Here is a 232,637-nt window from a genome sequence, read left to right as displayed (position 1 = left end):
AAACTTACATAAAAGTAAAGGAAATAATTAATGTAATTTACATGTCAGCAGTACTAAGGTCAGTTCGAGCAAAATCAAAGATCCTTTCCAAGTTATTCCACCTGATCAGTGGCTGTGAAAGTCCAGCTTCCCACTCCCATCGACTTGCGAAGGGTTGCACCATGGCAGCTGTGCTGAAAATGAGTCCATTGGCCCAATTTTCCTCTCAAAGGTACTGATATGTAGGCTGCTTCCTTATTCTGCAGTGATTCAGTTATCTGAACCCCCAGTGTGTTTTCAGAAACCACAAAATCTCCTGAAACAATAGACTTTTTGCAAGTTCTCAGATTCCACGTTTAAGAAAAGCTTTTTTTTTTTTTTCCCCCAGAACTTCTCTTTCCTACGACACTTCAAGTGAAATATGTTTTCAGAGGCAAATTAAAACTCTCCAAAGGAGTCAGGCTTAGCAGCAGTGGTAACCATAGTGTACACAACCACTTTCTCAAACAAAACACTTGATGGCTTATGTCAATGTTTCTTTTGTGGCAAAACCCTTCTCCACCTATTTTTACTCCATATTTCTTCAGCGGAGGGGAGAGCACTCAGCCACAAAAAAAACCATGAATAGAGTGTTTCATTTGTTAGCAGAACAAGCCACAATTGATGGTTAGGTATTATTTCTGCATTAAATGTAATGATGCAGACACGGCACTATCTGCACTGAGATAGTCGGTTTCCAGGACAGGATTTATCAGGAGAAGGTCCGGGCTTTCAGCAGCACTGGATGATGATGGCAGAGGCAATGATGTTTTCCTCCTGTGTTCTGATGCTGCCTTCTGTTCTGACTCAGTGTTTCTGCCTTGACTCCAAGGACAAGGGGCCAGACTGGGATGTTTTATGTTTCCACGGCTAATCCCCCCCAAAAGCCGTGTCAGGAAGCTGGTGGTGTTTGGTTCTGGCTGGTGTAAGTGTCAGGCTGTGTCTCCAGGTCAGGCTGAAAGAGCAGCCCACAGCCGGGGCTGGCTCCTCAAAGAATGGCTGCTTTGTGATTTTGGGGAGGAGTGGTCAGTGTGGGCAGGTCACCACCAAGGTCCTTCTCAGGGCTGATCCTAGTGAGGACCAAATGCAGTCAAGGCAAGAAAGGGGGAAAGAAACTAAGAAACTTATCAGCACAGAGTGGCCTGAGCCATAGTCAAGTGTTGTGCTAATCCGTGCTGTCCTGGGCTTCCTCTGATAAACTCCATCCTGGGCATGCATTATTTTTGTTTTGATAACTCTGTGGCTGCATCATAAGCTTGAGTGCAGAAGTAATCCTGAATAATCAAATGTGGGTTTGTTCTCTTACTCTTACCAAAAGAAATGACTCTTTCATACTCCTTTTTGTTTTGTTTTGTTTTTTTCTTTATGATACGAGGGTACCACCATTGTGCAAAGAATAAACTCGCTGGGCCTGGTTCCACACTGATAGGGCAAACTCTTGAAATGGATTAAGAGAGATTTTCTTAACTAATCTCTTCTTCCTGGGCCTTCTCATCCTTGGCTAAAGCAATAACAAACATTCGCAATGTGATTAATCCAAAACCTACTGAAGTCACTGGAAAAATCCTGCTGACTCCACAAGTGTCAGTCAACAGCTTCTTCTCCTTGGCTGTGAGTGAAGGGGAAGCTAAGGAATTAAACAGATCAAGAACACCCTAAAAAGTGGAGGAAAGAGGGTGTTTAGGCTTTTGCCTTGCCCCTCACCCTTCCCATGCAGGAAAATCTCTGCTTTTCTTCTCTGGGGACTCCTTTTTGTTGAGAAAAATGGAAAGGTGGAAATCTTGGTAGCTGTTAGCAGGCAAGGAAAGGTGAAAACATCCATGTCTACAGGGAGAGTCATAGCCCACCTTGAATAAAAGCGTATAAATTTGGGTTGAAAGATCTGATCCTGTCCCAGCACCTCACAGCTTGGGATTGGCTCTCAGGCCAATAAATAATACTTGTCATTATGTCATTTCAAACAAACAAACAAACAAACACAATACTATATAAACAAAAAAAAATTGGGCTGCAAATATATCTTGGCACAATTTATAAGACTCTTGGGGTAGATGTAAACATTTGCCTCCCCAAAAAGCTTACCACTTCCTATGAAGGAAATGATAGTTTTTTGTTCAGTGGGGAGAGAATGGGTATGAGAGCAGAGAGAAAAATTCTGTTGAGAACTACCCTACTTTGTTGAATGTTCTCTGATTTTTAATGATCTTTTCTAGCTTTTTGAAGGCCTCAACTTAAGGAAATGTAGCATTATTGAAGCTCATTTGAGTTTCACACTGAACATGAATCATGGTGGGAGCAGAGGAAAGTTTGGAAAGAGGAAGTAACTTTGCCCTGAAGACCTAAACACCAAATAAAAATAATCAGAGACCTAAAAGAAAAAGAAGTGATTTGCCAAATAATCTTCCAGTTTGTGAGGAAGATGGGCTCAGTGTTTTGGGAAGCCCAGGACTGTCAATGAGTGAGAACTGATTTGTGATGCACACCAAGAGCTTCTCAAGCTCCATGTTCTCCCCACACCATTCCCGGGTCTCTGCTATGACTTGGTCTTGGCCACCCCAAGACCATCAAGGGTTTCTCACCAACTTTTGGTGAGACACATGCCGTTTTTATCCTCTGTCTGCTAAAGGAAGGATAAATAGAAGTGTTTCTGGTATCCAGAAATTCAGGTTTTCTCTGTTGTGGCAAGTGGGATCTCCCAGGGTGAGGGAGAATGTGAACAATATTAGCATTCATTGCACTGGCTGTAGGAGCTAAAAGATGCCTTTTTTAGTATAAAATCAGACAGAAATGCCATAAACTTTGTGATACTTTTCCATACTAATGCAAGTGGACCAGGTCTTGCTCTGAGTGCAACAGAGAGGTTCTCCCATGACCTGGCTGAGCACAACCCTTCAGCACTACAGCCCCAGAAGCTCTGGACATTTCCATGCCCAAAGGTGGTCAGAGAGCAGCTGCTGATGCCTCTTTGGGGTGGTGGATCTGCAGATGGGGTTGGTGACGAGCAGATAAGGGGCTCTCACAGGGGGAACGAGGTCTCCCCGAGACTCCCCAGAGGCCATATGGAAGTTTTGTGGTGGCTGCTGGTCCTTCCCAAGGGTCCTGTGAGCCAAGAAACCATAAATATAGATAACACCACCTGGCTGGTGTTTGATTTTGAAGGGTGAGAGATGGTGCAGGTCTGCTCAGATGGGGAGGTGATGTATTTCTTTTTGTCTTTGGCCTCAGCTGCATCCTTGCACAGCATGTTACAGGAAGGAGCACTTTGATCACCTTCTTACCTGCTCCTTCCCCTCCTTCAGATACACCAGGGGTAGGGAAGCTGTGGGGCTGTAATATTTCTACTGAAACCAAGAGTAATGGCACCCAGCAGAATCCCATGTCACAGCACCGCAGGACATCTCACTTTTTTGTGCCCAGTGGAACAAACAGCTTTACCATTTGGAGATGGTTATGACCAAGCTGCTACAACAAAGTTCTCTGAAGCACAACAGCCTCTGTTCCATTCAGCAAGCTTTAGCACTGCAGACCCAGGACAGTCCAAGAAGAGAGAGAATCTCCCTGCCACGCTCCAGGGAAGAACTTGGGACAGGAGGTTCTTCCTTCTTCTGTGCATGGAAGCAAAACAAGGAATTTGGGGAGCCTTTGGCACAGCAGGGACAGGGAATGGCCCTGGCAGAGGGAACTGCCCAGGCAGAGGAAAAGGGGGTTGAGGGACAGAAAGATGCCATGAAAACAAGGGAAACCAGGGGACACTACAGCTGAGGGAGGACGAGTGTCAAAACAAACTCCACAGAGCAACAAAAGGCAGGGGGAAAATAAGTGTTTGTTTTTCCCCCTGTTTGCCTTTTAATGAAAGTAGGCAGGCGAGTGTTTGAGGGTTGTTAGCGTTTCTTGCTGACCTGCAGCTGGCGCATTTTTCACCCACTTCTGTCAGAATTTATTTGAGTTTGGTACTGAACGCTGGTCAGACTTTGCCCCTTGCTTTACTTAGGCTCAGAATTGCTTATACAGCAAACACTCTCTGCTAGGGTTCTCATTAATCCACTTCTTTGTTGAGGTTTCCTGGAGGAATTCCTATTTGGTAAACCAAACAGAATTAAAAGGAATGCATCTGCACCGGGGATATCCATCTTGGGTCCCTGGGACTTATTGTCCCGGCTGAACTAGACTAGGAGGCCTCTTGTGTTTGCCCGCAGCCGTGATTCCCACTGGCACTTGATAAACCATTAATAGTCTGCGTTAGTCGGGAGGCTTTTGGCAGATTTGGGGCACCCCCGGCAGCACGGGATGCGGGATGAGGGATGAGGGATGCGGGATGAGGGATGAGGGATGCAGGATGCAGGATGAGGGATGAGGGATGCAGGATGCGGGATGAGGGATGCGGGATGAGGGATGCGGGATGAGGGATGCGGGATGAGGGATGAGGGATGCGGGATGAGGGATGCAGGATGAGGGATGCGGGATGCGGGATGAGGGATGAGGGATGCAGGATGCGGGATGAGGGATGCAGGATGCGGGATGAGGGATGCGGGATGAGGGATGAGGGATGCAGGATGCGGGATGAGGGATGCGGGATGAGGGATGCGGGATGAGGGATGCGGGATGAGGGATGCAGGATGAGAGATGAGGGATGCAGGATGCGGGATGAGGGATGAGGGACGCGGGATGAGGGATGCGGGATGAGGGATGCGGGATGCGGGATGAGGGATGCAGGATGAGGGATGCGGGATGAGGGATGCGGGATGAGGGATGCGGGATGCGCTCCTTGCCACTAGGTGGCACTTCCCATCCTACAAATTACAGTAATTAACGCACGTCTGGTGCCGCTAATGAGCATCGCCCGCTCTGTTTAATCGCCGGCAGCGCACGGAACCTGATGCACCGTATGTATTTATTTTAAAGGCGCGGTTGACGGGTGAATATTCTCCGTCTCTCAGCTCCTTATCTTCCCCACCACCACCCTTGTTTTTTTAAGCTTTTATTTTAAAGATGCTCTGAGCCCCACAACGAATTCTTTGCCTCTGTTACAATTTTTTGGCCTCCTACACGTGTGTAAAGTTGGGCCCTTTCCTCTAGAGATAGTGCTGGTCACTAAAAACAGAAGATTTGTGGTCCCGTTTCGTTCTCTCTTTGTTGCCTTGGTATCAGACTCCACCGATGTGACATGAAAAAAAAGACAAGACAGGAAAGCCAGTTTGGGCCTTCCAACTACTCCTCTCACAGCAGCCACAGAGAGAGCCCAAAAATGAGTGAAAACTTCACAGTTCAGCCGAAGAAAATGCACGCTTTCTTTATTAAAAAAAAATAAAAAATAAAAAATAAATAGACGCAGGTTTCACTGTGGATTATATGACACTTCACCTTGCACTTTAGGTTTCTATAAAGCCCAGTTTAGGTCAAACTGATTTTTTGGCAGAAAACCAGGCATAACTAAGAGCTTCATATAGTTTCCATCTGAAAACATAAATCAAGCAGCAGGCTCAAGGACAGCCCAGCCAAGGTTTGCTGAACCCCACAGCCCCAGACAGTGAGGCTTTCAGTGGATGTAGCCTGATATGCAGTTTTGGCTATGATATGTAGATATGTAGTTTGTTTGTTTTGCAAAGCATCTGGGCACGAGGAGGGGAGGAAAGATAAGTGAAATGTGGCTTTTTCCAGGCCCAGGAGCCGCCCCTGGCTCCCCAGTTGCTGGGGAACAGTGGGCTCTTTTACACAGCCCCCAGCGGAAGCATGTGGGATGCAAATGGGAAAAGGGCACGAGAGGGGATTTTTACCTTTTTTTTCCCTCCCCCCTCCTTTTTTTTTTTTTAAAGTGTGCACCACGGTGTTTATACTTTATCACCTGTGATGCCACCAGATATCCGCTCATACCTGCACACTCCCATTGCCCTTTTCACTTTTTATCCATCCTTCTTTGCAACCTCCCTATATATATATATATATATATATATATATATAAAAATTTATATATATTTTTATATATATTTTTTTTTTTTATTTTTTTTGCAAAATCGTAGCTTTGGATTTTGCAACTCTTGGTTCTGCCAAGCCTTGCATGCTTTTTGTGCCCAGCCCTTTTCCTCAGCTGTGTTAGTTACTCTGGTGCTGTCACACGAGGATTGGGACCTTTGTTTGCAGGGCAGGTTCTGTGTGTTTTTCTGTCGAGTGCCTCGAGATGCTCAGTTTCACAGAGATGTTTGTGTGTTTTTTAATAAAAAAAAATTACTGAGATAATTTCCCACTTGTGGAATCATTTAATAAATTCTCGCAGGCTCAAAGCAGCACAAAGAGAGGCTTGAAAAAATTCCTCTCAGGTCCTGCTCATTTTGTTGCAATTTTGTTTTCCATGCTCTGAAAGTCTGAGTGGTTTCTAGCGAAACCCACCACGCAGTGTAACCTCTGCTCCCCTGCAATCATTTCACTCTGATTCACAGAGGCTTGGATTGTTCCTGCCCCCGAGTATCCCCCAGGATTAATGCCTGTTAAAACTTCCTAACATATTCCAGCCCATTCTGCTGCTTTCAGCATCTCACCGAGGACTTTCACTGCCCCACTTTGTACTGCAGGGCCGCTGCCTTGTTAGCAAACACTAATTATGTAACAGCAGCCACACTCTGCAATAATGGCCTTGTATGCAACCCAGGTGTGGGAGAAATAAAAAGGAATACAAGCTTGGTGCAGAATGCTGTGGGGGGATAAAAGGTGAGGGCATTTTTATAAATTGCAATATTTGAAAGCTGGAGAGAAAAAGCGAGTCCCAGATTGTGAATATGGGGCTTGTCTTGGTTTGAAATACGGGTGTTTGCTAGGACATCTAATGCAACAGGGCTGAAAACGGGGGCTCTAACACCGGTGAGGTCCCTGGGAAGGGTTCTGGGACTGAAGACTTGGTTGGTGGTTGTGATTTTTCCCTGGGCAGGCAGCGGGGTGCTGCATACCTGAGAGGGCTGCAGGGATGCAGATCCTCTGGAGAGGTGCTCTGGGGCCACTGGAGGTCCTGGAGCCCTGTCAGTCCCTGGAAAACCTGCTGCCCTTGTCAGCAGCAGCTGTACAAATCTTTCCATGGAGCTTTGCTTCTCCTTGCAGAGTTTTCCCAGCCCCTTCTGTTCGTACACGTCTTTCTTGAAGGTGCAACACCCCTGCCTCCTCCTCCTGCCAGGACCTCTCCTTCTCTTGGGCAAACGTTTCGACTCAAAAGGCGAGAAAATCCTGGCTCCTGGGCGGCGTTTGAGGTCCCACACGCACCAACTCCGGATGCTGGAGAGCAGGATCTGAGTTCTTGTCACCATCTGCTTGCCCAGGGTCGTGCCCCAAATCCTGCTGCTCCCACTCAGCAGCACCGACCCTGCCTCTGGAACAGCTTCCATCACTGACCCACGGGTGCTGGCACCCCTGCTGCTGTCTGCTCCACCATCCTCGTTCCTCCTGATGGAATTAAGCAAATGTGAAGCCCAGGAGAGGGGAGGGTTTGGCGGGGCAAGCAGAGGAAGAAGAGATTTGCACTTTCGTTGCCTTGCGCTGAAACTTTCTGTTTTGACGCAAGAACGGGGCTAAATCTGCCTCAGCCAAGAAAGCTAAGCACAATAAACCTCTTTTCTTAGGTAGGAGAGCTGAGGAAATCTTTAAAGTGCTGCACAGGTAATAAAGATAAATTTAGGAGATAGCTTAAAAATCCCCCCCAAGATATAAAGTAATAACAAGAAGTTTGCTATAGTTTGGGTCACAATTAAAATGCCTGTGGGATAGATAAGTGCCATCCATGGGAGCTCCTGCCCTGCTGTTGGAATGTATTAATTACCCAACTCACTGACTTCTAGGACTGAAAGTCAACCTTCACAAGGGGGATAGAAATCCCTTGCTAGAAAGCCTTGACATAATTTTGGTGTAACAGTCAACGGTTCGTGCAGAAAAGCGACAGCAAGGTTTTAAATCAATTTATTAAAAAAAAAGGTTATTTCTTATATTCTTCAGTATTCATTGATTCATAGGAGGCTGCCCCCTCAACTACTGTCACGGTGCCATCAGCCTTGACTTCAATTTTTCTCAGTTCCCAAGAAGCCAAAGGGATTCCTAAGATTAAATTTACAATTTTTTTTGCTCGTGGGATGTTAGAACTTACACTTTTACCACATCTTCATAATTTTCACTGCTGTTGTCTTGGTTATTATTAGATTTTATTATTAGACTTTACAATATTAGACTTTAGCGCTAGACTTGAGTATCAGAACAGCCTAATTCTTTAAAAGAAGCAAACATGGGAGGTATTTTTATCTCTTGTTTCTTTTTTTGAACATATATCTAGGTCTTAATCCGAAGGGTTTTGAATTTTCTCAGGAATCTTCCGCCGACTTTGAAGAGCTTTATGTTCAGTAAAAAGGTCAGACAAAAGGAATATGTTGGCTCTGCTCAGGCTTCTATAAAAGGCAACCCGAAAGCGTTTAAAATAGAAAAAATGCTATCTTTCTGCAAGGCCAGGCGTTTAAGCCTCCCCAGAAGCCGGCAATAAGCTCCTCGTTTAATGTCACAATTAATTTAACAGGCTCAGATAGGACAGGGGGTTTGTGTGAGTTCATGCACCCGTGCCCACGCAGGCGTTCACCACACACCGTGACATTACCCTCGGAATTAAAAAAAAGGAAAAGAAATGAAATTCTGCATTAACCTCCAGTCCAGGGGCTCAGTTCACAGCTCTGGCTTTGCCAGCTGAAAGCCGAGCCCCGCTCTGACTCGGGCTGGCTTTGAAGGAGGCCGAGATAAGGCAGCATTAATCTAAGTGAGTGGTTTTTTTGCCTGCAGGGAGGGAGCCTCCTTTGGGAGGCCAGAGACCACCTGGGCATTCATCCTATCGGGCCACAAATCAGTGTGTTAATAGCTTGTGTACAATGGCCTGTCAGAACGAGCAGGAGGTGCCTTTGCTGCTTCCACAAAGTGGGCAGAACCTGATTTTTTTTCTTTTTATTTTTTTCTTCTTTTTTCCTTCTTTTTTCTTCTTTTTTTCTTTTTTTTCTTCTTTTTTCTTTTTTCTTTTTTTCTTTTTTTTCTTCTTTTTTTTCTTCTTTTTTCTTTTTTCTTTTTTCTTTTTTTCTTTTTTCTTTTTTTTTCTATTTTTTCTTCTTTTTTCTTCTTTTTTTTTCTTTTTTTTCTTTTTTCTTTTTTTTTCTTATTTTTTTTCCTTTTTATCTTTTTTCTTCTTCTTTCTTTTCTTTTTTTTCTTCTTTTTTTCTTTTTTTCTTCTTTTTTTCTTTCTTTTTCTTCTTTTTTCTCTTTTTTTTTCTTCTTTTTTCTTCTTTTTTTTTCTTTTTTTTCTTCTTTTTTTCTTTTTTTCCTCTTTTTTTCTTTCTTTTTCTTCTTTTTTCTCTTTTTTTTTCTTCTTTTTTCTTCTTTTTTTTTCTTTTTTTTTCTTCTTTTTTCTTTTTTTTTCTTATTTTTTTCCTTTTTATCTTTTTTCTTCTTTTTTCTTTTTTTTCTTTTTTTTCTTTTCTTTCTTCTTTTTTTCATTTTTTCTTCTTTTTTTCATTTTTTCTTCTTTTTTTCTTTCTTTTTCTTCTTTTTTATCTTTTTCTTTTTTTTCTTTCGGTGCCTGGGACAGGAAAAACGCTTTTTATTTTAAACTCAGCCCTATTTAATAATTCCTTGGTAATCCCAGTAAGTTTTTCTGGCTAGCACAGATGTCGGTATTTTACAAATAAATTAAGTCAATTATTCAATTATTTAATATATTTGGTTTAGTAACTATTTAATAATTTCTATTTAAGAGTTCCTTGATAATCCATATAAGTTTTTTGTGGTTAACACAGGCGTCAGTATTTAATAATAAATTAAATTAATAATCTGATTATTTAATAATTAAATTTAATTATTTAATGCATTTAATTTAATAATTATTTAGTAATTCCTTGATAATCTCAATAAGCTTTTGTGGTTAACACAGGCATCAGTATTTAACAATAAATCAAATTAATGATTTAATTATTTAATAATTCCTATTTAGTAGTTCCTTGATAATCCCAATACGTTTTTGTGGTTAGCATATATGTCGGTATTTAATAATAAATTAAATAAATTATTTCATTATTTGATACATTTAATAATTGCTTAATAATTCCTATTTAATATTTCCTTGATAATCCAAATACATTTTTTTGTGGCTAGCATAGATGTCGGTATTTAATAATAAATTAATAATGTAATAGCTTAATAATTTAATTATTTAATGCATTTAATTTCATAAGTATTTCATAATTCCTATTTAATAGCTCCTTGATAATCCCAATACATTTTTCTGACTAGCATAGATGTCAATATTTAATAATAAATAAATGTAATAATGTAATAATTTAATTATTTAATATATTTCATTTAGTAACTATTTAATAATTCCCATTTAATAGCTCCTTGATAATCCAAATAAATTCTTTTCTGACTAGCATGGATGTCGGTATTTAATAATGAATTAATAACGCAATAATTTAATAATTTAATTATTTAATACATTTAATTTAGTAACTATTTAATAATTCCCATTTAATAGCTCCTTGATAATCCCAACAAGTTTTTGGTGGTTATCACAGGTGTCAGTGACCCTAGGAGCACGCTTTTGAAGGGGGGAGGCGCTTTTTGAGCGCAGGGAAACTGACAAGGGGCGCAGTTTTGCGGGCGTTTTGCTGATGACTGGCTGTGGAAAATGGTCATTTTTGGACTGAAATCTTCACGCTGGGAGATGGGGCTGTGCATTTGTCACCTGGAGAGGCACCAGGAGCTGCCACAGCCCCCAGCAAAGGAGAAAACTCAGAAGCTGCGAGCTCCTGCTGCTGCTCAGCGAAAAGGAGCTTCAGTTCCACCACAGATCAGGAAGGATTTTTAAATTTTAACATTTACACCGCCGTGCAGCAAGGCTGGCAGGAATGCTCTTCGCACTCCTGACTTCCAGAAGTGCTCCCACACACAGGGCAGCACATGGAAGCTCTGGCAGAGAGGGACTCGCACAGGGACCTGTTCACACTGAAACTTGTACATCCAGCCCCGTTCTTAGAGCAGCAGCACTCTATCAGCAGCCAGACAAACGAAAAAAAAGCAGAAATTTTAGTATTGCAGCCATTTCCTGCCTGGAGGCATCGTCCAGTCAATCTGATCATTCATTCCTAAAAGCCTTCCCAGTTTCCCACCCCTAACCTACACCCACAAAGGGTGACCCAGCTCCAGGGGCAAAACAGAAGTGGTAAATATTCAGAATCTCGTGAAAACACAGAGGTGGGTATGGTACAAAACACCACCCCAACACAAGGGAACCAAGCCCACAGCAGCTGTAATTTCATTTCTCTGAACCTGCTGCGGAGTGGGAAGGGAACAGGGGCAGGAGAGCCAAGGCACAGGTGGAGCAGGACTTGGCAGGGGATGTGAGGAGTGACGAGATCCTGTGAGTGCAGAGGTCAGAAAGAAAGGGCAAGGAGAGAACCTGTTGGAGTCTGAGATACAGAGTGTGTGCCCTTGTTTCTAATACTTAGTTCTAGGATCCAAAGAAACACTGAATTTCACATAATATGAAATTCATGAGCATGTTTTCATGGTGATACATGAAAACAAATGCTAAAGCTAGATAGGAAAAGCTAGAAGTGTAAGTGTAGATTAGAAAGTTTCTTACATCACTGGGTGAAAAAGTATTTTAGAGAACAGGAGACAAGATAGAGAATTTAGGGTGTTGTCTCTTGTCCCTTCTTCTTTCCTCTTCATGTTCTTCTCCCAGGGGTTTTTGGGTGGTAGTGAGTGATTGGATAAGGAATGCCACAGTGCAGTGCACAGGTGTTGGGTCATGGGGTCACTAAGAAAAATAATTTAGTTATTTAGCATCTGTTAATTGGGTAAATGGACATATAAAAGCCCTTGAAGAAGATCTTTGTTAGCCATTTTACCCCTTTTCTATCATAGTGCACACAGCTCCTTGTACCTTGTAATGCTGATAAGAAAAGAATAAACTACTGAGGCCAAACAAGAGAAAACTGCCTCCCTCTCCTCAATCTTCAGTTCAAAGGGAAAAAGAACCTAACCCAAAAGTCCATAATGAGAGAGAGAGCAAAGCCCCTGCCACTGCCAGCAGCGAGAATTTGGGCATCCCTTGAGGGAAGTGAGTGGTGAGAACATCTCTGTGGCCTGAAGCATCCCAGCCCCCGAGGGAGCTGGCTGGTGCTGCCAAACCATCTCCCATCATCGCTGAGAAGCCACAGCCCTCAGGCAAAGCCTGAGTGGAGAATGGGAAACATCACTGCTGCTTTTGAAGAGGGGGGAAAGGAGACCTGGGGAGCTGCAGAGCTGTGAGCCTCACCTCTGTGCTGGGGAAGGACATGGAAACATCCCCAGGGAAGCAATGTGAAGGCACCTGCAAGAGGAGGAGGTGATTTGAGACAGCCAGGGTGGCTTCACCAAAGCTTCTGAGTCCAGGGGAGTGCTCAGGGCTCTGTCTTGGCACTCAACCCCTTCACAGAAGAGACGGATGGAGCACACCCCCAGCAGGTGACAGTGACACCCCTGAGGGACAGGATGGCATCCCGAGGGACCTGGGCACGCCAGGAGTGCCCCAGGGGATCTCAGGAGGTTTAACCCGGCCAGGGGCCGGCGCTGGCCCCGGCTCAGGGTGCCCAGAGCAGCTGGGGCTGCCCCTGGATCCCTGGCAGTGCCCAAGGCCAGGCTGGACATTGGGGCTGGCAGCTCCTGGGACACTGCGAGCTGGCCCTGCCGTGCCTGGGGTGGCACTGGGGGGGCTCCAAGATCCCAAACCACGATTCCAGGATTATCACTGTTCAAACAGAAGCGTTTGGAGGTTGATGGAGCTCCGTGCCTGGTAAGAACTACATTAAATAATAAACCTTATGGAGATGCCATTCCCATGGCATGTCCTGGCAAAGAAGTAAATAAAGCTGCCTCAAGAAACATGAAGGAAATAATTCAGATCCTGATGACCAAAACCATCCTTTAGTGGCCCCATTTCTGCAGGCTTTGGGTGCTGAAACATCAGCACACGGTACCTGCAATTTCTGTTCCCTTCCCTTTTATGCTCTATTATTACAATTAGCCTCACACACACTCCATTTTATGGTCAAGAATTACATTCACGACCCTTATGTAGAATGTAAATGCAACAAAAAAAGAGTTTAATGCACAGTGCTCACAGAAATGTTACTGCTGCCTCTTTACCGTGCATCACTTTCCACTGAGTTATCACAAAAATGCAAAAAGCAAATGGCTTTATTACATAAAGTGCCACAGCACTTTCAGTTGCTAAAGAGTAATTTTAAAGTTGAAAATGTCAGAGGCTGCGGGGACATTAGGAAGGAACATTTCGGTGTTCCCTTTTCAAACCTGCAGAGGAAAATAAGTTCAGCAATCATAAATTTCCACTTTCTTTTTATCCTCGTTAGAAATTTCTCTGCCTACAGCCCAGTCAGCAGCAATTCAGTCGTGATTCATGGCTTTAAAGCCTGAATTATGACAAAAGGACTCATAAACTGCAGGAATTATTTTGCTTTAAAGATGATGGAGTATCTACTCTGACCATAAGACTTTTAATCCATTATATTTCTTAAATAAATATGCCTGGGCAAATAATCACTTGCTATTAGCACTCTCCTATGATCACTTCAACTAACATAACAGTGTATCACTTAAATAAACTGGCAATGTGGTAGATTTATGGGCTTTAATTTCTCAGCTCACACTTGTCTCTCTTGCATTTGAAACAAATACCAGACTGTAGCTGTTGGCTGATGTTTGTAGAATCCATTTGTTCCGTGTTTTGAAAGCAACCATAGTGTTCATCAGCCAGTCTGGGATTGAATAAATAAGAAAAATTAAAAATAAAAATAAAAAAATCCCCAAGAAACTCCAAGCAAACCCAAATTTCTGGCTAACAAGCTAACAGAAATGCCTCTGGATTGTAGGGTAGCTTTGGAATGAATTTGTGTTTTTTAAATTCTCATGATGACGTGTTTTTTTTTTTCTCCAGTGAAAAAGGTCTGGGAAGTGCCAGAAAAAGTTCTATAGCTCTGCTCACTTAAAGAAAGGTGTGGAAAGGGGTGTCCCAAAGGGGTCCCTGCTAAGCCAAACTGGCCACCAGACAGAGGCCAAGTACCAAATTCTGAAGTTTTGCCACCAAGAAGTGCCACAAGCATGGCACATCCATCAGCTGGTGTTAGTCAGTAAAAGTTATACTCCAGGATATTAAAAAAAACCCGAATAAAAACCCAAACCAAAACCAAAATAGAAACCTGTAAGTATAAAGACAATAAATTAAAATTTTACTGTGAAAAAACTTACTAAAGCTGGTGGTAAAAGGTGCAACTTTTAAGGCAACTCTTCCTCAAAGATGACCTCACCTCTGCACCAGGTTTTGTGCTTCACCTGTCCTGAATATTAATAAATTCAGAAGTCTCCAAGGGCAGGAGAGTCAGGGTAGCTGGGAAGGATGGGGAAAAATCAGCTTCTCCTCACTGCTCCATTTGGCTAAATCCCAGCACCTGCCACCAGAGCTGGAGAGAGAACAGATCCTTGGGCTTCAAATGATGGTTTGAAACAAATAAAATAAAGGACAAATGAAAAAACAAATTAAACAAAACCAAAAAAAAAAAAACCCCTGCATTTCAGGCTGATCCAAATTCTGGTGTTTGTACTGAATGCAAAAATTACTTTGGGATTAAGCAATATGTTCTCATTCCTAAAAAACAACTTTGCTTTGGGTTTAGACTATTAACTTAAAGGAAATGTGGAACAAAAATCCTGCCTAAATGGAAATCCCCAAAATAATCTGAAGTAATGCTTGGATTCCTGTTTTTGTCCTGCTTCCAGCTTTTCCTGGACTTTTTGGGATATTCTATTTTTTTTTTTTATTTTTTTGATAAGAGAAATGACTTGGCAAAAATTAAACTCAAGCTGCTAAAATGCTACAATGTCACCACATCTCTGTGCTTCACAGAAAGAAATTTTAGCCAGTTGTAACCATCTAATTCATGTCTTGTGGGCAGCTATAGTAAACACAGCTCAGAAAGGGGTTATTTCCCATTAATAATGAATCCAGCAGCTGGAAGGGGAAATAGAAAGTTTCCCTGTTTAATTGTAGGGCAGCATCTCCTCCAGTGTCCAAGATATCTTAATTGGTCACTAATCAGCACATTAACCCAAATAAGAACTTGGTTTGAATTCAGGCACCTGTTGCTGAGGAGGCATTTGGGGAGGATCAAGATTAAAAAGGAAAGCACTATTTTTATCAGCTGGGGAGGTATGGCTCAGCTCTATTTTATCAAATTTCCACATATCAACTGTAGGCATCACTAAATTAATTTCTGGTCTCTGAGAGTGAAAACCAGAATTGACTAAAAGGGCAACCACTTACTCGCCCTCCCCACAATTGTCTTAAGTAGGTATTAAAACTGATCTAAATCAAGCAAAAAAATCTCATAGCCTGCTCCTCCCACCCCCCCAAAAAATCAATAAAATCAGGGTTAGTTCCATGTTTTGTTTTCTTAAATGCAGTTTTCAGTATTTCCAGTCTACTGCTATGCCAGTAAGACTTTTAATTATTGAAGGCATTGGAATTGGAGCTTCCTACTCAGCGTGGGTCTGGGCTTGTTTTGTGAAGCCAGAGTTAGAATTTGTCCTTAGGAAGAGCATTCTGTGACTCTGTGGTAATTTAAAATTAATTTTGCTCGCTCGCTGAGGTCGACGCCCACAGATCACACCCCGGTAAATTTAACACATCCCTTCATTCCATCTCTTTGTGTCTGGTTTTCCTGGACCCTCCCAAACTCTGGGCTGCCAGCAGACAGAGAGGAATCCCCCTGGAAACATCTCCATCAGCCCAGAGCAGCGGGGTTTCACCCCTGAACTGCTCCTCACCGCTTTAGGGATCAGGGATTTTGTGCTGTGCCTCTTGCACATCCCTCAGGTCTCCCCCCAAAACCTCTCCCCTCTGACTTAAATACTGCACCCCACCAAAAAACACAACTGAAGCAGAATCCCAATATTCTGGGAGGAGAACAGGCAGCTTACAGCATTTCTGTGCCTTTCCCACTCCATGAGAACAGCATCTCCGAAAGGCTGGATTCCTTCTTTTATTTGGCCATATGCTCTCACTGTAACTATGTTCTTTTCATAACAACCCTGCACTAACCATACATTATTAACCCCAGGAGACCCAAACTTCATTTTAACATTTTTCTGTAAGCACTGTGCAAACCTAGGGTGTAGCAATAATGTCTTTTTTTTTTTTTTTTTCTTTTTTTACCCCCTGTGCTTACACTTTAAGGAGATGGTAAGTCAGTTAAAAAGAAAAAAAAAAAAAAAAAAAAAAGAAAAAAAAAAGAAAAAAAAAAAAGAAAAAAGGAAGAGAAACTCATCCAGTGTGGAGCATCCAAATCTGAATTATTTTCTGGTAGGAAAGAGTGTGCAGGTGGTAAAACATCTGTTCTCTCTCTGGGCTTTAGGTATCCAGCACTGGCTTGTGCTTTGCAGCTCCTCTCCCATATGTGTCTCCTACAGAAGGTTTAACACTTACTTGTTGGGCTCTCTGCAGCATTTTTAAAATCAAAAGAGCAAAAACGCTTCATCAGTAAATGATAATATTATTTCCCAGAGTTTCTGCAGTGAAAACTCCCCTCGAGGTCTGGGCTCTGGGCTGCACTGAAGTCTGTCTGGCAGAGGAACCGGTGCCCTGGTTAGGTGTAACTCACCGAACAACACGGTGCTAAAGAACAAACAAAAATCCTCCTTTCTCATTTCTGGGGGAAAAGATCTATCAAGAGATCTCAGGAAATGCTGTGATGTCTCAGGAGCCTCAAGCTGAGGCCTGTCAGGGTGTAATTAACAGATGCAGACAGCCCCTACCTCGGCATGACTAAGCTAGTTTTACACCGGATAAGCCGGAATTATATTTATTTTCGTTTCAAAACGCGCTCATAATTTTAATGAACTCGTGTGAGACATGAGCAGGAGAGCAAGGCACCGTGACCAAGCCTCCTCCCCGAGCTGCTGGGTCTGGTATGTCAGAAAACAACTGCAAACACCTTCCCTGAGATGGGACAGCGGGGAGTGTCGGGGATGGGGCGGCAGCAGGAGCAGGGCACTGCTGAGGGACCACCTCAAACCCTGGGGGCAGCTCTGGGACCCTCCTGACTGGGAATTGAGGGGCTGGAGTGTGCCCAGGGCAGGGAACACAGCTGGGAAGGGGCTGGAGAATTCCTGAGGGAGCTGGGAAAGGGGCTCAGCCTGGAGAAAAGGAGGCTCAGGGGGAATTTCTGGCTCTGCACAAGTCCCTGGCAGGAGGGGACAGCCAGGGGGATTTGGGCTCTGCTGCCAGGAACAGGGACAGGAGGAGAGGGAACGGCCTCAGGCTGGGCCAGGGGAGGCTCAGCGGGGACAGCAGCAGGAATTTCCCCATGGAAAGGGAGCTCAGGCCTTGGAAGTGCCCAGGGAGGTTTGCAGTGCCCATCCCTGGAGGTGCCCAAGGAGGGGCTGGAGGTGGCACTGGGTGCTCCAGGGGACAAGGAATTGGGCACAGCTGGGACTCAGTGAGCTGGGAGGGATTTTCCAGCCTCAAGGGTCCCTGGATTCTGTGATTCTGAGAGGGAGCAGCAGCTACTGGGGCTGATTCCCTGGGACCAGGTTTGTTATTGCCCATCTGCGATTAAATCAATAATAACAAAGGCTCAACAACACTGCCCTTCAGTCCGAAAGCACTTGGTCACACAAACCAAACTCCTGAGCTGTGTCTCCCAGGCTGAAACATAAGAAATGTTTCTTGCACCAGACCAAGTGATGCAAATACTAAGAAGGTAAGTGGAGACCAAGATGTCTCACAAGACACACTGGCAGACAAGAGGCTGTAACACAAGCTAGACCTGGCTGCAGCTCTTGGAATAAAAAATACATTTTCCTTATGCTGACCAACAACAAGGAGCCTAAGGACGCTCTCTGAACTTGCACCTGTGCCTACCATCCCCCTTTTTGGGCTGAAACCTGTCCATGCAGCAGCTGCCTGGGTGCTGACTTGTACAGAAAAGGCTTTTCTGCTGCAGTGGTGGGAAACACACACACATTATTTAAAAAGGGATTATATGGTCTCCTGGAAATGACACATTTAAAAATCTGAACATGAAACTTTCTGGCTCTGGCTGGAGCACAGCTCACTTGGTTGTGTCAAACTCCTTGTCAGAGCAGTACTTCAAACTCTGGGGACCAGAAGGGAGATGATCTGGGGCAGGTCCAGCCTCAGCTCTGACCTCGATGGAAGGACACAGGGACCACATTCAGGGCTGCTGTAGGGCCCAGAGAGGTGAGAGAAGGGCAGGGAGGAGATAACCACCCACCTTCCCATAAATCCAGCCAGCAGCATTCCCCAGGACCAGCACAACACCAGGAATTTCCCAGCTCTCTTGCAGCTGCTTTCCTCCCCAGGCAGGGCCTGGGTCACCAGTCTGCACCCACAGGGACAGCCACTGCCAGCTCACACCTGCCCACAGCAGAAAAGGGGAAATAAATAGGAATATGAATAGAAATACTTCTCCCCCTGTGCCCAGGTTTAACCCAGAAGTCATCCCAAGGGCTGTTTTTGCCACACCTGGGGGACACAGAGCAGGAGGAGAGGGAGGATCTCTTGAGCTGTGCCCATCTCAGGCACTGGGACCATCAGTGGAACCCCTGGCTGCAGCCTGGGCTCTTCCCTGCTATAAATAAAAACATCAGCCTCCTGTTTTTCAGGGATTAATCCTCCAAAGCCAAGGGAGATCCCTTTTCACACACCACCCTAAACAGCAGAGCCCTCCTGTCCCTAAAGTGACTCTAGGCACTAAGACAGCAAGAATGCAAAAATCTTCAGCACAGTGTTTCACATTTTGGTATATTTTTAAATGACTGTTTCATGTAAGAACTCCTGTGCTTGTCTCCTTATCCCTTCACTGCAATAAAAGCTCTCCCAGTGTCTCTGTACACCTGAGGTGACACCTCCTGCCCTCCAGCCATGGCAACAGTGGCTACCTGGTCACCACCCAACCACCCCAGTCTGCCCCCTTGGCCAGTTTTATGCACTTTAGAAGTCCTGTTTTTCCTCAGAAAGCACACAGCTCACATCCTCTGCTCCCCTGAAGCCTGCACAGGGCTTGGGGCTGGCTGCAGAGTGGTGGGGACGTGACTCATCCACCCCCTCCCCAGCAGAACTCTCTCAAGTGATTTTGTGCCACAATGGAAGGCAATTCATTACGAAAGGGCTACGGCAGAAATCTCGCCAGGCAAATAAAGAAAAAACACCCCTGTCAGTAGAATTTATAGAGACATTTTCGAGGGCCTCAAAGGGATTTCATTTCGTGACAGTTTTCTATTCAAATTGTAATTTCAGGGCTGGGTGTGGAGGAACTTATTTGGCAACTCAGTCCCGGTGAGGGGCAGGGTGAGGGTGCCAGAGTCACAAGCAGCAGGAGAACAAAGGGACTTGGGCCAGCCCTGCGAGGTGTGAACATCAACTTGAGAATTTTCCCCTGAGCTGGGGAACAGAAATCACTACAAAACAGTAAAAAGCTGGCCAGAGTGCACCCACCTCTGCTTCAGCCTGATTTTTTTAAAATTTCCCTCCAAATCGCTTATGCACCGAGGAGGAGAAGGGGAAGGATAAGAAGAACCTGTTGTGGTGTGGAACCTACATATGTTACATATATTTTTTTTGAGAGACTGCATCTTTCCTTGTGCTGTTCAAGTTAAATTTCTCATTTTAAGGTCTTGAGTGTTTAAATCAGACAGGGCCAGCCTCACACATCTTGTTTTGAGACCTCACCAGTGGTTTTTGTGCATCAAGCCTTGGTTTGGGCTGTCTGATTTGGGGAGTTTGACTGGAGAGGTTTCCCTCCTGCAGGTCTGAAGTTTCATGGCGAGGATCTGTGCTGCTCAGGAGGAACACAGGTCCTTGTCAGCTCTGGTTGGGTTTAACCCAGCAAAGACACCTCCTGAAAGCTGCAAAAAACCTGACCTGAAGGCAGCTGAGCATCCACTGAAACTGGTGACAGCAGCAGGAAAGGCCCTTGCAGCAGCTCCACTCGGAGAAAACGTCCAGCTCCTTCCTCCACACAAAACTGAAAGCAAAATCAAGCTTTAAGAAGGAGGAAAAAAATAAAAATAAAAATCCCCAGCATTGCAAAACAGCAGCTCATTCTGGGCTCACAGCAGCTCATTATGGAGCAGTTGCAATAAATCATCACCCATTTTGGCCCTGGAGCTCAGCTGCAGTCCAAGTGGAAGACACAACATTCCTGGGAGCCCTGTCCCATCTTTCCAAGGCTTGCATGAGCAGGAACGAGACAGGCTGCAAGGGGCCAAGTGCTAGGCAGAAATTATTTCACTTCCTCCATGCCTCTGCAGCAGAGAATTTCTTGCCCTGAAACAGCTCTGATTAATTTATAGCAGAGGTTTGGGTAAAAATGTCTCAATTGCTCTGTTGTTCCTGGGAGGACGCTCTTGTTTTTTATGGATATTTATTAGGGTGGCTGGTAGACAGCTGATTTAATTTCCCATCTCTCTGGGTTTTGGCTCTGTGGTGGGAAGGATGGAGTCATGAGGCTGAAACAGGGAGCAGGACACAGGGTTTTGTCTCCTCCACCACGAGGAGCTGCCCAGGACCAGACCAGGGGCTGTCTTTTCCCCATAGCCCTGTGAAATAAAAGTGGTTATCCAGGCAAGCCTCGAGCATCACCAGCTGGATCACAGCTGAGCTGAGACACCCTGAAAAAACTGGAGTGCAGGGATGCCCTCAAGCAGAAAGGATCCATCCCATGGTGAAGTTTAGCTTTTGCTTTCCCTGGGCTTGGAATCACTGCAATTTCCTGGGCAGGGGAGCTGCAGAAGTGCTGGTGCTGCTGAGCTTTCCCCACTCCAGAGCGAGTAATTCACGGATAACAGGAGGGTAAAGGGCTCACCCATCCTCAGGGATACCAGGTGATGCTTTCTGCCTGGCCAGGGCCTGCCAGCTGCCTTCAGGAAGGGTGAAGGTCATTTTCTCCCCTCCCCAGAAAGGGAAATTAACCATGTGCTCACTGTGTGGAAATGCTGTCAGAGAGTATTGTCAATTCCTGCCGTCCTAATGGAGCAGGAGTGCAAAACCTTGAGCACAGTATTGCACATTTTGGTACATTTTTAATGGCTATTTAATGTAAGAACTCCTGTGCTCCTCCATCTTCCTCATTTCTTTGCTGCATAAAAACCCCTCCCAGTGTCTTTATAAACTTTAGGTGAGTGGGCTTGTGAATATTCCTGTAAATATATTTTATTGCCTTTCTCTGTTTTCACATGGATGTGAGTCTGGAGGACAGACTTTTTTCCCAGCCTTTTCTGCCTAGAACTGTGGCTTTTGGTTAAAATTGAGTTTTAACATCTTTCAACTGCCTTGGGAGCCAACCTGGCAAGGTCTCAGAAAGAAAGGGCCACACAAGGATATTGAGGTGGGCAATTAAACTGATTATTAAACCCAGGTCTCTCAGCCAACAGGAACCAGAAACCTGCACTGGAAATGAGATGCAGGACTGCAAACTCATCATTAATTAAGCAGGAGAATAAGGAAAATGTGGTATTATATCATTTACTCAGAGCAACATGGGTGCTACCTGCTGTACTGATGATTATTAAATGAATTCTACAGTAACAGCTGGATAAAAAGAGATATTTAAACGTTACCTTCATCCCCCTCACAGAGTGGATGTCTACCTCTGGACATGAATTTTACCATCAAATGTTCCTTCCAGACTCTCTCAAATGATCAACAGCTCTGTGTGTGAGAGGAAGACAGTAGGGACTAATAATTCAGTATTAAAGTAGTTTCATGTGTTTGTTTCCTACCCAGGAACCCTGGTTTGATTCCCAAAATTGGGTCTCACAAGAAAACCTTTACAATTTTCACAATCCCTTTCCAAAATCACCTGTCCAGTGACTCTGTGAGGCTGCAGGAATGATGGCAAATTTTTCCCTGGTTAAATATTTCTGTACAAGACAAATACCATTAAAAAAACCCCAAACTGAGCTTTGTTTCCTTCCCAAGAAAGAACCTTAAAGCAGAATGGTCATCCTTTTAATCCAGGGCTTGCACAAACATCACCTTGGATGATATGAGAAGCCAGGAAAGAAAAAAAAAAAGAAAGAAAGAAAGAAAAAAAGTGATTTCTCATTACTTTTGTCACCTCTGCCCAGTGGGACTGCATGAAATTCAAGACCAGACAGTGCCAGGCTTCCCAGATCCACATCTTCAAGAGGTTTCACTGCAATTCCTGCTTTTTGTTCCAATGCCTCTGGTGAAAATGAGGCTGACCCCAGAACTCATTGCTAGGGATCTCCAGAAACAATCTTCCTCCAGCTCAGCGTTTTCCTTCTTAAAAGTGTTGGTCTTCAAAAATACAGTTTCGTTTTCCTGACAGTAGCAGATGGATCCTGATGACTTCCACGAATTAAATTGATCCTGGAGTGTAATTATAAGAGCAGGGAAATGGTTTAATGGTCAGAAAAGGATGAAAATTCAGATGCTGACCAACATTATAAGGGAAAAAATAAAAAATAAATAAATAAAATAAAAAAGATGAGATGGAGGATGACAGATCATCCAAAGGAAATTTAGGAGAAAAATTTTATGAGGGGGAAGACTTTGTGAAGGGAATTAGAATAAAATCAGAGCAGGAAAATATTTAGTAGGGAAGTAGCACTTGCTGAGAGGATTGAAGAGGATTGATCTTCTCTCAGTAGGGTAACGAGACCCTGGGCATTTTTCTCAATTAGGATTGCTCAGAAGAAGTTCAAATATATCACCTTCAGTCTCTAAGCAGCCTGGACATGCTTTTATTGCCCTGTTTTCCTCCCATTTTGACTTCACCATTCCAATATTTTATTTTTCCCAGAAAAACAGGAAAAAAAAAAAATTAAGAAGAATCTTTGCCATAAACATTTATCAGCACCTGAATCCCCCACGTGTAAAGACTTTTCCTTCCCTCAAGCACCTCCAGGCTGATGGATCAAACTGCAGCAGCTACCAGCTACACCACCCTAAATGCTTCCAGAGAAATAAATAAATTAAATGTAATTTAAATAAAATAGATTAAATAAATTTCACATTTATACACACAGTCATTTATACAGCAAGGGCACGAAGAGGGGGAGAATCTGATGCACACACAGAGACACACACGAGTGTCTGCTTCTGGGAATAGCAGTGAGAACAGGAGTTAAAATAGTAATACAGACTGTCACAACATTATCTCAAAATCAAACTGACATTATCATGCCAAAGGCAATGCTTTATGCAGCACTTCCTCCGGAATTCATGGGGTTTGGGGTTTTTTTTTTTGGTCCAGAACTTTATTTTCCCTCCCTTGAAAAGAAGTATTTGTGAGCTGTGCCTTTCAAAATTGATGAACTCAGACCTCAAATAACAAATTGTTTTGCATGACAACACAAACTCTGTTCAACCAGTTACATTAAAGGTAAAAATCTCTAGATGAGTCCAGGCTTCTGATGAAAACATGTTTTTTCCTTCTGTAAAATAACTGCATCTTTTATCTCCCCCCATAAATACAGTTTAAACAGGTGGGAAAAAAAAAAAAAAATTACCTGGCAAATCATTTGTAGGAAATTTGTAGGGGAAATGTTAATAAAGAATCCTTGGGATCTGATCTGTAATTCCTAAGTTTGGTTAAGTTTCTGCCTTGAAAAACCCATTTCTGGGCATTTTTCTCTATTTTGTCTCCTGTCATTTTGGGTAGGGAAGAAGCAATTGAGTGATGTGACATCTTCACACCTGGAACACAAAGAGAACCTTGTTCACAAAACAAAATAAGTCTCAGTTTGGTAGATCTGCTAAAGAGGAGGGTGAATGGAGTGAGGATTAAATCCAGATTGTGGAGGGATGGCAAAGACCTTGGCTTTTCTCAGCGACAACCAAGCAACACCAAATATTAGATTAATTATTAGATTTTAGTAGGTTATATTTTATTAATTTATAGTTTATTAGATTTTATTAATTATCAGTATTAATTACTTATTAATTTAGTAGCTAAAGTTAATTTAAAGATCATATTATTAAAGAATAACTGTTATTAATAATTATTATTTAGAATTATTTTATAATACTAGTTTATAATTATATTTATTTTATTTTATTTATTTTAATAATAATTATTATAATGATTATAATAATAGCTACTATAATGAATATTAAATTATTATTACTTCCCACCCCCAGACAGCACAACTGAGCTCACACAGACCAAGGTGGGAATGCCCCACCAAGGAATTTTCTGCTTGGCTCCTAGCCTGGCTCTGCAAATCTCAAAAAACAAACAAACAAACAAACAAAAACAAACAAAAAACGACACCAAAAACCCTCAAAAGACCCCAAAACAAAACAAGAAAAAAACCCAAAACCAGAAAAACACAAAAAAAAAACCCCAAAGAACCAAAAAAACACAAAACAAAACAAAAACAAAAAACAAGAAAAAGCCCTCAAAGCCCAAAAACAAACAAATAATTTAAAAATACCCCAAAAATAAACAAAAAAAAAGGAGAGAAAAGAACACTCAGACAGACTTTACGGCGTGTAACATTTCCTATTTGCACAAGAACATTTTACCATTAGAAACCCATCAGTTTCCTGAGAGTGGGGAGCTCTGTGGGATGCTCAGCTCCATCCACCTGCATTTTCTGCTGCAGGCACAGCCAAGGCTCTGGCACTCCAGGTGAAGTCATGGAACATTTTCACTCTCAAACTGAAACCATATACAAGCTTTTGCTGAAAGCATTGTCAGATCAGCACTGGAAGATTTTAAATCAGGTTGTGCCTATGAATGGGGGCATGAATGGCTCTTTTGTGGCCCTGTCACTTCCCAGGCACAAAGCCCTTTTAGCAAGCAAAATATTTTGGCCATTCTTATTTTTGCTGTCTGATTTATAACGCCGTCCCAAAGCCCTTTGTGACTTTTAAACGCTGTGACCGTGGGTTTTTTTCAGAGAGGCGTGCTTAAATACAATATTCCCAGATCCCCACGTTCTTGTGTGAAAATACTGACAGGGATGCTTTTAATTGAATGTAGGATGGAATTCTGGCAGAATCAGAGACACTGCAGAAATATCAAGTATTCCACCAAAGAGCTTTGCAACCCACAGAGCACAGAAGATTTCAGCAGCTGACTTCAGTGGGATTCCCTCTGCAGAAAGAACCGGATCTTTCTGTCTTTAACAAGAAACTCTTGAAACTGCAAAGCAGAAACCTGAGGTCCATATTTAGCTCTTCAATTTGACCACTGAAAGAAGGTAAATGCATGTCAACTTGGTCTGTTTTGGTGAAGCCTTAAATCTAAATCTAAATCTAACTCAAAATCTAAATGAATGCATCAGTTTGGGGCAAGACAAGCTCAGGCACTAACATGCTTTCACAATCACTGCCTTTACTCATAGTGTCTAACAAATAAAGGCAAATTTGATTTATTTTTCAAGTACATTTTATTTTTTTTGTATTTTTTTTAGAAATCACCTTAAGGAAAAAAGTCAAAGTATCAAAAAATCACAATTTTAAACGCCGTGGGTTTCTACAGAATGTTAAAATAGAGTTAATATCAACTTCAGTAGCACTTTACTCCCAAAAGCAGGAATACCTGATAATGCATAGCGCCCTCAAGTAAAAGGACATCTCTTTGTATGCTTTGGCTCAGAACAGACCATTCCAAGATCACATCTGCACCTCAAATAAAGTTGATTTATCCATGTCTGGGCTGAGCTGGGAAAGGCTGAGAACAGTGGGATCACTTCATGGGAAATGGTGAGTCCTGAGCACCATAAGAGGCTGGGAAGATGCAAGAGCACATCCACAGAGCTCTCCCTTCCCACATGCAGGTGATAAAAGGTCTACACAGAGGCTAAACTCAACTTTTATCCCCGCACAGATGAGGTGCAGCAGGGCTGAGGGTCTGCAAGGGCGGGGGAAGTGCGGCCCAGGAGGGTTTAGAGCCTCACAGCAAAGATTTTGGCTCTGCTCTGTAAAAAAAAACTATTTTAGTTTATGGCTTCTCCCTGGAGGAAGCACCAATGCCCCCTTTCCCAGCCCACAGGTGGCTACATGTCCTCCAAGAGGTCCTCTGGCTGACAGGAGTTTTCCAGGGTTTCCAGATCCCACTCCGGGCAGCGCTGCCCCGACGTCGCCTGCGAGGCCGGGCCAGCCCTGCAAACAAAAAGCAGAGGGAGGTGAGACAAATTTGGAAGCAGATTATAAATGATTCCAACTCATTCTGGGTCTGTTGTTTTTCAGGCTATGTCTAAGAGGAAAGTTAATTATTAGATTTTAGTAGGTTAGATTTTATTAATCTATAGTTTATTATATTTTATTAATTATTAATATTAATTACTTATTAACTTAGTAATTTCAATTAAATTTAAAATATTATTAAATAATAATAACAACAATTCATAATTATTATTAATAGTTTCAATAATGTTATTTTATAGTGACATTTAAACTTATTTTTATTTATATATTATTAATGTATATAAATATATATTTATATAATATATCATATATTTAATATATTTAATATATTTAATATATACTACATAATATAATTATGTTAATATAATTTACTAATTAAATTAATATACTTTAGCTAATTAATAAAATAGTATTGATACATTATTATATAATATCATTAATATATTATAATATATAATTATATATAATATATTATATGTATTACATATAACATCTATTTTATATATATTATATAATATAGATTTATATATTATAGATACATTATATAAATATATAATATATAATTACAATAATATGATATTAATAATAAATTATTAATATTACATAATATATAATCGAACATATCTAAAAGATATATAATTAATATAAATATTATTTAATATATTTAAATATAATTATGAAAATGTTATTAGAAACTATTAATAATAATTATTATATATTATATGTTATATATTAATTCTATACATTACATATTATTATATATAATATATACACATAAATTATTAATTGCTCGCTGGGGCGGCAAAGCAAGCAGTGGACATTCAGTTTATAAATGCCACTGCTCCAGCTGCTCTGCTGGAAGTTTTTTGAACAGCCTGAGAGTGACCATTTCCCCCACAATTTCCACATGGAGAGCTGGGAAGAGCAGCAGAGATGCAGAAATCATGCCAAAAGACCATGTTTCCTATTTCTGCTCTCTCTCCAAGACATGATTCCAGTTCTGCCCTTGTGCCTTGGGAAGGTGATTCTTCCCTGTGTTTCCAAAAAAAAAAAGTGGCATTTGCAACAGCTTCTGATCCCTGTAGGAGTTACTCTTATACAGGCTGAATCCACAAAAACAAACAAATAAACAAAAACCACAAAAAACCCAAACCAAAACAAACAAAAAAATCCCACCCCACCACCCATAAAAACCAACTGAATCCTACAGAGAAAACTTATTTTCTTTTTTTTTTTTTTTTTTTTTTTTAAATCTAGTTTAGAGGAGATTTATCAGTCACAGGAGTGTGTGTTTCCAGCATCAGTCACTGCCTTGAAAATAAGATGTGATCTCCTCTCCTTGGCTCAGGACCTGGCTGCAGGGACAAAAATATGAAGGAATTCCCCCTCAGAGATACCCTGGAGTGACTACCATGTAAGGTAAATTACAGGGGTATTTTTCTTTTTAATTCAATGTAGAATGGACAAAACAAAAACCAAAATGTTTCACATTTTGGGTGTGGGAAGCAGGGATCAGACCTCGTGTGCTGTACTGCAGGATTTGGGTCTGGCTGGAGCTCCACAGAGGTTGAGGGCTTGTGCCCAGGTTTATTAATTACACTGCTGCAATTCCGACAAAAAGGTGAAAAATTCATGTGTTACCCAGGATGGGAAGAACTAGACAGAGGTGGTGGGGAGCTCTGCCCTGTGAGGACTCTGTGAAATGAGGCATGCCATGAAATCCTAATTTTCAGACTGATTTGAGCCAGATTGATCTGCCTTCAGCTGCTCTGTGTGGTGAAGTCAGTACTGTTGGTCAAAATTCAGCCATTTTCAGAAGCAAATTCTTCCACATCTCCTACCTAGGAATCTCTAGGGAGCAGGAGTCTCTGTAAAACATGGCAATTTCACAGGGGAATGAGCTCTCTGAGACACCAGGCACTGCACAACTCCCACCTGAAGTTCCCCATTCCCTTGGAGGCTCAGAGCTGTGAATATTCTGTGCTTCCTGGAGCTGAGGAACGAGTTCCATTTCACCCCTGCTGTGCCCCAGGGCAATCAGCAAAAACCAATAAATGCTGACTCTTGGATGCTGCCACCTCCTAAGAGCTCCCCAGCCATCAGAAGGGTTTCCTCACCACTCTCTCCGCCACTCCAGCTCTGCAAACCCCTCCAAATTCAATATACTGCTATCTTCAGATGATGGTATTTCTCTGAAAGTCTAACGAGCTTTCTCTGAGGACTCATCCAAAACACTCTTCTTCAGGCCTGAACAAATTGTGCCAAGCATCCTTTCTATTCCTTCTGACACCTGAACAGATAATTTTCCTCACCAAAAGTCCCTGGGATTAGCTGTGAAACAGACCTGCAGGAACTGGGCTCTTCACCAATGACCTCAGAGCATCCCATGCTGCCCTGGGGGCTAGAAATCACCTTATTTAAAAATAAAATACAGGCACCAAGCCCCAGCAGAGGGTTATCAGGTTCAACCACTGAAGGTGTTGCTGCTCTTCTACCTTTGTGGGTCCATCTCCAGTGAGAACAACACAAGTGAACCACATAGGGTGGAGCCACACACTGATCAGAATTAAATTAATTCTGAAAGGTCTCATTAGCAAATAAATTAGGCTGTGGAGGCCTTTGTGCCACCACAGGATATTTCAGGTTTGTTTGGGGTTTTTTTTTTTGAGCATATGCTCATATATTATTCAGGCATAAGAGAATTAAAAGACCTCTGAGACCCCACATTTGTTGGCTGTGAGGTTTCAGCTGTTCCAGAGTTTTCAGATTTGGACAAGGAAGCCTGACAGGGCTTAAGCAACGTCAACAACCATCCTCACTGGCTAAAATAACAGTTTTCAACACCATCCATGAGATCACATCTTTAAGCCAAGCCACTGTGGAGTTTTCACATTGCACAGTGAGAACTATTAAGCTTCTGTGTCCTTGTAACAACATGGTCCTCATTTAATCTCCAAAAGCTGCAGCGCTGTGCCTCTGAAAAAACCCAGCCCCACTTGCAGAGCGGAGGCATTAGGCTCTTCACACAAAGCTCATCAGCAACTTAATTTTTGTTGCCAGACTTGGTGATTCCCACTTGCATGGCAGCTGCTCACTGAATGTCAGCAGCCTGCTCTGTTAATCCAAATTATTTTGGATTTCTCAGAGAGGCTGCATTACCATATCCTGATGCATAACTGAGTTAATTTCTTTAAGTTGCAGCGAGCTGCACAGCCCTCTGTTGCCTAGAAGCCCCGTAAGTAAGGCACTCCTCCTGAAAGTTTATTCTTCTGCTGGATCTCTTTTTTTGAAGTCTTGCCTTTTGTTAAACTTAAACTCCATTAACACATCTGGAGAACTGCTGACTATAAGAGATCATTTCATATTTCCTGACATTTAGTTCATAAATTAAGACAGAAGACCAGACCCACAGCTGGTGTGAATCACTGCAGCACTAATAATGTCAGTGGAGCTCTGCTGACTTGCACCAGCTGAGATTCTGGCCCCAGATCTGGAGGAAAGTGGTTACATGACCAGATATTTCTTTCCAGAGCTGAGTAAGAGCTGTGAGCAGCAGAAGACACGCAAGGCTCTCCTTACCCAACAGCCCAGGAACCCAGAGCCGCTCAGGGCCACGGCTCTGCAGAAGCTGCACCAAAAAAACCCCTTTATTTTCAGGAAAGGTGAGGTGTCCTTGCACTTTGCTCTGCCTCTACAGCCAGCCCAGCACACTCTGGTTGTGACTCTACCCAAGTTCTGCCCAGTCTGGAAAGAGAAAAACCCTCGCAAACCAACGTGGATGGAAAGGTTTCCCAGGAAACTTGAGTAATCCAGGATTGTGCCCCTGAACAGATGCATCACTTCCCTCATTTTTTAGTACTTAAAATAATTGGTTCCAACCATGAGCTGGCATTTTAGCAAGAGAGGGGATCTCAGCTCTCAGCATCCAAATTTCTCAGTCTGTACATCCTTCCCCTGCCTGCTTCACCTGGATCTGAATCTTAATGAAGGCTTAATGCCATGAGTAGATAATAAATAACAGGGGATAAAATCTGATACACACTTTATTCAGAATCATAAAAATGTGTGGCAGCAGCAGCTCATGGACAGAGAACTCTGAGAGCATGAACACAGGAACTTCAAATTTCTGAGGCCCAAATGATGCAATGAGAACACTCCATGCAGACAGAGCTCTTTAAAATGGAATATTAAAAATGTGGGTAGGCTAAAAGGGAGCTACATGTGATTAAAAATATGATATGATATTTTACAGTCACTCAGAGATATGCTAGAGTGACTGTAATGTAAGGTAAATTATAGAGGCATTTTTCTTTTTACTTCAATGTAGAATGGGAAAAGAAAAATAAAATGTTTTACGTTTTGGCAGTAGTATCAGTTTACAGATATGGTTTTTGCTGGCATTTACCCCTAGAATTTATATGAAAGCAGGCTCATATACTTCTAAATAATCCTGCAAAATGTAAATCCCATCAAGTCTTGAAGAACTTGCTGGGTACATTCAACTTCATCACTTGAAATTAGAGTTGAGGGACTTTTCCCTAAGTTAGTGAAGAAACTGAGAAATTTTTTTGGTGTTGATTTCAGCCATCTGAGGAGAGCAGTGGTATCAGAGATCATCAGAGCCCAATCCATACTTGGATACCAAGACAAATTCATAGAAACTAGAGAAAAATACTCAGGAAATAGCTGAATGGAACAATTCCTGAGTCATTCCTGCATTTCCCTGAGCTCAGCGTGTCGAGCAAGTCTAGTCTCCTTCGAGGTCACCAGACAGACAATGACAACAACAACAACAACAACAACAATAAAAACAAACATCTTGTCCAATTTCACAGTTAATGAAGAGTATTTTCAATGCTTCTTAATAAGCTCCTACTTCTGGCTGGAGGCCAATCTGCAACTGCATCCATCACTGCTGGGAAAGCTTGGAATTCCCTCCAAAAAACACAACTTAATGTGAAACTCCAAAACCCAGGACGATTTTAAATTATATCTTAATTATATCTTAAATTATATCTCCTGCAAGCGAGGCTCTTCATTCTCTGGGACCAGAAACCACCAAAAGTGGGATGGTTTTGTTTTATGCTTGTGCAAGTTGTGTGAGTTTTTTTTAGTTCACATATCCTTGGAATCCTCCAGAGGGAGGAAAGTGAACTTGGAATCCCTCAAATAGCCTGTAAATTGACAGACTGATTGCAGCAAGAGCCAACAATCTTCCATATTGAGAAGATGCTCACATTTATCTGTTAATGACATAACTTTTAATATCTGATGTATTTCCCAATAACTAGTCTAGATCAGTTCTCAACATTTCTATTCATCCACTGCATTTGTTTAGTCCTACAAACAGAAATGTTTTTAGGGACTTACATCCTTTGAGTTGCAAATTCCCAATTAACTTCAGCTGGCATTGGTGCAGGTCCTTATGTCAAGAGAACATTCTGGTTTAGCAATATAAATACAGGCTTGGATCTTTCCATCTGATCAAACACGCTTACAGATGCTTACTAACAAAGATCTACTTAAAAATGTAATAATAGATGTCACTTACAGGGAAAAAAGCCTAAACCATGTTTGTTTTAGACAAGTGGCACACATTTCTGTGGCTCATTTCCACTTAAACTCCTTCCTGCTTAAATAAACTAGACCACATGCACTTCGAGGAACACACCAGCACCACTGCCTTCACTGGGGAAAAAACACAAACCTCTTAATCACAGCTACAAAAGTACAGAGTGAAGGAAAAACTTGGTTTGTTTAGGAATTTTGTCAAGGCCTTCCATAAATCCAGTGCACTGAAAATCTATTGGCAAATGCTGGGAGACGTTTCTCATGGCCATTATTTACCACATATCCATTTATATAACATCAGAACTGGCTAAACTGTGTCACAGTCCTGCTCCAGGCTGTCAAATCCTGGGGCTGCTGGGTCTCCCTAACCCTTTCCTACCCCTCAGGGTGATCACAGAGGCCTCAGAGGGAAAATAAAAACTCCTGGTTTGGTTTCTTGTGTAAGGGAATGTGTGTCCTGGTGTTCCTCTCGAGGCCGAGTGTGGAGGGATGGAGTTTTCCACCCCAAAATCTGGTGACTGCACACAGCAGCTACTATCTGAAAGCCATGCTAAAACAGATTACAAAAGAGTATGTAACTGGTGGAAAACAGGAGTTAGTTTAAAGTTAAGTCTGAGCTTGCAGAGACTCCTGAACCATGGGCTCAGCCTCCTGCTCTGAGTGCTGAAGAATGGAACCACGCCCTCCACAAATTAACATTTAAATTATTCTGAAAGAAAAAATGGACTAGTTCAGCATCTGTATGATGAAAATTTCCCTCTCAATACCAGACTGGGGCACTCTGATTTAGGAGAATCCCTGGACTCAGCCCAAAGAGCCATCTTTTAAAACCTGTTACAACTGAATTAAGCACATTCTTTCTCCCTGCTGAACAATTTGTACACATACACCTGGGCACCATCAGGAGCCCATTGCTGCCCAGATTACCTATTATCCACAGATCTGCTCAGCAGGTTTTGGATCACTCACTTTAATCAGCTTATTGCAGAAAACCACTTTAGATCAGTAGAGCATGTGGATATATCACTCATGTAGGTGTTTTCTAATGACAAAATGCACTTAGAAATATAGAGCAGCAGAGAGTTCTCAATAAATCTGGGAGCAGGATTCAATTTACAAGCTAAGGTAGAGCAGATGAAGTATTGCAAGCTTTTTTTTCCCCTCCCCTCTAGTAGGTTTCTACTGAATATAAAATTGTTTTTTGAACTCAGAACTGTGCTTTCCTCTCCGCTGCCTCTTAACTCCCATTCAGCCTCTCCCTGTGTTCCTCCTGACCCCTCCCCAGCCACAGATCTGAATTCATCCATACTTTCCTGAAATGAGATCAAAGCTTTGATAATTAAGATCAAACAATCGCCTACAGTGACACCTGTGAGAGCTGAAACCTCTTCAAACACACGGGAGGGGGAAAAAAACAGCCAAAAACCAAAAAAGAAGGGGAAACAGCAATTTTCAGACCAAACACACAAGTTCACTCACTGCTTGCTGGGTAAATGCTGCCAAAGAGTCTGGAGAATGAGATTTTTAAGAGAGGTTGCACCACCTCCAAATGAACAACAAAAACCCCGTCTAAACAAAAGGATGGGACTGGCCCTGTGTGTTTCCTTTTGTGAAAATTACTGTAAAATGGGGGGTTTTCTTCTTAATGAGCTGCTTTGCCTTTTATTCCTGTGGATGGTCAGAACCACAGGAACCAGTGGCAGCCCAGCTGGGATGCCAATCCACCCTGAAGGTGGGAGGGAGAGGAGCCCAGAAGGGCCACCAGCCCCTGTTTCAGCTGGCCACCCGCGTCCTTTTGGCAAAGGAGCCGATGGAGCTACCAGACACCAGCTGAAAAGGTGAAAACTGAAATTTCTGATTTCCACCCCTCCACAGAGCAAGGCAAGGCTTCAGGGAGCCCACACACCTCATGTCCCCTCTACCTGATGCTGCTCAGACTCCAGGTTTTCAGAGACACTGAGGCAGGAAATCAGGAGAGGGTAAAGCTTAGGATGAACTAGGAGGCTCATCACACAGGAAGGTGTGACACTGGTGTCCCAGAGCCCTTCCAGCCTGCTCAGCACCTGCACTGGACACCTGCAGGTTATATTTCACACCTGGTATTAGCTGAAAAAAACACAACAACAAACCACTCAGCGATTCTGGGTAGCGTTGAGGTGGAATCAGCACCTTCCTGTGAGGAGGAAAGAGGCTGTGTCAGAGACAGGCTGAGAGAAGGAAATGATCCCACAGTGTAAGAACAGCTGTCCTTGGGTCAACTCAACACTGCCCAGAGCCCCTGGCCCAGGTGCTGTCCCTTGGCAGCGTGGAGGCTCCCTGGGCTGCCTTTGGTGTGCTCAGAAACTTGCAGTGCATTTTCCTTTCACAGAGAGTGCCCCCCCTGTCCCCTCAAGGCCATGGAAACCTCCCAGGGTCTCAAAGACACCCCACACATAATGTATAGGAACAGCAAAACCACAGCAGAAAGCACAGAATACAATGAGGACGTGACAAAATTGGTCAGATACCAGTGTACAGCGATTTTCTTTACACACATGTCTCAGCTCCAGCCCAAGCCAGATTTTTACCTTCAGTTTTGACATATTACTACAAACCTAAAGTATGTGCAGAGAAGTTTCTTCTACTGCTCTGGTTCAAAGCAGCATCCAAACCACAAACATTACGCAGTTTTATACAGTTTTAATCCACAAGAGAGCCTTGAAAACAGCCCCAGTGCTGCACCACCACTGAAAAATTTTAGATAGTTTGCCTTTTTGTTGAGTTTCAGCACGGTGCTGTAAAGGAATTTTTCATCTTACATTAAAAGCATTAAGAGAAAAGGGAACACCGTGCAGGTGGGCAACTGGGACTTTATTAGGAGAAGGCAGGTGTCAATCAGAGGAGAATAATCATGGTTCACACATGATTATGTGTGCTGCTGCCTGGGTAAAAGAACCCAGAAAACAGCACTGAAAATGGAGCTGCACCTGGATCTTGAGGCACTGGTAACAGCTCCACTCAGTGGGAACCCACATGGTTTTATCCACCCTGTGGTACTGGGAAAAAGAGGAAGAGTAATGCATATTTTTCAAGGACACCTCCTCACCTGATGTCCCAACTGTTTTCTTTCCAGAGGAAAATAAATTAGTATCAAAATTAGGTAGTCATTTTACAGAAATTAGAAATTAGGATCAATAGGAGGTTCATGGCCCAAAGGCACCAGGAAGACACTGTCTGCTGTTAATTGAGATTGTGGCAGATTGAGCATTCTGAATCTGTCTGAAATGGGTATCTTTGCAAAGGAGAGAGAGGAAGGTGAAAGAGCAAGACACAGGAATTGCCACCTAAAAGAGCAGTTCACAGCCTGGGATAAAATCTCATGTTCAGAATGGGCAGTTCAGAGAGTACAGAGTGATGCAAAACATTTAAAAGACCTAGTTGTTCAAAGAGCTGTTTAAAAACTTATTTTAAAGCACTATTATAAATAAAAATGGTTGCTTCAAAGGTTTCCCAATAAATCTGGCAGACCAAAGGTATTCCTGGCATCATTAGGGAGAAAAAAAAAATCAGAATTCAGTCTGAAGCACAGGTTTTCAGTTTGAGCTCAGCTTAACTTCTTGTTAAATTACCAAAATCACTTTTAATATAATTTACCAGCCAGGTTTCTAAGCCATTCTACATTTTCATCCTCGGTGTTGCTAATTGTAATAAAAATATTTAGGCTAGAGTAACAGAAGCTCATTTTAAACCTGGTGGGCACCAGCAGGAGCCATTACAGCCCTGAGTGTCTGGTGTTGTCAAATTGCTGAGTTCCAAGCTTAACATAATTCTTTGGAGCCTACACTTTACCCATCCTAGAAGGAAAAGAAGTTTCTTTTTTCTGATGGAAATGCAAGGGAACAGACCATTCAACTGCAGAACACCATAATACTCTACAAACCCCCAATGAAATTACAAATGGGAAGAATAAGTTTGGTATTGCTGGTGAAAAAAGCACAACGAGGCCCCTGGTGGGGTGAGGGAAATTTCAGTGGTGTTGTCTCTGATTTCTGTCCCTGCAGAAAAGGATGCTGCTCAAACCTAAGCTACTCCTGCCCTTTTCGCACAGTTTGATGTCCTTTTTTCTCAGTTTGATGTCCACCCAATAGGTTCTTGTTAACAGCAAGAGCTCAACAGGCAGGAGAAAGAGCTGCAAGACAAGGTATAAAGGAAAAAAACACCAAACCAACTCTTATTTGATTATTAAAGCTGTACAAAACCAGAGCAGTGAGCAATGCTCATGATCCCAGGCAGAATTTATGTAGTAAGAGGTTTTTCTTCCTGTAACCATCCTAGACATGGTCCCAGCACTACAAAAATCAGAGGGTTCAGAAGGTTTGGATGTGGACTAGGTGCTAATAGAAAACACAAAGTTCACCCCAAGGCTTTAAACAGCAGAAAATCATGGAAGGAAGTACCTCTTGTAAGATTTCTCTATTGCTGCTTCCAAAAACAAGAGGGGATAAAACCATCCATCCCCCCTTTTGCAGAGAGGGATGAAAAACGGGATAGCATAAACATCCAGGACAATCCTTTTGAAGTTTGGATCAAAAAAAACCAGGAATGAGGCCTCGGGGGCAGGGGAAGTTACTGCTTTATCACATCGAGTCATTCATCTTCAGCACTTCTGCGTGTCTATTACGTGTCAGCAAACCCAAATTAGGCAACAGGAGTGTGACAAAACCAGGTATTCCCACAAAACCTTTCTAGCAGATGATGCCTAATTCAAAGGAGTGGGTTTTGTTGTTTTTTTTTTTGGCCTTCCAACAGTTGCCTGAAAAGACAAAAACTCCAGTGAAACTGTCTCTGGTGACCAGTCCAGATCGATACGAGGCGAGCAGCTAGAATTAAATCAATAAAGGGAATGATTTCTCCTCAAAGCAAAAAGCCCAGAGGATTCAGATTCCCTCACAGACACCGTCCTGCCTCACCAAGGCTGACTGGCCTCCACACAGCTCCATGCTGGTGAAGCCACTGTGCTGCTAAAAATGCCTTAATGATGATTAAATACCTACAGAATGATCAAAAATGGAGGAGTTACAAAGCTGGGTAAGGGAGAGGAAGGCATGGGGCTCCTGAGGACCCATTTCTGAAGCTCCCATTTCTGGAGAGGCTGTTGCAGGCAGGGTGATGGTGGCAGCTGGGGAGGGGTGAGCAGGTGTCACACCACCCCTCACAAAGTTGCTCCTGGCACAGGCTTGGCGTGGTCACACTGCCCAGCTGTGTTGCCTGCCCCAAAACCCTGCCAAAAACACCCGTTCTCCCACCCTGAGCACTTCAGGGCTTGCTCCCACCCTCAGTGTCTGGCACATCTTGGTGGCAGATTCCAAGAGGTGAAACCCAGCAGGTGAGAGCAGCAGCAGAAGGGCAGGAACCCAGCCTGGTCCCTACTGGGAGAAGCTGGAGCCCTGCCAGCTAGAGCACAGGCAGCTTCTGCTGGTGGGAGTGGGTTTTTGAAAGGTTTTTTAGAAGGTTAAGTACACCACACTGCAGCAGAAGCTCAGTGGGTGACGTGTAGCTGCCCTTTCCAAAAATGAGCTCCCTTAATGGAGAAGTGAGCTCCAGAGTCACTGAGGGCTTTGCTGAGCTGATGTGCTCACAAGTGCTTCTTTGTGCAACAGGAAATGAAGAGGATCTTCTGGGGGGAGGTGGAAAAGGAAAGAAAAAAAGAGAAAAATCCATGTGGAATTAAGAATGCTGTGGTTTGATCCCAGCTGGACACCCAAGTTCCCATCAAAGCTGCCCTGTCCTCGGCTGAGCAGGGCAAGGACATCACAGGTGGGCTCTGCTGCTCCTTCTTCCTCAGGGGCTGGACTCCTCACATTCCTTCCCTGCTCCAGTGTGGATCCCTGTATGCATGGGGTCAGCCCCTCAGGAACCCCCCAAACTGTGGGGGTCACACCATTCCCACCAAACCTGCTCCAGAGCGGGATCTGTGCTCCCCAGACCCCCAGGCACCTCCTCCCCTGGCCTGGGGGCTGCAGGGCTGTGCCTCTCACATATTCCCCTCCCCAGCTGCAGCTGCACAGGTTCTTCCCCCCTAATCTTCCACCCCAGGGGTGCTACCACCAAGAGAAATCACACACAGGGAGTCCTGGCAAGGTTGCAGTTAATGCAAAAAGCACAAGGAAGTAAAACATGCCGTGTTAATGGCTATTTTGCAAGGCCAGGCTGCAGCCCTACTGTCCAGGGGAAAACAAAGCAGCCCTAAACAAGGGATTTGGAAACAGCAAACTGAATTCAGGTTGTGTTGGGAAGAAAATCCAAGTGGCTGCCTGGCCAGCCTTGCAGCCTCTGCGCTCCAGCACTCGTCACGTCCTGGAGTATCCCACCTCCAGGAGAAATCCAAGGAATAACTGTGGCCCACAGACCCCCTGAGCTCGCTCATTGAAAGACAGATATCCAGGGAGTTCTGTAGCACCAAAGGTGTTCCAGAGCATGGAAATCTGTATCTGAAACTGGAGGCTATTGAGGAGGAGCTGTTGCCAATCCTCCTTGGAATAATCTATGTCTGTGGAGTTCTGTAGATAAATATACACTTACAATTATGTATAGGCAGCAGGGGATTGCCTGGCTATGCTTTTCAGCCAAATCAAAGACACACATTAAATATACATCCTCGTTAATTCTAAGAAACATTGGGAAACTAGGGCTTTGGGCACATAAACCAATGACCTAATTACACTCATCCACATACAGCATTTTTCCTACTCCCAACAGATAAAACGCTTAGCAACCTCCACTGCCCTTCCTGAAATGTGTTGTGCAATGTTCCTGTCACCAGTGCTGCACTGCTCTGTCTTAGATGTGACTGTTTCAGAAACTAAACCACACACATTGCCAGAGAGTCGTCACTTAACTTAAATCACAGAGTTTTGGGAAGAGACACGACAAAAAGGAATGCTGACAAAATGGAATGGCATGTTCAGCATGAGCCTTACATCCAGTGTGAATGAATACTGCAACACACTCCACCTGAAATGCAGATTATTCTCCCCTCTGCACCTGAGCTTTCAAAAGTGTCCTCCCAACCACAGAAAAAAAAAAGCCCTTTAAATTTCCCTTTTAGAACACACCACATACACAGCTGAGGTTTGGGATTTGTCTAACACTTGATGGAAAGACAGGCATTTAGTTTTATATATTTGCCAGGCAGAATATACAGGTACTAAGCACAGATTAAAATTTCTTTTTGAAGAGCTTTTGTCAGAGAGGGGAACAGAAGAGTCCTGGGACAGAACAGTTTTTATTTCCAGCTTTTCCAGTTTCTGCCCCACAGCTGAACTCCTGTTTCTGGGTGAATACACCAAGAACAGTCTAGGGGTAAATATTAAACCAATAACAGCAAGGTGAAAAAGAGAATTTTCTCAGAAAATCCTTTTCCTAAAGGTAGTTGTTTCTGGACATCGATCCCTTTGGCTTGAATTTCGGTGCTAACAGAAACTCACTAAAAGAATCTCTTAAAACCAAATGATGAAATTTGCCTTTCTCTCTATACCTGGGTGTCAGAGGGGTATTTAATGAATATTACTTCAGGCAAGTCCTCTGAGCTGGACATGGTTTCAAGTTTGATGGAAATTTCCAACAGGTCTACAGTTACCTCAACAAAAGACATGGAAAAATAACTTCACATACGTTTATCATAGCAATTCACCCTTACATGCTATTTTTCAACTCCAACAGTTAATTTTAGAACAGAGAGGAGTGTATCTTGCTTTCTGTCAAGATAAACACTTGTGACATACAGCGCACAGAAAATAATCCAAAATGACAGAATTGATTTTGGAAAATGACACTCACTAACGCAGCTAATGATGAGTAATTCCAGGTTGGGGATTTACCAGATTTGATCTGAACCATAAGCTATTTCTTTGTCTACAGCTCTGTGGAATAATACTTTAATGAGACTGTGGCAGATTTCCCCTACAGAAAAAAAAACCCAAACCAAACCAAAACAAAAAATGAAAACCAAAAAAAAAACCCCCATCCTTATTCTAAAGACGTAACTATTTCCTCAGAGCCTCTTTGCACTGATGGCATGGTAATCAATGCCTATTTTTAATTGAGGGGATTATCACTGAAATAAAGACAGATTGCATTTGTAGCTTGGTTAGATTAGTTAATTTACCATAAAGGCGTCACAAGGGTTTTATTTCTTATGGCTTCATTTGTTGTGTGTGTTATTTTTTTTAACTGGTGCATGCCACAGGTTAATTCCTGCCCACAGACAGCCCTCCAGTCCTGCCTTGCCCCACTGTCCTCCCCTTTGATGCTGCTTTCCACATCACAGCCCTGCTCTGTCTGTGCACAAACAGCTGAGCCAGGATTACAAACTCCTCCGGCTCCAGACTCTGCCAAGAGTGAGAGAGCCCAGCATGAAGAAGCAGTTCAGGGATCCAAGTTCCTGTTGCCTAATCAGTCCTTTCACCCTGGCCAGGAGGCAGTCGTGCCTCTGCTGTGGTTTTGCAAAAAAAAAACAACCCAAAAAAACCCACCAAAAACCCCATGAATTATATGGCAGCACAATGGACTATCAATTACTGACCCAATCTGCAATGCTGGGAATCAAATCCCAAAGAATCTAACTGATCAAAGAGGAGTCGTAGGTTGCAAATTTTATTGCTGTGTTTTTACTGGAACACAGTTTACTCCTCCTAAAATCTTCTGCATTAACACAATACATAGTCTGGAGCTGTTTAAACAAAACCTCATTCCACAATTCCACATTTCAGGGAAATTAGCCAAGTAATAAGACAAAGCATTTTCTTTAGGGTATTAGGAAAAAAATTAGGAAAAGTTTTGAAAATTTAACTCCTGTCACTAAAGCCTTAAACCCTGGAAATCAATCATAGAGCATATATTTTCCTAGATAATGAAAAGTATTTGTAATGGATTTTACAATTAAGTGAATGAAAGCTGCTACAGGATCTGTTAAGGATTGTCAAACCACTGTAAAAAATCCACTGTTACGTCAAACCCACCATTAAATTTCTTGTGCTTTTAGCCACAGGCATCAGAGAAGAAACAACATTTTGCACTGAAAGAACCCCCCTCATTCGGAAGATAATGACTGAATTTAACTTCAAGAGCGAAACGTGAGGGTAATAAATCAGCCAAGGGGAGGCATGTGGCACAAGGCACATGAGGCTCTGCAAGCAGCACTTGGTTTTCATTGTTATTTTCCACTCTACATCCCCTTGATGCATTGTTAAAGGCACTGGAAACAGAAAAGGCACAAACTGGCGCCCGTGTTGGCAGCAGTGATGCTGAAATGGATGAATTTATGGAATTTTGCTGCTGCCACCAGCCACAGCTTTCATAGAAGGCGCTTCAGAAAGGAAAGAATCTTTTGGGTGCTTTCCAGCAAAGTTAAGTCTCAGGAGGAACTTGGGCAACACCAAACCATGGCTATAAAGCAGCGTCCCCTGGTAATTCTGACAAGGATGTGCCTTCCAGCATCTCACCAAGTGAAGTTCCTGCCCAGTTGCTGTGGGGAGGGATGGAAAAAGACCTGTTCTGAGGAAACCAAAACAGAGTATGAATCAGCAGCAACCCAGCTGGGCTTTTTTCCTTTGGTTTCTTTGGGTTTCTGAGTGGGGTTTTTTTGTTTTGTTTTGTTGTTTTGGGCTTTTTTTACTCTTCTGTCGTGGAAACACAAAATCTTTTCCTTTTTTCTTCTCTTCTAGTATTTATTATTCTTGTGTGTTGTCGGTGGGGTCCCTCACACTATTAGGTCTCAAACTTCTGAGCCTTTCATTACAGCACTTTCTTCAAGTCAAGACTTTTTCCAGTAATTCTACAAAACAGGATCTTGGGGATTGAAGAAAAGAAAAGAAAAAAAACACAAAAAAACCAACAACTTTGGATGGATTCTCATTCTGCTAGTCCTGACTTGACTGTGATAATCCTACTGAAAGAAACACTTTCAGTAGGTTCAAAGAGGCAAAGGCAGTGGGTGTAATACCCGTAAGGAGCTGCAAATCCCAGAATAGTTTGGGTTTGGAAGGTTCCTGTGGAGCTCCCTCAGCCCAGGCCGTGCCCAGCTGGGGCTGCCATGGCTCCACACAGGGACACTCCAGGCCCTCCCTGGGCAGCTGTTCCAGGCCTCTGCCCCTCCATGGACACAAGTTCTTCCTCCTGCCGGGCTGCCGCTCGCTGCCCTTTATTTTATTCTCGGCAGCGCCCGGCAGAGCCCGGCCCCATCCTCTGGCAGCCCTCGGAGATGTTTGTGTGGATCCACGGGATCCCCTCCGGGCCTTCCCTTCTCTGGCCTGGCCGGGCCCGGCTCCCGCAGCCTCTGGAGCTGCTGCAGAGCCCAAATCCTCTTCTACAACACACAGGAGCTGGAAGTCTGGCCCCACAGCAGGTCACAGATCACCCAGATATGGTTAAAAATATGAATAATTAATTAAGCAGAATGCTCAAATTCAAAGAAATGAGCAGTGATACATTGGGCTGTGCCCTTCTACAGAGATGCTGTGGTTGAAACTGAAAAAGTCCTGTATCCAAACCCAAATATCCTCCCCAAATATGAACTCCTCACTGGGAACACTGCTTCTGCTCCACAGCCCAAAAATGAGCTTTTCCATCAGAGCAGGACACTCCAGCTGAAACTGCTTCTTAATGTGGCTGGGGAATATCACTCAGCAAAATAAGTAACCCTTGAACTGGTTGCCTTGGTACCTTTAATGAAATCCCAACTTCCAGCACGTTCAGCTCAGCTCCTCTCAGAACATTAAAGCCTGATTGCAAGAGACAGGGGGAAAATGAGGTGGTGCCAGTGGAAAACATGCCTTTTATCCATATAAATAACTCCTGAGAAAACAAGGTGCTCAACCAGGAGTCAGGATGCCCTGACAACTAAGAGCAATTTGTCAGAATTCAGTGCCTGCACATCTATCTGTTCACAGATCTAGAACTGCACTGCCATTCTTGCATGCATACAATAATTAATTCCTCTATTTACATTGGTTTTCCAGAGTACAGAATTAGATGAGGAGTCTTTATTTACCTTACTGTGAAGAGAAACAAGCTCTGTAGAGTTTTTCAAACTGATCTATTTCCCCCAGAACTCTTCCTCGTTATTAGTACTTCTGCAGCACGCTGTTAAATTCAGCCAGAGATGCTGCTTCATTTTTTTCCCCCTGGAAACACTATTTTGCAAGCCAATAAATATGACTGACAATTTCTTAATATATTGTCCAAAAGGCTCTTTCTCATTCCGAGTCATCTTTCCTAATCCCATTTCTCATATTACATTCTCTGCTCCGTGCTGATACTCTTCAAGCCTTATCAAATGTTTCCTTTGTTGTCCTGTAGCCAGCCTGGATGTATTTAACCTAAACCCACCCCTCATAAATCCGGGCTCCAAATACCATTCCTGTGCACGGTGTTCCTCCCTCCATCCCTCCAGCTGTCAATTCCTCCCTGCTAACGAGACCTCAGCATCCCCAGCGACAGGAGACCTCTGCTTATTAGACTAAAATTGAATTGGTCTTTTATTGCTGTCAAATCAGTATTCCAAATTCATGCCTAATTTGCTGTCAGTTACTACTTTTTAAGTCCCTTTTGGCATTGCTGCTTTCCGAGGTTCCCCGCACCCGCAGGAATCCGTGGCTCAGATTATTTTTCCCTTGATAGGCCGGCGCTAATTAATGTTTCCAAAATGCTCCTAAAGTGGGAAGCGCTGTATAAATATTAAGTATCCTTATCTGTGATGTGGAAATGTGCCCCATTACTGTTGTCACATAAACTTCACATCAACACACTCTGTGCGCAGCCCTTGGTCATGGGCACTTGATTTCCGACAAAGCACTGCTGACTGGGTACAATAATGGGAAATATTTATGTGTACACACAAAAGCTGGGCCCTGCAATGTCAGCGCTGCACACACAGAACACGGCCCGAGCCACTCTGCTGTTTATGTATTGAATGTAAACAGAAACTCGGAACAGTTTGCAGCTTTGCCTGTGTATTTTACACCGATTTTCGCTGTATAAACACTGTCTCGCTGAGTTATTGGCTGCCCAGCAAGGCCTGGCGCGGGGGATTGTTCAACACTGAATGAAATGAAGTTTGGTAACTTCGGGCAGCTTGGGTATTAATCACTCAGAAAAACAAAATGAACAAAAAAGGCCTTGTGTTTCCACTGCCTACCACTTCCTACGTTTGATTTTAACCGGTGTCATTTCCAATGCTCTGCTCCACAAAGGACTGGGACGCATTTCTGTACACTTGAACACCCTGAAGCCAGGGCAGATGACGGTGTGCATCCTCCACTGCCAGCACGGTGTCCTCGGGGACTCACAGCTCATGGCTGCTGGGTTTGTGACCCAGAGCACAAGCCCGAGGGGATGATGAGCACAGGGGGACACAAAGGAAGGAAACCAACCCAGATAATTTGTTAAAGCAGGCATTAAATAGGCTGGCAAGGTTTATTCTTCCAAAAGGCTGCGTTCTTGGATCAGGTCCAACAAATCACTTATCACAGAACGCTGAGGAGTTATTTGGAGGTTAAATCTGTGTTTACATATTTGCTTTTTTGTTGTGATCAGCACAATCAGCACCTACCAGGATTCACCTACCACTTAACCCAAGTTTTTCTTAAATGTCCCAATTTTTGACTCGGGAAATTCTGTGATAAACTTTCTGCAAGAATTGCTCCAGAGCAATGGGGATGGCACACCTTCATTGTTTTCCAACAAGCCTATTTACTACGATGCATTTTACCATATTCCCTCTTCATCTGAACTGGAGGTCCCCTACAAACTTCAGACCAAAGCAGAAAACCAACCTTCTAAAGACCATAAAAAAGCCATTCCATCCAACCACCTGATGCTTTTTGCATGGCAGGCTGGATTTGCTGAACTCTCCGTGGTGATAAATGGAGCAGGTGGAAGAGGGCACACCTGTGCCAGGTTTCCCAAAAAAAGCCAGCAGGCTGTTTACTTTGGAGATTGTTTGGGCAGCACAGCACACAGCCAAAGCACCCACTTCGTCATGCTACCACAAGACCAGGGGAAAAAAAAAAAAAAATAAAAAGCAAAGCTGTGTTTACCTCCCTTATAAAACAGAGAACAGAGCCCTTAACCTCGTATAAAATGTCTAGACTCTGGATAAACAGTCACCAGTGCTGGTGCTGCTGCTGGTTACTGAGTTACCACGGGGACAGAGCTGCACATTAATGCCAGCCACGCTCAGGGACGAGGAGCAGGTCTGGGATAATCTCTGGGATAATCTTTGCCCTGCCAGGATCCCCATGGCTGCCCCAAGGATGCAGCCACTGGCCCCACTCCACCCTCACCTCACCCGAGGATCACAGGTGATCCTCAGCACTGATTCTTTTTCCACTCAGGCATTTCTCACCTCTAAGATGCAGCTGGAGCACTGGGAAAGTTTGTGATTCCTCTGTCACTACTGCTATTTTATCTGTTTTATTATTACTATTATCATTTATTATTACTATTTTAGCACCAGTCTCCTCAGCAGCAGGACACAAAAGCAGTTAACTCACAGAACAACACCAGGAACTGAGGACAGTCTTCACAGAAACAAGGCAAACTTAGGTGAATCCACATTTTACTAGATGCTGGCGGCTTATTTCAGGAGTGTATATACTTTTCTGTAGTTCCACTCTATGGCCTTGATTGCACAACTTCAATTTGCTTCACTTTCTACATACTAATACAATGCTTGTAGCTGACTATTACCATGTGTTTGCTTCAGGTTTTATTTCCTGGCACTGTGTAGATAAATTAATAACATTGCTTCTTTGGAAAAAAAAAAAATGTTTCCTGTATTCACATAATTAACCAAAAAAACAAACAAACAAACCAAAAAAAAAACCCCAAGCAATTCTTATTTGTATTACTATTCCTAGTAAAAACCAACCAGAAAGACAACAAGGTTGGTGTGTGAGGGATTTTTGTCAAAAACATGTTGGAGATGATTCCAGAAAAGAGGCTGGAGAGCTCACAGCCACTTTAGAGAGGTGAAAATGCCACATAAAACAAATGTACCTATCAGCAGCGATTACCTTCTCAGGTGTTTCAGTACTGGGGGAAATTTTATAAAAAAAAAATCCAGCCCTAATATGAAAGAACAGCACCTGTTGCTGTTTCCACAAGTCGCAGGTTTGAAAGACCTAGAAACTGGGACAGCCTGAAAGGAATTTTCCAAGATTTCATCCAGGAATGCTTCTTCTCTGGCTGAAAACCATCTGGGCTCCTTGCTGAGCAATCTTTAATCAAATTGTCTGCGACAGAGAAATATTAAGAAGAAAGCTAAGGAAAAAAAAAAAAAAAATCAGGTCCATTTCCACCAGGGACCTAAGTAGTAGCCTGAATTGACATTTAAAGACAAAAAAACTGGACAAATGCAGTATTTCAGCCTTATATTCCAAGTTACGGAGGCACAAACAGATAAATGTGTCAGTAAAATCAGCTTGCTTTTACTGCACAGTAAGCTCTTGTGAATAACCAACTTCTCCCCAACACATTTTTTAAAAGAATAATTTGTTCCTAGTCAAAAAGCCTGTGTGCCAAGTTTCAGCACAGAATAAAATCTTTACAGTGGAGTTATAAATTTTTTTGAAAAGTGGGTTCTGTGTACTCACATATACTTAACCATTACAAGGGCAGCAGGTGTCACTATAACAAATGATGTAAAGTTTAATTTAAACATCAGAGAGCACACTGAAATACTTTGGAAATTGCCACAGGTCACTTAACATTTTATATGAAAAAAAAAAAAAAAATTAAATTAAAACCCCTAACTCCTCTCCCTAACATTTTTTTTTCTTTCCCCCTACATGGAAAAGTAAAGAAAACACAGACACAGATTCTTTGTAATTAGCAGGACCGTGGTTTTACAGCCAAACGTGGGCCAAGAAGTAAAAAGTTAACAAATCATTAGACTACATACATTTCTCTGTATGAGAACTGTGGCAATCTGCAGAATAGCTCAGGATACACGAGCATGAGGTCAACTGTTTTCAGTAGATAATTGTTAAGTATCAGCATCCTTGCCTCACAGACAAGGCATGCAACAACACACAGGGATTCCTGGCACTTTCAAAACAATTATATTTGCCCACCACCTTACCTAAACAAATACAGGAAGCATGGTCACTAATCGCAGGTATTATTTGAATATTAAGGAAAAGGGGGGGGGAAAAAATAAAATTCCTGTTTCTTTCCTCCCCTCTTTCCCTCTTTCTGTGAATCACCGGTTTCCATAGCAACTACACTGTTTACAACACAATAGCCTCTTCCTCTTCTTGCCCAGGCTCCCTGATGTTAAAAGCACTTTAACACCCTACTTAACTTTAAAGCTGGGGGACCCCTACAGCAGTGCTGGGGACCAGCCTAGGTGTTGTGCTCAATTCAGGGACAAAAAGGGGAGAGAACACAGAAGGGCAAGTAAAAAAAACACAACACCTGTTTGCTTAGGGACAGCCCTTCTTTCCCAGGCTGTCCTTTCATTTTAAGCTTGATTTTCAGTGTTACCTGCAGGTTTCCACACAGGAATCCTGCTCCTCCTGAGCCAGGCTCTGCTCAGGGCAGCACTCAGCTCCTGCCAGTATTGGTGATCAGTGTTTTACTCTACATCTCATCCCACCAAGGCCAGATTGGACAGGGCTTGGAGCAACCTGGGGTAGTGGAAAGGGTCCCTGCCCTGGTGGCAGGTGGAATGGGATGGGATTTAAGGTCCTTTCCAACCCAAACCAGTGGGGAATAATGAATATGATTGATTTATTTATCCATGAATAATTTACCACCATGCTGCCTTGCTGCTGCTGGCATCCCTACCTGTCCACAACAACAACAACAACAAAAAAGCCTTAAAACCAGCAATTTTAACCCACATGACCAAATTCAATATGCAAAAATAAGAAGAAATAAAAATAAGAAGAAAAATAAAACTGTGAGAAGGTTTAAGCAGAAGTTTTAGCTTTGAGCTTTCACTTAAGAAAGGAAGCCTCACCGTGGTCCCCAGCAGTAGCTGCTGCTGACAGCAAACACTGCTGGGATCATCAATCTCATCCCCTGCCCCTGGAACAGCAACCCAGAGCTGCCAGCAGCTGCCTGCCTCACCTGTGTCTGCAGATAATTGGAGCTCTTCCTCTTCTGCAAATGAACATTTTACTTTAATCCCAGCAATATATGAATATTAGCTGTTAGACATAATTTCCTTTTTTTTTTTTTTTTTGGTGGCTTGTTGTTGTTTTTTCCTTTTTTCTCCCTTTCTTTTGCTTCAGCATAACAACTCTGGCCCCGTTTCAACAATGCACTTAAGCATGTGCTTAGTTTTAAGTAGATGAATAGGCCTGTTGAAAAAATGCTCCAGTTAAGCATAAAATTAATAATGTGCCTCAGTGCTTTGGATTAGGCTTTAATTGCAGGAAAAGTTTAAAGCCATATTGTATAACACTTAAACATCCACCCGTAACCAAGTTATGCTTTTCCTTAAAAAAAAAAAAAGAAAAAATAAAAGCTGTAGCAGTGCTCCCTGCAAGAGCCAAAGGACAGGGCTAAAGAGCCCAAAGATGAAACCAGAATTACCCTGCAATGTGATAACAGCACTGTAAAAAATGACCTGTGATTTTCATGCTAATCTTTGCTGTCACACACAGCGGAGATTTTTTTCATCAGTCTCCGTAACTCAGATTATATAGATTAAAAATTACTAGTGCAGCTGGGTGTCTTTGTGGCTAGCTTGGTTGTGTTTTCAAACCCCAAAAACAGTAATTCATGTAATCACATGCCAGCATCTCCTTACAGACATTACCGGAGACCTTTTTGGTTTTGGTTGGTTTGTTTGTTTGTTTTTAATGGGAAATTGTCATCCTTATATCCCTATCTTCCCCATCTACTTAGAAACGGTAATTCCTTGTATCACTACCTTCCCCATCTACCTACAACAACAGAAACCTATTTTAATTTTATTGTGAGACACCCCAAATTAACATTTTTAATGGCAAATGAGCCAACGTGAGCATGGAATATACATGGCTTTCTTCCCTCCTTGTGGAAGAGGTGTCTATCAGGGTGAATTTAACAAGAAGTGAGATTTTTTGGGGCAGGAGGGGGCACCCCATTCAACCCTAAAGCCCATCACAGGGAATTTCATCTTCATCCTTGTGAAAGGGGAAGTCTCCCAGAAATCTTAAGCCAAAGCTGGGTATCTGGAGAGCTTTATATGGCATATTTGTGGTACCTGGTGCATTGTGAGGCACAGAGAGGTGCAGGATGGTCTGGAAGGAAGGGAACAGACAGGAAGGGAACCTGTGGATCAGGGATAAATACAAACTGCTGACAACAGAGAATGAACTCTGGCACTAAATATGAACTGGTCACGAAACAGGGAGCGTGTGGCTGAAACCTGAGCACAGGAGGGACCGTGAAGTCCCTAAATTCAGCAGGAAGATTGGTATTCAGACCCAGCCCCCAGCTGCCTCAAAGACACCCAATTATTGTGTCTCATTCCTAACGAGGTCCTGGGCCAGGAGCATCCTCTGTGCCAGTTACAGGAAAATATTTATGGGGCAGTTGATAGGAAAAGCACAGAGCCAGAGGAAGGGATGAAAAGGCCACAAGACATTTCTCTCTGCAGCTGTCAGTAGGAGGCTGCACACCAGGAAAAAAAAAGCTCCAAGAAGTTTTTGCAGTGTTGGTTTTTTTTTTTTTGTTTTTTTCCCCCTCAAGAGACATGGATACAATGATACCTATTCAGTAGCCGGAGCCTCAGAAAAACAGAAAATTACACTTCTCTGCCTCTGTGTGCAGTTCTCTGTTCACATACATTGTCCAACACCCAAAGAGACAGAGGGAGAATATAGTTTCTGTAACAAAAAAGAACTGTGACTGTTGCGACCCTCAACGTGTTGGAAATACCAAACTTTTATTCATACCGTCCATGTAGCAAGGCTTCTCAAAAGATAAAGAAAAATATTTTATCAGACTGAATCACTACTGGACTTTCTCACCAAACACTGCAGTGCTTTATTCCTACAGGGTTGCCTGAGAGCTGTGGTTTGAAACCACCAGCATCACAAAAATCAATTTTTTTTATTATTAATTACAAGAATTTTCTTTGCAGTCGTCTTGGGAACAGTGCTCAAATATTGATCTCTCCTAAGGCAGTTCCAGAACTAATCTACCCATCTTATTCTGCCATCTTTGCAAAGAAAGTCCCCACAAGTTATTAAAAACCTCATTTCTACTGGGCTGTGCCCCTGAACAGTCTGATTTCTGTGTCACAAAGGACTTCTCAGAGACACTTCAGTACAGGAGACTGGAACTGTTTTTATTTGTAGCAGTCCATGGGATCCTTCCCAACCAAACAGGGCACTACGAACACTGCCCAGGGTAAGAGAGAAGCAGCCTCTGAAGAGCTGACAACCAGTGATAAAGAATTTATTTCAAGGGTTCATCAAATAAAAGATACTGATGGTGAAACTCTGGAGCAGCCTCGTCCACTGACTATTTTAAAACTCGTATTTTTCCCTCCAAAATCAGATTGCAGGGGAGCAAAGATAATAACATGTAATCATTGCTTGGGAAAAAGAATAATCCAAGTAGGACATTTCAAGGCATTTTTGCTCGATGGTTTTTGCCTCTTTTGAGAAGTGATTGTGTCAGTGTCTTCCTCAGATGATGTCAAAACAACAAGCTAGTGCAGAACAGCAATGAGGAAGAAATCCCTTCATCTCCTGTACTCATGAAGCAGCTCAGAAATAGCAAAGGTTTTGATAAATGGACATGGTTGGCTGGCTGAGATTGGAGCCAGGGGGGAGAAGGTTGTCTCTGATTGTCTCTGACCCTGCTCTGGGCACAGAGTGCAGAACAAGAATGAGGACAAAATCAGCGAGTTTGGGAAAAGGGGAGCACAAAAAATTCCAGTGACACCATTAGTCACAGTCTCGTGTCTCATTAATGTTGTGGCCTGCATGGCTGAGTAATTTTCATGCAAATAAGAAGCACTAACATCTTCATTTCACCCTGAATGAAGTAGTTGATTTATCTTGCACTGGTGTCCTTCCACTATGCCTTAAAATTAACTGGGTGCACGGTGCTGGGGAAAAGCAACTTTAATACTGGTGCAATCACATGATATAGAACATTATTTTACCTGATTTAGGCCTATCAGAGTGCACACAGCAATGTTTTGCATGCTAACCCTGAAAGCAGCGGGAAAGCAGCAGGAATATTCAGCATAAACTGCAAAGAACTGAGACATTTACATGTAGTTTCCTGCACTGCAACCAAAAGTCTTCAAAAGTCATCCCAATTTTAACAATATTATTTAAAACTTGCTTCAAATTTCCCTTTTTTCCTCCACAGACAAATGGAAATAACAGATGCAGGAGCCTAATAATGCCTGGCAATTGGTGAGAGTTTTGAAAATTGCTATTTTTTATGCCGTGGTTTGAAGAGCAAGTAGATTCTCATGTTTGTGTATCAGCTGGGTTGTATTAATGCAGTAAAACCTGTTTATTAAAATTGTTTGCCTGTCTCTGGCCTTGACAGTGATTTCAGAATTTTTGCAGCAAAATGGCTTTTGGTGCATGATGCAACAACTTCTCTTCAACAGCTTCTTTTTGTTAATTAAATTACAAAAATACAAAACAAACAAGCAGAAAAACACCAATTTTTGCCACATTCTCAGCACATATCCAAGCATGTCTAATTCACTTTTTTTTTTCCCCTTTGGAAAATATGGAAAAATTCCAGTACCTGGAATGAAATGGAAGATTTGAAAGACAAATGCCTTGAATTGCAATTGTTTGTATGAAGCTGGAACTTACTGGGGTGCCACAAGGAGCTGAGTTTCCCCCACAGGACCACAGTGATTTTGAGATGCCTGACTGTGAAAACAGGAAACTGCATGGAAAACAGAAAAATTGATGTGGTATCTGTTTAGGGGTCAATTTTTATTTTTGTTGTAAATAAGTTTGCCGTGGACATGTAAATGCAACTTTAATTCTTTTCCCACCTCTGGCTCTTCCACTTCTTTAATTTTCATAGCAAATAAACCAGCTTTAGTTGCAACCCTTCTGTGGCCAGGAGGCCAAGATTGCACCTAGAGGGAAGATGAATATGTGGTAGCTACAGAAATTCTTATTCTCACCTCAATTCTCCTTTTTCCAACACAAATATATTGGTGCATTTTTACTGCACAACAGCTACACAAAACTGTGTGTTTCCAGCATAAAGGAACAAGGCATTTTCTTGAATTTTGTTTTCTGATAAGCACAAAAGCTGTAGGAACATATTTTATAATTTGCTTACACCTTCTGGGGAAGGAGCATTAATATTAAGGTAACAGATGGTGGATTTTTTATGTCCAGAACATGAATAATTGAGATATCTACACTGAGTTAAGATGGTATCTTTCCATAAAGTAACTTGGCAGGATGGATCAAAAACCATTTCAAATTCCAAAAGTTGTAATTTTCTGTATTACATGAAGGAAAAAAACCCATCAAAATCCAAAACAGCCTTCCCTGCACATAATGAAATTCCTCCCTTACACTACCACCTAACTTTTCTAGATGTGAAGTGACTTAAACTGAAAAAAACACAGTTTGGAAAGGGGCAGTGTGACTCCTCTCATCCTCCTCTGTCCTGTGCTGTGCTCTGCACCTCTCTCCATGCATCCCAATCTTGCAAATTCTCACTCCCAGGTGTAGCACTACCCCAAGAAGTTCCAGTGAAGCCTGAGGAGATCAAAAAAGGAGTATCCCAGGAGACCAGTTTTGACTCAAGAATGTAGACAGGGTGTCCAGAGGGGGATGCTCAGTGAATACAAAAAGAGTCTGATGTTTACCTTGGGGTAGCACTCTCCTGACCAGAAAGTGGCAGTGGATTTTATCAGCCAAGAGAGGCAAATTCAGTGTTGGTTCAAAATGCACCAGCCTCTTTCACAGATCTCAGCTCTAAAGAACCAAACATAAGTGCCTGGAGCTGCTGTTTCCCCACTAAGTCCACTGCTGATGTACTCTTTAATACAGATCTGTTATTGTTATATTGTTTATTCAACTGCTACTATATTAGTATTTAGAATAAATACTACATTTCTGAATGTATCTATATCCTATAGTCTATATATTAACAATATAATATACATATTACATATAATATAATACATAATATATAATACATAATACATTATACATTATTATATAAAATATTTTATATATAAGTGTAATATACAATATAAAATATAACATATAATATGTAAGACATAATATATATAATATGTAATACATTATATATTACCTTTTATATTATATATTATATATTTATCTATCCCCATAGATAAAGGGGGATATTCTCACAGAATTTTAAAGTAAAGGCTTCAAGAGCAGCCTGCTTTACAGTGTCCTGCAGCTCAGATTTCAGATAGGTGAGAAAGCATATGTGATTTATGTCCAACATTTAGCATCTACCATAAACCCAGACTAACCAAAACAACACCAGGACAGTAAAAAACTCGAAGCCACATTTTCAGGTCTCTGTTGTTATTATTCTCTAATGAGAATTGCTGCTGTTGACATTTCAGTGGATGACAAACTCCATAAAACAGGGGTTTGTTTACGAGTACTGATGTTTTCAAGCAGCTGGCCATGACTCCTCAGCACGGAAATTATTTTAGCAGCACATCTTCCATGACATTGCTTGCGGCCATAGTCAAGAAAACAAGCACAGGGTGGGAACACATTTTAAGAAAAAAGAAGGAAGAACCACCTCAAAGTCCTGCAGGAAGTGGTGGAGGAGGGAAGTTTGGGCACAGAGGGTGCTCGGAGGCAGCCGAGGCTCCCCACAGACACTGATGCCTTTTGGGCTACCAAAATCAGAGGCCAGGCCAAGTGACTGGAATAAAAAGCAGCTGGATTTGCTGAAGGGCCTTCAGGTTCATTTAGGGCAGACAAAGCCCCCCAGGGCCGCACCCAAAATGGAGCAGGGCTGACGGGTTCCCCACTTTTCTAAGTCTGCTCCATTTGCACACCGGGGGTTGATCTCCCAATTGCAGCTGCAGGAATTGATGAAGCCATTCAGCCCCAGTTTGCTGTCCCCAGCTCCCTTTTGTTTGCATTTCTGGGGCCTGAGGCACTGAGGTGTCCTTGATTGCCAGGCCTGGAGAGGAATTGCTGGGTCTGAGCCCAATGGGGAAGCAGCAGCTGACCCTGCACATGGGGTTTGGAGTTGTGCCCCAAAGAACTGCAGGGTTACAAATGCATGGGAAATGTAAAAGCTGAAACCCCCAGGCATCAAGATCTCTTTCTCCCTGCTGATGAACCAAGGCTGTGCCACTGCTGGGGGACAGAGGCTCCTCAGGTGTCACCCCCACCTGCACCCCAGCACTCCCACAAAAAACAACCCAGCAAAGCACAGAGGCTGCAGCATGGGGGTAATGAAACAATTGTCCACTTCAGAATAATGAAAAAAAAACCCCAAAAAACAAACCAAACAAAAAAACCACCTTCCACAAGCGAGCTTCTTTTCCTTCTTTCTTTCCCTCTGCCCCCTCTGGAAATATGTACAGTCTACACCCCTTTTATCCTTGACATTTCATAGGGGCTACAGATGATTCTGATGTGAAGCAAAATGAAAATAAGAGTATTTCACACAGTGTATCAGAGAACCCAGTTTAAAAATGCATATCCTCATAACTCGGGCCTCTAAAAACACTCTTTAAAATCAACCAATTCAATGCTTTTCATGTCAATCATACACAGAGGTCTCCAGTGACTCTGAATTTTATGAGCTGTCACTCATCCCAATCCCAGAGGTGTGCCTACTAAATACAAACTTAATGACCCTAGAAAGCATGGTTGAATATTTCTGTGCTACAAAAATGTAAATTAAAAGCACAACGGTAATTGAAATTAAAAATAAAAGAAACCAAACAACCAACACCACTGGCAATTTCTCCTTAAACAGTATTTTTACATTGGATATGGGCTGTCTTTGTTCACACTGAAATACACAATTTGTTCCCAGAAGGATGATAATGATGCTCAAAGACATCTGCAGACAGTAAATGGCATTACCTTGAGACAGTGAAGATTACAGAGTAATAATTCCTTATAATACATAATGTCACCTGATTAATTGTATTCCCACCCTTATGAGAAACCAGGAAAATTTCTGTGGTCAGTCACAGTCACTGACCATGCTGCTCACTTGAAATTTAAGTTGCATTTTCCCTTGATATCAAGGATGGGGATAATCTACAAAATTTGGTGCACCACTCCAAAATTCAATGTGCACCTGAGCTGCCTCACTGATGGAAAGTCACCACTAAGAAGCCAAGTTAGATCACAGATACTGAACCACACAGTGAAGAAATACAATTTTAGTAATGCTTTGCAGGGTGATGATTGAAGAAATAAATCCAGCAGAATAAAATAATATAATAATATATACATTATATATATATAAATTGTAATAATATATTGTAAGAATAATAGTCCAGCAGAAAAAGAGAGGGAATTAATGCCTGTATCTATTCTGTTGGTGAAAGTAACTGAAGTGGCTGCCAGGAGTGTAATACTGTGAACAACTTATCATAGAATTGTGGAATTGTTTGGGTTGGAAAGGAGTTTTATTCAGGTTATTCAATCCAAGGCCCTGCCATGAAGGTCTCCATTTGCCATAAGTTATACTGGAGGTGTTAAAAAGAGAAATTAAAATGGCCTGGAAGCTGTGTTACCTGCGTGTCTCATTAGCCTATTAAAAAAAAAAATAAATAAATTTGAAGGTTCAGGTCAGAGTATTCTGTTGATACCAATTAACATACTTGTCAGCTTCACTCATTTACATAAGCTGAAGTATCAGATCCAGTGAGGGCATAAAAATAAAACAGACTTTTTTTTTTATATTTAAGTCAAAATGTCCTGTGTTACCAACATGGCAGCTCTGAAAATCAAATGACCTGTGCAGACTGACGTGAATATTGTTAACACCTTCATTTCACCTGTTAAGGCAGTCCATACTTCTCATCTTTCAGCACAAAAATCCAAAATACTGGCATGAACCGCCACTGTTACACTAATCCTTAACACTTTACATGTTAAAGACACTGCTAGAAAAGTGCAAAGCTATTTTAAATTCTTACACACACGTGTAAGAGCTTTTACTGTGACACTAAGAAGTGACCTGCTTTTGCAGACTTTTCCACTAATAAAAGCCATGAGGAAAAACAGGTATCAATGACGGACAAAGCAGAACCACAGGCTGCTGATAAGGTTCCTAATATTGATGGGAATTCATTCCCTGATGTTGATGTTACACCTGGCAAGTGGAAGGGCTGGAGCTGTGAAGAGACACTTCCCAGGAAGAACAAAAGAGAGAAATTTCTTGCCTGCTGAAAAGTGTAATAAAAAGTGCCAACTGAGAACCAAACTTTAACAAAAGCAAGCTGCATTAACAAAAATCAGCTGTCCACCACTCTGATTATCCATAAATTACATGCTGCAATTTACATATTAAAGACAGCTTTATTAACTATTAATTATACAGTGAAGGTGCAGAAAGTTTAACAGATCAGTACAAGGGATGTTGCTTTTTTTTTGATAGTCTTAGATTGGACTAAGTCCTACTCATTTCCTGATAAGTAAACAAAATCAAAACCAAACCAAAATTTTGGGTGCACCTTACCCTTTTTATGGACTAGGAAAGCATGTTCTTTTTAAGTTTTGAATGTGGAACTGGAGAACAACGCAGAGAGAAGCTGAGAGACAAGACAATAACATAATATTAATAGGGAGATTTTATGGTGACTTTATTGATGACACCATAAAGAATAAGAACACCTCAAGTAAAACATGTCCTCTGAGTGTATTTCTGATAAGGCAGGTTTTTGTCAGGGTGCTACATTTGTTTCACAAAATTTGGGAACACAAAAATATCTTATCTTTATAAGACAATATGTCCTTATCTTTACAGTTTGTGTCTTTCCTGGAGAGTAACAAAACACTTCTGTAACAGCAAAACCTGAGGTTGCCTAAATTCAGAGGTATGAATCAAACAGCACCCCCAGGTCCTTATTAACATACACAATAAACTCCTTGCCAACGTTTCGAGCTTTAAAACTTTGCAATTAATTAATTCCCCAACATTGATCTCTGTGAGTTATTTCATAAATACTCAAGTGTTTAAAAGAAACAGTAATTTTCCTCACCAAAACTGCTGCTGGGGTAACACCTTGGGACACTGAAACAAATGCTATTTATAACATCCAGCAGTAACCCAATATCATCAGGCATTCAAATATATGCCTTCAGCTCCAGCATTTCCCTGAAGCATTCAATCCTTTTTAAGACCCAGTTTTTGTGGCAGTGGTTTAAAAAAATGTTCCTTCCACTTGATTAAGGGAACCATTTCATTCCCTAAAGGTATCAGATGTTACCTGTCAGGAACAGAGACAAGAATTGAGCCTTGTTTCACAGGAGAAATATTAAAAGCACAGGACAGAATCGGTGTCACTGCAACGAGCTGGTGAGTTATGGTGTTTGGGAAGCAGAGCTTTGGTTAAAAGCTGCTGGATAAGGTTTAATCCAGGAAACAGCAAAACCAGCACAGACACACACAGAAAAAATATAATAAAAAAAGCAAAAAAGAAAAAAAAAAAGGAGAAGAGGAGGGGGAAAAAAAGGGCAAGCAGCTTGGAAAGGCTTTTAGAAGTTGATAAAGGCTATCAGCAAGGGCTTGTGTTCTCTCACAGTGAAAGAAGCAGACAGGGTGGGAGTCACCCCTCCAAACAGAAGGACTCAGTGTTGATTTTTGTTTTAAATCTCTGCCGTAAGGTGAGGGCAGCAGCAGCAGAGGTTGCTGTAGTCGCTGCAGGAGGAAACAAATCTGTTTATAATTACTATTTTTATGGGAGCGGTAATTCTAGGCCTGATAAGTAACGAAGAAATGAAATAAATAAATAAAGTTAAGCAAGACACAAATGAGGAGTTCTGCCTCTCCTGTGCTGTAGGTCTGGGCTTTCTGAGGGGGTGAAGGATGAGTCAGGGTGACTCAAGGCCCCGTCACGCCGGCACAAGGGGAATTGAGAGGCACCTTCTGTTTTACCCTCAAAGTGGGTGATCTGGTGCTAGCACTGCTCCAGCATTACTCATCCCATGGCAATAGAACCATGGAACATTAAAAACTCTTTGCCATAAGGACAGAGAGGCAAAGAAATAGGAAAAAAAACAGAAAAAAAGAAATAAAGATAAACGAGCAAAGAAGGAGGAATGATGTTCTTGCATGACATAACCCTTGTCAAAGGACTGCTTGGTCCATCCACACAAAAACAGTGGGCAGGGAACACCTCCAAACCTGACCACAGGCCTTGAGCCACACCTGGATCACCTGGTTGTGGCCACACCAGACCTAAAACCTCACACCCTCTGCTAAATTCAGCACTCAGCATGGATGTTTACTGGTTTGAAAAATGAGACTGCTTCTGTGACTTCATCTTCCCAAGAAAGGTAAGACCTGCAGGAGGGTGGGTGGGGCAATCATATTCCAGCCCTGGAGCACAGCTGACTGAGAGAACGGCCAGAAATTCACACATTTCACAGGAAAAAGATGAGTGAAATGGAGCACGGTTACAAAATGCCCCTTGGCAGCCCAAGGGCTGGTCTGCTGTGCATAATCTCAGGATTTTGGCAGGAACACAGTTTAATTTGCCTCTGAAGAGCCTTGTTTACTTGCATTTCCCTCTCACCAGTCAACAAGCCACCACTTCTAACATTGTTCAAGCATAGATACAAACCTGAGAGGGATTCAGTGTATGGCTGCTCCATAGTTCCCTCTTGATAATAATACATATCACTAGGACTTTACACATTATAAATATATCCTACATGAAATTACAAATTCCGAGCCATCTGCCTAAAAAAAAACCAAACAAACAAAAAGCTTAGGAAAACAATGGAACAATGAAATAAGTTATAAGCTTTTAACTTTACACCATTACCAGGACAGGAAAATAGCCCTTACACCAGGGCTAAATCACACAAGTCAATTTAAGCTGTATGCAAATGGATCAGGGACAAACTTGTCAGTTCTAGAGTTATTTGAAACACTGAAGAAAAAAATCCCCATGTTTTCAACAAAACAAAGAGTCCTGGAATGGGTATTTAAATGGGACAGGAAGACTGGAAACAAATGCACAGCTGCGGAGTGAAACTCACAAATTTAATTATGCTTGATTGCTAACTATCAATTTTGTTGCTAAAGTAGTATCATCACCAGTAATAGGGAGAACAACAATTTATATAATTTTATGGTGCTTGCAATGATGAAATCCTTTGATGTATGCTATTAAGCACGATTTTAACAAAAAAGTATCATTCAACAGGGAAGAAAAAACATGTGCTTCCCAGAGTAATTCTTGATTCCAGAAATGTATCCAGTTGGAATTTTCTATTCCTTAACCCCCACCTGTTTTTTTTCATAATCCACTGAGATATACAGGAACTATCTAAGAGTCAGAAGAAATAAAAATAAATGCTTAATGGAACAAAATGAAATTACTGGATTTTCCATCTGTGATATACAAGACATTTCAGCCTAATTGTGTTAGGTAGGGAAGAAAGTAAAAAACAGTGTGAGAAAACCTTTCATATTTCTCTTTTGAGAAAAGTAACCTTTGTGTCCCACATCCACAAAAAAAAAAAAAACCAACAAAAAGCAAAAGCAAAAACAAAAGAACAAGAAAACAAAAAACCAAACCCAACCAAATGAAACAAAATTAATCACCTGGAAAAGATAAAACACATCACGACTTCTACTGCCCACAGTTTTAGATGAAACTCTATTGAGAGTGCTTAAGCAGCAAAAGGAAAGGAAGGGCAATGCAAAAGCCGGAAAAAAGGAAATAGTCTGTTATCAAAGGACTATTAATTGCTCCCAAAGTAAGAGCGAGTGATGATCTTCTTCCTTTATTTACTCGGACGTTCAGCTGTCTAATCAAAGAAACGTTGTGCTGGCTGGGCTGAAAGAAAACTGTACCTTTTGTTTTGGTGATTGCCCACTAGACCTTAAGGGCTTTCATTGGATCAGTTTTACAGCTCACTGCTGCACTTTAGAGAAGCAAAGGAGCAGCAGGCAGCTCCCAGAAACAGGAACAGGGCTCTGGAGCATCACCCAGCTCGATTTTGTGGTTGTTGCTGCTTGCCTGCTCCTCCCTGCAGAGCTGCAGTTCCTGGTTATACTCAAATTTACTGCGTTTGTGAATATGACTTTCTAGTTACAATTAGCTGGTAATATTCAAGCCAATAGATTAAAAAAAATTAAATAAAATAGCTAAAACAAAGCACTTTTTCACAAAGACAAAGATTACAGGTTGTGAGTGCTAGCAAAGCTTTGGCACGGGCCACAAGTCCAGTGGCCTGCTTGAAGCTTGTAATGAAGTAGATTAATAATAATAATAATAATAATAATAATAACAACAACAACAACAACAATAAATTTTCCTACTTTTAAATTTTCTTACAATTTTCTTACTGCCTCACAGAACCTTTAGAATGCTAGGTTTTTGCCTTCACCTCTACAATGTCCAAGAAAAGATGGAAATGCACCTCTTCCTTTTATCCTCCCCGAATCCCCCACACACAATCCATTACCAAAGCCATGAAAGTATGAAAGTGTCAGGTCCTCTTTCTCTTCAGAGCAGCAAGTTTTGTAATTTGCCTGCGGGCAGAATAAGAACAAGCAGCTTTTCAAGGTTTTTATGGCCTGAAAGAATTCTTACAACAGCAAAATTATTCTGGAAGAAAATTTCTTAACTCCTGCCGGAGAGAGCAAAGATGTTCCAGATGATCTGTAAATGATATGTAATGTATGCTGACTTTTTTTTCCCTGTCTAAAATTGCTCTATCCTGCCTTTTTAAAGATTTCTCTATATTGAAAACAGAGTATTTCTAATGGTGGATACCATTACAGAACGTGTGTGCAGAGGCTGAAAACGACCACAGGCACATTTCTCAGGGCATGTAAGGCTTTATAGTAATTTCTGTGTGAGATGAGGCCTACAGGAGTGAAGAAAACCCTCACTCCTGATACTTAGCAGCACAATTTTATTTTTTTTATCCAAGATGTTTACGACTCTGCAGATGTTACAGGTTTATTTCTTCCCTTACAGGCTGAGTGAGCACAGCAAATCGTCCCCCCGGGAGCTCCCGGGCCAAGGCACACACAGCTATCCCAGAAAACATCTCCCTGCATCCACAGGAATAAAACACCATTAAAAACCCAGTCTTGAGGGGCTGGTGAACCTCCTGCTTCACCGGTCCTGGCCAGAATTCTGGCATGTCTGTGAGACAAACACACAGAAAAGGGGCAATTTATGGAAAAGCAATTTATGGAAAAGCTTTTTGGTCTGGGTGGGACTCAGTAATTTCATAACAGAGAGAGGCAGAGAGATGAAAGAGGGCTAATCAGGCACAGTAAAAGCTGCTGGCTGGCAGGGATGGGGCAGGATCACCCAGGAAGCTACAACACCTTGAGCCATTGTATCCCAAGCCTGTCCCGACAAAGGCAGCTCTGTCACCCTGTTTACTTTCCCCAGTTTGTCTTGCTTTGTGCCTTTGATAAACTGTCAGGACTAGTTCCTCCAAGGACTATACTCCCCCCAAAAAAACCTCTCTCTGCCAGCCTCACATATGGTACAGTTTCTCGTGCCTCAGGAGCCTGCAGTTCTCATAAGAACTCTTCATGTTTTCCATAATAATTCCAATACTTTTGGCATTATTTTCCAGCTGTGCTGCGTACGGGCTGAGCAGCGACACAAATCCTGCCCTATAACGTTACTCGCTTTTAGCTGGTGCTGCAATCCTGTGGGCTAAGCTGCAGAAATATTAAAAGGCACAGGATCAGATAGCTGAACGCCAAACATAGGAACGGTTTACACACAAAACAGATGAGTTTGCTATCGTTACCCAGCCCCTGAAATAAAGCAAAGTTGAAATCAGATTACTTTGGCTCCCAACAAGAAAAATTAGCAAGTTTCCCTGCTCCAGAACCAATTTTTCTCAAAGCTGATAAGGCTGAACTGCCACCCCCCCAGAAATTAACAGTATTGGAAAGCTAATACAGCAGCACATGTACTGGATTAAATAACATTTTCATAAGGTCTTGAGACATTCAGGACTTCTCTATTTTTTCAGGAATAAAATTTTCTATTTTTTTCTATTTTTCTATTTTTTCAGGAAGAGCAACAGAACAATTCCCTCAGGTGGAGACTCCAATGCTAAGGGAGCATCCACAGGGTCTGGGTTTGCCTCCTCTGGAGCTGGGGAGAGCTGGAGCATAAAGAAGGGATAATTGTGGAGTCACAGTGTAATTCAGGGACTTGTGCAATACCACTGCTCCTTAAATTCACTGATTGAACAAATACTTATTTTGCAATAATTTACCGATGTAATCAAGCTTATAGCAAGGTCTAGAACACAAGAACTGTTAATACCAGGGTGACTAAGCCGTCCACTTGCAAAAGCCAGACAAAAAGGGGATAAAATGCATGTCTGAGGACGGGAAATGTTTCACACTGAGAGCACAGAGTGGCCTTTTTCTGAAGAATGATTAGTGCTCTGCAGCTGCCCTGACCTCATTATATTCACTCTGCTGAAATTCAAACTTCCGACAGTTTGTTCAGAAGGTGAAGGAAGAGTTTTTTGGCTTTTTTTGTAAATTTGCCAGTCATGGATGATTACACATCTTCCTTCCACTGATAGCCAAGGGGAGATACATGCCCAAACAGAACTTCTGCCCCCCAGAACCTCCCTCCTAGGAAGGCAGCTCCTGGCAAGCAGGTTTTATGCTGAATAATTCCATTTTTGCTCGCCATCCCTCTGAGCTCCAGCAGCCACAGCGCAGACTGAGAAATCTCCTCTGGCAAGCCTGAAACAGATTAGTGAAAAATTGCTTCTCCTCCTATTAAGCAATTTTCAGCACTTTATTCTGGTCAATTCAGCAGGTGACCATTCTCCCCAGGAGGGCACTGGGACCTGAGGGAGTGCAGATGAAAGCTTTTCCTCCACAGATAAACGTGGTACATTTTTAGTTCATTAAGACCCCCGTTAAACTCCTCTAAAAACAACAGGCTGTTCAAAACGCTTGTTTAATGGGAATTACAGTGGATTACCAGTGAGCACAAATTCAAAGATAATCCATATTTGAGAACACAGTACTTCCTCACAGCTGCACCACAAGCATTGCCTGCCTGTCATCAGCATTTTCTGTGCAAAAAAATCTTGCTTGCTGTATCATTTCACTAACCCAATGCAAATATTTAAGCCCAGTTTAGCTCCAGCTGGTGGGCTCAGCAGGGCATCACACGGGTGCTGATGTCCTCACCATGCACCATCCCAGCCTCCTGTCCTGGATGTCACCACAACTGCTCCATCCACACCAAAAACGCAGCCTGTGCCTCAATATTCTGCCCTAAAAGCCCTTCCCCTGGAAAGGAGACACAGGGCAGGTTTCTCAGGAGACAAATGTCCCACCATCCCTGGGACCTCACAGTCCTACAGGGAGCCACAGGGCTTCCCTTCTTCCCATCTTCCCTTCTTCCCTTCTTCCCATCCACCTGAATGCATGTCATAGGCCAAATTCCAGATTCTAGGATGAATTTATGTCACTGCCACTCCTTTTGGGTTGGCTTTAAGCTTTTGCAGGCTGCCTCTTTACGAAGTTATCTTCTGATGCAAGTCCTAATCACTGCTGTGACCACAGGAAGGGAGATCAGTAATTCCATTTTCTGTGATTATTCCTTCATGCTGGATAACAAAATGCCTTTTTTATTTCACAAACAGAAAATGTCATGCTACGTAAAATAAATACAGATGCAGTTTTGCTTAGAATTTGAACAGGGCAAAGGCTGCCAAGAGCTCAGGGAGTGTTTGGACAATGCTCTCAGGCACAAGGTGGGTGACTGGGGGGGGTCTGTGCAGGGCCAGGAGTTGGGCTGGGTGATCCTGATCCCTTCCAGCTCAGGATATTCTGGGATTCCTAACCAAAGAGGATCTTTACAAAAACCCTGCAGGTTATCCAAGAACTGAAAACTTACAGTTTTGGTCGGATGTTTTCTTACACAGCAAAGCCACCTGCCAAAAGCAAGCCCGGTGGGATGTACAAGAAGAAATTGAAGTTTCAGCCCACAAAAGCAAAAACACAGCAGCCCCATGTACTTAAGGTGCTGCCCAACATCAGAGCTACCTTCTGAAATATCAGGGAATTTAGTCTGCCACAATTAGTGTGTTTAGGCTCACCTGCTTTCTGACTGAAATCCTCAGGAAGCCACACACACAAATGACACAGGGTGATTTGAAAAGCAGGAAATTGGGGGCCCTTGTGGAAGGACTCTGGCAGGTGAGCAGCTCCTGACTGATGAGTGTATAAACAAACCCTTCAAAGGCTAAAAAAGTATCCCACTTCCAAATGATTTTTGCAATTGATGGAACTAAGTGTGGAGGCTGGGCCCATACATCTAAAAATATTTATTTCAGACCCAGTAGATATCTATACTCATCCATTTAATCACACTATATTGATCATATGTCTGTTCAAAAGAATTTTTTCTCTAATCCAAGTGACCCCCTTTCTACAGAATCATTCTCTTTGGCTTAGAATTCTGTTAAGTATATATTTTATTCAGATAATGAGCTGCATGTGATTTTTTATTTTTTTTAATTACTAAAACATCAAATAGACACATAAGAAATCATTCTTTCTGGTTAAAGCTATAAAGACACCTTTAAAACAGCTTCCCACTATTTAATATCACAACCAGTTGTACAGAGCACTTGGTACAATAAAATCTAATACATCTTCAGTGCCTTTCAGGGAAAAGATGTGTTTTTCTGAATGCTTCTGAGTTGCAAGCAGTTAACCTTCCTTGTTGATTAATAAGCCTAGGGACCACATGCCATGCATGCAATATTTATTAATCTGTTCTTTGTATTTTGAAGGTAAGTGTATAAAATACCTGAAACACCACAGCAATTGTCAGACTGAGATTAAGTAGAAGGCAATTCCAATGATGGGAAAGAGACTATAAATAAAAACACACTAAAGATTTCATTGATCAGACGCCCTCTGAATGCATAATTCATCAAGGTGTTTGAGAACATTGAGATGCCTTGTTTGAACAGCAATCCACTTCTGTCAGTAATTTGAAATTTAAATTCTCACATTAGCTTCAGGGGGAAGCAGTGGGTGTACTCAACAGGCTGGAGGTATGAGGAAGAAGAGATAAGGATTAAAATAGAAAAGCAAGAAAAAAGTGTCTATTTCAAAGTGCACACTGTTAATTAATAGATTATGAGCCAAAAAAGAAAACGCATAAATATTCCAGTGACGGCTTCACAGTCTAAAAATATATTTTAATTCAGAAGTAGGAAGTACTCTAGCAGAGTTTTTTATTTCCAGTTGGATGGATGGGGGGCTCGACCAGCCTAAGTTAAAGATAGGAAAAATGGAATGGATAATTTCCCTGCAGTTCACAGAATCACAGACTGGTCTGGCTAGGAAGGCACCCTAAAGCCCAGTCAGTTCCTGCTGGGGCAGGGCCAGCTCGCAGTGTCCCTGGAGCTGCCAGCCCCAATGTCCAGCCTGGCCTTGGGCACTGCCAGGGATCCAGGGGCAGCCCCAGCTGCTCTGGGCACCCTGTGCCAGGGCCTGCCCACCCTCACAGGGAACAATTGCTGCCCAAGATCCCATCCAGCCCTGCCCTCTGCCACTGGCAGCCATTCTCCCTGCTCCCTTGTGAGGTCTCCACACAAACTTCAGCCTTCTCCAGGCTGAACAGCCCCGAATTTCTCGGCCCAAACCTGCCACAGACCCCCAAAATCATCCAAGCCTGAGCTGATCTGGCAAGCAGGAAGAAGATCAAGCCACAGCTCAGCTCAGACCTCATTCAACTGCACAAAGTTCATCATCCTGGCCTGGGGCACCAAAGAACTCCAGAGGACAGCCTACAGCTGACACAGCATAGTTTATACTGCCTGAAACAGACAGAAGAAGGAATTCTGCTGGGAAAAAGAGGCTGGGCTGATATTCCCACTCTCTTCACAGCACCAGGAAGCATGAGGTTGCACAAGATGGACACCTCTCGAATTCTGTCACAGCTTGTGACTTTGGAAACTTCCCAGTGAGGTGGAACACTGACAGCCTTATTTTGGAAGTTGTGCCAGGAACTGGTGGGAACAGAGGGATGGAGAGGTCCAGGCAGCAGCCAGACAAAACCTCAGCTCCAGGAAAGGAACAGGAAACCATCAGGCTCCAAACCTCTGCCCTCCTGCCACTTAGCTTAATGCCATCTCTCAGCAGACCAAGAATTCTTCTGTGCCCTGTCTACATCCATCCACTGCCTGTGTATAATTGAGTTTTCTTCTGAAGGGCTTTTTAATAAAACTGAAGCTGCTGCCTAAGCCCTTCTCACACATCTGCTCAATCCTCGTGGTGTCAGTTCATCTATAATTAAACACCAGAGAGCTTTACCACCTATCAGTCATCATTCATCCAGGAGCTTGTCTTATTTATCCAATTAAAAAGGTATTTATTGTCAACATATTACTTTTTTTTTCTTTCTTCAATACTTGCCCAGTGGAGAAGCCTTGCACTACTTCATTTTGTTTGTATGCAATAATATCTACAGCAAAATTCTTGTGAAATCAAGGGGTGTTAAAATAAAAAAACAACCCAGTAGCTTCAGAGTTGGCATTATCAAGGAATTCTCCTTTAAGCTTCATATCCAGATGGAATATGGAATTGCTACTGTATGTTTCAATATGGATTACTCCTTTAGTTTCCTGTTCAGGTTAATAAATAACTTTTATTATAATTTATATGACAGCTTGGTTACTGACAGGAGAATTCATTTTGCTGAGAGATGGAAAATGAGTTAGTATACACAGCACCACATTGAAAACAAAATAAAGGAGGAGAATAAAACAGTATACATTAAAATTATCCTGCTGCTGAGAATAAAAAGACAGAAGTCTATGGAGGTGTCATGCTTGCACATTTATAATAAAAGTTTAATTTTTCAATTATATCCCTGTAATATCCTGTCCTGCAGCACTGATTACTTCCTTGGCTCACTGAAAATTAATTTTGCATAGTGCAAAACTGTCTTTGGAAAATAAACCCCATCAAAACAAAACAAAACAAAACAAAACAAAACAAAACAAAACAAAACAATCTACCTACTCATCTAAGACTTGCAAGTTCTCCATTAACAGATCACACAAATGAGGAACTGACATGTTAATAATGTCTGTAAGAAGTTATTAAAGACTGAGGACCCTGATTATGTCCTGTCCCTCTCTTGTCCTTAACTTCTACAGAGCCTTAAGTATGAAGAACACCAGGCTTTCAAAACTGCAGATCTTGCCATAGTTTACAAATAATCCCCATTATTCATTTGGAATTTTGTAGTTCAGCGCTGTTCTGACACAACCAGCACTGCAGCCAATAACCTATAAATTAATGTATGAAACTGCTGAAATCTCCTGCAGCACCCTGAGCTTGGTACCAGACCTAAACCTGGGGAATTTGATACCACTCACAGGGGACAGTGGATCCCAAAACCCATTTCAGGATGCTACTGCCAAGGTTATGAGCTGGAACTATAGAAAAAATATATATAGAAAAAATATATAGAAATATATATAGAAAAAATATATAGATAGAAAAAAGACCCAAAAAAAACCCTACAGCTGTGGACTCTACATTTCTGCTTCCATCAGCCCAAAGTTTAGGTGAAATTGCTCAGAAGAACAATCTGATTTCTTCCCCTTTTCTTCACCTACCTTAAGGCAGTCACGTTTTGCTCCAGGGGACAATGGGGACTGTGTTACATGAGACAACCCACTTTTGTGAGAACATACAATGGAAGAATAATATTTGGAGATGTCAGGTGATGGCAGGTAAACCTCCACACAGGTGCACCTTTAATGCAGGCGGCACCGGGCCCTACCTTGATTAATTTTCTGAATTCCATGTCAAATTGGCTAAGTCTTAACAACTGGAAAGTTTTCAAGATGAAAAGCGCTTGTCAACATGACTCAGCCAAGAAATATATGTAAAAGCAGAGAACTCAATTACATTTGGAATGCTGGTGCCCTGCTATGGAGCAGCAACTTCAGGTGTGACAGAAGGTTTGAGGTTAATGATTTGGAAGCCCTCACTGAGACCAAACTTTCTGATGCCAAGGTAATGGCCATTAAATAAATATTGAGCAAATGCTTAAAAACAAACACTAAATACTATTGCAGACAGGAATGCCTGGTTTAAAAAAAAAAAAAAAAAAGCAAAAAAAAAAGCGAAGATGTGAAATAAAAATATGAATATCCAGCTTAGATTCAGGGTGATTCAGGTAATTTGAAAGGCTTGGATAGGACATGCATACTCACCTGTTCAACAACATCTCAGCCTGTGATCTGTCATCTCAGTAATGAACTTTACTAATACAAATTTCCCTCAATTTTTTTTTGAGGGAAAATTTTGTATTTTGTACATATTTTGTATTTTGAGGGAAATTTTGAGGAAAAAGGAGTTTCTTTTTCCTCTCACTTGCATATTTCTCTTTGGAACAGGAATACGTATTTTGGTTGGTGCATCATGAAACTCCAGTGGTGTCTGAAAATTACATGTGTCAACATATTCAATGGGATCTACCCACCTGTGGGCTGGTTTTGCAAAGGGACCTCACAACAGAAAAGTCAGAAATAATGAATCTTTTTAGCCTGGAAAAATGAGAACACATCAAGACACAGGAGCTGGTGCAGAGCTGGGAGCAGTGTGAACAAAACCATGAAGAAAGGGAGTGTCTGGCAAACATTGCCTCGGGGTAACATGAAAATCTGGCTTTTTTTCCCTGCAAATCTAGATCAAGGAAAGGTCGTAACAGCATCAGGAACATCTCAACCTTGTGAATCGCTGCACGAGGGAAGCTGTGAGCGCAGGGCTGTGGTCTCTGCAGCATCCTGCACCCAGTCATGCTGAGTGAACAGCCTGACGAGCATTCCTGCTCCTGCCCTCAGATGTGATGGTTGGTTTGGTGTCACTTCAGGCAGAAAAGGTGTAGATGCACATCAGGCACGCAGGAGGCCATCGTTCTGTGCCTCTCCAGTGCCGTGCTGGAGGGCAGAATGTGGGAAGGCAAACAGGAGACTGAGAGGTCTCACACCAAGGGGTGGATAAAGACTCACCTGGGCAACACCACAGCCCTCTAAAACTGAATTTCAAACCCTCCAGCCCGTACAATCCCATCCCTTGACATGATCTTCCCAAATCTCCTGCTGTGTTATTCCCTGTGTTTAGCCATGTCAGCCACCACCTGCTCCCAGGCAGAGCCTGCTGTCCCAAACAACCCCGTTGTTCCTGGATTTGGGAAGGACAACGCTCACCCCCACAAAGGGAAGTTGCACAAACTTCATGCATCTGTACAAAAAATGCTTTGATCTCCTGCACTCCTGTTCTTCCCCTTGCTTCCCTCCCTCCCCACCATCACTGGCTGGGGGATACTGGTTTGGACATTTTGTTTGTGGACATTTTGCTTACACACTTTGGGGTGGCTCTCTGCCACAACAATAAAAAGTCGATGATTTTTGCCTCTTTTTAAAACTCTGGAGCTCACAAAGTATTTTGAAGAGCCAACAGGCAACTCATCACATCCTGACAACGTTTTATTTTTATTTGGAGATCTTCTGTTTTCTGCCTTAAAATCTGGTTTTGCTTCAATTGAAACACTTGCTCAGGTTCTGAGCAGTTTTGTCAACACAACTGGGTGTAATCTGCTTGTTTTTTTTCATTTAACATTTTTAGTCAATGCTGTAGGCACACAGATATACAGCTGGAGAAGAGTTTTAATACCAAAATAATCTCTCCTAACCTGGTGCTCCAGAACAGTTTGACACTGGCACAGCACTTGAACAGAAAAATGATTTTGTATTTGTGACAAACAGCAAGTCCAGGAGGTTTACTCCTTGTAGTAGTCTTCCTATTCATTGGTGAATTTTAGCCTAGAGGATTGAAGGTTTTCTTTATAAAAAGTACATATTTTTTTTCAGAATAGCTCAATAAAAGTAGAATTTTGTTCAGGTAGTTCAACAGTTACCCAAGAATCAGCTCCAGAGGGACTAAAGCAGGAGCTCTCTGGATAGTTCACATCCCCAGCAGAAACCAAATGATTTATCACCACTTTACTCCAGTTTTACACCTGTGCAACTACAAGGTTTAGCCATTTGTGGCAAAACACTGAAGTGATAAGAAATGAGCCATTTTCCTCTCTGAACAAAAAATAACCCCTGTGAAAGTATTTTGTAGAGTTGCTCAGGAATCTGGGGAGCGGGGAAGATCACAGCATGAACTAGTAAAAGTTTATTCCTGTGGCCAAGTCGTAGTTCAGAACCTTTATTAATTTTAATTGATATGTGGAGAATTCCTCAATACGTATAAAAACAAAACAATCACCTTTTTTCCCACTCCTGCTAAATTCAGTGAACATTCTCTGTGTTCTGTGATGTCTTTAGAAAATCGCATCTCTGTCGGCTTCTACAACATAAAACACATTTCTTTCAAGCTTTTTCTACAATTAGCACCTTTTTCAACAACCCTCTCATAAATTATTTTCTCAAGTTAAATAGCTTCTTTATCTCTTCTAGATAAACACAAGGCCAGAGGTACCATTTCTTAACTTAACAGACAGGTCTCCAGCTTTGATGTCAAATACTCCTTGGGGGATCCATATAAGTGGAATATAAAATATTTATTTCTACGCTCTTGAATAATTAACATCTTTTAAAGAAGCACATGAGAAATCTCATCTCTTTCTGGCATGAGACCTAGAATGAAACTCATTCTCACCTTATTTGTCCCATTTCCTTAGTTTTAGTCATTATTACCGTGCCCATTCTAAATGTACAGGGTGGAACACAGATGCCAGTGGCTACACTACTCTTAGATTTTCATTCACCTCACTACTTAGAATCATCCAAATGATTTTGAATCTCACTTCAGATTTTCACACTGAAGAGAAATTTTGAGAATCTCACTTCTGCTATTTAGGATTCATTACAACATTGACTCTCTTACTGATCATTTTTGAATATTGACCGTTTTCCTTCGTTTTTACACCCAGTCCACTTGTAACAGCTGATACTCAGAAAACCATCTGAGGAAAACACAAGCATGTAATTAGCTTTCAAATTGCTGGTTGTATGTTTAAGCTCGAGTGATGCAACAGCTACATGAGAATTGTTATGAATGGTTTGACAGATGAATAAAGTAAGGAATTATTTTATTAAGCAATCAAGGGAGTGTGTCAGCAATATGCTGTGTTAACAAAGCTCATATTAATCTAATTCTGCACCTCCTGCAGCTTCTAATAAAGATATTTTTATTTATGATCGAGGAGACTGAAATGTAGTGAAATCACTTCAAAGTGACCTGGTTTGTGCAAATCTGTCTCTGATGCCCAAAGTTTTTGGGCTGATGCAGGAGCATGTGCCACGTGCCCTGCCACAGATGGCAGAACTCACCAAAAAGGGTCCTGATTAATGCCACAGGAATTCTGACACAGGCTGACAGAAACAGATGAGTCCCCTCACCCAACCATGAAAGTGCATTTGCTCAGACCACATGCATTAGTCACAGTGTATAAATGTATGAATATTTATCCACTCTGACCAGACCTGGGGATGCTCCAAATATCACTGGAAATTCATTGCCATGGATGACAAGGGCTTGATTTACTGCTTTTGGGGAGACACATATCCATGGTAAATAGGAAAACAAATGCACCATCAGTGCCTCTCACCACATTCCCTCTCTGTCTTTGCTCACAGACCTGTCCAGTGCCACCTCTCACCCTTTTCTGTGCTCTAGACCTTTTCCTGCCAATCCTTCCTCTCCAAGACACTCTGAGGCAGGAACAGGATTCAAATAAATTCAGTACAAGCTCTCTTCCCCCTTTTCCTCTGTTTTTGCACCAGAATTCAAGCATTCTGGAACAGAAAATGCCCTAATATCTGTATGGTTTCCAGTTTCAGCAGCATCCTTAAGGATCACACACAAAAGGTTGAGAAGGACACCCAAATCTGATAAAATATTTCTCACTGGCCAGACCTAGGTCTTCACAATCAGCAGCAGTCAGGTGAAATTAGGCAGGTGAAGAAAAACAGACACTCTAGACACAGCCATCACTGCTTGAGGAGTAAAGTCACCACTGGAGAGATAATTCCCATGCATTTAGTTCTGTGGATTTAAAGCAGAGGATTAAGCACTTATTTTGGCATAAAGAAATTGGTAAGCCTTGTTAAATCTAAGTGGCATTTTTTTAGCCCTGCTTTGCTGAGGTGGGACATTTCTGGGAGAAAAAAAAAAATGGTAAAAAGTTAAGTAAAGAAAAAAGGATGAACAGAAATAAAAATAGGAAGATTAATAGCTTCATGCAGTGAATTTGAGTTTTGAAAAATGCACTGAACTGAGCAATCTTCTCAGCAGAGCAGGCAGTGTTTGCAAGAGTTTGTGAAATCCTTTCCCAGATCATGAGTTTCAGTGTATTTCTGTGCACAGGATTTTCTCCAGCAGGTTTCCTGGGGCCCATTATGATTTAAGGGACTCCTGGCCCTCCCAGATAGTTGTGCTATACAGAATACTCCAATTCAATGCAGTGAAGAAGACTTAACTTCATGTTCAGTCCAAAGAACAGCAGAAACAGGTATTTTGTTACATATGGGGCAGCTTTATGTCATTAATGGAGCCAAGCTTTCCTTCTACTCCTTCCCACGATATTTTTGACACCAGGGCTGAGGTGGCAAGCAGGTTACTTGGGCTTTCCATCAGCCTAATCTCAATGTCCTGCCAACACCTAATCAAAATCTCAGGCCCCTACATCACCTGCTCCTTCCTGTTACAAAAAATGTGAAAATAATTCTGCCTGAAAGGCTGTTTTGGGAGACTGAGGTTTAATGGCACCATCAAGAGCCCTTTGCAGAGCTGGTCACACAGAAAGTGCATGTTTGCTCCTGCACCCTGATCACCAGGATGCACGTGGAATTTCAAATATTGCCTTCTTTGCTGCTTCTAACACAATCTCTTCTCCTTGGCTTCTCACCCTCTACCCTCAAAGGCTGAAAATGTTGGAGCATGGTCTAGTTCAAAAGCCAGCAACTGTTCCAGCACTGCTGGTTACCTCAACCACACAAAACCTTCCCTCCTTCTTAGTGTAATTTACCTCCAAGGAGAAATTCTTTGGCCTCCCACATGAAAACACCCCATCGAGGTTCTCAGTATTTAACAAGACTAATGCATAATGTGATAAATTAAACTATTCCAGCCCACAACCCACCTAAGTGGAGCTTAAAATATAAAGCTCAGGTAAAACACCACTCCAGTTAAAACCTTTGTTTAAAAGGCAAGGGAAAAGCATCAAAAATGTTGACCAGAAAGGTAATGGAGGAAGAAGGTATAGTTTCCATTTTTTAAGCTCTTCTCTTGTAATCTCACAGCCTGAAATATGAAATAAATTTTCTGGAAATGTTTCAGTGAAATACATTATAGATGAATCATTGGAGACACATATCTCACCAGATTTGTCACAGCAATAAAACCCTGACCTAAGGAACATGCCCTGAGACAACAGAGGGTAGAGCCCTGTCAGTCTTTCTGAGTAATAACTCCTCCATCAGCAGTCAATTATTGGGCTGTTACCAGTGACAAAAACCTGTGAGATGTGCTCCAAACTGGAGAGCTGAGAGACTTTCCCCAGGAGAAATGGAAGCCTCTGAGGTCAGCAGACAATGCTCATTTCTTTCCTGCCCTGGGCCTTCAGCCTTCACATCGTCCCACCCTTCCCTGGGGACCTGGGAGAAATGGTGGTGGATCCCAATTCCCTCCACTTCCCGTGGAAATAAATCACCCCTTCCCACGTGGATGGTGGAAGACTAATTATCTGCTGCTCAGTTAAAAAAAGAGGCACTGCACAGGTACCACCACCAGGAGAAAAAGCAGCTGCACTTTGTTGCATTTATTCCTTCATTCGAGCTGAATGAAGAATTACTCTGGATTTTTTGCAACTTTTTTTTTTTTTTTTTTTCCCAAAATGATTCATGTCTTTTACAGTTTTTGCAGTATTGCCATCAAAGGTTTTATCCCTCTTTTTTGTTTTGTTTTTTTTTGTCTCTGAGAGCCCCCCATTGTTGCACAGATCCCCTTCCCACCCCAGCCTGGAACAGTCACAGGTGAGTGCTCAGGTGATGAGGGTCACTTATCAAAGCTGCCACACAAAGGTGCTGGGGTATTTCTGATGTTTGCTCAGGTGGGGCAAACCTGTCTGCTGTGACTGATGTCACACTGCTGCTGCTGCCAGTGCCTCGGCAAAGGAGCAAAAACAGAAGGAAAAAAGGGGGAAGAAAGAAACCACCCAAAGGCACAAGACAATGTTGAGCATGCATGAATCACAAAGATGCCTTAATTCTCTACTTAAATGTTTTTGCTTTAATACTCACATTAGAGGCTCATACTACCCAACCATTCACTTCTAAGAGATTTCTTAGCTTGTTTACATTTCAGCCTGGATAAGTAATCATCAAAACTTTCTAAATACTGCATTCCATAAATTTATGGTGGCAGGGAAGAGCTTCTCGCTGCCCTGACTGACTGAAAGATCACAGTGATCACAGCATTTGCCAAACCAGGGAAGTTCTCTCCTACTGCATTAAATAAATGCACTTGAGATAATACAGAAGTGACATGTCATCATGAGCTCTTCAGTACATCTTTCCCTAAAAGGGGATAACTGTGGGATAAACTTCACACCCCCTCTGGAAGGTTCTGGTGTCATTTTCAGCAGAACCCAATTTTTGGCTGGTTGAACTTTAACGAGAAGAAAAAGTTGCTGTGTGAGACAGAAAACCCAAAGCCTGGCCTCAGAGAATGCCAGATTCCAGGACAGATCTGTGGTTTCTCCTACCTGAGTCACTGGTGGTGGCAGACCACACTTTAAATAAACTTTGCATTAGAGCTTCAAAAATGTGAACCGCAAGCAATGAATTAAACAAATGCAGAGAGAGGGTCCCCAGGGAGCCCTGGGCTCACCACAGGCTCACAGTGCTTTTAAGGGGGTGGAAGTTCATCAAAAGAAAGACAAGTACAGCTTATTACAGTATTGGGATACAATGCTAAAGGATTTCTTTGCAAATAAATTACATATACCTGCGAAGATTAAAAAAAAAACAACTTTTGAAGGTATAGAAAGGGAGGAGAGCATAAACACTGGAGGAAAAAAAAATAAATAAAAAAGCCCACATTTATCATTAACAAGTAAAAACCATGCAGCAGCTCATTCTACCCACAATTACACACATGACTAAGTTTAATCAGGCCCTGAAGTCAAGAACAAACAGCGAGTGTGAGCACCGTAACAATCGTGTTTAAAGGAAAAATTACATTCCCTGTTTGGCCTCTGATGGAGCCAGGGATGGCAACGCAGGTGGCACAAGCCTGGGACCTTCAGCACACACTCAGAAACCTGATTATGTTCCTCTGATTTGCTCAAGTGCTTCGCAGAGCTCCTAAAAAAATACGCTGAACCCTTTTAGAGCTCTCTGAAAAAGCAGGGTTTATGTGTAAAAAAAGAAAAAATTTAGTTACTGGTGGCAAAGGTCCCATCAATCTGACCTGCATCTCGAAATTTCAGCAAAGCCAAATGCACGGGGAGCCTCTCTTTCCCTCAGTTTAAATTTAGGCCTGATTCTGACAGTCACTCCATTTTATCACTCAAGCAACAGGTACCAAGCCACCAAAAGTCAGATTTCAACTAAAAAAATTAAAATCACCCAAAAAACCAAACCAAACAAACAAACAAAACCAGTAGTAGCAACATCAAATGTACTAAACTAGACTTATAAAACTGAAATTTTTGGCATGCAGAACAACTAACAAGTCAGAGCCACAGTGCTTGGTGCAAACAGGCAATTCTTCTTAAAAATAAAAAAGACAAGAAAATAATACCTGTTACTTCTCAGCCAGCTGGATCAAGAGTATCTCTTGACACTTGCTTCTCAGAATTATGGAACACTTCCTCTGTAAGAACTTTTTTTAAAATTATTTTTCTAGTCTTATTCTCAGGGGAATCCAGCGTATTTGCATCCATAATAATGTTTTTCCTGTATTTAGGATGCCTTTCCCAAAACCCCTTCTGTAATTGTACATCCACTCAACAGTAGGCATGCATTAAAAAGCAGAGAAGTTATGAATACCCTCGAGCAGAAGGAATGGATTATATTTTGAAATATACAGAATAACTTATTGAAATTTTGAGCCTTATCCAGCAAAGCCTTTCTCCTAGGAAACATGTGTGAATGAGGACCATAAAAGATCCTTTATTAGAAAAAAAAGACAGAAATAAAAAGGTTTTGTTTTTCTTAACTCATTAAAAAAAACCCCAAAAAACAACTTTGATAAATCAAAGTGGAAAGATATAAGTTGCACTAGAAATGGAAGCTTTTTCCTGATTTATTTTTATTTTAGTGTAGAGACTCCATCTGTGCTCCACAGTAGTCTGTGACAATGACTTTGCCTAACTGGTCTGTTCAATGACTACGCTTCATTCTTAAAATTATATTACAAATTATGCCATCCTCAGTAGGTACTATCTGCTCTCAAGTAGCTCCCAACACTTTTAAAGTGAAAATATTATAGAAACATCCAATTATTTACAGGATTGAGGCTGACAGCTAAGCCACACAGCTAAGCCTCTGTATTGAATGCATATTCCACACAGCTAATAGTGCCATTCATATGCAGCCCCCAAAGAGATTTGGGTAATGCCTCAATAACCATAACTTCTAACTGTGGGTTGGGAATGCTCTTATTAATATTATTTTTTTCTCCTCCAATTATGTAATGCAAATTGTGAAAAGCAGAATTTGCATCTTAACTTGACTTCTATATTATCTCTGCCTTGCACCTTAGGAAATTGCCAGATATTAAGTTATAGTTAGAGCTGCACCAAGACCATCCATTCCAGTAAACTGGAATCAGAATAATTTTATTTTACTTCCTGGCTCAGTTGTCTTCTGAAAAGCAAGATCTACTTTTTTGTCTTTGCATATATTTAAAATGTGTAAATTAACAGCCATAGGTCGGCTGTTATTAACTAAAAGTAACATCTGTCTGCCTAAAGAAGTATTTCCTTTCACTGGATATCTCAGACTTAAGAATAACCTGCTAGAGAGCTGGATAAACCTCATTCTTGGCAGCTGGCTGACCCACTAATTATTCTAAATTTATACTTTATCCTAAAGTACATCTTTATCTCAGCAAATAATTAAACAGTTCATTTAGCGACCTTGTTCCACAAATCCTAGTTCAGTTCCTTGCTGCTCTCATGGCTACTTTCACTAAGCTTAATATTATCCAAAGCACACTGCCAAGTTTCATTAAAAATGTTGATTTAGCCCTTGAATAAATTGCCACAGTAATACTAGATGTCTATATGGATAAATACAATTCAACTCCTTTTCCTGCCACTGCACCCACACACAAAGCATGAGGAAGGCAGCACTCCTTTTGCTCTAATTTCTGTGTCAAACATATTTTTATTTGCATTCTTCTGAGTACTTTTGGCCATATCCAAGGATATATTTTCCTTTCAAGGAGCAGGGAATTGCCACACAACTAGCCTCAACATCCATAAATCCAAAATATTTGCAGAAGTAGAATCCTTTAAGTTTTGATGGCTTAGTATTTACTCTTAAGAGAAATGCTGCTTTCTTAGCACACTGTGACATCTTCTGAGAAGTAGATGAAAGTAAAGCAACTTTTCTTGAAAGTTATGACACAACTTTTCTTACGTGGTAACACCGCCTGCGTTGAAAAACACTGTGTCTTCAAAAAAAAACACAATCTGAAAGGCAAGGGGAAAAAGAAAACCTTGGATGGTTTCCTTTGCTAAAGAGGTATTTTTAAGTCCTTTTTCCTTTTTTTTGGATCTTCTTTAGGATTCAGCTTTAGGGCAGGCTCGTGGTGCTGGGTTTGTGGCAGAGCTCCCCTCGCCTGGAGAGCCTGGCTGGTGAAGTCACCAAAAACTCCACGTGGGAAATAACTCCAAACAAGCTCTATTTGCTAAAGCAAGAACTGTGGGAGAGGGTTTTGTGTGACTTGGCCTGGAAGCATTCACATTTGTATTTAGATTTGTGTTCACATTGAGGAGGCAGCCCTGGCTGCAGGTCGGAGCAGGAGAGCCCAGGAAGGAGGGAGGATTCATTGGTGCACCTGCAGACGTGATCAGGACATCAGCTCAAATCTGGCACTTGATCCCAGAGCACCACAACATGCTCTCCATCCCCCTGTTTGCCATGGAGCACTTCCAGAGGTGAAGGAATTTCCAGGTTCACTTCGCCCACTGCCACCCCTTTGCTTGGATAAATAATTTTTAATTTTTTTTAATTTTTTTTTTTTTCTCTTTTTGCTCAGTGACACAATACTGGAAAACATTTTGGGCAGGACCCCAAGGTGCTGCCAGCTTAAGATAAAGCCCTTTGCAGCACCCAAGGATCTGGCATTCCATCAGCACAAATTACTGGAGTAATTAAAAACTGCTCCATAAAAAGAACACCTGTATTTGAGAACTGGATCACGGTGCTAATTCTACATCTCCCCACTTTTTTGACAGGCTGAAGAGAACTGAAAATTATTAGCCAAGCAAATTGACTGAAAACTTGATTAGCAGCTGGCAAAAGATTTCAGATGGAGCTCAGAAACTTCAGTGATGTTGAGAAAAAATAACCAGCAAAGTGGAAATTATTTCAGTTCAGTTTTTGTAATGTTTCAGGTAAACGGGGAGATTTCCTATCTTCTTATTTAAGAACTAAATATTATATAAATTTATATAAATTTTATCTAAGAATTTAATAAGAATTGCCACTGTCACATAAAGTGCAAAACAGAAAAATGAGAGATAGAGACTGATAGAATGGATGTCCCATATGGTCTCAAAATAAAACTAATTATGTTATAGCCAGCAAGAAGAGTCACTCTTTAGATTCAGCCCTGACTCAATCTGTAAATAGAGTAGAAATTCTTTGCACAAACAAAAATCATAATGTTGCTGTGTTTCTACTAAAATTTGCCTAAAATTAATTATTGTCAAACTAAAATTATTTCAAAGAACTACAACAAAAATATCATTATCTTCTCAGTTGTCCCCCTGCACACAGGACTCAGACATTCATAAAGAGACAATTACTCAGTCCAAGGCCTCTGTATATTTGCAGTATTTTGCCTCCATGGGTTTTCCTTCAACAACCAATGTTAAATAAAATGAACCTGAATTTCAGGCACAGGTAGGCTGCTAAAATCAAACTGACCAAATTGCAATGGACTGCAATGTGAAAGAAGAAAAAAAGCAAAGTCTGCTTTCTCTACATATTTCTATGCCATCCTAAAAAAATTGCAATTTTTAAACTCATAAAACAGGGCTGTAAATTCAAACATTCCTAGCTGGCGTCAAACCACAACTTTTACGTCAAAATGAGATAATTCTCCTGCTGATTCAAACAGAAATCTTTGCTAATCATGGGAAATGTCTTTGTAATCTGCTTGTGTCCATGGCTGTTTAAAGACTTTACAATCCATGGAGTATTACAGATAAAAACAGAAAATATATATTTTCAAATGTAATTTGCCATACATTTAGGAAAAAAAAATCGGTGTTTTTGAAGAAAATACTACCAATCCCACAGCAGCTCTGAGGTAACTATAAGCACCTCCCACAACACAAGGGAATATTTCCAGAAGCTGAAATGGACATAAGAAAAATACTTTCAAGTGTTGCAAATCCTGACCCCCTTTGTGTTCTAAGAGCGAACTATTTTTTTTCGCCTGGAGACTTCGTTTTCAGAAAAAAATCTATTAATCTATTAATCTATTAAAGATTAATCTATTAATCTATTAAAGATGGAACTGAGAGGTGGTTTCTTTCCACTGGAATCTCCAAGGCAGAACCTCAGGGTGGTGAGGTTGGAACCTCCTCCACCAGAGGCTGCCCATGCCCAGCTGGGTTTGGAGTCCCACGAACCTGGTGAGGTCTGTGAACATAAAAACATTTCAATACATTTAAAAGCTGCTTACTTTTCCTGCTCTGCCTCGTAAGCAGCCACTTTAGCTCCTGTCCCTGCAGGTTTTGCCGTCCTCTGCCTTCGTTTTCTCCTCGGAGCTGGGTCCACGATGTCTGGGCTGCCCAGGAGGGAGGAATCCCTTCGTTCCAGAGCTGCCAAGAGGAAAAACAACCAAGGTGAAAAGAAATCTAACATTTGAGGTCTTTCAAGACAACCCTTAAAGTGTTTCTTCTCTGTGTCTTTCTTACGGAAATCTCCATAGTCCCAGGATGGTCTCAGGACTGGGAGAAGTTTGTGACATAAAGGCAAGTTCAAAAAGACTGAATTTAAACTAGAAAGATAATCTTTCCTTGGTACCTCTTTGTAGGCACTGGAGAGAAAGGCCAGCAACCCCAAACTGGACAATCTGTCTGGATTTTCACTGCCTCCTTTGCTGATGCTGAGTGAAGCAGGCTCTGTCCAGGTTCATCTACCTATTTAAATTACCATGTAAACTCATAAAATATGCTTTATCTATACTTAAACAACAAACCCCTCTCCACTTTGACAATTACCTACTCAAAACTCAAATGTCAAGGCAGACAGATCTTTCCTTAAGCTAAAAAAACAAAAACAAAACAAAACACAAAACCTATTAATGCATTCAGAAGTTATGCAGACATTTTTATTCCAGCTATCAACATCCTGCAGTGTATTTTCATTTGGTATGCCTTCTTTCAAAGTGAAATCTTTAGTTACCTATAATTTTCAAGAGAATTATATCCAGAACAGCACAAACTTCAGCAGAAATACATTAAATAATAATGGGGTGGCTGAGGCTGAAGCTTTTGGGGTCACTTCGCAGTTTATTACGTTTCTGTGCATTTTAGGGTGGTTTAATCCTCACTTGGATAAAAGATGCCATAATTTGAGACTCAAATGGTTTTCACAGAAAGTAAATAATAATGAGTCCTGTTTCCCCATCCCTTTCACAATGGTTACCCACGTGTGCTGAAAATGAAGCAGGGAGGTAAGACACAGCCCACAAGTGGCATTTTCACCATTTCTCAGAGAAACATGTGTTTCTGGCCAAGAACACTGATAAATTTATCAGAGGCTCCCCAGAGCCCCTGCTCAGAGTGAGGCACATGCTTTACATTTAATAATATTAAATATTCACCAGCAGGCACTACACTACATCACAGACTTGCAGATATTTGCAGGGTGACAACAGGCATTAGCTGACATATTTCCCAGGCACAAGCTAATTAACAAGTTCCAAAGTCCAGCACTGACAAGATACATTCCTACAATAAATGCTGAGAAGGGTTAAACTACACTAACCACAAACCATTCTAAACTTTAACCAGATATGCATACTTTTCCAGTGTTAACTGCTGAAAATACACTTATGATAGTTACTCTTTACCTGTCTGGGGCAGCGTGTCCAACATTTGCACAAACACAGGTTTATGTATTTCAACATCACTGCTCAAAGTTGGCCTCTTCATAATGAATACACACAGAACAGTTTGCTGTCAAGAACCCAACAAATCTGAATAATCTTACTCTCATAACTGCTATCCTTCCTTTTTGCTGTTCTCCTCCCACACCCTCTATTTTGGCCAAAGAGTAGATCCAGAGGTGAACCTCATATACAAAATCTACATTTCCCTAATATAATAAAGAAATGTCTCTGTGTTTTCAGCTGTGCAATGTGCACTGGTGATCACAGCCCTCATGCCCAGTAACAGAATTCTCCTGTGTCTAAAACGAATTTTAAAAAGATGGTTTTTTTTCTTATTCTTCTTTTTCTAAAAAAAATAATTTCTTTTAATTATAGCAAAAGAAAGGCTTCTCATTCAGGCAGCCCAGAATTCAATCTCACAAACAGCAGCAGACTGGCTCGTGGGTGAGGGTTGATCACCAGGGGCTTGGGGATTTTTGTTGCATTTGTTTCTTTCTTTTAGGCTAAAACTCTCAGGATTGCTGAAGAAAAGATGGAATACACTTGACTCTCACAGTACCATGCATCACCGCTGGGCTCTAAACACACACCCACTACTGCTGCCCAAAAATAATTCCCACTAATGAATTCATTTATAGCACTTGAGTAAAAGCCAAAGAAAGCTTCAGCAGAATACTGCTCATTGCTCAACGTAAAAATCTTTTGGAAAAATGAGAGACAGCCTTAGGCACCAGCCTAGCTTTTTCATTCTGAAAATATTTTCTGTCTAAATTTAAGCAACGTTTTAAGGAGGGAAAGATCCTCGTGAAAACAAATTTTCTACTTTTATGTTACGTAATTCAGTATGAAGGGTTGTTATACCTTCAAGAGGAATGGTAGCAATTTAAACACAGACAAGAGTACTGCTGGATGAAAAACAGTAATTAAACCTCCTACACCAAACATTGATTAGGAAAAGAAAATATTCCCAGCAGAGAACATACTTCCTGCAAGAAAATAAGATTGATAAGAGAGCAAGAGGGGGATCGTGGTTCAAGTACTGGAAGAACATTTGTGCCAAGAAGATTAAAGACTTTAAATAAAATCTCCTGCAGGTTGGAGGGCTTTTCCTTGTTTTGGGGGTTCTCTTCTGTAACTTTGAAGAGTGATATTATTTAGTTATAGTTTAGTTTATAAATATAATATAAATATATAATATTTATATAGTTTAGTTTAGTTAGAAGAGTGATTATTATTTAGTGATAGTGGGTTGAGGGAGTTTTTCCAACCGGGTATTCCAGAAAATAACTGTAAATTAAAAATAGCTGTCATTGGTTTGGAAGAGCTGGGATGAAATTAAATCAAGGCAGCCCCTCAGTGTTGGAGATCTGGAAACAGAATATGCCTTAAATACAGAAAAAGTCTGAAAAACACAGAAAAAAAAATAGTCAGGACTCTTCCTCGAGACATTTGGAAATACAGCATCAGGATCTCTAAAACAACAGAGATTAATTTCTGCAGCCTGGTTATAGGTGGGCAGTCCTGTTAGATTCCACAATACACTTCTGCATCACTTTATTTTGATATACAGAAGTCAATTGTTTAAAAATAAATACTTTCCAATCTGACATATCCACCTTTCAGTCTGAAAAAAACAACAACTCTGTGCATCTTCATTTGTGTATACCATGAAAACGTATTTTCACTTCTAATGAAAATCCTACAGCATTGACTTGTCTAATTATTCCTGACAGTGTCACCAAGAAAACAGGATCCAGATCCTCTCAGTACAGCAGTAAAGGGCTAAAATCAGCACCAAAAGCTTAGTTTTGCCATAAAAAACATAAACAGGGACCAAAGCAAGCAAAAAGCAAAGCAGTTTTCCAAAACTGAGGAATTTGTTTGTCTACAATGACCTAACTTCACACAGTCAGAAAACACAACCTCAATTATGAATAATGGACCACAGGCAACAAAAAAAAAGCTGCAATTAATCAGATTTTACCCACAGGAAATTCAGTCACAGGTATTATTTCTCTTCATCTTGCTATTATATAGACAGGTGATTGAATGGATTCAAGGAATGTTCATAGTCTCAGCCTGTACCACTAAATGAAATGTATTTTGTTTGATCACAATAAAGAACTTGCAGTTATTAAAAAAAAAAAAAAAACAAACAAAAAAAAACCAAAAAAAAACACCAAGCTTTTCCAGATTGGTATAGAACAGGAAATATTTCTAAAGAACACAGGCATTTATTCTGAAGACAAGCCTTTATTTAAAATTATCTCCTATCCTGGAGATTTCATCAACAGCAAGACAGAATTCTGACAATTTTAATTTCTCTTCTGAATGAAAATAAAGACTTAGGAAAATTTGTTCAGACTTTCAGATATTAACACTACTGTAGCTCCCCTAAATTCCACCCAGAGCCCTCCTGTTAGCAGAACTCCCTGGCTGAATTCTGCCTAGCTCCAGGCAGAATGTGTTGCTCCATGGAATTAATCAACTGAACTTCCAAGTTCTGCTCTTTAATGAGGCTGATGATTTAATGTAAACCAAAATGGGCTGAGAGGTGGCCACAAAACCATCACCTGGAGAGCACCAGGGCTGCCTGTCAGAGCTGTCCCCCAAGCTGCCAGAGAAAGGAAAAGGCAGAAGGAGGGAGCAGAACTCATCACTTTAATCCCTGACTGCAGCCTAACTCCAGCAATTTCGCGGTTTCTCAATCCCACCATAATTCCCCAGGGATCACCGTGGCTGATGATAATTAGCATCTCTTTGACAGCCTCAGCAGAGCCCTCTAAATGAATGGGTATGGAAATTAACACATCCCAGGGATGCAAAGGCAGTATCTGCAAAGCAGGATTAAGTCATTCCTGACAGGCAATTGAGGAAACACCATTCCTACCTCCGTGTTCACAGATCCTGGCATTTTTCATGAGAAATAGATCTATTTGGGTCACTCAGAGATATCAAACACTGCTGTTTACAGTCCATGCATCTGCTTCAGTGAAAGCAACAGGAATATGTCACTATATTAATTTTAGGAAAACAGTGAGAGCCGTTCCCCATTCCCTTTGTCCTGCCCTACTGTATATTTAATTCTTTGTATAAATTTGGGTTTACTGTACCGTAATCCCCTGGGGGCAAGAGGCAGTTGAGACAGAGGTTCTATAAATTCTCTGTCAGCTGGTTGTTCACGTTTATTTTCACAAAGAATATCTCCATGGGAAGTGTTTATGAAGACACATTTTAAAACAACTCCAGCAAAAAGTTTAGATCCAGCTATACAAAATTTATAAATTGTAGTCAGCTCAGTAAGGAAGTTTACATTTTACCCTAGCAGGCTGTATTACCACCGAGTTTTCTACTTGCAAAGTCTATTCTTTTCCTGACATCACCCTTTTCTAAAAGATTTTTAAATGAAGCACTTGAATTAAAACAAACAAACAAACAAACAAACAAACCCCAAAAAAACCCCCAAACCAAACAAAGAACCCCACACAAAACAAACCAAACAAAAAATCTCACAGAAAACGTGCTCATTTCAAACCTGCAGGGAAACAAATCAAGTTATGGTAAAATCTGTTTGCCAGAAGGTTTCCTTTTCAATGATTATTTATTGGGGATTTCTTTATTAGGGATAACTCAGATGTGCCATCCCACATTGTCTTGAAACTACATGGCACAGGAAATTAGGGCAAATTCGACACACAAATAATAAGCTTGGCCAGGGAGCATGAAAAAGTCTCTTTCTATCTATCAAAATACAAGAGGGTAAAAAAAGAATGCATTTTACACATCTCCAAGAGACTCTGAGGGAGCCCATTAATTTTAATCATTGAAACCATGATCTGTAATAGAAATCCCTCTTTTTGAAAAGGCCTTGAGAAGGGAAATTTCAATGAACCACATAATCAGATGAGAGATATTAACTTTCAATAATCCACACCAATGTGTTTTGCCAAAAACACTTCACTAGTATTGTAATTCCAAAAAAGCCCCTGCTTACAAGCACTGCTGAAGGTTTTGATTTTGCTTGAAAATACTATAAATCTGTAGTGTCTCTAGCCCCTGAGCACCAAGGGAAAGCTCTGGGATGTGCTCAGATCTTCCTTGATGTGGGTCAGGCAGAGGCAACATTTTGCAATTCTGGTTTGGACAGCTAAAAATCTCCTAACAATTAAGAGATTAAGAATTGTTTCCCCTGCTTTATTGTCCATGGGTGCCTGACAGAAGCAGCACCAAAGCTGGTGGCTCAGATGCTGTGCTGCTTTTTTGGGCTTGGCCAGGGGCTGTTTGGGGGCAAGTTTTAGGCTGGTCAGCTTTTCAATAACCCTGATTTACTGCAGGAACCTTTCCTCCCTCTCTGGCCCTCGGATCTTCTCAAACCTCCGTGTTAAAGGCTGATTTTCTGTGCTGTCATCCAGCACACAAGCACTTCCAAATTCAGGCATCAGCACCAAAAAGGTCGCGGTTTGAAAAGGTTTGGATGAGCTCAGTGTCCCGGGTGTGACTGTTTGCTGGAGTCATCCTCTGGGCTCCTGGGATGTCCCATCTGGATCATCTGAACCACCCAGGGTGGAGGTAGGAGGCTTCTGGACATAACTCCCAGGAGGCATGAAGCACCAGGCAGGTCGAGTAAACAAAAAAACAAAGCAGGCAGACACAAGAGCTGAAATCACAGAGGCCACAGGAAGCTTTGGGAAAGATCTCAGCGCTGTGATGTCTCAGTTCAACGTGAGGCAGTGGAGCCCAGAGTAATTTCTCAGCAGGCCCATAAAGCATAATAAACCTCATGCCTGGAATTCCATCATTTTTGCTCAGCTGGGATTTTCTGGTGTCTGAGCTGATGTTGCTCAGCCCACCCAGCAGATCCAGGCCCCGGCACCAGCAGTGGTGGCTTCCAATGATTATCCCACATATGTCAGAAATCCTTATTATCCACAATCCCTGTCTGTGTGGATGTGGAGCCCAAGGTCTGAAAGTCACTCCTAAAGAAGAATGTGAATAAGCAACATTATTTACCGATTTCAAACTAATAAGTGATTATTTTGTTAACCTTTATGCAGTCATAAAACCACAGAATTGTGGATTGGTTTGGGCTGGAAAGAATCTTAAAGCTCACCCATCCCATCCCTGCCATGGACACCACCTTCCACTGTGCCAGGGTACCCCAAGCCCCATCCAACCTGGCCTGGGAGATTTCTGGGGACACTTTTGGGGACTCCACAACCTCTGCAGCTAGCAGTCACCTGTTACTACTCCAAGTCACCACTACTTGGAATAAGTGAAGGCACGTAACATATTTGTTCATGACCACTATTGGAAAAGGACTTCTGGACTAATACCAACAGTAAGTGTCAAACCCGTTTCATGCAGTGAGAGCTGCTGCTACTCCTGTGATAGATTCTTCACTCAGTATGTCTTGGATGGAGAAATTCACAACAGCGACTGCAAGACCTGTAGAAAATAAAGTCTTTTGACTTTATTTAACTTTATTTTGAGGTTCTGAGCCAGCAGTGTAGCCAGAAGGCCAATGGCCCCTGACCTGCATCAAGAAATGTGGCAGCAGGAGAAGGGCAGTGCCCGTCCCTGTGCTGGCACTGCTGAGGCCACACCTCGAGTGCCCAGGGCAGGGAACGGAGCTGGGAAGGGGCTGGAGAATTCCTGAGGGAGCTGGGAAGGGGCTGGAGAATTCCTGAGGGAGCTGGGAAGGGGCTGGAGAATTCCTGAGGGAGCTGGGAAGGGGCTGGAGAATCCCTGAGGGAGCTGGGAAGGGGCTGGAGAATTGCTGAGGGAGCTGGGAAAGGGGCTCAGCCTGGAGAAAAGGAGGCTCAGGGGGAATTTCTGGCTCTGCACAAGTCCCTGGCAGGAGGGGACAGCCAGGGGTGTCGGGCTCTGCTGCCAGGAACAGGGACAGGAGGAGAGGGAACGGCCTCAGGCTGGGCCAGGGGAGGCTCAGGATGGACAGCAGCAGGAATTTCCCCATGGAAAGGGAGCTCAAGGCCTTGGAAGTGCCCAGGGAGGTTTGCAGTGCCCTGGAGGTGTCCAAGGAAGGGCTGGAGGTGGCACTCAGGGCTCTGGGTTGGGGATGAAGTGGGGATTTGGCACAGGGGGGACTCCATGGCCTTGGAGATTTTTTCCCAGCCAAAATAAATGATTCTGTGATTCCATCACTGGCTAAATTAATTTTCTTATTTCTGTGGAACAAGCACTGGGTTGCCCTGGTGCTTGAACTCACTTTGTTAGGATCACCATCCTGGCACACAGTGCATTCCCTGAGAGCCCCACGGGAATCTTGAGGACAGAGAGATTTCCCCCAGTGTACCAAAGGCAGCCTTAAAAACCAAGTGTGAGCTGCACTCAGGGCTTCCCCCCGGTGCCCTGGAGCTCAGACTCCTCTGCCACAAGAATGATTTCTTTCCCCATTAAACAACCTTTGAGGAAATCAATACAACTCAAGGGAGGACATAACTCTGGAAAATGTATGTTTTCATAACGATGGCATTTCGTGGTGGATAAATTAGTAACCTCTACCAATAACTTACAAGCCTAAGAGTTTTTCACTTGTATTACACATCCCAGTTTTTTGTATTATAGATATTTCTACTTTAGGTTGAGAAAACATTTCAGGTGGAAAAATCTGAAATAAAAACCTATTTAAATGGGAACTTTGCTTGCCTGTATTTCACTATATATTTGTAAGGAAGCACAAAAACATTTAAACAAATACTACATTCAGAACAGAAGGTATTTTGCTGCTTATTTATACAGCAACATAAATACATGGTGCTATTTTAGAGATAAAATAGCAACATAAATATGTGGCACTATATCTTTTAGAGACAAAGACAGATTTAAAGCTTTAAAATAACCCACTCTAAAATCAGTCAGTGACACGAGACCTATGCCCCCTCCACAACAACACACAGCTTTAACCCTGGAACACAAATCAGCCACTTTAAAACTGTCCTTACATGTGAACACACAGAATTAATGACAGCACAGAGCCTAATCACTCAAAATGTCATTGTCAAAAGGACAAAAGTCGAGATGAGTAAAAGGGAAATGGTGATTCCTGGTGTGGGCAGGCACGAGGAGAAGGCCAGTGTGGCTGAGGAAGGCTCAGACATGAGAAGAATCCGTGATCTAATGGCCCACGAGCCACTCTGATGGCCAGTGTGACTCTCCAGCATGTGAAAGATTATAAAGTGTGCCCACAACCCTTCAGTCAATGCTGATGGAGAACAGCTGAGAGGGAAAAGCCTAATTATTGTCCCAAACAGTGCTTCTGACAGAACCAAAGGTGATGTTGACATTGTGAACTAATTAAGGGAACAAATTTAGACATTAAATGTGTTTGGGGCTTTCAAAAATCTTTATTTAAAGTACTTTAAAGATTAAATCACTGCCCTAAGTATTCAATGTCTTGAAAAATGAAGTGAAAAAATGGGAAGTTCAACATGACAACCTCAGGAAAAACAAGCTCTGCCCCAGCATCCTCCACAGTTCAGCAATGATCATCAGAAATTTTAAAGCCTGTGAGATTTTGTACTGTCTGCTTTTATATCCATTCTCCTTTTCTTCCCCTGCCTTTAGCAAACTTTGAGACAACCTGAGGAGACTGTGGTGACTGGTAAAAGCAGATCATTGCCCAGAAAGTGACAGAATTATTTGAAACCCCTTCCTTCTCAAAGACTGTTCCACGAGAAGCTCACACCCTTTCCAAATTCTTTCCAGCAGAAGTGATTTTTGGAATATTTATACTGTGCTATTTGTATGTATAGACATTATTTTTTTGCCCCCAATTTAACAAGCTTTAGATCTTTTATTTCCACTGTATGTTTTTGAATTTTGCATAACCAGCTGATACAGTCCCAAACTCTGTTGTGCATTTTCCTGTATTTTCTGTGCAATGAGCAAGCTGAACTGAAGCCTCACACGTCATTCCCTAGGAACCAAGTTCTATTTACATTATTACCTTTCTGGACCCATTTATTTCTCTTGAAATCAATATAAAACCTCCCCTAAATAAAAGACACACCATGAGCATTATCTACAAATTGCTGTCAGCTCTCTGCCTTATTTTTTTTTTTTTTTTTGTCACACCGTATTCCTAAAAGGCTTTTCATGCTGTGAATTTAAAGACAGCATTTAAGATGTCATTATGGCATGTCTTTATATACAGCTGCCATTAAGGTCTTTGTAATGGATTTAGAAATGATGAACATGGAAGGTGCCTCAGTCAGACATGACATTAATGTTTTTATGGCAGATGCACTGGCACAATCTCAATCAACATCACGGGATAATTCCGCTTTGGAAAAATGCTACAGGTAATTCTGGTTGCCCTAAGAGGCTCTGAGGGTATATTTAAAGAATTTTAAAGATCTCAGTAAGTACTTTGAGAGCAGCAACACATTAATATTTATTACAACTCTTACTGAACAATGAATGCGAAACCCAGTCATGTGAAAGACGCTGATATATGGCAAAAAAAAATTATCAATCAACAGGTCTCAATCAGAATCAAGAAGTTGGTTTAATCTGTAGCAACTTCTATTTAGATGCTCTTAAACACTCACACAGACAATGAGGATATCATCCACATATTGCAGAACAACTCCTTTTGGCTCCTGTCTTTTCCAGTCTTCTAATTCCTTTGCTAGCTGGTTTTCAAATATTGTTGGGCTATTCTTGAAACCTTGAGGTGAATCTGTCCAAGTAAGCTGTCTTTTCCTTCCTGTCTCGGGATTTTCCCACTCAAAGCAAAGAGCTCTTGGCTGTTTTTGTGCACAGGAATGCAGAAAAAGCATCCTTCAGGTCTACAGGACGCTTTCTACTCATCATTTTTCATTCATTGTGAATGGGTTGTAACACTTGTGACAGGACCCCAGACCTGTTTTTCCCCACCAGGTCCTTGGACATCTGCAGGGCTCTCCTGGTCTGGCTGGGCTGTGACCACGAGCAAAGCCCAGCACTGAGAGGGCACAGCTGAGCTTCAGGAGAGCTGACACCACCCGTGGTGTCACACAGGGCATGGGCAAGCTGGGATTGTTACCAAACCCCAGGGATTTTTTAGAGGGCAGTGGTGGAGATGAGTGGCAGAAGCCCATGGCAAACAAGCTGGCCCCAAGTCAGTCAGGCAGCAGGGATGCAGAGCCAGGATGGAGGGTGAGGTCAGTGTGTGTGATGGCCAGACTCCTTACAGGACTGGCCCTGCTCCCCTGGGACCCACTAACTCTAGGATAGTCTTTCCATATGGCAAAAGCCTCAGTGAGAAAACACAGGAGCACGCCCTGAGCTGGGCTCATGTTCCACAGATCCTCCCCCAGCCAACGTCCCTGAGAGCCACCAGGGCCAGGAGGCACCAGGAAAATTCTGTATTAAAATGGGAATGACAGAGGCTCCATCACCCAAACCCCCAAACCCACCTGGAAACACAAACCCCAAATATCCAAGCCCAGGAAAGGTAGAATTTTCTTCTGATAAAGAGTCTCCCTACTAAGTTTTGCTGATATGCAGAGGATCAGCTGCCTGAGGGACTACGTTGAAGGGTGAAACACTTGCATAGAAGGGTGAAACACCCTTACATAAAAGGGTGAAACACAGCCTAGACTGACAAAACTTGATGCAATTCCTCTACCCCTCCATCAACATGCAGTGATTCTAAAAAAAAAAACCAAAAAAAGATATCTATATATAGGGATAATTTATGGTTGCTTAATATTTCATGCAGGCTCAAAATATCTACATGCAAGAAGAAAATGCTTTTCTATATTTAATGTATTTTTGTAATTTCATTACACTGGGCAATTCTCATGCCCCTTTACCATCAAAAATTCATTTAAATTATTAAGGGCCTGTGGAAATTTTAAACACTTCCTGACATTTCTCCAAAACAACAGTTACTGTAATGGTAAGGTTTGATTACAAAAAGTAATACAGTCTCCCTCTAACTAAATAAAGCTTAGAGAAAATGGGATTTAAATACAAAGGGTGTGTAAACACACACTCCTTTTCCCACCACAACAAAACAGACTGGTTTAGACTGAAAAGAGTTTTTCCTCTGGCACCTTTTCTTGCTTCAGGAAAAATATCAAGGGATGATCACTGTGATGTAAACCACATGCTAAACTCTAGTGATGAAATATTATAAAAACATGATGTCGTCAAAGAAAGAATGCCAGTAGGTTATTTCCAGAGAAATTTGCTGAAGATGTTGGAAAATATGAATGATTTTACAACTTTTTCTAGAGAAACAGGAGAAAAAAAGATGTTGCAGGCTACAAAGACCTGAAGAATTAAGCTCACTAACAGTAAAAGCAGAATAAATTCACTAGGTTAAGCAGGTGATGTGTGGGATAACAGAAAGCCATCACAAGGTTCTATAAACTGAAAATATTGTATAATTTGTTTTTTTTTTTACTCTTTCCAGGAAAAAAAAAATAAATGTAAAACAGAGAATCTTGGTATCACACTTCCTCAAATTAAAGGCTCTATCTTAGAAGTACTCCAGCTATCTTGAGTAGTGCTGTATTTGACAGCCTGATCCTTAGAAAAAAACAATGTTGATATTATTTAACACTAGAATTTTTGCCTTTAACTAGTATTTCTTCTAACCATCATAATACTTGTCTAAAAAGGCGTTTGAGAACCTGCAATTTTCTTTTATTGGAATGGATTAATCATTATCATATTGGTATACCTAACTTACAAAAAAAAAAAAAATAAAAGGGAAAAAAGGGAAAAAAAATCACACAGAGTTCCAAATCAGACAGTTAAAAAAATATTTTCCTTCCTTGTGTGCTCCAGTTGGAGCTGGGAAAGGCTCCACAGTGCTGCCCTCAGTCCCATGGTTGCTGGTACTGGGTGTTATTTTGGCACCCTGCCTCCCAGGAAGGCCAGTCTGGTCTGACTCCTCTGGAGGAGAACACTGTGCAGAAGAGTGAAAAACGTCAGAGCAGAGCTCAAAAGCAGAGAAAGATACATCTAATCTTTGCCCATGCACACAACACCCTCTTTGTTGACCAACAAAAAACACATTAAAACCTCCAGGACCAGGCACAAAGTGCTGATGTGAATAGCGGCTGCTCAGATGAGTAACACTTTTATTACATATTCAGAACTGAACACTTTGGCCAGGGACGGGGCCAGAATAAACCAGAGCATCGTCTCTGGAAGTTAATGGAACCATAATGAATTACACCAATTGAGAATTCAGAGTATTATTCTGGGATAGAGCTTGCTGGTGAAATGCACAAAACAAAGCAAAAGGCTAATTGCATGCTGGGCATGAACACAGTCACTTCAAATTCCATTTCCTGAAAAGGCAGCTGAGTAATATCATTACCTGAGAAACACCTAGAATCCTTCTTGATCAATCCCTCTCTTGCAAAACTTGCATATAGCAGCTTTCTTCTTTTTTGTTAAATTACATGAAAGAGCTTAAAGTCCATTGCTTTCTTTCCCCTGAAGTAGCAGGATAAAGGCATTACCACGACTAAAATATCCATTTTTAAACTGCTAACTCACCAAACCTATTCTGGGATATGAAATTCTATTTGATACAACAAATCTTTCCCAGCCTTGGAGAAGCTGAAGGGAGCTGCGTGACCAGGGAGTTTTGGGAGGACATTCCCAAATCCTATGATGGGCTCCCAGTCCACGCAGCTTGCTGGCCCCTGGACTGCTGCTAGGCTGCATGCTCACACATCAGAGCCTCTTGTTTTGGTGGTTTAAAAAAGGAAAATGCTCTGTGCCTTCACCATTTACCCTCAGGACCCCTCACTACAAAAATACCTGTTATTTCCTCTAACACTGTTTTCACTAATAACAACTATTCCAGCTGATAACAAGAACTGTGTTGATCTAGTTATCCAAGGATATCTAAGGAAAATAAAGCCACCTCCTGTCTGCCAGACAGGGATTTTAAAGTTCCTCAGGCCCATGAGCAACAAGGGGATGATTTGTTCCGAGCAGCAGCCGTGAATTAAAAATGTCAGTGTTGTCCTGAATGGAGACAGCAGCAGCCCGGGCTGCTGGGAGAAACTCAGCTCTGAGACACCAGGCTGCTGCAGGGAAAGATTTGGGGGCTGCTTTCCCTTCTAGTTTTCTACCCCAGACAAAGGACATGGATAGACAGCAGGGTTAATTCATTGCTGCCGGGATAGGGGTCACGTCTGACTGAGCCACTGGCTGCTGCTAATAAATGTAATGTCACATCTCTCCTGCAGTAATTTTAGCAAGACACAGCGAGGAGAATGAAGTGGGAAATAGCCTAATCTCACCAAGATGCAGTGCACTTCTTCCTGTCTGATGTCCCATTTTTCAAAGAATAAAGGAAAAAAAAACCTAAATGAAAATGCAACTTGTCCTGTCCTTTACCGCTGCTACCCGTTGCTGCAGAAGGATGGAGCAGCACAGAGTGAAACACAGTTCCCACCTTAGAACTGCAAAATCCCTAATCTGTACCACAAATTCCACACCTTGTCTCCCACCAGAAAACAGGAACTGTGGATAATATCCCATTGCCCCTGTGCCCATTCCTTTCCCCCCAGCTCAACAAGGACTGGCTGACTCGCCTGGCCAGGGGGATCTCACCAGGGATTTCTTTTAAGGCAACTTTCCATTGTTCATGTAGTAAAAATCCTCCTCAATAGGCTACAGACATATTCATAATGGGGCTGGGGCTTTAGGAAACTATTTAATGTCTTTTAGCCATAAAATAGAAGTACTTCCTGAAAGAGCTGGCTTATACCTGGATGCTTGGTGCAGCTCTCCAGTGTCTGTGACACTTCAGTGGCATTTTCCCTGCACAAAAAATACCTCCAGTGCACATAAAAGTGCCTGCAATGGGATGGCTGTGTGTCTTCCATCCCTAGTTATCCTAAATAAACCATCTCCTCCTTGGCTCTCCAAAACTCAAAGGTCCAGCGTGGGGTTTGATCTCTTCTGCCCCCTCACAAGAGACAGGACAAGAGGAAATGGCCTCAAGTTGCACCAGGGGAGGATTAGTTTGGGTATTAGGAATAATTTCTCCACACAAAGGGAGGTGGAATCATCCTTGAAAGTGTTCAAGGGATTTTTTAAACCACCAAAAAAAAACATGTGGATGTGGTGTTTAGGGACGTGGCAGTGCTGCCTTCACCATCTGACTCAATGACCTTTGAGGTCTTCCCCAATCTTAGCAAATCCATGAATCTACAATTCCACATTTCTGTGAGGTGGACAAAACCCTCCTTTTCCCTCAGGATGCAGTGAGAATGATGCCTTTTTCCAGCATAACGTGATTATTTCCTCAGATTATCAAAATTCAACTGTGCTATAAAGCTCCTCGGAAGGTTCTCAGACATTGAAACAGCTTTTTGATGTTCATATGCTCATATGTTCATAGAAAGAGTAATTTTTTTCATTTGGCAGCTCCTGAACCAAGTGTTGAAACCGAGTAAAGAATAAAGCCTCAGGAAGCAGCTCAGTAGCCTAGAAAGTGACATAATTCACTCACACAGGCCCACAAACCAAAGGCCAATCACAGCTCTGACCTCGCTGACGCTTTCTGAAAATGACTGACATCAACCTCATGATTCAAATATCTTAAGGATAGCTTGAAAGCACTCACAGCCCTCAAAAATCCTCTGCTGGGAATCTTCTAATTCCTGCCCTGCTTCATGGGGAAGGCTCCCGAGGCGTTAGGATTCATGGCAAAGATCTGATTTTACCCCTGGTGTGATGTGGTCAGTGTCATCAGCCTGCAATAATTGAGGTCAGCAGCTCAGTCTGATAGCTATAGCCGTGCAACACTTTCATTTCCCTTTCTCTCTCTCAAAAACTAAAAAAAAAAAAAATATAAAAAAATAAGTTTAGGCAGAGTGGGAAATCGAAGATCACATTTCCATCATTCACAGCCCACCTCCATTTCTGATCACAAGGAAAAGACAGATGAATTCATGTCACAAGCGCCAAAAATCCTTATCAAGTCCTTGGTGGGCAAAAGCACTTTCTACATTTCCCTAATAGCTGTAAGGCTCAATCATTTCTGGGAAGTTTAAACTACAAGTTGCAGAAGGAAAATAGTTCTCTGTTCTCCACTTTGATGAAAAGTTAAGCTAAGTGCACAATAGGAGCTTATCCCTCCTGGGCACACAGAGAGGAGGTGTATTTGAATTTCTTCTGTATGTTGATTTTTGTGCTTGGTTAGTGATTTGTTAACGTCCTCGAAGTTACAGAAACTTGGCAGAACATGTTCCTAAATTTCGCTGGCTAATGAAATACTTTTAAACATAGGAGGGACAGAAAAAACATCAAGGTGAAATAAGAATAGGGCACATCACATGAAAAATGAATGACAGTATGGCAAAATGGTTGAAAATCCATTTAACCAAAAAGTCCATCTGCATTTCACACCAATCCCTGATTCTGCTTTCCCTTTAACAGTCAAGGTAGGCGACGATATTGGAATTGACCTTTTTACTCAGCAGAACTGAAATCAAACCAGGTACAATTTACAAGCAGCTTCCACTGGAGCATCAACATGTTTTGAACCTGCTGCATAAAGGCTCGTTCTGCAGGCAGCAGCCACACAAACAGGCAGCAGTGTTCCGTGGGGAGGTTTATTCAGCACACCTTGAGACGTGGCTGGGAATTGTGACTCAGATTTGTTGTTGTCAAGTGAGGGAACCGGGGAACTCTGTCTTCAGGCAGGCTGTAAACAGTGCTAAGTAAAGCCAGGTCTGAGCAAGGCACAGGGCTTGTGAAGGACAGGTAACGAAGCCAGGGCTCTTAGTGCTAATTGGAATAAGGATGAGGATTCTCCTCTGGACACAGATGGAAGCTGATGGGCAAGCAGTCAGCGTCTCACAGCAAATGGAGAGGAGGTGACTCTGGTGAAAGGAAAGGCTTTGTTAGCAGCTCTCCTTAGCACGAGAACTGAGCAAAAAATGAACTGCTTGTTATGTGCTATGAAGCAGTTCACACCAGGAAAAGCAGCCAGGTGAAAACCATGGGAGCTGTGAGGGTGGGCAGGCCCTGGCACAGGGTGCCCAGAGCAGCTGGGGCTGCCCCTGGATCCCTGGCAGTGCCCAAGGCCAGGCTGGACGTTGGGGCTGGCAGCTCCTGGGACACTGCGAGCTGGCCCTGCCATGGCTCAAGTGATCCTCAAGTCCCTTCCAACACAAACCAGTCTGTGTGATGTGCACACAACCCTGTCTTATGGATTTTGTGGGATTTTTACAGACTGGCCAAGAAAATTACTTACTACCAAGTATCATTGTCATTTTGCACACCCTATATGTAATTTCCTTCCCACACCAAGGGGGTGTTCCTGCAAATCCCAATCAAAAAACACTGCAAGCCTTCCACGTATGGAAAACAGGAGCCACTGGTAATCAAGGACAAAGTGTCTTACCTAACAAGGGAAATTCAGGGGTTCACAACATGCAGCTGCTCTGGAAAATTCAGCATTTCCTGGAGATCTCCCCAAGGTTGCTCACTGCACCCATGCAGATGTTAGGGGCTCTGCCAGGAAACAGCCTGTGTGCTGTTTCCAACACAAACACACAAATTTTTGTACCTGCTTCATTCTCATTCCCCTCACTCACACACTGATCAATGATGCAAGAAGCCACTGCCTCCCTCTGCAGAGATGTGTCCCAAATCTTATCACATATTCCTTCCCTGTCCCCAGGGCCACAGGGGAGCTCCAGGGAAGTGACTGGGTTTTGCTTTCTTCTCCTCACCTCTTGAACCACACCAAACTAAAAACAAACCCACCAAAAGGAAATTTCACCTTCATCAGAATTCTCCAAGTCTGGCTAGAATTCAAAGATTGCACCCAAAATGTTTTGATGCTTCCTGCAGAGCAACAAGCTACTAGTGAGCCATCAAGTTAATGAGACTGCTCCCAAAGCAGACCAAATTTCATGCCTAACTAGAGAAGTTAATGTTTGTTGAGGTGTAATGAAGTAAACAATCAAGCAGGGAGTATACAACAGCTTTACTTAAAATTTAGAATTTATCTTCTTTTTTTTTTTTTTAAATTACTTTGAAGCTTTAAGCAGGTGAGGTGCATTCACACTACGTGGAGGTGGTGGGACAAAATTCAAACAACCCACTGGAGAGTGCCAGAATGCCAACATCACCCCCTGAAAGAATCCCTGGGGATTACAGACAGGTTAACCAGGAAAGGTCTTCAGGAAATTGCTGGCAATCAGATACTCCTGACCTGACCCTTCTCTCCCAGGAACCCAGGTAATGAGTATCCTTGTGAGAATCCAACACCTGGCTATAGATTAAAGAGCTGTTTTTTTCCTGACTGAGACAACAGTACGGCTAATCCCAAATAAACCCTGCTTTTCCTGTATGGAACTGGAGACAGTTGCAGGATCAGCAGAGGGAAATCTGGGGGCTGTGTGAGCAGGGACAACACTGCAGCCAGGTGAGCACACCTGGAAGACCCAGTCTCAGCTGAGACAAAGCCCTGCTCCAAGGTGTTCTCCTACAAGCTGAGTTTATCTCTCCAACTGAAACAAACAGATTCATTACAGAGACAAAAAGTGAGACTTCTGGTCTTGCCTGAACTGGTTGCATCCAATTTCTTTCCAAGCTTTAATGGATTAACCCATTAAATCATGTAAATTACTTTGGTCACTCTTGAAAGCTGAGATTTTTAGCTATCAGCACAGTTACCAAAGAGCTGCCTGTATACTTATGTGCTGAGGAAGTTTTATATCCTTATTAAATAAAAAAAACCCCAAAAAAACCTCTGGTCTCAAAGTGAACAAAGGAATCTCCTGGCAGAAGAGGGAGTCATTTGATATAGGCATAATAAACTGGTTTTCTGCCATGCACATCAACACCAAAGACTAATTATTTCTGATTGTGGCTTTCACATGATTGAGGCAGTTACTTGGTTAAGAGAGGCTAAGAAAAACTATCATGGGAATAAATACCAGTTTTTAGTTTTTATTATATTCCTTGTATATTCAAAAATACTGATACATACAAATGTATGGTGATGTGCCTTTTTTTGTTTCATTTTAACTGCCCTGAATTTGGACACAATTGATATCTACACAAAAAGGTCTAAATTTTACCTCATAGTCTATAAAAAAAAAGACAATTAAAGATGGTCACTCATTTTATTTTATATTTAGATATCCAGATTTCTAGAACTGTATGTTTCTGAAATGCTCAGAGAGCATGCAAATTTCTGTTTGCACAAGGAGTGATATTGTGCCTTTTTACACACTGACAGAATTGGTAATGAGTTATAACTGAGTTATTACTGACATTTTTATAACCTACAAGGGAAGAAAAGGTTTGCAGGTTGACCACAGGGATACCTTCTCTGGAAAAGTGAATTACTGGGTTTAAATTTGGGAAGAATTTAAAAGAGGGACCAATGATTTCAGTGTGATTGGTCCCAGGTGATCACAATCACACCTATTCACTCACAGGAACAGGAGCAAAGCTAGGTAAAGACTTGTGAAATGGAGATGAAAACTGCAGGAAGATGAATCCATCTGTGAGCATCTTTTTATTTAAATCTACCTTTTAAAAAGAGAAGTTAGATATTTAGTTTCTAAGAGACGGAAGTCATACTCAGGAGACTCACAGTGGGTTTTGCAACCTCTTTTGATAAATATAAATGTAAAGCTCTGAACCTCATGAATTTTACTCTCTCTGGAAGGTTAGCAGGTATGATGTTTTGTGTGTCCTAACAGAGTACAATGAATAAGATATAAAAAAATGTAAATAAATGAGGTATTTATCCGTATGAGGAATCCCACACTCTCTGTGTTTCATATATGTTGGGTTCTCTCTCCACCAGTTAAAAAAAAAGCAAAGCCCAGAGTTTACAATACTTTTGCTTTGGCATTATATCCTTTAGTACATTTAATTCATCCAATTAGTAAAAAAAAACAACAAACCAACAAACTAACTAATAAGATGCTGCTGACAGCTCCAGTTTTGAAAACACCTCCCCTCTACCAGATCCCATATGGGAAAGTTGTCTTTTGGAGTGTGTAACTTCATGTTTGGCCTGCCTGAGCACAGGGTGTGTAACTGAGAGCTCCTTCGTGAGGTCACCTGTACATAAACCAGCCAGTTCAGGTTAAGCTCCAAAACCAAGCAGAATATAGCAAAATGCACGCCAAAATCTGGCCTAAGAACTACAGATGTCATTTTCCCATTGTGCCTGGATTATTTTGAAGCCATTTTTCTCCTTCCAAGTTTCACAGATTTCTAATATTCTGCATGAAATCCGTGCACATAACATACGCAGCATCACGGATATTGAGGAAAGTGGTCCTTGAGAAGAGCCTTTCATCCTAAAGATGAAAAGGAACTTCTCAGCCTTCCAGCACAATGACTGACAAAAAAACAAACCCTTGCTTTCCAGGAATATTGCTTTCTGGCAATATGCCGAGTGATTTATCTGGAATTTGTGTATCAGTTTTGTGCCATCATTTAGGGCTTCCATTGAGTAAAGCAAATTTTTCTGGTACAATTTTATCACCTCAGTGTCTCTTAGATTGACCTATGTGCCACTTTGAGAATAAAAGTTTAAGGACACATAGGGAGGTGACTTTAGAACAGTTCCTTTTACCTGTGATGGACATAAATAACAAAAATGTCCAGTAAAATAAGCAGGACAATGGAGAAGAGGAGGAATAAGTGAAAAAAAAAAAAACCAAAACAAAAACAACATCTCTGAGAGTATTACATTTATTACTTTTAGATGAAGTAAAGAGATTTCCATCTCAATCAAAGGTGTTTTAAGCCATTAAAATAAAACAGCTTTTCTATTCCTATTTTAGACAGAGTGACGATTTTGACATTTCCTTAGGTGTAAAAATCTGTTTCCCATCAAGTTTCCACTGGGCAAAGCCAAACAGGGAAACCAACTCAAATCCAGCCAAATTCCACCAGACTCACAGGGTGCAGCCTGGCTGAGAAAACTTCCAGTTAAAAACAGAGATGCATGCTTTAACCTGGAAAAGCAATAAATCAAGGGAACAACCACAGGGCTTAGTGCAATCTCGAGCAATCCAGCTTTTAATCAAGATAGGCTGTTTGCTGGGATGAGACACTGTAATACAGCTGGGAAGTCATTAAGATAATTATGGCAGGGAGTGTTGCACAGGTGGCCAGAGCAAATGCCCTTCCAGGGAGAGCCATACTCCAGATAAAAAATAAACTGGTGTGTGCACCCAGCACGGGGGAACTGCCCCAAACAGCCTGCCCAAAACACGGAGGAAATGTGGAGTTTGAGAAGGCAGCCTACAAAGTACCCCACTCGGCATCAAAAGAGCTGTCACACATGGAACAGCCACAGGGGACAGCAAACTCTGCTCAAATGTGAATCCAGGTGTGAATCCAGGCACTGGGAGGCAGCTCATTCCATAGCTGAAAATAAGGGCTTTCATCCCAATGTTCAGGGTCACCATCCTTTTAGGAGCCTTTCTTCCTCAAGAACCAATACTTCCCCTCGTTGAAAGGATCCAAGAGCCAACAGTGCTAAACCAAACGTCAACTCTTCCAAAGCACAGACATGTTTTCAAGAAGGGAATGCAAATCCACTGTTTTCTGTACATCAATATCTCGTTTTCAGTATATCATGATATATACCTAAATATTTTTGATGCTGTTTCTTCCTGCCTGAATTACAACTGGCAGAGGGGCAGGGCTGGATGGGATCTTGGGCAGGAATTGTTCCCTGGCAGCTGGGGCTGCCCCTGGATCCCTGGCAGTGCCAAGGCCAGGCTGGACATTGGGGCTGGGAGCTCCTGGGACAGTGGGAAGATAAAGTTCAAAATGAAATTGTGTGACAGAGGTTTCCTGGGCAGGCCTGTGTTTCACCGTGCACTGAATTCAGCCATTCCTGCCATTCCAATATACAGGTATACAAGAATTCAAGAATAATTTGGTGTAATAAAAATAATCCCAACCAGGTCCTTTAATTGCACCAGATCCCAAAAGAACCATTACCCTGGGTGCTAAACAAATGCAGGGACCATGGATTAAAGGAGAAACAAAAGCTGGGGTGGGGACTGCCCCTGGCAGGTTGCTGATGGCTGTCAGGAGTTTCCTGCTCACCTGATAAGCAGTGGCTCTTCAGCTGAGGATTGGAGGAGGATGAGGCAGAGCAGGGCTGTGGTGGCACAGCTCCAGCACCACTGATGTTCAGTTTCACAACTGGGGAGCTAAATTCTCTACCAACAGGTGTCAAAATAGGCTTGGGAAATTATTACTCTTGGAAGGAGATAACATTTATGAAGGCACTGCTTCATTAATGGATTTAATTTTGATTTATTTACTTAAGAACTTGAACTTCATGCCATTTATCCTCCTTCTATGAGCATATTAACACACCTACCACCCCCCATCCCCCCTAAAAAAAAGAAGGAACAATTCCACTTCTGTTCCAAGTGCACATTGCTGAACTGTTGAAATTACCCTGGTTTTTCACTTGAGGAGAAAAACAAACAACACTGCCTTCATGGGTGTGCATCAAGCTTGGAATCACCAGCTTGGTCTGAAAATTATTCTAAAATAAGGGTCTTACAATTTAACTTAAATATATTGAAGGCAGTTAATTTGATGATTTATGCAGACATTAAATTGCAGTTGAAAAGATTTTACAACTCACCAAGGGAATAAAAGTTCTTTCATGTGTAACATTTAGTAGTATGTGGATAATACAGCAACAAACATTTTTAAATTTTACATTAATCAGTGTCATTGCATCTAACTGCAGTGTGATCATTAGCTGCTCTAATTTTTCTGATCAATCACCAAACTCTCACTAGGCTTAGCAGAGCATAAATCTGACTGTGTCAGTTATATCAGTTCACTGAATAAAAACTCATTTTGAGGCAACAACATTCAGCTGCACCACTCTGTATGCTGAAGCAGGAACAATAAGGTGTGGAGAGAATATGCAGAGATATAAGCAATTCTGATAATTTTCATAGAAAAATGTCGAAGTAATATGTTGTAAATCCCCCTTAGTGCAATATACTGGCAGCAGGATTTTTAAGGGGGCATGGAACATCTTGATGCTTGTACTGTAAATGTATTTTGAACATGGCACCTGGTGTAACACAGGAGGAAACCAGTTTGGCAACCGCAAGTATTTCAGGGGCATACAACCATCAGGTTGTGGGGGAAAAAAAATCAGTTTCAAGTTTCAGGTGGGGGGAAAAAAAAGTACCTACAGCTTTAAGGGAAAGGGAAATGAGATTATTCCTTGGGATGAACCATTTACAATTACAGCCTGACAAAAGGAGAAATAATTTAAACCCGAGGTAAATTAAAATGGCTAAGTACTAAAACTCCTTAAAAACAGACTTTTAAAGAGAAACCTTCACAGATAGAACTATAACTGCACGGCACAGCCGGGCGCTGTTACAACAGGCTTTTTTTATTATTACTAACTTTGATCAAAGCTTATTAACCAGCAGCACCAAGCCATCAGTGGATTGGACTACACAGGAGAGCTAATTAAATTTAAAGGGCCACAGAGTCCTGAGGGCATAACACACAATCCCCAAGGCAGGAGCTGGAATGGAGGGGGTGAGAACATTTGCATGGTGAGGCAGTGGGAGACTGCAAGGTGCTTGCTCTTATTTACTGTGCAAAGAGGTTAATACAACCCATTCTGAACCTGTCCTTGTCATCAACCATGCAGAAAAGTGTGGGCACTGAATGTCTGGGGAAATATGGAATATTTCCACACACTTCAGCAAGAAACACAGATCATAAAATTTTATTTGATCCAGCAGGGCAGATCATGACATCCCTCCTTACCCTAAGGAGAGGTAACTTCTACCAATTATAATGTGAAATATAACTAAAGAATTTAGGGACAAGAGAAAATAAAACAGGATGCAAGCTGACTGTAAATTGGTGCACAGCAGACTTGTTTTGTCCAGAGGCAGACACATATTATAGCATTTATAACCGGAAATAACAGGAATAAATCATAAAACAATTTCTTCCATTGCCTACATCCCACCTGCTACGTTATACTTCCTATCTGCAATAGATTGCAGTAATTAAATCTTTCCCTGCAGTTTTCTCATATACCTGGAGGAGGAATAACATTCTCTTTTCTGGTCACTTTCCAGGCACTGTGAAGAGTAAAATATTACCCTCCATCCACCTTTCAAACTCCTGGGAAAGCAGCAGAGAGGGGGAACATTTATCCCATCCTTGCTAATGTTTTAAAAGCCTCCTGACACGTGGACCACTGAAACATTTTTCAGTTAATAAAAGGAGCTGATTCACAGCACAAAGCCATTATTTCCAACCATGATATCAAATTGTGATTTATCAGTCTGATATTGTCATTTCAGGACCCCTAGGAGGAAGGTCTCAGTAGCTGCAGTAAACCAGTAAAATTCAGCGCAGAGGGGAAGAAAGAGGAATTGGTAACAGCTGGGTTGTCCTTAACCTGAGTAAGTGTTTCTGTATCCTAAAATGACAGAAACATCTTGCATCAGTGTGGTGGCATCATGCTGAGTCACCCACTCACTCCTGTGGGCTAAGAGAAACACGGGCTGGCAACTTCTGGGGTTTGTGGTTTGGTTTCTTATTTTCCCCTTAAAGAACAGCTGTGTCCAGTTGGCACCAGCACATGAAGGGAACCACAGCCTCATCCCACTCCACACCTCCTGTGGCATTTCCAGGTCTGCTCCAGATGGGGGAATTTTGTTGAAGCACCAGCAGAGAAAACAAAAACTACACACACCTTGCTTTGGTAACTCACAGAATCAAAACTAACCCTGTCCTGCTCCCAAGAAACATTCCTGACCCTCCATCCATGAACAGCAGCAGGATTTCCTCCACCTCTTCCTTCCTCTCTCAAGCAGGAGTTCACAGGCATTTCAAGGACCTGAGATGTCATCTGTAGCTGCTGCCTCAGAATTTATTAAACTGCAGTGAGAGCTGGAGTTCTGTGCCTTTCTCAAACTCACATTCACAGACCTAAATAAGACTTCAAATAAATTCTTCCCTTGCTCACGCCATGACGGGAAAAGCTCTTCTATCTACAAATGTATTCTTATTTATAAATGTTGCACTACTTCTAAGGGGTGTAATTGTCATCAGCTGTATTTCTGAGTGCTTTAAAATACTCAATAATTCAATTTTAATTTCTTAATTTACAGTACAAAGCATTAACTATGGTGGTGTGCAGGCAAGACAAAAACTACCATGTCTGAGTTGATCATTGTTTTAAGCTATGAAGCAGAAACTGATGTGAGAAAGGAAACCATAACTCAAACCTACAAAAAGTACTGGAAATCCCAAAAAAAAGAAGAAATTTTAGGTAAACTTTTAGATTCTGCCCCTTTACAAAGACTGCAATTAATCATTCTTACTTAATTTTCTTAATATTTTTCTTCACTGGGTCTTGTTACAATATTTGCATCAGATCAACACCAAACTGATAACTAGGGAAGTCATTCCATTTTATTTTAATAAACATCAGCAGTTTTTTCTCCCATATCCACTGAAACACCATGGTATTTGAGTGCCCCAAAAATTCAGAGAGAAGAACAACTATTGGTGGCCAAGAAAAACCTTCAGACAGAGTTTTAAACTCTGCAGTTCAACAAATCCTGATTTTTTTTTGCTGATTTTGCAGTGCCTGGATTTCATAGCTTCTGTGTAACATCCCCATGAGTTGCTAGACCAGAATTATGTTGTGATAAGAAGTTTACCCCACCCAATCACCTGCTGAGCACTGCTGCTTTTTCAGTTAATAGTGAATTATTTGGACATCTGCATATACAAACACACTTTTACTGTGTGCATCAACATGTGCAGACACACACCTGCCTTCACTTTCCTTCAAAGAAGTTATTTAATTCTGATCTTCTCTCTTGATTGTGGGTTTCACCAATATCTACTAAAACAACCCCAATGATCTTCTAATTCTTACTGACTCTTGCAATGACATTTAAAGTCCAAAAGGGAATGAAACACAATGATGGACTAGGAGACAGGAAAACTAAGACAAACTGAAAAAAAACCCAAATATTATATGTTTTATGTCTTACAGTCCTTGATGCTTCATGTAGCTTTGAGCTTCATTGTCCACTCATTCCACTCATCCCTGAATCACTATTTTCTCCATAAAGGCATGGTTTGCCTCTTTTTGAATGTGAACATTCTAGGGCAGACTTCAGGTATTCAGCATCCAGCTGGGCTTTCCCCTTGTTCACTGAAAGAGAAAGCTGTGCACACAGGAAAAGCACCAACTGACCTCAGGGATACTCAACAGTGCCTTGAAAAAACTCCAGTGTGTTACCCAAAGCATTTACTTCATGGTCTTGATGTTATCTGCAAATTTTGCATCTGAACTCTTCCACTCAGGACCAAAACCCTGAGGACGGCATCCCTCAAAGGCAAAAGAAAGTACATTTTCTGTTTCCACCTCAAATGAAAGCACAGTGTGTTTTCCTGTAACACTGATCAGACTGGTCCTTCATGATGGCCTCAGCAGGGCAGTGGGTGTTGTCTTCATTATTAAAAACATATCTCTGTCTCAAAACTCTCACTGGGCTAGTTAGGTCCCACTGAATTTAGAAACACCTTCCAGTTTTCTCTACTTTTTCACTGAACAAAGTATTTCCCCTCATGTTACCTGAACGGACCAATTACCACCTGACAGCAAAGACTTCTGGAGAGCATAGAGCAACATTAGATGGCTTCTTTCTGTGATCACAATTTCCTCCACTTGTCTGAAGCTCTGCCCACTTCATTTAAAGCCATAAATTCCAGCAAACAGGCCCACATGAGTGACAAAGCTGTTAGCCACTGGCAACAGGGTCCTGAACACTTCTGGTTCCCAATGAGCACAGAAAATTACTATTTTACAGGAACACATTTTTGTCTGGATTACCTTTACCTGTGGTGGAAATAAAAAGCCTCAGTGAGACACCCATAGAGGACTTTGAAGACCTGCAAGGGAAGTTTATGTATGTATTTCTGTACACATATGTGTATATATCTATACATTTATATAACCATATTGCAACTCTCAATGCAGTTTTGCAACTTGGATAGCATTTGCCTCGTGTATTCCCACTCATTTGTCATAAACATGCCAAAATTCTGATTCACAGTTAAGTATCTTGTACTGTATAATGGGCCATCACTGCATCCCACACACTTTACAAGGCTCTAGTCCTGGAAAAATTCATCAGATTAAGTTTCATGAGCATCTTCACAAGGCCAAAAATTCTCTGACAAATTAAAGTGGATTCTGCTATAAATACATTTTCATTCCATTTATGCACACAGCTCTTTTTATAGCTGTTAAATCTCCTCTCCTTCCCCTTTTTAAACGCTATTGAAACTGTCAGGAGCTACCTTTTGCACTTTATCAATCACAGCACACACATCATGATTCCTAGAATCTAAAATGGAATTGTTGATGGTTCAGATACTGTTAGACTGTCATTAGTCCCACAAAGTGTGTAATTTGTCACTTTGCAAGAAATGACAGTGCCTTCACTCGTGCAACATGCTTTTAAACCTCCCCTCTCTAATTTGAAAATGCCAGTATTGTACTCTGCTTCAGGAGAGGTATTTTTAAGGCTTGCTGGCTGGCTTGTCACAGAGCAATCTGTCAGGTAGTATTTTGCCTTCCTTAAGGTATATTCACACAAAGCCTGTCTGTGATATAACACAAAGACAATGCTCTCTGTCTTACCTGATGGCAACGAGGCCCGTGCTGGATTTTCACTTTCCTCATCAGTGCTGGCATCATAGTTGCTTTCCCTCTTTATAACCATCTGAGCAGTAGCTACACTATCCCTAAAAACATCAAAAGAAAGGAAAAGAAATTAAGATATTTTTGTTTCTCGAAGGAATTAAATAATTCAGGGAGAATATGTACGGAATTACAACCTATGGAAAGGGCAGGGACATGATCTGATTGGAAAATCAGCTGCAGCTCAGCAGAAAACAGGACAGATCCATCAAACACTCACTTCTTGGCTACAGCACCCACAGCAATATGCTGCTGCTTGCAAGGATGCCAGAAAGAATCCTCCTCTTCCATGACTTCCAGGATTGGTTTGGATAACCCAGCACTCAGCCAGGAAGAACTGTCACTCACTGTCAGGGCCAAGGAAATGGAAACTGAACTAAGCTAAACTCAAATATGCACCAAGTACTACACCAAGAAACTCGGGGAAATTAAATACCTTGCGCATTTGGCATCCACTGCAGATTCTTTAGCTTCACTCAACAACTTCTGCAAGCTTCTTATCTTTGCCTTCTTTTCATTCAGCACCAAAACAAACTTGCTATAAAGGTCTGCCTCCAGCTCCTCTTTAGCTTCCACGCATTTTTCCAGCCTGCAGCACAAAATTAACTGTTACACCAGCTCTTCTGTTTCCTAGAAGACAATTCTGTCATGAGGCCAGCCAGGAATCCCCACTCCAAACCACGCACGGCTGCTCCAGCACCTTGTGTCTGAAACAGGCCAGAATAAGCTATTTTCTTCTTGTTGTTTTTCCACAGAGAATGCAATGAACTCTGCTTCCAAAAGGTAAAAGTTCCCAGATGTGAACCTCCTTCCTTCATGCCTCTTCTTTTTTTTTTTTTTTTTTTTTTTTGGTAGGTTCTTGCACACCTCCATCTGAAACAACTAAAATTTAAATAGGCAAATGTTCTTTATTTTCAATGCTGAATCACAACAGTGGCCATACCTTAGCAGGACAGACATAATGAAATTATAAACAGATATGATTCACCTTGACAGGTCTCAAATCTGGAACCACACATAGGTGTGAAATATATTTGAAGAGGAAAAGAAAATTCCAAAATATGAAAATTTTTAGAAGATCTTAATATCTTCAGAGGAAAATATATTTCAGGTTTTTAAAAAATTTTAGTATGCACCTGTGGGTAGATGAATGTCAATAAAAGGAAGCACAATGGGAGTATTAAATTAAGAATATGGTTGTATAAAGTCTCATGAGAAAAACTGGAATACAAGCAAACCTGGGCACAACAAATTAAGTGATTTGTGGCAAATGTAATTCTGTATTTAATTCTTATATTTCATAACCTTTCAGTTCTTGGGTTGAACCACAAACATTTTATTAGCTGTGTACACAAGAAGCAAATAAACATCTTGATAATCTTACTGATCATGATAAATATAGTAAATAGTCACAACTTAAAAACATTTCTTTCAACAGCCTGTGCAAGGCTGTAAAAAAGTTTAGAAGGCTTATTATGCTATTAATGCAACAGACTTAAAAAATACTAATTTATAAGGCAAGAGATTTCAACAGACTTCCTACATAAATACTAATTATTTTGTTCACAGATCAAAACCATATATGATGTAAGAAGCAAGACAATAGCAAAAAAAAAAAAAATCTCATGAAGTATTAAGCCTACTGTTCAATGCTTTAGGGATATGCTTGATAGTTGATAAATAATTCATCTAATTTAAATGCAAATAGCAGAACATCATTACCATATAGATCAGTTCAATAATTCCTAAATGAAAGATCATAGGTACTAATCAACTACCAGGAGACTTTCCACCTACAAAAGGGAAGTTAACTGTTTAGTGGGGAATAAATAGACAATTCATAAAGAATCATAAACTCTAATGCAGGGCCCAGAAGAGCCTGGACATGCTTGATACTAATTATTTCTGTATACATAAAAATGGGGGGAAAAAAGGATTTTGTCTAAAATATGCTAATCTTGTCTGTATCAAATCCTGTAGAATAATCCCCTCTCCCACACATAAACCAGGGAAAGCGGTTGCTCTCTGCCTTTACTTTGCCAAGGCACTGGCTTGCGTTGGGGCAGCTGAGGCTGATTCAAACAATGAGAAATGTGGCTGACTTGGCCAAAAAAGTGCCATTTAAGACAATTTCAGTGATGCCCTCAAGTGCTGCAAAGACATCCCCTGATGAAAACCCACGTGAATGGAAACTTCCAGTGAAGTAAAGCTGATGCTGCCTGGACTGTGAGTAGTACAGTGAAGAAACCTACTTGGCCAAGATTGGCCAATTTCTTCACTCTCTGGAGAAAAAAATCAGCATCTTGAATATTAGAATTAGAATATTAACTCTTCCCTCTGGGCAAAACCCATTAGTAGTATGCCATCAGTTAATCTCATATGATTGTTTTCATTTGCATGAACACCTTTTGTTGATTTTTTTTTTCCCGTTATTCAAAGCTATCCACATCCAAATACATTCTCCAGACACAGAATGGCAGTAATTTGGCAAAACACTCAATGTAAAAAGCACTGCATATCACAAAAGCACCACATTAATGCTGTACTTGCAGGTTATGAGCCTTTAAAATACATTGTTACATGGCACATCTGATACTTTAAAAAGAGGCTGACAAAAGGCAAGGGTTTTGGGGACAGAGATGCAGAAATTGTGCAGGTGGTGAGCATTCACTGAGGCATTCACCACCTGAGCTACGTGAGCACAGAGCAGAGCTGGCTGGGTTTCATGGCTGCAAACACAAACTTTAATTGCCATTCCTCACGTGCTGCTGCCTGTGTGTGCCCTGTGTGCCTCAAACACCATCTCCCCAGGCCAAATGCAGGAGCTGCTCATCTCACAGACAAGCTCCCAGCACCAAGTACCCAAATGGGGTTTAATTGCTGGAGTGGTGCCTCCCAATTTGTGCATCCTCAGGTCTCTCTGAAATGCTTTTCACGTGCCAAATTGCAGCCAAAGGTGACAGGCATCCAAAATCCTGCACTGAAAACAAACACTGGCAGGGACTATGACAAATAATGAACTGAGAAATTCATAATAAAAACCAAGATTTCAACTGGTGACCCAACACAGAGCAATCAGGCATGCTCTACAGAGGTGAACATGAGCCATGAAACTTAATGGCATTTCTTTAATTATTAGTGGCAACCTTCACGATCCAAGACTAAGAAGGAAAGAACTCAGCACCTCTGGTATTCATCCCTGCTCCCAGTGCTCTAAAATAATTCCCGATCTCACAGCACTGCTCCCTTGCATTTCAGATTCACCCTTCCCCCAGCACTGGCAATGGTATGGAATGTTGATGAGCTAATGCTGAAGACCCAGTTTCAAGCCCAAAGTACCTAGCTTGCATTTTTATAATCTGCTTGTGGTTTAAATACACTGTCACTGCAGTTGACCACAACATAAAGTGGCAGCTATTTTGAATTTGGCTTGTCTACACAAATTTTAGACACCTGATAAAAAAATACAGACCCCCAGGCCCAAACCAGAAATTGGATTTTTATTGTTGAAGGAATTATTTTGCTACAGGTTATTATTACTTAAAATTTGCCACCTCCATTATTAGGGAATCACAGATGGGTTTGGGTTGGAGGGGCCTTAAAGCCCAGCCAGCTCCACGGGCAGGGACACCTTCCACCATCACAGGCTGCTCCAAGCCCCAGTGCCCAACCTGACCTGGAACTAATCAGCCTTGAATTTTCTATATGAAATAAAGAGAGCAGCTGTTCTGCTCTGACATTTTAATTCGTCCATCCCTCAGGTGTGCACACACAGACACACACACCCAACCCCAGGCAGCCACTCGCTCACCAAAACCTCCGTGATGGGCAAGAAAATCCGAACAGGGAAATGGAAATGGGATGATTGAATAATTCCACCCAGTGCCCCACGACTAAGGGGCACAAAAGCAGCTCTCAGAAGCCTGCCTGCTATGTTTTAATTCTAATGAAGTCCTGAGGAGAGAGGCTGTGAGCAGAGGGAGCTGCTGCAGGGCTGGCGGGCGAGGCAGGAGCGCAATTCCCCACACCACGTGCTCCGTATTTGATGTTTCACCACTCAGCACCGTGAGTGGTGCAGGATGCAAATCCTGAAATCCTGCCTCCTGAACAAAGACAGGCTCAGCTTTGTTCATTCAGCTCGGGGCAACTCTCAGCATTTGGAGCCGAAGCAGCAAAAGGAGACAGCAGGCTAGAACTGGGCTGTGGTAAAAAGAATTTTAAAAAAACACCACGCCAAACTAATTTAAAAAAATAAAACAAACAAAAAAACTCCCCAAACCCCCGCCCCCCCCCAAAAAAAAGTAAACCAAAAAGCTCATTACTTCTTGAATGAAAATTATTTATGAATTATTGTTCTGCATTTAACAGACATGGCCAAAGACTGCTGACCATAAAACCTTCACTGTATACTTTGAAAATCCATTTTTCATGTACTCGAAAAGATAAACATGATAAATAAATCCACCAGCTTGCACTGAGAACAAAGTCACACAGCTCTGATTTATTTTTATATATTTTTTTTTTCCTTTTTCCTCCTTTTCTTTGGGGTTACTCTGTAAAAAAGTGCCACCCCACCATGGAAATTGATACAAGCACTAATGCCTCTTACACATCAGCGTGTAATGCAGTACAGAACACGGGTTATACAATACACTATTGTTCAGTTACACTGTTAAGCAGTAAAACACTACTTAGGGGAGGCCCTTTGCTTGTCAGGCAGACTGTCAGGAGAAACTGTTACTCATTTTAATGAGAGGGGAAACAAAACTAACTCCTCCCAAAAGTTGGCTCTCTTTTTCAAGGTAAATTAACACAAATTAGCTGCATTCTTTCATCAATCTTCCTAGATTGTGTGTTTTTTCAGGTAAAGCAACAGAAAAGCAAGATAAATCTCTGACTGCTCTGCCCTAAGAGTTCTATGATCAGTGAAACAAGCATAGATTATTTCACTACAGAATGATTGACAATTCAGGTTGCAAATGCAACAGCAATTACAAAAATCTCTTGAAAAATAATGGTACTTTTCCCTGTAATACTGCACTCATTTTTCAATTCCGGCTTCTTCAACAAAGAAAACAGATGAAAGAAACAGCAATTTATTCCCCACACAAAAATGTATATAATTTACACTGCCAGTCCTAAGAGTTACAAAAAATAATGTTCATGAAAAGGCTTCCTAAAGAAAGTCAAGCTAATTCCACAGATTTTTAGGTGTTTGGGAGTTTTTGCTAACTCATAAGCTAAAACCACCTTTAACTGCAAGCTTTTTAGTATCAGTTGCATCTTTGACAAAGGGAGGACATCCACAACCACATGGGCTGTGGGTAACTGAGCTCAAAACATGTCTCAAAATGCATAAAAATTTCTGTCCACTGCTGCTGAGCTTCTCAGGTGTCACCTGTGGATCCACCTGGGAACTCACCTCTTCTCTGCATCGCTACAGTTGCTGAGAAGCTTTTCATTTTCTCTCTGCAGATGCTCAGTTTTGGCCTGCAGCTTTCCCAGCCTGTCCAGGCAGTAAACAAGGAGTTCCTTGACCACCTCTGCTGGGCTTGGGACTTCCTGCAGCTTCAGAGATCCAAGTCTGAACTGGGACACAAGGAAAGAATGAGTTATTTCAACTGTACAAGAAACTTCGCTGAGGCTTTGCTCTAGTAAACTTGAACACATCTCCAATAAGTGTAAGAAATACCTTACAGCCCTCTAGTTCAAAGGGGGACAATAAATTCGTCATGCAGAGAATGGAGAAATACGTGGAATAATCTACATGCTAATTATTTCCAGAGGGCCACAATATTGAGAAGGAGTCTGCAGCAGCTCCAGAGGCTGCGGGAGCCGGGCCCGGCCAGGCCGGAGAAGGGAAGGCCCGGAGGGGATCCCATGGATCCACACAAACATCTCCGAGGGCTGCCAGAGGATGGGGCCGGGCTCTGCCGGGCGCTGCCGAGAATAAAATAAAGGGCAGCGAGCGGCAGCCCGGCAGGAGGAAGAACTTGTGTCCATGGAGGGGCAGAGGCCTGGAACAGCTGCCCAGGGAGGGCCTGGAGTGTCCCTGTGTGGAGCCATGGCAGCCCCAGCTGGGCACGGCCTGGGCTGAGGGAGCTCCACAGGAACCTTCCAAAACCAAACTATTCTGGGATTCCTTGCAGCTAGTATGAAAAATCTAGCCAACAAATTGTCACCTCCAGGGCTCAGACAGTAAGTTCTTAATCATAAAAGGACTCCTTCAATTAAACAGGCAGCCTCATCAACTCAGTGAGATTAAATGGTCTGTAATGAACCACTGTGTGTTTTCAGCAATGGGGATGCCATACAGGACCGTACAGGAGGTCTGAACGTATTTTGTTTTGCCTGGTCTGGGACAAACAACAGAAAACTGTTGTTTTTGTCATGTCAAAGGAAGAATAGCTCAGCCATACATACAAACCAGCACCAGCTGAGCTACAACCATGCAAACCTGGGTGGATACACATTAATATACAACACAATAGTTTGAGGGAGTGGAAGAAGGAGAAGGGGTCGTCTCTCGTATCTTGCGATTATCAAAAAGACTGACATAAATTTTGTGGCATTTCCCTGTGGAGAGAAGTATTACCCATCTTTTCAACTTGAATAACTATATACAGCTATAACATCCTATAAAAAAGCATAAATGTAAGTGGTACACACTAGGGAAGAGTTCACTCTGTTGTGGCACCTCACCTATTAAAATCAGAAATGCAGTTTGATTTGGTTTTTTTTCCCCATTTTACTTAGGAAGGCATGGAAAAATTACATAAAAGACATCTATTTAAAAAATGACTATTGTTTGCTAACTTTTTAAAATTTAACTTTCACTAATGCCTTAACACTAAATGAGTTTTGGCTGGTAAAGGTAAAAGCTGCTCACAAAGCTTTCAAAGACATTGTTTGAAATGAGCAACAGTGCTTCCACACAGACCTTTTATCTGGGGAAGTCTCTGCCACATGATACCATCCTGACCTCCTTCAGCAAGGTCAGTCTGTCAGAAAACGTGTAAAACCCAAAGGTTTAATTTCCAATTAGCCACCAAATACACATGTGCTGTCTCTAAAGCGTTGTTGTCTTTAGCTGGCACGCATCTGATAGCTACAGATGAAAAGATGCTTTTAATTTATTTTTGGAAATTAGATTACACTATCAGTAGCCCACAGATTGGTGTGCACCCCCTGAACATCACACTTGCTGTCTGACAGCATTAACAAAGATGGACATTTGTGTAAAGGAAACTGTTTTTCATCACTTGCAAGCCACCACCACACTATTTGGATAAAGAATTCACAGAGATAGAGAGGCACAGTAGCACAGATAAACAGGATCACAACCTTTTACCGTGAAGAAAACAGCAAGGAGGGCACATAATTTTTGTCTTATGCCTTAATATATTCAACTGAGATCAGGTACAGGCAAGTATATTTAATCAAGACAAACAAATTACAGTTCTCAGTGCACAAAAAGAATGAAAAATGCATAATCCTAAAACAGGTCAAAGTGAGTAGCAGTAGAATTATTCTGAAAGCCTGGTACCACTGCACAACCAAAATCACGCCAGACACACAGCAGACACTCCAAAAGCAATTGTAATTATTAAAAACCCCCAGCACTGCTACAGGGACACGGGGAATGTGCCCAGGTTTGCAGGTGCTGAAGTCCAACACGTATGGTCAATCTTTAGTTTACCCTTTAGTTCAGTCTTTATGCAAAGCAATTGACTATTTCTATTTGACTACTTTCTCACTATAAAATTCACTGTCCTGCTTCTGTGTTTTAGAAACTGAGACCTGTGGAGCATTTCTAGGAGGCCCACAAAGGTGAGCACAGCAAGCCCGTCACCAGGAGGATTAAAATTATCATGCAGATGCTGACAAATCAACTAAAAAAAAAGGAAAAAAAAGAAATAGTAAGGTTTTCTGCAAAACTCTTCTGTATCTTCCCTCCTCCCACAGTCATCTAATCTTAATTTAGGATGGCTGTGGGGAGCACATTTTCCAGCTACCTCCAGGAAAACACAGAATGTTTGGATACAGCCCTAATTGAAAGAAAACCCGTGTGACAGGCTGAAATAGTGGAAGGTGTCCCTGCCCATGGAAAAGAGTGGAACGAGATGGGCTTTAAGGCGCCCCCCATCCCAAAGCACCCAGTGATTCCATGATCCTGGACTGTGTGCTGGTGCTCTGCCTCCCTCACACATCACACGGAAACCAAAATCCCCTTCTGGCAGGCAGCTCCTCCAGCATGGAACTGTTATCCAGCACCTATTGAACACACAGAGATGTCAGCACTAACAATAGCAACGCTGCTATCTCGGCTAATTACAGCCCGGTGGCGTTCGCCCCACCAGGAGCCCGGGGCTGAGAGGCTGATAAGGCAAAAAGGCAGCCAGGCCCACTGAATTCCCAAAGCGGCACTAAAACAACGTCAAGAGAAATAAAATCTCCAGGCAGCTCTGCTTTTGAGTCATGCTGGCACCCCGAACTGGAAAGCGGACCGGTAGAGGAGAAGATGACAAAATAACACAATTTTGCATCCAAGAACTCTGAATTTGGGACTGAATTTTAATAGAATTCAGTGTTGTGGGGGAAAAGGATTAAATTTAAATTTAAATTTAATTTAAAGTTAATTCGATTTAAATTCTCACTCAAAAGGAGATGTTAGTTTTTCCCACAACACTGCTAAGATTTTCCTTGCAACTAAAGCAAGAAACAGTCCAGTTATTTGTCCTTCATCACCAAAACCACAGTTGGGGAACTGCAAACAGTTCTAGGGAGATGCAGTGGAAGTGGTTAAAGATCAGGATACCATAACAAACAGTTAACTGGGTGGGATATCAAGATAAACAGCTCTTGGGTACTGCAGGAGTGAAAGAAAACATCATTAACACCTCACTAAGCTAATCTGACAAGCAACACGTCTTTGGTTTGGATCACGTTTCCAAGGTGATTTTGTAAATTCGTAACGGTGAATTTTAATTTTTTGTTGTTGTTGTTAGCTTTGTAAATTCCTGCACGTTGCTGCTCCCCAGATGAATTTAAATTTCTCACCATCCTTACAGCTGCTGTAGCTCTCTGGCTCGGCATCATCTGCAGATGTAACTAATGTGCTTTCTACTTCCCCTTTCAGATCATTCAAGAAAACATTATGTAAAACACTGAAGCACTAAACACTTCATTTATACGGAGAAGGAGTAGATCTGGTAGAGGTCCCAGGGGACAACTGACTGACTGTGACTGATACACTGCTGCCCTTCAGTTTCTGCTTTATTGTTTGTTGGCATTTTATTTTTAAAAATTTTTACGTTCTTACAAGTGCAGGAAGGTGAACGCAGAAGCCTTCAGAAAACTCTGTTCCCTTAATCAGAAATCACAGTCATCACATATCCACCAGGCCTGTATTTTGAACTTGAGAAATAAAAACAATTAGAAGCTTATGCCAAAAATGTCATTTTCCCCTGACCTCTCACCCTGCCCACTGCTCGTATTCTAGAGATGAGGGAAGAAGTGATCTCAAACAATAAGACACAAAATATTACAGAAATAACTGAAAAGTTTCTCAGTTTTTCTTCTAGATGCTTATGCTTACAGGAAGATGTGCTTCACATAAGAAAATAGCAGTTACTAAAAAATGAGACAACACATTTTTCACAGAAGATTCCAAAACTTAAAGTTACTTTATTGTATACTGACAGTGAATTTTAATTTTGCATGAAATAACACAGATCTGCTATATAATCTTTGCATTACAACCTTAAAAAAGAGAGTTATCATATCTAAGGCAATAATTATCAGAAGTTATGCACTGAAAGGAGGACTTTCACACAGCAATGCCTCTCTTCTGAGTCAGATTCTGAAGATAAACACTAACAGTCAGCTTATTTCCAATAACAACAATCTTTCACTATGTCTATAAGAAAAAAAAAAAAAATCATGCTGGAAACTCTCATTACATCTGCTTTACTGGCTGTGATTTCTTTCTCTATTAGTAAAATATTCCAACAACCCTTTCTAACAGTATTTTTTATCCACAATATATTTAAGGAATTCTATAGTTCCAGAAGGTAGGAAAAAGAAAAAAAAAATAGATAGATTCTATTCTAGTCCTTTGTTGTCCTGGCAGGGTAGAGCATATAGATACAGATATAGATATATAGATATATAGATATATATATATATGTATTTATAGATCTATGTGTTGTGTGTACTTGTGAGCCTCTTTCCTATTAAATCTTAACCCACAGTATTTCAATTTTTCCTTCTCTGTTTTGAAGACTAATTAACAATTTTTGGAGAGAGCACACTTGACAGATACTTCAGTCTGATTTTCAAATGAAAATACTCCCAGCATGTGAATGATAGAGGTTTAATCATATGAGCCAACCTTGTATGGCCTGTTACAGGCTCTCACTCAGCTTCCACTCCTCCTGCCTCTGAGTGAGACACGGAGATCCCCGTGCTCTGCCCCTAAAACAGAATTTCAGACTGAGCTAGCACACCCAGGAACACCTACATCCATGCAGACAGATGCTGCCACCTGCAAGGTATTGCTCAAGCAATATCCTTTCACCAGGGAAATATTAAAGAAGAATTTGAGGGGGAAAAAAATAAATTCCAGAGCAGCCCACCAGCACGGAGCAGCTGTGCAGTCCCTGTCTGGTTTCTTGGAGACCTGCAGTCTGTGAAAGCAGCTGTGACCACTGTGCTGGAGCAGGAAAGCCCTACAGATCCACACAGCAACAAATCCTTTTGTCACTGCCCTGTTCTGAGCACAGAAACACAGAATCAGAGAATATGAAGGGTTGGGAGGGACCCCAAAGCCCATCCAGTGCCATGGCAGGGCCAGCTCCCACTGTCCCAAGAGCTCCCAGTGTCCAGCCTGGCCTTGGGCACTGCCAGGGATCCAGGGGCAGCCCCAGCTGCTCTGGGCACCCTGTGCCAGGGCCTGCCCACCCTGCCAGGGAACAATTCCTGCCCAGTATCTCACCTAAATTTTCTCTCTTTTAATTTCTACCCATTCCACCTGATCCTGTCCCTCCAGTACCCAGTGCAGAGTCCTTTCCCTGTAGCCCCCTCACACACTGGAAGGTGCTCTGAGGTTTCCACACAACCTGCTCCTTCACAGGGTGAACAAACCAAATTTTCTCAGCCTCTTTTGGCAGCAGAGGTGCCCCAGTCCTCCTGACCAGCTCTGTGGCCACCTAGAAAAATCCTGCTAGGAGATGATGTTAAAAGCTGTTCAGGTGAGCTACCCATGCCCTTGTCCACTGCTGATACTGAAAGCAAATTCTTTACTACAGAGTCTGGATGTCTTGTTTAAAACTAGTTAGACTTGAGTTAATTTCATTCCAAAGGAATTGTTAGAAATGGAAGTTGTGCCTTGCATGTGAGATACTGCAGCTTCTTTTTCTCAGTTGAGAGCTGGAGCACTCGCAAGACAGACAGGCTGTGATTCCCTGTTAAATATCAGCTACCTCTCCTACTCCACAGACTCTGAAATAAGGTAGAATCAACATTTGGATAAAAATAAGCTTTCACTATGAAAATACCTAAGAATTTAAAAGAGAAAAATGTTAATGAAAATTCATGTACAGGGTTAAAGAATATGACCTACAAATGAATGATGCTGACACTCACACAAAGAAAGTATTGTTACAAGCTTGAATCTGGAAAGCATTATACCATTTTTATTTCTTAAGTCAATCACTGAGTGGTCTTGATTTTTTAAAGCTGTGCCACTATTATCTCGAGGGAAATCATTCAGCAGTAACTATGACATCCCTGGGTGTGGTAATAAAACGAGTACACTGGACTTGCACAATACAGTGATGACAACGTGAAAGCAGAAGTTGCTTTTGTAAGAGCAAACTCTAGGAAGCTAGAAAAAATTACACAGCACCATGGAAGCCAAGAAATCTGGCAGGTTACATCAGACGGTGTAAAAATATGATCACCAACCTCCAAAAAACAAGTTTAACACAAAAATCTTGCCTGCAACAAACCTCCCTCCTGACGAAGGCATTACAACTACTCTAGAGCAAAACAGCTGACGTAAGTGATTGGTATTTCTCTCGGGCTTTTACCACACACTGCAAAAACCTCCAGAATTGCCATCTTATCAGCTCCACGTCCAGTGGAAATTAAATTCCTTCTGGCTTCACTGTTTTGCATGGGAGCAGTTCCCAAGTATTTTTTTGGAGAGCGTTCCACTGTTCCTCACGCCCTCAGCCCCACACATTCATGGCACTGTGGGCCCCATAAGGATTGGGGTGCAAGGAGGAAAACTACAGAGAAATTGGGAATATCACCAGGTGCTAGAACACCCTGAAGGCTCTGTTGCTCCTTCCACCCCTCATCCAGCTTTATGCTCAGCTCTGATCAGGCTCTGATCCTGAAAGCCCTCCCTGGAGTCACTGACTGGGAATGAGCTCTGAGCATCATTTTTTGTGGTGCCTGCACCTCTGTGCAATCACAATAAACAGTGTCACATAAACCTGTCACATAAACCCCTTCATGCAGGAATTTAACTTTACAAAAGATTTTCTTCATCTCATTGGTGTAGCTGAGTTTTTTTTTCCTGATTTGTCTCCTCAACACACACACACACACACACAGTTTATATCCATTTGTTCTAGGACATACTCTGTTCCCTGGCTTACAGTGTTGTTTTCCCTCTGCCATGTTCAGACTCCACAATTTATACATAAATAATTTTCTCAGCCAGTATATTTTTATGTTGGACTAAAGCTCCATATAGCTTTGGCTACATACACGTTACTTTCTCTATCCCTCATAGCACACAACCTTCCTCTCAATTCCAGCTTGCATTTCTTGACTGTTAAGGACCAGGACATTAAATTTCAAATATAAACCATGTCAATGTACACAGTGAAAACCTACAGAAAACAGACACAGACTTTAATACTGATAGTGTTCAAATGTGACATAAATCTATTTGCATCTTTCATTCCTTTCCTTTAACCCTGTAACATCTACCCTGTGTAAGCATCATCAGGATATTATCAGGATGCCTGGTTCTTCATTTTAGGATGCCTGATTCTTCAGACAGTTTTGAAATTAAAAATGGTGAATGAAAATAGTAAGAATATGAGCTAATTCTTAAATATCCCCCCCAAAGAGATAAAAACAAGCATGGAAATAGGTTAGAGTACCAAAAACACCGACTGAGCAAGGAACTACTGGGTTTATTTCATGAATGGCACCGTATCTATATGTCTTTCCTTAAAGCCTTTAGAAAACTTCCTTGTTTAATCTCTACACTCTTCAGAAACACCATATTTCACATATCTATACAATCAGCTACTTCTGTGAAGCTTAATCCCACCCAGGCTGAAAGGGTCTTTAGCTACTGAATTTTGACAGCTGTGGCATGGTCTGGTCAGGATCTACCCAGGCTGTGATTCCACTACCTCAGAGTGCTCTGTAACCATTTTTTCAGTCTTACTCTAAAAAATATTGCTCATGAGAGCACTTCATCCTAACTAACCTTAAACATATATGTATGTATGTATGTGTGTATGTGTGTGTGTGTGTGTATATATGTGTGTGTATATATATATGTATACACACACATATATGTTTATATAAAAAAGACCCAAATCCTATATTTGTAAAAAATAAGATGTATTTCCAAAAAATGCAGGAACTAAGTTGCAGACCATCTGCACTACATAAATGCTCATTTCTCAAGGTGCTAAGCCACAGAAAGCTGCCACTAATTTCCACGCCCCCCCACACCAATTTTTTTGACCACTGTGCAACTGAATCCCTTAAAATTAGAAATACACTAAATACTAAAACAAACTGGGGTGGGGTAATACTCAGCACCTGTAACATCAGGTATTTCTTCCACTTTTTACCTTTTGTTTTCCCCCAATGGCAATCACATAAATTGTTTCACTTCACCAAGAAAAAAAAAAAAAAAAAAAAAAAATCAAAGCAATTGGAGTAAAGAAGCCAAAGGCAAAAAATATATAAAAATCAGGTGTAGAAGTTAGTTTTTAGAACAATAAATGTGGAACAGACAACTATACCTTATAGTTCCACAAGGAGTGATAACATGATTATGTGAAGAACCAACAAATCAAGTATTTTGTTGGATTTGGGATGAAATTACTATTTCACCACGCAGGAACTGTCAGGTTTGCATTTTATGCATGCACCCCAAATGATTTATTCCTCTTCTATGCTTCCCCTCTTTTTATCACTCCCTTCTGTATTTCAGGCAATATTGTCCATTCAGCCCCTGCTACCCCTCAGCCTCTGAAGTTTGGTTACAAAAGAGGACTGAAGCAGGACACCCTTAAAGAACCTTCATTTTTTTTTTTTTCCTCACTGTTTCTCTCATTAATTCCGTGGCTCCAGGCAGGATCTCATGTGTTCCCACCTCGCTGAGCAGGCAGCAGGTCTGTGAGCAATGGAACTACTGAAGGCTGATTTCCCATGGCTATGACTCTTGTGCTGGATCCCCTAATGTCTAAAAAGGTGAGAAATCCAGTCAAAGCTTTTCCCTTATTTAATGCATTCATAACTTCTCTCTCCCGTGAGGATTTGCTAGTGTCTAATAATACAGTTGATCTCATTCCACAGCTTTTTCCAAAGCAGGCACATGAATAGGGTCTCTTTTTCTCCATCCAGGCACCTATTTCCATGAAACTAGTAGGAACCTGATATCTCTGAGACCTTTACTCCTGTCAAATCTGTTTGAAATTGTCCAGGAGTTTCAGAAGTTACTGGGGGAAAGGGAGGAGGTAAGAGGCTGGCAGTCAGCAGAGGCACACAGCATGACCACATAAGCTTTGTTTCCTCAGAAAGCAGGGTAAAACACTTGCGCTTTTTATTATTTTTAAAACTTGCCCTAAATGAATTAGGAAATGAGCTTTACTTGGAGATCTAAACTTGTTTTCTTCCTTGTTTCTCATGTAATTTATAGTGTGGCATTAATACAATAGACTCTGGACATAACATCTGGATTCAGGTCTCAGGGCCTAAATGCATGAACAGTTCACAACTGTGTTAATTTAGATTTTAGAGACTTATATCTTAAATCCCAATTTATTTCCTAGAGGCAAAGAACAGAACATGGGCCCATTACCATTAAACAACTGGCACACAAACTTATCACACTGCAACTTCTTTGAGCTGGAGGCTCGAGTCTCCCTGAAAATATGAAAGGATACCTGCCAAGGATTTTTAATTTAATCTGATGGGGTTTTTTGGGAAGGCTTTTTTTTTTTTTTTTTTTTTTTTTTCAAATATTCCTCATTTATGTTCAGGTTTGCAACTCAAAAATTATTCCAGAAAAAACCCACAACTTATTTAAATAAAATGTTTAAAGGAGCAGAGTGAAGCTATTTTTCTGCAAAGCACATGTAGCATGAACATGAAACACTGAAAAAAAGCATCATGCAAGCCTTTAAAAACCTCCAGAGAAGCTTCTACAAACATTATGAAAGGTAGACACACATAAATGTACTTTCAGCCAAAAATCTCCAAAATAAAAGCAAGACTTTTAGGAGTGCTGGTGATATTACTGTCAGCAAAGGTTCCAAGGTAACAATATATAAATGATTAATACTTCCAAGATTAAAAAAAAAAACCACCACCACATGATGTGCTGCATAATAGGAGTAATTTCATTCGACCTGTCAACTGATCCTATTCCTACATGTGAAGCCCAGACTGCAGCTTTCCTTTAAAAACTGTAATAAAGCACAACTGAAATGTCTGGAGTAGTCACTGTCAGATATGAAGACAACTCATCTTGGGAGCTGCTTCCCCTTCAAACACTTGACCTTTAGGCTTTGGGAAGTAATGGAAACTATAAAGTGCTGGGTGAATCCACCCTTGCAGTTGATGTGCCAACGTTTTGCAGTAATCTGGGTCTGATTCCCCCTGAATGTGCTGGCAGTAAACAGCTCCAGGATTGCACATGACTTTTTTTCTTTTTTTTTTCCCCCCCTCCCCTTTGGAAAGTAAATGTATAACCACGTGAACAAGCATGAGATAATGCCTAGACTGAGGCAAAATATAAAAGTGTTCCCAGCTAAGCACTACAAACAATTTTCCAGTGTGAGTAATAATATTGCACTCATTTAGAACAACCATTGACTGTTTTCAGGATGGTATTTTACCCTTTGTTTGAAAATAAAAACCCTTCAAGATGTTGAAAGCCACGTGCTGAAGCCTTCGAGATCCAAACACCTCACTATTTAATAAAAACTCAATTGAATAGTTATTCTAGCCCACTTAAAAAAAAAAAAAAAAAGGCAACAGATTGAATATTGTGCACCTAATCTGAGCAATCTGAACATCTGTGTATGCTGTGCCCCACCCACAAACACGGAAATAACTCAATGCATCACGACATACATATACTGAATATGAAAAAAAATTCAGTAAAGCCAAAATTCCAAGCAGTGCTGAGTTCATAGAAGGACATAAACACTTCTATAAAATTGTCAAGACATGAATAGAACATTTCTTTCCATCCAAGAGGCTAAAGAAATAAACAAAAAAAAAAAACCCATAATCTTATTTTCACATAGAAAGAAATCAGCAGAAGCTCAGGTTCAGGAATGCAATACAGTTGAAAAAAACTTTATTGATTTATCTCTCCCTACAGTTACGTCCCTGTTCTTACTGTTCAATTTCATCAGCAGGAAAAGCTTTCCCTCACCCCTTAGGATGCTATTTAAGTAAGCTTTAAGAAAAAGAAGAATAAAATTTTTAAAAATCAAGGAGTAGTTCACTTTGTTTCCTTGTAAAACACGAGGGAAAGCCAGCTCTCTCATGACATTTTCCCCAAAAATGTCTGGAGGAACCACTGTGTGAAAAGGCAGAAATACATGTTCTATCATGTAAGAATAATTAAAATACAACGTTTTTGTTCCATAGGTAAAGGCCATTTCAGAGCATTAACTCGTCATAGGTCATTCCCAAGTGATCAAATGTCACTTCACCCTGATAATTATGAGATGATTATTAAGTTCTTTGTCAGATCCTTTCATGGGCACTACAAATTCAACTCCAGCAAGTAATTCTTCTGTATGGATTATTATAATGATAAAAGGCATCAAAATTTTTGCTTTCAAGAAATCCGTATTAAGTTCTAATAACAGTTCTAATAAAAATAGCTTTTCTGAAAATTCAAATCACCTGAATCTATCTGAAGACAAAGAAATTCCCCTATCTTAAATCCCTTACTGAATGCTTAAAATGAACGCAATTATAATACGTCTTTTCACAATGGAAGTTTTTACTCAGATCAAAAGCTGGAATGGATTCAATTAGAAAATATTTTTCCCTGAAATCTTATAAATTTTCATCTGCAAAAGAAATATAGCTCACAGATAAAAAAGTTAGACTAAACTGGTTGCTAGCAACACAAACAAAACATTTACTTTCTTTTCCGCATAACACCGTTTTTCAAAAGTTTTTGTGACGGAGTATTTAGAGAATTAATGTTTTCTTAAGCCAAGCCAAGCCTGGATGAAGGAAAGCATTTTTTTCTCACAGTTAGGATCCTATAGAGCACGACTGGAACCTTCATGGGATCATGTTTTAGAACACGAGGTGCTCAGACGAGGCACCAAAAAGCCGCATCAGAGCATTTTATCTGCAGAACAAAACAGGAAAAAGCTTCCAAGGAATCGAGGGAAACGAGTGAAGGCTCCTTGATTTCTCCCAGAGCAGAGACAAGGACAGGCTTTCTCTGGATGGCCCCAGCAGTTTGTCAGGGGCCAAGAGCAGAACACTTACCACAGAAATGCCTCAATGTCACAAAGAACCTCAGGATTTAATTCCATCCTTGCAGCAATTTCAGTGGAGGGAAAACATCATTGTTCAGGTCTGTTGTGTTGTGTTTTATTTTCTTCATTTTTACTTGCCAGCAAACCAGCACAAAAGGGAGAATCTGTGCATTTTATGAAATATATGGCAGTAGAACTAAAGGTTTCTTATGAACCTGCAAATGCTGGGATTTTGTGGCTTTGGTTTGCTTTGGTTTTTGCTTTGTGCTTGTTTGATTTTTAAGCACTCATTTTATTAGAACACTAGGCAATATCCTATTAGGATAATTATATAATATTAAGATAATAATATTGCTATCTTATTTAATACAGAATAATAAAATACTAGCTGTGGTATCACCTTAAAGAACATCTGGGGTTGAGCTCATACTGTTTAACATGATCAATAAAAAGAAAAAACCCACCAACCAGCCAAAAAAAACCACCAAAAAACCACCAACCAGAGAACAGTGCATACACTGAGGTGATAAAAAAGTCAAAACTCAATAAACACATGTATTTTAGTCAGCAACAAGTTGACTGGAAAAGAAAGACACACAGCAGCAAATGCAAGCTGAAGATGGAGACGTAATACTTCCTTTAAAGCACAAAACATCCCAGTGCCACACGTCCACCATCAGTTATCAGCATTAAAAAAAAATCACTATTCTAAAATTATGGGCAAAATAAGATCTAAAGGGATGGGTCTATCAAGAAGCACTGTTTTTCAAGAACCCATTTTCAAGGGCAGGTTCTGGTGACTTGGGGAAGCCCTGCCCAGGTAGCTCTGATGGAATACCTGACTGCAAGACCAGCCTACACACAGCCCTGCACACAGGGAGAGGGATGAGAAGTTTGATTTTATAATTTTTATTATTTTATATCAATATTTCACAGTCAAACAGAGAGTGCTTGGTGAGACAATGGCATGTCCAGAGCTAAACAGGCCTGACGTGTTCATGTAGGCTCTTTTTTGACGAGGATAAAACAAGTACTTTCATGGCCTGAGGCAAGCAGTTATCTCCACTTGGCTAAATATAACTTCACTGAAGTTCTTAGCAGCCTCCTGCACTGCGTGCTCAGCCACAGACCTGCAGAAACCTGGCCCCAAATAGAGTAACACGAGGGTTTTCTTAGGGACATAGAAGGAAACCGCTCCTTTGAGCAAATCCCACGGACAGCGCACGGAAATGCACGAGGAGGCTTTTGGAAAGGAGCCGTTCCACGCTCCGGGACAGCTGAGGTTTAAACACATGAGATGTGATTATTTATCCTGAGATGTAAGCTGGGGGAAGTGGAGCTTTCACCCAGCTGAACTGGAATGACACTGGGAGTGTGAAAGCCCAGGCTGGGAAGCAAAATTGTGTTAGTGACTACAGCAGCCCACACAAAGACAAGCCAGAGATGAACCAGAGCAGCAGCCCCAAAGTATAAGAACTCATTAAAAAAAAAAAAAAAAAAAAAAAAAAAAGATGGAAAATATCCCTACTCTGTTCCTGACTTGCAAAATGAAGAATATTATTTCATGTTTTGCAAGACCAGAGTCCTGTAGCCAGTAGCCACTCAGACCAACCTCAAAGCCCGCTGGTTTTTGGCTGGTTAACATTTAAACAATCACTAAAATAAATAAAAGTTAAATCAGGATGCTCAACACTGCTAAATAATTTCTTTCTCCTTACTTTGAGCCATTGGAAAGCGATAATGGTAATTACAGCAAATGTTACTTGGAAATAGTACCAAGGAACAAAAGAAAATAGGTAACTGCTATCCAAATTTCTGTTAACATTAATTATGTCAGAGCACACTGAAATTTGCAAAAGCTGTGTGTTTATTGTCTCTGCATTTTTCTTTTATCTACTGGAGCGTAGCAATTCAAATATGCTGGAAATAAAAATGATGCCATGCTATCTGAACATGGGGATGAAATTTCCAAGGAGCAAAAGAGATCTGATAATAATTTCATCACCTTTGTGTGTTGAAATCTACCTGAAACACAGCCTTCCATAGCAAATGAAGGAACCTCCATTGTTAAGCCTTTAAAAATAAATTGGAAATGCTTGGGTCTTCACAATCCAGAGGTTTAACTTCAAAAACAAGGGTAATTCGTGCACTGTCTGCACATCCCAGCTTCCAGCAAGTTGGGGTTCCTCTGAGATTGGGACTAACACAAAGTACAAAATTCCTTGACCAAGAACTACAGATCAGCTACTTTGAAAACACATGGAATAGAGAAAGGATGTTAAAATGTTATTAGAAACATTTTAGAAATGCAAAATGGACATTGACTCTCCAAGTTTCCACACTCTTACCAGAAAGGCTGTATCTCACACATCTGAGCACTTATATTTGGAAGATCATAAGGGGACATGACAAAGAACAGCAAATGAATTTATTTCACCTCTCTCTAAATAAATTTGAGCAGAAACTTATGAGATAGCAGGTATCTTATCTCAAGAACCAACATTCATGTGCATAGAATCATCTACTCTGTGCAGAATTAAGTAGCTACAGCTCACAGCAATCATGATTTCTCTCTCTTAAACCTGAAATTAGAGTAGTTTGCCACAGAAGATCACAGTCATGTCCACCTGTGAGAAGAGAAGAGAAGAGAAGAGAAGAGAAGAGAAGAGAAGAGAAGAGAAGAGAAGAGAAGAGAAGAGAAGAGAAGAGAAGAGAAGAGAAGAGAAGAGAAGAGAAGAGAAGAGAAGAGAAGAGAAAGAAAAAAAAGGAAAAAAGGAGAAAAAAAAAGGAAAAAAAGAAAAAGGAGGAGAAGGAAAAAGAAAATGAAAAGGAAAAAGGACCACCAACCAAGTAAACCTCTGTGCCTTTAGAGATTACAAAGTATAACAAACAAGTCCAGAAAATCAGGCTTCTATTTTCATCTAAATAATATCCCAGGAATTAACTGATATCTTACCTTCATACAAATTTCAGAGATTAATAATATTAATTTGTATTAATAATAATACAAATTATTCAGATATTAATAATTTAGGGCAGTATTCTATAAGAATAATTAACTGGTATCTTACTTTCCTACAAGTTTCACCGATTAGTAATTTAGGGTAGCATTCTATACAAATAATAGGACTGCACCTAAAACCGTGCAATTGCAAAACTTTTTTTAGGGACATTATTCTCTTCCCCCCACACACAGTGTGGCAGATCTTGTCAATGGAGAACAAAACACTTTTGTCATACACCTCCCAAGAGGAAAGACAGCTCTCTGCAGAACTGCAAGATAATTCACGTCAAAACCAGGAGGAATCCTAACTACTCTGAAAACAAATACTGTATTTCAAAACCCACTGGGAGGAGCCCGTTGTGCAAGAGGTCAGGATAGTTAGTGCTCCTCTACTTCAGCTCATTAATTGTAGCCAAGGATGGATTTATTTATAAATATGAGATAAGTTCTCTATCATGCCATGATTATTGCCTCTCTTCTCTAAACCAGCAACGTAAGTCGTACACACAAGCTTCCTTTTCCTTTCCACTGGTTCTCAAGTTAAAAAATAGCAACTGAAAAGCAAAACCCAAACAGGATGACTCCTCTCACTTTTCTCCTTGATAAATTGGGAGCAACATTTTAATATAACATTATATTTAAATAAGCCATAAGTAAAACAAACAACAGCACAAATCAACTGTGATGGCTGACTTGTCCAGAAAGCAGACACTTCCTGGCAGAAAAGTTGGGAAGTTGCAGTGTTGGAGCAGTAGATGAAACAATCCCTCCTAGCATAACAACTTCAGCTTAGTGAAAAAGAAAACTCTTCTCAGTGTTTCCAGAGGAAGATTTTCTCCCTCTGCAGCTCTAAACCGGGTTCATACTATTTCAGACAGCGATTCTGCAAAGGAGACTCGGACGTGACGATGCCTGGAGAGATGAAAGATGGAATCTCACCGGTTAATCAGCAGCAGTTCACGCTGCTCTGAGCAGACAGGGCTCCTTCCATGCACCCTTCAGGGCAAAATCAGATGTTGGACAGATTGTGGAGGTCTGGAGAGCTCAGCACAAGAAAAACATGGAGCGACTGGAGCAGATCCAGAGGAGGCCACAGAGCTGCTCCAGGGTTTGAGCTCCACTGCTCTGGAGCCAGGCTGGGAGAGCTGGAGGTGTTCCTGCAGAAGAGAAAGCTCCAGGGACAGCTCAGAGCCCCTTCCAGGGCCTGAAGGGGCTCCAGGAGAGCTGGAGAGGGACTGGGGGCAAGGGCTGCAGGGCCAGGAGCCAGGGAATGGCTGCCAGTGGCAGAGGGCAGGGCTGGATGGGATCTTGGGCAGCAATTGTTCCCTGGCAGGGTGGGCAGGCCCTGGCACAGGGTGCCCAGAGCAGCTGGGGCTGCCCCTGGATCCCTGGCAGTGCCCAAGGCCAGGCTGGACATTGGGGCTGGCAGCTCCTGGGACACTGCGAGCTGGCCCTGCCGTGCCTGGGGTGGGAATGGGTGGGCTCTGGGGTCCCTCCCAACCCAAACCATTCCACAATTCCATTACTTTGAAAGTGATTCAAGCAAGTAGTGAAAAGCAATGATACACAAAACTCAGAGCAATTTAATCCCTCAGAGTGATGAAGCATAATATATTTTGGCCCTACCCAACTTGTAAGAATGTAAAGGGATTACAGTTTTCTGACATTAATATTTTCAGTCATGGTGACACTGTAATTTCAGGAAAGGCATTTTATAACTCCTGTGGAATTATTCCATTATCATTAGAAGGTTCTCTGCCACTCTTTCATCTTGTAGAATACTGAGGCAACAACCCCTTCCACCACAAAGCCAACAAAAATCAAATCAAACCAGAAGAAAAAAAAAACAAACCCAAAACACAACAACAAAAAAAAAACCCAAAAAACTCATAAAACACAAAACAAACCAAAAAGCAAAAACAACAAAAAACCCCAAAAACACAAACAAAAACTGCAAAAAACCAACCAAAAAAACCCAAACTAAAAACACCCCAACAAACAAAAAAACCAAAAACCACACACCCCAAAAATCTCCCAAAAAAAACCAAAACCACCAATAAACCCCACAGAAACAAACAAAAACTAGCCAAACAAACAATTAATGCAGGTTTGTTTAGCATTTAATCATATTCCAGAGCATAATGGGTTTAGAGTTCCATTTTCCACAGCGTCAACCAGTTTGCAGCTTTGATAGAATCGGCCCTCTTTCAGAACAAATGCATGTTTACAAAGACTTACAATAATATGCCAGCCATGGAAGAGTTTTTGATGTCAAGGACTCCATTATATGTTTGGGTGCAAGTTCAACAACAGCTGCTCCAGATTTAATGAAGGTAGTACTCCAGGGACGGACATTTCCTGGATTTATTTATGGGAGCCTGCAGAAAATGTTCAATATGTACCAAAATATACATTGTTCAGAGGCTTTCATGCTTGAGAGTGAAACTCTCAATGTTTGATTCATAATGGCTATTTCACAAGGGCTTACAGGAAATAAAACTGTTTATTTTAATTGCATACAGCAAAAATGTTAGAAAAGAAAGATTTATGTTCTCTAGTGACAGTGAATGTTTTGGGCTAATTTGTCATGGTTACCATGGACAGAAAATAAAGGAATACTATTCAAGCACTACTCCAATTCAAGCACTACTCCAATTCATAGACAACTTAAAGTATCAGCAAATACTCAAGTCCTGTGGGCTCTCTTTTTAATAGTTCATGTAAACTTACAGCATCTTTTTAATCCAGCATAACTACCAGTGCACACCCAGCATTTTACCTTTATTTTTCTTTTTTGTTAACAGTTCATACTTCCTCTTAGTGGAAAATAAAAAATAACCCTGTGAATTTAAGATAATTTTAATATCCATTACACAATACTCAAAAGTCTAGATAGTTTTTTGACTATTAGCGATCTCTAATTGTGTCAAGTTGGTTTTCCACTCCAGCTCAGGATTTCTGTTCTTGTTTGACTGTAACATGGCAATTTCTTTAAAACAAACAAAAAACCCCAGTGTTTTCCCTTTTCACTTGCATATTGTCTAACAGAAAAGACTAGGAAGAAACAGATGGAAAATGATGAATCTGCCTATATTTATTTAAAGGTCAGGGAAATTAGCAGTATGAGGAGAATTTTGATAAAGATTAACATGGGAAATTTGATTACAGTGTATCCTCTGATAATAGAAATCAAAATGCGAATTTTAAAAATATTGTACGTTTTACCTTTTCTTTTCTTTGAATATTCCAATGTCTGTGTTGGCCAATGCTACAGGTTCACACCTAGTCTGTAGAAATTTTAGCTTTCCACTCTTTTGTCTTTGCTTTCCTGAATTGGTGACCAGACAATGGTCTCACATTTCTTAGGCCTCACAAAGCATTAGAAAACTCAAATACCCTACAAGTGTGAGCTTCATTGTGCCTTTTTGCTACAAATCAGTTTCACTGTGAACTGAGACGCCAAAATGAGGAGTTTGCTTTCCATTTTTCATTCCCCTATTCCACTGTTTTTCTCCTTTCTTTCAAAACTTCACTGTTTTGCCACAGTTTCTCTCACATCAATTTTTCACACTTGTTTATCAGTACAGATGAATGTGTCCAAAGTTGAGAGTAGTTCTTTTAACTGAGATTACTTTTCTGAAGTATTGTTCAAACTGAAGCCACTTCACTGTTTTTGAGAAAAATGAACAGAAAAATAGATTTAAATTAAAAAAACAAGTGTTTTTCTCAACTTCAGTTTGTTCTTGTCCAACACCTGCATTAAAAAAGTGACAGTACACAAGAACAATTCTATTTTAACCTGAGTAAGTCCTCAATCTCTTTCCTTAGGGATTTGTCCTTAAGATTTGTCCTTTCTCATTATTTAAACATTGCAAATCGCTGTCATTCAGAAAGAAACGTGAAGGAAGGGGTCAGTAATGGCCCTACAAATGGCAAATGGCAAATAAATACTTGTTTGCTTTCTTCACATTAAACTCCAACACTAATGAGCCATCCAAAAAAATATTAAAGATTTTTCATTGTCCCAAAATAGTAATGTAGGGTTAAAATTGAATTTTTTTTGAAAATAAGTGTTACCTTTTATTAACTCTTATCTTTTTTTTCTATACAGTTTCCATATTTTTGGGCTTTTAAAATGTGCATTTTTAAGCTTTTCCCCTAAAGTTCATAATGGGGACTGCCAAAATTTGAGTGAAAGCTAAAATTCTTACTCAGGCAACTGTGGTAGGCAGACTTCAAAGAAATAATAATTTTTAAAAAATCAATAAAATGTATCCATTTCCGTTTCAAATCTTGTATATTATTGTTTAGTTTGGACATTTCCCATACCAATATTTCTTTTTCTTTGAGACACAGCCTAAAGGGGTCTAGTTGCCACTGTTATGCACAGAAACTCCGTGCAAAAAATGTGAAACGTAATTAAAATTATATTTGATCAACAAATACCAGAAGTAGACTATAACCTCAAGGAAGCTAAGCCCTACATTTAGCATTATTTTTCACAATTTTCTCTTTGTAGCATTTAATTCCAGAACAATTTTCCCCACCAAAAATCCTATGCTAGCCCAGTAAAGCTAACATCATCCCCTCAGTCCTCAGAACAGCCTGAAACCTACTTTTCATGTATAATAATCCAGTTACCAACATCAGAAGGCTTGTCCTAAAACCATTAATTGCCTTTCCATCACAATGTGGTGGCAGCAAGCAGCTTTAATCCAATTTGTAAATAAAATCGGCAAAAAAAAGAAATTAATTAATTAATCTTTCCTCAATATTACTGCTCAGCCTGCATTATTCTCTGGATTTAGTAGGGCTGAATGAAAAGTGAGAGCTATTAACAGCTTTCTTTTTAGTAGCAATTAGCTAATTAATGGCCTTTTATGGGGCTGGCTCGTGTCACCACCCGCTCCAGCTCTGGCTGTGGTGACTCAGGTCACCAGGCAGCGCCAGTGAATCACTGGATTTGTAAAAAGGGAACTTTTATGATGCAGCTGAGACCTTCCCCTCAGCTTTTTCTGCCCCTCCCAGTGGGTCAGCTCCTCCCTGACGAGGCAGAATCACTCTTCTTTAGAAATTATCTCCTTCCCAGCAGGGCTGTGGAAGAAGCCTCAGCCAGCCCTGACCTGTTTATTCAGAGGGCATCTGTTATTTTTATCTCACCTTTCCATTTGCCTGCAACTACTGAGGTTGTTCTCCTCGCAAGGCTGAGCTGCAAAACAATTATTGACCTAAAATTCGAGGTACCTGTAAAAAAAAAGCCATCAACTTTTCAATCTCAGCCAGCCCACCTGAAGCAAGCTCAGGGGATGTGCATTGCTGTTATCAAGACATATACAACCATCACTTTGATGTTTCTCCTTACTGAAACTGTGCCCCTGTGTATGGGGTTTGTTTGGGTCGCTGTTTTAAAATTGATGTAAATACACAATACTTCCATTGTTCACTCAGAACTAGCAATTGCTTTATATTGGATCTGTTATTTATAGCAGTCAGATTTCAGGAGTTACACCCCATTTCAGCCCCACTGAGGCTCGGAGCACAGTCCTGTCTCTGTGCTTCTCCAGCTGAGCCAAGCAAGAAATAAAATGTAAGTTTATATGAGCCTTAGTACCAGAGTCGAAAGAAACTTCTTTCAAGGGAAGACTGGAACTTTTGTTCACTCAGACGACCAACTTGCAACTGAAATAGCTGGAGGGCAAAGCCCTAAAGCAATTCCAATCTGCACCAACTACCAAGACTTTTAACATTTAAAACAGTTGCTTTCCCACAGGTTGTAAGATTGTGCACTTGTCATTCAATTCAGGAGAGAGAAAACAGTCTGGGTATGGAGCTGAGACTACTTTTTAATTAATTCAGTGGCCCAATACTCCTAAATTAACTGCACGCTTACAGCAAGGGGCTCAAGAGGGTGACCACATCTGGGACTTTATTTAGGATCATGGAATATTCCTGAGTTTGATGATGCTGGTGGGTGCCTTCCAAGTCCAGGTGCACAGGACAGCCCCAGCAATCCTACCCTGTGCCAGGGAGTGCTGAGGAAACACCGCATCTGAAACCTACAAGACAGAGCTGTCACAGTTGTTGCTGTGTTTTTGTTTATAAACAAATAAAGATGGTGCAGATACAACCCAAGGAGCACTCAGCATTTTTCTCTTCATTACCTAGGTCAGCAGGAGCAGACCCATGCAGGTCAAGGAAAATGGCCCGGATATATCCAATTTGTAACCAGTTATATTTAACCTCTTAATTAATTTATGTGCTCTTTCTTGAAGGAAAAAAAAAGATAAGTGAATACACACGTTCACTTCTCTTTTTAAGAAGTGAACATAATTTTACTTTATAAAACAAGGTGCCAACAAAATTATCATGGAGTAGTATTGATCTAATAGTCTTGATTCCACGATAAAATTCAGCAAGTTACAAACTTAAGTGTGCTCATCTATGTAACATCTTCCTTAGTAACTAATGGATTGTCTTCGTGACACACAAATATTTTTGCTTTTCAGATTCACAAGAGGAGATGGATCAGTCTCAGCTGCCCAAAGGTTTTCTAGAAGACTTATAAATTATGAGGAAATTATTTTAAAGATTGGCACAGAATATTTCCAAAGCAGTCTACATTAGACCACTACAATAACAGCAACCCACCAACGTGAGCTCTGAAAGACGCTTCCAAAAACAAATGAGATACAATAAAAGTGATGGCCTGCAACCAGGGTTGAACAGAAGCCCTTCATAACTCAGGAACTTGGTGAAAAGAGCAGTGCTGCAAGCTTTTCCAGCATATTGTCCAGTGGGTGAGTAACCAGCAGGAACCACCCTGTCCTGGACCGGCGCTGCCTCCCCGCCTGCCAGCTCAGGCTCCACAGCAGCTCCAAAATCCACTGCTAAGGTACATAGGCAGGAACTAAAAACTGAGCTTAACTCCTTTTGTTTGCTTGTTTGTAAACCTGGAGTGATGTCTGGAGGGAAAAAAAATGAAGAAAAATGAAGCAAGACACCGTTCTCGCTTCGGTTTCTAAGACCATCAGAGCCAACCTCGTGCTGCGGTTTTCTTTAGTCAAACATGCAATCATCCTAAATATTCACACAGTATTTCTTAGCTTTATTGAAATATAAACTTGTAGGGATAAAAGGCATGCTGAGAAGTATCAGACATGTTATACAGATAGTCAGTGTTGCTACAATCACACGCTACAGAGGATAATCTTCTTAAATGAACTAACTGCTCGCACACTGTGAATTTAAGGGACATTGTCTTTTTTTCTCACTTGTTTATTGTCTGGTTGCCACAGCAATACACTGCCTGTTTGTTTTGAACATGACATGGAGAGCACATTTGTTCAAGGCACTGTTTTCTCAGCTTTATACTGTACGTGCACTGATGGTCTCGGGCCAAAGGAGACGCAGGACTCCAAACGCACAAAATCCGAAAGGAATGAATCCGAAAAGAAATGAACTCTGGCCAATCCCAGTTTTAGAGCACCAAAATGTCAAGCTACAGCTGTTCTGCCTTAATGAAGACATGTACTGCCCAGCTTTACCCAGTCCTTCTCCCCATCTCCCCCTTTGGGAGGCTGATGATCCTGTGTCAGTCCATCCCACCAAAGGTGAATATCTCACCCAGAGGTTTCCTGCTTTGTGTCCTCCTTTTCTCACTTCCACCTCCAGGCTCCACACAGGCACAAACCACTTCACAAAAAACAATGTTTCACACAATTTTACAACCCCACAACTACTCTTATTCATTCACAGAGCTGCCACTACCAAGAGTTTACAGGGAGAAAACAATAATTTGCTTTTCCCAGTCTCAAAAAGCATCCACTCAATCCAAGCACCAAGACATGAAACATCCATTTCACTTCCAGTGAAACTTTGCTCAAACCTCTCCAACATGGAAAATTGCTGGCAAAAGCTTCAAGCCCAAACTCCCCTCAAAACCTTCCAACAGGGCTCCTCTAAAGAGACTTCAAAATATTTCTCCAATTTTGAACAACTCTTTCTGCTAAAGTCTAATGTTCTAAGGTTGCCCACATGTTTTGGTTTGAAGAGATCACATCTTTCAACTCGCTTTTATTATAAAAATCAAGAAACTGCCCAGTTTCCTCATCATAATCATTTCCACCACTTGGAAAATGCACTCAGACACTTTTTTCTGCTCTCCATCTAAAAGTGGTACCAACATTTCTTCACTCTGAAGAAATGATGGCAGATGATAAGCCTAAAAACAGATAGATGAGTCAAGAGCCACACCACTGCCCTGGCACTTTTGAAAATCTTTGCTATCTGCTACACCATTCATTCCTGGATTTCATTCTGCCTTACCTAATTCACCAAAAAGGGGGAACGAAATGCAGAACTTGCACGGCAGATTCTCATTTCAAAGAAATGCAAGGATAAAGAGTAATACAAGATGTAAAAAACTAATGTGAGAATTTGCTGACATTTTATCCTCTGAACACATGAAGACACAGCAGTGATACCTCCAGGACACAACCTTGCAGGGATGTCCTCAGATTTCACGGAGACTTTCTATCTACAGCAGACATGAAACATGTACCACATACATTTTAGGCTTGAGCAACAGTACAAATGTAAGAACCACAGCCATTACTTATTTCACTGAGTCTCAAATCCTCAGACATTTCATGGGAAATAATTAAATCCAGCCTTCGTGTAGAACAGGGAAACCTCTGAAATGCTACCTCAAAAAAATCTGCTGTGATATTCTGCATCCAGAGATTTCCTTAACAATCTTTTTTTTATTTTTTTATTTCTTTTTTTAACTTTTGGGTCAGTCTAAGTGATCTTGATATTCTCTTCTTTGGATGTGAGTAACTATAGGGATGTAAGCCTTGATCCTGTCCTGCAGAGGGATTTTTTTAAATTTTTTTTTTGTAAAGGAAATTTACCAGCCAGAATTACATTTTCATTCTGTAATCCCTTTAGTATTTTAGCAGACTTGCCTATTACTTTAATTCCAGACTGACTACAGCACAGGCAGCTTCAGATTTCAACACCAACAAGTGGGATAGGATACCCACTGCATGCTGACAGAACAGTAGCACATTTTCAAGTCTTCCATAACTTCCCATGGATTTAGCATTAAAACCAGACTTGAGCAAGCCAGACATCAGTTCAGCCAATTCTTTTTGCTCTCTTGGACACCATTTATTTGAGGAGAATGGTAATTTAAATGTGTTCATCTATGTAATATCTTCCCTAGTAACTAATGGATTGTCTTTGTGACACACAAATATTTTTGCTTCTCAGATTCAGAGGAGAAATACTAATGGAACATCTTGGTCTGCTCTGAAGTGATGGCAACTTTTTTCAGCATTATTCAGAAACCAAATAAGCCTAACAAGAGTACAACCCCAGCACAATTCACAGATCTTACTTATTTTTTTTTTAAAAAAAAACATTTCTTCTCATAATTCTATCAGTTGCAGATTTTTTTTATTATATTAATCTTATTCTGATTATCTTTTGTAAACTCATTTTTTTCTATCTAGTCTTTTGTACTTTTACACTCCCACTTTAGCAGGAAAACCCTAATTTAAATGTGCTTTCTTAAGCCAGAAACAGTGAGACTTTTGATCCTGTAAATGTTTTAAATCTTATTGATATAGATCTATGTACTTGATTCAACCATCTGCATGGTCTTTATTACCTTTTCTAAAGGCAAGGCAGAATAAATCAAATTAATCAAACAAGAATCAATCACCCTTTCTATCTGTGTATAGGAAATCCACCATAATCTGCACATAAAGAACACACAAGCTAAAGAACCTAAATCAAGGATATTGGTTTTGTTATTAAAAAAAAAACAAAAAAAAAAACTAACCCAAACCTACATTCCCATTATTAACTCTCAGCATTATTAATTCTGTCTCATGTTTCTGTAATATTTTAATACCTCACTTCAGGGCAGCCATGAAGAATTTTCATAACTTCCAGAGTGATGGGAAGACAGATATGAGGTTAGCTCTGAACTCCAAAAACTCCCATGCAGCAGCCCGGGCTGCTGCCAAAAGACCACAGATGGATGCCATATGAGCAGCTGAGCCCATGATGCTCAAGGGGAGCCATGGAAATTCTCTGCTCGTAATGCACTCGTGCAGTTCCAAGGTGTAACGCACACCAAACCCGGTGTGTTTTATGCAGTTTTAATCTTCAGCTTGATAATTTCATAGCCCAGTGGCTCAGCAATAAGCTTCAGGGAAGGGACTCAAAAAGGCAAGGTGACAGAAAATTGAAGTGAAAACAATGCAAAAGAAGATGGATGTTAAACAGACCATGAGAGACAGAAGCAGTTTTGAGATTTTCTTTTTAGCTGATTTTTTGTGCTGACAGAACTTAGTGTAAAAATGTAATTATGTTTTTCTACACAAATCCAGACACTGATTTTATCACAGTGATTTGTTTGGGTTTTTGTTTTTTTTTAAAAAGGAAAGGAGCAAGCTTTCACTTCTGTTTAGAACAAAGTCTCCAAGTTACAAGCTATCCGTGAATTAAGTCCTTTTGTCTTTTGATAACCAAAACTATTTGCAGAGAGAGCCCAGAAACAGCTTCTCTGATACTCCTAAATTGCATATGACTAATCCAGGGGAGTGGGGTGGAAAAGGGGGATGGAAATCTGCCTGGGCTGAGTCACTGTGAAGGCACAGTAAAGAATGACTGCTGTACAAGTCCAAAGCTATTGAGACATAAATTGGCTGACCTAGTAGCCAGTTCTTAAGGCTTAGCACAAATATGAGAACTGAGCCCTCCCTTGACATCTCACACTTCCCCTTTCAACAAATGAAACTTCTGAGTTGCACTGAGAAATAATTTTCAGCTTACGAGGACGCCACATAGCTGAAATGATCAAAATTTAGAAGCTTTTCAAACTGAAAAGCTGCTGGTTCAGCTGTGTTTGATTGTTTTCTCCAACAGGATCCAGCTAATGGACTGAACAATAAATAGTATTTCTGAAACCCAAACTCCCTTGTAATTGTGTTTGACAAGTAAGTTAAAAGTTCCAGGTTCTTTTTCTTGGCTATCTGTTCTGCTGCTGACTTAAGGACTGCACATCACTCTCTCTCACCAGTGTGAACTTCCTCGTGTAACACTTGGAAAAGGTAAAACAACAAAAAAGAGAGGCTGAAATTCTTCAGAGGATATGAACACAAAACCTCCCTAAGTATGAGAAGGCCAACAGGCAGACAGATCAGCTTTTAAAGTCACTATGTAGAGAGGACTATGAAAAACTGATTTCAGGAAAAAACACAGCATTCTCATAGTGCTAAGTTCCCAGTGGAACTTCCAGCAAAAAAAATATTTAATTTGGACAGAAGTGTCCAAACTGAAATACCTACAACAGCACTTCTATAAAACTATCTGGTGTTCATGCCATTGCCTGCAACTGCTGCCATCCCCACCAATTACAACAGTGCACACAGTAAAATAGAAGTATTCTATGACCTAAAATGCTCTGAAACCATCATTTGAAGGGTTTATCTACAGAATGTTTTAAAATTAGCTTCAATGCCCATAGGAAAGACCTGATGGAAACTCAAGATCTTGTCTATCTTATATAGGTGTCAAGCTGATAATGAATGGAAAATTTAGGACCTTTGAGGCAGCTGGGCATCTACTGCAACCAAAAGATAATCCTTGGAAAACAAACACTGAAGGAAACCAGATCCTATCTCTTTAGCCCATGGCTATGAATACTCACTCTTCTTCACTGAGGAGAGCAGCTGGGACCTGTAACAAGATGAGCACCCAGCTTAAATGCCCAACCTCAGGGCAAACCAAGAGTCCATTCAACCATCACTTGGGAAATCCTTAATTACTGAAGAAAAAATAAAAAGCCCTATGGGACTCAAACGTGTCTTAGCTACAGCTTCAGGTTTTATTGTCACCTTTGTTTCTAAAGTAAAAATACATGTTCACTTCAAAAGGCATGCTCCTTCAAAAAAGGCCACCTAAGTCAATTGACAGGTTAAATGTACTTTCCCAAAACTTGTTCTAAGTTTCCAGTGGGGTTTCTGTAGAAGTATCAGAACATTTCGGCTAATAAGGTCATTGTGCAATCCAAGCTGAGTTAGTGTAACAGACAGAAGTCTGCAGCCTGGGTGTTAGCAGCAGCCAGTCTATGCTATTTGTCAGCAATAACCTGTTTTTGAGCACTACCCAAAAGCTTTAAGAACAAATGCAAGTTTCCATTTTGTCACACAGTACTCAGGAAACAATAATTACACAACACTCATGATTCAAGCATCCATCACAGACTGACACCATGTAAACGTTACCTCTACACTATAAATTCACTTTTCTGAATTCTAAGAAACAGATAAAAAATGCTTTCCCACAATTTCCCCTGCATTCCCCACAGCATGTCCCAAAGTTCCAATTTCAGAATATTTTTTTCCTTAGCTGCTGCTTCAGCCTTAGAGCAAAATACACATTTCCTTCTCAAATCAATGCATATCACCCTAATCTAAGGCAACAGAGAGCTCAATAAAGCCTGGAAAACCTGGGGCTTCCATCCCATACCAATATGCTGTAACATTTCACCTCTGTTTTTAAAAAGAGTGCCTATGATAAAGACCACTTTCCCTTGATTGCCATTTTCTCTTCAAAGGCACCAAAACAATAAGGCACAGAGGGTTTATGTCACCCACCAGACTACTGAAGCATTAACAGCTTCATGGAGAAACCCACATGAATTTTTCAACAATTATGACTACATTTCTTTTAACACATGGAAATATATTTCTTTCCAGTGTCATGGTCTGGATCAGGTTTAAAGCTGCAGCTGAAAGGAAAACACTCCTGTGTCATGGAATTGATGTTATTTTCCTAAAGCATGTGACCTGACATCTATGGACTTTCTTTAATTTCTTTTTTAATTAAAGTAGCTGCCATTTGTTGTTGAATTACATCATTTTCCATGCTCAAGTACATAAAATACCCAGTTTTGTAACTCTGTCACTGAGCACAACCTGCAGAGTCACTCACACACCGTGAAATACAGGAGTTTCTTCAGGTAGAAGTAACAGAGAACTAAAAATTAATTTACTAAAATCCGAGACTGACAGGTAACTGAGAAACATTTGACTGATGAATCAAAATCAAGTTTGTCAGATGTGGTGAACTTAACAGAAAGCAGTGGCAGGATTTTGCTGACCTCTGAATTTGCTGTGGAATCACACAGAGAGCCTCCACTACGAGATGATGGTGTTATGAAATTTCAACCTACATAAGACAGACACATCACTGACTCAGTTTAAAGCTTCTCTTTTTCGACAAGGAAACTCTAACGCTCCTGAAGGAGTGGTATGATAAACTCTGGGTTTAGACAGATAGATTTTGTCCAAATCTAGCCCACAGCTTTAAAACTGCTATTAAAAAAAAAAAAAAAAAGCAACTTAAAGATTAAATTTTAAATATAAGGAAAAAATCTAAGAAATAAATTTGTTTTGAAAAGGGAGAAAGGTCCAGGGTGGCTGTCCCACCAGCTCTGGGGATACTTTAATTAACAAGCTCAGCTTTATCAAGCACTACAGCACTCTAAGAAAAGAGACATTTCCTCCTACTACTGCACTACTGACTTTGATAGGAAAAAGAAACCACAAGCAAACCCACTACAAAATATTAAGCTGTCAATAGAAGACAAGTTATTGTTAAAGCAAAACACCCTTAATAACTGCCATTAAAAATTCAAAAGAAATTAACTGAAGTTGACTTTAAGGTCCCTACCAGCCTTAATTATTCAATTATTCTGCAAGAAATGGAAAAGATAAAATTGAGTGTATATTTATGGATGTATATTATTATACACATATGATATATATGTAAATCATTCAGATATCATGACTATCCACCTCTGAACACACACATTCTCAGAACACTGCCTGGCACACTTCACCTCCTGGCTTACCAGGGGAATTAACACCATCTCAAACACATTTGCATTCTCTATGAGCACTTTAAGTACCCAGCAAAAAGAAACAGCAAAAAAGTTAGGGGAGCTTTAACACAATGAAGAAATTGTCCAGAAAATACGTGGAACAAAAACTTCACGCTTTTGTAATATGAAGAAAGGAGCATAACAGATGTGAAATGGTTTAGTGGATGTTTCTGTTTAGACAGACCTGGAAAACTGAGTTTCCTAACAAACAAAAGATAGCAGGCAATTCCTATAGGCTTCACAATTCTCCATGACAACTCTTGATTTGTTGTTTTTACCACGAAGCTCTTTGAACAACTTGGACTCTGAATAATATACACAGAAGTACGAGAGATCATGGACAAAGGTACTAATTTCAGAGAAGTGGCACCCTCTGGAAGCCTATCACCCCAGCTGATGTGTCACACTCACTTTTAGGTATTAACCCATCCCACAGAAGTTAAACCCAAAATGAGTTAACTGCCTGGTGTCTTTCATCTTGGGTTTGGGTTTTTCAGTGGGGGAGTTCCCAGTGTTTACTAGATCCTGCTCCAAAAAAATACTACTCTTATTCTCTCCACATTTTATCTGCCCCAATTATTTTCTACAATTCAAGACCCTTAGTGATAGTGCATAAGGTCAGCCTTAACCTGTGGTAAACACTGTGTAAGTTTACATCTTGGCATTCAACAAAGAAAACAGTTTCAGAAAAACTGATCAAAAAACGTTCATGAGGACCTCATTGAAAAAGGAAAAGTTAAAGGACTGGTACCTGAACCTTCTTTTCCAGAGAAAGAACTGCAGTCAGGCTGGCTTTATCCCCAGGTTACATCACTGAAATAAGACCTCTTAAACTATAATTACGTCAGGTAACTAATGCAGGTAACAGCCTTCCTGCCACTGGTTAGCACAGCACTTCTGTCACCACATGTCCACATAAGAGCCCTAGTAAAATCCCTTTCACAAACATCCTTAGTGATTCACCCACAGCCTGCAAGGATTTTTGGGAACAAAACATCTTATTTATGTGGTTTACAAGTTTTTCAAGCTAGCACAAACACGTAAGAGCAGGCTGATTACTCCTCTGATCTCTTGAACAAGAGACAACTCATATTTAGTTATTTACAGTCAAGGAAAACTGGGGGTTTGCCCCTCATCACAGCTAACAAAACCGTCAGGTGGTTTCAGAAACACAATAACTTTCTTACATACAAATCAGTGTATATAAAACCAAAATAAATACTACGTATATTAGTGCAATTCTTATTTGAATTCCCCAGTTTCCATACCCACGTCCTAGGCAATGTCTCACTAGTTCTTAATGAGATGAAAACTACATTGCTCAATGTATTCCATCCCAAGTCTGTAATGCTGGCAAAACAAAAATTGCAGTGGTGAATGGCTGATTTAAAGAATCACAGCAGGTCACAGGACTACAGTTTTAACTCCTATGTGAGCCCAGGGAAGTAAAAGATGAAAATAAGTTCTTCTGAAGAAAAACCTCACAAAAATTGCAAGTAAAACAGTGCTTGTAAGGACTAGACAACCTCAAAATTTTCTTGAATTAACATCTTCCCCATATCACCTCAGGCTTGGACGTCTCACCTAAATCAGAACTTGCTAATCCGTAGCTCAAGTTAGTCTCTAAAAGCTACATTAGATAAATCTTTTTCTTTCTTTTGTTTTTCCTGAGAGTGATTCAGCTGAGAAGAGAATACAGACTCAGGACAGACTGAAGGAGTAGTCAGGTTTACTCCAACTAAATAGCAAAATTCATCCCTGTGATGTTCCTGGGATGGATTAGCTATATAGAACAACAAATTCTCATTCCAGCTGAATTGAACAGGTATGAAATATGTAGGCAACAGGTTCAGTGTGAATTAATGGAAATAAATCTCCCATTGTTTTGCAAGATGTACAGATATCAATTAAGTGAGCAAAGAACTAGTATAAAAAAACCCTGACTGCTTCCAAATTCCAATTTTTTGCACCTCTGCAGCCCCTAAGAGTATTGACAATGTTCTGTTATGAATCTGTGTTAAACTAATAACCTACAGGTATTACTCACACTGAAAAGACAATGTGTTTTTATGAATAGAACAAAAAACTGTACCTCAAAAAATGTACCTTTTTTTTTGGTTAAAAAACCCCAAAGCTTAAGACCTGTCTGAGAAAAATGCATGCAGAAAGACTAGGTTTTGGGTTCCGAAAGTAAGAAAAAAGACCTGTTACACTTTGTACCCGACAAAGCAGCTGACATCTAATCTTATATATAATGTCAGACATTATTTGCAGAGGTACCTGAGAGGAACAAGAGGGAAAGATAATGAAACAAATCATCTCCTAAGGAAGAGCTTTTTCCTGGAATGATGCTACCCAGAAACCTACTCTTGAAATTGTGTGCTGTACCTGCCTTTCTGGGAAACGTATTTTTATAAGAGAACCACATTTAAGATTTCAGCGAAGAAAACCTACCTGCCAAAGAATTTTCCAGTGAGACTAAAACACTTCAGAACAACTCTAATTGAATATTTTACTCCCCAATTACAAATACATGTGCAATTTAGCTTCAGATTTTAAAACTGAAAGACACTTGGGTTTTGTCCTCGTGATAAAAAACACTCATTCCACATACTGGCATGTAACAGGCATTATGTAATTAGCATTCTGTCAAATCCTATGGGCAGGCAATACACCTCACAGGATTTTTAGGGAACCAGCAAACTTAGAGTAGTGCTGTTCCACCAGAAAAAAAGAGCTGATCTTGCTCTGCTCACTGGACACAGAAATTAGAGACTTGTCTTCACTGTTCAAAGAAAATTTCGTTTTTATGTGTAGACTACTAATACAGACTGACTTCATAGTGGAAAACCAAAGATACTTGCATTTTAAATCACTGCCGCTCAAGGAAAGAAATCAACAGCAAGTGTAACACTTTCCTCGCTGCACATTCTGCAGCTCCCTTATTTCTTCATCCCATCACCCCACAGCATTTCCATATTTGTCACTTCTTAAAAAACACAGGACATCTTGAATTTGCCCTTTTTTTTACATTTCAAGACATTTTCTGTAACTGCAGCAGAAATAATAGAGGTGTTGAAGTTGCTCTGAGGGTTTAAACGTATCCATTCAATATTTTATATTGGAAAAGGCGCTGTTTTAGTGAACCTAAGAGTTAAAATGAGCTTGAGAGCTCTCCTTTGCAGGAAGAAAGATGAATGGTTCCTCTGGAGCTGTGAGAGAGCTTCTGATGAGAAACCACAGGTGAGACTGTCATTGGTTTTCAGGCTCTGGCTGCTGTTCTCCCTCACAGAAAACACAGGACTGGGCTCTTGAAGTGAAGGTTTAGAGCCCACACACAGTAATCTCTTTTCCAGAGCACCTACTGTCCTCTGTAATTTGTGTTTGGGAAACTAAAGCTTGTCAATATGCCATGATTTAAAGATTTCTTCCTCCTGAAAGGAAAGCATTTGTACCCCGTTCTGCAAATGAAAGTAGGCCTTGATGTCCACACAGGGATTTGAAATGCACAGCAGGTATTCCAGAATTGGAAAATCTGAAAGAATCAAGAGGGAAACAGGGGAGACAACACAATAACACCAAGAGGGAGAAAAGACAACTGACAATATTTCTTGCACAAATCCGAATCTGTTATTTTACTAACACGTTAGGTATACTTGAAATGCATTTAGCCACTCATTGTACTCAAGAAATAAGATGCTCTTTATAATGTAATTTACAGTAGGCCTTAAAGCAATTAAAGTCCCATTTTTATCTAAATGGATAGGTCCAGTGAAATACACAGATCCGAACAGGTTGAGAAAAAATGAAGAGAATTTATTCAACACAGTGTTTGATTCCTCCTTTTTCAACAGCACCAGTTTTAAAGGTATAAATTACCAGTATTTTAAATTATTTTCCCCAAACTACTGCTTATCAGAAGCAGCAATCAAATATACATAATCTAATAGGCTAAGCAAGGAAAATAGCAGAGCTTAATTACTTAATTCACCAGAACTTCTGTCACACCTTGTACACTTACACCTTGTATTGTACACCTAATAATATGGTAGGGAATCATTCGTTCAGAAATGTTTCTTCTTACCTCAAGGCTACAGAAGTGGTGCACTGCATTTCCTGAAATACCTAAAGGTACACCCGAGGTGAGATGGGGAAAATCATCACTCAACATTCTGAGATTACTTACAAGATAACACTTAATATTTCCATTACATAAGGCACATTAGAAGCCAGCAATTTCCAAAATGGGCTTCCAAGAAACCCATTCAAGTGTCCACTCTCAGGTCCTGAAGTACAAAGACACTGAGTGATACAAGTGATATGAGAGCCATTACTTTCACACTGACCTAAGGATTAATCATTTCATCTTCCTCTCTCCTCAGCTGGTGGAATTGCTGGTGGGAAACAACCTGAACTCTCAGTGACCTTTGCTAACCAAACAACACATCCTCAGTGGTTTGGAGAAAAGTAACTATTCAGACCTTGAACCAAGAGAGTTTGGACAGCACAAAGAGCTCTGCCAATTGCATTTCTCTCGTTCAGTATTCTGTGAAAAGTTTTGGTTAGCACAATCTTCTCCCGCTTTTTTTTTTTTCAACTCTTAGTAAACTTATAATGAACTCACAGGCCCAACCAGGGAAAAGCAGCCACAGGAAATGGAGGAGACAAGTAACAGCATCTCTTCCATCATCCTAATTAGCAACAGTGCTGCATCTAAGGTGGAATTTGTTAAGCTTTTACCCTCCCTGTTTACAAACTTGAGCAAAAGGGAAGGAAAAAAAAACAAAAACCAGAGCATTTGTAATGCCACATTACTGTAAAAAAAGAGACTGCTAGCACTCAAATAATTGTTTATCAAAGGCTATTTAGTCTATTTAATTGCCATCCCCGAAAAAAAAAAAAGAAAAAAAAAAAGAAAGAGCTTGCCGGATTTCCATTATTTATTATATGTGGAGTGACTCGCTGAAGCACTTGGAAAGATTTACTTCCCAGTGGTCACCTACTTAGATCAAGCACTAAATCACTGCCTCTGTGGCTGGTGTTTGTTTAGGTGGCAGCAGTTGAGCTGGACCAGCCTCCCTGGCCCCTCGCCGGGGTCTCGGTGTGTGTGGCCCGTCCGGAGCTACAGCTGGATCTGCACACAATTCCCAGACATTGTTATTCCAGGGTCCTTCCCCACACCCCAGACACCCCAACACGGCTCCCAAAGGCAGAGACACCTGTCCTGAGGGAGGTAAATCACAAGCACGCCGGGATTTTCACCAAACGTGTTGGAATTCTCACAAAAACACACCGGGATTTTCACCCAACCCGTCGGGATTTTCACCAAACACGTCGGGCTTTTTAAAGGCACGATTTCCTATCCTGAGGCACAGCCAGAACCAGTGCTTCCACAGCTCAGACATCGTTATCTCCTGACCAACATTTCAAAATAAATAAGTACTAAAACCCCTGAGAACGTGCCTTAAGTTAAATTACTTTTCTTATTCTGTTACTTCTAAGCTTTACAGACAACTACAAAACAAACTTGTTACACTGTGCTCCCTCTAAATCAGACAGGAATTCTTCATGACTTGGGGAAGTTTTCCTTCCATTCAAAACACAAACCATCAGCATTCATCCATTACACAAACCTCACATACATGTCATTATTATACACTGACAGTTATAAACACATTTAAAATTACATGCAGATACAGGTTTGGTTTCATTCCATCAAAGCAGGAGTAGGTGTAAGGACATCCTTTTAAACACCTAGACATCGGTTCCTGGAAGGAACCTATCTGTTCATTATTAACTGAACAACAGGTGAATCAAACACCTTGTTAAGTCATCAAATGTACTACAGTGCAGATAATTAAAATGCATTTTTCATGCCAGTCCCTTTCAAAGCAAGGGGCACAACGGGGCTGCCACCACTTCCTCCAGAAAACACCTGAGCAGAAACAAATTTCCATATCAGAAACCATTTCCCAATATTATACCTACGTTTTCCTTTGCTTAACATCACCCCACTTCTTTCATTTGCACTCCTACACACCACACAACGCAGTTTTGGCATATAATTATACTTTATGGAAGCAGAGCTTCAGCAAGTTGCTGCAAAGAAGGCAAAACTTATTTCAAATGCCATGGTTTGGTACAGCCCTGAAAACAATAAATCAGTTTCTAGCTCAGAGATTTGCCATTAGTCCCACGTGAGATGGAGAACAATGACAGAGCTCAGCTCTGGAAATTACTGGGCACAGGTGACTGCTGGTGATCAGCATCATGTTCTAGGCAGCTCCCATTAAAAATAATTAATAAACTGAATTTGTGTATATATGCATGCATATATTTCTAAAAAATAAGGCAAGGCATATTACTGATTATCTAAGACTACGAAATTGAGTCTCAGCCACCCAAGTACCAATTTCATGAAAAGATTTTGCCAAAATTTTTACTTATATTAATTGATAAACATTTTGTAATGTAAAGTGTAACAACGCATTTCAGAAGTTTTTGCATTTTTTTTTACAAAAAACTGCTAGTTATTAAACTGATAAGAGATAAACACTGAATTTAAGTCATATTTAAGCTGAAGAGTAGTTTCTCTAGGCTTCCTCTGTGCTAAATTTATATTTAGCTGAATATCAGCCTTCTGGATGTACAGAGCCCAGGAAGAGTAATTTCCTAATGTTATGCTAAAAGAGAGAGACTACAAATACTTCCACAGACAGTTTGCAAAACATTTGCAGTATATTCTATTACACACCTGAAATCTATTCCTAGTACCTAATTCTATTATTTAATTCTTCATAATTGCTTTGGCAATTTTACTTGTAGGCATTAGTTTAGTACAGAAGGAGAAAAAAAAAAAAGGTGTATTTTCACCCAAGAAATCCTATCTTACCTAAAAATACTCTTTCAACACCCAAAGTTTAAAACATACATAGGAATCAAAGTTATTTGCGTTTTCAGTCTCTTTGGCTGGATTATTATTTTCCCAAATTGACATAAAGTTGTTTTCATACAAATTATATTTCTCATAAGCCTTAATTGCTGGAAACATGTATTAGGTGACCCCAGAAACACAAGGATATTTTCACTTAATAAAAAATACAGCATGTATTTAACCTGGCCTGTATTTAGGACATGTGTGACACAGAGCAGAACCAAAAAAAAAAAAAAAAAAGGATTTTTAACCTTACTGCTTTCAATTTCTGTGTACAGTTTGATCCTAAACTTGCAACATCGTTGTGAACAATTGAACAGCTCACAAGGTTTAGGGTCAATATGGCCTTGGGTAAATTCACAGAAATACTTATAATGCAGACTTACAAGGTAGATTTACAAGCCCTAACTTTGGCTCCTCATGAGCCAAACTGGGCTGAAATTTCCTATACTGCACAAAGAAAAAAACATGTAAAAGAATTAAAAGAAAAAAAAAAGTACAAACTAGGAGATTAACCTTAAGTTAGCTTTTTTCCTCAGAGAGGTTTTAACACAGCAAAGCACAACCTGAAATATCCAGAATGTTTACAGATACAGATTATACTGGTTTCTTTGCTATTTTAAGAGGGTCCTTCCCTTTGCAGCCAAGCAAGCAGAATGGAACCACTTTCCCATTTGCAGTTTAATGCAAGAATTTCAGCCTTAGTTTGCAAAATATCTGAAGCAGTAGAAAAGCTAATTTTAAAACTATGTTTAAGCATTTGAAAGTAATATTGCCTGAATATTATTTTTTTCCAATTTAAGTGAGTAAGACAGAGAGAGGATGAAGAAACAAGGATAACAGAAGTGCACAGGAGGCTACAATATGAAAAGGGCAGCATCCATCCCAAAATACCCACTTTCTTTTTACCTCGGCCCATGAAAGAGCTCACAACACTCATTCAATCTGGAATGAGTATCACACATCTGTCTGATTTTAAAGACCACAATAAAATACAAAAATTCATTTCATTCTCATCGTTTAACTGTTAAATTTAAACATTTATCTACTTACAGAGCCATCTTTCAGGTTCCTTTCATAGGAGAAGTGACAGGCCTTGTTCTGCTCATCTCTTGAAATCACAAAGTTGTATCTGCCAGCTGACTCTTCTCCAGCTATCAGTGCTTTCCTCAGCTCTTCCACATATTTTTCTCTGTCCATTTCTATGTCAGCAGCCTCCCTAGAAATGTCTGCTTCAAACACTACCAGAAAGAGAGGAATAAATATTCATATATGTGTGTGAACAAGTATATGCAATATACATTACATATAAAACATAATTAATACACACTTATACGTGTAAAATACATTTATATACATTTACTATACATAAATAGCACACATTATATATATATTTACTATATATATTTTAGAGCACATATAATTTGTAATTTTTAAATAATTTTTTTTTTAATATATACATATATTTATAGGTGTATACAAACAAGGCATTCTGTAATTCTAGGAAATATTAGGAGATTATTCTTCCCTTGAACACACACTGGCCATTTTCATTTGTGGAAATGTACAGGAATACTTTACAGAAGTTCTGTCCTCTTTTTTTCCCTGTCTGAAAATGGGTTATTTCCTTTTTGCTACTCATCCACAATTCCAGTTGCCTAAAGTTACCCAAAACAGTACAGAGAGAAATGTGGAATCCTATGCAGAGTGAGGCAAAGAGGCAAAAAGGCAAGTTTGAAACACAAAAGATGTAATCTGGAACACTGATTTCAATACTGAGAAGATAAACTTTTAATAACAAGAAAATAATAATAAGAAAGACACTAAAATACTGCAATAGAGCACTGTAGGTTCTTTTTCTCCTTTATGATATAAAACCAGCAGAACTGATCAATCATTGGGAAAATACACATAAACCCTCACAGATGTAGGTCTTTAAGCCAATATCAATGTAACACACTAGATTACATTGCACATTTTTGTGCTTCTCCTCCCCTCCAATATTCACTGTATTCCCTCTCTCCTTAAGCAAGACTTAAACAGCACTCCTAACACATTTCATCATCACATTAAACATACAAAACCCATAAAAGACAACTCCATCAGCAGCTCTCACTCTCTTCCTGGTAGGTCTTGCCAAGGAAAATAATCCACAGCATGAGAAACCCAAAAGGGATTTCCCACAGCAAGAATATTCTGACCGTTGCTTTCCCTTTCCATTTTGAATTTAAAATGGAAGCAGTCTCAAAAATGATGTAATAACTTTAGAAAGTAACTAAAACTGATGTTTCGTTGAATGAAACAGAGATCAGTGCAGTAGAAAAGCCTCATGCACAAGAACATCAACCCCCAGTGTAGTTATTCAAGGGACAAGAAATTCAATAAGGATTTCTTAGAAAGGGATCAGATTCTTCCAGCGCAGAAAAAAACCTCTCCTTTGGATGAGCACCCAACGCTCACGGCTGAACTGTTTTGGGTTTCTTTCCTTTCCTTTTTAATGGAGTGAGGTCATCCTGTTTTCACTGCCCCTCTGTTTTGGGAAATCATTATCCCCCATTACACCAGATACAGGAACTCCACAAAATGAGAACTGTGTCTACCTATTTTTTTCTACACATTCCCAGCTATATTGGCACAGCCTTCACTGGGAAAAATAAGAATCATCTTCTTGTGAATTCTAAAACAGGGATTTTGAAGCTGCCTAAGAATGAGAAAATCCTTTAAACAGAAAAACCAGTATTTGTCAGTGTTAACACCCTTTTTCTTATTTTCAAAATAACTTGACATTATTATTGTCAAGCCAAGAAAGAAAAACCTTTCATTACTGGAAATAAGAATTGGAACTAAATCGTTCAAATCAAAGTTTGCTTTGTTCAGGGACCCCTGATCGATGGAGTATTTGAAATGTTAAAAAGGAATATGGAAAAGCAGATTTAATTTATGTGTTGATTTTAATTTACATTTATCTAATCTCAGACCTATATGAAAGCTTGGCTTATGTAGGAACTGAGGAGAAACAACACCCACAGGGCAGGGAGAAGGAAGGAAGAAAAGAAATTCATAGACACTTCTTATAATTCAGACAAAGTGTCCAGAAAATGGTTTTGCCTACAGTTTGCTGAAAATACACAATTCTCTCCTCCCTTTGAAATATTTTTGCTACCAAGAGAAGGGCCTTTGATCAAGTGTTTGATATTCCTCAAGGAACACACAAATCCAGCCTTTTCTGACTGGGCATGAATGACAGAAGCATGCACATATGCAAAGACACATCCTCTTACTGAGGTTTCAGAGAGGAGAAAAAAATCCCACAGGCTAAGCTTTTCCTACAGTCATTTATTGTCCCTTTTCCTCCCCAAAAATTCACTTCAGTACAAAATACAGCTACCTTTGGCTATTAAAATTTCATGAAAACATTTAAAAAACATCTGCAATTAAAGTCTTCATGGACTCCAACTTGCAAATGGAACTTGCGTACACATTTGTTCAAGAATCTGGAGAAGACACAGAAATGTTTCTTCAGCATCACTCCAAGAAATTATACATTCTTGAGAAAGAACAAAACATTGCATATCCTTGTGCTGAATGAATTAGTTTTAGCTTTGACACACAATAATCTCTCCAAATTTCAGAGTTCTCTGGCCACATCCCAGAAGATCATGAACCCTACCTCCTCTACCACTGGGGAAAACACGCCCCTGAAATTTCCATACAAGTTCAGTTATTATGAATTATTGAGCAGTAATAACTTAAATTAATGTACTTCTCTTTCCATTACCTGTCCCAGTCCAGGCACACCGACAATCACTAAGAAGTAAACCAAAGCCAGTGCCTAAATCCTTCTCCCATGACACCTGTAGAAAATAGGTTGCTTCTGGATCAGAAACTGGATGAATTCTGTTCAAAGTCTTCTCCATCTTCTCAATACCTGTTTAAAAAGCAAGATAATCTTGTTATAACCACTAGGGTGCTTAACAGCTTTATGTAACTAGCTTGGGGGTTGTATATGTGTGGAGTATACAAATACAAGCACACTTGAAATTTTATTCTACTTTCCTCTCCAAATTCAGTTTGTCAGAGAACTGGTGATACTTGCAAACAGGAAACTGGATTATAATAAGTAAGGTTTCAGTGCCAACAATTAAATGTACTTGAATAGTCTCAAATTAAGAAGCTGTCAGGAAGCTGGGGGACAGGAAATTACTATACCCAAGCTCTTCCCCATGGCTCTGTTTTTAACTCACAGTCTGCTATCACCCAAAGTACAGAACATTTAACATAATTCAAAATAATCAATATTCATCTGGAAGACTGCCACGTGAAAGCTGCTACTAAGCTTCACAGCAAAGCAGAGGGTGTAGCAAATGCCAGAAACCCAAAGGAAATATTTTAAGCACGGGATTCTGCAGAGAACAAAATATATGATGTTACAGTGAATATTTTTGCTCCATGGCAAAGCAACTTGGCAACCTGTGCCTGACCTAAGACCTTCTCAAGAATCCCGCGTATTTATACACAACTTAAGGGAAATGACTGAGAAAAGGCAACATGTTCACCCACAGACTAAAAGTAGCATGTAAAAGGAGGAAAAACCCAGATGAGGCATTTAAACTATATGCACTGAGTACAATGGTTCTTGGGCAGGGATTAAATGCTCTATCAAGGTTTCCATCTAAAGTGCAGCAGTAAATTATCACGACCAGGATGAGCTTAGGCCCTGAGGAGACTCTGTTCTCCAAGCAGGAGTAGAAGGAAGCTCTTTCTTTGCTCCTGGACATTGAGAAACAAATCTAGATACAGATTTATTTACTACCTTGGTTTCCCCAAAAATTGTCACTTTCAGGTTAGGAGGAGCAGCTTTAGCTGCAGTTGACTGAGCTGTTCCTGACCCTTCCTCAACTCTGCACTCAGCATTTCAAAACGCCTCTCCCTTGCCCAGACAAGCGCAGAACATACGAGTTTAAGCCTTGGTTTTCAAGCATAAAGCTTTAGTATTTACATCTCTAAACCACCACCGTGTTTACTGTTACAGATGTCACACTCCACCTTTCTATTTCCTGAAAATGCAACAGAAACTAAAAAGTTACCAGAACATAATCTGAAAAATTAATCTGAGTTTTCTAGTTCCATCACTAATCAGATGGCCATTTCAGAAAATCAGCAGTGTAACTGTGCACCTGTAAGCAAGAACAAAAACGTTAAATATTTGGGGGTGGACAGCTGGAACAATGCCTTTGGCCATTAGTGACTCCAGAAATAAAGGCATTTTCAAGATCTGTGGGGCACTAACTGCCTGGCCATGGGTCACTGACGAGCACGGGGCAGGAAACAAGCAATGCATGCACTCTCCTTTGCCTGCCAGAATCCCTTTTGCTTCTTGCTAATTATGGAAAAATGCAATTTCTCATGAAATATTTTCACAGCAGCCCTCTCTGAAAGACAAAGGTTTCAAAAATATTTCAATTAAAGACTATAAAACAGTATCAGACAACCCTGACAGACAGCACACAGGATACTGATGGAAATATGTGTAGTTCAACAGGAAGGTTTTGCTTGTTTTATGTGATTTTTATCACAAAGTAGAGCAGCGTTCAGTGAAAAACACCTGCACTAGAGGCTTTCTTATCAACAGACTGTTTACAACAAAAAAAAAAAGCAACAGAATTAGATTTTCTATTGCTAGAATGAAGTGTCAGTCAGTCCTCAGTCAGAAAAAGTGAGGTCAAGAGTAGCAGAGGAAAGAAGCCTGTTTATTCATTTGAAGATGCACTAACAAGGTCTCTGAGGCCTGAGACTAAATTCATTCGATACAGTGATACTGGCTTCCTGTGCACACATCAGTATTTTGTTCCAGTGATACAGCACAGCTAGAAATGAAAAGTTCTGTTTAGACAACACTCTTAGTACCCCTGTGGTGAAACACAACCTCAAGAGAATGAGGAGAAACAACCAAAAATAATACCCTGAACTTCGAAACAAAGGCAAAATACGGTTTTCCTGCTTTACCACATTCTATTGTCCATGTCTGAAAAAAAAAAGCACTTTCCAAGCAAGCACAGAATGAAGACACCTTTTCTCCCAGCTTTCATCTCCTCCACAGTGCTCGCTGACCTTTTGAAAGGAGTGTATTAGTTATTACTGCATGCTCAGGAGCTGCCTCTCAAAGCTCAGCCTGACTCCATCTCCAGCCACTCAACTGCTCCAAGCCATCAGCAAAAGCTCAAGGACTCCTGGCTGTACACAATGCCTATTATACACTTCTCCTCAAGAGGAGGAAAAAACCTCCTTCTCGAAAATTAGTCTGACCTACACAGCGCATAAAAACATCACTGCAAACAGAAATGGTGTACCTTACTGCTTTTTTCAAAACAAAACAATTACAACAACAAACTAAAAATCCAAATTGCTTTTCCCCTTATCCCTTTTATGTCCTGAGAACACAACTCTTGTCACAGAGTTGGGTGCAGTGTTCAGTAAATGGATGAACCACAAACAGCCGCATGAATACAGCAAAAAATATCAAATGAGTTCCCAAGTTACTTAACAGAAATTAAAAAAAAAATGAAGATTTAATTAATTAAATAAATTTAAGAAATTTACAAGAAATTAAAAATACAGACAATAAATGAGGCCATATCCCTTATACATTCACAATGACTGCATGCATTTCATTCACTCGAAAGGCAAATCTTAATAACAGATGTACAGCACTCTATTTCCAAAGTAAGATGTATTGCTCTGTATTTCAAGAGGCGAAATAAAACAATCTCCCCATAACCAACCTGCCCCAATGCACCCACTTGCTCACTAAATTCATAACCCCATCAGCTTCCAATGTGCCAAGCTTATGTGACCCCTCACAGATCAAGTACTTCTGCCAGGAAAAAATTTCATTATGAAAGAAAGGCACAAATATAAAGGTGAAGCGAAACCTTGAGAGTTATTTTCACTTCCATCTTCAGGGTGGAAAGGTAGGAACCGTGTTAATGCTCAGAAAGGTTAAAACATCCCCTTCAATTTTGGAAGTGTTACTATTTAACAGTCCAGCTGCTGCTGAAGCCTGTTGAAACAAAACAAAACCAGTGCCTAAAAGCAGTCTGTATTTTTACTGCTACCCAAATTACTGGAACCAGCCACTCATTAGGGCAGCCCAAAAAACCCCAGAGTCCATCTGACCAGAGGAGCACCCTCTGGTGCCATTCAGCCCCTCTGGGCCCTTCCCGTCCAGCACCTCCACAAAATGGGATTGGGTTGTTTCTTCCTTCCCCGGTGATGAGAAAGCAAATCTGCAGAGAAGCTTTGTGCCAGGGAAAGGCGGTGTTTCATCCCTGAGGGGCCCAGGGGGGTCACACACACCAGCACCCCCTCACGCCAGGGGCCGGCCTGCAGGTGGGGACAGCAGAGTCCCACCCCAAAAGTGAAAATCAGAGGCTTTATTGAGGCCTTTGAACAGTCGGGGATTGAGCTGTTTATCTTTAGCACTTTGTCCCAGCGGTCTTTGGCTCCTGTGCTCACCATTAGGCAATGCTTCCCTCTGAGGAGGAATCAGCTGTTGGCTGGTGCCTCTGCCCTCGGAACAAACAGCGCACACAGGGCCCCTCTGAATGAACAAGACATTCTTAAAATGGGCCCACAAAGAATTTTATATGTTGTTTTGGATAGCACCAGGCATAGACAAAAAGCCAAATCTTTCAGGCTGCTCCAACACAGCATCATTGATAATATTCTGAACTTCAGCGCTTCATTTTTTTTTTTTTTTTTCCCCCTCCATGCAGACTAATGGGTTTTTTTTTTTTTTTTCCTCCCCAAATTGGTCGGGCTGCAGGTGTCCCAAACCTCGTCAGCTATGCTTGGAAGGCTACTTAGAGCCCAGAAAGAGCTACTATGTCTTTGAAATGAGGCAATTAACGTAAGTGCTTTCTTGCTGAGGAAAAATGGGAGCTATCCACAGGGAGTTCAGAATAGAAGACCACACACTGCCGTTAAAGTCTACAGTTTGGTCCCTTCTGACACTGCCCAAACTACAGATCATAACCTAATCATCAGAAGAAAGTTAATAGTAAATTCATAATCAGACAAGAGGCACTATTCAGGAGATGCTACATGTACTCATAAGTGGATAATTGGAGATTTAAACCAGTCAAGAAAAGCTCAAGATTGCTTTTAAAGATTAAAACTAGCTATTACCACATTTTCTAACAGAAGGAAATAAGATAATGCCTATATTTATGCATATTTCCAGTGATATATTTCATACAAATTGATATTCTCTCGTGTTAATTTAAAATTCCATTAACTCCAATACTTCAGGAGTAAGAACATTAAAATACCTGACAAAAACCTCAGCTCTCACTCCATTAATCTCAGAACTACTACTGATCCAACAGGGACTTTTCTCTTTTCTCATTTCTTTTTGGAAGAACATGACTGGGCCAATGAACATGAAGACAAATCACACAGCATCTTCCCTGTCCCATCTCACAATAATCCTCCCACTCCTCTGGCAACAATATTCATCTGATATTGAAGAACGATTCAATAACAACCTTCATGTGGAACTTACAGAAAAATCTGAAAGCCACAGAAGAGAAAAAAATTAGAAAGAGCTTTGTTCCCTAATGCAATTTAGGGGGATAAAACATTTTTGTGTTACATGCATTCTAAATAATATTCAGTCGCTCTTTTGTTTAACTTCGGTCCGTATTAAAAGCACTCAGGTTAAAATTTTTGCCAATCTTGCAGCTTTGTCTTGGAGATAAAAGAAATGAACCAAAAATTAGCACGTGGACGTGAAGAAGAGACTGAATGATTTTCTAGCTTTGTGCAGAGGGGTAAGTGGGCCATTTAAGAAGTTCAGTGCTCCATGGCAACATTTGATCAGGAGATGGTGGGCCCAACTGCAGAGCCGAGGCTCACATGGCTCACATTTGCACTGCTGCCTTCCCACTGCTCTGTGGCAGCCACAGAACGATTGGAAACATGCACATGGCTTTTCCTGCAATTGTGTGTCCCACCCCCCCACCAAAAAAAAATAAAAAATAAAAAAAAGAAACCCCAAACCAAAAAACCAAAAACAAATTAGTTCTGAGCTTGTCAGGCTCCACGGGACAATAGGATATGGAAGATTTGCCACAGAAGATCTGGAATCCACGATAAGGAACAACCCTTGTCAGGCTTATTTACTACAGTCACCAGCTGAAAAATGAGGAGAAACAGAAGGAAGCAGACAGTCAACAACCTTTATAGTAGGAATCTTACTAACAAGCCTTGATCTTAATTGTAGCCTGGAGGCAAAGCCCACCCTGGTGTCTTTCATCCCCTTGAAGTCTCAGCCCTAACCCACTACCCACTGCAGGCATCCAGCCTTGCCAAGCTCACTTACAGCCATCTACATTAAGCTATAATAAGGTTAAAAAAAAAAGGCCTTCAGTGTATTAAAATAAACACCAAAGTGGGCAATTATACTCATATATACTAGCAAGTAAGGGAGTATGCAGACAGATTTATAAAAAGGGCAGACCCTTCTTTCTCACCCTTTTTCTAACAACTTTTCCCAAAACTAACAGTCACGCTGTCAAAATCCTCACTTTCCAAGATGCACAGATAAGCCAGGTTACACTAACTGAATATTATAAACCTGCAAAAAAATAAAAATAAGACATGCAACTGTCATGTTTCCTGATGAAAAAGTGGATTTTAGTAGTGAAACTATTAAAAATGTGTGTGGAAGGGAGCAAAGATCAAAGGCAGCAACCAGCCCAGCCTCCAGAGGACAGATCTGGGATGAAAAGTCAGCAAGGCGTGTCTCAGAGACCCAGACTCCCTTTCTCTGCTGCTTCTGGAAGATGCAAGCCCCAACAAATGCTTTTTAACTCTAACTTGGCAGCAGGACACCCTGGCTTTCCAAGGTCCTACCAAAGCCAGTGGTGGCACAGTGCCTTCGCTTGAAGACCACAGGATATTTATTAAGAAAAATAATTCACTTCCTCCTCTTTTTTTTTTTTTTTTTTTTTTTTAAATGACACACATTCTAAATATATCTCATTTTCCACACAGTTTCTCTGAAAAGGCAGTGCTAAAATGCTGTATGTTTTGCAGATGAAAAACAGAAAAAGGAAGTTGTGCCAGACACAACCTTTGAGCCCAATGTATACAGTCAGTAAGAACAAAGATTTGGGAATTCCAAGTCTCTTACTTGTATTTTTAAAAGCATCTATGCAGTTTCAAGTATTGTAGTATCATCCATTTGAGGATAGTAAAGCTGAGGCAATTTTGGGGGAAGGACAAAAAAACCCAGCATGTTTTAATCGCCTTTCGTCCATCCAAAAATACCCCAATACATATGTCTTTTTGATGTATATTTGGATAACAATGTAGTCTGGCTGAGGTATCATCTGTTTTCCAAAACACTGCTTTCTTTAGGATTAAATATTATCAGGATATTCAACACAAATCTGTCACACAGATTTCCTTTGTTTTTTACTTTTTAGTCCCCACACAGACCTATTACAATTCCACTCAATCTGATGTGTTTCTCTAAATATCTAACTTAAATAACTGGGCAATGGATTCCACTAAAACCCCTTTTTTTTTCCTTTTTTCCCCCCCTCTTTTTTTCTTTTTAAATATTTAAGTCAAATAAATTCAATACTGTCGAATCCACAAGAGATCCATAGGCAACAGCACCCAGTCTGAAACGAAGATAAATGAAACAAAGAAATCAGTGTCAGGTAGATATGAATGGATTTAATTCTGCATGTAGGATTTGCTGAGGAGTTTTGAAAAATTGAGCCCAGTAACCTGGAAAAACAAGTTTCACCAAATGTTGCCACTTCAGTGGGACAAGGGCAGGTATAAATATGAAGGCTTACATATCTTTCTCTCCTCCCACCTCTACATCCAAGACTTTTCAAAGAGATGGATTATTTTAATTTCCCGTCCCTGTCAAATTAATAATAAAAAATAGGCCCAGGCTCCAAATTGCTTTATCTTACTAAACAGTTTCCTCAGGCATTTTCTTTGAAGAAAATTCCTGCATTACCCAGTCTTCACTTAACCAAAGTTTTATTATGTTTTTTCTTTCCATCTGCTATTTATCTATTCGAAAATGCAACACTAAACTCCCTGAAAACAAAGAGCTCACACAGCTTAAATTTATTAATTTAAAAATTGTAATTCATTTTGCTTCGCCTGACCCTCACAGAAAAATAATTCACAAGACATTCACAAGGAACTGAGACATTCACTTTCAATGTGGCTAAATTTCAATTTTGCAGCTCTTTATCCAGCTATGTTTATTACTTGGCATTGAACATTAATTACTCTTCTGATGGATTAGGCTGAGCTTGAAGATAAGGCAAAAAGACACATACTGAGCACCAATTTCAGCTGTTTCCACACATGGGCACAGGTTCAGCTCAGGCTTGGTGATAATCTACATCTGACAAACCAAAGCTGGGAAGAAACACCAGTCCCTATAATGACATGGGACAGTATTTTAGCACAAATCCCATCACTCCACCAAGCTCTGAGAAAACAACCAGATTTGTTAAAACAAAACAAAAAAAAAAACCCTGAAAAAAAACCCAAAACAACAACAATAAAAAAAATAGATAAAATAAGTAAGGACACAGTTCAACCAAAAATTCAGAAGTCACTCACTCTACATCCTCAGCCAGCACTTACAAATCTTCTGGTTTGTGCTCAGTCAGCACCATGCCTAGAAACCACATTTGGAAAGGAAAAAGGGCACAAAGTCACTTGTACTTTTAACATCACAAGTTGTGTACGTGAAAAAAAAACAAAGCTTCTCAAGACTCATCAGCTCACTGCTTTTTCTAAGCAACTTTCATGACTCCTTCACTCTTTCATTCATTTGGGGTTTTTTGGGGTTTTTTTTGGGGGGGTTGGGGGGGAATTTTGTTCGGTGGTTTTTTGGGCTGGTTTTCTTTGTGTGGGTGGGTGGGTTTCTTAGTGGGTTTTTTGGTTTTTACTATGTACTGGGCAAAAAAAAAAACAAAAACAAAACCCCAGAACAACAAAACCCTACTCAAAAATTTAACCCTTACCCAAGACACTTGATGCCAAGCAGGGGGTCTACTCCAGGAAAACAGCTTTTTAGTATTAGTGCTCCTTTACAGCTCCTAAAGAATGCTTGCACGGGAGTGAAAAGAAACCTGCAGGCTGAGATGAGGGCACAGCAGGGGCACGCCAGAGCAAAAATGCCACTGGGACTTCAGCTGAGAGGGCAATTAAGTGCTCATTAGTAAAATACAGCACAAAATTGCTTTGGCACTGAACCAGTCAGACACAAGTTTGAGATCTTAAAACGCGAATTACAACAAAGCAAAGATGTGAAGCACCACAGAGGTCTCAGGGTGCATGTTAAGGATGTAAATTGTTGCCTTCCCAGGTAAATTAATGACGACATAAAAAGTGGGGAGCAGGGCACAGAAACAGCAGAGAAGGGATAAATATTTTTAAAACAAGTGTCTGTTTAAGTTGGGGAGCACTTCACCTTCATGTTTCTGGCTCCCAGCTGCAGCTGCACATCAGTACCTGAAACACAACAGTGAGCAAACACAGTGGCCCTGAAATAATGCAGGTACATGAGCATAAAAAAACAAGAAAACAGCCTTTGAGCACAGGAGTCACCTCTCCACAGCTCCAACCACCTGTCCCAGTGCAGTTTTAGATAAAGAACCTGACACAGCACTTTCTTTCAGTGCTACAAATGTCCTTATTTATCTTGCACCGTCAGAAGTATCAAATTCAAATCATGTACCTCATATTAAGACTATGTAGTAAAAAATTCCTCCTCTACCTCTTTACTTAAAAGGAAAAAAAAAAAAATCTGGTTTTAAGATAGTCAGGGTTAATAAAACAAATCCCTGCAACAGACAAGAGTAAAAAAATTAGAAAATATAAGGCACATTTTTCATCTATAAAATTCTCTAACCAAGGTGTAGGGAAAAAAAAGGCTTCTCTCCAATATTGCCTTCAGGAGATCACAAAACATTACTCAAGAAGGTGTATTTCCAAGACACACAGGAATGCTTCAGCTGGTTTCCTCACTCCTGCTTCCTAAATCAATTATCTTCCATGTCAGCTTTCACAGAAATTAACATTTCTGCCCCATCTCCTGATCTGTGGCTGCTGCATGCTGGACTCTGAAAATTAAAGTTCATTTTCTCAGCTGGAGTAATTTAATATAAGCCTCCACAACAGAGTCTGATGCTTCCCTGCTTGGCTCAGCCAGCACAAATCTCTCCCCAGGATTTTGTGAGGTTTCACCCCAAGCCTGACACAGCTGACAGCGTTTGGAAAGCCCCAGGCTTTCTCTTTCCTGTCCAGCTTCTGTGCTGAAAAGGGTGGCCTCTAAGACCCCTTTGTAGACCTGTAAACAAACAATCCCTTTCATAATCATTTGCTTCATTTATTAAAAAAAAAACAACACAACAAACAACAAAAACAGAAACAACAAATGCAGCCTGTGATAGGATATATAGCCTCACTCTTCCTCTGGTTGCAATAATTTTTCTGTCCCAAGATAGCATGAAATTTGGCTGATGTGTAGATCAAGGGCACAAAAGTTCTCAGTCTCTGCACTCTTAAAAGTCACATCAGATCAGTCTCCCTTTTTTTCTCTTTATTTTACAATCTGTGCTTACGTCTGCTCTGATGAAGGACACCCCTCCCCAGAAAAGCCACCTAATAGTCTGCAGAGCAGATGCAGAAATATTCCAATGCTTTTCCAAGCTTTGTAAATTTGTATAGATTTAATAAAAAAGTGTTTTGTGAAATCACCAGTACACCTTAGAAAGCAGTAGCACCAGAGGCCCTTGCCAAAGGCACATACTTAATGATTTTTTTTTCCCAACCTGGAACTTTTCCTGTAAGACATGTTCTTTTGTTGATCAGATTTGACTGTGTTAGATTGGCAAACAACAGTAATTTGTTTAGTAATTATCTCCTAAATTTTGCCTTAGCTTGTGTCAACATGGCACCATACATAATTCAGCCAGTCTTTTGTACCTTGACATATCTTGGACAGCAGTCCTTACCATTGACATTATCTAATACAATGTTCTGTGTCTAATCTTCAAAGTCACAGGAGGTTTTTGCCACCTTTCCCTTTTTTCCATCTCATATTCAGAGGAAAAAGATGTGGGGAAGATTAAGAGCCACGAGACATTGATTACAGAGATGGAGATGAAGGCCATTTCCTAATCCTGGAAAGGGACATAGCTCAAGTCAGGGATACAGGTAGCGAAGATACTCATTTTGGAGGGAAAATAAATAATTTCAATAACCATTTAATGTTATTTTACAACAGCTCTCTTCATTAGAATCTCCGTTATTTAGTGATGTTGGTTCAGAATTTATGCACATGACTTTATGTGTTCCCCACAACATCAGCGGGCAGTACATTACGTTTCTGCCAAATAAAACAGTGAAGAAATCACAGCTGCATCCTACTAACCTTGAAGAATCAGATAATGGTATTGAGTCCTTGAAAATCTCACCCTCAGCTCTGGGTGATTCCACTTACTCAAGGACGAGTGCTGCTTTTTCATCTGGGGCTCCCGAGCTCTAACATAACCCCTGAAAAACATTCTCCACCTCCTGCTAAACCCGAGGTGACAAGAGTCAGGGATTAAAATTTCTCATCCTCAAGTGGCACTGCAAGATAACAAGGACATCAGAAACAGGCATTGAGACAAAACAGCAAGTGACCCTGCAAAGCCCATGGCACACCCATGAGCACATAGCACAAATATTTGCTATACTGCTTCAACGAAGCCAACATGCAGCTTAGAAAACCACCTTAAATTACATCATCTGGGCTGAAATGGATGGGTTTTGGTCAAAACAGAGCACTGTAAGGCATCCAGTGTTGCTGCACGCCAGCAGCAGGGATTGTCTGTGTCAGGACAGGTCCTAAGGTCACCCGTGCCAGGCACAGCATCACTAATTCTACAGCAAGACCATCACACCTTGGGTGTTTTTACAATCTGGAGTGCCTTGCTAAGTGATGGAGTACCCTTTGCATCAGCCCACCAGTTATACACACGTGAAATCTACCACAAAAAGCAGAGTTTTTAAGGTGCAGGAATTCCCACTGCTGTAGGAACGCTCCCCACCACACATCACCCTGTGCAGTAACTTTCTATTAAATATACAGTTAAAATACCAGGCTAAAGCATCCCCGAAGTGAAGAATGAGGTTCATTCCTGCTTGGAACAGCTGCAAACTCCAAGCATTTCACAGCCATTGTGATCCATCCTACTACAGTGACCATCATGTGCAATTCTGGCAGGTGACAGGCAGAGGCAGAGAAATTAAAAGAAAGAAGAGCCAAACATAAATGTAGATGGGGGTTTGTGTTTTTTTGGTGTTGGGGTGGTGTTTTTGTTTGGTTTTGGGGGTTTGGGGGTTTTTTTGAGGGGTTTCTTTTAGGTTTCTTTTCCTTCAAAACATAATACCACACTCTAATTACCACTATCAGCACACATAACACCACTTATCCACGACAGATTTGCCTGCAAAATGAACACCCCTCCTGTTCCACTGCCTCTTTACTGCAGGAGAGCAGATTTGTAGCAGTAGCAAAAATGCAAGTAAGTTTATAAGCATTCAAGCCTGTGTTTGAAGATACTGAGAACAACAGATGTGGACACCGCGTAGAAACCAAAGAAAAGCAGTACCAGCTTTTTGCCAATCACTCAAAACAGCATTTCCAAAAAAAAAAAACAAACAAAAAAACCCAACTGACTGCATTTGTAGCTTATTTTCAAATGTTTTTTCCACCTCATATACACACATGGATGTGCTAAGCACAGGAACTTTTTTATACAGATGTCATGTCAATCACCCACCTGTGGTATTTTTCAAACCATTTCCTCCAATCCTCCTCCTCCTGATGAAAAGGTAAAACACACAGAAGATAAAAACCAAGGCACATGCAATCCTTTCTCTTTTGTGCTAATTCTTCCTGTATCTGGAAACAGCCTAGAAGTTAAACCTTTTTCAGCTTTCATTATAGACACAAATTCCTTGGTGTGCTCTACTACTCAACAGTACGTAAGCCTCTCACCACAAAAATATTTCTAGACACCAGGAAACACAGCCAGGACCATGAACCCTCCTCTCTAAACAGACCTAACAGCAACAAAAAAAACGTTATTCATCCTAAGTTTTATTTAAATATCTGACTATTGCGATGTAGATCAAGGTAGTTGTTTAAACTTAGGATTTGTTTTTTGATTTTCACCAGACAAGTGTCCCTCTACCCCATCCATTCCTGCAGACAGCACCAACCAAGCTGTCCCAGCTCCGAGGAGCTGCTTTTCCATGACAATATATTAATTAAGAGGGAAGAGAAGTACAAGGGGAACTGGAACAAGACCATCTGAAAGCTGATATTCCACTCACTATCCCATGCCTATCATAACCATATCCCAGAAGACACTTCCAGGCTAGGTGTACCAATCTTTTAAATTATGGTTCCCCCAAATCTTTAAATGGCACTTTTCCCACCACATATTCACCTGAAATCATTTTAACACAGCACATGGTCAGGAAAAACTCCCTTTGGAGCAGCTGAGACTGTTGGCTTCACTTGGAAATTAAATAAAAAGGTAAACGAAGAGCATTTTTTTGTCAAAATCTGCAATGGGTTTCAGGCAGGAGCTCACCAGAAACTATCTTAACAAATCTATCATTAAAGGGCATGTTTGCAAGCAAGTCTACACTAGAGGAAGATACATGACCACCTGAAAGCAGGCTTGGCTATCCTGTGAACAAGGACTGACAGCTGGACGTTACAGAATATTTTCAATTTGAGTTTCTAATTCATACTGAGCATACAAAAATGAATCCAAGCAGGCAAAACAACACAGTTTTTGCTTTCTATCTCTGACACACATAAAAAAAAGTTTGAAAGTATTAATGCCTTTAAGGTCTTTAGTCATGTTCACCAACGGAGGCTGCACTGGTCAGTGATTATACTAACAACTTATTTCTCTTTATGAACATACTTTAATATAACATCATTCAAACACTTCAAAGACAAGTTATCCCAGGTAGTAAGGCCATTTTTAGAACTGTCTTTATGCACTTAATGATTTTTTTTTAATCCAGAACCCTGACATGTGATGGAAAGAAACGAATCCGGTGAACGTAATTCAGTAACAGGAGTAAGATATATGAAGGTGTAGTGAGAAAATGAGCACACAGCAAAATGCTGACTGACTGACAGATGGATAAATCAGAAATTGAACCAACCTTTATAGCCACTAAACAATCCAGAGAAAAATCAGAACAAATCCAGAACCAACACAGTGCCTGAAGTCCACGGGACAGAAAAAACCTGAATGAGGGAACCCACCTCAAATTCTACACCTGCTCCTGCTGGTTATATCCCAGGTACATTTTGCTGATTATGAATCTGAAACCATGATTTCACAGAGATCTGTCAGTTATGGTGATCAAATCTACTACTGCTAAGGAAACTGCTCTGAAAAAGACATAAACAGCATTGTAAGTGGATTGTGTAGGTCTCACTTAAAATCCTTCGCTTCTCTCAGTCACTGCATCAATTCCATGGGGTAAAAACATTTTACACATGTATATCAGCCACCAGCCTCCCACAGCAGCTGCACAAAGTATGTCAAATGTTACCTGTAAATACCATTTTAGAGAGAAAAACACCTGCTTCCCCTCACCGAAGGAAAAAGCAAAATCTGCCCCACACTCAGCAGAAAAGCACAAATTTGGTGCTGAAACACAGAGAGTAGCACAGACCCCAAAACCAAGCCATCACCTCGGGAAGGGGTGATGTTTTTAAAAACACTTTTATAAGGAGAAACAGGTTCCTCATGAAACTTCAGGTGTTTGTTATGACAGAACCACTCAGGCACAAAGTCATCACTGTGAAGCTCTTCCACAGAATTCACTTTACTGAGCTCTCACAGCATCAGCTCACTCTGTAAAATACCAGAAAATAAACAAACAAAAAAAACCATAAACTAACAAACAACCCCCAAACAAACAAACAAAAAAGGCTCCTGGAGGGAAGAAAAAATGAAAAAAAAGTTGGAAATTTTTGGGCAGGTTCAGCTACTGAAGAGATAATGAAAAGCTCTAAAAGGGGAAAACGTAGCACAGGAGCCAAAATACAAGAGACCAGGGGGAGACAGTCTGGATTCTCCCTATACAACAACAAAAGTAACAGTAAGAGAGTCGTAACTAAGAAACAGCCTCATTAAGGCGCTCTTTATGTTATTAAAGCTTAAGCAGCCAGTGGCCCACGCCAGCAGGGCAACACCCCCACACCTCCCAGGGACCCGCTGAGGGCCGAATAACAACGAACAACCGAGAAAAACCCCAAAAACAAACCAAAAGAACCAGTTGGCTTGGAGGACTTTCGGGTTTTTCTTTTTCTTTTTTTTTCCGGTTAGTTTTTTTGGTTTTTTTTCTTGTTTGGGTTTCCTTTGATTTTGTGGGGTTTGGGGCTTTTTTCTTTTCTTTTGTTTTGGGTTTTTTTTTTTTTGGGGGGGGGGGGGTGTTTGTTTTTTTGCGTCCCACTAAAGACACGAGGTCCCCATGGCCCGGTGTAGGGTCAGTGAAGGGGTGATCTCGGTGATCCCGGCTGTCCCCACACCGGGACACGGCCCCCCCGCTCTCCTCAGTCCCGGTGAGGGGCCAGTGAAGGGCTGACCCCGGTTATCCCGGTGATCCCGGCTGTCCCCACACTGGGACACAGAGCCCTTCCTGCCCTCCGTTCCGGTGAGGGGCCAGTGAAGGGCTGATCCCGATATCCCGGTGATCCCGGCTGTCCCCACACCAGGATACCGCCCGCTCCCCTCAGTCCCGCCCGCGCCGCCGCGCGCGGGGCGGGCCGCCTGACCTGCCGCCCGACCTACCTCCCGCGCCGCCACTTCCGCCTGCGCCGCCCCAGCCAATCAGCGCCGCGTCCGCCCTTCCGTCCCGCCTCCCGCCTCTCACGCCGGCCAATCGCGACGCCCCGCGGCGCTGCCAGCCAATGGCGCCCGCGCCCGCGCCCCGGCGCGCTGAGGGCGCGCGGTGCCCGCTTCCGCCCGTCGCGGCGGCCGGAAGGTGATGTGGCGGAGCGCGGCGCGATGGTAAGCGCGGGGCTGCCCGGGCCTGCCCGCTCTGGGACCGGGCCCTTCCCGCTGCCCTGCCTCTCCGCGGCCCTGCACGGTCCCCGGCGGCACATCCTGGCCTGGGCGGTGCCCCCAGGGGTCGCTCACGCCATAGGCCGCGGCCCGCGGGAGCGGAGCCGCTCCGAGCCTTTGCTGGGAGTAGCGCGGTGCGGGTTTGCGTCAGGGGTTTGGTTACAAGATAAAGACACGTTTTGTGTCTCTGCGGGGCATTATCAGCCGGTGTGAGGTCGGTCAGGTGTTGGGGGTGTCTCTCCGGGCATCCTGACGTCATTTTCGTGCCGCGTGACGTCGTGCATGTGGTGTATGACGTCATTATTGTGTTGCGTGACGTCATGCTTATAGAGCAGTGCGCTGAGTCGCGACATTGGCTGCTTTTCTGAGGTATCAGCAGAGGCCCAGGTCCATTTACTCATGAAATCTATATGGGTCATATATAAAACTATATATTTGATGTAATATGAAAAATTTTATATATATTTATATATATGTCTGTGTGCGTATAGAGATATATTACCTTTATTTTACATTTATAAAAACTTATATGTCTGCAGCATACATAATTTTAAGAATACGTATGTAACATAACATATAAATAGGTATTTTTAAATGTATTCATAGTTATATAAATAGCTAAAACATATAAATACAAAAAAAACCCATGTAAGTACATATGGAATAGGCTATCAATATATATGAGTTTATTATGTGTATAACAAATACATGTGGCTATAAGGATGAATATATAGATATTTATAGGTGTATGCAAATGTGTAATTGAATATTTTAAAAATTATTTGTTATATATTACCAGTATAGCTTTTTCTATAAACCACACATATAAAGAGTGTAGGTGTGTATAATATGTTTATATATGTAAATATGTATATATAAATGCAGGCACACACACATATAGATATATATATATATATATGTGCGTGTGTGTGTATAAATAAATACCCACTTTATGTAGAGTTGGTCTAGAGGCACATTGGTATTTATTTATTTGTTTCCTGCCCATTTTAGCAGTCTCTGTGCAGGTAATATAAATGAAGGGTTTGCATTTCTGTCGTAGTTAAAGCTGAGCAGTGAGATATTTTTTCTTAGTCAAGGTTTATACATTAAATATTTATGTATCAACAGTGTTTATATGACCAGAGCAGATACATGAATTTAAAATTAAAAGGAAAGCCAAAGGAATAACTGAGTTAACAGAAGTTTTGTAACTGAGTTAATGTAAGTTTTTTCTGTAGAAAATACATATTTGCTCCTAACTGCAGCACAGAGTATGTTTTAATATAGGAATTTGTGACATTTTTATAATAATCTGAACATGGTTTGGGTTGAAAGGGACCTTCAAAGATCACCTGGTACCCCTTTCCCATGGGCATTGGCAGGTTGTCCATCACTGCATGGATACTGTGCAATTTAATGGAATATTGCTGTATTTCCTGTATATTCACAGAAAAGATCAATAGCACTTGAAGTTTCTTATTGCTCAATTCAGAAAAAAGCTTCCTTGGCTCCAGATCTTGTCACCATCAGAAAATTGCTGGGAGTTGCTCACCTGAGCATTCCTTGGCAGATATTTAAGATGAACCTGCTCTAGTCTGGGGCTCCAAGCAGAAAACAAAGGAGTTTTTTTTTATGAGAGGCATAAATTATCTCAGGAGATTTAAAACACGTGTGCAGAAAGCAAAAGACCTTTAGTCAGCTCCATGGAAAGGTGAATAAAGAGAATTACAGCAGCACCTCACTCTTCTTTGTTGTACTTAAAAGGGTTTGAGGTGATAGAAAAAGGCAAGAGAACTTGGTGAGACATTGGTAATGCTCAGTGATGATTAAATACAACTAATTATTTAATATTATGTTTTTATGTCATTTATATTTTAAATATTCTATAGCTCATATGTAATAAAAATGTAACAGTAACTTAAAAGCGAAGTTACTGTTTAAATCAAAGAAGATTATGGCAAGTGAATGAGATCTGTTAGGATTATCTTCTCCACTTGTGCCTGTTCCTTGCTAGAGGTTCCTCTTGTGCCTCAAGAACTCTGAAACAAGAAACTCTCCTAAGGATGGTTTGCTTATGATTTAATGCTGAATATAAGGTGAAAATAAGTTTCTTCAGCATGATTGTGATGTTTGAATTTCTTCAAGAGAGCAGCAACCCTCCAGGACTTTAGGTCCTCCATGATAACACCTTTGGTGTCAAGGCATTTTAGGGGAAAAAAAAAAAAGATAATTTTTGAGCTCACATTTGAGTGTGAGAGAGGAAACAGCTGCTGTCTATGTGTCATGAAATGGAAGAGGTTAGAGCTACATCTCCAATTCATTCTCCTTGTCCAAAGAGTAAGAGCTGCAGCTCTGGCAGAGGAACAGCATTCTGAATAGCACCATTTTCTGAAGCAGGATTTCCAAAGGACTTCATCCCTTGGAAACTTTGCATCCCGTTGCTTTCCAGGCTTCCTTACCATGTCCATCCTTGCTAAGCAGATGAAAACTTGTACTGAGTGAATGGCCAGTTGCTGCCAAGCAGAAAAAAAAGTAATATATATATATATATGTGTGTGTGTGTGTGTGTAAGCTGACATTTACCTGTATTTTCTTTTATGTGAAAGCAGAAATTGTGGTGTCTTTTTTTTCCTCTTCACTGGCAGTGTATAGGAAAAAGACTCACCATTTTGACTTAAAGCAAAACCCTCACTATTTTAAATTAAGGCAGCTACAAAAGCCAGAAGCTTCTCAGTGGATTCCAAACTTGCTGGAAGTGATGCACAGCTCCTTCATTTATTTAGGAGCAGAATGTATATTGTTTGCAGACTTCCACAAATCAGTTTGTGTTGCCAGCTTTTGGGGTTTTTACATCTGAAAGCTTGACAGAAATTTTCCTCCTGGCCTTGAAAATCTTGCCACATGCATGGATGGAAAGAGGGAAGAAGCCAAAGGTAACATTAAAGTTAATTAACCTCCTGAAGGGTGGTCTACACTTTTCTTCATAGCAGAAATGTGAAGCTACACTCAGAGAAAATTTGGTGATGGAGAAAACTTAAAAGAAGTGCAGAAAACTTGACAAAAATGGCTTCTTCTGTGTCCCACTCTGGTTGGGACTGATCCTGGCCCCACATTACTATCCAAAAATTGATTTGGGAACTTTCCACCAGGACAAACATTTCTGTCACAGTCTTTGTTGCTCTCTTAGTGTGCTGTTTATAGAAGGAAGGGGAGTTGCTCATAGAGAAAATGTAGAAACATTCATTAGTAAATATTATTTCAAACCAAGCTGTCGGATATAAACATACCAGAACCCAAGACACTGCTCTGAAAAAAAAAAAGCTTTCAGGAGTCTTCAAGTACAACGTTTTATGTTTGTCTTATTCAAAATTACAAGGAGTCAATTCTGATTCAGACTGCCATCCAGCTTTGTTTTTATCTTTACCTAGAGGTACATAGGTTTACAAACATCTCCTAGGTCATCTTATAGTGTCTTCATATTGTGAATTTATTTCACCTGAAGTGTTCAGTTTAGATACTTCTGTCATCTTAGAAAACAATGTGAAAATATATTGTCAGTGTTTAATTTTTGTGATTATTGAACTGAGGAAATTATTCTGTCAGTGTAAGATGGTCTCTTTTTTGGAAAAGTAGGATGCAGTGAGTCTACTTGAACAGATTTACCCAGAATGACTCTGGTTGTGAGAAACCATTTCCTTGCTGAGTGCCATAAAAAAAGTGAATGTCACAATTTAATTTTTTGGTTGCCTGCAGCATTAGACACCACACACATTCGTTGTAACAGATGCAGCACTGAATATGTTTCTCTGCTAAAGCACAGAGCTGGGCATTCAAACTGAACAAAAGTTTTTGATTTTCAACCTTGTGACTGTGGAAACAGGGTGGGAACAGCTGTGAAAAATATTACCTGTCTTCCAGATGCTAAAAATTCAAACCATGCAGCTGAACCTCTGTCAAACAAGAGACTTGCATAGATAATGTGGACCTGCCCAGGACCATGGGACATGACAGACTTAGCAGAACCTGTCATTATTTCTTGACTAAGTACATTTTTTCCTGATACTTGTTTTCTATGCTTGAAAAAGAGGTGGTTTGACTATGAATGACAAAAAACCCCATACATTTGGTAAATAGTATACAATAAATATTTGCGGTTCTGTTTTGTAGTTCTTAGGTAAATTAGAATATATCTTTTTGAGAATTTACACTTTTTCCCATGGCCATGTTCACAATCCTGTAGCACCTTCTGTTACAAAGTCCTGATTTTTGCATGCTGCTTTTATTATAGGAAGGATATCACCTAATTTGAAGTGTGCTTTAGTATGACTCCACCTCTTCCATTCACACACAGAGGTTTTACTGGTTTTTCACTCTCAGGAGTGTATTTGTGGTGAGCTGAACAGTTTGGTGTGCAACTTCAGATGGAAGAGTTACTTAAAAAAAACGGGGGGTTATTTAAAATACTTTAATCTAATGGGGGAAGACAGCAGAGGAAAAATATCTCTGTACAATTTAAAAAAGTATAATCTACAGAGAAGACCTGGGGGAAAAGGTGTTAAAAGCTTTTACTGTCGTGTTCACTATAGTTCTGTTTGTTTAGGAAGTATATGAACATGTGCACCTTTGTGTTACAGTGACCCTGGCAAAAGACTTTAATAGTCACTTTGTTTTTTACAGCAAGGTGTTTTGGTGAAATGCTGCCTCTGCTAGTTGTTTGCAGCAAAAGTTCAGTTTTGAAACTAGGTATTGGGGCAAAGAGGAAGGAATTCAAGCAAGTGTGAAATTTCAGCACCATTGCCTTGAGGTGTCTTTTCACTGCTGGTCTGTGGATTTGAATTACGGTAAAAATCCTAAATGTGTTTTTATAGGAGAGGGCAACTGTGTCCATATGTTTAATTAAGTGTTTGATTGTTTGAGGAGATTGGTTATGTTTTAAATAGATGTATTAGTCTTCAATTGACTGGAAAGGTAGGTGTACTTGCCATCCAAACTTGACAATGTGCTTCTCCAGGAAATGACTAGGGAAAGAATTCCCTATTTCTCTAATCAAGCCTTAGCTTACATTCTGTGAGTGCAAAAATACATATTTTAGACAGAAATCTGAATGAACATAAAATATGGTACTTATTTGAAAACTAAATACTGAGGAGAACGTGCTGTAAATCCAAAGTCAAAAAAACCCTATTTATGCTGGAACAGCCACCTCTGGCTGGTATTTGGATACTTATTAACACCCCTTGCTTAGTTTTGTTTTGTACTTCTGCCAGTAATTGCTTCAAACTTAACTAATTTGCAGTTTTTGTAATTTTTTAGAGTGTTAATTAGCATGCCTCTTTCACAAGCTCTTGTTTTCCATTCGTTTTGATCAGATTGCATTTGGCAGCAGTGGAAAAAAATAATTCTTTTTTTAATAGATTGGAAAATAATACAATTAAATCCATGTTTTAATTAGTTTTTAGCAATTGCTTTGGCTTTCAGGTTGGGAGTACTACTACGTGATTTATATCCTATTATGTTTCTAGGTATTACACTCCTAAAAATCTGATTTTTACTGATGAAAAAGGAATTGCAAGGCCTAATGGAAACCCTAGATAATAAGCATTTTCTCTTTCAGCTTTGTAAGGAACGCTCCATTAAAATTTCATAGCTTGATTTAACTTTTCTGTGATGAAATTTTTATCAGCTCTTGCTTAACTAAAGTTTATCTGCACTACGTAAGCTCTTGCTCATATTCCACTATGAGAAAGGCAGCTGAACAATTGGGTATCCATATCTGGCTCCAGAAAACATAATCACCCATCAATTTTAATATATTGGGGAGGAAAAAAAGAAACCATTCTAGAAAGAGTGAATATTCTGTGGCGTATTACACAAAAATTGTACTTCCTTTAAAATATTCCAGTTTTTTATCTGTGTTTGCCCACATAAATTGGTTATTAAAGCAGTAACCACAGGGCAAAGTTTTGCAACTTGCTGGCGCTACAATGGCCTCTGCTTTTATAGCGCAGATGGATGAAATCATCATGGTCATGCTGCAATCAGAGATAAAATAATCATTTTGTAAATACTTAAAGTCTAGGGAAGGTTAAGCTTTGGTTTCAGTCTGCTGAGACAAACTCAGAGAGCTTTTGAGTTACGCTTTCTACCAACCCAGAAGGACAGAGCATGGGGTTTGTGCTCCCTCCTGCACGTTTCATCTCCCCTGGAGCCATGATATTGGGTGGTTTATGTTAAACAAAAGTGTATGAGGCAAGGGGAGAATCAGCAGTCCTTTGTGACACAGAGAGTTGCGTCGAAACCCAGGGTGTGATTTATTACTGTGCTGCCCAAGGGTTGCATCAGTAAGTGGTTTGTGAGTGTGGTGGTCTGCAAGGACAGGGAACCACGTCTGAAGCAGAGAATATTGGGGTAATGGAGTGAGTGAAAACTGCAGAGGTGGATAAAATACAGTGTCTTGTCTATGGCTGTTGTTGTCAGTGCAGGAAAGGGTTTACAGCTACTGCATTCATTATAGCTATTTCTGCATATTGAATTAAATACTCTTGAGAAGTGCAAGACCTGTTGATAACCACAGCTCTGAGCTGCTGCTTTTTTTTTGTACTTCTGCCCAAGTGTAGTGAATTAAATGCCAAGGGACAGCGTTGTCTATAGTGAGGTTTTCAGGAGCTGTGCATTTGTGATCATCATTCCCTGTCACAGCCACCACACAGGTAATTTTTCAATCAACACTTACTGAAGTACATTAAACTTCATTTTATACTCAGATGGGAGTACATTCAGACATCCCTAGCTGTACTGCTTGATTTCCAACTACTGTATATTCCTGTGAGTATTTATTTTAATACAAGCCACCACAGTTAATCCCAACACAATAAAGCTTTCTGGAGTATTAATTCTTTATGGTTTATTATATGGAGTTTTTACTGAGATACATTATGATCAAGAAATAATATCGAGGCTTTTTTTAAAGGCCTGGTTTTGGGAAGGATTTAGAACAGCCTTTGGGGCATGTAGCTCTCAAAGCTGAAGTCCATGGTCTTAAATTTCCAAAGACACTGGAAGAAACTCGGCTCTTGCGAGTTCAGATGCATACAAAACCTCATTAGTGCTGCAGGTGGTGTGGTGGTGCTCCACACAGGAGGGGGCACGAGGGGAATGACACAGAATGGAGCAACTGAGGTGTTCCCGCTATGTCAGAAATGCACCAAATACAGATGTAGAAACTTTCAGTCCGTGGAATTAAAGCTTGCACAGTCTAAGACCACAATAAAATGCCAGTGCTGGTTCTTTCTAGCACTGCAACGTGAGTCTTAGGAAGTTAGTCATCGTTTCACCCTCATGGGGTCACAGTGTAAGAGACAGCACCATGTGCTGAGATGTCTTTGTGGCGGGAATGAGGCTCACAGGACCTACAGTAAGCCAGTCAACACAAGTCAAAAATTGCAATTAATGTGTTTTCATCAGAGGAAGCCAGTCTCAACAAATGAACAGCAACACACCTATGTTGTCCAGGTAGCTTGGTATGAGAATGCAGTGTGTTTTGGAAGGATTTTGAGCAGTGTAACTCTTGCAGCAGCTTTTAATTACATCAGCTGGAGCAGCTGGATGTAGGTTGCTGCTTTCTGTGAATTCAGCTGGCCCTTGAGAATTACTTGAGATGTGAAGAGAAGCTGTCTGATTCAGGAATAAGTTCTCATTTCCAGAAATTGTAAGCAAATTTTGGAATGCTCACATCTGTCCTTTGGAAGTGGCCGTGCAGATAAACGCATCACTCAGAGCACACTTCAGATGCGATTACAGCGATGCGTATCTGGGGAAACACATGAAGACCCCAACAAAGGACAATTATATACGATTATATACTGCCCCAGTTGATTGACTGATGGCACATTTCATGAGTATACGTTTACAGCCCCTGCTTAAGAGCAAGCAAGCGTGCCCTTCTGCCATTTTGCAGTGTTGGAGTGGCCGGTGCCGCCTCGGGAAGCAGCTGCAGGAATTCATGGGAGTGGGTGGCTGGCAGGAGCAGGGCTGTGAGCTGTCAGAGCAGCTGTCTGTCCCACAGGACTGATCAAATTAATCAGTTGATAGGCAGTATCTGGCTGTGCTGAGAGGCAGCCACTCCTGGATCCGGCCCCGCTGCGTTCCTAGACCCGCAGGAGCCAGGGGGAATTGAGACTTCCCTGGTTTCTGGAGCTGGCAGAAACTTCTGCTGAGCACAAAGGCTCCAGAGGCTGCTGCCGGGGATGGCAGTGTGTTGTCCTTTGTGAAGAGTCTGTCCATTATATATGACATGATGGGGCAGAAGGGGTGGCTAGCTGAGCTGAAATGCTAAATTAAACATGATTTAGCAAAGGCTGTGGTGCGGGAGAAAACCAAGCAGCCTCGTGTTTGGGACAGGAGGTGTGGCTTTGGGTGTGGGATCACAGCTCCTTCATCACTGAAAGAATGGGTTTCAGGGATGCTGAAATCTCTCCTATACAGGGTGCAGAGTTAGAGCATCTCCGTAACGATGCTGGCCCATCAAGTTAGATACTGAAATAACTTTAGCTAGCTAACCCCATCTAAAGCATGTATTCAGACTGGCAGCTCTGTGCATGTTATGGAGTTAATGTAATTCATGGGGACTTCTAAAGAAGCTAAAGTTTTTTGTTTTGTTTCGCTGTTGTTGATTTTGGGGGGTTTTGGTCACCAGGTTTTTGATCTCAGTATTGGAACACTTGTGCATGTTCCAATGGTTTTCCTTCTAGGAGAGTTTCTCGTTTTTCTCTCCTGATTTCCTGCTAGTGCCATAGTGAACTAGAATATTGTGATTTTATTTATAGTTCTCTTTAGCTAGATAGATTTGACTGTTGGAGCTTCAAAATGTTGTGATTTTGTGACATAGGAGGAAAGCATGTGCACATCAACAGAGATGTGCCTCGGGCTGTGTGGAAATGAAGGCTCTGATGTGCCCTAAAATATGCTTGGAGAAGGAAATGCCAATGTAATATCCCTTCCTAAGTGCTAAATATTTACCTTTAATTAAATACCACTGCTTGGCCAGCTGTGTTGAGCAGTACGAGCACAGGAGACAGAAGTTCATCAGGATTCCAGAATAAAGAGTGAATTTATTGCATTTGCTTTGACATTATTTTTTTTTTTTTTGGAGCTCACACTAAATCAGATTTGCAAATGAGCATAACAGAATGAAGGTAAAATAAAGGTTTTTGAAGTAAGCAGTTGCCTCTTATACCACCTGGTGCTGTTATGCTGACCAGAATGTCAGTTGAGACACTTAAGAGAAACCCCAAAACTGTAAAAAATAACGTTAAAAAAAGGTTTATGGGATGCACTTTCTGCCTTTTACTAATACTTCACGCTTTAGTAAATTGCCAAATACTGCAGCAGTTTCTCAAGAATTGTCTCTTCTTACTGCCACTAGGCTGATCAGTGTTTGCTATCAACAATAGACCTTTACTTCTTAATCCTAAGGCAATTTAATCCATTTCTTCAGGACTCACCATATTACTAGCACTTCTGAAATTTACAATAAAGATGCTTTCAGTTTAAAGTCAGAACATTATTTGAAAGGAAAAGCAGTCAGTTGTCACAGTTCAGGTGGGCTTAACTGTATATATTTCCACAAATCTGTTAAATTTGGCCGGTAGCCTTTAAAAAGCAGTATATTAACAAACCTCCTGCACATTTGGTGCTATTTTTTTGTCTTTTGCTACTGGTTTACTTTCCAGCCAGTCCTCACTGCTGTTTTCACTACCACAACTGTATTCCATTGACACAAAGGTTTTCTGACTCATGGCCATTGTCCATCTCATTTTTTGTTGTTTTAAGGGGTCACCCATTTTTTCCAGAACTTCCACTTGGAGAGAAGTTCTGCACTGCAGCAGTGTAATTCTTTGTTTTCCTGATTCTCTTCCCTAGTCTGCCATCTTCAACTTCCAGAGTCTTCTGACTGTCATCCTGCTGCTCATATGTACCTGTGCCTACATCAGATCCTTGGCTCCCAGCTTACTGGACAAAAATAAAACCGGGTAAGTGGCCTGATCATTCCAAACATCCACAAGCTGTGTGTGGTTTCAACTGCAGCCTTTCAGCATCTCCAGATGAAGTGTGGGATAATGCAGATCCTGCTTTGAAAATTTTCGCTCTTTAAAGATAAAAATCTTAATTTTGTACCTCACAATAGAGTGCAATAAGGTATTGGCAAGCGCTTAGTTGCAATTTCTCTGAAAGAATTTATTAGCTTGCTAACCTTGCTAATACTGCATTATTAATCTTCTAGATTTGTAGCTTCGTTGTTAGATGCTTATTAGAGATACAGAAATAAGAGACAGAAATAAAACATTCTCCTACATGTGGGTATTGTTGCAGTGATTTATTTTTGATTCCTAGGGTGGGTAAGCAACCAGCAGAAACTGGCTTTTTGTTTGTTTTCAAGATAGGTGTTTTGCAGATTCAAGTTTGAAACAGAGCTTTAGCAATAATCTGTAACTAAAAAAAAACCCTAAAAATATTTTTTTAAAATAAGCAACACAGTCATCTTGTGTGGTCTGTTAACATTATGGTTTTGTAGTCTCTAAAGTGAGGGAGTTTCTAGAAGAGTTTTTGAAAGCTTCTACAAACCTAACTTTTTTCTTTTTTTTTAATAATCCTATGGATGCTAGCTGTGGTCAGCAGAACTGTGATTTAAATGTGGTGGGTTTTGAGTATTGGGCAGTTGCGACACAGAAGCCTTTGGGGCTGTCCTCAGAACTTCAGTAATGCTGTCACCTAGGGTTAATGCAAAGGAGGTGATATTTGTAGGAGGTACTTCTAGGTGGAAAAACAGACAGGCTTTTGGATGCTGAGTGTTTGATTTCTCCACTTTTTCCATTAGGCCATTTCCTGTTAAGTAAAATGTTCTTCCCTCGGTGTCTTCCATCACTTCTGCATTCAGATTCAAAAGTGTCCCGTTTTAAATGGACTGTTGTGACCAAGAACCCTGAGTGTTTGTCTTCTGAAAACCTTCATTGTAATTAACCTCTGGGGCTGCTGTTTTATTACCCAGTTTTTAATTTTAGCAGTGTAGTACACCCAAAGCATGCCAGCTCTTTTTTCCCTTAATTTGGAGTTCTAACATGAAAATACTTGTGTCCTTTTATATGAGGCCATGCAATTGCCCCTGACATGAGCGAGGTTTCTTTGGATGGAAGTAAAGATGGAAGAAAGGATGACTTCATGAAGGACAGGGAGTGGGGGGAAGAGGGGAGTTTGGATGTCTGCTGGTGGAAGATAACACAATAGTCAATGAGGTATACACAGTAAGAAGTAAGAATGTTTATTTTACTGATTAAAATTTTAGTGCTGTTCTTGGCAAGGAGTATTTCCTTTAATCTGGAGCTACTCTGTTTATTCTTGAGGCAAATCTGTCTGGAGTACAATAGAACTCTCTTCATAAAACATTTCCAGAGGGTGCTGACACTATGGAGGAGTTGGGTGTTTGATGTGTAGGTTTGTATTTATGTAGATGTAGGACATACCATTTTTTTTTGGTTTTTTATATATATATATATATTTAAAAATTTGTAGACTACTTTGTACTGGAGAATAAAAAAACCTAGGCCTGGAAGCAATGAAATTTGTTTCCTGTATGGTAGTTGTTTACATGGAGCTCATATGGTGCTCAACCCCTGTCCCTCCCTTCTAACCTATTCCATGCTCCAGTGGAAATGTCTGGACATGTGGGATAAAACAAATTCTAGTGATACTTCAGTTGACCACAGAGATGCTCTTAGCTCATCATTCCTGCTCCGAATTAAAGGCATAAAAATCTAGCAATAAAATACTAAAGTGATGGAGAGGAGGAATGTTGATAGTTATTCACTGTATTTCTGAGTGAGTGGCAACTTTGCTGAGGATTTAGGTCTGTTGATAATAAGTGAAGAAACATACTTCTGTTGGTTGAGAGATGCCGTTGCACAGTGATGTCACCCATCCTCATAAGCCTGTATTTCCTCCCCCTCATTTCTGCCCAAGTGTGTCTTTCCCTACCAAGCCAAACAGAACCTTAAACCTTCATTTTCCCTGAACGTTTCCATGTGCTCAGTCTTGAGCAGCAGTGTTAAAGGCTGGGAAAGCAAGTGGAGATTTACTGTTTCATGCTAACTAGAGGAGAATGTGCACCACAACATAATTCTCTCCTCCCTGCTAACCAGAAAGATGTGTTAGCTGATGTGCAGCAGAGATCCCCTTTGATTTTCCATCAGCATTGCAGTGGGGATGTCTCACACTCCCTCCTGCAGTGGCACTGGGCTTCTCCTGGTGAACACATGGCATTTTAAAGCACACCCAGCCTTAGCAGTCGTTGTCTAAGGCTCCACCAACTCCCCCTCAGCTTAAGAGGTTCCATTTATTTGAGTTTTCTGTTCTCCAGACAACCACCACCACTTTTCACGTGCACATTTGGGCTGTGGCTGTGGCTGTGCAAACAGCAGGGGTCCCAGCCAGACCCTCACCTTCACCTGCATCCAGGCAAGGATGGAGCAGAACACAAAGGGCAGAGAAGGAATTTACACTGAGGGGGTGCTGCAGGAGGAGCTGTTTTGGAGCAGTTACTTAAGGCAGCATCACTTTTGTAATAAGAAAGCAGGTTTTGACTTGAAGAGGTTCTTGTTAGGCACCTGGGATGAGCACTGATAGAAAAACTAGGGGAGCAGGAGGTCTGCACAGGCTTTTCCTGCAGTGGGAGCTCCCCAGTTCTTCCAGAGGGTATATTACCAGAAGGTCCAGAATTCAACCTGCTTTTGCTCAGCAGCAGGTTGTGTGTACAAACAGAGGTACTGAGCAGTTCCAGCAGCACAACAGCCTCTTTAAAAATGTTCTGGTGTCACCACGGGAGGGCTGATCAGTCCTCATGTCAGTGCCTTCAGGTTCAGAAATTGTTAACTCCAGTTGTTAAGGCAGCTGGTGAAAGCCATCCTCTGTTTTGTACCTGGCACATCAGGTAGGAAAATTTCTGTTTTCACCAAGGGGGCTTTGTAGGGCAGTGTGCAGCAGTGGCTTCACATTAGTCAAGAAATCCCTGAGAAGACAAGAAAATACCCTTGCTGGGATTCTGAGGCAAATTCAACAGACTTCCAGGCTGCCTGAGGGGGTTAATACCCTTTTTCCCATGCAAGATTCTTCAAAAGTATATGAACAGAAGAGTAATGTTTTATTTCTTCAAGCTCCTGGGCAAGCTTTTGAGAGATGAGAACCCTTTTCTCAATATGAGAAGCAGGGTTGTGGAAGTTTTCATGTTGGTTTTGCAGTGTGCAGTCGGTAAATTCTAATTTTACAGAGAGTGAACATCAGTTTTGAGAACCTGAGGTGCTATCAATGGAGCACTTCAGGGCTGTGTATTTTGCTCTATGAGATTTACACATGAATGCCTTTCTACCTGCACACATCTTCAAAAAGTGCATAGATGTCTTCAGGTTACTTTATTGTATGACCTCTTAGCCTGGAAAAGTGTGGTGGTCTGTGTGCAGGGATCATTACTTCTGCTTGTGGAGCCACATAAAAGGAGAAAGAATAGAGCTTTGGCTGTACAGAAATACAGTCAAACCCAAATATGTATGTATGTGTGTATATATATATTTTGCTTGAGGTAAAACTAAAATCAAAAGCACAGATGAAAATGCTTTCTAAAAACTAACATTTTTCTGAAAATGTTTTCTTAAAGTGGCAATGGAAGTGTTGTTCATGATGTATTGGTCAGCAAGGAGTACCTAAGTCAAAAAGCATTTCACTTTGAGTTTGAACACCTCATTCACTTGCTGCCACACCTGGTTTTCACCTGCCCAGCACTAAATCTTTGTCCCAGAAATAGAGGAGGCTGCTAAATGGGCAGAGAGATGCTAAGTAAACCCAGACCGTAAAAGAGGACATAAAGTGCAAGGAACAGAGAAATAAAAGTGCATGATACGTTGACTGCTCAAGCATGCAGGAGCAAGTGGCCCAAGCCTACCTGTCTGCATTTAAATGTGTTAGAAGTAAGCAACTTTCAGAGCCCAAAAAGGGGTAAAGAGAGACAACCAAACCTTTGTGGGTCTGACTTCAGAACATTATTTTGGGGGATTTATCTACTACCTGCTTGATGGCAGTTCTCTAAGTGCTTCCCCACAGTGTTCTGTGCCATGCTATGAAGGAAACCTTCCTGCAGACAAGCTCTGAAGAGCTGAAATCTGTCTTCCTGCACAGGGACAACTCAGTATTGTTCCCTTTGTCTTCCTCAGATCATAAAAGCAGTCCCTTCTCCTCTGAGGGGGGGGGTCAGTATGAGATTGTTTTAGTTACACAGAGAAATTGTAGGTTTGTGACATGCCTTTGGGTGTTCCTTGTGTTGAATTCTGCTCTTCCCTGTTGCTGTTTCACTTGTGAGAGGTGATGTCCTGGGCAAGCAGCACAGGAGAGACTTGAGCAGGATAAACATTGGTAAAGGAATAAGAAAGAGCCAGAGGAATTGGGAAGATATTTTTCTTCACAGAATTTTCTGTCTGGGGTACCTTATTGTAGATAAATACAGGGTTCTGATAAACTCTTTAGATCTGGAAGACGGGATGGGTTAAATGCATCTTTGCATGCAGAAAGACTCCTGCTAGACTTAAAATTTGCCACTTCTGTAATTCATTGGGTTCTGTACCCTTATGTGCAGGTATCTGCTGTTTTCTGGTGTTCAGAAAAGAGTCAAGTTGAGAAATTACTGTCAATTCAGATTGTTTTTTAATATAAACGAAAGAAAATCAGTTGATGTGGATGTATTAAACCAAGAGCCTAACGAATTTATTTTATCTTTACAGATTGTTGGGGATATTCTGGAAATGCGCCAGGATTGGTAATTCCTTTTTCTCTTTCAAAATCCTTAAGATCAGTCCTATTTCTAACATAATTTATTAGGATAATATTGCCATGTAGCAATGAAAACCATACACATCCTTTTTCTTCAAAAATGCAGGTTTGAAATAGTGGGGCAGGATATTGCTTTCATAGATTAGCATCATGGAAATCCTGCATCTTCTCATGTCAGTTCATGTGTCTGGTGTTATATTTTCAAAAGTCTTTTGTACTTTTTGCCACAATTAAGGGTGTGTTTCTAACATGCAGAGAAATCAGTGATTTCTTATAAACTGCAGTCCATTTGAAATTGCAATGGACTGTTGGAAAAAAGCCAGATATTTACCTCATAGTAGTAAAAGAATATGGAGTTCATAATGCATTAAGGTTCTGTTTTAAGCATAAATGTGGTTTTTTTCCCTCTCCTTTCTTTACTCAGCTTCTGTGCGCTTTTGAATTACACAAAGCTGTTCGTTTCAAGTGACATCTGCACACAGGCTGATCAGCTCTATCTGATTCTTGACATTTTCCCATAACATTGGTTTTATATTTATTTTAATCCTTATCCTGAATTTATTTTGAGAAGGAAATTGGAATATGCAACAGAAGTTTAGTCTTAACATTAAGGTATATCCACGATTTAGGAAAAAAAACCAAAAAACTACAAACCCGTCATCAGTGTTCAAATTGCGCTGTTAATTCAGAGCAGGAACTTTGAACTTGTAATTCTAGATCTTCCTACTTGTCACTGAACCTAAAGAAAGCCTGTATGATTCCCTTTCTGCATTCCCAGGCAGAACATTTTACAGGATGTCAAAAAAGCATTGACACAAAAAAAGTGAAGACCGGTTGTTAAAATGATTGCAGATATTGTCCTACTTAGATAATAGACCTAGCAGAACCAATTTTAGTGCTGTAATTGAAAGATACTGGGAAGGTGGCAGCTGTCAAAAAAGAATTTTCAGCTAAAGCAGTGAAAACAAATTTTAAAATTTAGCTGCATTAGGGTTTGTTCAGAGTTGAAGAGAATTCTTCACTTAACCTTGCCTTTGCCATCTTCTTTGTAGTTAATTAAGTTCAAGGATATTTTTTTTCAATTAGCTATGTTTCTTTTGCAATTGCCATCTAGAGTGGACTACTTTGACTTTCTTTTAGAGTAAGAAGTGAAAATGAGCTTTGGAGATGATGCCTATAATTTTACGTGTGTTAGCCATAAAGGCAAGTAGAAAGTGTAGGTTTCAAAAATGAAAATGTCTACTGGCTTCCTTTACATTTCACATCCCTGGTATGTTTAAACAACCTTTTCACATGTACATAAGATCTTAATCACAGGCAAGTGGTTACATATTTACAAAGTTGTGCAAAATAATGTTTAATCCTGCCACATGGTGATTTTTCTTTTAAGAAAATTAAGAGCAGAAAAGCATAACCCATATGAAAATTGTAATACCCTGAACCGTAGGAGTTGGACTTCCTCAAAATTTATTTTAAACAGATGTGAAACTGCAGACATTAATTCGTTCAGTTATTTGAAGTTTAATTAAATGTATGGCAGATCATGACAGCATCTTGTAATGTTACCGGGCAGTCAGTCCTGTGTATGGGAGGTGTCACTGCAAGTATTTCATTTTCCTTTTACTGTGGAAAGTTTGTTCCCTCTGTGTTTAAAGGTCCTGCTGGTAAAAGAAAATACTTTTTTTTTTTTTTTTTTTCTTAAAAATTGCACCATGCTAGACTTGGGAGCCTTGGTGGGTTTTCTTCTTTAATGTTTCTCTGAAAACCGTATCTCTGATAAGGTGGTTTGTAAAGACAAAAGACCTCACACAGCAGAGGGAAATTGAACTTTGCTTAAAGCAAACAGCCCCTGTTTGTCTAAAAAGAGGGATCTTCTCACCTTAAAGACACATTTCAGTATTAATACTCCCTGGCAGTTCTGTGGGCTGGAGGTACCATCCACTGTTGGTCTCTCCAAGGAGAATTCAGTGGAACCATGAAGAATTAAGTGTAAAAACGTCTTGCTAATTAATGGAGGAAGTGCTCATGTAAGTAGGTGCCAGTCTAATTCAAAGACGTTCCCCTGGTTGGTTCACAGTTCCCCATCTGAGAATCTTTATCTGCTTGGTGAAAAAGAGACTTCTGTAGCATTCTGTACTGGACCAAATGGGTGGGAATAGATCTCTCATAATTGTTTTTGCCACCAGATGAAAGTCTTTTGATGGAGTAAACCTAACTTTCATCCACAGTTTGCCCTGGGAACTGTGACACCAATTTGAAAGAGTCAGAAAATAGAGGTGTCTGTGCAGCTTCTGTGATCTGCTGACCAATTTTATCACAGAAATGTGTGGACCAGACTTACTCCACATGTTAACAATGTTATGTCTTCTTAGCAAAGCAGAAAAAGACAGGCATCTGTCCCTGTCTGGGCAGTTTTGAGCTCACAGCTCTGGCTGCTGCATGACACCCTGCTCAGAAGATTCACACTGCAGGTGACGGGTACCCGGCCCAGACAGCACCAGCTGTACATCAGCTGACACAGAACAGCTCCTGAGCAGCCACAGAGGAGCAGAGCCAGGAAAAATGGGTTGTTCTGGGCAACATTCCACTGCCTGCCCCCTGACTCTGGCACTAGGAGGTAGCAGCAACATAAAACTGCACCTCAGAAAAGGTGGTTTGTTGTGAGATAGAAGCCCTTGCATGGTTTTACAGAGACCCAGAATCACCCATTCCCACCCCAGCCGTGGCAAGGACACATCCCAGTGTCCCAGGAGCTGCCAGCCCCAGTGTCCAGCCTGGCCTTGGGCACTGCCAGGGATCCAGGGGCAGCCCCAGCTGCTCTGGGCACCCTGTGCCAGGGCCTGCCCACCCTGCCAGGGAACAATTGCTGCCCAAGATCCCACCTGTCCCCACCCTCCTTCAGCCTAAGGCCATTCCCCCTTGTCCTGGCCCTCCATGCCCTTGTTCACAAGTCCCTCTCTTAATGTAAAGAGCCTCAACTCTGTTTTTATATAGCAAAATAACCTGTCCTACATTTGAGTTTCCCCACTGCCCACGCATGTTCTGTGTGAATACAGAGCTGTACTTGTGTCTGCCTTTCTCCAGATAGAAATGTTGAATATCACTTTGCACTGTGGCAGCATTGGATGAGCAGCAGGTGGGTCTGTTTGGCCATCTCTGAATTTTTGTTTCTTCTGTGTTCTCTCCCCTCCTGCCAGGTGAGCGGAAGAGCCCCTACGTGGCCGTGTGCTGCGTGGTGATGGCCTTCAGCATCCTGTTCATGCAGTAGCAGCTGGAGAGAGTCCCCAAGTACCCAGCAGCAGATCTTGTGTCAGGAAAGGATGGGAAGCCTCACCACATCTCCTCTCACACGATGGATAGCCTGTCTCCTGGCAGACACCCCTGCAGATGAACCAGCATTAGTGATCATAACCCAGATGAGACGTGTTTGTTAATGCCAGGTCAGCACTGACACTCCTGCTGTAACTCCTGGAAGGGTGTCTGCTGCGTGTCTGATTTTCAGGGGAGCTTTGTTTGTTTTGTTTGGCTTTTTTTTTTACACCATGGTGTTGAAAAGGCTTGCTGTTTTTAATTCTTTAAAATTTCTTGTCCAGTAGACCTGTTGAATGAAACCTTAAAATGGTAAATCAGTCACAGCAATAAGACCACCTTTGAAGAATAAGGAGCATTTTGACTCTAGGGGATGTTTATCAAAGTATTTTTTAGTTCTTGCTGCCTGAACAATTCCTCTCAATTTGTAAATGATGGCTCTGCTCTCATCCTAAAAGTATGACCTCTGACCTAAGTTACACTCAGCTATTTGTTTCTAAACTTGTAATTCTCAAATAATCTATCAATATCTCTGTTGTTAAGATGTGAAATAAAGGCAGGGACCATAATTGTGGTGATGTCTTATTAGTTGCTGTGAAGGCACAGATGTGGCATCTGAAACACCTGGACTTGCTCTCTGTAAAATACCACATATACTCATTTCTAGCATTTTAGGTCTCTCAGGTATGTAATTTCCCAGCTTCTTCCAAAATGTTGCAGAAAGGATTCAAAAGGCTCTGCTGTTGTTGCATGTATGGAAAGGTTTCTAAATTAGTAGAGTTAAGTTGGCTGCAGATAAGGAAGTTGCATGTCATAATATAAAGGTTGAAGCAACTAAACTACACTCACCAGTAGTAAAAATTATATTACTTTTAATGATACCTTCCATTAGCACTTATTTCTTAGTTTTGCACACTCAGTAATCTAGTGACTTCTTCAGGAATGCCTGACAGGTGTGTGTTACATCAGACAACTGTGTGACTTCATCCTGGCCCATTTGGGAGAGTTGTCTGTTTGCAGTATTTGTTGTTCTGGAAAGGCTTGTGATCAGAAGGAACAAAGCTAAAAAGTAAAATATTGAAAGGTATGTTAACTGTTGTCATTCTTGTTTGAAAACCTTATTTTCATCAATCCAAATTATCCTGCAGCTAGGAAAAAAAGTGGTTTTGAGTTATGACCTTTGTGATGTCTCACATGTATCTGCAAATCTAAATCACCATCAGAAATAGCCATCCAAAACTTTTCTAATCTGGGTTCAGGAAAAACAGATTTCTCTAGTTTGGGCCAAATAAATTCCCGTGGCTGTGAGCCAGAGCAGTGCAGGGCTGTAGGACTGTAACCATGCTGTGCACACACAGAAGCCTGGGACTGGGCAGGACACGTGGGGAGTGCAGAATTGTTCCTGTAACTTCAAAAGTGGCTGCTGCTCCAAACAGGACATCAGAGCAACTCAGATTTGGATTTCAAAAGAGCTGCTCCTCAACAGAGGGAAGGGAGATTCCTGAGGAGTCTTGGGTTTTGTCTGTCAGGTGTATACATGCTCAAAATATGCAGAGAATCATCTGGTAACTTTCTATGTTGAGCAGTTACATTCTTGTCACTACTTCTTTTAATAAATAATGGCACTTTTATGATATTCAGACATTTCCTAGTCATCCAAGCTGTTCTGATTACCATATGAATTCTTAATAATCTCTGGGGTTTAGCTGCAAGTAGGAATACCAGTGAAAGAACCCAATGAAATTTTTTGTTGTGGGTGTCTGAAAACTACTAACATGGAGAAACTGGGTTGCAAAAACCTCCTCTGTTAAGGTTTTATCATCTAAGAAGGCCAGACAGCCCTCTTCCTGTTTGTTATTTGTTGTTCAGACTTAATTTGTTAGATGGCAGCTCATCCTTTTGGCCTAGAGGCAGGTGATGGATACTTCCTAGTTGGGATTTTTTTTTTGTTTGTTTCTATTTTTATTTTCCCCCCTAAATTACATTTTTGGGCTATTCAGTGTGTGCTAGCTGCATGGCTGTTCAACAAAACTATCAGGAAACAAGATCTTTAAACTGACAAACTGCAGTTGTTTTAAAATGTCTGCTTCAGGCAGGTGTTTGCCTCAGGAGCAGTGCTGTGCTTTTCAGGATCTTGGCTTTGAAGAGATTGATACCTCATCTAAGATCTATAGGAAATACTGGTTTCCCAAGTTAGAATCTTAAAATCTGTTTTGCTTTCTTGGCTTTCTTTTTGCCATGCAAAAGAGTTTTCACCCACAGCAGGTCTGTACACACCTTTCCCTGTCTGAAAGGGACATTGATAAATCTGACTGAAGGTAGTGGTGTGCCTGCTGCTGGGGAAGGGTATTTCCACACTGGGACTGCATCATTTTTTTTCCTAAACAGCATCATGGATGTTGTTGATGCCCAAACATCTGAAACTACAAGATGCTGCCCTTGGAGTACTCAGAGTATTTTATACCCTTGCATGTACTTGGATATGGATTAATACTATATTAATTTCCATCCACATCTGTGCTTTAAATGACCTCAAATTCAAAGCAGGGATTTAGGAAGGCTGAATTGAGCAGCAGTAATTGCCATGTTGGGAAATGAGTAAAGCATGAGTAAGAGATGGGATCACTGTGAAGGTCTGATGTTCTGGAGGGACTGATAAGCAGCTGGACAGACGTGGCTGGTGGAGGAGGAAAGACAAAGTGGAGTCCAAGGATGACAGGAAGATTTCCTGTTCTTGGAACAATGTCCTTGTTCTGTGAGTGCCCTTTCTACCTCAGTAACCGCAGCAGTGAGCAGTGGAAATACACTGTCACCAAGAGGTGAAGCTGCACTGTGATGGAGGGAATAAATGCTCTGTTAGGGCTCTGAGGCTTTTATTATTTCAGTTTGTCTCCAGTTCTGTCCCACTGGCATCAGGGGCAGAGCCCACTCTCTTATGCCTAGGAAGTCTCTCCATGACTGAGTCATTCCTCCCCCCTTCTCCCTCTCATAATCATCTTCCAGAGAAAAGAAAGCAAAACCAACGTCTTCCTAATGATTTAAAATGCTGATCTTGGTGGAACCCACCAGAAGCCAGGAAAGTGTGATCTAAACCTGCTTCTCATACTCAACAGAAACTTCACATTATCTAATCCAAACATTCCCAGCAAAGAAAGGTTTTCCAGCCAGGTTTCTCTTCCCTCTCTTTTCTCTTGTTTTACCTGAGCATTATTACTCATTCCAGACATGTTTGGGGAGTGCTCCCAGCATCCATCACAAGGCTCATGTAGTTCCACATGTATTTGATGGCACTTGGCTGCCTAGAGAAGCAGGGGGAGATTGATCTACACACTGAAAAACAGGTTTTGAACATGAGGCCTGAATTGTTTATCTGGCTGTTTTATAAATAGCACCTCTTTTCATGATACCCCTAGGCCAAAAGGCAAAAGGAGGTGTAGTCATTCTGCAGGATCTAATAGTTGGGGAAAATCCTCCCCAGGTGCAGCATGACCTGTGTCACACAGCTAACCTGTACTCGGTGTTTTTTGACTGCCATTTCAAGCCTGAGGGGCTTGTGTGGCCAAAGGCACAGCTGTGTTTTTCAGTCAGTATCTGATGGATATAATCCATCTCCAGAGCCTGAATTCCACGAGCTGTCCCCTCTCTCACATGGCACTCAAGCATGAGCTGTCTCTTCACAGGGTACCCTTCTCTTTGGCTGTGTGACGGGTGGAGCCCAGGCTCCTCTGATGAAACATCAGCCAAGCTCAAGCTTCAGAGACCTCAGAAATAAAATCACCTATGGCACTGCAGCTGCCTTATCTCTTCCTGCTTCGCCAGCTGAAGCAGCAAGTGCAGCTGCAGGAAGGTTGTCCAGCTCTCCCTGAATCTGAGTGAAAAAGACCTTGAGAAGAGTGTGTTACTAACTCATGTAATCCTCACTGGTGTGGAAGGGAGATGCCAAAATTTCCTCAAGGACCTGGGTATAAACATTGCCAGGGACACAACTGCTGCTGCCAGCTCCTGGGACATCAGGAGGGGAGATAATTACGTAATTAAGGAGTGAGAAAGTTCTTTGCTGGCCTGTCACATTCAGAATTTATTCTGTGACAGCATCTTGTCATTTATGTTGTTGGAAAGGGCTCTTGGGAAGCTGTGCCACAGGAAAAGAGGTTTTCCCTCCAGCCCAGCTCTCAGTGAGTGGGAAGCAGGCAGTGCCCATCCCCAGCTGCCACATTTCAATAGATGGCAAATTTTTGTGCTTCAGCTGAGGACCAGCCCTCCAGTTTGTACAGGCACAATTGAGCTCTATCATCTCTTTTTCAAAATAACACAGATAATGTAAACACACTACCCTGGGCTCCCTGACACCCTCTGCATCACCTGTTTACATAGAGGAGCCTGTCACATCACTGACACCACATAACAACACTTGCCTTTGACAAACTCAGTGGTTAAAATACTGTCTTCTACCCCAAAGGATGACTAGGAGGTTTTAAAAGGGTAAAATTTTATAATTACATATATTATATTATAAATATATCATTAAATAATTTATTTATTCCTGGGGGAAAAACAAAAAAATGGAGGGGGGTTTGCTTGTTTTAAAACACAAAATACTTGTTTAAAGTGAAGAAGTCAAGTCAGGTCAAAATATAAATGTACCCTTTTCAATTCTAAAATCTCCACAGCTGGTCGTTCCCACATGCAAAAACTTAAATAACCTTTCAGAGCTGTAGTAGGGCTAACGAAAACGCCAAGCAAATGATAGATGTATTTGGACACTTGGATGTATAAATGTCACACCCAGTGGAATTAAGAGGAAATAAATAGTAATTTGACAGCATTGGCAAGCAGTGTTTTTGACTGTGTAGCACCACCAGCATATTTTACATGTGTATCACAGTCGTGAATAAGCCAGCCCAGACACACATTCACAGACCAGTTTTGATTTCCTATTAAGCTACATGCTCATTTTCTTTCCCCCACCCTTTCCAGCTAATAAAGAGCCAAGGGAACGCACTGATCCTTGTCTCTTCGGAACAAATTACCTCCAAATTCTCACAATTGATTCACACAGGCTGGTAAAACTCCAGGAGACAGGGGGAGGGGAAAAAAATCCCTTCCAAGTGATAAGGCATTCTTGACATTTGAATTGTGTGTCATTTACTAAGGACATCAAACCACGATACCAAAGACAGCACTTGAAATTATCATCATCACTGGAGACCTGGGGCTGGGGTTCCCTGCTCCAGTTTCTTTTTGAGGACAAAGAGTCAGTGAGTTCTCCCCCCACCTCTGCCCGGCACAGAACGTGCTTCTGCCTGCCCAGGGACACATTCTGACATCAATCAGATCACTTAATAATACCCCTCCTGCACACACCGGAGGCACAGAGAAGATTTCCATCTCTGAATTCACCCTGGCTTCTGGAAGTAATAAAAATTGTTTCCTCCTTCTCATGAGGAAGAGCAAACCCTTTGAAATGCATCTGCTTTCAGGTCATAGCTTGGTTGGTTGGTTTGGCCACCTCCACATTCATATAATCACAGAATGGTTTGGGTTGGAATGGACCTTAAAGTCCATCCTGTTCCATGGGCAGGGCCAGTTTCCAGTGTCCCAGGAGCTGCCAGCCCCAGTGTCCAGCCTGGCCTTGGGCACTGCCAGGGATCCAGGGGCAGCCCCAGCTGCTCTGGGCACCCTGTGCCAGGGCCTGCCCACCCTGCCAGGGAACAATTGCTGCCCAAGATCCCATCCAGCCCTGTCCTCTGCCACTGGCAGCCATTCCCTGGCTCCTGGCCCCGCAGCCCTTGGCAATTGTCTCTCTCCTTCCTTCTTGCAGGCTCCCTTCAGGCACTGGAAGTAACATACTGATTGTACATCTCCCAGTCTCTTCAGGGAAAGCAGAAGGGTGCCATCCCTGTTCCACCCAAATCCTCCCCTGGAAGAGTTCCACCCCTAACACCATCCCTGTGCCAGGCAGCAGCACAGAGCATCACCTGCCAGGGCTGGAGGGGCTGCCCAGGCCACGGATTTGGGCCAGGAAGAGTGAAATCCACTCAAGACAGCGCTGGGCCAGCGCAGACACACAGCAGCAAGCTCCAGAGCTTAGCAGCAGTCATACTTGGACTTTCCTTGTATCCCTCTAAATCCAGCTCCAGAAGCTGCATTAGAGGATCTGATCCTTGGAAGTGTCCGAGCAATTTCTGTTGAAGTCCCTCCTGTGTTTAAACAGATTGCAGATTTTTACATTTTTTTTTAATGAAAAGTTCAATCCCGAGAATTTTGAAGATAGAATAATTCCGTCTGAAAACACTCCTGCTTCGAGCATACCATTCTATTGATGGGGAAACTGGCAGAGAGACAATTAGAGACCTCATCAAAGCAAGTGGAGTTTCCAGCAGATGGGTTTGCTGTTAAGCAATTCCACGGCCCCATTAGGAATCCTGAGGCATCTTTACTTGAAGCTTTCAGGAATCAGAGGGAAAAAAAATCCGCACCGAGTTACGTGCGATCTTACTTCATTTTAGGAGGTCGCCTGGGTTCTTTTGCAGCCCTGAATTCACGCAGTTAAACACCAGACCATGTCTGTTTCCAGGGAACCTGCTGTGCTTCCAGCCACCTCACCTGTGCCCTGCTGCCTGCAGGTGTTTGGGCAGCTCAGCTCTTCATTAATGGAGCTGTGGACGTGTCCTGGGTGAGGACCATGACCTTTTCTCCTTCCACCGTGTCAGAGCACCCACCAGCTTTATGGGGAGCAGCACCCAGCACAAAAAGCACAAAAAGAGCTCAGGGCAGGAAAGGAAAACCTTACCCAGTTTGTGTTCTGAGAGAACCAAGACCATTGATGAACTGTTAATTATCACTAAGTAAGATGAAAGATGTATGTAGAGGCACAAAGAGTGGGACCTACTCAGAGTTTAAATCAGCCAAGTGATTTAAACTGTAATCCAGATCTCAGTCATTAAACAGCTATAGCTCCAACATCTCTAGCAAGATGTTTTATCAATTTGTCACAAATCATAACTGAAATTCTCAGGACTGTGCTATTCTGCTGTGATGCTGCTACAGATTTTGGCCATTTCCACCTTCCAAACTCTTATTTCACCTGGAACAAACTCACTTGGGATGGCTAAATAAGCTTTACTTCCAAAAACCTCTGTTCCAACAGACTGCTGTTTTATTCTCTTGAAAGCTTTATTCTTAGATTTAAGACCCTTATCAAAACTTTCTATCTCAGAAAAGACATTATTAGCCCCCATTTCAACATAAAATGTTCTTGTTTTGGAGGGAAAATAAAGATTTCGATGTAAATGTAAAGAATAATGCCTCAAAACGTCTACAAAATTTACAATTCATTAATGTGTATGATGCTACCAGATGATACTCGTAGGGAATGACAATAGCAGTGTGTCCAACTGGATATTATCCCTGTTCCAAAAGTGCAAGCTAATCTTAGCTGTCTTTATGATTTACAGCGTCACTAATGGAAGCAGTTTAGCAACATTTTCTGGCAAGCAAGAGCATGTACACCAGGGAGAGGGAGAAATATCCTGCACTGGAGGGAGAGGATGTGTTTGCTGAAGGGGAGAAGGATCCTGTCAATGTAAAACACACAAATAGAATTAAATCATTCTGGGTTTTCCTCTGTGTTTCTGTATATCCATTAGTGAGTACATAAATTAGACTCACGGGGGCTGAGAATTAATCTAAAAAATATTGGTAATATCAAGGCCCAAACAGGGACAAAATTATTTTAACTCGTATTTTGGTTGTTTTCAGCTGATCCAAAATTGTCCCAATGTCATTAATTTGAGGCAAAGATGCCCCCAGAACCCATTAAGCCCCATTTCTGCCATTTTGTGACAACAATGCTCAATTCTGTGATAGTAATTCTTCCTTGTGTTTATGTCTGGGAGCCTCTCTTCCCTCACAGTTTCACATACAATTCCTTTCTCCTCAGATACTGGATTAATCACCCATTTGTTCCTGCAGGATAGCTCACATGACACAATTTCTGCTAAGTCTAACAGAAATAGCACCTCACCTGGGCTTGTCACACCTGCCAGCTGATTTTCCCAGTATTTCCTCCCTTTTCTGGAAAAAAAACCAAAACCAAACAGTCAGCTATTGAAATGTACAAGGTAGATAGATACTCAGCCTCTTTGGTTCTCTGGTGGTATCACTGAAGAAAGAATACTGGTTCTGTTTTCTCAAGGATTAGTTTTTTCTTGACCATTGTTTCTTGTTCTTTTGGCTCCTGCTTGGTGGCTCCTTTCCACAAGCAGCCTGGAAGAAAGAGTCAAGGAAAGCTGTGAGGCCACCAGGGAAATCAAATGGCATCATTACAAGTGACACAAAACAGTAAATTAAAGTCTTCCCTTCCTCAGGCTGTTTACATTTCTAAAGGCTTGGGTGGCTGAAATGCTAGCATTAATTCAATTTAGCACCAGTCAGTTCTGCAGGAGTTAAGTAGATCTGTTTCATAATGGCATGAAAAGTGAAAAGACTAGAAACAGGAGGATATTTCTCTTTTCTACCACATCTGGTTGAAAAAGAGTATGTTTTTCTAGGCAAGCATGAAAATGGAGATGAAAGAGGAGTTTCTTTCCACTTAAAAAAAAAAAAAAAAAAGAAAAAAAAGGCTGGTTGATTATGATTATGGAAGTGGTAGGAAATGAATCAAACCAGGAAAAGCTGCTGCCAACCTGCACAAATGTTATGGCTGATTGTCAAAACTGAGTCACGTAGGAGGACAAACACCAGGCTGTTTGTCTCTAATCAGAGTCTGCGGGCGACAGGGCCACGCTCATCATCGGGCTGGAGTGGGCAGCTCCTCCTGCCCTGGGGGTGAGCCTGTGATCCCCAGAACCACGGGATCATCAGGGCTGGAAAAGCTCTCCAAGGTCATCAATCACAACCAACAGCGCTACCAAGGCCAGCACTAGGCTGTGTCCCCAAGTGCCACCTCTGCACGCCTTCCTCGTCCGTGCACGGGACACAAAACATCCCCTGGCACTGTAGGAATCAGTTCAGACAGCAAAACTCAAGAGGCACAGCCACTTTCCCAGGAAAAATATCTCATTTCTGCTGCTCTCTGCTCGCTAACATCACTTAGGGAGAGAATATGTGCCTCCCCCTGGTTCTCCAGCCCCAGGCTCTTGTCAAAGAGCGAATTGGCTGCCACGTTGTGCGTAATCAGGACGAAAATGTTAGATTTGCTCTCCATACAAAAGTCACCTCGCCTTTGTTACTCGAAGCTTTCACCACCTGCCCCTGGAATGACGGAGGGCATGCAGATGGTGGTGTAGCCTCACCAGTCTGTTCTCATGGAGGGCTCAAAAGGCAAGTTCCCATCTGCCCCTCGGGGAAAGACACGAGTTGTCATTTTAGAGGTGCCTCAATCCTCACCTTTTTGAGTTAAAACTTACCCTTGACATTTTCCAGGCCAAGCTGGTCAGGGCTTGGAGCAACCTGGGGTAGTGGAAGGTGTCCCTACCCATGGCAGGGGGTGGCACTGGATGACCTCCAAGGTCTCATCCAACCCAAACCATTCTGTGATTCTGTTATTCATATTACATTTACTTATAATAGGCATTTTTTTCTGGATGTCTGGGCATTAAGACAAACAATTTCAGAGATAAGAGTTCATACAGATTTCCAAAGTACACAGTTTAAGAGCTAAGAATTAGGTCTTCATTGGTTACAATTATACCCACACTTTGGATTAAGTGTCTTTTGCAGACTATGAACCACAAAACCCAGCATCTTCACCAAACCACCATGAACCTCAGCAAGAGCAGGACTCTGCCCTTTTTAGGGTTCCTCAAAAGTGCAAAACTGGCATAAACCCTCCGTAAATTTTGTCTCTAGGAAATATTTTAAACCTGAAACATTTCCACCGGAGTTGCTGATGATGGATTCTACAGAGAAACATTCCCATCCCCTCCCACTTGGGAGGTGCCCAAGGCCAGGCTGGACAGGGCTTGGAGCAACCCAGGAGAGTGGAAATGTTAAAAAACATGTTAGAAAATGCCAATTAGACCAGCTAGAAAACACAGATTGATATAAACTGCAAAAGATTATAGAGATAGTCTTCAGCAGAGGAGGTTTCCATGGAAAGGGGGCAATTAATCCCGCTGGGGCAAGAGATGGAATTTGGGTAACACAATCCACACAAGGTGTCTCAAACAAGGGTAGGTGCTGATAAAACACTATTTATGGTTTAGGTGACAAGAACTACACTTCTTCCTTTTTCTGTGGAAAAGGTTGCATACTAAAGTGTACTTTGTTCTGAAGTGGAACAACTGTTTGGGGCAAAGATAGTAATAATAAAAGTCTAAAAATACCTTTTTGTAATGGAATTACTAGTTTATTGGGACAATCTGAAAAAAAAAATCCGAGCAGCTGAAGAGACAGACAAAGGCAGAGACCTGGCAGTCTTGGGTGGAGAATGGATAAGCATGGGGAAGTCTCACAGAGTTTCATGAGGGAAACAGAATTTTAGTGGGAAAGCCCCTTATGTTTCGGTGAGGTGGCAGTCAGGAGAGATAAACCCACTTGGTAAACCAAAATTAAAAAAAATAATAAATTAAAAAAATTAAAATAAACCAAATTAGACCTTAGTTTCACTTAGATTAACCGAGGCAGAGTGTCTTGATGAGGAATGTGGTGAGGATCAAGGCTCAAGGCCTCAGCAGAAGGAGAGGAACAGCAGGAAGGCACATCTGTGCTCTATCTTGGTGCACAGTGAAGCCTAAAAGAACTTCCAGAAAATTTATGAGGAACTCCCAGACACCTTTCTCACATTTGAGAGTGACTTTTCACAAATGCTATCTCCCAAAGTCTGGGGATTGCAGGAAAATCGAGGTCAGACATTTTGCCCCAGCTGCAAAACACAGACCTGTGTTTTTCCTTTCCTGGGGAAGGAAAACAACAGGAAGGAAGGTGACAGCTAAAAATGCCAGGTTTTCTTAGGACAGCAAATCCATACAGGAGCACAAACAATGCTGCTCTGATTTATGCTGCTGACTCTCTCCCATAAGGGGTGCTGACATCAAAGACTCCCCACCTAAGAGTGCCTAACAACCCCTTTCCTCCCTGCAGCACAGAGCTGGCAGGAAATTCCAGATATCCAGGGAGCTGAGCTCCTGAAATGAAAGCTGCCATTCAGAAGCAGCCTGAGGAAGGCAGCAGCACTGAAATTTAGAATCTGAGCCATACCTGCATTGTAAAAAGCTTTCAGTTTTACCGAGGTGGGATTTTGGCACAGGACAACCAAAGTTCAGCCCTGAGTTGCTGACATATTAAATCTAAACATACCAATAATTGTGGTGTGAAACCACAGTTTGGATTCCAGTTTTAATTCTGTTGTGTCTAGCAGAGGTATTTCTGATGCAGGGATGTAAGGTAGGGTTGGCTTCACAATGCACTTGAAGAAAAAAAGAAAATTCTAAAATACTTCATTTATTTTTTTTAATTTTTTTTTTTTTTAAGGCCAGTCTTATCCCATGATAAGACTCCTGCTGTAGTGATTTATGGACATCCACACAGCAACTCTGGGAAAAAAAAACCAAAACCCAAACCCTTGTGTAACAAACCTTCAGATAATCCCAAACCCAAATGTAGAATTCAAGATTGTTCCATTGCCAGTATTTTCATGGCCATTTTTATAGCGGTGGGTTGTTTTCTCAATTATTTTCCTGCAGTAAATCCTATTCCAAACAATAGGCAGGGAAAAGCATTCTGGACTGTAAATCACTGCAGCAAGCTTCAGGATGTGGAGCTTTACAGGGAGCCCACCACAGAACTGCTGGCTGGGGAAAACTGAGGAGATGTTTTCAGCCTCGTGTGCGTTAAAGTGAAAAATTCTGTGAAGCCACCACCAGGACACATTACCAGATGTTTATGTGTATCCAAAAATATTTCCTTTTTTTTCCTTTTTTCTTTTTTTTAAGCCTTCCCAAAAGACTGTAAGTTCATGCCAATGGTAATGTCAGGTGACAAAGGTGTCAGTCTCTGACATCAGCACTGAAATTCCATTTACAGTGTAGATGAACCTTTATTCACACGCTCAGCTTCACTATTCAGCTGTCCCCAGCTATCAGGAAAACCACATGTACCTACTCTTTTTCACTCTTGTCAAGTTCACCACCCCCTTCAGCTCTGAAACCACTAAAGATGGGTCTTGTTCTTATCCCAGGCCCTTGCTAAAACTGCAATCTGTCTCTACTTTCTTGCTGCCTCTGTCTGTCTTATTAAAGTGTTTGCCAGGCTGCTTCAGAAAATAAAGTGTCAAAAATGCACAGACCAACGAATCAGATGTAAGAAAAGGTTTACATTAAACATTTACATTAATAAAAATAAAGCAGCCTGAACCTGCTTTGTGATGTTCTTGGACTCTCTATTATGAAGGGTATTTCCTGGTGAAGAAAACAGATAACCCCTCTATCTAAAAGACAATTTGTAAGCAGGGACAGGGAGTTTAATCACGATTTCTGCAGCCTGCTTTCAATGCAAGCTCTGTGCACAGTGATCCTCTGAGCCAGTGAATAAACTGATTTTTAATATATTTTTAGATGAGATGGAAAAAAAAAAATACTTTGGATAACTTCATGTATAGAATATTTAAATTTCCTGGCCCAAATTACTACGGTCTACAGTCAAATGTTTATGGCATGAGTTAAGACTTTGGCTCATGAGCTAATTCTTGGCTTTCTCAGCAGTGACACAGCTTTCTCAGTCATGTATTGAGCATTTATAATTAATGACCAGGTGTTAGTGGAAACAATTAGCTCCAAGCTCCTTACTGAGTGTTTTCCAAGCAATAGATCCATATTTTTTAGCATCTCATCAGAGCAGGGTGTCTCAGCAACACACATTATTGTTGTGGCCATCATGCCAAGTGGGCTGCTCTCATGAGAGGGTTTGAGAAAAGACCATGCCAGGCCCCAAGTCAGAGCCTAATTTAAATCCAGATCTAACTTTTTTCTAGTTAAGACCTAATACATACCCTTAAATCAAACTGTTAAGGGGAAAAAAATTGTATTTTATGAAGATTTGTTCTCTTAACTCCAACCCCTGTGATGTCACACTAGCACAGGCTAGTGTGCATGGCTTTCCTCACTTAAAAAAAGGTAACTCAGCTTTAGATTTTTTAAAAATACCTGAAATTAAATAATACTGTGGCGGGATTTACCTTATTGCTGCAAGCAAATACAAACAATGCTTAAAACATGCCAATATTACAAAGATAACATAATAGCAAGCAAAAAAAAAAAGCCATTTTTAAAGGGGAAACTCATTTTCTCATGTATAGGAAAAGTCCTAAAGGAGTTTCAGCTGGGATTTTTTAATTTTTTTTTTTTGTCTCTTATCAGGATCTCTGATAAGAGGATGCTGATGAGAGCCCCATGGGCACGAGGGGAAGGGCAGAGCAGGGCCATGGGTCAGGGATGGAGCTGTGTGAGCATCCACAGGCACGGGTGGTGAGGCTTGTTGGAGGCATCAGGGGCACTGAGAGTGTGCCCTTATCTCTGATACCTGGCTCTGACACCCAAAAACTCACTGAATTCCATATCACACCATGAAAACAACTGTTAAATAGAAAAACTGTGTAAATTAGAGAGTTTTCTTAAGTCACTGGGTGAAAAAGTTAAAGTTTGGAGTTTAAACAAGTTTGGAAAACACAAGACAAGATGGAGGATTTAGGGTGTTGTCCCTTCTTCCTTCTTCTTTCTTCTTCATCTTTTTCTCCTAGAGGTTTTTGGGTGGCAGTGAGTGATTGGGCAGAGAATGCTGCAGTGCAGCTCAAAGGTGAAGGATCATTGGGTCACTAAGAAGAATAAATGACCTGGAATCTGTTAATTGGGTAAATGGAGATATAAAAGACCTTGCAGAAGATCTTTGTTGGCCATTTTGCACCTTTTCTATCTTAGTGCACTCAGCTCCTTGTACCCTGTACCCATGAAATGCAGATAAAAGGAGAATAAACAGCCAAGTCTGAACAGGAGAAAACTGCCTCTCTCTCATCAATCCCAGTCCAAGGGGGAAAAGAACCCAACCACAAACGTCCTAACAAAACAAGGCTGACAGGATCAGCCCCCCTGGTGCTGCAAGAGCCAGGCAGAGGGTAAAATACACTGATTTACCTTAATTTAAATTACTGGTGCCTGAAGAAGAGCTCAGGAGGACCAAGTCTGTGAGCAGTAAAAGGTGGGCTGGGAGGCATGACCTGAGCAGCTTGCAGACCTCCCCAGAAGGTTCAGAGACAGAGGGGATTGAGCCCCTCCAGAGCTTCCTTTGCTGCAGGAAATACATCCACAGCACCAGTCCTTCCCTCACTTCTGAGCTCTTGAAAGGTACCAAACCCTACAGCTGAACACTGGCATGCACGTGGTCAAAGAAGTTGAATTTTGGCTGTCAATTCTTGGTATACTTGGGCAATTCCAGGCAGCTCTGGCTTGCTTCTCACCCAGCAATAAAAGGTATTTATATCTTCCTTTTCTCAGTGTAAATAACTTGCTTGTTTGGCCCAGTTATTTTTCCTGTTCTTGACTCCAGCCCTCCCATTAGTGAGTATTATAATGTTCAGGAAAAGAAATCCAGCTGGTGAAGGCTCTGCACAAATTAAATGGGAAGCTTGCAGCATGCCTGTTTCTCATCTAAACAGCATGTGCATTTAAGTCAGGGTTACAAAAGCTCCTACGTCTTCAAGATTTCATTTATAGGCACATCTCACAAAAGACAGTGAAAAAATTTTAATGTGTATTCATCTATTTTATCTCAAAGTAGCCTAAGGAAATGTAAATTTAAAACTATCACCTTCTCTTCAGGATCAGCCATCCTTCACAGCAGAGATCAAGTTATTCAGGAATTTTCTTTCCCCTAAAAAAGTCCCACAAGTCTTCTTAGGGTCTTCAAAGAGTTTATGGTCATGGAAGAATCACAGAATCACAGACTGGTTTGGGTTGGAAGGGACCTTTAATCCCCTCCATTCCACCCCAGCCATGGCAGGGCCAGCTCGCAGTGTCCCAGGAGCTGCCAGCCCCAATGTCCAGCCTGGCCTTGGGCACTGCCAGGGATCCAGGGGCAGCCCCAGCTGCTCTGGGCACCCTGTGCCAGGGCCTGCCCACCCTGCCAGGGAACAATTGCTGCCCAAGATCCCATCCAGCCCTGCCCTCTGCCTGTTCAAACTTGTCCTAACCCAAAAAAAGATGACCATTTTGCCCATTTTCACCAACTTCGCTCAAAAAAGTTCCTCCATGCAAGCCAAAAAATGCAAGAAGTATTTTACAGCTTCTTAGTATTTTGTACAATATGTAATACCCAAGTGGTATTTTATAAAAATTATTCCCTGAACAGAAACTTCATTTCATCTTTTATCAAGGTTTTAAATTATGTATAAAAGCAGTTACTTGAGGCTTTTTTCTTCTTTTTTTTTTTTTTTTTTTTGTAATTATTTCTTTGTCTCCTTTTTCTTCCTTAGCATAATAACATTTGACAAGAAATCTAGAGACAAAACTAAAATTACATCATATCTTCTTTATCTTCGTTTTGTATTGTACTGGAACAGAGCAGAGCACTACAAAGTGTCTTCAAATCAGGTTTTAGAAAGTTAAAAATAAAGGATGGTGATGGAATTAGAAGACTCACACATAAATTTTATAGGAAGTAGTGCCAGTCACAGAGACATTGTGTGCTTGGAAAATCCCTGCCTCCTCACCAAATCATACAGTACAATTTATTGTCACTAAAATGCAGTAGAAAGATGGAGAGGTGAACTATCAGAACTTCTAATGATGTGCAGGAGGCCAGCTTTGATGCCAGCTGTTTCTGAAGATAAATTGCTTTCTGCAAAACCCCCTTGATTTTGGAGTTGCACTGATGGGTTGTGGGGATTCATTCCAGTGGGACATTCCAAAATCCAGATTCTGCTCTGTGCCAATCCCAGTGGGTGATGCCCTTATTGGTGGGTGGTTACCAGGAGTCAAGATAAACTAATTAAATTTCTCTCTTATCCCCCACAACAGCCCCTTCCCTTCACCATTTCACCTGATCCTGAGCAAAAACTGGTTTCAACATTCAAAAATTAAGCCACCTTTATTCCTAAAGTGTAAAATCCTGGACTGGGAGAAGGAGAGGCATTTTCATGGAAAGAATCAGGGTTTCACCCAAAAAAAAGTGTGATGCTTTGCAGAAGGCAGGGGTTGTTTGGAATTTTTTGTGACATCTTTTCCTCCTTTCCAGCTGCCCACAGGGATTCCCATCAGCTCACTGTCCTTGGTGGTAGGTAGGCCTGCTGTGAGCTAATTGTGACCAGTGAGTTCACACATGAGGAATTTTGTTCTGATTCAGGCAGCATGAAAAGGCTTTGTGGCACAAGTTTTACTAACAGTGAGAGTGGGAATCTTATTTTCTCTTGATCTTCTGTTGGTGAATTTTGAACTGGGCAAGGCAAGAATAAATGGGATAGCAGCATGGATGGAACAAAGCAACAAAATGAGCAAAAATGAGTCAGCTTTCATCTGGCTCTTCTCCTATAAGGGCTGAGGTTTTCATATTGTATACATTGTGTTGTTCTATTCATGTTTTTGCTTATAAAGATGCCACAGAGCATTTCACTGCTTCCATTAAACCTTCATGGCATGACAGGCATTACCAGGCATATCCACAGGTATCAGCCACACACACTGGTGTCTCCTGCAGGCTTCCAGACAAACCCCAGCTAATTTAATTCAGGGAGAATTCTTAATTTCTCACAGCTCCAAATGGACACCGAAAGGGGAGGCACCTCCTGTCAGGTCTCAGGGGCTCCTCAGCACCAGTGCATTTCCCAGATCTGGGAACACCTCACAGGTGTTATGTGACAAGGAGATACCTTGGAAACTTGCTCCTGTTTCCCAGCACCATCCCTCCCTGGGGTTCTGGGAAGAGCTGGGAGGGGGAAAGGCTCACTGGAAAAGGGAGGCTGTCAAGAAAGGAGGTGGAAGAAATGGGAAAGTTTGAGGTAGATGAGCTAATCACCAGGCAGAGGCAGAAAACATTCCAGGATAAATATTGGGTCCTTGGTTCCAAAGAAAACTTCTTGTTCGGAGTCAGACAGTCTTTCCCAACATCAGATAAGGTCTTGGCAGGAGGAAGCTCCAAGCACCTAAAGGACATCAATTCTGAATAGTTCAGAGATTCAGTATTTGTGAAGAGCAAGGCTGGTGATGTCTGAAAAAAAAAAAAAAAAAAATAAAATAATTCTCCCCCCACAGAAGGAAATTCCCCAGAAACATCCCTGACCTTAAAGGGGAAAAAAAAAAAAATTCCAAATACATTTAGAAAGAGCACACCAAGTATTATGTAGATTTTCTATTTACCCTATTTATTTGAGAAGTTGTAGCACAGAGAAGAGGAATCAGTACTTTTCTTTCTTACAGGGAGCATTGATACTCATTAGAGTAATTGTTCTCATTAGAGACTCACTCATTAAGCAGAATAGAGGAAAGCTGTGTGTGTGTCATCTTTCCCATTCCCAGCTGTTGGTGTGTAAAGAGACCCAGCCCTGGAAGGAGGGAGAGCTGGAAATGTTAACTGCTACACTGACATTCACAACCATGTAATTTCTGCAGGATATAGGAAATCATAATTTATTTTTACTCGCGGCTTATCACAGAAAATCGATTCTTTCCTCGCTTTATCCAGAATGAGACGCGGACAAAGGCGCTGAGAAAACAAAGAAGTAAATTAATGTGCTTTTTGTTTTGTTTTTGGAGGAGCTAGAACAAGGATTTCCCTGTTGCAGGCGGCGGTGTCATGTGCAATAATTGGTCATTGTAAAGCCAGATCTGGCCCTAATTCCCAGCCCAGCACCAGATGTTCCCAAGGCGCGTTCCCTTGCAGAGCAATATCGCGGGGATTCCGGCTCCCGTGTCCCAGCACCTCCTCACGGCTCTTAGGGGATGGGGAGAGGGATTTCAGGGCTGTCACCCTGCCAGGGAGCCAAGAGGGGCAATCACAGGAGGGCTGGGCTGGTGGCTGCAAACTCGGCCTGACCCAGGCTCAGCCTGTCCCTGTCCCAGAGCATCCCAGGAAGGACTGGCACCCCTCCAGCCACTGCTGGCCACTCTCACATGGATCAGGCCATGGGAGGCTCTAGCCCCGCTCATTTGGAGGGGCTGGGCTCTCACTGGGGCTGTGAGGGTTACAAGGGATGCTCTGTGCTGGGGATCAGCCCCTGCCCCACGGGGCTCCTGGCAGTTGTCACCTGGCTTCTTTCCCTGCCATGTCCAACAGGTGCCCCCAGGCTGCTGACACAGGATGCCTCAGGATTTTAGTTTTGTTATGTTTCAGCTCCTGCAGTGCACTGGTGCACAGCTCCAAGCTGCATGCAGAGTGTCAGCCACTGTCCTCACACTTTGGTCACACACAACAATCCCTCTGGGCCCGGAGCTCAAGGACACCCCACAGCCTCAGGCCCCAAAAGCACAAACAAAAGTGACTTGGGGACAGCAAACTGGGGCTAAATGACTTCATTAGCTGAAGCTGTAATTGCAGGGTTAACCCTGAGATGTGAATGGACCCAACTCAGAATTGTCTGAAACACTCATGACCATTGTTCATTTTTGAGTGTAACCCCTGTGGAGGCTTTGCCTACCTTTAATGTACCTGAGAGCCCTTCATTAAATATATCTGCTTTTAATCTCTTAACTCTGTACGGCCTCTGGTTTTAGGTAAGCCCAAAAAGGGCACCACCCAGGAGAACTCCAGGTCTCCAGACCTTGCTTCTGGTTGGGTCAGAGTGCCCCATGTCACACCAGAGGTGCCACTCTCCCCTCCCAGGCACAACTTTTCTCCTTTCTTTCCTGCCCAGCCTTACTGATCCCCCCCTCTTCCAGCTCCAGCTCTGCATTTGGGGCTGTTCTGCCCCAAAAGTGACTCCCTCCTCCCACAGAAATGAGAGTGGGGGGCTTTTTCCTGCCACAAAACCTCTGGCCATTGGGATGGTGGTGTCAGGCCCCTGAAGAGGGGTGCAGACAAGATACCTTCTCTTTTTTCTTGTTACCCATACACCTTTGGGGTGCACTGTAAATTAGGATGGATCCTCCTGAGCATATTTTCCCCCATAAGGACAGTGTAGGGGTTCCCACCAAATAAACTGTAGCTTTGTGACACCTTCCCCTGCAGCTCCTGGTATGGTATGCTCTATTTTTTCTGACCTTAGATTGTCTTTTCCAGCCTTAATTCCATGAAAGTGGAATGCTGATCTTCACCCTGTATGTTATATTTAAGTTCCTGTACTGCTTCAGCCAAACAAGTTATTTTCAAAACTTATGTAAAATTGTGATGTGAGTAAAGGAAGACTCTGGCATAAAAATTAATCACTTCTCATGACATCTTACACAGGAAGGAACCCAACTGTTGATGAGTTATTTGCACTGTGAAGTCTCCAGAATAAAGAAATAGCAGTGTTGAAATGCATATGGCTCCTTTTTTTCTTAGAGGAAGAAGCAATTTATAAATATCTGAGAAGATCTGAATTTCAGGGCTGTAAAGCAGATGAAGAAAGTTGCAAAAATGGGCAATTACAGTTGGTGGTGGTACATGCCATGAAGATGTGCATCCTTTGCACAAATACTTTTCATTTCCAAACATCTTAGTTGTGACATGAAGTCTCAGGCATGGAAAGTGTGGGCTCACCTGAGATTCAGCAGTTCTACAAGAAATCAGGTTTGCCCTGCCTTGTTTCCAGAATGAAATGAGCCTGTTTGCTCAGCAGAATTTCTGGGTGAAACAGAAGTGCTTGCCCCAAGTGCAGTCACGAGGTGTTTTTATTGCAACAGGATGGACGCAGCCAATCCCTGCCTTGAGGCAGAGACATTTCTACAATGAAGTTGCTGTTCAAAACCAAGAACACAGGGAAAGCATGGACAGTTTCCCTGAAATTTGTCAGCCTCTGACCAAAACCTTTATAGGTTCTAGAAAGTAAGTGTACTCAATGACTAATTGTACCTGTCACTAAAGCAAACTGCTAAAACTTGTCTCTTTTTTTTGCTTTTCATTGGAGATTTTTGTGTGTGTGTGTGTTTTTGTTGTTGGTGGTGGTTTTGGGGGTTTTTGTTTTGGTTTTGATTGTTTTTCCTTTTTGGTTTGTTATTTTGGTTTGGTTTTATTTTTTTGTTCGTTTGGTTTTTTTGGGGGGGAGGGTTGTTTTTTTGGGTTTGGTTTTTTTTGTTTGTTTGTTTGGTTATGTTTTTTGTTTTGTTTTGTTTGGTTAGGTTTTTGTCTTTTGGGTGTTTTTTTAGGTAAAAAAAAACCTTTAAGTCCCACCAGGGTCAGGCTGGATTTTACTGAGGATAGTAAAAGCAGTAGGACACCATCCTATTGAGCAGCTCCAGGAAACATTATCAGGGACCAGGAAAACAGCACCTGAAGGAGCCAATAGTGACAATCTAATGGAATTGAAGAATCATGGAATGGGTTGGGTTGGAAGGGACCTTAAAGCTCAGCTCTTTCAAACCCTTTTATCATGGGCAGGAACAGCTCCCAGTGTCCCAGGAGCTGCCAGCCCCAATGTCCAGCCTGGCCTTGGGCACTGCCAGGGATCCAGGGGCAGCCCCAGCTGCTCTGGGCAGCTGCCAGCTTATTTTGAGTGGGTTTTTTTTCAGCACAAAGGTTTGCAAACCCTTCTGTCTGGCTCCAGATCTGTAGCCTCACTGGGTTGACATTTAAGAGATTCCCCCTCAGAACTTCGCTTCAAGTCCTGACCAGGCTCACACAGACACAATAATGTGCCAGAAACTGCCAGAATCGAGCAACAAAAACCATCTGCCAAAGCTGAAATTCACACCAAATGCTCTGACAGATGAGATTTCTCATATAAATAATATCTCATAAAATTTGAACTGTTATTCCATGTCACCGAGCGCTAGTGCATTACATTCTTCTTTTCCCTTCAGGGTCACTTATTGGGGAGGAGGTAAGAAGGAAAAAAAAAAAAAGAAACCTCAAGCAAAAGCAGGTTAATTGTCAAAATAAGTAAAGGGAAGCACAGTGGGTCAACAAAAGACACGTGGCTGTGCCTGTAGGAATCACAGCCTCTAATCCAGGACCTAAACTGACTCTGGTACCTCCTCAGCATCCAAAATCCCCACCTCTGCCGTCCCTAATGACTGGCTGGGCACACACAGGCACAAGCCTTGGGGGGCTTTTGTTGCTAAAAACTTCTGTGAGAAGGTGGCTCTGGTTTCCTTGTCTTCTGCTTCTCCATCCCCCCTTCCTCCCACCCTTTTTCACTGCTGTGGATGGTCTGCCTGGAATTGTTCCTGCCCTGTGCCACATCAGAGGGCCAAAGGCCTCCTCCTCCTTCATGGGGTGAAATCTTTTTAACACAAACCTCTTCATCTAGTGGGCCAGAAAACACAGCAAGCTGTTTCCTAGCCTTGCTGGGCCCTGCAGCCCAGCCTCTGCAGCTCCTTCAGCTTTTATGGCTGTTGTCTGCCCTGCCCTGGTTGGATTTTTCTCCCCCTAATCAACACCGTGGAGTGAAGAACTCCTGCCCTGCGAGCCCCTGCGCTCTGTCACAGCACTCAGGCAGCTAGCTCCTTGTCAGCAGAGTGCCACAGAGCCCTGCAGGCATTAACTCATTAATCCTCACACCCCCCTGGCGATATGGGCAGCTATTATTATCCCCCTTTCTCAGGCCTTGGCGGAGAGAGGAAACTCTCCCAGATTAAACGTCTCAAGCCAAGGTCACACGGGAAGCACAGCCTGGCCTCTTCTTCCCTTGTGTCCAGGTCCTCCTGGAGGAGCTGCAGTGCCTCCTCACAGCTGGGAAATGCTTCCAGAGTCAGGGCTTACACCCACACAGCGGGAAGCAGGAGCGTTGAAATTATCGGAGGGAGTTCGGGGCGTTGGCGGAGGGCGTCAAATGGCGAGGTCTCAGCAGACCAAACCTGGGCAGATGGTTTATTCTGCCCCATTGCTCACACTGCCAGAGGTGCTCACCACCAGTGGAAAGCCAGGCTGTGCTGGGATGGCTGGGATGAGTCCTTGGAATGTCCTTGGAGGGGAGGGGAAGTGAGCAGCCCAGGATGTGCTTTGGGTATCACTCCCACCTTCCCCTGCACAGCCCCTCACTACCCCAAATCACCCCAAATAAAACCACCCCAGGAGAAACCACACCTGTCACGTCACAGAACTGACTCTCACGGAGCAGAAATGTCAGAAATTCTGACATTTGTCCTAATTCTGACAATGTCCTAATTCTGAGGACAGCAGAATTATGGTCAAGCCCTTTTCATTCGCAGAAATCAAATTGCTCAGTTTCTTTCTACCTCTGTTCTTGCTGTCTGTGAAGCCATCACAACAGTGGCATGAGTTTGTTGCAGACCTGCTTTTCCACAACACAGTATTCAGGATCAGAATTTATTCCTCCTCAAAGTGAAAATGAAATATTGAAACCTCTTCTTTATGCCGGTGCCAAACGAAATCTGTGTTTTATAGCCATGTCTAAATATGGGTAACTTAAGTTTTCAGACTAATTGGAAACATGAAATTAAGGCACCTTTGAACAACTACTTTTGGAAATAACAGGCAGAGATTTAATCTTTCATGAAAGACTTCAGCAGAGACTTTTGCCCCCTCCACCAGGATAGTTTGATGCTGTCCAGATGTTTGCTGTATGATGGGTGTGTACCTTCTGTCTCTGATGAAGAAACCAGCCCAGACATCCCTGGGTTCCTTTCTTTTTTACAGCTTAAGAGGATTTAAACCTGTTTTGTCCTAGACTGCCTACTCACATTATCATTAGGGATGGGCAAATCACAATGGGAGGGAAAGGCTGGCTTAGGTCAGTACTGGAAGTTTTGTTGCCTAGGCAAACTCAACCAAAACACTCATGAATTCAAAGGGTTTTAGCCTGTGAGGAATTGTAAATCCATAGCTTTTAATTTCTGGGGTTGCAGCAAAAAAAAAAAAAGAAAATATTCAGAGATCAACTTTTCTTGCATGATTAGTCTATTTTTATTCTGGATAAGAAGGCTAGAGATAGTGTGACAGCAATGACAAAAAATTATTCAGTGGATTTATTTCAATTCCATCATTGTGTTAAATCCCCTGCATGACTGCATAAATCAAAGATTTGTATTTGGCTGAAGAGAAACAATATTTATGTCACCAAACCCACCCTGCATATTGAAAATGGTGGAATTACAAGAAAAATTCCAATTAAGCTACAAATTAGCATAGGTAATTGCAGTTTCCCTTTCAGACTGGTGGTGGCTTCTGGTTTTGATCATAACAAAGGAAATAGCACAAACAAAGAGGAGAAGCTCTGAGTTTAAAATAGATTTTTCCTACATCTTAGGTTAGTTATGCAGTACAAAGGCGGTGTCTGGTGTGTACTGGCAAATCCAGGAGGATGCATAATGTTAAAGCTACCAAATCATTAGTAATAATTTTATTGTCACTGCTAATACCATCAGCTGTGCTGGTAAGAACCTGCAGAAATTGGTGCAAAACCAGACAAGCCTCCAAGTCACATTTTTATAATTAAAGAAACATCCATGTGGGAAAGGAGGAAGAGCAAAACAATGAATAAATTAATGAATAAAATTATTTGCTTGGCATTTCAGAAAGCCTGTAGAATCCCAGAGTGACTGAATTATCACACATATAAGCAAGATAAGGAAATAAACCAGTGTGGGGTAGACAAGTTTATTCCTGGTGCCACTCGACCCTCTTGAAATACAGAGTTTTATGATGGGTAAATGCATGCACTTTGACTCTATTGTGGAGCATAAGACCAAGCCCTCCCATATTAACTCCTGTGTTATCCTTTCCCTGGTGAAGAGGGGAACTGGAGAAAGGATGGGTAAAAGCACATTTACCCAAGGCATGAGACTCTGCCCTCGTGAGGTTTGCTCTCTGTTGTGCTTGAAATTGAGAGAGGCCCCTCATGAGTGGAGAGCAGCAAACATTGCACCCATCTCCAAAAGAGACTGGAAGGACCTTCTGGGAACCAGCAACATCAGAATTATTGAAGATGGAAAAGAATTCTGAGGCCCAGCTGTGCCCCATCCCCACCTCGTCCCCAGCCCAGAGCCCTGAGTGCCACATCCAGGAATTCCTTGGGCACCTCCAGGGATGGGCACTGCAAACCTCCCTGGGCACTTCCAAGGCCTGAGCTCCCTTTCCATGGGGAAATTCCTGCTGCTGTCCCCCCTGAGCCTCCCCTGGCCCAGCCTGAGGCCGTTCCCTCTCCTCCTGTCCCTGTTCCTGGGAGCAGAGCCCAAATCCTCCCACCTGTCCCCTCCTGGCAGGGACTTGTGCAGAGCCAGAAATTCCCCCTGAGCCTCCTTTTCTCCAGGCTGAGCCCCTTTCCCAGCTCCCTCAGCCCCTGCTGGGGCTCCAGCCCATTCCCAGGGGCTGAGACGAGGAGAATCCCTTCCCCATGGATGCAGCCCCACACTGGAACCAACCCTCTGAAGCATCTGTGTTACCTCCAGCCTTGGAGGTTTGCACAACCTGTCTGCCAAAATCCTGGAGAAAGCTGGTACAGCCTCAGGGCTGGCCCTGCTCTGGGCAGGAGGGTGGCCCAGAGGTCACCTCCTACCTGAAAAATCTGATTTTCTGAGTTTTCCAGCCATCTCCAGAGGATTCTCCACCCCACAGAACTGCAGCAGCCAGGCTTTCTGTCGAGAAACAGGTGTGGCAGAATCTCACCCTAAGTATATTTCAAGACCTTAGTCAGTGAGGAATAGCTCAGAAAAGATTACTGAGAGGATCCCAGCTCAATGTTTTTAAAATTAACAGCCATTGTACAAAGAAATGGAGCGGCTGTTCCACTCTTCCATCACTTATTTCTCTCCAAAAGGTTTTGAACACAAGTCAAATATGGGTTGTCCTGGCTGAGCTGTATTATGAATAAATAACTTCAAATAGGAAGATTTTCCCCTTTTATCTATCATCATAATATTGGCCAATTGAAGAGAATATGGGAAATTAATAAAAAAAGGAAAAATGGTCAATTTCAGAGCATTGCTCACTTGCACACTGAGTGAAAGTGTGCTTCACTTGCAAGTGAGTGAAACAGGTAACAGGAAAGAATTATGGAATTATTAAGACCTCCAAGACCATCAGGTAAAAATTTAAACCAAAAGTGAAGGGGGAAAATTTAGGGTCATTCTGGGCCCAGATGTTGCCTAAGACATGGAAGCACACAGAGCCTCCTTCCCAAGCTCCCCATTCTCTGGGGCTCTGTGAGCACTGAAAGGCTCAATCCCAGAGTGTTCTGACCAAATTCCTGCCCAAATCCCCTCCTGGTGACTCCATCCCTGGGCAGGTGTCCGGGGTCTGTGGCTGTGAGGAAGAGGGGGACACAAAAACCCCCGACAGCAGCTGGGCTCTGTTCACTGCAGGGGAATCCCCAACCAGCTGCTTCCATCCTCTTCCCATCGACAATGGCCAGGAAAAACAGAGCAGGGGCCAGGAGCTATTCAAGTGTTAACTGCAGGCTGCTATCTGTGCTCTGTAATTATGAGTGTGATAGAAACTTGGTGCTTTTCCCCCTTTGCACTGCTGCTCTCCCATGCCAGCATGTACACAGCAGATTTCTGTGTTTTAATCTTAAAGCATGTCATTGCTTACTTGCTGCCTTGGAAGTCAGCTGCCAGGGTGGGAAACTAAGACAACCAGATGTTTTGCTTTTCATGCTGAGGAAGTGAAATTAGAGATCATCTTTCCTCAAGATTTCTATGGAAGAAAGTTCAGAAATATAAGGGAAGCTATACTTTTAATCCTGTGCAGTTTAGGGATCAAATCCAGTTGGTTTAATCATTGGCTTAAAAAAAGTAATTGCAAAAAATTAGTAAGAACAACAGGGGAGGGAGGGGGAGAAAACAGGAGTAAGAAAATGGAGTTAATATCGCCCTTTGTTCTTACTTACGGCTTGAGAGCTAATTATCTCCTTAATGAGGGGCAGGTAAATCTCTACCACTCGAAAAATTGCCAGTTTAAAAGTCCAACAATGTTTGTATTTAGAGCAAATTATTTCTACTTCTGCTTCTGACACTTCCAGGCACCCACTGCTAGAAGAGATGCACAGCTCTTGCTGCAGACTGCCCACATCTTGTGGCTGGCATCCTAAATACACGGAAATGCAAAAAACCCCAGCCTTTTCCTACAGACTCCTTTTTTTCCCAAGGCCTATCTGACAGTCTTCTGGAGGGCTGCTGCACTGTCAAGGCAGAGGGGTGGGAGGTTTTTAGGCAGGCAGCCTGGAGTGGGGAGGTTTCATGCCTTGCCAGCTCCTGGCAATCAGGGCTGTGTGAAGGAGCATTGGTGCCACAGCCCTGTTCAGCTCCTCGGTGTTATCACCAGTGGGAAATTAAACATTTTGTCTCACAACAGAACACGCTGGCTGGCTTGCACCCATACCCCTTTAATTTCATTTGTGCTAGCTGCGAATCTGTTTCTCATTTAGCTTCGGCTTCTTTCTCAGCTGCGTCTCACTTTTTCTGGTGTGTGTTGTGCTGCAAGTGAATTTGTATTTAGAGGTGAGCACTGCCTCCAGCCACAACTCCTAATTCTAGCCCCATTCAACTCTGTGACTGCTTAGATTTAAACTTTAGCCCAGATCTAACGTTTTTCAGTTGACTTCTGCCTTTGATACAGCACAAATGTAATCCCCTGAGCTGAAGAAGACCTTTGGACTATTGCAGGGTTGAAATATGAATCCTTACCCAACCCACAGCTTGAGCTGGTTTCTTGGGGGTGGTGGCGAGGTCCACTCACGAAGCCTTGCTCATGCTTCCTGTCACTCTTTGCTCATGCCTTTAGCACTAATTCACCCATCACCTTCTCACCTGGGATTTTGCATGTCCAGGCCTCCCAGTCCATGTCCTGCCCGGAGATGCTCCAAAAAGAAAATCCAGAAGTGACCCTGCGTTAGAAAATCTGTGTTATTTGAGCCTCCCCCTGAAATGCAAGGCTCAGATATTGAACAATGCAGCCACTCTGGGCCTGACCTTAAATCCTCTGGAACAGCTCAGGGAGCAGCACAGGAGAGGTCCTGAGCTCCTGGAGGGGAGCATTTTTATGCACAGCAGGAAGGGGAGCATCTTTAACCAAACTGGAACCAGAATCAGGGCAAGCAGAGAGATTTTCCCAGCTCCCAATTCACTGCCTGCCTGCTCATGGCAGGAAACTTACAATTTTCTTCTCCAAAGCAGCACAACAATAGGTGTTAAATTGCCAGGAAGATAATAACATATGGATTCTTCTGTTTGTTTTACTTTCTAAGCATTTCATGCCTCTTTTTCTAAAAAAATACGGTGCATTTTCAACCCTGCAGTATGTTACTGCTATTTAAAAAAAATAAACCAAACACCAACAAAAGCATCAAAACAAACAAATTTTAAAAAGCCTGTGAGGCTGTTTTCCCCCTCGATGATGTAGTTATGCAACACACCAGCCCAAGGGAAACTTGTCAAAGGGAATGACAGAAAATAAATATTCTTTGGGCCCCAGGGAAATACAGGAAGTTTTAACAACAAATGATGGCGTTCCTAATTTTCTACATTAAAGAAAACTTCCCCTTATATTATTACAAAAACCAGTCTTTACCTAGAAATATCTATTTCTGTAATTGTAATTGTCCTGAACTGATTTAGGCGGTGATGGAGCCCTTTCTGCAGCAGCTCTGCTGCTTGGTGCATTGATCTCATGTTCTCCTTGTCTCTACCTACACACAGATGTGGAATTTTTACTCCCTGAACACTCAAAAATGGTTTTATCCAAGCACTTTTTAAAAAAGACAAGGAGGCACCAAGGGTTTCTTGAAGTTTGCATGCAAATTTATTTACTTGTCTTTAAGATCTCAGGGAAAATATTGAAATAATAAAAAAAAAAATATGTATTTTAATTTCTTTTTCCAGTACATGGGAAAGAAATGGAATCTTTACTCTCCTCCTGCAGACATCAAGGAAAGAACTGGAATATTTCCAAGTGCCTTCTCTTGCTAAATATGAATTGCAGTTGTTTTTCTCCTACAAGTGCCTGTAGGTTTGAGCATAAGATGTCACTACAGGAAATTCCCATTTTCCCTGCCCATCATGATGATTTGCTGCACCTAAGCACAGTGGCTCTTGCACAAGAAGGGGTCTGTGCAGCTAAAAACCATCACAGACAGGAAAACCTGGCTGGAACTTTGACATCTCTTTGCGTCTCCTCACGTTTTGATTCCTTTGTGTTTGACAAGAAATGCAGTCTCAGGGTGGGTATCCTCAGCTGTCCACAAGCTGCAGTTATAGTCATTAGTCCAGTTTCATTTCTCATCAGAAAAGCAGTGTCCCCAAAGCATTGCAAAGAGAAATTCACCAAAAAAAAAAAAAAAAAAAGTGTTTTCCTCTCCCATTTTACTGAATTATTTGGGAGTGGCAACGATGGACACACAGCATTTTATCACTGACTTTGTAATGGGAGAGCTTGGCATGTCAAATTAAAAATTGTTTTTAATAAACTTCAGGCAGAAGGAAAAGCTGGAAAGCAAGAGGGAGTGTTTGTAAGCTAGAGAATGGATTCTGGGACAGCTCAAAACCGATTCTTTCAAAGTGTGTCCTTAAGTCCTCAAAATGTTACTTTTTTAAACTGACAACTGCACGGAGGACTCCTTGCAGAACAAATTATAATGCAAAAAAGCTTTATTAAAAGCTAGAAATCATCTGTATGAACTGCTAATCTAGCAGTTAATGCTAATTTCACAATATTGCATGACTGTTAAGACTGGAAAAGACCTCTAAGATGTTGGAGTCCACAAATTTTAAACCTGTGTTCACCAGTGAACTGTGACATTTAAATTTAAAGGTGAGTGCCTAATGGTTTGCAGTAATTTTTTTAGCTTTAAAATCCCTGGGAAAGAGGTGTGTTGCTGAAAGACATGTCAATCTAAGTCACAAGAGGGGACACCTCATGGATTTATTGGGGGAAAAGATGTAAAACTTCTCAGAACAGCTAAAAAAAACAACAAATAAACCAAAAACAAAACCAGGATTTTTTTGTTTTCTGGTTTTGTCACAGTGTTATATTTGACTGTTATATGTATATATATTATATATATATAATTATACATATATTATTATATTATTATATATATAATATTATATACATTATACATAGTATATATAGTATATATTTTATATCTTATATATAATATATTACATATATTATCTATATTATCTATTTTATATAATTATATATTATATATAATTATATATTATATATATTATATATATTTGTATGTAGAATAGAATAGAATAGAATAGAATAGAATATACATGAGATACATTTTATATATATATATATAATTTTTATATCAGTTTGTTATATTTGACTGACTGTCACCATGAGCAGGAACAATTGTAGGTGGGATTAAAAGGACTGATGGGATTAAACCCATCAGTGGTTATTATGGGGTGGCTCCAGGTGAGCCAGCACGCTCTGACTGCCCTAAAACCCTCCAGAATAATTTTGGATGAGCTTTAGTACTATTTTCTACACTAATTGCACTCTAGTGTACAATTTTGGAAAGAAAACAACATCCAAAAAACAACAGCCAGCAACAACAAAACAACAACCATCAAAAAACCCCAAAACAAGCCAAAATAAAACAACAAAGCAAGAAAACCCTCACCATTTTTCCTGTAGTGTTTTTTTTTTACACATTCTGTCCTTTTCACAGATTTCAGAACAAAAATGTTTTGCAGGAAGGAGGCTGCTGCACCCTTAACACCCCAGCCTCAGCTGTGATGTATCCCCCTTGGCAAAAAAATTAAATTAAAATTAGTTTAAACCTAGGACAGGCTTAAAATTAGGTTTTAAATTAGTTTGAAATAGGAGAGGAATCCTGCAAGTCAGAGTGACCAAAATGGTGCAGCTGAGTCCTGCAAGACCTTGGGTAATTCTACTGGTATTTGTGGGATAGGAGGGTCCTTCACCCATCACTGGATTTTGTCCCTCTGCAAATAGCTATCCTGAAGATCCTCATGCAAAGGAACCAGTCTGGCACCAAGAATTTTGATGATTATGCTAACTTTAGGACAAAAATCAATTTTACCAATATCATATTATGTTATTTATATTATATTGTATTATATTATATTGTATTATATTATATTATATTATATTATGTTATGTTATGTTATGTTATGTTATGTTATGTTATGTTATGTTATGTTATGTTATGTTATATTATGTTATATTATATTATATTATATTATATTATATTATATTATATTATATTATATTATATTATATTATATTATATTATATTTTGTACCATTCCATCCACCACAAGGCATAAACTGCACTTGAAAGGGCTGTGCTTAACTAATCAAAAGGTTTATAAGATCATTAAGTAAATTGCTGATTTACCGTGTGTGTTCATTATTGACTGGGGCAGAACGACCACAGCTGTATCAAGAACCAAAACACATAAATGATGGATAAAAGATAAATTCTTCCTCTTAAACCTGTGTCTATGAAATCACAAATGCAATTTGCTCCTGCCAGACTGGAGTCACAAGAGGCATCAGGTTCAGTCCTACTGACTTAAGGCAGATATTCACACCCAGGTCAAGGGGAAGGATTTGGTGTGGATTTGAGAGTGTTTTACCTCTCTGTGCACACTGGTTGTAGCAATAACCACACAGCAATTAAAGCAAAAATTGCTTCCAGAGGTTGGGGAACCATGAAGATTAAATCCCACCAACAATTGTAAAATCTCCAGAAGAATCAGGTGCAGTGAATTTATAATAAACACCTACAACCCTGTGGAAATATTTATGGCTGGACATACAAAATGGCTTTTCAGGAGAACTTTTGGATCTAAACTGGATCCTGGGATTCCATGGCAATCCTGTGGATCCTCCAGCCCCACAGACCATCCTTCCTTCTTTTATTTTGGTGAAAGGACACCCAACCATCAAAAGTTGTGTTCTGCAGCAGGAGCACCCCAAACCTTTCAGGGCTCAGGGATTTTTCACCCCTCAGGCTGGGTGTTCTCTGGGCTCACCCACCACCACGGAAAATAAAGGAAATATGATAAACCAGGCTTTCCCAAAGTCCATGCTGCTTCCAGCTGAGCATTTTTCTTCCTGAGTTATCTCCAGTCTGGGATGGAATTCCTGCATCTGAGGAGGGCTGTGCCAGCTGAAACCAGAAATATTGCACACTGCCATCAGTCTTCATCATCAGGTGAAAAACACCTTTAAAATAAAAAAATAAAAACACCTTTAAAAGAAAAAATAAAATAAAATAGAAAATATAATAAAATAGAAAAGAAAGTAAAATAAAATATAAAATAAAAAATATGATATGATATGATATAATATATTATGATAAAATAGAATTATAATATAATATAATATAATATAATATAATATAATATAATATAACACAATATAATACAATATAATACAATATAATACAATATAATACAATATAATACAATACAATGCAATACAATACAATACAATGCAATACAATACAATACAATATGAATTATGCTAACAGCACGGATACCAGGATGTCACAGACCTGTGCCTGTTTAACCCAAATGCAGCAGAGCAGAGTGTATAATTCCTTAGAGGAGGGCCAGAATGCAGCCCTCTCTTTTTCCATCACATTCTGTTTGGATATAAAATGTTTGGAAGAGATCTCAGGATCTTTTCACTTCAAGCACAACTTGTGCCAAGCTACCAAACCAAATTAAAGCAGGGGAGGTGCTGGGTGCCACCCAGCTGAGAATACAGAGACATTCCCATGAGCAAGGACATTAGCAATACAAGCAATATAAATTATTATTTATAAACTATATCTATATTATCTAAATTATATATTTATATTATGCAATTCCTCATTTAGTCAGAGCGACTAAAATTTTCACTATCAGGCTCCTGAGGCCAAGGGAATACCTTCAAATTTAATACACGCAACAGGACCCGAAATGTAGCATTTAAGAGCCACCAGAAAAAGCCCTAAACCAGATAAATATTACCCAGGCCTAAGCCCAAACAGTTCACAGTATCAGAACAGGAAGCTCTTAAAGTTTATTGGGAGGGAGTGAAAGTAACTCCTCTCTGCATGGGATTCAAGGAAAAACAAAGCCAAATATTTCCAGGGTTGCAGTTCTACCAGTAGGCTCTGTCACTCATTTCACCACAGCTTAGAAGACTTTAAAACACATAAAATTCATTGTTCACACTAGACTTTGAGTACTGTTCTGTGTGAAAAGTGAATTAATTTCAAACTCCCTCTGTAGGCAGCACCAGATTTACTGAATAACATAGCAAATGAAAAACTATTATTTTATTTCCCTTTATTTTAAAGAGAAAAATTCAAAGTTAAATTATTTAAAGTATTTCAACTGACTTATTCATATTTTGCTTGCAGTTTTTTTTTCCTACAGAAAGTTGCCTGAAGGCCAAACTTTTCTCCTCATGCCTTTCAGCTAATGCATGTTGAGACCAAAGTGGAATACCAAAAACACCCTGAAGAAGGCCTCTTTTATAATGCATTATTTGGATTTATTGCTGTAGGATTTTGATGGTGCTAAGTTGCTTTAAGGATGCTGGTGTTCCTCCTATGGCATTTTGTGTATTATTGTAGAGCCTTCAAAATTCAGCTTGAGCTGGTTTTATGGGTAAGGAATAGGTGAAACCACAATCTTGCTGCAGATAATCAGAGCTGTGAGATTTCTAAACAAACCATTTATCTGATGGAAAACTGTAGCAAACAGACAGGCCTGGTTTTATCAGGGAAGAAAGGGAAAAAAACCCCAACATTGTTCACATTAATACATTAGTATGTTACAGCAAAGGCTTACATGTCATGGAGAGATTGTTACCACTCCATGATTTAAATGCTGAAATAATTAACTTGTCTGACTGAAAAAAAAATTACAAAAGGAATTCAAAGGAAACTAGCCCGAGGCAATTATTGTATTAGCAGTAATATCCTCCTTTGAAAAATAGAAAACCTGCTTTAAAATGTCCTGTGGGCTATGGATTTTCTTCTGATGTCAAGAGAGGGAAGGCAACTTTCCTTCTGGCCCTTTGAAGAGGTGCAGTTCATCACTGCCTGAACTGACACACAGTCATTTCATGCCTTTTTCTGGAGTCAGCTCCATGGGAGGTGCTCAGCACAGCTCCTGCTATTACAGCAACTTTCCTGGGAAGGCAGGAACGTGGGGTTTGCTGCTCCCTAAAGACATCTCATCCTGGGAATTACCTGGGGAGGCCAAACCCAGCGCTTGCCCAGCTGCAGCCAAATCCATTTGCACAACAAATGCCTACAGCTTCCCCTGCTCAGGTTCTGACATCTCTCCCCTGCCACCCACCGAGCTCTGAGCGCTGGGATTTCCACTCCAGCACAGGTTCTACAGCCCCAGAGCAAGATTTTCATCTGGAACACCAAAGGAAACCGAGCCACTGCTCAACCACTCAGCAAAACCCGCCCCAGATTCATTCTTACTGGGATTTTCTTTTTTCCTCTTAAATTAAAAAAAAAAAAACCTGGTGAAACTGCACATGCAGAAGCAGAAAATATCACATATTGCCATGGAGGTAGGTCTCATCTGGCCACTCCACCTGCTTCACATTTCTTTGTGCTGACAACAGGTCTCTGTTGTTCTGGGAATCTTCCACGTCACCAAAGCCATCCATACCTGAAAAACCAACCTGGAAAATCACAGTCCTCTGGTGCTCAGCAGATTAAAAGTTATTAAAGGAAGGCCTGCACCCATTCCTTCCTCACCCAAAACACAGGGGAAAGGAAGGGAGGGGGGGGAAACAAAACTCACCAAAAAAATGGGTTGTTCCCAGCAACAGCTGAATTCCTGAATTAGTCCCACGTGCCTGGGTAAACTCTGTCTGCAACATCCCAACTTGACTGTGCTTCCTCCTACCTTGCTCCCAGTCCTGCCATTCCTCCCCAGTGCTCAGTGCCCAAAACACAGGCAAGAATTTGGGTTGGGTCCTGTCAGGTGACAGGGTTACCAGTCCAGAAATAAGGGATTATATCGAACAAAATTAAATCAAAATGTTCTTGATGGGCGAGAACGAGTGCAACAACCTTCTTCTCAAAATCAGAGTGAAAAACGTGAAAAAACAAAACAAAGCAAAGAAACCAACTGCCCAAACCAAAACAGAGCAATTCAAAGCCACAACGAGTTAATCTCGTGGTGGGCCACAAATCAAATAAGCAAATTTAATCTGTGGGGGAAAGAAAGGCAAATGACACAATTTTACTTGCCGCAGCAAGGATGCCCCCGTGGAACCTTTCCCCTTTTTCCAGGGACCACCAGAACAGACCACTGCTTTCCTCATCAGGTCTGGGCTGTGAATCTGACTCCCTGAGCAGCTCCTGAGGGTCACTAGCAGTTGTCTGCCTCAATAAATCTCCGAAAAAGGAAAACAGAGATGCATTGTTTGAATGTGCACTGTCACCGTAGGAGTAAATAAGCGCGATTAATGCTTTGCTTCAGAAAACGTCTGGTTTCTGTACCCAGAAAAGAAAGAAAAAAAAAGGAACAAAAAACCTGGAGTGTATCTGTTGTTCAGCTGAAATGTAATAATACAAATTGGTTATAAAGAAAGTTGTTTATACAAGCCTTTCTCCGCCATTATTCCTTTCCTCTCTTCTCTGCTATTATTTATTTTAATTTCTAGTTTAAGTGGATTAGATTTCATCCATATCCAGTATGTGACTGCGAGTTGCCACAATGCCAGCTCCTGCTAGGACCTCACTGAAACCAGCAGCTCCCCACCCTCCTTCTTGATGTACAAGAGACTTTCCCATGTTTTCCTTTCTAAAATGATTAAGAAGACATTCTAGTTCTATTACACTGAATTTCTTAAGGGGTATTTCACAACCAGAGCCTGGGCAGTGTCAAATCACCTGTGTGACTGCACAGACACGACACAAACCTGCTGTAAAATAACTCCAGCCAGGTTGTGTGCTCAAAAAATGGGCACAGGTAGAGTTTAGAGCAGCCTGAGCCTCTGATTAAAGGCAGTAGCATAATTTATAACAGCAGTCTATCCCCACTCTGAAGAGCTTCTGATAGGGTGGAAATCAGGTCTGGAAGACAACATCCCATCTCCATGTGGTGTGAGTCACCGTGCTGAGGACTTCTGAATGGCTGAGCAGCCTGCCTTGCCCTGCAGCTCATCCTTCCCACCCTCTTTGCCACCACAGTTTGTCACTTTCAGCAGCATCTCTGCCCAGTGCCCATATTCCCTGTCCACACACAACTGCTCCTTGCGTCCCCTTTGACAGTTCTTGGCTCAGCACCATCTCCTCTCCTCTTTTCCTGACCTGCACTCATCTCAGGGGGCTCTCATTTATCCTCTTCTTTCACATCTCCCTGACCAGCAGGGAGATTATTCTGTTAAAAAAAAAAATTATTCCGTTTTTTCCCACAAGCCTTTCACCCCCATCATCCACATTTCTCCTCCATGTCATGGCAGGTTCAGCCTTTTTGTTGTCCTAAGCTGAGTCACCTCTCCCACTCCTCCTTTCCTAATCCCTTCTGGGCTCCCAAATTCTACTTCCCTTTCACTGTTTCACGTTTCCACCTCCATCCTCTCCTTCCTGGGCTCCTTATCAACGTATTTTTGCACTTTCACATCAGCATCCACATCCAGCAGTCCCTGCCATGGTGCTGGAGCACATCAAGGAAGCACAGGAGAGACTCTCCCCTTCATTTTATCCTCTGTTTAACCAAAATCCAGCTCTAGAGGGGATTACAGGTAAAATTCCAAGCCCTGCCGAGTTCTTGACTTTGGCAACTTCAGCATGGACAAGTATCTTCATCACTTCCAGAGCTGTACTACTAATATCTTGAAAATTAATATTATAATTAATATTATAATTAATATTATAATTAATATTATAATTAATAAAGGCTTTATCAAAAAAACGTGCATCCCAAAAAGAGCTTTTCTGCCAGCACTCAAATTGCTGTGACTTCTCAGAGAAAACTTGCCAGTATTCCTTCCAACAAGAACAAAATAATATGGTTTTATTCATTCCTGGTTTTGGAAAAAGAAAACCCACAAACAGGTATTTTCCTCATAATTACAGTCAGCCCGAGGCACACATCTCACCTGGAAAGCTGAAGTTGAAATGATTAATGCTGAGCAGAGTTTAAAGCAGCAGGGAACTGCAAGCAGTGAAAATAAAGACACTTTTAAACCCTGCTGCAGCCAGTCTCTCCTTCAATGTTAATTATGAGTTTTGCTTTTTGCTTTTAGACCGAGGTTCTGGGTGTCACAAATAAAGCGCAAGAGTCGCCAAGAACTGGGTCTGCTGTAAAATAAATAAATGTAAAATAAATGTCATCTGCTCTCTCCTGAGCAGCTGGGATTTCCAGAACACATTTTGCTTTGTCTGAAAACAGTGTTTTTCTTAGAGAGCATCTAGGGCTGGTGAACTCTGTGTCTCCAGTGCTGCATCCTCTCTTGTTCAGCCGAGTCTTTAGTGAGCTCTCAAGGCCAAATTGTTTTTAACTTAGATTCACTGAGGCCCTGTCGTGCTCTTACAAAAACCCAACACCATCTTTTTTTCCTTTTTCCTTTTTTTTTAAGAAGGAGTAGAGGGAGGGAAAAAAAAACCCCAAACCCCATAACCTCACATCCAGCTCCTTGTCCCCTCTTATCTCTGACAACACGTGCAGGAGGATGCAGCACAGCAGAGGAGGAGAGGGCTGGGATTATTGTATTAAAGCTCTATTTATACCAGGGAGTTCAGGAGGAGCTGTCAGAGCAGAGATTCTGTAACCTGCCCCTTGCATTAGCAGGGTTTGGAGGCTCAGTTCAAAACCCCTGCCATCACATCTGCCTCTTGGCACACGTGAGGAAGGCTTGTCAGGAAAAAGTGCACTCCTCTATTCCTGTTCCTAAATGCACCACTTTACCCCAGTGCCTCTGCAGACAAGAATTGCAGCAGAGAAGTGGGGGGGAAAAAAAACCCCAAAATTTTTAAAAAAATAGACATTTTGGTCTTTCTTTCATTTTGCAGCATCCAGCTCCCTGACTTTGTAAGGATTTGATCTAAGAAGGTACAACGTGCTTTGGGTCCCAAACAGGGAAATCACTTTTTCCTGTTAACTCCAAATGTGAACAAATGTTCCAAATCCATGTAAAATCAGAATTCTCAGCTTTAGGCAAAAATCAAAATGCAAATGAGAGTGTCCCCCTGAGATTGTAAGAAATTTACTGTGTATAACACAACGGCCTGATGTCCAGGAAAGACCAAACAGGAGTTCACAGACAACTTCAGTCTCCCTTGGTGATGTGGAAAATCAGAGCAAGCAAGAGAAATCAAGGCCAGGCAATCAGACAAGGTAAAAGCTACACATGAGGAATAAAAGAGGAGCCACCTCTACCCAAAAAAATGGCTTCTGGATCAATGAAGTTTTATGCATGTCCAGAGTATTCTGGAAAAATAGGTTTATTTGCAATACAAATAAGATTATTTGCAATAGTTTGAAGAAGTTTCCCATATAAAACTTACTTCAATCATTTTCCCAAACAGAACTTGTATCTGGGCTGCTGATTGAGATTCTGTCTTTCTGTGGAGTCTCTGTGAGAACCCCTCAGAGCACTTCTCTGAGCAGAAACAGATTTTTTTCTGCAGCATGGAAAACACAAGGGACTATTTTGTTGCATCTCAATTTACTCTGACTGGAAGCAATAGTTATTAAACATACAAAACTCCCATGGACTTAAATGTCTTGAATTTTTGAATGCCATAAATCTCCAGGAAGGAAAGCACTGTCTCCCTCCAGGCAATGTGGCAATTGCAGACAATTTAGAAGTCAGGATCCTTTTTTCAGCCAACTGAAATTATGAGCACTTCTATATCAATTCGAAATCTGGTCTCTATTGCCTACCAGTGCACAAAGCCACTGAAATTAGAAACATTCTTTTGAATTTATGTCTAACTACAGGATTGTTTTGCTTATTGAACTTCCCCTACACTTGAGAAATAATAAATGAAGGTTGATCAAAACAGCTTGATGCTCAGGAATCAAGCTGGGTTTCCAAGTTGCACAAATAGGAATTTTTTCTCCCCATTCACTTGCAAATTCAGCAATAAAATTTATAAACAATATTGAAATACGATAAAGAGTAAAACCCACAATTTCATTCTCATTTCCAGCTTTGCAGAGCAGAATTGCATGAATTTATGAAGCTGGCAGGCTTCTACACAAGATTTCTCTGTATTTGCTTTGAATTCTGAAACAAAATTACCAGAATGAAGCTTTTTTCCTTCGCTGTTTGTACCATTGTGAGTCCCTTCATGAGGGAGACTCTGGCATGTATTGGATGCTCAGAAACCTCTCTCTGCAAACACAGACTTATCCAAATGACTGCAGCCCTGGAGAGGGATCAAAGCACATGGAATCAAGTAGCAAAAGAACTTCTTGGCATTTAAAACCACTGGTTCAATAAGAACAGCTAATTCAAAACTGCAAGAGGCGCCTCCCACCAGCTAAATCCTGGGGTTTTATTCCATTACAACCAGATTAAAAACTTATTCTAAATGTATTCTAAGAAATTAACTGCAATCACATCACAGCAAAGGATCCTGTTGGGTCACCCTGGTTCAGCCTGTCTTGATTTCAGCATCAAATTCCTTGGGTTAGTGTAATCAACTACAACCACCCTTCCTCCTACCTTTAAAAAAAAAAAATCACTTAAAAGCAATCTTCATGTGAAAACATCTTAGGGGAGGAATCCTGGTAAAGCTTTTAAGTTGACTTTTCATCCTGATTCAGTCTGAAATATTTTCCCAGACTGAAAGCTAACTCCCTGCTTCTATTGAATTAAGCATTTCATTTTCAGGGGTGGAACGAACCACAGCACAAACAACCTCACAGAGAAGTTTTAAAAGTCTAATTGTAAAAACATTATCTTTTAAACCTTTTTTTTTTTTTTTTTTCCCTTCTCTCTTTTTCTTTCAGTGACTCAGAGAAAATTCCACTCTTCTTTATGTAATCTGTGACTCCCATTGAAGTCATGAGCACGAGTGCCCGGGAGAACATTAACCAAAACTTTGATGAAAGATATTGTTTGCAGAATTCACAACAATATTGCATTTTATCTTTCAGCAAAGCCCAAAAATAACCTCCAGAACCCTCTGCCATTTTCTCTAAATCACTTTTTCTGGCAGTACCACATGCATACTACAGGGAAAAAAAACCCACCCCTAACAGCCACAGGTGGGGAATACAGCCAGGTTTCCTATGCATTTTAACACATATATTAACTTAAATCCTAATTTGTCCTATCCTAGCTGGAAGTAAAGCATGGGAACATAAAATAGAAACCCATTCCTTCCTTCCTGCAGCCTTACCCTGGCTGTGGCCACATTTTCTGATCTCTCACTCTTGTTCAACCCCAGCTAGAGGGTACAACACCTCTGCTGGCAGCTGGCTCTGGCTTATGCCTGTAAAAGATTCCAAATCTGGAGATTTCTAAGGGACATTATGTCCTCCCAGACATTCAGGACCTTCATAACATGTATGCACTTCCATTTATTTCATCAAACCAGGCAGAAAGCACCATCTGAACACCACACAAAAAGTAGGCCGGGGTTGTAAACCGTCTTTAAAACTAATGAAATTTAATCCTTCATTCCCCACCTTCAGAAAATGACTTTTAATCGTCGAGTTACGGCCAACACAGAGGAAGGAACAGGGATTAGAACCAAGAATGTGTTTCCAGGAGCGTGTCAGCCATCGGGCTGTGGGTCCAGAGCATCAGGGGAAATGAGGGGAAAATCAAGGGCTGGCCTTGCGTTTTCCTCTGCAGAGTGAGGGGGCATCACAAGGGTGTGGAAATGAGGGACAGCCTCTGTCTGGAAAGCTGGACAGCTCAGCTTCTTGGAGAAATCAAAGGCATCTCCTCCTCCTTCCCAATCCGTGATTTTTGACTCTTCAGTCGCTTAAGGCGGGACAGCAGAGGCAGAAAACCAAAGGCAGCAATTTCAAGTCTCGTGGTAATTTTGATTTCCTGTGTCACACTTGGGCTGGAGATTCACTAGGGCAGAGTGGTGTGGGCAGGAATGACAGTGGGGAGTGCTGCAGAGGGAGATTTCAGGATCCATCACTTCTGGAGGGACCTGTATGAGGCTGCCACTGAGAGCTGAACATTCCCTGCAGCTCATCCTCACCAGCCTCATTTGCTTTCAGCTGCTTTGTAAAAAATAAAAAGTAAAGCTACGTCCAGGAAAGATAAAGATAAAGCAAATCTGAATGCCATATTTAGTTAAAAGGACCAAAGGCATCGCACAGATCTTGTTCACACCCACAAAGCCCCGGTGCTGCCTCTGTATGGTACAGTTCACAGAAAACAAAGCAAAATCCAGATATTCTCACTATGTATTTCTGCTTAAAGAAGATCACTGCCAAACACATCATGTCCCAGGAGAAATATGTCTAAGGGCTACCACACCAGCATCCTAAGGGAAAAGTGGGTTCTGCTGTGTACACACAGGCAGCCACAGAGCTTGATAAATCTGTTTAATTGCTCATATCCCAATTGTTTTTGTAGTTGCCATCTGCAACCTACAACTCCAAGCTACCACGGAAAAATAAAGCACTAATAATGAATGTCTAAGAGCCAGTCTGGAAATGCATCAAAAGCAGAAACATGTCCTAATAAGCCACCTGTCAAAACTTCAGCAAACTAAAGAAGACAGAAGCCAACACAGTTTTGATGGGATCAAATAATTTTTTGGCTGTTTGGTGGTGTCTGTGTGTGTCACCACGGAAGGGAATGTGGTGATGGGTGAGAAGAAGCCTCAGTGACACCCCTGCAGTCCCACTGAGCTCATGGGCTGGTCATTGCATGGGTGTAGCTCAGACCAGGATATGATCCATCATACCCCGGGCTCAGGGGTGGAATTCAGCCTCCAGAGAGGCCAAAATCCACCTGGGGATTATGGAAACAAGCAAGCCTGAGTCAGAATCAAGCCCTTTTTCCCCCAGTCTCTTTAAAAAGATTATTTTCAAACTCTTATAAAAAAAACTAAAATATCCCTTGTGAAAGGATGAATGCTCATCTTTCTTTTGCCAATTGCCAACAATTTCTAAAGATTCCCACTTCTTTCTCTCTTTCACAGTGGCTGTGTTCATAACTATCACATTTGTGGTGTTAAAACCGGGAACATCAGAAGTTAAAGAAAGAAAAAGGAATCCGAAAAATAACTCTGTATTTACTGATAATGTCACACTAATTATAAAACTAATTAATGTGTTTTGTGATATAATTGGCTACCTACAAACTAGAATTTTTCTCTTCTGTGCCTGGTACACTCCAATTCAGTGGCCCTGGGTCAGCTGCCTGCTGAGGCAGGGTAGAAAAATTGTGCCCAGAAAAGTTTGAAAGGACAAATTTTATACTTTAATGTGACTTTATTTAAATTTAGAGCAACAGTAGGAGACACTATGGAAACAATTTGATGGAAATTGATGAAAAATTATAATTTCCAGTTAGAGCAGCAAACTGAGGATCCCTTTCACTTTTTTTTTTTTTTTTGTTTGTTTTTTGTTTGTTTGTTGGTTTGGTTTTTTGTTTTATTTAAAAGGATGAAAAATGCTGTGGAACAGAGGGCGTAGCTGCAATGGCTGAACCAGTCCTCACATCAACATTCTGAACACCAGTGCACCAGAAGAAAAACAAAAAAAAAACCAAAACCAAACCCCAAAACCCCAGAGTTGCTGAGTTTTCCTTGGAGAAAACTCTGTATTTGAAGGGGAGGAGTGTTGCAAGCCATTTTTGGGCTGCCCATGACAATGGGGTGCCTCCAGAGCCCATGTGAAGCACAGTGCAGCAGCCCTAAATACTGGCCCAGGGACCTGGAGGTGCCACGATGATTTTTTGCCTTTTTATTTTTATATACCTTTATCTACCCTCAGTATTCTTAACATAAACACTTGTAATAATTTAAACCTACTTTCTTAACACAGTCCTAATATCCTGCTAAACCAGAAGACCAAACATCCTAAAAACCTCCCTGTTAAAAACCAAAATAACCTTACACTGATTTAAAAAACCAAGACCCTCTCTAGAACATTTTCTGGAAACTAAGACCAAAGCCATCTAGAAAATAAGAGTTTAGAACAAAGTCATGTCGTGCCTTTCACTTAAACCCTCCCTTTAGAGAATCTTTGTCAGACACGCTGATTTACAAAGTACATAAAATTATATACGCGATAAACCACGGGTGTGCGTTGTGGCGTATTCCACCTTGGCGAGTTGGAATACAAATACACCGCACAAATCCTCATTAAATACTTCTACCCCTAAATAAATAAAACCCTTCTACCCCTTCACCGTGCCTAATTCCTAATTCTAAATCAAAAATAAGCCCCACCAATTTCCTCTGCTGTGACAGCGGCAAGGATAAAGCAATTCCTTTAAAGCAAAGCCCCCTTTTCCAGCTGTGGTTGAACAGAAGTACTGCTGCACAGGACACCCCAGGCAGGCAGGGTGTACCTGGCATCCCTCAGCAGCTCAAGGTGTGCTCTCCAGCCTGGCAGTAGAAGGCAAGGCATAGAGCACAAAAAAAAATATAAAATAAAATAAATAATTCCAATTAAAAGTTGCGCTGACATTAGGAAAATAAAAAAACAACCAAACAAAACCAGTTTTAGGAAATGGTAGAAAACAGCGATTCCAGAATCCAGCCAGAACCTGTTTTGGAGTTTTAACTGGTATGTTGGAGACCAGCTATGCCTTGGAATGCTGGACCTTATTAATCTCAGAATAAAAGTTGGAAAAGACATCCAAGATCCTCAAGTCCAGCCTTACCCAAAAATGCCACACCCTCTTGTCTTTTGGTTTTGAACACTTCCAGGGATGGTGACTCCACCACTTCCCTGGCAGCCCCTTCCAAATCTTCACCAGCTTTTCAGTGATTATTCCTAATTTCCTACTGGAACCCACCCTGATGCAGCCTGGGGCCATTTCCTCTTCTCCTAAGGTGAGAAAAGGGAAGTGTGACTCTGCTCAAAGACTGGACAGTTAGTTATGTTTTAAAAGAAGATTTTTTTCCTTCAAATCTCCCACGAAGAAATGAGAGTTCAGGAAAGCTAAGTGTTACCTCTTTGCTGTCCAGAGCTACAAAGGGCAGTCCTCTGTCTGTGCCTCACGGTGGCAAGTGGAGAGTGCCAAGTGCTGAAAGGATCCTGCCTCTAAAATACGAATATTGTGGAGTACCAAGGAACCTCCTCCTCCTCCTGGCAGCTTTTCACCATCTCTAATCACTCCTGGGGAAAAAAAGGCTTGACCAACAAATAGTAAATTTCACCACAAGCATTTCTTCTTTCTCATGGTGGCACAGGGACCACAGGGGGGTGTCTTTGATAAGCATTTACATCAATTATATATTAGTAAAAAGGGTAATTTATGCAGGTTTTATTCCAGCAAACAAAAGCATGTTCTAGGCACGTGTATTTAAACCCACTGAATGTTTAAATACTCACAGTTTTTTTTTTTCATCACCCTGATATTCACAGTATTAATCTCAGACGGATGGTGGGGGTGTGGAAACAGAGTAGTTTAGAAGTGATGTGTTTAATTTCTGTTTGAGTGGTTAAAAAGAAATTAAATCCTTTTGCTAAAGGAAGATCACAGACGTTAGATTTCATCTTAGCTTTAGAACTATGAAAATGTTGCCTCTGCCTTAATCATAGCACCATGAAAACAGCCCAGGCATAACCAAATGCTGTGGCTGATTTTGAAGTTTTTCCTTTGGAAAAATGGTTGCAAAAGCTTAATTAGATATGCAGCATTAAGACTCAAGGTTTGCCTCTGTGAAACCCATTTTAATCTAGATAATTTGCTGCAGTGCTTCAGTGTTGGAGACATGCCTTCCCCGACTGGGTAAAATGTGACCATTAGAAAAGCAAATCTTAAAACTAACAGTACCCAACCTGTAGGAAAAAAAAATGCTGTAGCAGAGGGACCTACAATGTTTTTTACACAGTAAAAATTAGAGGGAAGGAAAGAAGTCAAACCCTTATTCTGACATTGTATAAATCCATGCTAATTTCCAGCTTGAAGCTCCAAGTACTTTTAGTCCTCTGTCTTCAATAATAGCAAAGGGAATGTTAATAATAGAAAAGGGAAAATTGCAGGGAGCAGCAATAAGGCCAATCAGATGTTGGCAAGACAAGTAACTAAACACTGCAATTCTTGAAACTGGAAGAAAGCAGCATAGGGCAACAGGAAGCTGACAGGACTGACATCCATTTTACCGTGCCTGATGTGGAATAATCATCTTTTTGAGAACATGAGAGGGCATCAAATGAACCCAGCTGCCTCTCAGGTTCAAGAAATTCTTATCAAACGTGCAGACAAGCTGTGGAAACCACAAGATACATCAAGCTGAAAGTGTTTATGGACACAGGAAAACAATATGTTCCTGGAACTGGGAAAAAAAACATATATCAATATTCAAATCTACAGAAAACTGGCACCACACTTGCTTCAGTGTGCAGGGGGGCTGGAATAGTGCTCTGGAGCAGGACACCATGCAGTTTTCAGTGTTCTCTCTCTAAAATGCTGTGATGTGAGATTACCAAATGTCCCTGGCCTGTGCCCAGTGCTAATCCAAGTAGATTGCATTAACTTGACCTCCTTGGGTGAAATGCTGAATTACCTACAGTGGATTTGTGCTCCATTTTTCCGTTACGAAAAGAAACCATGTTAAAACTCCCTCGATGCCAGATTTATCCCATGCACAATCTTCTGTTTTTACTGAGCACATGAAGACACCAGACTTCCTCTTTTGGATATCCCCTGGAATTGTTTTAAGAACTAGAGCAGAATCAGCCACTTTTCTGTTCCTCTGGCTCTACCAGCGATGCAATCCTAGAGCTTTCTAGAACACAGACAACTCTTGTGAACCATTTTACCTGTTCATGCTCCAGTGGTTCTACCAGCATTTCAATGCTGGAGGCAGTTCTTTCAATTATCTTCTATGAAGAGGGGCTTGGTGTCAAAATCCCCCTTTTTTTTTTGCATCTGAGCACAGCTCTTGAACCTCTACTGGCTCCATAAAGTTTTCATCCCACAAACTCCCTATCAGTCTGATGCTGGTGTATTCAAAGAAGGAATCTTTTCACATTTGCTGTTTATTTGGACTTGTTCAGACTCTTGGTGATGTTCAGCTGTGCCACTGCTCCCTGACAGATATGTCTCCCAACTTCATCTCCCCAGACCTGTGTCTAAATTTGTCCCTTTTCTGGGAAGTTATGTTGATCCAGGAATCTGCAGTTTCTTCAAACTTCAAAAAAGGTGGGCATTTACACAGGTCTATTAAAAGGGACAGAAAGAAAAGTAATCCCAGATGTAGCTGGTTCCTGATAATTCCTTATTCATTAATGAAGAATGTGATTATTTTAACATCTAAGCTTAGCACCATTTCCATACAGAGACCGCCTACATTTTTTAAAGTGCATTTCAGAGGAAAGTAGAACAAATCTGAGTCACTTACAGAGACCAGCACACCTGCACAAGCCTGGCCCAGACAAAGAGACAGGCCCAAGGACTTTCATTTAATACAAGCTGATATCTTCTCTTTAAATCCCTGACCTGAGCATGCAGAAAAAGCATTTTTCCCCACCCACTTGATTTGCTGCTAACTGCGCTTTCTGAAAGTTAGGATTTTACTTCTGCTGATCCTGACCTTCATTTAGAGAACAAAGAAACAAATCAAAGGCCTTTTTTTAAAAAAAAAAACAAAACAAAAAAAAGAGAGATAAGTAGCAGGGCACAGGGTTAAAGGAACCCAGTTTACAATTTTGTGGACAACAGCTGTGTTCTTGCAGGCTGAATTAAAAAAAAACACCTTCAGACAACACCTCCAGCCTTCCCTCCCAATCTTAGCAGGGAAAAGGAACTCACCTGGACAGAGTAACAACAGAACCATCCAAATATTTGCAGCCAATCAATGAAGACCCTGCCTGGGCTCCACAGTCCATGCTTTGCTGTGGTAAGGATGTCAAACAGTGCCAAAGGATGCCAAGGGACGGATGGGGCTTTGAGAAACCTGGCCTGGAGGGTGCCATCCCTGCCCATGGCAGGGATTTGGAACAGGATGATCTTTAAGGTCCCTTCCAACCCAAACCCAAACCATTCTGTGACTCTGTGACTCTATGGGTGATGGCAGCCTGGCCAAAGGTGCCCTACACATCATCCCGAGGATAAAGGCGTGAGCAGCAGACTGGGAGAGGACAGAGGAAATCAGGGAAGGACTGAGGTGCTCAGGCTCTCCACTAATTATCTCATTGCCAGAACCCCTGAGCAAAGACACCTTTCTGGTGTGCC

General features: G+C 41.2%; 2 protein-coding genes and 2 long non-coding RNA genes across 12 annotated transcripts; 3 read left to right on the top strand and 1 right to left on the bottom strand.

Annotated features, from left to right (window-relative positions):
* Nucleotides 1-25,499: 25,499 nt before the first annotated feature.
* XRCC4 (X-ray repair cross complementing 4) lies at nt 25,500-167,847 on the bottom strand. Of its 9 annotated transcripts, XM_086868056.1 has the most exons (11): nt 167,805-167,827; nt 166,284-166,412; nt 164,773-164,813; nt 163,377-163,576; nt 152,673-152,822; nt 149,948-150,135; nt 112,639-112,805; nt 107,653-107,805; nt 107,157-107,260; nt 80,012-80,150; nt 25,500-26,233 (listed from the first exon to the last, which is right to left on the bottom strand). In XM_086868056.1, the coding sequence occupies exons 4-11, from the start codon at nt 163,507-163,509 to the stop codon at nt 26,128-26,130; spliced, it is 1,140 nt and encodes a 379-aa protein (XP_086724182.1). In that variant the 5' UTR covers nt 163,510-163,576; nt 164,773-164,813; nt 166,284-166,412; nt 167,805-167,827; the 3' UTR covers nt 25,500-26,127. The 9 variants fall into 9 exon arrangements, with proteins under 9 accessions (XP_086724182.1, XP_086724183.1, XP_086724187.1 ...); XM_086868057.1 differs by lacking the exons at nt 164,773-164,813; nt 167,805-167,827 and adding an exon at nt 167,616-167,781; XM_086868061.1 differs by lacking the exons at nt 163,377-163,576; nt 164,773-164,813 and having other exon boundaries at nt 167,805-167,834.
* On the top strand, nt 103,843-104,461 carry LOC111941617 (uncharacterized). Its single transcript, XR_002870148.2, has 3 exons — nt 103,843-103,893; nt 104,125-104,195; nt 104,308-104,461. It is a non-coding gene; the product is annotated as an uncharacterized LOC111941617 (long non-coding RNA).
* Nucleotides 167,848-167,908: 61 nt separating the features above from the next.
* On the top strand, nt 167,909-187,357 carry TMEM167A (transmembrane protein 167A). The gene is made up of 4 exons (XM_023944806.2): nt 167,909-168,039; nt 178,015-178,124; nt 182,913-182,947; nt 186,159-187,357. Exons 1-4 carry the CDS (start codon nt 168,037-168,039, stop codon nt 186,227-186,229), a joined length of 219 nt encoding a protein of 72 aa, XP_023800574.1. The 5' UTR covers nt 167,909-168,036; the 3' UTR covers nt 186,230-187,357.
* On the top strand, nt 168,048-173,880 carry LOC147647969 (uncharacterized). The gene is made up of 2 exons (XR_015280526.1): nt 168,048-172,137; nt 172,771-173,880. It is a non-coding gene; the product is annotated as an uncharacterized LOC147647969 (long non-coding RNA).
* Nucleotides 187,358-232,637: the final 45,280 nt, after the last annotated feature.

This window comes from Cyanistes caeruleus, chromosome Z, assembly GCF_971803275.1.
Source record: "Cyanistes caeruleus chromosome Z, bCyaCae1.hap1.1, whole genome shotgun sequence".
Lineage (NCBI taxonomy): Eukaryota > Metazoa > Chordata > Aves > Passeriformes > Paridae > Cyanistes > Cyanistes caeruleus.
The sequence above is the reverse complement of the archived record's forward strand: the minus strand, read 5'-3'. Positions and strand labels throughout refer to the sequence as shown.

Coding starts and splice junctions, on each gene's coding strand:
- TMEM167A (XM_023944806.2), top strand. Junction 178,125..182,912: donor CTGGACAAAAATAAAACCGG/GTAAGTGGCCTG, acceptor TTATCTTTACAG/ATTGTTGGGGATATTCTGGA. Junction 182,948..186,158: donor CTGGAAATGCGCCAGGATTG/GTAATTCCTTTT, acceptor CCCTCCTGCCAG/GTGAGCGGAAGAGCCCCTAC.
- XRCC4 (XM_086868056.1), bottom strand. CDS start 163,509: ATGTTTTTCAGGGGTTATGTTAGAGCTCGGGAGCCCCAGATGAAAAAG. Junction 112,806..149,947: donor GGAACCTGAAAGATGGCTCT/GTAAGTAGATAA, acceptor CTTGTGTCCCAG/TTCAGACTTGGATCTCTGAA. Junction 80,151..107,156: donor ACGGGCCTCGTTGCCATCAG/GTAAGACAGAGA, acceptor TCCTCTTGGCAG/CTCTGGAACGAAGGGATTCC.